Here is a 277,257-nt window from a genome sequence, read left to right as displayed (position 1 = left end):
CTGCACCTTTTCTCGTACGGGCATACCACACCTGTTCCAGTTAGTGTTCCAGACTTCCCAGTATAGTGGGCCCGAGAAGGTTGGGTCCGGGTTGTCTAGTACACATAGGTGGGGGGGGAGGGGCTTACTACATTACTTATAGGTTATAATTAGTGGCTGTTCTCTAGGGGGTTGTGCCCCCCTTGATCGTTTCCATATGCAATGTAACACACATATAGTTAACAATACAATAGCTGCTATGATGATCCACAGCAACACCGAGAGTCCTGACCACTGCAGTATGGTCCAACATCCTGGCCACCACCAAAAACATTGCTTCTCCTCCTTTGATAAGGTTAAAATTTTGTCAGCGCCATCCTGTAGTGTGTATTGTAAGTGTGTCCAACTGTTGGCGCTTGCAGCAAGTTGCTCTTGTAATCTTTGTGTACTTTTGTCCATATTGTGTGTCCATTGAATATCCACAGTGAAATTTGGTATTGTCCAAACCAATTCAACTACTTGGTACAGCATGGGGTAGTAGGTGCCGGTTCGATTGTTTACAACGATGAAGTCCACTGATCCATTGGTGCACCATAGTCCAGGTGGCAGTGTATAGAAGTTTATAATTTGGTCATACACTGGAAGGATTTCGCCTCCTAGTGTTATGTTGCAGGATTGCATACATTCCCAACAGAATACACCGTACCCCATATACATTACCCCTAAATGCCTCCCCTTTGCAATAGGCCATTGATCCTGCTCCTCCATAGTCATAGGAGAGGGGCACATCCATATTGCTCCTCTGGATATACAACTGCTTAATGTGATGACAGTCCAATTTACACCATTCCAGCCCCCCCACCTATTCCCTAGTGGCTCCCAACGTGCTCCCCCTTCCCTACTAACTCCCATAGGGTTCAAGGGAACCACCTTATTTGCATTTCCTTCCCATGGTATCATAGTAACAATTACACAAGAACTGTCCCCACAGGTCAGGGATGTTATTTTCCAGGTAGATGGGTATGTTTTTGCAATTGTGGATAGATATGGGCTAGCCTCCCGATTTAATACTGAAGGCCATTGTTCTGACCAAGCATCTCTCATAATATCCATTAACATTATTAACTGAGCATTTTGAATACCTACGCACACTTCTCCCCATGTTAGTCTTCTGAAGCCATCCTCTACCCATGTCAACAGGTCCCCTGCCCAATGAGTTAACTGCAAGTTTACCTCTACTGCTGTCCTCCACCCTGTGGCAACTGCTGATAGTTGCTGTGCCATTAATTCATTAATTTGTTGTTGAAATTTCACATTTTGGCTTACTAATTGTTTGGTTACCCACTCGTCCCCCAGATTCCATGTACCCAGCATAGTGTTCCCCGCTGCCCACAACCCCCTTTTCCGACGACGATTCCAGGTGTGTCCCCTCACCCATGCATTGAATTGTTGTTTCAATCCTTTTATGTACATACTACAATTAGGATGGATTTGGTCCACCCACCATGCCTTGGGGCGTACCACCCATGTAATAGAGTGAAAGGACACGTTAAAAAGTGCTGGCTGCACCTGCTCCCACAATGGCTCCCAGACATTTGCTCGTCGGGGAATATTCTTGGCTCCAGGCTGTGGCCACTTTAAATTTGGATTCTTCCAACTTGGCATCCATATCACCTGTAGGGTTACATTCTGTAAAATGGTTAACTCATCATACACCCAGCGTCCCAAAGGGGATTTTACGCCTAATGTAATATGTACATAACAAGCACACCTTCGGGGATTATCTTCCATGGAAGTACCATTGTGGTTACATATGGTAACATCACACCCTAAATGTGGGGCCCTATTTTCCCAAGAGGGTTCATTTGCTCCAGGAGACCAGAGGGTTATATTCTTTGGACCCTCTGTAACAAACCACATAGCTGGGTAACTGTGTTTTCCACTATCATTAATCATGGCAGCACCCAGGGAGTACCATGCGATATTTCCTGATAAATTTGATATTCTCCACCTGGTTGGGATTCCCCCATCTAATCCATAAACCATATACCGACACTGCCAAATTCCTGTTGGAGTATTAGTGGTACATCTTTCTATGGGGAGATTCTCATAGTCTTCATTAGCTTTATTACCACAGGTTGCATGTGTAGCCGTCCATGTGTTTCCTCCTTTTGACACTTCACATCGTGGGATCTGAATAGAATTTGTAAATGTGACAATTGTGATTAGCACTAGTAATTGTTCCATCCAGGGCCAAGGAATTTTCATCCTTTTCTCCTTTTTGAATTAACCTGTAATACACACATAACAAAATTTACACGTCCCCTTTCCCAATCCCCTGTTTGTACCTTTTTATTTGCGTGCAGTGGACCCACTCCCGTCCTCCATTCTCTGTACCCAGTAATAGCAGACTGGGCCCTAATTGGTCAAGGACAAGATAGGGGCCCTTCCATTTAGGAGCTGGGAATGGATGGTGTTGACCTGGAATCTTGTACATCACTAGATCTCCCACCATGGGTAGATTACGCTCCCCAGGCAGGTCATACCATGCTTTGACTCTTGCTGCTCCTTGCTTGTCTCGCCAGGCCACCGCCTGCTGTACTTGTTTTACATGTTTGATTAAAGTTAAAATCCATTCTTGTATTAAGCCATGTGCAGTGACTTCCCCAGGTACTGGGGTAAGTAGATTTTCCCACCGTTCCATAGGCCTTCCCATGAGAGCTTCATATGGAGAAAATCCTGTGCCCTTTGATTCTCGGGCCCCTATTCTCATTAAGACAAAGGGCAGTAACTGTGACCAGTTTTTTCCTCCGACTTCCACTCCCTTTCTTAGCTCACTTTTAATGGTGCGGTTCATGCGTTCCACCTGCCCCGCAGCCTGGGGGTGATAAGCAATATGGAACAACTGTGTGATTCCAGTGAGGGCTGATAGCTCCCCTAACAGATCTGACCGAAAAGCAGCTCCTTGGTCTGAGTCAATCACCTTCGGAACCCCCCAGCGAGTGAATACCTCATTTACCAGTATTGCAGCAGTTACCCGGGCAGTTTGATACTTTGTGGGGAAAGCTTCCACCCACCGGCTGAAAGCATCCACTACCACCAACATGAATCGGTTTTTCCTGTGATCTGGTGGTAGGGGTCCTGTGTAATCAATTTGTATTCTTTCCCATGGTCCCCTTGGGGCTTGTCTCATTAATTCTCCCCTTAGCACCTTGTGAGGTGGGCTGTGCCTGGCACAGTCCAAACAACGTTCCAGATATGATTTTAAATCAGCTGCCATTCCTGGCCACCAGCACAACCTTTTTAAAGTTCCCAGTGCCTCCTCAAACCCGGGGTGTCCCCCTGCCAAGCTCCCATGCACCCAGCTTAAGAAAGCCGTCCGACTTCCCTGAGGGCACAACATTACCGGTCCCTCAGTTGTTAAGACACACCAAATCCCTTCCATTAGTTCCACCTTTGGCACATGCCTGTCCCCAAGTTTCATGATGCCTTCCAGTCCTGGGTCAGATTCCTGCAACTCTCGAATTCGCCCTCCCCAATCTGTATCCACCCCGCTTCTTGTTAACACTGTGACAGGCACATTCTCTTCTGGCTCCCAGGGCCATGGGGGTGTCTCTGTTGCAGCCCGCTTGGCCTCTACATCGGCCAGATTATTCCCTTTGCTTAGGGGTCCTGTTTTCTTGTGTGCCTTTACCTTTACCACATTGATCCGTGTAAAACAGTGACTCAGCTCCTCCACTCTCTTCCACCAGGTAGCATGCTTGATTGTGGAGCCGTCTGTTGCCCTGAAATGATTATCTGCCCACCATCTCAGCATTAATGTGGCACCACGAAATACATAATCTGAATCTACCACCACCCAACATTCTGGCTCAAATTTGGGATCCACTTCATTTAAAGCTGTTAGCAAGGCTGCCAGTTCTGCCTCCTGAGCTGACTTCGCTTCTAGTGAGAAACCAATGGTGCTGACTGACTCATTGCCTCTGATTCCCACAACAGCTAAGCCTGCAGTTTTCCGTCCCCCTTGATACATACAACTTCCATCCAAAAACCATACCAGTGTCCCCTCCTTTACCTGATTGGGGTTAGCCGCCCGAAACACCTGATGTTGGGTTTTACCTGGGCTGGCTTCACATTGGCGTGGGGTGCCAGCCAGATGTAATCCAGCTACCCAGACTACGGGTTCCTTTAACACCTCTGCTTTAATGTTTTCTGCCTGTAGAGCCAGCAACCATTTAGCAATACGCTGCCCACTCACTTGTCCCTGTAAGATAGTGTGCATGTTTAACAGCCGCAGGGGGTCAGGATGAGATCGGACTATGACTTTCTGCATTCCCGTAAGGTATTTAAATTTCCCTACCCCCAGTAGGAGCACAACAGCACCTTTTCACACCACCCATACTTCAATTCCACAGCACTCAAAAGTCGAGAGGCAAAGGCCACAGGTCGGTCCTTTGCTCCATACTCCTGTGTTAATGCACAACCAATGTTAGTGTCTGATACCAAAGGATACAGATAAAAGAATTTCTCCCCATCCGGGGAGGCCAGCACTGGAGCACTGGCCAGGTTTTCCTTTAGCACTCTCACTGCCTCAGGACACTCTTCTGACCACTCCCAAGTTGAGGCTCGGGTTAGGTCAAATAGAGGCTGGGCTATTTCTGCATAATTGGCCACAAAATCCCTGCAAAATCCAGTTAGACCCAGAAAACTTTGCAAGCTTTTAACATCCGTAGGCAGTGGCAGGGACTGGATCAGTTGCACCCGTCCCTTATCGATTTCCCTTCCCATCTGAGACACTTCCTCTCCTAAGTAGGTCACTCTTGTCTGTCCCATCTGAGCCTTTTTCCCATTGACCTTCAATCCTGCTCTTGCCAAAGCTTGCAGGACCTGCTCGGTTAGTTCCCTGTCTTCTTCCTCTGTCCCTGACATTAGCAACAGGTCGTCTACATATTGTATGCACCTTGCTGAATCCACCCCCTCCAGAGCCTGTCTCATGTATCTGTGAAAAATTGCAGGGGAGTCCCTATATCCCTGGGGTAGGACTGTCCAGCAGAACTGTCTGCCCTCCCATGTGAATGCAGTTTTATACTGACATGAGGTAGCTAGTGGCAGAGACCAAAACCCATTAGCTATGTCCAAAACAGTGAAAATTCGGAATTGGGGTCCAATACGGGCCAACATTTCAGGGTACGCTGCCACCACTGAGGCTGGTGAATTGGCCAGAGCATTTAGTGCCCTGTAATCCACAGTGAGACGCCAGGTACCGTTTGGCTTCCTCACGGGCCACACAGCAGCATTACAAGGGGATGCAACTGCCCGAATCAGCCCCCTCTGTTCCAACTCCCCAATAGTTGCCCCCACCTCTGCCAATGCCTCCCGAGGAATAGGGTACTGTTTCTGTGGGGGAGGGTCCCCTCCCTCCATCAGTACCTCCATGCTGCCCCTCCCACAATCCAGGTTATCCTTCGCCCACACAGGGATGTGTTCCCACCCAGCCGGGGGGGTGGGAGGGCATGTGCCGCCTTAATGGTCATAGTGGCTATCCCCATGGGAATGGTAAAGCCCTGACCATCCTGCGTTTGCCCCAGTAAACACACCCAATTGGCTAAATCCAGTACGAGTCCCAGTTTGTGTAAATCTCCTGCCCCCAACAGATTAAGCAGATCATTACAACCCCACATAATCTCCCCTTCCCCCCAGATTCCTTTGATTTGTCCCCGCCTCAGGGTTAACTGTGTCTCCCCTCCCGTTGCCCCTACAATTGTCACAGTCCCTTCTGAGGGTCTCCCCTGCCCCCATGTGGTTAAACTGATGGCTGCTCCAGTGTCTATCAAAAAATCCCTCATGGGACTCCCTTCGATTGCCCCCTGGAGCGTAGGGCGACCAGACGCATCCCGTCCTAAACTGAGAACATCGACAGGACGCCTCCCAGGGCACCCCTAAGTTGCAGCACCCACCTCTGTCCCTCCCACTGGTTCATGAGGGGACCGGGGGTCCTGGCACCGAACGCATTCCTGTCTCCATGCAAAATTGTGTGTCTGACATTTCAGGCAGTCCCAGTCCCTTGGCCTCCGGGACCACTTTCCCCCTGATCTGGTAAGATCGTGGGTAGTCAGTTTAGCCTGCAGTCTCTGGATCTCTTGCTCTATAGCTGCCCGCTCGTCCCTGACTAGCCCCCCAAAGCCACGAACTCTCCCTCTACCTCCTCCTCTCCAGGCTGACCCACTCCTTTCCACCTTGTATTGATCCCCCGCAGTAATAGCATGGACTGGCTCTTCCCCCTGATGCATCTGCCTCCACACATCTGCCTGTTCCAGAAACTGGGGTAGCTGATTGGGAGCAAGTTCAGGGTGCTGCAACCTTAAATGCCCCACGAACTGCGGATTGCTCAGCTCCAACCATTTCTCCAGCAATTCCACACCCCTACCCTGCTCCACACCCCCACCAGGTCCCGGTGCCCCTGCCTGTGGCAGCACCCATGGACCATCCAGGGGATCCACCCAGCACCGCGCCCATGCCTGTATGCGATTAAGTGTATCCCGCCCTGTTTCCCCAGGGATTCGCTTCATCTTATTCATCCCCGCAGTACGAGAGTACACCCCAAACAAGTGTTTTGCCACCTGTCCGGGGATTAGAAATGGGTGTGCCACTCCTGCCACATCGATTCCCAAGGTACCTCGTCCCAAAAGACTACGCCATAAGATCACCTGGTCCTCACGAGTTAGACCCTCCATCTCCCTGCCCACCTCCACTAGCCACAGCACAAACTGATCCCAATCATCCCGGGGTACCTTTCCCAAACGGCCCAGTACTGCCTCCCGGTCCTTCAGGGCCAAGGGGCGGATTTCTGCCTGTTCTACTACTTGTGGGGCATGGTCCCCCCACCCCGCAACCGGGCCACTATTCCTGCCTCCTGCAGTTCCTCCCGGGTAGCCTCTCTCGCAGGGGCGGTAACTGTGGATCGCCGGCTTACAACATCCACCGGCCGTGGGGGGTACAGTGTTTTTTCAGGGTAGGGTGGTGGAGGTGTCTCCTTCAGTTCCATTAGTGGGGCGGATGGTTTGGGGTCCCTAAGTCCATTGCCCCCATGTTTACAATGATACAATTCCTCCTCTAAGTCTCCTACTCTCCCCAGCAGTTCGTCCCTCTCTCTCCGGATTGCCTCACAAGACCCCTCTGTCTGTGCAGCATCCCTTGCCTTCAAATCCGCTACCTCTACTGCTAACACGGATTTTTCTGTTAAAATCCGTTGCTGATCCACAATCCCCTCCAAATCCTTAATGTGTTGGAGGAGATCAGCTTCCCTTTTTACCCAGTATGCCATCCCAGCACACAAACCTTGTAATCCCATTCCCTTTTTCCTACACTCCTTTCCCTTGGGGTCTCCCAAAACCTCTCCCATCTCCTTCTCAATCTCATCCCAGGTGAGCCCCTGCACCTGGTATGGGCCCTGATTCTTCCTTATCCATTTGTTCAAAAAATCCGTTACCCCAGCTTGCCAGAACCCGCAGCTACCATCATGAGAGTTCGCCATACCCCCTCCAAGCAGCTGCGCGGACTGTTGGGGAGGGGGACTTACAGGCTGCCACTCACCTATCCAATGTGATGTATCCAAGTCCCGGCACCAAGATGTTAGAGAGCTTATTCCTTCACTCTCCCACTTCCCTGGTCCTTCTCACATGAACAGAGAGCAACAATACCCGAAGTCCGAAGGTGCAAACAATTCGATGTTTATTGGGGTGAACTTCCAGCCAGCTTAAATACAAGTTCCTTTTCCTTATTTCCGAATCCCAACTTACTTCCTGTTTGCCCCTAATTTATATAGTAATATTCTTAGCTATACCTTAACCAATCATTCTACTAAAATTTAACTAACCAATCCTAACATATTGTAACATGATTATGTAACCAATTATATCCCACCACCTTAATTAGTTTACTCCCAGCAAAATTAATTATACAGCAGACAGGAACAATCACAGAACCAGACAGAGATTATACAGACAAACAATAGCAAAGTGGGAACTATAATGGCAAGACAATACAGAAGTGAGGATTTCACATCCCAGTATTGATAAGTGAGTTCTTGCCAGACAGGATGCTACCAAACTAAGTTTTCTTTTACATTTTCTAGCCACTTCCCTTTCTCTGGAGCTGATAGGCACTATCAGGACAGGATTGTATTCCTAACGGCCCAATAGCACCTTCTTTCCATGTGACTACTTTGGAATGTGAGGATGTGACCGGTCGCTTCCCAGCTTATGGCTGCCTCTGTCGCTTAGCCAAAGGCCTTAGCCTAGGAACAGGGCCCCAGACTGTCACAGTGAGAGAAGGACCTTACATTGGCAGACAGTGATTTTGATTCTTTCTTTTATACCTCTAACTAGCCAAGTGATAAAAATACGCCTAAATTCTTAAAGTACAGGCCTTTACAGACAGGCCTGAATATCTATATCCTAACATCTGGTATGACCGCTCTGCGTGTACCCGCTCCTATGGCACCAGGGACCAGGTGATGTTTCTTATCCCTGTGAGGAAGAACAAGCTGCAGGTTGCCTGGGATGGGCCCTTCAAGGTCATCAGACAGGTAAACGAGGTGAACTATGTAGTGGAACTGTCCAGCGGAGCTCACAATCACTGGGTGTATCATGTCAACATGAGGAAGCCGTATTGGGACAGGGAGAAGTTGGTACTGGCCGTGTGTGGGCAGTGGGAGAAGGGAGAGGATCCCCTGGTGGGGCTCCTCCCTGAGATGCAGGGCCATCCCTAGACATTTTGGTGCCCTACGCAGCCCCCCATGGGAGTGGGGCTGGCCCCAGGCCTCCATGGGGGGGCAGGAGCAGGCTTGGGGGGCGGGGGGAAACCACCCCCCAGCATGAGCCGGTGGAGTGGAGTGGGTTGGGGCTGGGTTGCTCCACTTCCTGCTACCCGGTGAGCACAGGGTGCCCAACCCCTGCTGCAGTCCCCCAGCCCGTAGCACAGGGGGAAGGGTGGGGGCTTTGGGGAAGGTGTGGTGAGAGGGTGGGAAGAGGTGGGGCAGAGCGGAGCAAGGGTGGGGGCTTTGTGGAAGAGGCAGAGCAGGGGCGGGGGCAGCTTTCCTGGCTAGCTCAGCCAGCTGGGGGACCCGGTTGGCCACTGGAGCGGCACGCAGCTGCATAGGGCACCAGGAAATTTGGGGCAATTTGGTGCCCTACGTAGCTGTGTAGTTTGCATATGGGTAAGGACAGCCCTGCTGAGACGGGAGCCAGCCCCTGGCTGGAAACAATTCCCCTCTCGGGCCAGCTCACCCCTGCCCAGCAGGCTGAGATCAGAGCAGCGCTGCATTTGTACCAACCGCGGTTTTCCAACTGGCCTGGGCTCACTAACCCGGCTGTGCACCAGGTGGAGAGGGGAGCCGGCCCTTCCATCAGGTGTTCGCCATTCAGGGTGTGACGTTGCACTCTATATGATTTTATGAAAATATGCTAATGAGTGTGAATATGAGGTAACTGGAATATGCTTCATGCAAAAGGTCTCTAGTAAGGTATCATTACAAAGCCTATAATCTACTGAGTGTGGTCATCCTATTTGTATGAATGTATCATTCTCGTATCTGAAACTAGGAATATGAAATATACCTCTGAGGGCCTATTGTAACTGCAAAGTGTGGGCTATGAATGATGGTTTGGAATCTTGATGGCTCCCATCAGCCAGAACAATGGTCTGTGGGTGGCTCGGTTTGCAGACAGGTCTTCCTGTGGGTCAGACTGGGAGGAATGGAGGCTTGGGGTCTCACAGTGACATGTGATCATGTCACCTGACCTGGAATCCATCTTTAACCTGGTGCTTTTCCATTGAGAAGGAGGGGCTGGGAACCCAGAGAGGGACAAAGGGTTCCTGTCTTGTGCCAAAGCTATAAAAGGGGGTGGAACAGAACAAAAGGGAGCTACAATCATGAGAAATCCCCTAGATACCACCTGAGCTGGAACAAGGGCTGAACTAGGGGAAAGGATGGACCCAGACTAGGAAGGCGTCCAGTCTGTGATAGAAGTTTATTGAAACATCTCTGAGGGTGAGATTTTATCTGTATTCAGTTTTCTTATGGATATGTCTACACTATGAAATTAGGTCGAATTTAGAGAAGTCGTTTTTTTAGAAATCATTTTTATACAGTCAATTGTGCGTGTCCCCACACAAAATGCTCTAAATGCATTCACTCGGCGGAGTGCTTCCACAGTACCGAGGCTAGCGTGACTTCCGGAGCGTTGCACTGTGGGTAGCTATCCCATAGTTCCTGCAGTCTCCGCCGCCCATTGGAATTCTGGGTTGAGATCCCAATGCCTGATGGGGCTAAAACATTGTCGCAGGTGGTTCTGGGTACATGTCGTCAGGCCCCCGTTCCCTCCCTCCCTCCGTGAAAGCAACGGCAGACAATCATTTCGCGCCTTTTTTCCTGGGTTACCCGTGCAGACGCCGTACCACGGCAAGCACGGAGCCCACTCAGCTCACTGTCACCGTACGTCTCCTGGGTACTGGCAGACGGGGTATTGCATTGCTACACAGCAGCAGCAACCCATTGCCTCGTGGCAGCATACGGTGCAATAGGCCTGATAACTAGCGTCATCATGTCCTAGGTGCTCCTGGCCGCCTCGGCAAGGTCGGTCAGGAGCACCTGGGCAGACATGGGTACAGGGACATAAATAGGAGTGACTCGACTAAGTCATTCTCGTTAGTCCTGCCGGCAGTCGGATTGCACCGTCTTCTGCCGAGCAGCCAGGAGATGAGGATGGCTAGCAGTCCTACAGCACCATCTGCTGCCAGCCTAAGATGTAAGAGATAGATGACGTGGATCAAAACAAGAAATAGACCAGATTTGTTTTGTATTCATTTGCTCCTTCTCTCCCTTCCTTCGTGAAATCAACGGCTAACAATTGTTTCGGTGAGGTCTGTCAGGGGCACCCCCAAAAGTTTAATGGAGATTCAGTCCTACCTGGAATACCAGGGGGAGGGATAGCTTAGTGGGTTGAGCATTGGCATGCTAAACCCAGGGTTTTGAGTTCAATCCTTGAGGGGGCCATTCTGTATGACAGTTGTTTTTGTTTCTCCTTGATGTAAAGCCACCCCCTTTGTTGATTTTAATTCTCTGTAAGCCATGTCGTCAGTCACCCCTCCCTCCGTCAGAGCAACGGCAGACAATCATTCCGTGCCTTTTTTCTGTGCAGACGCCATTCCACAGCAAGCATGGAGCCCGCTCAGATCACTTTGGCAATTAGGAGCACATTAAACACCACACGCGTTATCCAGCAGTATATGCAGCACCAGAACCTGCCAAAGCGAAACCAGGCGAGTAGGCGACGTTAGCGCGGTGACGAGAGTGATGAGGACATGGACACAGACTTCTCTCAAAGCATGGGCCCTGGCAATGTGGGCATCACGGTGCTAACGGGGCAGGTTCATGCCGTGAAATGCCGATTCTGGGCCCGGGAAACAAGCACAGACTGGTGGGACCGCATAGTGTTGCAGGTCTGGGAAGATTCCCAGTGGCTGCGAAACTTTCGCATGCGTAAGGGCACTTTCATGGAACTTTGTGACTTGCTTTCCCCTGCCCTGAGGTGCAAGAATACCAAGATGAGAGCAGCCTTCACAGTTGAGAAGTGAGTGGCGATAGCCCTGTGGAAGCTTGCAACGCCAGACAGCTATGGGTCAGTTGGGAATCAATTTGGAGTGGGCAAATCTACTGTGGGGGCTGCTGTGATGTAAGTAGCCCACGCAATCAAAGATCTGCTGATATGAAGGGTAGTGAGTCTTGGAAACGTTCAGGTCATAGTGGATGGCTTTGCTGCAATGGGATTCCCTAACTGTGGTGGGGCCATAGACGGAACCCATATCCCTGTCTTGGCACCAGAGCACCAAGCCGGCGAGTACATAAACCGCAAGGGGTACTTTTCAGTAGTGCTGCAAGCTCTGGTGGATCACAAGGGACGTTTCACCAACATCAACGTGGGATGGCTGGGAAAGGTACATGACGCTCGCATCTTCAGGAACTCTGGTCTGTTTCAAAAGCTGCAGGAAGGGACTTTATTCCCAGACCAGAAAATAACCGTTGGGGATGTTGAAATGCCTATAGTTATCCTTGGGGACCCAGCCTACCCCTTAATGCCATGGCTCATGAAGCCATACACAGGCAGCCTGGACAGTAGTCAGGAGCTGTTCAACTACAGGCTGAGCAAGTGCAGAACGGTGGTAGAATGTGCATTTGGACGTTTAAAAGCACGCTGGCGCAGTTGACTGACTCGCTTAGACCTCAGCAAAACCAATATTCCCACTGTTATTACTGCTTGCTGTGCGCTCCACAATATCTGTGAGAGTAAGGGGGAGACGTTTATGGTGGGGTGGGAGGTTGAGGCAAATCGCCTGGCCGCTGGTTATGCACAGCCAGACACCAGGGTGGTTAAAAGAGCACAGGAGGGTGCGCTGCGCATCAGAGAAGCTTTGAAAACCAGTTTCATGACTGGCGAGGCTACAGTGTGAAAGTTCCGTTTGTTTCTCCTTGATGAACCTCCCCCCCTTGGTTCACTCTACTTCCCTGTAAGCTAACCACCCTTCCCTCCTCCCTTTGATCACCACTTGCAGAAGCAATAAAGTCATTGTTGCTTCATATTCATGCATTCTTTATTAATTCATCACACAAATAGGGGGATAACTGCCAAGGTAGCCTGGGAGGGGTGGGGGAGGAGGGAAGGACAAGGCCACACTGCACTTTAAAACTTAAAAACTTAAAAAAATTTAAAAACTTATTGAATGCCAGCCTTCTGTTGCTTGGGCAATCCTCTGGGGTGGAGTGGCTGGTTGGCCGGAGGCCCCACCACCACGTTCTTGGGCGTCTGAGTGAGGAGGCTATGGAACTTGGGGAGGAGGGCAGTTGGTTACACAGGGGCTGTAGCAGCGGTCTGTGCTCCTGCTGCCTTTCCTGCAGCTCAACCATACACTGGAGCATATTGGTTTGATCCTCCAGCAGCCTCAGCATTGAATCCTGCCTCCTCTCATCATGCTGCCGCCACCTTTCAGCTTCAGCCCTCTCTTCAGCCCACCACTTACTCTCTTCAGCCCGTCACCTCTCCTCCCGGTCATTTTGTGCTTTCCTGCACTCTGACATTGTCTGCCTCCATGCATTCGTCTGTGCTCTGTCAGTGTGGGAGGACAGCATGAGCTCAGAGAACATTTCATCACAAGTGCGTTTTTTTCACCTTCTAATCTTTGCTAGCCTCTGGGAAGGAGAAGATCCTGTGATCCTTGAAACACATGCAGCTGGTGGAGGAAAAAAAAGGGACAGTGGTATTTAAAAAGACACATTTTCTAGAACAATGAGTACACTCTTTCACAGTAAACCTTGCTGTTAACATTACATACACAACACATGTGCTTTCATTATAAGGTTGCATTTTGCCTCCCCCCACCATGTGGCTAACAGCGGGGAACATTTCTGGTCAGCCACAGGCAAACAGCCCAGCAGGAACGGGCACCTCTGAGTGTCCCCTGAACAAAAGCACCTTTTTCAACCAGGTGACCATGAATGATATCACTCTCCTGAGGCTAACACAGAGAGATAAAGAACGGATGTTGTCTGAACGCCAGCAAACATACACTGCAATGCTTTGTTCTGCAATGATTCCTGACTATGTGCTATTGGCCTGGCGTGGTAAAGTGTCCTACCATGGTGGACGGAATAAGGCTGCCCTCCCCAGAAACCTTTTGCAAAGGCTTTGGGAGTACATCCAGGAGAGCTTTATGGAGAGTCCCTGGAGGATTTCCGCTCAATCCCCAGACACATTAACAGACGTTTCCAGTAACTGTACTGGCGGCAAATGCCAGGGCAAATTAATCATTAAATATGCTTGCTTTTAAACCATGTATACTATTTTAAAAGGTACACTCACCAGAGGTCCCTTCTCCACCTGGTGTGTCTGGAGGCAGCCTTGAGTGGGTTCGGGGGGGACTGGCTCCAGGTCCAAGGTGAGAAACAGTTCCTGGCTGTTGGGAAAACTGGTTTCTCTGCTTGCTTGCTGTGAGCTATCTTCAACCTCCTCCTCATCTTCCTCGTCCCCAAAACCTGCTTCCGTGTTGCCTCCCACACCATTGATGGAGTCAAAGCACAGCGTTGGGGTAGTGGTGGCTGAACCCCCTAAAATGGCATGCAGCTCATCATAGAAATGGCATATTTGGGGCTCTGACCTGGAGCGGCCGTTTGCCTCTCTGGTTTTCTGGTAGGCTTGCCTCAGCTCCTTATGTTTCAAGCGGCACTGCTTCGGGTCCCTGTTATGGCCTCTGTCCTTCATGCCCTGGGAGATTTTTACAAATGTTTTGGCATTTCAAAAGCTGGAACGGAGTTCTGGTAGCACGGATTCCTCTCCCCATACAGCGATCAGATCCCGTACCTCCTGTTCGGTCCATGCTGGCGCTCTTTTGCGATTCTGGGACTTCATCATGGTCACCTCTGCTGATGAGCTATGCATGGTCACCTGCAGCTTGCCACACTGGCCAAACAGGAAATGAGATTCAAAATTCGCGGGCCTTGTCCTGTCTACCTGGCCAGTGAATCTGAGTTGAGAGTGCTGTCCAGAGCGGTCACAATGGAGCACTCTGGGATAGCTCCCGGAGGCCAATACCATCGAATTGCATCCACACGACCCCAAATTTGACCCGACAAGGCCGATTTCAGCGCTAATCCCCTTGTCGGGGGTGGAGTAAGGAAACTGATTTTAAGAGCACTTTAAGTCGAAAAAAAGGGCTTCGTCGTGTGGACGGGTGCAGGGTTAAATCGATTTAACGCTGCTAAATTCGACCTCAACTCCTAGTGTAGACCAGGGTTTACTGTATTAGGCATAGACTTGCATGTTCCGTTTTATTTTGCTGGGTAATTCACTTTGTTCTGTCTGATATCACTTGGAACCATTAAATCCTACTTTTTGTATTTAATAAAATCACTTTTTACTTATTAATTAACCCAGAGTAAGTGATTAATACCTGGGGGAGCAAACAGCTGTGCATCTCTCTCTATCATAGAATAGAATCATAGAATATCAGGGTTGGAAGGGACCTCAGGAGGTCATCTAGTCCAACCCCCTGCTCAAAAGCAGGACCCATCCCCAATTAAATCATCCCAGCCAGGGCTTTGTCAAGCCTGACCTTAAAAACTTCTAAGGAAGGAGATTCCACCACCTCCCTAGGCAACGCATTCCAGTGTTTCACCACCCTCCTAGTGAAAAAGTTTTTCCTAATATCCAACCTAAACCTCCCCCACTGCAACTTGAGACCATTACTCCTTGTCCTGTCCTCTTCCACCACTGAGAATAGTCTAGAACCATCCTCTCTGGAACCACCTCTCAGGTAGTTGAAAGCAGCTATCAAATCCCCCCTCATTCTTCTCTTCCGCAGACTAAACAATCCCAGTTCCCTCAGCCTCTCCTCATAAGTCATGTGTTCCAGACCCCTAATCATTTTTGTTGCCCTTCGCTGGACTCTTTCCAATTTATCCACATCCTTCTTGTAGTGTGGGGCCCAAAACTGGACACAGTACTCCAGATGAGGCCTCACCAATGTCGAATAGAGGGGGACGATCACGTCCCTCGATCTGCTCGCTATGCCCCTACTTATACATCCCAAAATGCCATTGGCCTTCTTGGCAACAAGGGCACACTACTGACTCCTATCCAGCTTCTCGTCCACTGTCACCCCTAGGTCCTTTTCCGCAGAACTGCTGCCGAGCCATTCGGTCCCTAGTCTGTAGCTGTGCATTGGGTTCTTCCGTCCTAAGTGCAGGACCCTGCACTTATCCTTATTGAACCTCATCAGATTTCTTTTGGCCCAATCCTCCAATTTGTCTAGGTCCCTCTGTATCCTATCCCTGCCCTCCAGCGTATCTACCACTCCTCCCAGTTTAGTATCATCCGCAAATTTGCTGAGAGTGCAATCCACACCATCCTCCAGATCATTTATGAAGATATTGAACAAAACCGGCCCCAGGACTGACCCCTGGGGCACTCCACTTGACACCGGCTGCCAACTAGACATGGAGCCATTGATCACTATCCGTTGAGCCCGACAATCTAGCCAGCTTTCTACCCACCTTATAGTGCATTCATCCAGCCCATACTTCCTTAACTTGCTGACAAGAATACTGTGGGAGACCGTGTCAAAAGCTTTGCTAAAGTCAAGAAACAATACATCCACTGCTTTCCCTTCATCCACAGAATCAGTAATCTCATCAAAAAAGGCGATTAGATTAGTCAGGCATGACCTTCCCTTGGTGAATCCATGCTGGCTGTTCCTGATCACTTTCCTCTCATGCAAGTGCTTCAGGATTGATTCTTTGAGGACCTGCTCCATGATTTTTCCAGGGACTGAAGTGAGGCTTACTGGCCTGTAGTTCCCAGGATCCTCCTTCTTCCCTTTTTTAAAGATTGGCACTACATTAGCCTTTTTCCAGACATCCGGGACTTCCCCCGTTCGTCACGAGTTTTCAAAGATAATGGCCAATGGCTCTGCAATCACAGCCGCCAGTTTCTTTAGCACTCTCGGATGCAACTCGTCCGGCCCCATGGACTTGTGCACGTCCAGCTTTTCTAAATAGTCCCGAACCACTTCTTTCTCCACAGAGGGCTGGCCATCTGTTCCCCATGTTGTGATGCCCAGCGCAGCAGTCTGGGAGCTGACCTTGTTCGCGAAGACACAGGCAAAAAAAGCATTGAGTACATTAGCTTTTTCGAAATCCTCTGTCACTAGGTTGCCTCCCTCATTAAGGGGCCCACACTTTCCTTGGCTTTCTTCTTGTTGCCAACATACCTGAAGAAACCCTTCTTGTTACTCTTAACATCTCTCGCTAGCTGCAGCTCCAGGTGCGATTTGGCCCTCCTAATTTCATTCCTACATGCCCGAGCAATATTTTTATACTCCTCCCTGGTCATATGTCCAACCTTCCACTTCTTGTAAGCTTCTTTTTTATGCTTAAGATCCGCTAGGATTTCACCGTTAAGCCAAGCTGGTCGCCTGCCATATTTACTATTCTTTCGACACATTGGGATATCAGTGTTATAGAGGGTGAACAATCTATGAGTTTACCCTGTATACGCTTTATACAAAGTAAAAAGGATTTATTTGGGGTTTGGATCCCATTGGGAGTTGGGCATCTGAGTGTTAAAGACAGGAATGTTTCTTAAGCTGTTTTCAGTTAAGCCTGCAGCTGTTGGGGGAAAATGCAAAGTTGGGATGGCTGAGGTGTCATACCCCAGGGTACTACCAGAGGTTTGTGCCCCACTTTAGCTCCCTGGCAGCTCCCCTCATGGAGCTTTGTAGGAAGGGAAAGCTGGACAAGCTGGTCTGGACTGAGCAGTGCCAGAGGTCTCTCTGTGCACTAAAGGGGGCACTTATCCAAAGCCCGGTGCTGGTAAACCTGGATTTTAATAAACCCTTCCTGGTGTTCACTGATGCCTCAGACACCGGGCTGGGTGCGGTGCTGATGCAAACTGATACTAAGGGGGAGAGACACCCCACTTTGTACTTGAGCAAGAAGCTGCTGCCCCGGGAGCAGCACTACGCGGCCATAGAGAAGGAACGCCTGGCCATGGTGTGGGCCCTTAAAAAGCTGCAGCCAGATCTTTTTGACAGGTTTCAGAGTAGCAGCCGTGTTAGTCTGTATTCGCAAAAAGAAAAGGAGGACTTGTGGCACCTTAGAGACTAACCAATTTATTTGAGCGTGAGCTTTCGTGAGCAACAGCTCACTTCATCGGATGCATCCAATGAGTCTCTAAGGTGCCACAAGTCCTCCTGTTCTTTTTGCATATCTTTTTGCACAGTGCTTCACGGTGTGCACTGACCATTCGCCCCGGATGTGGCTGCACCAGCTGAACGGGGCTAATGCCAAGCTGCTGAGATGGAGCCGGCTCCTCCAGGGTTATGACATGGAGGCGGTCCATGGGAGCGGGAGTGCCACTGTTATGGCCGATGCTTTGTCACGGGGTGGGGGCCCTGAATTTCCCCAGGTCACTGGCCAAGTGACCCCGCTCAGTTCAGACTCGAAGGGGAGAGAGGTGTGACAAAGCAGGGGGGTTTCTTGTTTTTCCAATGGTTTGCAGGCAGAGGGGGTGGGACTCAGTTTCCCTGGGTGTTACGGGTTTAACGAGATGGTGGGAGAGGGAGTTTGTTGTTTCAGAGGGCCAGCGAATGGCTTGGAGAATGGATAGCCCAGCGACTGGTGACCGGGAGGCCTGGCTGCGGAGAGAAGACTCCGGTGACCGGACCAGCCGGTTCTAGCCAGAGGGGAAACAAAGGGCAGATGAGAGGAGAGGCTGAGGGGGAGAGGAGGCCCAGCCCGCCTGTTTACCTGGGGCAGAAGACAAAGGACAGAGGTGGGTTTTGGGGTACGGGGATAATCAGATGCCCAGCTGGAAGGAGGGGCTTCTGGACTGTGGGGGGAAGAGGGCAACCAGAGCCCATGTGGATGTGGGACAGACCTAGATGTGCTTTGCTGAGGGAGGCCAGGCAAGTCTCCTGTGCTGGGTTCAGACGTTCAATAAACCTTCCTTTTTTATGCTGGCTGAGAGTCACTCCAGTCTAGAGATCAGGGTTGCATCATTCCCTCTGGGAGTGGAGGCCATGGGGGTCCAGAGCGAGGGGACACCTAGAGGGGGGCCATTGACAAAGCCAGGTGGTGCAGTCCGGGGAGGTGGAAGGGTCAAAGGGCCTAACCCCACAGAGCGAGTGCAACCCTCGAGAAGGGCTGTCAGACTGAAGGGGGTTACTCCCAGGGGCCTTACAGAGCCGAGAGGGCACAGATCCTGTGAGTCTGTGAGAGCCAGTTACTGTTCCCTCCCCCGCCACACACAGAGTAACAGAAAATGTGGAAATAGCAGAAGTCCTAAATGACTTTTTTGTTTCAGTTTTCACCAAGAAGGTTGGTGGTGACTGGACGTCTAGCACAGTGAATGCCAGTGAAAATGAGGTAGGATCAGAGGCTAAAATAGGAAAAGGACAAGTTAAAAATTATTTAGAGAAGCTAGAGATTTTCAAGTCACCAGGGCCTGATGAAATGCATCCTAGAATACTCAAGCAGCTGACAGAGGAGATAGCTGAGTCATTAGCGATTATCTTCTAAAAGTCCTGGAAGACGGGAGAGATTCCAGAGGACTGGAAAAGGGCAAATATAGTGCCCATTTATAAAAAGGGGAAGAAGGACAACACAGGGAATTACAGAACCAGAAACTTCTGTACCCAGAAAGATAATGGAGCAAATAATTAAGCAATCAATGTGCGAACACCTAGAAGATAACGAGGTGATAAGTAAAAGTCAGCATGGATTTGTCAAGAACAAATTATGTCAAACCAACCTGATAGCTTTCTGTGACAGGGTAACAAGCCTTGTGGATAAGGGGGACGTGGTAGATGTGGTATACCTTTACTTTAGAAAGGCTTTTGATTCTGTCTTGCACAACCTTCTCATAAACAAACTAAGGAAATGCAATCTAGATGGAACTACTATAAGGTGGGTGCATAACTAGCTGGAAAACTGTTCCCAGAGAGGAGTTATCAGTGGTTCACAGTCATGCTGGAAGGGCATAATGAGTGGTGTCCTGCAGTGATCGGTTGTGGGTCCAGTTCTGGTTAATATCTTCATCAGTGATTTAGATAATGGCATAGAGAGTACACTTATAAAGCCTGTGGACAATACCAAGCTGGGAGGGATTGCAAGTGCTCTGGATTCAAAATGATCTGGACAAACTGGAGAAATGGTCTGAAGTAAATAGGATGAAATTCAATAAGGACAAATGCAAAGTATGCCACTTAGGAAGGAGCAATCAGTTGCACACATACAAAATGGGAAATGACTGCCTAGGAAGGAGCACTGCAGAAAGGGATCTGGGGGTCATAGTGGATCACAAGCTAAATATGAGTCACCAGTGTAACGCTGTTGCAAAAAAAGCGAACATCATACTGGGCTGTATTAGCAGGAGTGTTGTAAGCATGACAGGAGAAGTAATTCTTCTGCTCTACTGTGCCCTGATGAGACCTCAGCTGGAGTATTGTGGCCAGTTCTGGGCACCACATTTCAGGAAAGATGTGGACAAACTGGAGAGAGTCCGGAGAAGAGCAACAAAAATGATAAAAGGGCTAGGAAACCTGACCTGTGAGGGAAGATTGAAAACACTGGGCTTGTTTAGTCTGGAGAAGAGAAGACAGAGGGGACGTACAAGTTTTCCTAGTACATAAAAGGTTGTTACAAGGAGAAAGGAGAAATTTTTTTTTCTTGTTTACTTCTGAGGCTACAACAAGCAGCAATGGTCTTAAATTCCAGCTAGGGAGGTTTAGGTTGGACATTAGGAAAAAATTCCCAACTGTCAGGGTGGTTTGGCACTGGAATAAATTGCCTAGGGAAGCTGTGGAATCTCCATCATTGGAGATGTTTAAGAGCAGGTTAGACAAACCCCCCCTCAGGAAGGGTCTAGATAATTGTCCTGCCATGAGTGCAGAGAACTGGACTAGATGACCTCTCTAGTCCCTGCCAGTCCTACAGTTCTATGACTGAGGGGTTAGCATGTTGGCTAACCTGTACAGAGCCAGCGGGCCTGGGCTGCCCGAGGCCATTGGTTTCAGGGACTGACCCACAGCAGGCAGGGACATGCTAAGGCAGTGGCAGGGAGAGGCCTCAGGACCCTGGGTACTGTCACACCATGCCTAGGAGAGAGGGCAGCACAGTGATACAGATACTTCACCTGCACCCAGCTGCTGCTGGCAGGGGGAGCAGCAGCTGCACGAAAGCCCAGCCCAAGAAGGACGAGAGGAGCCCAATGCTTTGTACATTCTCACTTTATTAGGACATCCTATTTATACAGATGAGTGCAGAGTGGCTCTGGGCTCGGGGCACAGGGACAGCCAGGCAGCATGCAGCAGTGCAGGGACCCCACTCGAGCACCACACCCCAGAACCTCCTGCCACGGGAGTCCAGGCAGCTCAGCAGTGCTCACAGCCTGCCTGTGCTACCAGGAGACTGTACGTGTGGTTGGGGCACGGGGGCTGCCGGGACAGAGATGGCATTTATATCCCTGCCCCTACACGGCCCCAGGGTCTGTCAGGGCCTTCCCTTGCTCCAGGGGGCGGGAGGGGCTCTGGGATCGATCTTTCTGTGCTGGTCTCTGCTGGCTGCGCCATGTAGTGCTATGGAGCCCAAATGGTGCAGAAGGCCCCCCCACTTGCCCCATGATACCCCCAGGTGTGTGGGGCAGGCACAGGTGCTTGTTGCTCTGCTGAAGTCCTCTCCCCTGGCCCTGACAGTGCCCTGCTCCTGAGGAGAGGGAGCCAGGAGCCCAAGGGCTAGTAACCTTGCTCTAGAGCAAGAGCCTCCTCAGCCAGCCCCTTGCTCCCTTCGATGTCTAGCTGCCAAGTGGGCTGGCACACAGGGAGGGAGAGGTCTGCACAACTCAAGGAATGCAGCTCCCTGGCCCCAGGGACTGGTGTGCAGAGGGGATGGCAAAGTGGTCTCTGGGCTGCCCAGCAGGGCGAGCCTCACCCAGGTCTCTCCTGGTGCTGCTTGTTTAGCCAGGCCTCTGGGCAGGGGGCAGTGTAGATGCTGCTCGTGCAGGGGGCGCCCCAGGAGAGGGCTGGGACGGGGAAAGGAGAGTCTGGACGGGTGCAGGTCTCACATCTAGACAGAACTTTATTAACAGCAGCATCCAGTGACATACAGAACGACAGGGACCCAGCCCTCTGGCCACCTGGAGCAGGAGGAAGCTGGGCTGCATGGAAAAGGAAGGCAGGGCCGTGGTGCAGCCCACACCAGGTGCTCGTGGGAGGGGAACTGGGCAGAGCCCTGTGCTGGGAACTGGGCAGAGCCCTGTGCTCACCCCTGGGCCAGCCATGCATAGCACCTTGGGAAGCAGCCTCAAGGGGGCTGCACACCAGGGCACTCTGGGGAGCGGCCTGCACTCAGCCCCCCCCAGTTAGCCCCCCCACACCACCACCAATGGTTCAGGGTCTCAAACATCTTCATGACTAACTGTAGTGAATACAGGCAGGTGCTGCCAGGCCCGGCAGGGACACCGCTTGGGAGGCACTGCCCAGCCTGTCAGATCTCTGGGGCCAGGCGCTAACAGAGCCGGTGCTTTGAAGCTCTCTCTGGTTGTCTCACGAAATGCCAAGGCCTGATCTGCCTGTGTGAGGCAGCCCTGCCACTAGAGGGTAGCACCTGGGGCCAGAGTGGGCTTCAATCCATTCACCAGTGGGAGGCTGGGGACGCAGCTGGCTACCGACAGCTGAGAGGAGCAGTAGCAGCCAAAGAGCTGCCTCTGGCAGAGGGGGGGAGCAGCATGCTTGGGACACAGCCAGGCAGAGACATTCCCTGAAGCAAGACAGCAGCTCCTGACGTGGCGCAGAGCAAAGCTATTTATACACCCCCCGCCCCGCCCCCTGTGCACCCAGCCCCACACCCCCACGCAGCACGGGCAGCCCAAGGATGGAGAGCGTCCCTCATCCCATGATGGCCCAGGGTGGGTCCTTCCAAAACCATGAGCCCAGTGCAGCTCAGATGCTCCCAACCCCACTGTCCTTCCTGAAGAACTGGTAAGGTGACCATGGGTCAAAATAACTAGAACACGAGAACCAACAACGAGATGCCATGAAAACAACACAGCAAATGGCTATGGGGGAGCAGGGCTGGGGTGGGGGCAGTGAGGTGGGGCTGGCACAGGAGGTTACCCTACTCTCCGCAGCAGCGGGTGCGCTAGTCCTTGGCCCGGCCGATGATGGCCAGGATGTAGAGGAAGATGTTGATAATATCCGTGTAGAGGTTGAGGGCGGCAAAGACGTATTCCTCCGGGCTCAGGGACAGCTGCTTGTTCCCCAGGATCATCTGAGTGTCCACCGCTAGGAACTGCAAGGAGGGGAGGGGGTCACCAGGAAGTGCATGCCAGTCCTGGCACCAAGCCTGACACACCAGCACGCTTTCTGTGGGGACCATGCCTGGCTGCCCAGCTGCAGGCCTTGCCAGCAGCTCTGCTGCCCAGGAGAATGCAGCCCCCCCGTCTTGCACATGGCATGGCAGGAGGGACGGTCCGTGCTAGGCTGCGCCTCTTGCCCCCCGGCACACAGGGGTGCTCTCGAAATGCTGCCAGGATGGAGGGGCATGGACAGTGTCACACCCAGGAGCAGAGCACTGGGGGTTGGGTGATCCAAAGGGATGGGCCGTCCCTGGCCATGACTGACACTGCCCTGCCAAGCTCCTCCCTCCCTTTCTGAGCAGGGTCTCCAACACCCCTCCCGCTCTAGGTAAGGGGATGGGTCCCAGTGCCAGCCCAGACAGGGCTCTCTGGCTTGGTGAGCAAGAGCTGGGACTTGGCCCTTCCCACCTACCAGCAGCCACCATCTCAAAAATGGGGGCGTTTATCCAGGCACGACGGCTGGCCCCACAGCTGACACTGGGACCCCGTGTTCATGCCCACCCACACCGCAGAGCCGTGGTTCCAGCTGGGACGAGGCAGGAGCAGGAACAAGCTCCCAGGTGGTGCCACGAAGAGGGTCTGAAGCCATGCCAGTTCTAGAGCTGTCCCCAGTGCACAGCTCCAGGCCGGCTCTCCGGCAAGGTGCTCACCCACGGGCACAGGGATGGGGTGGCCATAGCTAGACTCGCAGCTGGAGAGGGTGGATTTTAAGGCCCAAGGGGCGCAGCGCCCATGACCCTGGGGGTTTGGTTTCTCAGTTGGGGTGAGGCAGCCACATCCCCATGGGGGAGGGGTTCATCAGGCAGAGCTGGCCCATCTGAGGCCCTGGCGAGCCTCTAGGCCGAGCACCCTGGCTCCCACCCATGCAGCCACCCCGTCCCGGCAGACACTCACACAGGTGAAGAGCAGGGCTCCCAGCGAGGCATAGACAATGTCCATGATGCGGTTCCGGATGAAGATACACAGGATGGAGAAGATGATCAGCACCACCAGGCAGACGATCAGCACGCCCCGGCACGAGGTGAAGTCGTACTTGGTCTGCAGGAGAGGACAACGGGCCATTGGGTCGTCACATGCAGGGTCTCCAGCCCCTGCCCTCGTGGCTGGGCAGTGCCTGACCCCAGCACTGCTCCGCCTGCTGGAGGAGCTGAAAGGAGCCCTGCTTTGGGCCCAGGTCTCTGCTTTCCAGGCAGCTCCCCCAGGAGCCCAGACATGGGCCGGTTATTGCAGTGCTGGCTGCCCAGCCCCAAGCAAGGCTATGGCATGACTGGGTCCGAGGGCGAATTCCCTGGGAACCAGCACAGGCAGCTCACAGGCTGCACCTGGATCCTGCCAACCCCACGTCCAGCTCCCAGGGACACTGCCGTTCCTGCTAAGCACAATCCACACCCACTGCAGCTTGAGCACGTGGAGCCGTTAGCGGGCAGGTGCTGCCCCAGCCCAAGGGCTCTGGAGCATCAACCCCTTAGTAGCACGAAGGCACAGACGGTGCCAGGGAAGCTACTGCAGCAGGGACTGACTCCTAATGGCAGGAGTCTGGCTAAGGCTCAGACTGGAGGGCACGGCTGGGCAGTGACCCACAGGTGCCAGGGCCCCAGGCACAGCCATATCCCCAGGAGGGGACAGCCTGGGGCTCCTGGCTCCCCGCTCTCACAGTTGGAGAAGGCAGATGCCAACCCCTCATTCCCCAGACAGCCACAGGGCTTCTAGTGAAGGGATCCCCCCTGGGTGGCCTAACAGCGAGCTCCCAGCCCAGCCTGGGGACAGAGCGCTGGCAGGAAGAGAGCCCAGCCCCCCTCACCTGCAGGGAGAAGAGGACAACGGTGAAGCAGACAGCGGCTGTGATGCCCACAGCCATGATGACGGCGTCCGTTTCGTAGAAGCTGGCGATCATCCCCACCATGTAGGAGAGGCTGATGGTCAGGATGGACTGGAGAGAAGGGACATGCGTTAGAGGGAGGCGGGACTGGGGCAGGCCAAGCAGAGCTGGGGTGGGGCAGGCACCCGGGTGAGGGGCACCCCCAGCTGCCAGGGAAGCAGCCTGGGCACCACCATCCAACCCTGAGCCATAAACCCTTAGTGCCACAACAGCCTCATTCCCCTGGGGACCCGTCTGCAGCACGCACCAGAAAGCCCAAAGCTGGAAACCTACAACCCCAAGAGGGGCTGGGCCTGGAGAGTGCCCAGCTGGGGAGAATGGTGAACGAACGGTTTACAGCCTTTGCTGGAGGGAACGGCCACCTGCTAAAAGCCTAGCACATGGCCATCAGAAGGGGTCTCCACCTCCTGCCCCAATGCAGCCAGCTCACGCCCAACCAAAGGGACAAGAAAGTACGACTAGCCCTGCGTTCAGCCAAAAGCAAGTGTAATGAAGTCTCACCCCAGATCCACCAGGGACCGTGGCCATGGGGCTGTTATTGGCTCTGTGCTCAGGACCTAGGGGGCTGCGCTTGGGGTCAGTGCTGACACAGGAGAGCGCCCTGTCACAGAGTGTGGGGGAGTCAGGGCCCTGCACCCCCACTTCCTGCGATTCCCCGTGACTCTCAGCCAGCCAGTAAAATGGAAGGTTTATTAGACAACAGGAACACAGTCCAGACAGAGCTTGTAGGTACAAACAGGACCCCTCAGTCAGGTCCCTCTGGGGGGCAGGGAGCTTAGATCCCAGCCTTGGGGCTCCCTCCGTTTTTCCCCAGACCATTCCAAACTGAAACCCCTTCAGCCGTCTCACCCAGCCTCCCCCGGCTCCTCCTCCAGCCTTTGTCCAGTTCCCCGGGCAGAAGATGTCACCTGGCCCCATCCCCCCTCCTGGCTCAGGTGACAGGCTCAGGTATCGTCCCTCTAGTGAAGTCACCCCCTGCTACCCCATCCCCAATGCAGACCTTCCCAGTAAAACTCCCCGGCAACATCTCCAGGTCAATCCTCCCCACTCCGTCACACGCCCCCTATGGGGCTCCACCCCAGAGCCAGCAGCGCAGCACCTCCTAGTGCCTCCCTGGGCTCAACACCCCTGCACCGCCCAGCCCCTCCTCAGCAGGGCTGACTCAGCTCAGCACTCCTGGAAGGAGGTGCAAGACCATGGGGTAAGGGGTACAAGCACCCTGCGTAAGCAGCTGGGTAGGGAGACTCCCCGGAGCACTCAGCCACGGCAGCTTGTCTCAGCACACTGCAGCGCTGAGACTAGCCATGCAGCACAGGGCGGGGGTCGTACGGGGATGGGGCAGCATAGGGAACAGCACGACAGGTGGGGAGAGCGACTCCAGCCTGCCCCAGAGCAGACAGAGGGCCCCTCCCACTCACCCCAAGCGAGAGGGGATTTCAGGGGTGGGGCTGCAAGAGCCACGCTGGGCCTGGAGGCTGGTGCTCACCAGGGCGACCAGGTTCCAGGGGTACTTGCGGCGGAACTCCCCACAGCAGCTCAGCACGATCAGCGAGATGAAGAAGACGGCGTAGGAGACATAGTACGTCCAGACGTTGCGCCTCACAAAGCCCTTCACACCCTTCACAAAGGTGAAGATGGCCACGAAGGCGAAGGTCACACTCAGCTGGAGGGTCAGCACCAGGAACACCTGGAAGGGCACACGGCACGGGTGAGGGCAGGGCCCCTCTCCCCCACCATAGGGAATCTTCCCCTACCCCCACGCAAAGAGGGGCCCCCTCCCACCTCCTCCAGTGGGGATCACAGGCCCTTGGCCCCTGCCCAGCCTGACTGAAGCACCCCAGTGCACTGGGAGCCCCTCACCTTGCGGATGAAGGCCTGGCGGATGCTCTTGTCATCCCAGTGGGTGATGGGGAAGTCCTGGTTGTCATAGTACGAGGGCGGCCCCTCCTCATGGTAGTTACTGTGCAGCGGAGCTGGAGAAAGGGGGAGTAAGACAGAAGCTGGTGCAGAGCCCTTCAGCCCCCTGGCCCTGGCCAGGAGCAGCCCAGCGCCCAAGAAGAACTAAGCTCCAGGGGAGCAGGCCCCGGGCCAGATGGGTGCTGGGCTCTACCGCACACACTGCGGCACCTTGCCCCACATCTCCAGCCCCACCCCTTGGGAGATCACGGCCTGGCTATGCCCCAGGAGCGCAGCTCACCAACTCTGATGGCCATGGTGCCAGTCTCCAGGGCACATGGGGAGGGCTCACTCCGTCTGGTGGTGGGAGTGCCGCACACGGAGACGAGAAAGGCAGGTGAGAGGGTCAGGCAGGGCTGGGAGCGGTGGGCAGAGCTGGTCAGGAGCATGGCTGTGCCTGCCACACCCCACCTGAGGGCACTGGTGTGGGGAGGCAGGAGCCCATGCCCTGCGCCTCTCAGAGGGCTGGAGGGAGCCTGAAGCTGCCCCCCACACCCAGCCTGTCTCCCCCGGGTCTCCCATGCCCAGCCCGTCTCCCACTGGCCCCCTTGTCAGCGTGGCATGGGAAGGTGGCTGCAGCATCCTCTCCCCAGGAGCTCCATGCTGGCTTGCGCTGAGCGCACCGGGGCAAACAGTCACAGGCGCAGCTCAGCAATTCCTCTGTGGCTAAGAGAGCATGCCAGACACCACCATGCCCCCCTCCCCGATGGTGGAGGGCCGGCAGGAAACAGGGCCCTGGTTCGTGGCTAGGCCTCACCTGCCCCAGGGAGGGGAGGCTGCAGGAGTCTCCTCTTCTCTCCCTGGGGTGCAAGAGGGCTGCAGGCAAGGGACTCCCCGTTCTTCTCCAGAGGAAGCAACTGCTGCTGTCCCCACGGCAGAGTTCCCGGGCAGAGAAGCCCTCACAGCTGCAGCAGCAGGGAGTGGGCAGGTGGAGAGCACTGAGCCCCAGCGATTCTGGTGACCTTGGCCAAGCCACACCAATTCAGCCCCCAAATCCCACCCCTCACTCAGACCTCTGGGCCCTGTGCAGGATGGAGGGGCCCAGAGAGCTCCTCAGACTGGGAGTGTTACCGCTGCCCTACCGTGCCCAGGAGTCACAGGGGCCATCATGGATCCCATTGCAAAGTGGTGTCTAGGGACCTGTTTACATAGACACTGCACCAGGTTAACCAGCTTCCCTGTCTCCCTGAGGTCTAGATTCTGGGTTATTCTCACAGAGCCTATGTCCAGAGCCCGCCACATAACCCAGATCCCCCTCACTTGGCCCCCCAGGGATGGGGCTGGCTCTGCATCTTTCACCCCATTTCCCAGCAGCTCGCCCCCACCCTTGAGGGCACAGGTACTATCCCCAGGGCCACAGCAGGTGCAGAGCAGACCTGGGAGCCCCAGAAGGAGTCTGGCAGCTCTGCATGGCAACAGGTCAGAGGGCACCACTAGCTGCCGCAGACTTTGGGGAGAGGCCTCCAGCTGGACCGGCAGCACCTGCTGGGACTCCAGGCAGGCGGAATGCAGCCTGGCTGCTGGGAGGGTTTGGGTCTCGCTCAGCTCTAGAGGGGGATGCGGCAGCCCCCCCAGGCATGCCCTCCCCACTGCCTCTGCCCCGCCTCCCACGGGAGCAGTAATATCACTTACAGCCTTGGTCCTCTGAGACTATGGGCTGTGGCTGGGCGTACGGCGGCTGCACATACGGCCCTGGTGGACACGGCCCCTGAGGATACGCGCCTGCTGGTGGATATGGCCCCTGAGGATACGGGGCTGGTGGGTACGGCCCAGGCCCTTGAGGGTACGGGCCCTGCGGAAAGCCCGGCTGGTTGTAGGGTCCTGGCTGGAACTGGGGCTGTGGATAGGGTGCTGTCGGGAAGGGGGGCTGTGCGTAGGCTGGCGGGGCAGGAGGCTGCTGCCCAGGGAAGGCAGGGCTTGGAGTGGGGAAGCCATCGCCCGACACCAGGAAGCTCTTCTCGTGGGACATGTTCCAAGGTGCTCACTGCCGCTTCAGTACTGAGGAGAAAACACACAGAGGGGGTTTAGAGGCCTTGCTCCCGAGTCCCCCCCACTGCCAGCCAGCCACAGCCTGAGGGGCCCCCCAAAGCCCAGCCTCCCAGGCAGCCTCCTGGACCCATCCTTTCTGGAGCGGACAGGACTAGATGCCCCCCACCAGCTGCCTCCCCAGCCCCCCACCAATCCATACCCCCCCCCCACGACTGCCTCCCTGGCCCCCCCATCACCCCATGCTGCTGCCTCCCCCCTCCATGCCCCCCCCCGTGGCTGCCTCCATCCCCCCGCCCGCAGCTGCCATCACCCCATGGCTGCCTCCCCAGCCCCCACCACCCATTGCCTCATGCCCCTGTGACCTCCCCAGTCCCCCCATTGCCCCCCCGCCTCCTCCCCAGCCCATGCCCCACCCCTGCTCCCCCCCAGGCTCGCTCGGGGGGCCCCACGTCACCCAGCCGTGAGGTGTCTCTGCTAGGGAGCAGGCTGACCCAGTTCCCATGGCTCTGTCGCCACGGTAACCAGGGCCTAGCACCAGCATCGTCCCCCTCACAGGCTGGAGACGGGGGTCGGGCAGCCGGCAGCACCCTCTCCCCCACCTCCTGTTCCCGGGGGCCCCACTGCTCAGCTCTGCCTGCAGGCCTGCCCCGGCCCCAGACCTGCCTGAGGCCCCCTTGCTCCCACCCGGCCCCGGCCAGCTCAGAGGGAAGGGGGCGCCTTGTGGGGGGCTCTGGTGAGGGCCCCTGCTCCCCACAGGGCTCCACCAGCCCCATGCTCCTGGCAGCCCCTTTCCCTCCCGGGCGCCCAGAGGGAACAGCAGCCGGGACCGGGCAGGGAGGCCAGGCGCTGGAGCCGGGCGGTCCGGACATGGAGCCCCCAGCAAGGAGCAGTACGGAGCTGCTGACGCCTGGCAGGCCAAATGGAAGGCCCTGCTGGTCCGGATCTGGCTGTTGGGGGGCTGCCTCAGGGCTAGGGTGACCAGACTGTGTGAAAAATCGGGATGGGAGTAAACAGGCACCTATATAAGACAAAGCCCCAAAATATCACGACTGCCCCTATCAAATCAGGACATCTGGTCACCCTACTCGGGGTGCCCTGTGACTGCATGGGTGGCAGGTCCCTGCACTGCCAGAAGGGTCCGTCTAACACAGCCCGCAGGAGAGCAGGGCTTGGGGGGTTTCAGAGCCCCAGTCGAACTCCACGCGCATCTACACCGCCATCGTCCAAGCGCTAGCCTGCGCCCGGCTGGGGGGCTGCTGCACAGGCTGTGCGGAGGTACCCGAGGCACCTTGGGCAGCCACCACGCAGGAGGGGCAGGAAGGGGCTGTTACTCAGGCCTCCTGCGCGCAACAGCTGACAACGACCCTGCCCGCTCCCCAGTCCCCTAGCAAATCTCCCCGGCTTTTCCAGGGAGACAGGGCCCCGTTCACCCCCCCCCCAAGGGTCACCTCCGTCCACCCCTGCTGCAGAACTTCCCCTCTGGCCAGATCCCTCCTCCCCGGGCCCCTCTGCCCCCCACCACAGGGACCCCCACTGCCCGCAGGACCCTCCCCACCCCACTGCAGGGCTTCCCCTCTGCCCAGGTCCCTCGTCCCAGGCCCCACTGCTCTCCCCCACAGGGACCCCTGCCGGCACAGGGCTCCCCCCACCCCGGGCCCTCTGCCTACCACACAGAAGCAAAGACGGACACAAGCCCATTTTCCTTCTTTCCAGAAGTGGGGACGACAGCCTAGCAGCGCTGGCCACACAGCGTGCAGGCCGGGATCCGTAGTCTCCAGGGCCGCAGCTGCAGCCGAGGCGCCCATGGGGTTAACCGCGAGGGCAGATGCACGCTACTCCATTGTACACAGCTGCTGCCAAGTTCCCACGTCCCCCATGTGGGTCTTGGGCAGGCTCCTGCCATGACAGGTTGGCATGCAGTGCAACAGACGAGGTGCCACCCTGCCAGCAGGCCTGGGAGCAGAAGCCAGAGTACACCCCACCCAGAATACCGGTGGCCAGCACCCTTCCTCGGGCTCCCTCCCTACCTGTGCTGCACAGGGCTGGCCACTGAGCACCGGCCGTGTCCAGGGGCTGGCAGGCAGAGCTCTCCAGGTTGGAGCTGCTGTGCCAGGAGCAGGAGAGACCTGGTGCTGCCCAGCCCCCAGCAGGGCAACGCCCCTTCTTGTAAGCACCAGGGCTCATTTCTCAGGCAGCAACAGCAGGAGCTGGGCCTGCTGCCACGAGGATCCAGGGAAATCCTATCTAAGTCCCAGCATCAGCTGGCCCTGCCCACGTGACACAGTGCTAGGCTGGCTCTGGCACTGCAGGGCCAGTGCTGTTCCCTGCCCTGGGTTCAGTCCAACTTTCTCCTGCAAGTAATTTACCAGAAGCACAGCTGCCCCCTGGGCCTGAAGGGCTGAAACCCCACAGCGCCGCCTCCACCACAGCACCACCCACGGGATTTAACACCGTCCGTGAGACCAAGCCGGCGTCAGTCACACCGCCTAGGCATCCAGAGCTCCCAGCCACCCGGCACAGCCCCCACATACCGCACACCCCTTCCCAGGGCCCAGCAGCTCCCAGGAATGCCCCCACAGGCCCACTCGGAAACACAGAAGTGGGTGCTTCCTTCGGTCCTGGTGAGAGATGCAAGCCCCAGTTATCCCCATGCGCAGTACAGCTGCGGTGCCAGCTTCCCATCGGCAATACTCCTCCTTGGGCTGGGTCCACCCTTACGAGCGGGAAGGGGGTGTGACGAAGTGGGAATATTTGGTAATATTTTTGAGAGTCCTGTTTGTGCCTCAGTTTCCCCCAGATGCCGCATTGTTGCCTACTGTTTGCTCTCCAGGCAGGCGGAGACACATGGGTGGGTTGTCCCCAGCTTTCCAGACCTCAGCCCCATATCAATGGAAGAGATGAGAAGACAATGTCAAAGCCAGTTGCCTGGACATTGACACCCAGCAACCAAGGACCCAGAGGGACGTGGACTTTCCTGTCTCTCCTTGGGGAGACTGAACAGCCTTTCCCTAGCTCGAGATCCATGGGGGTAAGTGCTGGCTCCCAGAAGGAGCCAGGGCTCTCACCTGGCGTCACAGGGGTCATTGCAGCTCAGCTGGCTCTGGGTCCAACAGACTGGACGGTGCTCTAGGCTCCCCTCAGGCCAGCCTGTGCTGTGTGCAGGGCACTGAACAAACCAGCTCTTTTGGCAACGGGGCGTATGCGTCATTGGCCCTGTGGAGGGACAAGCCTCCCTCAGGGTCTGGCTCAGTGAGATAAGCAGAGCGGAGCTGAGGGCTGCAGGCCCAGATGCCCAGTTCAAGGAGGCAGTGAGGCCATGTAGCTGTACTGGCATTAGAAAAGGTTCAGAGAAGGGCAACTAAAATGATGAGGGGGTTGGAACGGGTCTCATATGAGGAGAGATTAAAGAGGCTAGGACTTTTCAGCTTGGAAAAGAGGAGACTAAGGGGGGATATGAAAGAGGTCTATAAAATCATGAGTGGTGCGGAGAAAGTGAATAGGGAAAAGTCATTTACTTGTCCCCATAATATAAGAACTAGGGGCCACCAAATGAAATTAATGGGTAGCAGGTTTAAAACAGATAAAAGGAAGTTCTTCACTCAGCACACAGTCAACCTGTGGAACTCCTTGCCTGAGGAGGTTGTGAAGGCTAGGACTATAACAGGGTTTAAAAAAGAACTGGATAAATTCATGGAGGTTAAGTCCATTAATGGCTATTAGCCAGGATGGGGAAGGAATGGTGTCCTTAGCCTCTGTTTATCAGAAGGTGGAGATAGATGGCAGGAGAGAGATCACTCGATCATCACCCGTTAGGTTCACTCCCTCTGGGGCACCTGGCATTAGACAGGATACTGGGCTGGATGGACCTTTGGTCTGACCCAGTAGGGCTGTTCTTATGTACCACGAGGCAGAGCGAGACCCCTCAGGGGTAAGGTCCACTGAAGGTTCGCCCTGGAGACCATTTCAAAGCTGGGGCCGCAGCACCGCTCCTGTGGGTCCGGGACAGGGGGCCTATTTGTCAGTCTCTCCGCTCAGACTCACCTTGACAAATCCCATTGCTGAGCGGGTGTCTGGAGACCTTGATTCCTTCCCCCACTTCCTCCTAGATGCCCCCTTCTCAGACTGGGCAGCCAGAAACACTCCATGGCAGCCTGGGCTTGAACCTGTGCCAGGCTCTAACAGCCCACTGCTAAGAGCCAGCCAGGCCCACGCCATCACAGCACGGAGCAGGTCAGCGGGGGGCCCCTTCCGCCTGTCCCACCAGCGAAGCAGGCTGCACAGCTCCCCCAAACTTCCCTCCCCTTCCCCAGGCTCCAGGAGCATGCCGGGGACCACCACGCACATTGGCGCCTCCCATGCACTCGCATCAGCAACAAGATGCAGTGCAGACAGCTAAGACAGCTCAGGCCCAGTGCCAGCACCATGGTACCCCTGCCTGCCCCACCCTTTCAGAGGGGGGCTGAACACTGGCAAGGACCTTGGGCACTACAGCCTAGAGCCAGAGTGAGGAGGTTCCCTCCTCTCCCAGGCAGCATGGCACAGAGAAGCAGCCTAGACAAGCATCAGGCTATGCCCATTTAGAGAGCAATATAACCTGCTCTCACAACCCCTTGTGGGACCCACACTAGCTGCACCTTCCAAGCAGAGCCTAGTTCAACGTGCAGCAGGAGTCAGATGACAAGGGCAGCTGCCCCAGATCTATTCTAATGCAGTTACATAAAGGGCTGGTGTTTCCCTACAGTGAGTCCTGCTGGTCACAGGACTCTGAACAAGTCACAAGGATCCAGAGGAGGATGAGGAACAGAGCTCTGGGGAGCAGGGAGATGAGACCAGGGCTATTGAGTAAGTGGGAGCCCCATTTCTCCTACCACCATCACTGTGCAGGGGCCAGAGGGACAGACTAAGGGGCCAGAGAAGGCCCCGGGCTAGTCACCCCACCGCGTAACATGACAGTGGGGCATTCAATGAGCTCAGAGTTCTGTCCCTGGTGACCTAGAGAGGTGCAGCCTCCCTCACGCTGAAGAGCTGGAGGACAGGTCCACCAATGGCTATTAGCCATGCTGGTCAGGGACGCAGCCCCGGGACGCAGCCCCCTGCCTTGGGGTTCCCAACTGCCAGAACTGGGGACTGGATGACGGGGTGGATCACTCGATGATTGCCCTGTTCTGTCCATGCTCTGGCACTGGCCACTGGCAGCAGGCAAGATATAGATGCTCTGGAGTCCCTGCCCTCCCCAGCTTTAGGACACCGCAAGGCCTGTTTGCAGCTGACTGTAGGTACAGCGAGGGGACAGCAGTGGTTTCGCAGGGATCAGCAAGAGGCTGGGTTCCCAGCATGGCACTCTAAGGCACACGCTGGGCACTGCTACAGCGAAACGAATGACGGGGTTCTAGGCGCATTAGCACCTTGCGGGCGACCGTAACGGACTGTACCGTGGCCTGGAGCCACCTAACGCTGGCCTCCAGCCTGGGGTCTGCCCTCTGCAGGTGGACGGCCAAGGACCCCTCTATGGCATGAATCACAGCAGCCGCTGCACTGCAATGTTCCAGGGGCTCTCGACCCTCATCCTTCAGGGTACAAGCTTGAGAGGCGTGGGGCCGGGGGATCCTCCCCCTGGCTAGGACATCAGCAGGCAGAGATTTACAGCCCATCAAAGGCACTTCGAGCACCTTCCACCCCCGCCCCCCAACCACACATAGTTATGAGCATTTTCCTGCCAGACCTGGGACCCCAGACTAACAAGGAGATCTGCGACCAGACAGCCGAGGCAGGCAATTCCAGATAGGATGGGCTCCTGGTGTGGCCGGCTACCTCCTCCCTCTGACCCATTGACAGGCTCCCTGGCACCAGGAATCTAAGCATTACTCAGCCAGCGAGAATGCAGAGACTGGTGTGGAGGAGGACCGGAGTGGGGGGCTGAGAATCTCCAAGGCATGGAGATGCAATCCCCAGCCGGTGGAAGGGAAGGGGGAGGGACAAGCCCCCAAAACAACCCAGGAGAGAAACAAGGCCTCTGGGCCTAAGTCACTTGCCCCTTGCTTTGCCCCCACAGGGCATATGGGGTCTCAGTCCAAACCAGATGTCCCCCCTGTGTGGGAGTCTCAGATACATACGGCCCTGGGTGGCGTTGGTGTAGGACGTCGGTGCCTGCCAATGCCACAATAAGCAGAGTCCGTGCCCCGCGCTGTGCAGGCCTGGCGGCTCCGGAGCAGTGCTGCGAGGAAGGCCCTGATCAGGCTGCTATCGTCTCAGCCACAGAGCGGAGGGGATCTCCTCCCCAGAGCGGAGCCCGATTCCTGGGGGGGGGCGGCTGCAGAGCCTGCTGAGTTTCAGGCCACAGCAGTTTCCTTCTCAGCGGCCTCCAGCCCTGCCTGGGAACCACCCTTCTCCCAGCTGCGATAAACAAGCCCACTCCATCGAGGGGGCGGGAGAGAAACCCGCGGCCAGCTTCAGCTGTCAGGCAGCCACGCAGCGAGCGGCAGCAGGTCTAACACGGCTGCTCTCCGCCGAGCGAGCCCCCTCAAGCTCCCCACCTCACGCGCAGCCTCCTCGCTCTAATCCTGCTGGGTCCTTCGCTATCTTAATCCCACGCCTGGGACATCAGCCACACACAGAGCCAGGCCCCCCGCAGGAGGAGCGAGCTGGACAAAGCTACAGCCATCACAACTCCGACTCAGAGACGGACACCAAAACCTGCCCCCTTGTCCTAGCCTCAGCAGCCGAGCGCTCCTCCCCAGCTGCGGAGACGGCGCTAAGGGACGATCCCAGACAGCATTGCCCGGGCGCCCTGAGGAGCCCCAGCGCATTGCTGGCAGTCACACCCATCGCTGCTGCGCCGGGTGTGCGGACGGGAGAGCGTCACACGCCGCAGCAGAGGGCTGGGAAGAGGCCGGAGGCAGGAATGCAGCGAGTGCAGGGACGTGCACAGCCACAAATCCGCCCAGGAAGCTACTGACAAGTAAGGCTGGAAGAAACCCACGGCCTGCCATTTGGTTGTGGAAACTGCAGCTGTTAACACCATAACATTCTACAGCTCGTGGCCCCCGGTCACACCAAATCTGGCCCAGCCACCCCTCCGTCATGTCGGCCTTTGAGAGCCAAGCAGGACACAGGGCATCTCCTCGGTACTGCTGCCCTGCCTTAAAACGCAACTTTACCCAACTGACAGAAATTTGGAACCCAGGAATCCCAGCTGTCCAACAGCCTGAGCAATCAGAGACCGGTAGGAATACCAGCGCCCAGGCTCAGCAAGCCAAGGGGACAGGGAGAAACCTCTCCTTTAATTGCTCAGCACCAAGAAAAAGCACCTTGCTCGCAGCTGAAGTCACCTTGCTCGATTTGCAGCCCCAAGGCTCCTAGCATGGGCTAGCGCCCGAAGCAGGAACCCAAACAGAGGTGAAAGGGGCTGGCAGTCAGTCCCTGCTTGGCCGGACCAGAGCACAGGAAGCCATTAGCACAAGGAGGCGGCTGCGGGGTGACAGCAGGGCCTGGGAACACCTTAGATACAAAGCAGGGGGTGGGGGGGTTGCAGTTAGAGAGGTGGCTTAATCCCATCACAGGACAGGAGGAGGGGGCTGTCACCACCATGGGGATTTTAAGCCCCAGAGCACCATTTCCCCGGCCAAAGGGGTGGAGTATTACCCGGCCACACTTTGCAGGAAGTGCCACTAAGCAGCTCTGCTGGAACTCCCTGTAATTCTGCAGTGCAGCCTATTTATGGCATCTGAAATCCTAATCCTGTCACCTCAGCGAGGCACTGCGAGTCCTAGGGGCACTGAGCCCCTATTGGCATCCCCAGGGTCTGTGCTAGACACACACACACCCCCGCCTGCCATCCCCTGCAGCAAGGCCTGCTCCTCCCACGGCCAGCGAGGAGAGGCTGTACCCTGGCCCAGGGATTCGCTGGAGCAGAGGCTGACACTAGATCAGACTCCCGGTACCCAGCCCCACCTGGGGTCCAAGCTGCGGTCGTGATCCAGCCGCAGCGAAGGGGGCTGCTCTGACTTTCTCACTGCAGGCCCTGGGAAACTGCTCAGGGCTTCCTCAGGGAACCTGCTCTGGCTGGCGAGTGGGCCAGAGTCAGAGGCTGCTCAGCGCCCCCTCGCTGCTGAAGGGAGAGGGCTCCCCACCACCTCCTGGGGGGGACAGCCTAAAGCACCTGTGCCCTTCCCCAGCCCGCAGGGGGTTCAGATCATTTCCCCCCACCCCCCAGATCACTCCAGCGCCTCCCGCTCCGAGACTCCCCAAGCTGCAGCAGAGCCATCTCAAGGCCAGGAGGGACCATGATGGTCTAGTGCCCTCCTGGGTCAGTCTCACCCAGTGACTCCTGCAGCCAGCCCGTAACCCCTGGCTGAGCTAGAACAGAGCACTTGGAAAGATCCAGTCTGGGTTTACAGACTCCACGTGGGGCCCCAGGGGAGCAGCTCCAATGGCTAATCATCATCGCTAACCTCTGCCCCTTGGGGTCTCGGGTCAGCTCCCAGCCCTGGAGCGTCTGCTAGATGTGCCTCACTAGCCTGGAGCCTTGCCCATTCGATGCTGCTGCCATTTGGGGAGACCCCGAGGCCAAAAGGGAACACGGATCTAGGCTGAGTTCCTGGGTAACAGGCCGGAGAACTGCCCCAGAGCAGCTCGGAGCTTTGAAAGCAGCGTGCCGGTCTGCAGACTCAGGCAGACTGCACTGGGTGAGGTGTTATTCCCAACCACAACGGCTGGGAACCATTGTCCTGTAGCAGCTGATGCCTTGGCCCCTCCCCTGCCCCCACCCCAGGCTGTTGAACTGCTCGGGGCTGCGTCTGGCCTGGCCCAGCAGGGCATGGCCCAGGGTGAGGAGCAGCATCAGCAGCACATGCCAATGCTGAGCCGGAGACCCGCGTTCTGCAGCTAGCTCCGAATCAAGGAGGGTCTAGTGGAGGGAGCACTGGGCTGGGACTGGAGGGACCTGATGCAGCTCCTGGCTCAGCTGGACTCTGCCTGCCTCTGGGCCTCAGTCACATGGCGCTAACGCCTCCCTGCCTCGCAGGGGGGCCCAAGGGTGCTGCTCAGATACCGCAGGGAGGGGGGCAGAGAGAGGGAGCACTAAAGAAGGCAGGCAGCCCCCTCGGAAGCAAGAGCTCCTGCCCTGGCCACCTCTGTGCAGCCAGCCTGGCTCCATCTGCCCAGCCCACATTCTGCACTACTTCCTCTCAGGCTCACACCCCTTCACTGCACGCAGCCCCCGGGGTCTCTCTGCAGCTCCGTCGCCCAGGGCTCCAGTTCTCAGGGCTGGATCTGCACCAGAGAAACTCCAGGCACAGCCAGGGAGCAGGTGCAACCGGGGGGCGGTGAGCAGAGGGGGAGGGTGAGCTCCAACACCAACAGAGCCTCTGGGATCCCTGCACTGGACTGCGGCAAAGCGAGAAATGCTGCTACTCAAAACATGCCGGGTGCCTTGTTGCTGCTGTGACAGAAGCAGCTTGTCAGAGCCCGAGGAAATGCTCTGCAGAGCAGGGCCTGAGACGCCAAGCGTGGCCTCTGCCAGGACCTGCTCTGCGAGCCAGAGACCTGCACCAAACAGCCTGAATGTAAACACTAGCAAGCCACAGGCAGAGAGAATGCCCCAAGGGAGCTGGAAAAACAGGCACCAGACAGAAAGCTGCAGCAAGAGAATCTGTGCACACAAGCCCAGCTTCCTGTCAGCATCTCTGTGCAGCCCCCTCCGAGCCCGCAGCAATGAGCGCCAACCCTGACGCCCAGCGCATTTTGGGAACAGAACTGGCAACCAGCGAAGGGGCCTAGCAGCTAGATGGAATCCAGAGCCCAGAAAAACCTGCTGGGTCTAATCATAAGAATGGCCACACTGGGTCAGAGCAAAGGTCCATCTAGCCCAATATCCCGTCTTCCGACCATGGCAAGTGCCAGGGGCCCCAGAGGGAATGAACAGAACAGTGAATCACCAAGCGATCCATCCCGTCGCCCATTCCCAGCTTCTGGCAAGCAGAGGCTAGAGCCACCTTCCCTGCCCATCCTGGCTAATAGCCATTGATGGACCTATCCTCCAAGAACTTACCTAGTTCTTTTTTGAACCCTGTTATAGTCTTGGCCTTCATAACATCCTCTGGCAAAGAGTTCTGACTGTGCGTTATGTGAAGAAATGCTTCCTTTGGTTTGATTTAAACCTGCTGCCTGTTCATTTCATTGGGTGACCCCTGGTTCTAGTGGTATGAGAAGGAGTAAACAACAACAAAAAACCCACCTCTTCCTTACTGACTTTCTCCACACCAGTCATGATTTTATAGACTTCTATCTTATCCCCTCTTAGTCATCTCTCTTCCAAGCTGAAAAGTCCCAGTCTTATTAATCTCTCCTCAGACGGAAGCCGTTCCATACCCCTCATCATTTTTGTTGCCCTTTTCGGAACTTTTTCCAACTCCAATGTACCTTTCTTGAGACGGGGAGACCACATCTGCATTCAGCATTCAAGCTGTGGGTGTACCATGGATTTATAGAGAGGCAATAGGATATTTTCTGTCTTAGTCTCTATCCATTTCCCAACGATCCCCAACGTTCTGTTTGCGTAGCAGCCCTGGTTAGCACCAAGCCAGCGCTTTCTGCGCCCGTTCCAGGGGACAGCCTGGGCGTTGGGGCTGCAGAACTGAGCCAGTTCAAGGCAGCACCTGGGTGCAGCCGAGCTCCATGCTGCCAGCTGCCAGGCTAAAGAAATGACCTGCCCACACATGACGAGCTGAGAGGGACCCACAAAAGCTATTTTCACCTGCCTACAACCCCCATCAGCCTGGTAGTAGCGGGCACATCACAGGGCCTGGCGACAGTGCGGCTGCAGCAGGGCTGGGATGACCTTGCCGGACATTCGGCTAGCAGCACGAGCCAGAGCCTCCTGGATCTGGCCCTGCGCCGCAGGAACGCTGGCTAACCTGGCGTGGGGTCACCAGGGGAGAAAGCACCTGGGCCAGCGGCACCACTGGAACCAATCCCCAGGCTCAGGTCAGACCATTTACATTTAAGACCAAAAGGGAAGGGCTCTAAACGCCTGGACCCTCCCCGGCAGCCTGAGGCAGAGCGCCCAGCCAGCGCCCTGGGTACCGCAGCCGAGCTATCGCTGGCCTCTGGCTTGCGGCCCCTGCAGCCACCAGCCTTAGCCTGGGATGGTGGCACTAGCTCCGGGGCTTTAGGTGAGAGGATCCTAGAGCTGGATTGAGGGGCAGCAGCAGCCCTGCGGGGAGGAGCCGGGGGGGCTGCAGGTCAGGATCCAGGGGCACTGGCAGAATGACTGTGGAGGAAGCTTGCACAGCCCCCGCCTGCTCCGAGCTCTCAAAGCAGCGCTGGCCATGCACTTTCACAAGGACCTGCTGAATAAGCGTGGCACCGTAGAGACTAACACAAGTGCTGCTGTCCTTCAGGCAGGCCAGACGCTTCCGGTCCTGGAATGGGGAGCACCGCACCCATAGGGCATCTATGGGTAGCCTCCAGACACCGCAGCCTGGGCAGGGGCTGGAGCTGCTAAGGGTGGAGAGCAGGTGGCTGGCACGGGACCACGCTGCAGCCTCTCTCCTGGGCCGGCAGCACAGAGCAGGGCACCTTTCCCTAGGCAGGCTCTGGCCCAGCACAAGGGCTCCCTGCACAGGTGCAGAATTCAGCGCAAGTCACAGAGAGCTGGATTCACCCCTCCCGATGGGCACAAGAGCTCAGCGCCCCCTCAGAGAGGTTTCCCGGGGGAAATGCCCACCGTGCTACTTCCAGCCCAGACTGCTACTCTGGGGCCACCAGCCCTCTTGATCAGACAGGACTGCCGAGTTGGCTGGGCCCAGCATTTGCCCTACCCAGACCAGCTACCTGCTGTCAAGAGTGCTGCGACCCTCAGGCAGCAGGATGAGAGCCACCCGCAACCACAGTGATGCCTGGCCGTTCTCCGCAGAAGGGTTACATGGCAAAGCAAGGCCAAGACTGCAGGGGTCAGACTGGGGTAGCACCCAGGGGCACAGACAAACAACACTAGGGGACGAGCCATCAGATGTCAGGCTTCAGGGGGAGTGTGCCCTGCCCATCCACACCCAGCCCATGTGGCTGGCCAGGTGCACAGGGGGTGGCCTGCCTGCAAAGCACCGGCTATCGGCCCATGCCCAAAAGGAGCACTGGCAAGGCAGGCCGGAGTCCTGCGTATCCTCCATCCCAGTGCACAGAGTTCAGGAGACTCCAGCTGCTCACTTGCCCTGGGCTCACTGCACTTGCCTTTCCACTTTCCCGGGCTGCGCACACCCCCGAGGGCTGTCTGGCAGCTCCCCCGACCGACTGTCACTCACTGGCCCAGGGTCAGTGGGCAGCAGCTCCGCCCAGCAGGCAAACGCTGGCTCCAGCTTTAACACCAACATCTGGAGGGGAAATGCTGGAGCTGCTGCCCACTTGGTCTGTGCCCCTAGCAAAACAAACCCTTCTCTAGCTGCACCGCCCCGGCAGGGAACCCAGTGCTCTCCCTGCCCTCAGCCAGCCCAGCCTCCTGCCCTTTAGCTTCACCCGCTTCTCTCCTGAGACCTCTCTGCGTGGCCCACGCGGATAGGATCCTGCCCTCGCTGCCAGACTGTAATTAAGAGGAATCGAACCAGCTTCTATCGCTCTGCTGAGAGCCAATGCCCCTTAGCAGCTGCCACTCTGTGGGCACAGAACATCTGAGGCTCATTGTATGAGGCCTGTGTCCATGTGAAGCTCCACGACAGCCGGCCAGCGAGAGGTGCATGATGCTACCCCGCTCCAACACCATCAATAAGTCTTACGTGTGACGTTAAATGCCATAGCAAGCAGCCAGGGCCCTCACCCTGCCGCATCAGATGGGCTCCTGGCACTGCTCATGGGCATCGCCACAGCCCACAAGAAGACACAGGGTCAGCACAGGCCCTCTGGTGAAAGACGATGATGCCCTGCAATCCTGCCACCCTCCTGTGGGCACGAACTGGTGGCCAAGGGTCAGGGCCAAAGCAAGGGGGAAACCCAGATTGTAGGAGAGGGCAGGAGGGGAGCAATCATCAGGCATGAGTGCCACCCCATGGGAGCGGGACCAGGGCCTCTCACGCACACAGCTGCCCTGCTGCCGGCCCCGAGCGATTTACTTACCCTTTCCCCGGTTCACACAGGCCTACGTGAAATACATGCGACACCCAGCACAGGCCTGGGAGCCATCCTAACACACAAGGGCTGCCCGCGGAGCCTGCAGGGCCCGGTGCGCCAGGCTCTGGGTGAAAGGGAGGAGCCGGAGCCCGGGGAGGGCGGCCGCAGCCGGGGCCCTTCGTGGGGCCTCGCAGAGGCACTGTGAGACGGCAGCACGGCACACGTAGGCTCCTCGGGGCAGGGCCTGGGCAACGCTTGTGCTCAGGGCTGCGCCAAACACATCAGCCCCCACACGCTAACAACACACATCGCCCCCCGGGAGCCTCGCTGGGCCACGCTCCCAGGGCAGCCTGCAGACACTCTCACCCCCAAAGCCCCCACCCTGAGACCAGCACCGCCGCTCACAGCCGCTGCCCAAGCCCCCCACCTGCAGCCAGACCGCAGGGCACGGTACCCCCACTCCAGGGCACCCCCCAGCACAGAGCCCCCAGCCCCCCCAACACAGAGCCCCCCCCTCCAGGGCACCCCCCGGCACAGAGCCCCCAGCCCCCCCAACACAGAGCCCCCCCCCTCCAGGGCACCCCCCCAGCACCGGCACAGAGCCCCCCCCAGGGCACCCCCCGGCACAGAGCCCCCCCCTCCAGGGCATGGCACCAAGCCCCCAGCCGCCCCAACACAGCACCCCCCCAACACAGCACCCCTCCCCCGGCGCCGAGCCCCCAGCCCCCCCCAACACAGCACCCCTCCCCCGGCGCCGAGCCCCCAGCCCCCCCCAACACAGCACCCCTCCCCCGGCGCCGAGCCCCCAGCCCCCCAACACAGCACCCCTCCCCCGGCGCCGAGCCCCCAGCCCCCCCCCAACACAGCACCCCTCCCCCGGCGCCGAGCCCCCAACACAGCACCCCTCCCCCGGCGCCGAGCCCCCAGCCCCCCCAACACAGCACCCCTCCCCCGGCGCCGAGCCCCCAGCCCCCCCAACACAGCACCCCTCCCCCGGCGCCGAGCCCCCAGCCCCCCCGCCAGACACTCACCGAGCAGGCCCCGCAACGACTCCAGACGCTGCGGCTGCGGCGGGGGCGGGGATAAGGGGCGGGGGAGGGGCCTGGTCGCGTGGCCCCGCCCCTGGCCCCGCCCCGTCAGCCGCCGCCGGAAGCGTCGCGCTGCCCCGCCCACAGGAAAAGGACCCGCGGGGGCGGAGGGAGGGGGCCGGACCCGGGGGGAGGGGGCTGTATCCGGGGAGGGGGCGGGGGGAGGAGGCCATACCCGGGGGGAGGGGGCCGGACCCGGGGGGAGGGGGCTGTATCCGGGGAGGGGGCGGGGGGAGGAGGCCATACCCGGGGGGCGGGGGCTGTATCCAGGGAGGCCATACTTGGGGGGAGGGGGCTGTATCCAGGGAGGGGGCGGGGGGAGGAGGCCATACCCGGCGGGGGGGGCTGTGTCCAGGGAGCGGGTTGGGAGAGCGGGTCACGCCTAGGGGCAGGGGCTATACCAGGCGGAGTGGGCCCTGCAGCGCCCCAGCCCTTAGGGGTTTTGCCCACTGACCAGCGCCAGTCTCTGCTGGGGGCACGGCCCCCGGGAGCAGACCCTGTGACCGCCCTGGGCTGCTCTTTGCATGGTCGCTCCCCCAGCTGCAGCCCGATCCCAGGGGTGCTCGCTGCTCCCCGAGTCTCTGGAGCCTGTCGGCTGCGGGGGGCTCCCGGGTCAGGCTCCCCGTGCGGATGGGAGGTTCCAAGCAGCCGCCTGTCCCCAGCCAGCGCAGAGGGGGGCCGGGCACTCTGTGCCCGAACCCAGCCCCACGTCGGGCAAAGCCGATGGCAGCCTGGCTCCAGAGAGGGGCAGCCTGTGGGTGCGAGGGGAGGCCTAAGGGTGACCTTTGCGATGCAGCCCCCATTCTGCGTCTGCAGTACAGCCTGCAGGGACCCAGGGCCTGTCTCACCAGCATGGGGTCTGAGCGTCCCTGGGTCCTGCAGCCTCACAGAGCTGCCTGTCCATATTAATTCAGAGGGGACACCTGCAGCTTGCCCTGTTTCCTGCCCGTTACTGGTGGCCCTGGGTACCTACCTTGTGAGATGCCAGTGCACAATCTGAGCACCCCCAGTATATGTGGCTGTCACTATGGGAAGGTGATAAGCCAAGGAGGCAGCTCTGACATTGCCATATTGTGCAGGCGGCAGCTGGACCTGACCCCCCAAAGCCCAGAGAAAAAATGAAGAGAGAGCGAGACAGGGAACAAAAGTTCAAAAGGGGGATGTGGTGGTCACCTGTCCGGGGGGCCTGGGGGAATAGCAGGGGCACGGGACACGTGGCTGTGACATTAAAGGAGATGCTGATAGGTGAGGGCTGAAAAGCTTGAAAACCTAGTGGGTGAAATTCCCCTGGACTGAGGCTCAGCAAGTTGCGCTGAGCACCGCAGCAATTGCACCCAGGATAAATAGAAATGTGTCCATGGATTTTTTTTTTTAAACTCAGTGGAAACTGGTTTTGTTGTCTGGAGTCAAACCTGCCCCTGAAATGTTTGCAGCCCAGTCCCTGCTCCCTTGTTCTAGCACACGAGACCCCGAGAGGGAAACTGACTACAGAGTTTATTTTTGAGAGGAAGGAAACAAGCCGGAGGAGAGAATCCTGGGGCAGGGGCCTGAGCCATGTCAGCGGAATGAGAAATCCGTCCCCCTGCTGCTCACAGCAGACTGGTTAGCCTGCCATCAATCCCAGGAAAGATCACGGAACAAGTAATTTAAGGCTCTATCTAAAGAACTGGAGGCTACAAATATACTTAGAATCATAAACCAGAGTGTTAGAAGGGCCCGCAAGGGTCATCTCGTCTTAACGCCCGCCATGATGCAGGATTTGTGTGTTTAAACCATCCAAGACAGTTCGCTCTCCAGCCTCCTTTTGAAACTTCCCATGAAGGAGCTTCCACGACCTCCCCAGGCCCCTGCTCTGTCCCATTGTCCTGCTGTTCTTACACTTAGGAAGTTGATCCTGAGATTTAATCTAAACCTGCTCTGCTGGAGTTTGACCCCATCGCCTCTTGTCCTGCCCTCTGGGGCCAGAGAGAACAACTTTTCTCCCTCTTTATGGCAGCCTTTCAAGTATCTGAAGACCCCGATCATGCCCCCCTTAACCTTCTCTTCTCCAAACTAAACATACCCAGGTCCTTCAGCCTTTGCTCCTTTGGCTGCATTCCACCCCTTTGATCATCCTTGTCGCTCGCCTCTGGATCCTTTCCAGTTTCTACATCCTTTCTAGACACTGGTGACCAAAACTGGACACCGCACTGCAGCCGAGGCCTGACCAGCGACGAGTACTGTCACCTCCTGTTAACGCAACCTGAAATCGCATTTGCTGCTTTTGCAACAGCATCGCATTGCTGACTTGTGTCCAGGGTGTGATCCACCACAACCCCCAGAGCCTTCTTAGCAGTGCTGCTGCCAAGCCAGTTACTCTCCCCCCCACATCCCCGCCCAAGTCTGTATTTGTGCATTTGGTTTTTCTTGCCTAAGTGGAGCACCTTCCATAAGTGAGCTGTAGCCCACGAAAACTTATGCTCAAATAAATTGGCTAGTCTCTAAGGTGCCACAAGTACTCCTGTTCTTTTTGCGAATACGAGCTCACACGGCTGCGACTCTGAAACTTGTCATTTTGACATCTCTAGCCCAGTTCTCCAGTTTATCACGATCCCTCTGAATTTTAGCTCTCTCCTCCAAAGTGTCAGAAATCCTGCCCCCAGCTTTGTGTCATCTGTACACTAGATCCGTGCACTCTCTAGTCCCCCTCCAGGTCATTGATTCACCACCGGACCCAGAACAGATCCCTTGAAAGCCCACTTGAGACCTCCCTCCAATCTGACAGCATCCCATTAACAGCTTCTCTTTCTTTGCAGTTGTTTAACCAATTCTGTATCCACTAAATGGCACTTCTGCCAAGCCCGCATTTCTCCATCTTACTGATCAGAATGTCCCGTGGGACTGTGTCAAAAGCCTGACTGACATCCAGATGTATTATGTCCTCCACATTCCCCTGTCCACCAAACCAGTTACCCTGTTCAAGAAGGAAATCAAACCGTTCCTCACCCCGATCAGTCTTTCCTGCGTGACTGTGCAGAGCCTGGGCTCTCTTCCACACAGGCCTTATCGGGATGGGTGCATGGATGCCAGTGCCAGGGGAATTCACAGCACACCGGGGACTGCACCCTGGACGGTGTTTGCCTGCAGCTGCTCTTTGTCCTCCTCTTGCTGGCCTGGGTGGAGCAGGCCAGAGCGTCTACCCCTGGCACTGCTGCCCCACTGCACACAGGCTGCCCACTTCCCTCAGCCCCATGTGGGAAGATCAGTGTTGGAACTCCCTGCAGGCAGGGCTAGATTAACCTTTTGTGGGCCCTAGTGCCCGGCCCATAGCCTTGACCCCATACTCTGCCCTGACCAACATCACACAGTGTTACACAAGGTCTGGATCCGGGGAGCAGAGCTGCTTGGTCCCATAGCAAATGCCCCATGAAATGTCCCTGCACAGGGAAGTCGGCACATTGGGGCAAGCGCTGGAAATGTCAGGGGTTGCGTAGGGCTGTGTCACAGCGTCCCCGGGCGATGCTCTGGAACTGCTCCCTACAAAGCCAGGCAGGACTCTGGGGAAGTCTCCTTTTTGGGAGCAGCCTGTCTGCAGGACACACAGCTCACCCGGCTTCCCCCTTCCTGGGTCTGACCTCGGAGCATTCAGCCTCCTCTGCCCCTCCATGCACTTCCCACAGCGAGTCCGCTCAGGTGGGGTCCTGGGGAAGCCGTAGGGTCCTGCCCCCCGACTCCGCAGTCAGACGTGACTCTCAGCCAGCCAGGAAAACAGAAGGTTTATTAGACGACAGGAACATGGTCTAGAACAGAGCTTGTAGGTACAGAAAACAGGACCCCTCAGCCGGACCCATTCTGGGGGGCAGTGAGCCAGACAACCACATCTGCCCTTCACGCCATGTCTCCAGCTAGCCCCCAAACTGCCTCACCCTCCAGCCCCTCCTCCTCTGGGCTTTGTCCCTTTCCCGGGCCAGGATGTCACCTGATCCCTTTGTTCTCCAACCCTTTAGCTCTCACCTTGCAGGGCGGAAGGGCCCAGGCCATCAGTTGCCAGCAGACAGAGTGTCGGCCATTAATGTACCCTGGCCTTTTGCTCTGCAACAATTAAACCCCTTTTCCCACCACCTAGAGACTTACGAAATGCCTAGGGGAAACTGAGGCACCCCTACAGTATTCAGAGGAAACATTAAGAACAGTCCCACTTGGTCACAGGCTGGCACGTAACTTCCATGCCCTGAACGGGCACTGTTACGTGCCCCTGTGATCCTGGACTCCCAGCCGTATGCGACTGAGAGCCTTGGCCGGCTCAGCCACGCTTCTCTCGACAGGCCGGTGTGTTTGGACTGGCCCAGGCTCTGGCTCCCTTTCGCCCCTCTCCCCAGCAGCAGCGATTGATCCAGGTCAGCGGGACTTTATCGACTTTCACTCACTGCTCACGGCTGAGCTCCCAGTTAGGGTCCACGTGTAGGAACAATTATCACCACAGGTCCCTGCACCTGCCACAGCACCCCTGTACCCCCTGCAAAGCTCCCCACATCCCTGTAGACCCCAGCGCCCCATACTCCCAGCACACCCATATCCACCCACATCCCTGTACACCCCAGCACCCCTGTACCCCCAGTACCCTCATACCCACCTGCAGAGCTCCCCACATCCCTGTACCCCCAGCACCCCCTGTGCCTCCCAGCAACTCCATACCCACCTGTGGAGCTTCCCCCCCTGCATCCCGTGCTGCCTGCAGAGCTGGGGGGCAGGGGAAGGAGCTAGGGAAACTATAGGGTGTGAAGAGTTAGCAGCTTTATGAGGGACCCGAAGCCCCCATGGCTGGGGTGAGGAACCAGAGACTGCCTGGAAACACTGAACAAGGAGTTGCACAGTGAGGGTCAGCGACACCCCCACCCCACAGCTCCCGGAGCCCCGCCCCCTGCCCTGCAGCCCCGCCCACAGCTCTGAGACCCCCCCGAGCCCCGCCCCCCACCTGCAGCCCCGCCCCCAGCTCTGAGACCCCTGGAGCCCCGCCCCCCCACCTGCAGCCCCGCCTCCAGCTCTGAGACCCCCCCCCAGAGCCCCGCCCCCTACCTGCAGCCCCGCCTCCAGCTCTGAGACCCCCGGAGCCCCACCCTCCTGCCCTGCAGCCCCGCCCCCAGCTCTGAGCCCCGCCCCCCGGCAGTGCACTCTGGGAGCCACCGGCCCGTCCTGGCGTCTTCGCAGGAGCCGGGGTGGCGGCCCCGCGGTCAGGTAGCGCCGGGGGGTCGGGCAGGAGTTAGGGGGCGGGGCCGGGTCTGGGGGCGGGGCTGAGGGCGGGGCCGGGCAGAGGCTGCGCGGCGTCCCCCCCCCGCCCACTTTCACTTTCGTTTCTGGCCTGCCTGGGTCCGAGCCGCGGTGGGGCGGGGGTGAGTTTGGGGGGCCCTCCGGTGCCCTGGGCCGGGGGGCGGCTGTGGGGGGGCCCCTGTCCCAGTGTCGGGGGCCGGCCGGGGGCTGTGGGGGGGCCCCAGCCCCAGTGTCGGGGGGGGGGCCCTGCCCCAGTGTCGGGGGGGGGGCCCTGCCCCAGTGTCGGGGGGGGCCGGCCGGGGGCTGGGAGGGGGCCCCTGCCCCAGTGTCGGGGGGGGGGCCGGCCGGGGGCTGTGGGGGGGGCCCAGCCCCAGTGTCGGGGGGGGCCGGCCGGGGGCCGTGGGGGGGGGACGCCTGCCCCAGTGTTGGGGGGGGCCCCTGCCCCAGTGTCGGGGGGGGGCCGGCCGGGGGCCGTGGGGGGGGGGACGCCTGCCCCAGTGTTGGGGGGGGCCCCTGCCCCAGTGTCGGGGGGGGCCGGCCGGGGGCCGTGGGGGGGGGACGCCTGCCCCAGTGTCGGGGGGGGCCGGCCGGGGGCCGTGGGGGGGGACGCCTGCCCCAGTGTCGGGGGGGGGCCGGCCGGGGGCCGTGGGGGGGGACGCCTGCCCCAGTGTCGGGGGGGGCCGGCCGGGGGCCGTGGGGGGGGGGCCTGCCCCAGTGTCGGGGGGGCCGGCCGGGGGCCGTGGGGGGGGCCTGCCCCAGTGTCGGGGGGGCCGGCCGGGGGCCGTGGGGGGGGGGCCTGCCCCAGTGTCGGGGGGGGGCCGGCCGGGGGCCGTGGGGGGGGGGCCTGCCCCAGTGTCGGGGGGGGCCGGCCGGGGGCCGTGGGGGGGGGCCTGCCCCAGTGTCGGGGGGGGCCGGCCGGGGGCCGTGGGGGGGGGGCCTGCCCCAGTGTCGGGGGGGGCCGGCCGGGGGCCGTGGGGGGGGGGCCTGCCCCAGTGTCGGGGGGGGCCGGCCGGGGGCCGTGGGGGGGGGCCTGCCCCAGTGTCGGGGGGGGCCGGCCGGGGGCCGTGGGGGGGGGCCTGCCCCAGTGTCGGGGGGGGCCGGCCGGGGGCTGTGGGGGGCCTGCCCCAGTGTCGGGGGGGGGCGGCCGTGGGGGGGGGACGCCTGCCCCAGTGTCGGGGGGGGCCGGCCGTGGGCCGTGGGGGGGGGCCTCCCCAGTGTTGGGGGGGGGCCCCTGCCCCAGTGTCGGGGGGGGGGGCCGGCCGGGGGCTGTGGGGGGGCCTGCCCCAGTGTTGGGGGGGCCGGCCGTGTCTCTGGCACCCGTGGGGGGGGGGCGCTGGGCGCAGCGCTGCCCCGGCTGAGCGGCGGGTGCCCGTGCAGGATGGCGCAGGCGGTGCGGGCGCTGGAGGTGCTGGGCGTCCCCCCGGACGTGGAGGAGGAGCTGCTGGTGCTGTATTTCGAGAACAGGCGCCGCTCGGGGGGCGGCCCCGTGCTGGACTGCAGGCGCCAGGGCAGCCGCGCCGTCCTGACCTTCGAGAGCCCCGAGGGTGAGTGTGGGGCACACGGGCACCGAGCAGGGACACGCGTGCGGGCCTGGGGGCTTTGCCCCCCTCCCTCGGGCCCCTCCTGGGCTGGGAGCACCCACACCGCAGCTGGGGGTGGGGGCAGCTCCCTGGCCTGGCCCGGCCCGAGCTGGCGGGGCAGTGCCGGGGAGGCTCTGGAGGAGCGGAGCCGCTGGTGTGTGGGATGGGGCAGCCCCTCCTCGCTGTGCAGGGCAGCGGGGCTCACGGTGTCTGTCTCTCCCTCCCAGATGCACAGAGGGTCCTTGCCAAGCCCAGCCACACCCTGCAGGACACTGGGCTGGCAGTTCGCCCAGCTGCCCCACAGGATTATGGGAAGGTTCTTCTCCGGGGCCTGAACCCCCAAACCGACGGCAGCGTCCTGGAGCTCTACGTGGAGTATGTGCTGAACTGCGAGAGCGGCCGCTATACCATCCACCGCAGCCCAGCCGGGGACCAAGCCCTGGTGCAGCTGCCAGAGCCGCTCGGTGACTCAGGTAGGGGCTGGCCCCCAGCTGGGGCTGGCGGGGGGAGGCAGTGGCCGGAGGAGCCTGCCTCGAGGCCACACCTCATTTCTTGGGGTCTACAGGAGGCAGCAGGTGTGAGGGAGGCTCCAGGGGCCATCATGGAGTTTGGAGAGCAGCTAAAGATGTAGATTAACAACCAGATGGTTTGCTTGTCTGTCAGAAGCCAGAAATCGGGCCTGCTGGGTCCACAGGGACCCATCTGCAAAGCCCAGTGATTTCTTTGCTCAGTGCTCACCGCAGAGCATGTTGGGAAGGTTTCTGCCCCTGATCTCCTCTCCCCTTTGCCTGGTCTGCACCTAAAACTGAAATCGACCTAGCTTCGTTGCTCAGGGCTGTGGGAAATCTCCTGCCCTCTGTGTCATTAGCTGACCTACCCCCATACACCCAGCTAGGTCAATGGAAGAATTCCCTGGCTGTGCTGGAGCAGTGCCGCTGTAGTGTAGACATGCCCCTGTAACGGAGGTCAGGCGCTCTCCTAGATCGGGGTGTCAAGAGGGGTGCTGGAGCAAACTGAGACTCTAAGGAGCAGTAAGCCACTAGCCCCGCTGGTCCAGTCAAGAGCTGGGAAAGAGTTTAAGTCTGAAGTAGCTGAGCTTCTGTCAAAATTATATAATCTCACTCAAACCAGCTGCTGTTCCAGAGGCTAGTTGGGCAGCAGGTGTGGTACTTATTCTTTTAAAAGGCTCTAGGAGAGATTCAGGGTGTTCGAGACCAGTAAGCCCTACCTTAAAACTAGAGTCACAGAACCCCGGGAAGTTCAATATGTGACAGGGTCTCGCCAGCGCAGGTGCTGCGAATGGGAAGAGCAGCTCACTGGGCTCTTAGAGTTCTTCGGCTGTTTCAGTCAAGAGGCAACTAAAGGAGAATGCAGATGATGACATACTTGTATTTGGACTTTCTAAAGGCCTTAGCCAAGGTCCCGCACAAGAGGCTGCTGGAGAAGCTGAGTCGTCATGGAGCGAGAGGCGAACTATGCTCATGAATCGGAACCTAGCTAGGAGACAGAAAGCAAAGCCTGGGGATTCAGCAATCCCATGGCCAAAAATGACCACTGTGGTCATCTAGTCTGATCTCCACTCCAGACATCTGCCCCCACAGAAGCTAAACGATCCATTTGGATCATGGCCTAAGGTTCACGGCAGGAGTCTTAAGGCTCATAACATAATAAAATGTAACATCCTGAGTGGGCAGGGGAAACACCGCAGCAGCCCACCATGGTAGCATTTAATTTCAGAAAGGGGGACTACCCAGAAAGGAGGAGGTTAGTTAAACAGAAATTAAAGGGTACAGCACCAAAAGTGAAATCCCTGCAAGCTGCTTGGAAACTTTTTAAAGACACCATAACAGAGGCTCAACTTAAATCTATACCCCAAATTAAAAACCACAAAGAACCAAAAAAGTGCTGTGTTACTTTGTTGTTTAGCCATGAGAGGCCAAAAGGCATCCTTTTAAAAAGCGGAAGTTTAATCCTATTGGGAAAAATAGAGAGGAGCATAAACTCTGGCAAGCGAAGTGTAAAAATATAATTAGGAGGGCCAAAAAAGAACTTGAAAAACTTTTTGAGTCTTTGGCTAGCTGTAACAGCAAAAATTTTAAGAACGTTAGAAGCAGGAAGCCTGCTAAACAGCCAGTGGGGCCACTGGACAATCGAGATGCTAAAGGAACACTCAAGGGGGATAAGGCCACTGCAGAGAAACTAAATGAATTCATAAGAATGGCCATACTGGGTCAGACTAAAGGTTCATCTAGCCCAGGGGTGGCTAATCTGAGCCTGAGCGACAGGTAGAATTTACCAATGTACATTGCCAAAGAGCCACAGTAATACGTCAGCTCCCCCCACTCCCAGCGCCTCCCACCCACCGGCAGCCCCACTGATCAGCACCTCTCCCTCCCTCCCCGCACCTCCCAAGCAGCTGTTTCGTGGTGTGCAGGAAGCTGGGGGTGGGGAGGGGAGGAGCGAGGGCACGGCAGGCTCAGGGGAGGCGGTGGGAAGGGGTGGAGTGGGGGCAGGGCCTGTGGCAGAGCCAGGGGTTGAGCAGTGAGCACCCCCTCTCCTCCCCCCCCCCCGGCACATTGGAAAGTTGGTGGCTGTAGCTCCCACCCCGTAGTCGGTGCCTGCACAAGAAGCCGCATATTAATTTCTGACGAGGCGCGTGTGGCTCCGGAGCCCCAGGTTGGCCACCCCTGATCTAGCCCAGTCTCCTGTCTGCCAACAGTGGCCAATGCCAGGGGCCCCAGAGGGAATGAACAGACCAGGGAATCATCCAGTGATCCCTCCGCTGCCGCCCACTCCCAACCTCTGGCAAACAGAGTTTAGAGACACCATCCCTGCTCATCCTGGCTAATAGCCATTGATGGACCTGTCCTCCTTCGTCGGGAAATATGACTGAGGTCTGTAAAATTCTTGCTTTCGGTGCTTTTTTTTCTTAAATTGTCCTTCTCATCCTTTATCTTGTTGTTTCATCAAGTTGCTCAGGGAGTTATCCCATGCTGGTTTTGATCGCAGCTATCTTGTCCCCATTGATAGGTGCCAGAGTAGCAGCCGTGTTAGTCTGTATCCGCAAAAAGAACAGGAGTACTTGTGGCACCTTAGAGACTAACCAATTTATTTGAGCATGAGCTTTCGTGAGCTACAACTCACTTCATCGGATGCATTCAGTGGAAAATACAGTGGGGAGATTTATATACATAGAGAACATGAAACAATGGGTGTTACCTTACACGCTGTAATGAGAGTGATCAGGTAAGGTGAGCTATTACCAGCAGAAGGGGGGGGAAAGGGAACCTCTTGTAGTGATAATCAAGGTGGGCCATTTCCACCAGTTAACAAGAACATGTGATGAACAGTGCAGGGGAGGGAGGGAGGGGAATAAACATGGGGAAATAGTTTTACTTTGTGCAATGACCCATCCACTCCCAGTCTTTATTCAAGCCTAATTTAATTGTATCCAGTTTGCAAATTAATTCCAATTCAGCAGTCTCTCGTTGGAGTCTGTTTCTGAAGTTTTTTTGTTGAAGAATTGCCACTTTTAGGTCTGTAATCGAGTGACCAAAGAGACTGAAGTGTTCTCCGACTGGTTTTTGAATGTTATAATTCTTGACGTGAAACTAGACAAGCCATTTACAACACACACTTTGCTTCTCTACAAAAGAAAAAGGACACTAAACTATCTAAACTACTACATGCCACAAGGGGCCACAACAGTGGTTCCCTTAAACCACCCAGCAATATTTTTAATTTATCCAACTACAGTCTTAGCCTAGCAGAAGAATCTCTCCTATCTCGGGGCCTCTCCTTCTGCCCCTCCACCCCCATGAACATGATACAGTTCTGTGGTGACCTGGAATCCTATTTTCGACCTCTCCGACTCAAGGAATATTTCCCACACACCTCTGAACAACATATTAACCCACAGAGACCTTCCTAGCAACACTACAAAAAGACAGGTTTCAGAGTAACAGCCATGTTAGTCTGTATTTCCAAAAAGAAAAGGAGTACTTGTGGCACCTTAGAGACTAACCAATTTATTTGAGCATAAGCTTTCGTGAGCTACAGCTCAGCTGTAGCTCACGAAAGCTTATGCTCAAATAAATTGTAGTCTCTAAGGTGCCACAAGTACTCCTTTTCTTACTACAAAAAGAAGGATTCTGGGTGGACTCCTCCCGAAGGTCGAAAAAAAGACTGGACTTCTACATGGAGTGCTTCCGCCGACGTGCACGGGCTGAAATTGTGGAAAAGCAGCATCGCTTGCCCCCTAACTTCAGCCGTACAGAACACAATGCCATCCACAGCCTCAGAAACAACTCTGACATCATAATCAAAAAGGCTGACAAAGGAGGTGCTGTAGTCGTCATAAATAGGTCGGAATATGAACAAGAGGCTGCTCGGCAGCTCTCCAGTACCACTTTCTACAAGCCATTACCCTCTGATCCCGCTGCGGGTTTCCAAAAGAAACTACAGCATTTGCTCAAGAAACGCCCTGAAAAAGCACAAGAACAAATCCACACAAACACACCCCTGGGATCCCGACCTGGGGTATTCTATCTGCTACCCAAGATCCATAAACCTGGAAATCCTGGACGTCCCATCGTCTCAGGCATTGGCACCCTGACAGCAGGATTGTGTGGCTATGTAGACTCCCTCCTCAGGCCCTACGCTACCAGCACTCCCAGCTATCTTCAAGACACCACTGACTTCCTGAGGAAACTACAGTCCATCGGTGATCTTCCTGATAACACCATCCTAGCCACTATGGATGTAGAAGCCCTCTGCACCAACGTTCCACACAAAGATGGACTACAAGCCGTCAGGATTCTATAAGTTTTTAAGGTCAGGCTTGACAAAGCCCTGGCTGGGATGATTTAATTGGGGATTGGTCCTGCTTTGATCAGGGGGTTGGACTAGATGACCTCCTGAGGTCCCTTCCAACCCTGATATTCTATGAGGAACAGTCTCCCCAATAATATCACGGCAAACCTGGTGGCTGAACATTGTGACTTTGTCCTCACCCATAACTATTTCACATTTGGGGACAATGTATACTTTCAGATCAGCGGCACTGCTATGGGTACCCGCATGGCCCCACAGTATGCCAACGTTTTTATGGCTGACTTAGAACAACGCTTCCTCAGCTCTCGTCCCCTAACGCCCCTACTCTACTTGCGCTATATTGATGACATCTTCATCATCTGGACCCATGGAAAAGAAGCCCTTGAGGAATTCCACCATGATTTCAACAATTTCCATCCCACCATCAACCTCAGCCTGGTCCAGTCCACACAAGAGATCCACTTCCTGGACACTACGGTGCTAATAAACGATGGTCACATAAACACCACCCTATACCGGAAACCTACCGACCGCTATTCCTACCTACATGCCTCCAGCTTTCACCCTGACCACACCACACGATCCATCGTCTACAGCCAAGCTCTGCGATACAACCGCATTTGCTCCAACCCCTCAGACAGAGACAAACACCTACAAGATCTCTATCAAGTATTCTTACAACTATAATACCCACCTGCTGAAGTGAAGAAACAGATTGACAGAGCCAGAAGTTACCTACCACAGGACAGGCCCAACAAAGAAAATAACAGAACGCCACTAGCCATCACCTTCAGCCCCCAACTAAAACCTCTCCAACGCATCATCAAGGATCTACAACCTATCCTGAAGGACGACCCATCACTCTCACAGATCTTGGCAGACAGGCCAGTCCTTGCTTACAGACAGCCCCCCAACCTGAAGCAAATACTCACCAGCAACCACACACCAGAACCACTAACCCAGGAACATATCCTTGCAACAAAGCCCGTTGCCAACTGTGCCCACATATCTATTCAGGGGACACCATCATAGGGCCTAATCACATCAGCCACACTATCAGAGGCTCGTTCACCTGCACATCCATCAATGTGATATATGCTATCATGTGCCAGCAATGCCCCCCTGCCATGTACATTGGTCAAACTGGACAGTCTCTACGTAAAAGAATAAATGGACACAAATCAGACGTCAAGAATTATAACATTCAAAAACCAATCGGAGAACACTTCAATCTCTTTGGTCACTCGAAAAACAGACTCCAACGAGAGACTGATGAATTGGAATTAATTTGCAAACTGGATATAATTAACTTAGGCTTGAATAAAGACTGGGAGTGGATGGGTCATTACACAAAGTGAAACTGTTTCCCCATGTTTATTCCTCCCCCCCCCACCCCCGCACTGTTCCTGACATGTTCTTGTCAACTGCTGGAAATGGCCCACCTTGATTATCACTACAAAAGGTTCCCTCCCCCCAATAGCTCACCTTATCTGATCACTCTGGTTACAGTGTGTATGGTAACACCCATTGTTTCATGTTCTCCGTGTATATAAATCTCCCCACCTTATTTTCCACTGAATGCATCGGATGAAGTGAGCTGCAGTTCACAAAAGCTTATGCTCAAATAAATTTGTTAGTCTCTAAGGTGCCACAAGTCCTCCTTTTTCTTTTTATTGATAAGAGTCTATCTCATCTTTAGAGTCGTCAATCTGCCCTCCTCTGACATTTCAATAGGGGCGTGTTCCAGCCTCCTGGCGCCCTCGTGTCTGTCTCCGGTGCTCCCTAAAATATCTGGTTCAGCAATAGCCATCACACTTACCTCGTAACACACATTCCTCATTCACGCACAAAACAGAATTGATTTGCACAGAACATTTTGAATAGGAACATCAAGTTGCAATGCCAAAGCAAACAATCATGGCATTCTTTTACTTATTTAGAAATACTAAAGCTACAACAAAGGTCTGTTACTTCCTTGAAATCAGTCCAGACACACAAATTTTGGCTGATGCATCTCTACCAATGGTGTATCAGGCTATTCCTTTCTGCTGTTCAAAAAGGGTGGCTGGCAGGATATGGTCAAATCATACATCAGTCATTTAATACATGCTACATTATTGTCTCATTATTCTTTACCCTTCATTCTAAATCGTACAAAATACAAACATAAAATTCTACTGCTACACTCTCATGGATCAGTAACTGGTTAAAAGATAGGAAACAAAGGGTAGGAATAAATGGTCAGTTTTCAGAATGGAGAGAGGTAAATAGTGGTGTCCCCAAGGGGCCTGTTCTGGGCCCCAGTCCTATTCAACATATTCGTAAATGATCTGGAAAAAGGGATAAACAGTGAGGTGGAAAAATTTTCAGATGATACAAAACTACTCAAGATAGTTAAGTCCCAGGTAGACTGTGAAGAGTTACAAGGGGATCTCACAAAACTGAGTGACTGAGCAACAAAATGGCAGATGAAATTCAGTGTTGATAAATGCAAAGTAATGCACATTGGAAAATATAATCCCAACTATACATACAAAATGATGGGGTCTAAATTAGCTGTTACCCTTCAAGAAAGATCTCGGAATCATTGTGGAGAGTTCTCTGGAAACATCCACTCAATGTGCAGCAGCAGCCAAAAAAAGCGAACAATGTTGGGAATCATTAAGAAAGGGATAGATAAGAAGACAGAAAATATCCTATTGCCTCTCTATAAATCCATGGTATGCCCACACCTTGAATATCTCAAACCAGATATCTCAAACAAGATATATTGTAATTGGAAAAAGTACAAACAAGGGCAACAAAAATGATGTGGGGGATGGAATGGCTTCCATATGCAGAGAGATTAAAAAGACTGGGATTTTCCAGCTTGGAAAACAGATGACAGAGGTCTGTAGAATCATGATTGGTGTGGAGAAAATAAATAAGGAAGTGTTATTTACTCCTCATAACACACAAACTAGGCGTCACCCAATGAAATTAAGAGGCAGCAGGTTTAAAACAAAAGGAAGTATTTTTTTCACACAACGCACTGTCAACCTGTGGAACTCCTTGCCAGAGGATGTTGTGAAGGCCAAGACTATAACAGGATTCAAAAAAGAACTAAAGTTCATGGAGGATAGGTCCATCGATGGCTATTTTGGTCAATTTTGCTGTCATAGAATTTTTAAAATAGTAAACTTCATGATTCCAGCTATTTAAATCTGAAATTTCACGGTGTTGTAACTGTAGGGTCCCGACCCAAAAGGGGCTCGTGGAGGGATCACAAGGTTATTGTAAGGAGGTCGTGATATTGCCACGTTTACTTCAGCGCTGCTGCTGATGGTGGCTCTTCCTTCGGAGCTGGGCAGTGGGAAAGCGGCAGCTGCTGGCTGGAAGCCCACCTCTGAAGGCAGCAGCGCAGAAGGGAGGGTGGCCTGGTTTGGTGCTGCCACCCTGACTTTGCTGCTGCTGCTGGCAGGGTGCTGCCTTCAGAGATGGGTGCCCGGCCACCAGCCGCTGCTCTCAGGCCGCCCAGCCCTGAAGGGAGCGCAGAAATAAGGACGGCGATATCGCAACCCCCCCCATGATAACCTTGTGGACCCCCTACCAGACTCTCTTTTGGGTTTGGACTCCCAGTTGGAGAAACACTGGTCTCCCCCATGAAATCTGTATAGTACAGGGTAAAAGTACAAAAAAGACCAGATTTCACGGGGAGACCAGATTTCAGAGTCTGTGATGCGTGTTTCATGGCTGTGAATCTGGTAGGGCCTTCGCTGTTAGCCGGGACGGGCAGGGCTGGTGTCTCTAACCTCTGTCTGCCAGAAGCCGAGAATGGGCGACAGGATGGATGACTTGATGATTCCCTGTTCTGTTCATTCCCTCTGGGGCACCGGGCATTGGCCACTGTCGGCAGACGGATACTGGGCTAGAGGGACCTTTGGTCTGACCCAGTCTGGCCGTTCTTACGTTTAGGTTCCTAGGTGTTTCATACGTTTTATTGGATCTGGTCAGGAGTTTTCAGTCAATGACTTTCCATTGGAAAATTCACTTTCCACAAAATCATTTTCTGTTGGAAACTGGTTCCCAGCTCTGCGGCTCCCCCTCTCCTCAGAAGCTCGGGCTTCCTCGCTGTGGGGCGGCCGGCCACTGGCCTGCCCAGAGCCAGGGCTCTCTGGTATTGCAGGCAGTGCAGGGAGACTCCGAAACATGTTGAAAACTCCAGTGGAAATGTCCTTTTGACTTGTTCCGAAGCAAACTGGGGCGTTCCTGCTCCACGGAAAGCTCCAGCTTTGGGCCGTTCTAACTTTTTTGCCGGTTGTGGGAGTTCCCGAGGAAGAGGATTCGGGTTTCCAGCCAGCTCTACAAACTGGGGGCGAGCAGGGTGGTGGCGCAACCTGGCGAGCCAAGTCCATGGACAAGCAGGATCCCCACTCGGGACAGTTCAGGCTGGAGGGGAGGTTCAGCGTCTGGCCCTGGGGTTTAAGCCCATCACTGCCTGCTAGCCTGCAGGCTGATTCCTAACTAGGGGGGCAGCTTGTCTCCCATCTGCACCTGCGGCGTTCTCGCACCTTCTTCTGCGGCACCTGGGGCTGCCGCTTCAGAGGCAGGAGCCCAGGCGAGCTGGACCTTGGCTCTGACCCTCTCTGCCTGTCCTCTGTTCACCCACCCCAGGCAAATGGCTTAGAAACTAAAGAGGTGACGGGAGCGACCCCTTCCCAGCACTGTTGGCTCCTGCGTGTCTGGCCATCACCTGACCGAGCTAGGGAGAGGGCTAGTCTCTGTCACTGTGCTCCCCTGCTCCTTCGGTCGCTCTGGGGAAGCCCGGGATGGGCACCTGCTGCTGGCTGGAGTCTGCCCTCTCCAGGCGCTGGGTGGCTTGGTCCCTCCTGGCTCGGGAGTGCCTGGTGCTCGCAGTGTCTGGGAAGCAGGTGGCAGAAGTGGGAGCTTGCAGCATCTCTGAGCTCTGCTCATGGCCAGGCTTAGCCATCGTGACCAGGCGTTCTTGATCTCAGAAAGTAAGTGGGGTGACCTGGAGCCTGGCCAGCTGCCTCCCCGCAGGCCCTCCCTCCAGCAGATGTCCCCAGGAGCCCTGAGGGGGCTCTCTCCCCGCTCTGCCCTTGCCAGTTCTGTGATGTGGTGCTGGGTGGCGGTGTCTCTTTCGCTCTGCCCTGGGCAGGGCTGTGGGGCAGGGGTGGGGATCTCTGCCCTGGGCTGGGCTGGGCTGGGAGGATCTCTTCCCCTCTGCCCTGGGCCGGGCTGGGCCGGCGGTGGCGGGATCTCTTCCCCTCTGCCCTGGGCCGGCGGTGGCGGGATCTCTTCCCCTCTGCCCTGGGCCGGCGGTGGCGGGATCTCTTCCCCTCTGCCCTGGGCCGGCGGTGGCGGGATCTCTTCCCCTCTGCCCTGGGCCGGCGGTGGCGGGATCTCTTCCCCTCTGCCCTGGGCTGGGCTGGGCTGGCGGTGGCAGGCTCTTTGTGTTGGCAGAGCTCCTGGCCGTGGAGGAACGCGTGCGCCGGCGGCTGCTGGACGGGGCGCCGCTGGCCGTGGAGTGGGTGCAGCAGACAGACAGCGTGCTGGTGTGGAGCCGGGGCACCGGGCTGAGCGGGGATCTGCTGGAGCTCTACTTTGAGAACAAGCGGAGCGGCGGGGGCAGCGTGCAGGCCGTGAGGGTGCTGGCAGGGGGCAGGGCGGCCGTCGTCTCCTTCCAGGACCGGGCAGGTGCGTGGGGCTGGGGCAGGGCGGGATCCGCGCTCAGCTGTCCGCTGGGGCTCCGGGGCTGGAGGGCTCCTGGAGGCTGGTCCAGGCGGGCCGTGGAGGGGGGCGTCTGCTGTGAATGCGGGCGGGTGCCTCCAGCCTGGCACTGGCCCCTGGCCCAGCTCACACAGACCCTTCAGTGCTGCAGGCAGAGAGGCAGGAGACTGCTGCTGCGGGTCCGGGGCGGGGGCAGGGTCCGGAGCCGGGTCTGGCTGCGGTTGTTGGGGCAGTCTGGGTGTGTCCTCCCGGGGCGGTCTGGGTGTGTCCGTCTTCCCAGGCAGCTCTCGACCCCACGTGCCCGTTTCGCTGCCCTGCAGCTGTGCAGCGGGTGCTGGAGAAGCCCCACAGGCTCCAGGAGAGCGACCTGGACCTCTGCCCCTACTACGACTTCCTGGAGCCCCCCGACCGCCCCCCGGAGGAGGGAGCCGAGGCCCCTCCAGGGGAGGCAGCGGCAGAGGAAGGCGGGCCCCCGGCCATCTGCGTGAGCGTTGAGGACGCCGCGAAGCGGCAGCTGCTGGAGTCCAGCGGGGCCCTGCCGGAGCTGCAGGCTGTCTTCCCGGAGCTGAAGCTGCGGCTGGAGGAGAGCGGGGCCTGGATCTCGGGCGGGGATGAAGCCCGGCGGCAGCAGCTGCAGGAGCGGCTCCTGGGCACCCTGCAGGGGATGGGCCAGGAGCTCCTGCCGCTCCCGGCCCAGACCCTCTGCTTCCTGCAGCGCGGCGACGTGCGGGAGGAGGTGGAGCAGCTGCTGGGCAGCCAGGGCTTGCCGGCCTGCTGCGCGCCCAGCGGGAGCGCGCTGAGCGTCACGGCGCTGAGCCCTGCGACCGCCCGCCAGGCCGCCTCCTCGCTGCGCGCGGCCCTGAGCCCCTTCTGCCTGGCCGTGTCGGCACAGCACCTGCATGCCCTGGCCTCGCCCCGCTGGGAGCAGCTCCAGGCCTCGCTGCGCTGCTGCTCCGTGCGCCTGGCCCCGGGCGGCGAGCACCTGCAGGCCCTGACGCTGCGCGGCCTGGAGCAGGAGAACAGGGAGAAGCTGCAGGGCTTCCTGCAGGACGCCGCGCTGGACGAGAGCCTGGTGTCCATGGAGCCGGGGATGCTGCGCTTTCTGCAGCTCTACTACCAGGAGCTGCTGGCCGGCATCGCCGAGGTCACGCTCCTGCCGCTGGAGGGCACCGACGTCGCCGGCTTCAGGGTGAGCGGCCGGCCGCCCCGGGCAGTGCCGGCCATGGGCGGCGGGGCGGGATGGCCCCGGGCCCCACGGCTGTTTCTGGGCAGCCTGCGGGCTGTTGCCCCATGGCCCCCTGCGGCTCATTTAGGGCCGCAGGTCTCGTGGGTCACGCCAGCACTGCATTCTGGGAGCTGTAGTCCGCACCAAGCTGGATTGAAAGGGGTGGAGGTTGCAGCCAGCTTCATTCACCGTGACCCTTGGCATGTTCCCCCCCCCCAACACCCCACAGGGGAGCTGGCACTACATGTCGTCCCCAACACCCCCCGGGGGGGAGCTGACGCTGCACGTGTTGTCCCCCTCCCATGCCCTGCGGGCGCGGAGTAGGGATGGTGCTGCACCCCTCCCAGCACCCCCGGGTGCAGAGTCTGCCAGTGCCTCACGCCATCTCTTTTCTTGCAGCTGAGCGGGGAGGCGGGTGCATGCCGGGCAGCGGCGGAGTTTCTGCAGAGCCTGCTGGGCACCATCAGCTCCCAGCCGGTGACCTTGCGGCACCCCGGCATCGCTCGCTTCCTGCTGGACGAGCGAGGCCAGAGCATCCTCCGGGAGCTGGAGAGCCGCTTCCAGTGCGTGATTGGGCTGGAGCAGGTCCACTGGAGCCCCCCGTATACACAGGTACGGCCATGGCTCCTGGGGCGGGGCTCCGGCTGGGACCCAGAATGAGCACAGCCGGGGCCTTGCTCCTCCCCCCTGCCTGCCAGGCTCAGTGCGGGCCCACTGGGACAGGGCGGGCAGCCAGCGGCAGGTGGGTGAGCTGGGCAGTGGGTCTGGAGAGGGGCGTGCAGCCGCGGGGGTGGTGCAGGTCTCGGGGAGCCTGCAGGCAGGGGCAGCCAGATGAGGGCGGGTAGAGAGCTGGGGCGGGGGGCTGGTCTGGGCAGAGGCTGTTGGCGGTTGGGTGCTGGCAGGGAGCCGGGTCCCTGGCTGGTATCTGCAGCACTGACGTCTGTCCTGCCTGCCTATCTCAGCAGGACCTGGAGCTGCCCGAGGAGCCCGTTCCTCTGAGCTGCCGCCGAGACTCCCTGCCCACCGCCCAGCTGCTCACACGGCTGGAGCCACCCGATGGCACCACCACTGACTGGTGCACCACCAACCTAGGTAGGCCCACTCCCGTGGACTCGGACCCCCAGCGGGCTCTGTCCTGTGCCTGGGGGAGGGCAGGGGCTGGAACCCAGCGCGTGGGCAGGCGGGCAGCCCTCCCCCTGCTGGAGCCCTGGGTGAAGGGCAGACCTTCCTGGCTCTGTGCCGCTGGGGTGGGTTAGCAGTGGTCAGGGGTCCCATCCTGCAGCCCCCGCCCCCCTTGGGGGCGCACTCAGGGCCAGGGTGGCAGCACCATTCGCCTGCGCTTGCTGTGTGAGCCCCGGCACCGTTGTGGTGGCTGGCAGCTTGTCGCCGCCTCTCTGGGCCAGGCAGCCGGCCCCAGGGCCCGCCCCGCAGTGTGGAACCCGGCTCTGGCCCCCCTGCCGGCAGCATGGCTGGGCCCTGGGCTCCGGCCATGGCGGGAGGAGTTGTCGTTCGGACTCCCCTACCCGTCCACCCTGGCAAATCTTCCCCTTGCTCGGCTGTGCAGAGTGGGTCCGGGGCAGAGGCTAGGCCTCCCCTCTCCCAGCACCTGGGCTGCCCCGAGGGCTGGGCGCTGCCTGTCTGACCTGCTGTCGCCCCACAGAGGAGATCAAGGGCCTGCTGGCCGCCCTGGAGCCTGGAGAAGCGGCGGAGGCTCCTCAGCTGGCCGCCCCTACTGCCGGGGAGGCCCCGGGCTCAGCAGCGAGCAGCCCCGAGGAGGATCTGTACACCGTGGGGGAGCCTGGCGCTGCTGAGGGGCGGGAGGAGGCGGGGCGTGGCGGGGAGCGGAGGGGTCTGGCAGACGGCGGCGAGGAGGAGGAGGAGGCGCGCTGCGGCCCCGAGGCCGCCGTCCGGTCGGAGCGCAGCGTGGAGGAGGAGGCGCAGCTGCTGCTGGCCATCCAGCAGTCCATGGACAGCCAGCGCTGGGAGGAGGAGGAGCTGCAGCGTGCCACGGAGCTGTCCCTGCGCTCCTACGAGCGGGAGCGGCACCAGGCCTCGGCGGAGCCCGCGCCTGACCGCGGCCTGCAGGCCGCCCTGCAGGAGTCCCTGGAGGAGGCGCTGTGCGTGGCCGGCTCCGCTCGGCTCACCATCTACTCGGCCTGCGAGCGGGACGTGAGCGCGCTGCCGGGGCAGCTGGAGCGGGCGCTGCGGGCCCAGCGGGGCCAGGAGACGGTGGTGAGCGAGGGCCTGCGGGCCTTGCCCTCGCGCTGCCGCGGGTCCCTGGCCCAGCTGCAGCGCCAGCATGCCGTGCGCATCTCCCTGCAGGACGCCGCGGCCACCGTGCACGGCTTTGCCGACTACACGGCCCGCGCCGCCCGCGACCTCGCCCGGCTCCTCCCCCGCCTGCTGCAGGCCCGGCGCCCGCTCGGGGAGCCGGCCGCGCGCTGGGTGCGCTGGGAGCCCCCCGGCGTCGCCGCCCCCTACTCCTCAGAGGCCAGCGCCCTGCTGGAGCAGGCCTGGCGCCAGCGCCGGACGCGGCTGGAGGTGCTCTTTGACGGCAGGCCCTTCGCCATCGACTTTGAGCGCATGGAGGAGTACGACATCGGCAGTGCCCGCACCCTGGCCATCTCGCGCACCGAGCCCCCGGCCCCGGAGAACGGCTGCCCCACAGGTGCGTGCTCCCAGCCCCGCTGCTGCGGCCTCCGGCCATGGGGGGCTCGGCACTGTCCCGCGGGGCCCGCCCCGGGTAGTTCTCCGGCCTGTCGTGCAGGCAGTCAGACCAGCCAGGCCTTGGCAGCTGGTGGGTCCCATGGGGTGGAGTCAGGGTTCCAGGCAGGTTGTCCAGTCTGAGCTCCCGTTCTCGCACCCCACCCCTACCCTCTGCATGCTAGCCCAGCGCCCGGAATGAGAGCAGAGACTCTCACGCCAGCTGGGCCCCCTGCGGGCTGGGCCCCCTGCGGGCTGGGCCCCCTGCGGGCTGGGCCCCCTGCGGGCTGGGCCCCCTGCGGGCTGGGCCCCCTGTGGGCTGGGCCATGGGTAGCAAACGCCGAGGGGCACCAGTGCCCGAGGCCCCACAGTGGCAGGGGAAGGACAAGGTGAGAGACCCCCAGGTAATTCTGGCAAGGGACCCACACGCTGCAGGGGAAGGCGATCCCTCTCCCCCCCACCCCAGGTCCCTGCCAGTCTGAGCTGGGGAAATTCCCTCCCAGCCCCACACAAGCCGTCAGTCAGCCCCTGGGCATGTGAGTGAGAACCAGCCAGCCAAGCGCCTGCAGGCTGCTCGCAGCCCTGGCCCGGCCCAGCCAATGTCCCAGCTCTAGACCTTCGGAGGACAGAGCTGATACAACCCAGAGTATCGGGGGGAGGGAACCAGACCCCCTGAGGAACATGAGACAAACTGGAGTGAGCCCCTCCCCCTACCAGCACAACCACCCCTTGTCTCGTCTGGTCCCATCGGTTACATTCTCCAGCTGTTTGCCCCACAGCTCTGGCTGGGAGGCTGCTCCAGAATCTCCCCCCTCGAATGCTCAGAAACCTTCTGATTTCCGGCCGGAATTTGTTCCTGGCCCGTTTCTTCCCATTTGTTCTTGTGCCAACGTTGTCCTTTAGCTTCACCAGCTCTTTGCCCTGCTTAGCTTTTCCCCGATGTATTTATACAGAGCAATCCGCTCCCTGCTTCAGCCTGGCCAGACAAGCCAACGTCTGCTCCCATCAGACTGGCCCTCTATGCCTCTGCTAATCCACATAGCTCCTCTCTGCACCTGGTCCAGCTGGAGCGCACCATTCCTGAGCTTGGGGTCCAGAACAGTGCAGTGTCCAACCCGCGTCTCCTCCGGGCCTCGCTCCATGGCAGTAACACTGTTGCTCTGTCTCTTGGCTAGAAAGTCCTTGCCTGCTACATCCCTGGCCTACTTTTCCCTGTTTCACAGCCCATCACGCTGGTGGCTCGTAGCCATCCTGTGCTCAGCCCCCAGCCCAGGTCTCTCCTCTGTCACCGCCAGCTGACAGGCCCGCGGCCTGGAGAAGACATTTTTATCATTAGACCCTAAATGCCTGCCTTTGCGCTTTGTACTATTGAATTTCATCCTATTCCTGTCGCTCCGGATCTTCCTGGAAACTTCCGATCTCCCTCTGCCCCCCAGATTGACCAGGCCTCCCGGCTTCCCATCGGCCCGTTTCATTCGCACGCTCCTGCTGCTGAAGGAGACTGGGCCCCAGGCCGATCCTGGAGACGCTCCCCAGGTCACCTCCCTGCGGGGCGATAGTTCATCTTGCAGCACAAGCCTTCGGCCAGGTCCTCCCCACCGTACCGGGCTGCCACTGAGCCCCAGCTTCCCGAATGTAACTCGCTTTCCTGTGCCAAAGGCTGCCCTGAAATCCGTGTATCGTATTCCTTCCCTGAGAAAAGAATAGAGTTGTTCCGAGGGGAACAGCTGAGTCCGGCCTGGGCTGCCTTGGTAAGCCCAGCTGCATTACGGCCTCTTTCCCACGGACCTGCAGGAATTTCGTTCTGCTTTCCTCCCCCGTTGATTCTAAAGCCTTGTGTGCTCCCAAGGGCAGACTAACGGGTCTGTATTTGCCCGGGTCGTTTTGCGTCCCTTTCTTAAATACCTGCACGACGTCAGCTGTTCTCCAGGCACATGGTCCCACCCCCACTAGCTGGATTTCTTACCACGCCTTGCTCCCGGACTCGCAGCCTCCTGTGCCGGTTCTCTCGGTCCTCTGGGACACCCATGACCCGGAGCTGAGCGCATTAAACCCTGCAAAATTTTCTTCCACCACAGCGGTCGGAGTTTCCTTTTGTGCCACCATCCAGCCTCATGCGCATGGTCCCTGTTGTTGTCCGGATTGAAAACCCAGCCACGATGTTCGTACCTAGAGTGTCTTTAACCTCCTTCCCAGCCCCACCACAGGTGGCCCAGCCTCATCCTTCTTTATTCCTTTATTATTGAGGGGACTAAAAAACCCTCTTATTGTGTGTGAATATCCTTGGCAAGAGCTAATTCAGCTTCACTTCCAGCAGTCCTCTCTTTATCCCTGCTCTTCCCAACCCCCACAATGTACCTGACTAATCTAATCGCCTTTTATCATGAGATTACTGGTTCTGTGGATGAAGGGAAAGCAGTGGATGTATTGTTTCTTGACTTTAGCAAAGCTTTTGACACAGTCTCCCACAGTATTCTTGTCAGCAAGTTAAGGAAGTATGGGATGGATGAATGCACTATAGGGTGGGTAGAAAGCTGGCTAGATTGTCGGGCTCAACGGGTAGTGATCAATGGCTCCATGTCTAGTTGGCAGCCGGTGTCAAGTGGAGTGCCCCAAGGGTCGGTCCTGGGGCCGGTTTTGTTCAATATCTTCATAAATGATCTGGAGGATGGTGTGGATTGCACTCTCAGCAAATTTGCGGACAATACTAAACTGGGAGGAGTGGTAGATACGCTGGAGGGGAGGGATAGGATACAGAAGGACCTAGACAAATTGGAGGATTGGGCCAAAAGAAATCTGATGAGGTTCAATAAGGATAAGTGCAGGGTCCTGCACTTAGGACGGAAGAATCCAATGCACCGCTACAGACTAGGGACCGAATGGCTAGGCAGCAGTTCTGCGGAAAAGGACCTAGGGGTGACAGTGGACGAGAAGCTGGATATGAGTCAGCAGTGTGCCCTTGTTGCCAAGAAGGCCAATGGCATTTTGGGATGTATAAGTAGGGGCATAGCGAGCAGATCGAGGGACGTGATCGTCCCCCTCTATTCGACATTGGTGAGGCCTCATCTGGAGTACTGTGTCCAGTTTTGGGCCCCACACTACAAGAAGGATGTGGATAAATTGGAGAGAGTCCAGCGAAGGGCAACAAAAATGATTAGGGGTCTAGAACACATGACTTATGAGGAGAGGCTGAGGGAGCTGGGATTGTTTAGCCTGCAGAAGAGAAGAATGAGGGGGGATTTGATAGCTGCTTTCAACTACCTGAAAGGGGGTTCCAAAGAGGATGGCTCTAGACTGTTCTCAATGGTAGCAGATGACAGAACGAGGAGTAATGGTCTCAAGTTGCAGTGGGGGAGGTTTAGATTGGATATTAGGAAAAACTTTTTCACTAAGAGGGTGGTGAAACACTGGAATGCATTGCCTAGGGAGGTGGTGGAATCTCCTTCCTTGGAAGTTTTTAAGGTCAGGCTTGACAAAGCCCTGGCTGGGATGATTTAACTGGGAATTGGTCCTGCTTCGAGCAGGGGGTTGGACTAGATGACCTTCAGGGGTCCCTTCCAACCCTGATATTCTATGATTCTATGATACCTTTCCTTGCTGATTGACCCCCTTTTTCACTCCCCAGGGACTCTTTGCTGACTCCCAACAACTGTGTGAGGTGGGCCTGGAGCCCTTCCCTACAAGCTTCTTCCCATTACTGGGAATGCCAGTTGCAGATGGTTTTGTAGAGTGAGTGGAAGAAATTCCAAGCTGTCTCTTCATTTATTTCCTTGGGCTCTTCAGTCCAGCCGACTTCGCTAACAAACTCCCTTAGTTTCCCATAGTCTGTCTTTCGGAAATCGAAAACCAGAGTTGACGGCCTGGTTTTGATTCAGTTTAAATTAAATGGAAAGATCTTCAGCACATGACCACTCGATCTGAGGTTCATTTTCTGTGACCAGCTCTTCTGTAATGCCCTTGCTACTTACCAAAATGGAGTGCAAAATTGCATCACCTCTTGTTGGTTCAGTGACTATTTGATGTAGAAATCTGTCATCTATCACATCCAGGAGTAAGTGGGACCTACCAGTGTTAAGAACATAAGAACGGCCAGACTGGATCAGACCCATGGTCCATCTAGCCCAGGGTCCGGTCCCTGGCAGAGGCCAGTGCGAGATGCTTCAGGGGGAATGAACAGAACAGAACAATTGTTGAGTGAGCCATCCACTGTCATCCAGTCCCAATTTGTCAGAGGTTTCGGGACACCCAGAGCAAGGGGTTGTATCTCTGAGCATCCTGGCTAATAGCCATTGATGGACCTATCGTCCAGGAACCTATCTAGTTCTTTTTTGAATCCAATTATATTTTGGCCTTCGCCACATCTCCTGGCAGAGAGTTCCACAGGTTGACTGTGTGTTGTGTGACAAAATACTTCCTGTTGGTTGGTTGGTTTGTTTGTGTTACTAGCATTTATCCTCCAGTTTATATCTGTGAAGTTAGTCCTTCCTTGTGAGACAATTCCCAAGAGTGTTTCTCTCTAATGATATTAATGAGATCTCTGTCCATACCAAGGGCTGATCCTGGGGGTCTATAGCAGATCTCTAACACTGTCCCCCACGGAACCCCACAATCCCCCTTCCCCCAAAGTGATTTGGACCCAAACAGCCTCAGTTTTGTCCACACTGCCATTTCGTCTTCCTTTACAGCTCCGTTGCTGTGCAATGCTACTCCATCGGCCTTTCTTTCTTCTCTCCGAAACAGCCCAAGTCCACCCCTGAGCGCGATCCCACCGTGGTTCTGTAATTCCCAGTGTGATCGCCTGCATCCGTGGTTCCAGAGCCTCCGTTGTATTGCCCAGCCTCCTTGCATTCGCGTACAAGCATCTCAGCTGTGTCCCTTGGTCCTCGCCCAGTTTCCGAGGCAGATTAAGTAGGGCCCTTTCACTCACGGGAACGCCTGCCTGCTGCTGCTCCATTCAGCAGGGGCTCCGTTCTCGTCCCTGTACTCGCACCTCCGTGAGCTGAGTTTCCTCCTCCTGCACTAAAGTCAGGCATGGAGATCTCACAGGTCTGTCCCAGCCTCCTCCCCTCACTGCGGAGCTGGAAGCCCTTCTCCTCAGTTGTGGAGCAGCCCCTCTGCGCACCCTGAGCCTTTGGGGCCATGTCGGCTCTGTCAGCCTCGCTGGCCTCATGCGTGCAGAAGTCTCTGGAGTTTATTTGGTGGCTCAGAGACTGTTTTCTTCTTGTAAAGGTAAGGAGGGGGGTGGCCCTTTGATGAAGGGGCTGCCACCCTGCAAAGGCTGAGAACCCTGGGCTAGATTGTAATGGTCCCTTCTGCACTCCGTGGGTGACCCCAATGCATCGCTAGGGGGCGCTGTGCTGCAGGCAGTGGGGTTGGGGTCGGGGTCGACGTGAGGAGCTCTCCCCTCTCCGTCCGTGCTGGCCCTGTTACCCCAGCGTGAGGCTAGGGGGCGCTGTGCTGCGGGGTGCAGGTGCTCAGTGGGGGGCGCTCTCCCCTCAGTCAGTGCTGATCCCAGTGTCCCAGCGTGAGGCTAGGGGGCACTGTGCTGCAGCGTGCGGGGCGCTGACCCGATGCAGTGCAGGGGGGTGGGTCTGGTATCCACCTGCTGAGTGATGTCCTGTCCCCTCCCACCCCCACAGCCACGGAAGAGAAGGGCCCCGCGCTGGACCTGGACGAGGCGGTGAAGCTGGTGCCGCTGGGCCAGGGCTCGGAGGAGTTCCGCGACACCGTGCGTCGGTTCTACGACACGCTGGAGGACTTCCACAACAAGATTCGCATTGTGAAGGTATCCGGGGGGCAGCGCAGACGGGCCGATTGCTCTGCCTGCCCCAGGGCCACGGCTGTGCTGGGGGCTGGCTGTCAGATTTCGTTTGCCCATGTCCCAGCGTGCAGCACAAGGAGTGGGTGGGAGAACATTTATTCCGCGTATTGATGGGACACTGCTGCAGCCTCGTCCCCACTGGTCACCAGACAGGTGGGTGGGTGCTGGGGTTTGCCCGTCTCGCACAGGCCCCAGGCAGGCTGTGGCACGGACAGTTCCAGACCAACTAAGATGGACCCTCTCAGCCAAGCACAGTTACCCTGTGGGACTCCCTGCCACTTGATGCTGGTGCAGTCTCATTCCGAAAGGATGGGCCGTGCCTGGGACCCTGCTCCCTGTGGTCCTGTGTGCGCCCCCTGCTGGCTGCACCACTGAGGCAGCCTGGTATCCCAGCACTCCCTGGCTGTTCTAGGCTGCCAGAAGGGGTGTTCCCCAGTCTCACCACTGCTCTGGGAGTCTGGGGCAGGGCCTGCCTGAGCCTGGGCGTGAGCTGGTACCACCCCCCCACCCAGACTCCTCAGGAGCTGCCCCAGTAGGGGCGCCTGCCCCTCCCCGCGGCAAAGGGGCCTGGTCTGGCTGGGCCTGGCTGACCCGTGTCCCTGCGGCAGGTGGAGAAGCTGATCCACCCGCTGCTGTACAAGCAGTACCAGCTGAAGAAGGCCTGCATGGAGAAGGCGTGCGGCCACGAGGCCGTGGAGCGCCTCCTCTTCCACGGCACCACGGAGGAAGCCAGCCGGGAGATCTGCCAGCACGGCTTCAACCGCAGCTTCTGCGGCAAGAACGGTGAGCAGGCGGGGGCGGGAGCAGCACAGGGAGGGGCCAGGCGCATGCGGAACTCGGGGGCTCCAAGACCTTCCGTGCCCAGGAGGGAACTGATGTTTCTGGAATCGGCTCTGCCTGGCGGAGTCCGTCCCTGCTCCAGCCCTGGACACTTCTCCCAGAGTGGGGCATAGAACCCAGGAGTCCTGGCTCCCAGCCCCCCCGCTCTAACCACTAGACCCCACTCCCCTCCCAGAGCTGGGGTCAGAACCCAGGAGTCCTGGCTCGCAGGGCCGGGTTGTCCTGCTGCAGGTGGCAGCTGGCCCCCTATCCAGGCTCTTCTGTGGGTGCTGCAGCCCGGAGCCTGCTGTGCTCACCCTCTGCCTCCCTGCTCTGCAGCCACGCTCTATGGGCACGGGGTGTACTTCGCCGTGAATGCCGTGTTGTCGGTGCAGGAGCAGTACTCTCCACGCAGCGCCGACGGCAACAAGTACGTCTTCGTGGCCATGACCCTGACTGGGGACTACACGGCGGGCCGCCGGGACATGCGGGCGCCACCCCTCAAGGAGGCAGCCGAGGCCCCGCTGCGCTATGACAGCGTGGTCGACAACCCCAAGAAGCCGGCCATCTTCGTCATCTTCAATGACACGCAGGCCTATCCGCAGTACCTCATCACCTGCCAGCTCTCCAAGCCTCCGGCGCCCCACTGAGCCGCTGGGCGCAGGCCGGGCTGGGTCCCAGCCCTCCGCGGGGGGCACCCTGCCTTCGTGCCCCTCTCCGCTGCTCCCCTGCCCTGGGCCTTCCCTGTACCAGCCTGGCTGGGAGTGGAGAAGGGGCCTGGTACTGGGCTCCTTGGCCGAGTTGTGCCCTGTGGAGAGGCCAGGGATCCTCCCCTGCCCCGTGAGCAACTCTGGAGCTGCATGGCCTTGGCAGTCCACCAGGGAGCTGGGCTGCTCTGGGTCCCCAGGCTCCGTTGCATGGCAGGGCCCCCTCAAACTGGAGCTAAGGGGCATCCCATTCCCAGCTCTCGGACATTGCCCGCCGTATGGCGCCCAAGGGCTGGTGCCACGGCTCTGTCGGGGGGCGGGACCAGGAGCGTGAACCTCACAAGTCATGGAGAGCACTGGAACCCAGACATGGAATAAAGACGGCAACCTGAGCCTCTCCCTCTGCGTCCCTGGGCTCCAGGCGGCTGGGGGGGTCCCTCCTTGGAGCAACTGTAAGGCCGGCTCTGTGTGCTGTGTGGCTCCCCTGCTTGGGGATAAGAGCCTACTGCTACCACTGCCTGGAGTCGCACTGGGGGTGAGGCTGTGCGGGGGCAGTGCCATGGCTGACCGCCCGTAACTGATCTGGAAAAAGGGGTAAATAGGTGCCAAAATTTGCAGAAGACACAATTACTCACACTAGTTAAGTCCTAAGCAGACTGAAGAGTTACAAGGGAATCTCACAAAACTGGGTGACTAGGCAACCAAATGGCAGATGAAATTCAATGGTGATAAATGCCAAGTAATGCACATGGGAAAACATATAATCCTACCTCTACATGTACAATGATGGGGTCTAAATTAGCTGTTCCCACTCAAGAAAGAGATCTTGGAGTCAGTGTGGAGAGTTCTCTGAAAGCATTCACTCAATGGGCAGCGACAGTCAAAAAAGCAAACAGAAAGTTGGGAATCGTTAAGAAAGGGATAGATGATAAAACAGAGAACATATTGCTTTTATATAAAATCCATGGTATGCCCACATATCGTGACTACTGCATGCAGATTAGGGATGTAAAAGGTTAAATGGTTAACTAGTAAGCCTTAGTCTTACCGTTAAGTGGATGTTAACCCTGGTGGCCAGCCAGGCCTCTGGCCCTGGCCTGCTGGAGTCACTTTGGTTAAATGATATAATTTTATTTGTTTAACCGGTTAACTTTTTAGACCAATATTTACATCCCTAGTGCAGATGTGGTCACCCCATCTCAAAAAAGATATATTGGAATTGGAAAAGGACAACAATGATTCGGGGTCTGGAACAGCTTCCATCTGAGGAGAGATTAATTAGACTGGGACTTTTCCCCTTGGAAAAGAGACGACTGAGGGGGGATATGATAGAGGTCTATAAAATCATGAGTGGTGCGGAGAAAGTGAATCAGGAAGTGTTCTTTACTCCTTCTCATACCACAAGAACTAGGGGTCACCAAATGAAATTAACAGGCAGCAGGTTTAAAAGAAACCAAAGGAAGTATTTCTTCACACAATGCACGGTCAAAGGATGTTGCGAAGGCCAAGACCAGGGCCGCATGCAGCCCCCATGGGCTCACTGTGCGGCCCGCGGGGGGTGTAGGCAAGCGGCGGGGTGGGGCAAGCCAACGGCCGGCGGGCGGGCAGGGTGGTGAAGATGCCGGTGGCTGGGGGGCGGGGGGCTGAGGAGGCGAGCGGTGAGTCGGTGGCTGGAGGGGGGCATCCCTTCTCAGAGTTTTACATTTTGTTACTGTGTTGTACCTAAAGTGCTGTGCAGGATCTTTTCAGGGGGCATAAGGCAAAACACTGCAGTTATTTGTACTGCATGAAATAATCAGCACTGTCATATGCATACGATCTATATCGCACGCACCAGAAACGCGCTCCGTCTCGCTGGTGTTACCAACGAGTTGCTCCCCTTAACTTCACTGGCCAGGTGAGTTAGATGGGGGAGGGGTGGGGCCGTGCTTCTGCCAATCCGGATCGGTGCTCCGATGTTGACAAGACAAGACCCAGGGTCCGCTGCGAGACACTTCAATCTATAGCCGCTTCCCTCTCATGCAAATCTATATCAGATACAAAATCTGGGCCTGTGTCCATTGGTCTTTTGTGCTGCTTTTCTCTGGGCTGGGGGTTGACCCAATGCTGCAAAGAGGGTGTTCCCAAAGGAGGGTGCTGGCTTCTAACCCCCACAGCCGTCAGTATATCTGCTCTGCTCGAGTCAGCCCACTTGACAAGTGTGATTGTCCTTGGTCTGGCTCCCATCACCTCTCCAAGGGTTGCAGCTGCCTGGAGGTGCCTGCCTTCCACGCCTTCCTCAGTCACACCTCATTCACTCAACAGGGCCATTGACTACAAAGTGGGGGGAAGGAGGACTTGTGGCACCTTAAAGACTAACCAATTTATTTGAGCATGAGCTTTCGTGAGCTACAGCTCACTGCATCGGATGCATACTGTGGAAAGTGTAGAAGATCTTTTTATATACACACAAAGAAAAAATATCTCCTCCCACCCCACTCTCCTGCTGGTAATAGCTTATCTAAAGTGATCACTCTCCTTACAATGTGTATGATAATCAAGGTGGGCCATTTCCAGCACAAATCCAGGGTTTAACAAGAACGTCTGGGGGGGTGGGGGAGGTGGTAGGAAAAAAGAAGGGAAAATAGGTTACCTTGCATAATGACTTAGCCACTCCCAGTCTCTATTCAAGCCTAAGTTAATTGTATCCAATTTGCAAATGAATTCCAATTCAACAGTTTCTCGCTGGAGTCTGGATTTGAAGTTTTTCTTTTGTAATATAGCAACTTTCATGTCTGTAATTGCGTGACCAGAGAGATTGAAGTGTTCTCCGACTGGTTTATGAATGTTATAATTCTTGACGTCTGATTTGTGTCCATTTATTCTTTTACGTAGAGACTGTCCAGTTTGACCAATGTACATGGCAGAGGGGCATTGCTGGCACATGATGGCATAGATCACATTGGTGGATGTGCAGGTGAACGAGCCTCTGATCGTGTGGCTGATGTTGTTAGGCCCTTTGATGGTGTCCCCTGAATAGATATGTGGGCACAGTTGGCAACGGGCTTTGTTGCAAGGATAGGTTCCTGGGTTAGTGGTTCTGTTATGTGGTTGTTGGTGAGTATTTGCTTCAGGTTGCGGGGCTGTCTGTAGGCAAGGACTGGCCTGTCTCCCAAGATTTGTGAGAGTGATGGGTCGTCCTTCAGGATAGGTTGTAGATCCTTAATAATGCGTTGGAGGGGTTTTAGTTGGGGGCTGAAGGTGACGGCTAGTGGCGTTCTGTTATTTTCTTTGTTAGGCCTGTCCTGTAGTAGGTGACTTCTGGGAAGTCCTCTGGCTCTATCAATCTGTTTCTTCACTTCCGCAGGTGGGTATTGTAGTTGTAAGAATGCTTGATAGAGATCTTGTAGGTGTTTGTCTCTGTCTGAGGGGTTGGAGCAAATGCGGTTGTATCGCAGAGCTTGGCTGTAGACAGTGGATCGTGTGGTGTGGTCAGGGTGAAAGCTGGAGGCATGTAGGTAGGAATAGCGGTCAGTAGGTTTCCAGTATAGGGTGGTGTTTATGTGACCATCGTTTATTAGCACTGTAGTGTCCAGGAATTGGATCTCTTGTGTGGACTGGACCAGGCTGAGGTTGATGGTGGGATGGAAATTGTTGAAATCATGGTGGAATTCCTCAAGGGCTTCTTTTCCATGGGTCCAGACGATGAAGATGTCATCAATAGGAAGATCTTATTCTACTTGGGGGGAGGGATAGCTCAATGGTTTGAGCATTGGCCTGCTAAACCCAGGATTGTGAGTTCATTCCTTGAGGGGGCCATTTAGGGATCTGGGGCAGAAATTGGGGATTGGTCCTGCTTTGAGCAGGGGGTTGGACTAGCTGACCTCCTGAGGTCCCTTCCAACCCTGATATTCTGTGATTCTAGCAAAAAGACATTTTTCTTTTACCTTAATTGTACTACCTTAGGGGCCCGCTATAACATATTACCAAGGTTCAAGACAAAGTCAAATAAAAGTTATACAAAAATGCATAATGCAGAGATTTATCTACAACTGCATTGATTGACTGCTGTGTGCAGTAATATAGTGACCCCTGGGTCTTTGAATGAGGTTTTATACTTGGGGGGGCGAGCGGTGATTCGGGGGCAAGCGGGTGGGCAAAGAGGCGAGCAGTGAGCCAGCAGGGGTTCTAGGGGCGGGCATGCGGGTTTCTGGCAGGGGAGGGAGGAGGTGAAAGGCGAGTGGTGGGTGGGGACTGACTAGGTGGGACGCAGCAAGCCAGTGGGGCGCTAAGGAGTGAAGAGGGGTGTGATGGTGGGGCCGAGCGGGGAGGGGACGGGTCCTATTTTACTGCTATGATCTGGTCACCCTACGCACGCCGTTTCTTTCCCCCTCTACGGGCTTCAAGACACCATCAGGGCCTTGCTAGTGTGCCATGCGCCGTGAGATCTCTCTTCTCTTTGTGTGCGACTGTGAGTGTTTCCCTTGTGTGTGAATTTATTCAATACAATCTTGAGCTTCATAACGGGAAGCTACTGCTGGGAAATGCTTCACGGAAGGCAAGTTGTTGAGACAGTGTATGTTGATTGCTGGATCTGAGTTCTGTCCAGAAAAGAGGGGCGTAGTTGAGACTGTCAGTCTGCCACACCTGACTGTACAGGGAAGAAGAGCTAACATTTCTACCAATCTACGTGATCGGTTAAAGCAGAGAGCCAATGAATTCTGCTTTTACTCCCCAGCTATGGAGGAAAGCACCGGTTTAAAGACACCGCCCAACTTCTTATTTTTATGAGAGAGAGTGATCAAAACTTTGAAATTACTGAAGACCTTGCTGGCCTGCGCTCCATGACAGGTTGCACAACCGGAAAAGAAATCTCCAGTGAAGTGAGAAAGTGCATGAATGATCAGTCGGGATTAGATTTCACAAACTGCGTGGCCATTTGTACTGACGGCGCTCCAGCTCCGTGTGGAAAAAATGTTGGAGCAGTTACTCTTCTTGAAGAATTTACCGGGAGACAAATAACCAAACATCAGCTGCATTGTGCATCGGCAGGCTTTGTGTAGCAAAGTCTTAAAATTTGAGCCTGTAATGTCAGCGGTAGTTTCCATTGTAAACTACACCCATTCTAGAGGACTAAAAGATAGGACATTTCGAGCCTTTCTTGAAGGGGTAGACGCCGAGGGCAGTGACTTAATCTACCCTACGGAAGTGAGGCGGTTGAGTCGAGGAAGAGCGCTCCAGCGTTTCGTTGCTTTGAAAGAGGAGGTAGCAAAATTTCCCAGAAAATGGGCCAATAAAATTCCCAGAGCTTAAAAATGAGTCCTGGAATCAAGATCTCTTTTTCTTTTGTGATATTACAGCAGCCCTGGGTGATCTCAACGTTCAACGTCAGGGAAAAAGTCAACTTCTATTTCGAATGTGTGCAGCAGTGAAAGCTTTCAAAATGAAACTGAAAGTTTTCACAAGTCAGCTGTCAGAAGGCAAAATGTGTCACTTTCCCGCTTGTGCACAGCGTATCCCTCAGCACAAACGCGCCAAGTTAGAAGACAAATACACAAAGCACATTAATCTTTTGATTGAAGAATTTGACAGAAGACTTACTTTGTCTAAAGAAGATGACGTCCAGTTGAAGCTGCTTGAAGATCCCTTTCCTGTGGATCCAGAGGAAGTGCCACTAGATTTGCGCTTGGAGGTTATTGAACTTCAATTTTTGGCAGTTTACCAAAACAGGCACAGAGAAAGCAGCCTGCGGGATGTCTACAAAAGTCTGGACAATGAAAAAAATCTTATCGAAGTTGCACTGAAAACGTTCGGCGTTTTTGGAAGCACTTACATATGTGAACAAACATTTTCCATCATGAACATGAATAAAAACAAGCAACGTTCTTCTCTGACTGATGACCATTTGGAAGACATTGTGAAAATATCCACTTCAAATATGACCCCCAATACAACAAGCTTGTTGCCGAAAAGAGATGTACGATCTCTCATTAAATTTGCAAGGTAATTATGTAAAGTGCAAATGTTTTCTTTCAATGGAACAGGTGTTTTTCATTTTTCCATGATTCATAAAAAAAATTAAAATAAAAAAATTGTTTGCTTTAATTGAAAAATTCTTAATAAAGTATCAACCCCCTCCCCCCCCACCTTACTTTTCGGCCCACAGCTGTTTCAGCGGGGCGGCGCTGGGGAAGGAGGGTTTGTTTCCACGGGGTGGGCGGCGCTGGGGGAGGGGTGTTTCCGCGGGGCCAGGCGATGTTAGGAGGGGGAGGTTTCAGCCCTCAGCTGTTTTCTTTGGAGTAATGTGGCCCTCGCCGCTTTACGAGTTGTGCAGGCCTGGCCAAGACTATAACAGGGTTCAAAAAAAAAAACTAGATACGGTCACGGAGGATAGGTCCATCAATGGCTATTAGCCAGGATGGGCAGGGATGGTGTCCCTAGCTGCTGTTTGCCAGAAGCTGGGAATGGGCGACAGGGGATGGATCACTTGGTGATTCCCTTTTCTGTTCATTCCCTCTGGGGCCCCGGCATTGGCCGCTGTCGGAAGCCAGGACGCTGGGCTAGATGGCCCTTTGCTGTGGACCTCATGCCTGTTCTCCCAGTCCTGGAGCTCAGACTAGATGATCTTTCTGCTGGGGATGTCGGTATCCTGCCCTGCCCCTGGTGGGAGCAGATGTCCCAGGAGCCCCCTTCTGCTTCTTTGGCTGCTGTGTCCCAGGGCTAGCGGTTCAGGCTCCCAGGCCCCTGCTCTGACCATTAGACCCAACTCCTGCCCCAGGGTGGAGGAATCCATTCCCAGCTGTACAGCAGTGGGCCAGGCTCCAGCAGGGAAGGGCTGGTACGGGTCACCCTAGGGAGCCCCCATTGTCTGGCTGGCAATCAAGCATCAGGATTTTTCCAGTAGCCATGGATTTGGGGCCCAATAGGATCCCCATGAAGGGCCATGAGCTCCTACCCCTGGAGTCAAGGCCCCTCTTCTCTGTCGAGAGCCTTGTGCCAGCCGTGGCAGGGTGGGAACAGCCCATTTGCGGGGCAGAGACAGCTGTAGAGGGGAGGGGACGAGGCGGGAGCAGGGGCTGGAAGTCAGGTGTTGGTAAATTGCAGAGTCCAGCACTGGCCCACGCTTTGATTCATTGGGAGAGATTCTCATAATGGCCCTCGGTTTATTCACGCGGCCCAGGAAAAAGGCCCCGAGGAGCCGTCCCGGGCAGCGATGTCCTGTTCACCTTGTGTGCAGGCGTCACCCCCAATTACAACCCTAAGGCCACCTTCCACCCCCTACTTGTTCGGCCGTAAAAGGCCCTGTGCGCATCACCGGAGCCTGGAGGCAGGTCAGCAGCTCGTTACCGCGTTTGTCCCATGGCACCCATCCCCCTTTGTCCTTGTTCTGAGCACGCGCAGTGCAGGTCCGGAGGGCACCCGGAGACCCCCGAGCTCTGTAGGTCTGGGTGGGGAACTCCTTTCTGGTGCTAGGAGGAAACAAGTCTCTGGCCTGATACTGACAGTTCCTCCCTAGGTCAGCAATGCAGGGTGTGGGGGGACCCTTCGCAGACGTGGACGGGGGCATGGGATGGGCCTGTGTTTGTGCTGAAACTCTTCCTGGTGCTTGATGCGTGCTAAGGTATGGATGGTGTGGATCATACATGTTATTAATATGACATATATTTATATGCAACCCAGCATATATTAGTCCACATGGGACTCCTGGGTTCTATGCTTGGCTCTGGGAGGGGCGTGGGGGCTGGTGGATTAGAGCAGGGAAGACTGGGAGCCAGGACTCCTGGGTTCTCTCGCTGGCTCTGCCGCTGACTCGGGGTGACCTGAAGCAGTGTGGCGGTTCGGGTCGGAGGGAGGAATTCTACCTCCGCAGGAAAGCGATTTCTGAGAGCAGCCGGCTCTTTGGTTTGTCAGCCAGGGCAGAACGGGCCCCCATGGTGAGAAGCCGGGGGGCACCAGCTGGCTAGCCTCGATTCGGTGGCACGTTTTGAAGTGAGGATCATTAGCTGCTGGAAGAGCTCAGCTGGGGGGGGGGGCTAGAGTCTCCATTGCCTGGAGTCTGTAATCCCGGCCGGCGGGGCCCCTGGCTCAGCGGGTGCGAGCGGCCGGGTGCAGGGGGCACGGGATGAGGTTTGGGGCTAGGGGGCTCTCAGAGCCTAGGCTGGAGCTCCCTGCGCCCTCTGTTGGTGACAAGGGGAACGTGCTGCCATGGAGCTTCATTTGCATGGGCTGCCCCCATAATTCCTTCAGTCACCATAATGAGCCAGGCACTTGGCTTTGGGGGGAGGCTGCAGGGGGGCCCTGACCCCAGCCCCTCCAGGCAGCTGAGCCAGGCAGCCAGGCAGGGGGATTTGGGGGGCACCTCTGGGGGGGTGCAGCACATGGGTTCTGTGCCATGGGTGGGGGGTGAAGAGGCGCGGATGCTGCTACGTGCTGGCCCCCGTGGCGCAGGGTTCGGGGGCGGCTGCGCCCGGGGGGGGGCATGACAGCTGCTGCCGCGCTCGCTGGGCTGCTCCTGGTCGCTTTCGGTCGCTCCGGGGCCTGGGGGAGGGCAAAGGCTGGGCCAGGTCAGCCTGACCCCCGCCCGGGCGACATAACAGGGCGGCTGATACGGGACTTACTGAAGAATTAGAAGAGGGTCGTGTCATTCCTGCCAGGCCAGGGGGGTTATTGGGACTGGCTCCTGCCGGACTAACTGGCCGAGATGACCAGTTTGGTTAATAAAGGTCATTGGCCCTCTCTGCTCAGGCCCGGGGAGGCCGCAGCGGCAGATCTGTGTCAGTCCTGGGCTCCGCACCTCAGGAAAGATGGGGGCAAATTGGAGAGAGGCCAGAGGAGAGCCACAGAAAGGCTCAAGGTTAGAGACCCTGCCGGTGAGGAAAGGGTGAAACTCTGGGCACCTTTAGTCTTGAGAGAAGCATCGAGGGGGGGCTGAGAAGAGTCCTCCGAGCTGTTCAGGGCTGTTCTACAGAGACCGGGGATCAGCTGTTCTCCGGGGCCACTGAGGGCAGGACAGGAAGTAAGGGGCTCAACCGGCCGCAAGGGAGCGTTAGGTCAGAGATTAGGAAAATCTTTCCTGCTCTCGGGGGGAAGCTCTGGAACAGGTGCCCCAGGGAGATTGTGGGACCCCCATCATTGGTGGGTTTTAAGAACAGTTGGACAAACACCTGCCAGGGATGCTCTAGGGCAGAGGTGGGCAAACTACGGCCCGCGGGAGCCATTGAGCTCCCGGCCAGGGAGGCTGGCCCCTGGCCCCTCCCCTGCTGTCCCTCCTCCCCCGCAGCCATGCCGCCGAGCCCCCCATGCCGGACGGCGCAGCTGCCAGTCCCGGTGCTCTGAGCGGCATGGTAAGGGGGCGGGGAGCGGGGGGGTTGGATAAGGGGCATGGGGTTCCAGGGGGCAGTCAGAGGACAGGGAGCAGGGGGCGGTTGGATGGGGCAGAGGTTCTGGGGGAGGGTGGTCAGGGGACAGGGAATGGGGGGGTTGAATAGGCATGGGAATCCCAGGGGGCCTGTCAGGGGCGGCAGGGTGGATAGGGGTCAGGGAGCAGGGGGGGTTGGATAGGGGGTGGGGTCCCGGGGGGGCAGTCAGGGGACAAGGAGCATGGAGGGTGGATGGGTTGTGGGTTCTGAGGGGGGCAGTCAGGGGTGGGAAGTGGGAGGGGGCGGATAGGAGGCGGGGGGCAGGCTGTTTGGGGAGGAACAGCCTTCCCTACCCGGCCCTCCATCCAGTTTTGCACCCCCGATGTGGCCCTTGGGCCAAAAAGTTTGCCCGCCCCTGTGCTAGGGTTACTTGGCCCTGTCACAGAGCAGGGGCCTAGAGGAGCCCCAGGAACGATTACAGGGTCAGAAAACCTGCCTCGTAGCGAGAGACTCAGGGGGCTCCGTCTAGTGAGCTGAGCAAAGCGATGGTTGTGGGTGATTGGACCCGAGGCTGTAAGGACCTGCAGGGAGAACAGGGCTCTTCCAAGGGCCAACACGATCCAAGGGCGGGACGCTGCCGCTAGACAGACAGACTGACGCTGGGGTGTAAAGGTTTCCCAGTGAGCGGAATTAACTATTGGACCCATTTCCCAGGGCTCCTGGTGGATTCGCCTTAAACTCAAGCGTGGACGTGACGTTTCTAAACCATCTGCTTTCATTCACACAGGAGTGATTTGGGAGCCGTTCCCTGGCCTGGAACATACGGGGTCAGACGAGCTTCTGGGAACTCGGGGGACGTGAGCGCTGGAGGGTGGGCAGGCTGCCAGCTGGGCTGCTGCCAGTGTTCCTGGGCCGGGCGTGGGCTTTGCTCCATACGGGCGTGTCCATTGTGGAGCGGGCTGGCCCTGATCCACGGCAGGATTCCCCTCCCTTACTCCACTGCTTGGCACTGGGAGCTGCTGCCAGCTGGGAGCCCGGGGGAAGCGGGGGGTTTGTTCCCAGGTTTCTGGGCGGGGCTTGGGGGGGTTGGTTCTTTGCCCAGAGGGTCCCTCCGTGCATTGAGCCCATCCCACGGGCCCAGACTAGCTGAGAACCTCCCCTCCGGCCCGTGAGCAGCGTGGCTGGAAAGGGCTCTGCCGTTCCTGGCACAAGAGGGGGCAGCGTCCCAGGTGCAGCAGTGCCATGGGCCAGGCCCGGTCTGGCCCGCTGCCCGGCCTGCCCTGGCAGCTCTGTGCATGCCGCATTTCCGCCCCTTTGTGTGGCTGCTCCCTGGGCTCATTAACCGGGGGGGGGATGTTCCAGCAAAGACAAATAGGGCGTGGCTCCCTCCCCGCACATGTGGGGCTGTTCTGTGTGGGGTAGGGGATGGGGACTTGTGCTCACCCCCAGAACAGTAGGGGCCTCTGTTACAGAAAAAGGGGGGGACGCTGCCCTCGGGACCCCTGGGACGGCAGCTCGGTGGGCGGGGGGTGGAAGGCAGGCTCACGAGGGGCAGGGGGCAGGTTCCTGGGCACTAGGGGGCAATGCCCTGGGGGTAGGAGCTGCATGCCCATGGGAAAGGGGCAGCGAGGGGCTGCCATGTGGGCTGGGAGGGGAGTGCAGTGGGGCAGGGAGGTCAGAGCCCAGGGGGCTGGGAATGGGTTGCCGTGGGGGTGGAGAGGATGGAGGCTGGGAAGCCACTCAGGGATCTCGGTCTCAGCTCTGAATTCAGATCAGGGAAACGATGTGAAGGAGTCGGAGCTGGTCTGTGTTCAGTGCTTCCCACATCCCCAGCCACAGACTGGTGTGGGGGCCCGTGGGTGCACGGGCAGGCCGGGACTGGGCTAGCAGGGGCTGCGGGATGGGAGTGAGGGGCACCGGCAGAGCTGGGGGGAAGAAGGGAGCCCAGGGCTGGGGTAGCAGGGGGCTGCGGGTCGGGAGTCAGGGGCACCGGCCGAGCTGCGGGGGTGTGGGGAGCCCAGGGCTGGGCTAGCCGGGGGTTGTGGGTCAGGACTGAGGGGCATTAGCAGAGCCCCGGCTGAAATCTGCCCAGCTCCCGTCCCTCACACGCTGGGCCTCTCGGATCCTCCATTTCACAGGCGCCAAATGGCCTTGAGTAACAGGCTGAAAAGGTCATTCGAGTTTGAACAGCCTGAGCCAAAGACCCTTGCCCCCGTTCCTTGCTCCCCTCCCTCTGCCCTGCCCTCTTCCTTTGCCTGGTTCGGTGGGAGCCCCGGCCCTGAGCTGCCCTGCCAGGGCTGTGGCTTGGCGTGGGAGCCACTGTTCATGTCACACATGAAAAGAATCGTTTTGGAAACATTCCTTCCCCCGCAGCCCGGGGAGGGCTGGCGCCGCGGGTTAACTCTGCACATGCCGCAGCCCCAGGGCCACGTGGTCAGGAACCCTAGTGCGTCCCGGCATGTCCGGCCAGCCCAGGCCCTGAGCGTCGGGCAGCTCCCCCGGCACTCGCGCCTGCAGGGGCCCCTGCTCCGAGCCCGGGGGCGGCGTACTGGGCCAGGGGGCCCGTGGGACAGAGCCATGCCCCGTCCCCGTCAGGCAGTAGAGACAGGCTTCTCCCTTCGGACTGACTGTGTTACCGTAGAGCCCTGCCAAGGCGTGCCCACCCCGGTGCCAGGCGCTGCACTGGGTGCCCCGGGGCGCCAATGGTATGCACGTCTGAACGTCTCCTGGTAGGGTCGCAGCACCCCGGGGGCTTGGCAAGGGGCCATGAAGCTGAGCGGTGCTGTGACCCCACGTGCCAGTCACGCCATGCAGCTCGAAGGCCTCTCAAAGGGGGAGCTGGGGGCAACTCCCCCCCGCCCTGGCACTGGTGCCCGCCCTCCGAAACGTGCGGACAGCTGCAGGCACCGCTGTGTGGCACAGCCCCAGAGCAGAGCCGGGCCCTGCCCCAGAGAGCGCCCAGCCCCGGGGCACAGAACAACGGGGGCACAAGGAGCCACTGTGGCAAGGCCCCTTCTGCCTCACCGGACCTAGTGCTCCCTCCTAGGGCAGGGACAGGGCCTGGTGAAAATCAGCCCCACGCTGGAGGGTGTCTGTCTCCCCTCTTCGGGGCTTGTTTCTCAGAACCGTTCCGGGGCAGGCTGGAGGAGCCCTCCCCTGCCCAACAAAGGGGAAAAGTCTATAACACACCAAAACAAAAGGGGAGACCTCTCCCTGGCCCCCTCACTGGGGCAGGTGTTGGCCTGTGGCTGGCCCCGTGCGCTCAGTCCTTCCCCTAACCAGGCACTGGGTTTGGGTGTCTCTCCCATGGGAGAGGCCAATCTCCCTGCTGCCCCAGCCTTGCAGCGGTTTGTCCCCCTGACCAGGAGAGAGGTTTTAACAGGTTTCAGGCAGCCCTTAATTGGACTCAGGTGTCCCTAACTGACCTGCAGTAACCCCTTCCCAGCTTGTAGGGAAAAGGCCTTTCGCATTCTAGGGCCAACCCTGTTTCCCCAGCCCCTCCTGCAGCCAGCGGAGAGTGTCCCCTGGCCCCGGCAGCCCCAGGGTGGGGGCGGGGCAGCCCACGCCAGCTGAGTGGGCATGGGGACGGTGCCATGTAGACGTTAGTGCCAGGAGGGGGGTTGTTTAGGAGGGGAGCAGCTAACTGGGCAGAGCAGGGAGGGGACGGGATGAGGGGGGCAGAGGGGCAAGTGGGGGTGCAGCTGAGGTGAGGAGACCGAGGAGGGCAGGGTTGGTGCAAGCAGCCCCTCGGGGGTAGGGCCGGGCACTCGGCCCCCGGCCTGGGCTGGCCACGGGCTCAAAGGGCCTGGCTTCTGCTGCTTGTGTTCCCGCGAGCTGGAGCCCTGGCTGGCTGCTGGCCACCTCCTGTCTGCTGAGAGTGGCCAGCTGCTTCAGAGGGAATGAACCGAACACGGCAATTATCAAGTGATCCATCCCCGGCTTCTGCAAGTCAGAGGTTTAAGGGCACCCAGAACATGGGGTTGTGTCCATGACCATCCTGGCTAATAGCCATTGATGGACCTGTCCTCCAGGAACTCATCTAGTTCTTTTTTGAACCCTCTTATATTTTGGGCCTTCACATCCTCCCCTGCTAACTAGTTCCACAGGTTGACTGGGCGCTATGGGAAGAAATACGTCCTTTGGTTTGTTTTAATCCTGCTGCCTATTCATTTCAGTGGGTGACCCCTAGGTCTTGTGTTATGAGAAGGGGTAAATAACACTTCCTTCTTCGCTTTCTCTGCACCGATCATGATTTTACAGACCTCCATCGTATCCCCCTTTAGCCGTCTCTCTTCCAAGCGGAAAAGTCCCAACTCTTATTAATCTCCCCTCATACGGAAGCCGTTCCAAACCCCTCATCATTTTTGTTGCCCTGCTCTGCAGCTTTTCCATTTCTAATGTATCTTTTTTTGGAGATGGGGAGACCAGAACTCTTTGCAGTATTCGAGCTGTGGGTGTACCAGGGATTTATACAGGGGCAATAGGATATTTTCTGTCTTATTCTCCATCCCTTTCTTAATGATTCCCGACATTCTGTTCACTTTTTTGGCTGCCGCTGCCCATTGAGTGGATGTTTTCAGGGAACTCTCCACACTGACTCCAACATCTTTCTTGAGTGGTAACAACTAATTTAGACCCCATCATCGTATATGTAGAGTTGGGATGATGTTTTCCAATGTGCATTACTTTGCATTTATCAAGACTGAATTTCATCTGCCATTTGGTTACCCAGTCACCCAGTTCTGTGGGATCCTTTTGTAGCTCTTCACAGTCTGCCTGGGACTTAACTATCTTGAGTGGTTTTGTCTTGTCTGAAAACTTTGCCACCGCCCCAAGAGTCAGGAGCAGGTGGTACAATGGTGGTACTGGCTCTGAGTGCAGAGCTAGGTGCCAGGTGATTCTGCACAGAAGCCTGGCAGGTGAGGTGGGGCCAGCACCGCAGAGTGGCCAGGGTTTAGCCTTGTAGACTGTGATCCAGTCAGCCCTTAACCTTCTCCTGGGTCAGCTAAATAGGGAGCTCCTGGAGTCTCTCGCTCTAAGGCAGGTTTCTATCCTTTAATCACCCCCGTGGCTCTTCTCTGGGCTCTCCCCAATTTATCAATGTCCTTCTTGAACTGTGGGCACCAGGATTCCTGCAGCATTTGCACCAGGGCCAAATACAGAGGTACAATAACATCTCTCCTGCTCGAGATTCCTCTGTTTACATGTCTGTGGGTCTTATTTGGTCTTTTGGCTCCAGCATCGCACAGGGAGCTCACGCTCAGCTGATTGTCCACCACAACCCCCAAATCTCATTTAGAGTCACTGCTTCCCAGGCTAGAGTCCCCCATCCTGTAAGTCCAGCCGGCATTCCTTGTTCCTGGATGAATGACATTATATTTGGCTGTAGTGAAATACGTATTTTTTGCTTGTGCCCAGCTCACCAAGTGATCCACATCACTCTGTATCAGTGACCTGGCCTCTTTGTTATTTATCAGTCCCCCAATTTTTGTGTCAGCTGCAAACTTTATCAGTGATGACTTTATGTTTTGTTCTAGGTCATTGATGACAATGTTCAATAGCGCAGGGCCAAGAATCAAGTCCAGCAGGACCCCACTAGAAACATACCTGCTTGATGGTGATTCCGTTTGCTGTTACATTCTGAGACCTATCAGTTTTTAATCCATTTACTGGGTGCCATGGTAATTTCATATCATTCTAGCTTTTAATCAAAATATCGTGCAGTACCAAGTCAAACACCCTACAGAAATCTAAGTATATTACATCAGCACCATTACCTGTATCAACCAAACTTGTGATCTTGTCAAAAAAATATCTAGGTAGTTTGATAGGATCTATTTTCCAGAAACCCAAACTGACTGGCATTAATTACATTCCAGTTCCCCTCTTTTTGTTCTTTATTAATCAAGTCCCATATCATCTGCTCCGTTATCTTGTCCAGGATCAGTGTCAGGCTGACAGGCCTGTAATTACCTGGGTCATCTGCTTTACCCTTTTTAAATAGTGGCACAACATTTGCCTTCCAGTTTTCTGGAACTTCTCCAGTGTTCCCTATTAATGGTCCAGCGAGCTGTTGAGGCAGCTCTTTTAAAACTCTTGGATGCAAGTTATCTGGACCGGCTGATTTAATAATTTCTAACTTTAGTAGCTGTAGTTTAAAATCCTCCTGAGATACTAGTGGTATGTGTGACGAAGTGGGACTGTTCTTAATGTTTCCTCTGAATAGTGTGGGGGTGCCTCAGCTTCCCCTAGGCAGTTCTTAAGTATCTAGGTGGTGGGATAAGGGTGTATGATCATTGCAGAGCCCTAGAGGGCAGGTGTGTGCAGGGGTCTGGACACAGAGAATGGCCGACACCCTGTTTCCTGGCAACTGATGGCCTGGGCCTTCCCCCCTGCAAGGTGAGAGCTAAAGGGTTGGAGAACAAAGGAATCCGGTGACCTCCTGGCCCTGGAAAGGGACAAAGCCCAGAGGAGGAGGGGCTGGAGGGAGTTTCAGTTTGGGGCTGGCTGGGGACATGTAGTGAAGGGCAGACCTGGTTGTCTGGCTCACTGCCCCCGAAAATGGACCCAGCTGAGGGGTCCTGTTCTCTGCACCTGCAAACTCTGTTTTAGACCATGTTCCTGTTATCTAATAAAACTTCTGTTTTACTGGCTGGCTGGGAGTCACGTCTGACTGCGGAGTTGGGGGGCAGGACCCTCTGGCTTCCCCAGGACCCTGCCTGAGCGGACTGGTTGTGGGAAGCGCATGGAGGGGCAGAGGATGCTGAATGCTCCGAGGTCAGACCCAGGAAGGGGGAAGCTGGGTGAGCTGTGTGTCCTGCAGACAGGCTGCTCCCAGAAAGGAGACTTCCCCAGAGTTCTGACTGGCTTCATGGGGAGCAGTTCCAGAGCATCTCCCGGGGACTCCGTGACAGTATGGAAAGAGTGTTATAGGATATAATAATATCATCTGTTTTTTCCAAAATACAGAACAGAAATATTTATTGAATACTTCTGCCTTTTTTGCATCATTATTTACAATTCTACCATTTCTGTCTAGTACTAGACCAATCCCATTGTTAGGATTTTTTGTTTGTTTGTTTCTAATATTCTTAAAAATCTCCATGTTATTGTCCTTAACTCTGCTGGCCATACATTTCTCCTTGTGTCCCTTTGCTTCCTTTATCTATTTTCTACAATTCCTAGCTTCTGATATATATTCATTACTATCAACTTTCCCTTTCTGCCATTTGTTATATACTGTTATTTTTGTTATAGCTGTGTTAAGGAAAAGTTAGCACATGTGACTCCATTTTGGTTTGGGGCCCACCATTGTCTAAAAGCAAGCACATCATGCACCAGGAGGAGTGTTCCTTAGATACTGCATTCCTGTGAAAATCCTCCTCCTTGTCTCCAGCCTGCCTTGACTCCCGGTATCTGTTCTTTGTCTGTCTCTAACTCCCTATCTCCTGGCCTTTGATGTGAGGCCTCCCATCCTGATAATAAAAGTTACTGATGCATGGCTTTAGGACCATGCTGTGTCATTAACATACTAGTTTCGCATGAGGAATGTACCAAGCAGGGATAGGTGGTAGATAAGAAAAGGGTTTGTTTATTGGCTAAGGTTTCCGATGCACGAGGGCAACATGCTTTGCTAAGAGGTATATAACCTTTGTATAATCTGTGTTTGGGATCCCCTCCTGATTAGCAGGGGGGGGCACCACGCTCGAGCGTAATAAACTCAGTATCTTTGGGAACTCTGCAGTTGTGGACTTTGTTCGTGTGCCTCAGCCTAGACTCGAACTGTGCGTGACCTATCAGGTATAATTCGCAGCAGTTTGTGTGTGTGACCTGTGAGGTATAATTCGTAACAGCTGTCTTCACTTCCCCTCTAAATCAGGTCACATTTTTTTAACCAACATGGCCTTCTTCCTCAATCGTGGGATTGTGGCTTTTTGGAAATCTAGTACACTGTTCTTAAACACTTCCCAATTATCATTCACATTTTTCTGATTAAATTCTTCCTCACAGCTAATTTGGCATATAATTGTTTTCAGCTTTGGGAAATTGCCCTTTTTAAATTACCAAGGGTATATCTTATGGTCTGGACTTTATTCCATTTGCACGTTATAAATGTGATCAAGCCCTGATCCATTGTTGTGACGATGTGATGCAGCAGGGAGGGGGGAGTGTTGACCTGGGAATGTGGCAGGGGAGTTTCACTGGGGATGGGAGACCTGAGAGCCTGTCACCTGAGCCAGGAGGGGGGGGGAGGTAACACCTCTGCCCAGGAATGTGAAGACAGGCTGCAGGAGAGAGCCTGCTGGGGGGGGGGGGTTTAGTTTCAGTTTGGGGCTGGGTGGAGGAATGCGGCAACCCCAGGGCTGGGGTCTAAGCTCCCTGCTCCCCCAGAAGGACTTGACTGAGGGGTCCTGGGTGTGCCCACAAGCTCTGTTTTGGACTGTGTTCCTGTGGTCCAATAAACCTTCTGTTTTACTGGCTGGCTGAGGGTCACAGTGAATCCCAGGAAGAGGGGTACAGGGCCCAGACTCCCCCACACTCCGTGACAACTGGTAGCAGTGGTGGGATCTACTGCACCCCGTGAACAGCGCTTCCTGCAGTAAGTGACTGGGGAACAGTAAAACGAAGGGGGATTGACGGGGACCAGGCATGCTGAAGATTCAGAGAGAGACGGTTTCAGGGGGCGGTTAACCCCTGGGAATGTGTGACCAGAGAGAAGGACTTTTGCAGTAACAGGGTCCACCGGGGGATTTCAGTGAGTGGTCCGAGGGGCGGAGGAGTCTGCAGCTCGACCCTGGCAAAGAGGTGGTGACCTCGAGAAGGATTGGCACACGAGAGGTTTTTCCTGGAAACCGTGGAAAGCTGCCCGGCCTGCGAGTGGCCAGCAGGGAGATGTACGCTAAACGCCTGAAGAGCGACCTGGTGGAGCTGTGCAGGCAGAGGGGGCTGCGCATTGGGAGGTCCACCAAGGAACAGCTGATTGCCCAGTTGGAGGAGAGGGATCGCTTGGATGACCCGATCCCTGTCCCGGAGGGAAGCCGCCCGGTGGATGCAGCGTGGGCCCTGGGGCCTGACCGGGCTGGGAGGGGTCGGACTGCTGCCGAGGACATCCCGAGACCCTTCCTACCTAGGCCTGGGGGAGGGGTTGGGGGAAGCCCAGCGAATACCGAGGGCACCCTGACCCCGGCAGCCAGCAGGGGATCCTCCCGGCGGAGCTCCCCATCCCTGGAGCGGAGGCGGCTGGAATGGGAGAGGGAGATGAAAATGAGGGAGCTGGAGGATCATGAAAAACATTGTCAACATGAGCAGGAGGAGAAGGAGAAACAACGTCAACATGAGCAGGAGAAGAAGGAGAAACAGAGGCAGCATGAAGAGAACCAGAGACAACATGAACTGGATCTGGCCAGGCTGAGGAGCAGTGGGGCCCCAGCTGCGGGGAATGAGGGGGGACCCAAGACTGCAAGGAGCTTTGATAAGTGCTTCCTGGCCCAGCGGAAGGAGGGGGAGGACATAGATAGCTTCCTGACGGCCTTTGAGAATGCCTGCGAGATGCACAGGGTTGACCCTGCAGACAGGCTCCAGTTTCTCACCCCCTTACTGGACCCAAAAGCCGTGGAGGTGTACAGCCGGATGACAGGGCCGGAGGCAGGGGACTATGAACTGTTCAAACAGGCCCTGCACCGTGAGTTTGGGCTGACCCCCAAGATGTACCGGAGAAGGTTCCGGAGTCAGCGTAAAACGCCGGAGGTCACCTACCTACAACTGGCCAACCGGATGCAGGGATATGCCCGCAAGTGGACAGCTGGGGCCAAGCTAAAGAGGACCTGCTTGACCTAATTGTACTGGAGCAACTGTATGAAAAGTGCCTTTCCGACCTGAGGCTGTGGTTGGTGGACAAAAAGCTGGAGAACCCCCAGCACGCAGGGCAGCTGGCCGACGAGTTTGTGAACAGTCGGTCAGGGGGTAGCAGGGAGGAGTCCCAAAAGAACAGGGGCCCCCCCCGATGCAGAGAGAGAGTCACCAGGGGGCCTCCCAGTGGGGAAATAGGGAGAACCCCCTCCCAAGGGGAACGCCTGGCATCGGGCCCCTCCGACCCGCTCGAGGGGACCAACGTGACCTGAGCTGCTATCACTGTGGCCAGAGAGGCCACGTACGGACCCAGTGCCCCGGGCTCAGGGACAGACTGAGCAGACCCAACCTACCCAGGGTTAACTGGGTAGGGACTCAGCTAGTCGAGGGGCAGACGGCCCAGGCAAGGGGGGCTACCAGTTTACCACCTGCTCAGGAGGGAAGAGTACCCCAGGCCAGCTCCACCAGAGGGCTGGAGGCTCTGGACTCAGGGTGCTCGGTTTACAGGGTGGGCGCGGGGCTGTCCCTCCGGAGAGAGTGCCTTGTTCCCCTGGAGGTGGATGGGAGGAAGGTCAGTGGATACTGGGATACGGGCGCGGAGGTGACGCTGGCCTGGCCTGAGGTGGTGGCCCCAGATCGGGTGGTGCCCAACACCTACCTGACCCTGATGGGGGTGGGCGAGACCCCATTTAAGGTGCCCCTGGCAAGGGTACACCTGAAATGGGGGGCCAAGGAGGGCCCCAAGGATGTGGGGGTACACCACCATTTGCCCACTGAGGTTTTGATGGGGGGAGACCTAGAGGACTGGCCAAGCAAGCCCCAGACCGCCCTGGTTGTGACCCGTAGCCAGAGCCGGCGAGGGGCACTGCGCCCTGACCTTGGGGAGGGTACCACACCAGAGGCGCAGGACTCTGGTGGGGAGGGAGCGCCGAGGGGCACGGCTCAGAGAGACTGAGGCCTCAGACCCGGCCACTGAGGGGGAACCGGGCCCCATCCCTTCCCCAGCCGCTGAGTTCCAGGCCGAATTGAGGAAAGATCCCTCCTTGCGGAAGCTCAGGGACCTGGCCGACCTCAGTGTGGGACGGACCATGAGGAGAGGTTGCCAGGAGAGGTTCCTGTGGGAGAAGGGTTTCCTGTACCGAGAATGGGCTCCCCCAGGGGAAGTGGAGTCCTGTGGGATCAGGAGGCAGCTGGTGGTCCCCTAGAAGTATCACCGCAAGCTCCTGTACCTGGCCCATGACATCCCCCTCGCAGGGCACCAGGGAATCCGGCGCACCCGGCAGAGGTTGCTACAGAACTTTTACTGGCCCGGGGTCTTTACCACGGTCCGGCAGTATTGCCGATCCTGTGACCCCTGTCAGAGGGTGGGGAAGGCCCGGGACAAGGGGAAAGCGGCTTTGAAACCTTTGCACATCATAGAGGAGCCTTTCCAGAAGGTGGCCATGGACATCGTGGGGCCTCTCAACAAGACGACCCGGTCGGGGAAGAAATACATTCTGGTGGTGGTAGATTTTGCCACCCGCTACCCCGAGGCAGTGCCCTTAGCTTCCATTGAAGCAGACACCGTGGCCGATGCGCTCCTGACCATTTTCAGCCAAGTGGGGTTCCCCAAGGAAGTCTTGACAGACCAAGGCTCCAACTTCATGTCAGCCCTGCTCCGGTGCTTGTGGGAGAAATGTGGGGTCCGGCACGACTGGGCCTCAGCGTAGCACCCCCAGTCCAATGGGCTGGTGGAGAGGTTTAATGGGATGCTAAAGATGATGCTGAGAACCTTTATGAACCAGCACCCGCAGGATTGGGACAAGTACTTACCTCACCTGCTGTTCGCGTACAGGGAGGTGCCCCAGGAGTCTACCGGATTTTCGCCTTTCGAACTGTTATATGGAAGGAGGGTGAGGAGGGGCCCTCTGGACCTGATGAGAGACGAATGGGAGGGGAAGGCCACTCCCGATGGAGAGTCAGTGGTGGAGTATGTCAGCTAACCCCTGCCCAGCAAGCTGAGATCGGGGGGTGCTGCATCCGTACTGACAGCTGTTTTCCAACCGGCCTGGACGCACTAATCTGACTGTCCACCGGGTGCAGACAGGGTCGCACCCGCCGATAAGATGCTCCCCCTTCCGAATCACAGGGAAAACTGCTCAGGACCTGGAAAGAGAGGTCCGGGACATGCTGGCTTTGGGGGTAATCCAGCCATCGGCCAGCCCTTTGGCCTCGCCGGTGGTGCTGGTCCCCAAAAAGGATGGGTCGGTCCGGTTCTGTGTGGACTATCGGAAGCTCAATGCCATCACTGTATCTGATGCCTACCCCATGCCCAGGCCGGACGAGCTCCTAGACAAGCTGGGAGGAGCTCAGTACCTTACCACCATGGACCTTACAAAGGGCTACTGGCAAGTGCCGCTGGATGCAGATGCCCGGCTGAAATCGGCCTTTATCACCCCTCTGGGGCTCTATGAGTTCCTGACCCTGCCTTTCGGCCTCAAGGGAGTGCCGGCCACCTTCCAGCGCCTAGTGGACCAGCTACTGAGGGGGATGGAGAGTTTTGCCGTGGCGTATATTGACGATATCTGTGTCTTTAGCCAGACCTGGGAGGACCACGTGTCCCAGGTTAGACAAGTGCTGGACCGACTCCAGGGGGCTGGGCTGACTGTAAAAGTGGAGAAGGGCAAGGTGGGGATGGCTGAAGTATCTTACCTGGGCCATCGGGTGGGGAGCGGCCGCCTAAAGCCGGAACCAGCCAAGGTGGAGGTGATCAGAGACTGGCCCGCTCCCCACACCAAAAAGCAGGTCCAAGCCTTTATTGGGATGGCAGGATACTACCAAAGATTTGTACCCCACTTTAGCACCATAGCCACCCCCATCACTGAGCTATGCAAGAAGAGGAAGCCAGACAAGGTGGTCTGGACCGAGCAGTGCCAGGAGGCTTTCCGGGCGCTGAAGGAGGCTCTGGTCAGTGGCCCAGTCCTGGCAAACCCAGACTTTGACAAGCCCTTTGTGGTGTTCACCGACGCCTCCAACACGGGACTGGGGGCGGTGTTAATGCAGGAGGATGAAAAGGGGGAGAGACACCCCGTCGTGTACCTGAGCAAGAAGCTGCTACCCCGGGAGCAACACTACACGGCCATCGAGGAGTGCCTGGCCATGGTGTGGGCCCTCAAGAAACTAGAGCCCTATCTCTTCGGGCAACACTTCACCGTCTACACCGACCACTCTCCCCTGACCTGGCTGCACCAGATGAAAGGAGCCAACGCCAAGCTCCTGAGATGGAGCCTGCTCCTGCAGGATTACGACATGGACGTGGTCCACGTGAAGGGAAGTGCCAACCTGATAGCGGATGCGCTGTCCCGGAGAGGGGGCCCCGAACTTCCCCAGGTCACTGGTCAGCGTGACCCTGCTCAGTTCAGTCTCCAAGGGGGGAGAGATGTGAGGATGGGACGCAGCAGGGAGGGGGGAGTGTTGACCTGGGAATGTGCCCTGGGGAGGGGAGACCTGAGAGCCTGTCACCTGAGCCAGGAGGGGGAGGGGGAGGTGACACCTCTGCCCAGGAATGTGAAGACAGGCTGCAGGAGAGAGCCTGCTGGGGGGGGTGGGGGATGTTTGGTTTCAGTTTGATGCTGGGTGGTGGAACGCAGGGAACCCCAGGGCTGGAGTCTAAGCTCCCTGCTCCCGCAGAAGGACTTGACTGAGTGGTCCTGCTTGTACCCACAAGCTCTGTTTTGGACTGTGTTCCTGTTGTCCAATAAACCTTCCGTTTTACTGGCTGGCTGAGAGTCTCAGTGAATCCCAGGAACAGGGGTGCAGGGCCTGGACTCCCCCACTCTCTGTGACAATTGTATCTAAGTTACCATTAGTTTTTAGTTCTATGATCAGTGCCTTCCTACCTGTTGAGACAAAGTCTAACAGAATTCTCCTGTGTTGGTTGCAACATTTTCTGAGTTAGGAAATTATCATCTGTAATGTTTAGGAATTCCAAGGATGTTTGAGTACATCCGCAGCAGCGTGAGACCTCCCGCATGTGTCACGCAGACTGAAGTGTCCGTCCCCCAAATCCTCTGTGATCACGCAGCTTTTCTTCGTACACAGTGCAGATAGGTGTGAAAGGAGCTGGTCCGCCTGTTCCCCAGTGGGATTTGGATATTTGTAGCAGCCACTAACACCCCACCTTATTCAAGACCTTTTCTTCTGAGTTCTCAGTGACTCCGAAACAGGTAATGCCGCTTTTGACATGTAGAGAGACCCGTTTCTGCCCCGCCCTCTCCCCTCTGGACCATTCAATCCTTCCTAAATTCGTTATAACCATAGATTTTCAGAGCCCAGTCCTGGGAATCATCCCACCTGGTTTCAGATATACCAGCTCGATCAAATTTACGCTGACCCACGAGCCATTCCAAGTCCCCTTGTTTGCTCCCCTGGCTTCGAGCACTGGGGTAGGGTGGGGGCACTGTGACGAAGCGGGGCTGTTCTTAATGTTTCCTCTGAATAGTGTGGGGGTGCCTCAGTTTCCCCTAGGCAGTTCTTAAGTATCTAGGGGGCAGAGTAAGGGTGTATGATCCTTGCAGAGCCCTAGAGGGTAGGTGTGTGCAGGGGTCTGGACACAGAGGATGGCCGACACCCTGTTTCCTGGCAACTGATGGCCTGGGCCCTTCCCCCCTGCAAGGTGAGAGCTAAAGGGTTGGAGAACAAAGGAATCAGGGGACCTCCTGGCTGGGGAAAGGGACAAAGCCCAGAGGAGGAGGGGCTGGAGAGAGTTTCAGTTTGGAGCTGGCTGGGGACATGGAGTGAAGGGCAGACGGAGTTCTCTGGCTCACTGCCCCCCAAAATTGGGCCCAGCTGAGGGGTCCTGTTCTCTGCACCTACAAACTCTGTTTTAGACCATGTTCCTGTCATCTAATAAACCTTCTGTTTTACTGGCTGGCTGAGAGTCATGTCTGACTGCGAAGTTGGAGGGCAGGACCCTCTGGCTTCCCCAGGACCCCGCCTGAGCGGACTGGCTGTGGGAAGCCCCCGGAGGGGCAGAGGATGCTGAATGCTCCGAGGTCAGACCCAGGAAGGTGGAAGCTGTGTGAGCTGTGCGTCCTGCAGACAGGCTGCTCCCAGAGAGGAGACTTCCCCAGAGTCCGGCCTGGCTTCGTAGGGAGCAGGTCCAGAGCATCGCCAAGGGACTCCATGACAGGCACTTCACACATTTCTTCACTGTGTGTCCTTTGGGTCCTTCATCATTTTCATTCTCAACATCTAGATTTGGTGCTAAGTGCTCAGATCTGCCCTCTCTGTATCCCCACCCTTTGTTATTGGTGGCCAGCAACCTATACAGACCCCTCTCCCCCCAGACGAGGGACCCAGCCAGCGGGTCCCTGCCAGAATCCGCTGCCTCCTGTCAGAAGCCCGGGAGATGAGAGATGCCCACCCTGGGGCTGGGATACGTGCTGGGCTCACAGGCTCCTCCCAAGGGACACTGCTGGCCAACATAGCCAGTTCCCAGCCCTGGGAGCCACTTACAGAGGCTATAGGGCCAGGTCCTGCCCCCCCAGCACAGCCAGCCCCCCCCAGGTATCAGTCTCCCAGACAGAGCCCATGAATTCATGGCCTCCCAGCCTCACCTGCTGCCCATGCCCAGAAAGCTCAGCTCTGCTGGGTCCAGGGCCTGTCCGCCCCAGAGCTCCCCCTGTCCGCCCCCATGGGGCCTGCTCACCCCAGGGGTCCCCCTGCCCCTCTCAGGGCCTGGGTACCCTGGACACCCGGTCCCATCCCCTGAGCCCATGGCCTGCCCACAGCAGAGCTCCCCCCACCCCCATGGGGCCTGGATACCTGAGACACCCAGCCCTACCCCCCTGAGACCTTGGCCTGCCTGCTCCAGAGCTTCCCTGTCCCAGCTGTGGCCTGCCTGTCCCAGAGCCCAACCCCTAGGGCTTACTTGTCCCAGACTCTCCCATCCCCATGGGACATGCTCACCCCAGACCTCATCTGCACCCCACCCCGGGAGGCTGTGGCTGGACATGCCTCGGGGGCAGACTCAGGCCTGGGCACTGATTCACAGCAGTCACCCCCTGTGACAAGGCTGGTTCTGGCGGGTCCCACCTGAGAGTGCCAATTCTGCACAAACTGCTTCGAGCAGGGCAGTAACGGCCCCAGGCTGGGGTTTCTGTGCACACCAAGGCAAACCAAACCAGCCAGCCAGAGAGGACTTCGGTCTCACCCCACTGGCTAACCACAAGTCACACAAGTAATTCCCTTAGACACTCCAATTTCCCAGTATCCCCACCAGTGCCCCTCATTATGGGGACAGATGGTTATGAAAACCAATACCCCAGTAAGAGAAAAAAGGTTCCCTCGATCCCAAAGGACCAAGCCCCAGACCCAGGTCAATGTACAAATCAGATCTTACCCACAAATCACGCTGTTGCCAATCTTTTCGAATCTAAAATCTAAAGGTTTATCCAGAAAAGGAAAAGGATAGAGATGAGAGCTAGAATGGGTTCAATGGAATCAATGACAGACAGTGACGGCCAAGTTCTTGGTTCAGGCTTGCAGCAATGAGGGAATAAACGGCAGGTTCAAATCAAGTCTCTGGAGAACATCCCCAGCTGGGATGGGTCCTTCAGTCCTTTGCTTAGAGCTTCAGTCTGTAGCAAAGTCCCTCCAGAGGTAAGAAGCAGGACTGAAGACCAGATGGAGATGAGGCATCAGCCTTTTATAGTCTCCTCCAGGTGTAAGAACCCCTCTTTGTTCTTACCGTGGAAAATTACAGCAAAATGGAGTTTGGAGTCACATGCGCATGTCCCTGCCTACCTGGCTGAGTCCTCAGGGGTGTCTGCCTTCTCACAATGGGTCAGTTGTGTAGCTGATGGTCCTTAATGGGCCACCCAGCAGGCTAGGCAGAGCTGACACCAAGTTGTCTGGGGTGTCACCCAGAAGCAGAGCAGAAGTTTGAACTACAGACAGTACAGAGACAATATCCATAACTTTAACTACAAAAATGAGACACACATACAGACAGGTTTCAGAGTAGCAGCCGTGTTAATGCACTGAATGCATCCGATGAAGTGAGCTGTAGCTCACGAAAGCTTATGCTCAAATAAATTTGTTACTCTCTAAGATGCCACAAGTCCTCCTTTTCTTTTTACACACAGACAGCATAATCATAACCAGCAAACCATAACCTTGTCTTAGACACCCTATTTAACCCCCTTTATAGATTTGGTGCCACTACAGGACTTTGGTTGCAACAATGATCTATACGGTCCCAGTTCATGTCAATAACGTCACACCACCTAACCACCCACACTCCTGCAAGAGACCCCAGACCTGACTCCCTGCTCCCTGCCCCTGCTACATGGGATGCCAGGGAATCACTCCTGATTCACACTGCGGTGTGTGGGGGTGTCTGTGGAAATCAGGCCGCCGTGGCCAGCCCAATGCATTGCCTAAAGGCACTGTGAACTTGGGGTGGGGGGGGGGAACTGGGCCAGGCCGGCACTGCCTGTACTGGCCTGGCCGCGGGCCCAGGGGACTCACCTATCCAGCCACTTAGAGCCACACCCAGCAGATCACTTCTCCCTTCCCGGGCCCAGTCACCCCGCTGTGCCATTGCTCCCCCATTGCACTCCCCTACCCCACGGCAGAGGGGTGCCCCACTGCTGAGGGTGGCTCCCTGCCCCCTGCAGGCACTGGCAGTTCCCGCTGCTCCCTCACTCCCCTGCAGCATGTGAATCCTGGGTTTAGTCAGGATTTAGAAGTCCAAGGGTTTAGCTGACCCTGCGTCAGCGGGGTGTGACTGAGCTCTCCCCTGGCCCCTAGGGATGAGCTGAGGGAGGACTTCAGGAGCAGATGGTGTTTGCACAGATGCACCGATTCTGCCTGGGTGCAGCAGGTGGGGCTGCTTCACCAGAATGGTCATGTTTGGTTGGTTTGGGGCTGCAAAGCTCTGCAGTACTGGGTGCCAGGGTAGTGGGATATTGTTACCCCGACTGTCCAGCGATGGGCAGCAGACCTGCCCTGATGGAGCTGCTCCCCCTGCCCGGGCTCACTCACTCAGCAGGGGTAGGGGTGCTGAGGCCAGCTGGGCTGTGTGTCATCAGTGAAGGGTTTCTCGGGGGGGGAGCTGGTTAGACTTCAGTGCGAGTGCTGGGCTGGGGGTTTCTGAGTGTGATTTATTGCTGCCTAAGGCTGAAGTGGCTGAGCAGTGGCTGAAGTGGTGGAACGGGAGGCTGTGACGATGGGAGAGCAGCAGGGAGACACCGAAGCTGTGAGTCAGCGTTACACAGACAAAACCGCACAGGGTCGTTTCAGGGGACAAGACAAGATGCCACGTTTACTATCACACAATTTGATTTATGACCAATAACTAATATCTAATACCTATGTACACACACACCCCCCCCACACACACACACCCTCCCCCCCCCACACACACACTCCCCCAAAATGTTCTGCAGCTGCAGTATAGTTACCAGTCCTGAATGTAGCTTGGGTTCGTAGCTTGTGGCGGCTAACTGGCCAGGAAAGCCGGGCACAAGGAAGAGCTGGGTCTCTGTTGGGCATGCACCGGTGCTCTTCCATGTTGGCAGCAGAATGTTACCCTACAAAATCTTCCATCTCATCCATCCTTTTTGGTAGGCTTTAGTTTGAATCCAGAGTCTACAGGTCTTGCTGTGTCAGGCTGCCTCTGGGTCCAGTGTGACTAATCCCCCGTCAATTGCAGACGTGACTTTCAGCCTGGGACCTGGCTCTGATGTTTCTTCAATTGTACTTTTGTTCTTTTCTTTTGAGGGTGGACTCTTCTTGCTTTGTCAGGGCTGTTGTCTGCATCTTCAGCCCTTGGTGTTTACACTTTATTTCATCAGGACAGGCTGGGACTGGAGGTTGATTCCATCATCCATCCATCCCTCATCCCCACATCTAAACAACACTAATCAGATTACAGCAGGGTTTAGCAAAAATGAAGGTTGCAGCAAGCCTTTACAAAACGGAGTGAGCATTTTACAATGGAGTTTGGGACAAGTTAAAATGGAGTTTGAGGTACAGTATGGACATGTGTAAGGAACGGCAAACAGGGAGCAGAAGTTCCAGTGTTGAAGCAGTGCAAGTTTCAGTGATTTAAGCAGCAATTGGATTGAAAGTGAAACTCAATTAGCCAGTTATTGGGGTAACCGGTTTTATGAATGAATGTTGTTTCATTCATAAAACTTTGCTTATGAAGTTATATTCATAAAGTGAACTAAAAACAATTTCATGGATCAGTTCCACACCAGTCGCAGAGGTGTTGCTCAGTGTCCCCCCCTCCCATGCCCCGTGGGAGGCAAATGCCATGAACTCACCTCTGAACTCCAGCTCTTCGCTGACCAAGGACAGCCGGCTGTGAGTGGGGGGCCATGCAGGGAGACGGGAGTGGTGTGTTAGAGGGACATTTCTTCGTTGGTCTTTCCCACTGCAAGGTAGGAAACTGAGGCAATAGACACTGGACAATGTGCGGTGGGGTTGGGTTTGCTGAAGTGGGCTGTAGCTCACGCAAGCTTATGCTCAAATAAATTGGTTAGTCTCTAAGGTGCCACAAGTCCTCCTTTTCTTTTTATACCAACAAAGCCTGTTGCCAGCTGTGTCCACATATCTATTCAGGGGACACCATCATAGGGCCTAATCACATCAGCCACACTATCAGAGGCTCGTTCACCTGCACATCCACCAATGTGATATATGCCATCATGTGCCAGCAATGCCCCTCTGCCATGTACATTGGTCAAACTGGACAGTCTCTACGTAAAAGAATAAATGGACACAAATCAGATGTCAAGAATTATAACATTCATAAACCAGTCGGAGAACACTTCAATCTCTCTGGTCACTCAATTTCTGATCTCAAAGTGGCTATCCTTCAACAAAAAAACTTCAAAAACAGACTCCAATGAGAGACAGCTGAATTGGAATTAATTTCCAAACTGGATACAATTAACTTAGGCTTGAATAGAGATTGGGAGTGGTTGAGTCATTATACTAAGTGAAACTATTTCCCCTTGTTTATTCCTCCCCCCTTCCCCCCCCCCACTGTTCCTCAGACTTTCTTGTTAACTCCTGGAAATGTGCTGGAAATGGCCCACCTTGATTATCACTTCAAAAGGTTTTCTCTCCCCCCACCCCACTCTCCTGCTGGTAATAGCTCATCTTAAGTGATCACTCTCCTTACAATGTATATTTTTTCATGTTCTGTGTGTATATAAATCTCCTCACTGTACTTTCCACTTTATGCATCTGATGAAGTGAGCTGTAGCTCACGAAAGCTCATGCTCAAATAAATTGGTTAGTCTCTAAGGTGCCACAAATACTCCTTTTCTTTTTGCGGATACAGACTAACATGGCTGCTACTCTGAAACTTTTCTTTTTATGTTTGTGGATGTGGCTATGGTGATTTCTCAGCCTGATGCCTGCGTGACGAAGTGGGACTGTTCTTAATGTTTCCTCTAAATAGTGTGGGGGTGCTTCAGTTTGCAGTTCTTAAGTATCTAGGGGGTGGGATAAGGGTGTAGGATCATTGCAGAGCCCTAGAGGGCAGGTGTGTGCAGGGGTCTGGACACAGAGAATGGCCAACACCCTGTTTCCTGGCAACTGATGGCCTGGGCCCTTCCCCCCTGCAAGGTGAGAGCTAAAGGGTGGGAGAACAAAGGAATCAGGTGACCTCCTGGCCCGGGAAAGGGACAAAGCCCAGGGGAGGAGGGGCTGGAGGGAGTTTCCGTTTGGGGCTGGCTGGGATGAGGAGTGAAGGGCAGACGGGGTTGTCTAGCTCATTGCCCGCCAAAATGGACCCGGCTGAGGGGTCCTGTTCTCTGCACCTACAAGCTCTGTGTTAGACCATGTTCCTGTCGTCTAATAAACCTTCTGTTTTACTGGCTGGCTGAGAGTCACGTCTGACTGTGGAGTTGGGGTGAAGGACTCTCTGGCTCCCCAGGACCCCGCCCGGGCAGACTCGCTGTGGGAAGCGCACGGAGGGGCAGAGGAGGCTGAATGCTCCGAGGTCAGACCCAGGAAGGTGGAAGCCAGGTGAGCTGTGTGTCCTGCAGACAGGCTGCTCACAGAGAGGAGACCTCACCAGAGTCCGGCCTGGCTTCGTAGGGAGCAGTTCCAGAACATCAGCAACAGCTTGGTTCCCTGCTCTCTTGTTATCCAGAGGCTCTGTGCTTAGGAGAGGGGTGCCTAGGGGTGGTGGTTGGTGTCCCAGGTTGCTGGGTGGGGGCTCGAGTCGGTTCTGTTTTGAACCTGCCCCGGCATTAGTTGCTGCCGACTCCACCTGGCAGGTGGGTTACACCTACCTGGGGAACAAATATTTAATCACAGGCGGAGAAAGGGCTGACGTGGTCGGAGGCTGGAAGCTGAAGAGAGATGAATTCCGACTGGAAATAAGGCGTAAATTTTCAACAGTGAGAGTAGTTAGCTCGTGGGCCAATTTCCCCAGGGCCGGCGTGGATTCTCTGTCACTGGCGACTGTCAGATCCAGACTGGCGGGCTGGCTAAAAGCTTTGCCCTAGCAATGATCTGGGGCAGGTCTCTGGCTGTGTGACACGGGGTCAGCCCATGGTTCCTTCTGGCCCTGAAGTCTGGAGCCTGGGGGCTGTGCTCCAACCCGGGCTGCCCCGCGGCATCATAAGAACATCAGAGCGGCCAGACGGGCTCAGACCCAAGGTCCATCGAGCCCTGTGTCCTGTCTGCCGACAGCCCGGAGGGGGTGAACAGAACAGGCCATCGTCGAGGCAACAAGAAAATGTCACTCTGGGCTGTGAACAGTGGCGCACCCTGAGCCCTCTGGCTTGGTTCTCCCCCCCATGGACGCAGCAAGGGGGATTCCCTCGCGGCAGTACATGTCTACACCAGGGTGCCACTCTAGCCTCGCGGCATCGACATGCCCAGGGTACCCATGGGGAAAGCTGCTGGCTCCAGGCAGGGGCTGGCACCGCCTCTATTCACGCTGGGCGGGGCTCATCCTTCTAGGGAGCTGTGGGGCCTGGGTGCTGGATCCCTGGGGCCTCTACCTTGCCAGCAGCTCCGTCCCCAGTGCACTGGGCCCCCCGCAGCCCTCCGGGACAGACGGCTGCGGGACAGCGCCTAGCCATGGTGGCCCCCATTTGCCCCCAGCCAGAGAGCAGGTGGGTAGGAAGAGCAGCCCTATTGGCTGTGGGGTCTGGCCATGGGGGAACTATGGCTCAGGGGCCCATGGGCGACACTCAGCAGGGAAGGGCATTCAGTAAGGAATGGAGCATGGTCCCCAGGAAGGCGATGCTCTGGTGAGAAGCAGGAATAGCCGGGAGCTCTCCCATGGTCAGCCCTCCTGCCCCCTCCCCACAGCACCTCCCGCTGGGAGAGGTGGGGCTGGAGTAGCTGGGAGTTCCCCCATGGTCAGCCCTCCTGCCCCCCCCACAGCGCCCCCTGCTGGGAGAGGTGGAGCTGGAGTAGCCGGGAGCTCTCCCATGGTCAGCCCTCCTGCCCCCTCCCCACAGCACCTCCCGCTGGGAGAGGTGGGGCTGGAGTAGCTGGGAGTTCCCCCATGGTCAGCCCTCCTGCCCCCCCCACAGCGCCCCCTGCTGGGAGAGGTGGAGCTGGAGTAGCCGGGAGCTCCCCCATGGTCAGCCCTCCTTCTCCCCACCCCACAGCACCCCCTGCTGGGAGAGGTGGGGCTGGAGCAGCCCGGAGATCCCCCCACAGTCAGTGCTCTGCCCCGCTTCCTATAGAGCCCCCTGCTGGGAGAGGCTGGAGTAGCTGGGAGCTGCCCTTCAGCCAGCCTTTCTGCCCCACTCCCCACAGCGCCCCCTGCCTGGGGAATAAGGAGGCGGGGGCAGGGCTATCCTGGGGGCACGGGGAGCTCTGCCAGGCTGGGAAAGGTGAGTGGGGAGGGCTGGAGCCGTGGGGTGCGAATGAAGGAAGCAGGGACGGAGAGGGGTGTGAGGCCCGGGGGTGGGGGAAGCTGTACCAACAGCTGTCTGTAACCACATACCCTGCTGGCCGGCACCCCCACGGCCCCCCAGCTGGGCCCCTCCCCACCAAGGGTTACCAGCTCTGCGCTGGGGCCTGCGGGGGCGGGGGCTTGGAGCTGTGCCTCCCACCACTGTGAGTCATGGGGAGGGGCTGGAGCACATCTGGAGCACATCTGGCCCTCTGCAGCGGGCGGGGACGGCAGGGTTAACGGGGCTGGGCTCTGCACACACTCAGCGCCACGCAGCCGGTCGGGCAGTGCCTTAGCATGTCCCCCCTGGGCCCGTGGGTGCCGAGGGACCCCGCGTGGCTGCGCGTGGCCTGGGTCGCGGCGCTGGGGCTGGGCTCCGTCTGCATCTGGGTCCTGTTCCTGGTGTGCTCCCTGTGGGGCCGGCAGCCTGCGCGCCCCGGGGCCCAGCCCCTGGCAGGTAGGTGCGCTGGGGTCCCCCGTCCTGCACCCGGCCGGCGTCTGGTCCTGCTCTGGGCCAGGGCTCAGTGTGTCCACGTGTTGCTAGCACAGGCCATGGGGGGCCTGACCCAAGGACCCCCTCTCCCCATTACAGACTGTCCCTAGCGACACTGCGGGCCTGCCCCCACCCGGACGCGCGGCAAGGGGAGTTTTACTCTGAGCCCCGCGGTGCCAGGATCAGGCCCTCAGAGGGGCCCGCTGGCATGAGGCTGGGTGCACATTACCCAGACCACGGTTGTCGCTGGACCCAGCTGCCTCCCCACAGGCCGGCCCTCGTCAGTCACCCCCAGCCCAGCCCAGCCCTACCCGGCCCGGCCCTCGTCACCCTGACTCTGGCCTGGCCCTTGTCACCCCCAGCCTGGCCCCATCACCCTGACTCTGGCCTGGCCCTTGTCACCCCCAGCCCGGCCCCGTCACTCTGACTCTGGCCCTTGTCGCCCCCAGCCCGGCCCTCATCACCCCCAGCCCGGCCCTGTCACCCTGACTCCAGCCCAGCCCTCGTCAGTCACCTCCAACTCAGCTCGGCCCTCATCACCCCTGACCCAGCCCTGTCACCCTGACTCCAGCCTAGCTCGCTTCACCCCCAGCCCGGCCCTATCACCCCAACTCCAGCCCAGCCCTCGTCACTCCCACCCGGCCCTGTCACCCTGACTCCAGCCTAGCCCTCGTCACCTCCAGCCCGGCCCTGTCACCCTGACTCTGGCCCGGCCCTCGTCAGTCACCCCCAGCCCAGCTCAGCCCTCATCACACCTGACCTGGCCCTCATCACCCACAGCCCTAGTGACTCGAAGCCCAGCTCTGTCACCCCAACCCTCGTCACTCCCCAACCCGGCCCTGTCACCCTGACTCCAGCCTAGCTTGCTTCACCCCCAGCCCGGCCCTATCACCCCAACTCCAGCCCAGCCCTCGTCACTCCCACCCGGCCCTGTCACCCTGACTCCAGCCTAGCCCTCGTCACCTCCAGCCCGGCCCTGTCACCCTGACTCTGGCCCGGCCCTCGTCAGTCACCCCCAGCCCAGCTCAGCCCTCATCACACCTGACCTGGCCCTCATCACCCACAGCCCTAGTGACTCGAAGCCCAGCTCTGTCACCCCAACCCTCGTCACTCCCCAACCCGGCCCTGTCACCCTGACTCCAGCCTGGCCCTCATTAGTCATCCCCAGCCCAGCCCTTGTCACCCCGACCTGGCCCTCGTCACCCCTTAGCCCTCATCACCAACTCCAGCCTGACCCAGTCCTTGTCACCCCCAGCCCGGCCCGATTCTCCTCACTCCCAGCCCAGCCCTGTCACCCCCAGCCCCCGTCACCGCCCAGCCCTCGTCACCCCCAGCCCAGCCCTGTCACCCCAATCCTCGTCATCTCCAACCCGGCCCTGTCCCCTGGACTCCAGCCCGGCCCTCATCACCCCCAGCCCAGCCCAGCCCGGCCCTCGTCACCCCCAGCCCTCATCACCCTGACTCCATCCCTGCCCTTGTCACCCCCCAGCCCTGTCACCCCAATACTTGTCACTCTTGACCCAGCCCTGTCACCCTGACCCCCGCTCGGCTGTTATCACCCCTAGCCCAGCCCAGCCCTCACACACCCACCAGCCCAGCCCTGTCACCCTGAACCAGGCCCTTGTCACCCCAGCCCGTCCTTGGCCCATCCCCCCAGTCCTTGTCAGCCCTGCTCCCCCAGGCCTGACAATACCAGTAGCTGCCATGGCAGCCACTTGTTAATGGTTGTGCTGTGGCAGCGCCCAGCACCCCATCTGGATCGGGCCTTGCCACGCCGGGCACCAGAGGTGCAGGCAGACCCTACCCAAGCTCCCAGCTGGCTTCAGAGACAGCATAAGAGAGTGCGACAAGGGCTGGGGAGGTGGGTGGGACACCAGGGACACAGGGGAAGGACAGGTTTGAGGGCAGCACCGCCTGTTATTATGGGGCGGTGGGGAATCGCCGCTCGGGACCGCCTGTTCCAGTGGGGAACCACTGGGATCGGTTCTTGGCTGCCCCACTCCCGCGGAACAGGGGTTAAAAGCAGCCCTGGAGAGGGCTGTGGCTGGGAAGAGGAGTGAAAGCAGCGGAGGGCCTAGCTGACCACAGGTGTGGCCGGCCCAGTCAGGCCCCATAGAGGGGCTGCGAGCCAGGAGCTGTAGGCGTCTCTCTCCAACCCTGGAGGGGGAAGGACCTGGCTGCCTGGGAGCACAGGGCACCTGGGGCAGAGCAGTGCTGGGGAAGGGCGAGAGGAGCTGGGGAGTTCCAGCCTGGCAACTCCCCAGGCTGAGGGCTTGATGAAGGCCAAAGCGGGCACTGGGGTTGGGAGGGGCAGCCCGGGGTGAGGCTGAGGCAGCTAGTCCAACCCCCTTGCCAGTGCTAAGTGGCCATCACAGACTGCAGTTTGCCCCGGTGAGCGGGGGCGAGATGAAGACTGGCAGTAGCCACTGAGGCAAGGTGGGCAGAGAGGGTTGGGGGTCCCCTGGGGAGGGGAGACCCAGAGTGTGGGGGTACTGTGGTGGGCAGAACCCCAGGGTAAGGGGCACCGGGGTCTGGGAGGGACATGGGGGCCTGAGCCAGGCGAGACACCAGCCAGCAGAGGGAGCTCCGTATGCTGGAAAGGAGCTAATTCCCAGGCAACCAGCAGGAGGCGCCGCACCAGTGGGTCCACGATCTGCTACAGCCCTACCCTATTTAACATCTTCATCAACGACCTTGAAGAAACCGATGTGAGGCAGCAGGGACGGGGGAGTGTTGACCTGGGAATGTGGCAGGGGAGTTTCACTGGGGATGGGAGACCTGAGAGCCTGTAACCTGAGCCGGGACGGGGAGGGGGCCAGGTAACACCTCTGCCCAGGAAACTGGACAAAGGCTGCAGGAGGGAGCTTGCTGAGGGGGTTTAGTTTCAGTTTGGTGCTGGGTGGTGGAATGCAGGGAACCCCAAGGCTGGGGCCTAAGCTCCCTGCTCCCCCAGAAGGACTTGAGTGAGGGGTCCTGGTTGTACCCACAAACTCTGTGTTAGACTGTGTTCCTGTTGTCCAATAAACCTTCCGTTTCACTGGCTGGCTGAGAGTCACAGTGAATCCCAGAAAGAGGGGTGCAGGGCCCGGACTCCCCCACACTCCGTGACAACCATAAAATCAGCATTGATAAAGTCTGCAGCTAACACAAAGGTTGGGGGAGCGGTGGGGAGGACGAGTCACTGATCTCGCTCTGGGTGGCTTGGTAAGCTGGGTGCAAGCAAACAGGATGTGTTTGAACAGGGCTAACTGTAAACGTAGCCACCTAGGACCAGAGCCTGCAGGCCATGCTTACAGCCGGAGGGCTCTATCCTGGGAAGCAGGGACTCCGACAAAGGTTTGGGGGTTGTGGTGGATAATCAGTGGAACATGAGCTCCCGGTGTGATGCTGTGGCCAAAAGGACTAAGGGGACAGGGGAATCTCGAGGCGGAGCACAGAGGTTATGGTACCGCTGTATGTGGCCCGGGTGTGAGTGTGCTGGGATCCGGCGTCCAGTTCTGGTGTCTATGACTCAGGAAGGATGTTGATAAATTGGGGAGGGTTCAGAGAAGAGCCATGAGGGTGATTACAGGGTTAGAAAATCTGCCATACAGTGAGACACTCTGGGAGCTCCGTCTCTTTAGCTTAGCAAGGAGCCGGTCAAGGGGCGTTGGGATCCCAGTCTGTAAGTACCTGCACCAGGAACAGAGATTTGCTAATGGGCTCTTCAGGCTAGCAGAGGAAGGTGTAACCGGATCCAATGGCTAGAAGCAGAAGCTAGACCAATGCAGACAGGAAAGGGGCTTACGTCTAACCGGGTGGGTAACCAACCACGGGAACAGTGTCCCAAGGGCTGGGCTGGATTCGCCAGCACTGGTAATTTTAGAGTCAAGACGGGACGTTTTTCTGCTCTGGTTCCACCACAGCATGCGGGGAGTGAAGCAGGGCTGGAGTAGTCAGTTCACTCCTTTGCATAAAATATTACCTGGGGAGTGGCAGGAAGCATGGCAGTGGTGCAACGGTTTCCCTTGTTGGGGGGGAGGGGGAAAGACAAGAAGCTGTTCTGGGTTACCTTTGCTTTTCTAGCCTGGCCCCAGGGCCCTGCCCCACCCTCTCCAACTGCAACCAGAACCTGGGGACCTGGCCTGGGCTCTCTCGGTGCCAAGTTTATGACCCCTTAGCACAGCGCCTGGGGCAATCAGAACGCCCCACCCCCAAGTAAGAGGGACAAGTCTGCCCCACCCCATCCCCCATCTGTCTCATCCCTGCCTTAGTGTCCTTACAGCCCTGGGCTCTGGGGCAGACGCAACCCCCTTTGCACACACTCCCGCCCACCTGAAGGGCAGGTGCTTGTGTTCTGTCATCCACCAGCCAGAATGGCAGCTTTCAACAAAGCCAGCTCCAGCACCGTGCCTGGGCACTGGGCCAGCACCAGCTCCCAGGAGCGCTCCTCCCGCATGGCCCCGAGCCATGCACTGAGCCAGCCTTTTGCACAGCACAGGGTTGTGGGCTGCGACATGCCCAGCTGAGATCACACCTGGGAAGTGGCACCCCAGACCAGGGCAGCTTCCCACTGCAGAGCCCTTGCTGTGATGTGCGGAGCGGACGTCCCGTGACACGGGCACTGCTGCAGGCCAGAGCTGCCGGGTAGCGGGCGGGGCACTGGGAGGACGCTCAGGGCTGTGGCTGACTTACCCAGAGCTGCCTGGCTGTTCACTGACCCCAGCTGGGGAAAGCAGCAGCTCCAAGCAGACCTCCTTCCTCCGGCAAGCGCTTGCTGCGGGACGGGTGTGTATGGTGCTGGGTGTGGGGTGAGGAAAGCCTGGATGGCAGTGCGCCCGGTTAGCACAGGCATGGTTCCCCGTTTGCTCAAGCAGACGCTGCAGTAGCCTTCCCCGCTCAGCTCCCTGCCTGCCCCCGCTGCTGCCCACAGCCCTGGCAGGCTGGTGCTCCTCCCTGGCTGGGGGCGCTGTGGGGGCAGCTCTGGAACTGCTGCCCCCTCTCAGCATGGGAGCAGCTAGGCTGGGCGGGGGCGGGGGGTGGCTCACTCTGCCAGGGTGTCTGCTCCCAGGCGTTAGCGTCTGTGGCCGTTTATCTGTGTGCACAGGAGGCCCCGGCTTCCTTCCAGGAGCTCCCAGCACGCCCTGCGGCTCCAAGCCCGGAGCAAGGCAGCAGCCCAGGGCAGCCAGACGCGGCGTCAGGCCAGTCAGAGCCCGGACCAGTACGGGAGATGGGGCCGCGCTCCAAGCCCAGGGTGCAGTGTGAATCCAGAGTTGCTGCGGGGGGGTGAGTCCGGATCCACCCCGCGTCCCTGAGAGCAGAACCTGCTCACTGGGGCAGGGGTAAGAGATGCCACGGCCGGCGCCGCTCAGTGCCTGTGTCCACAGGGCGAGACGCACTGGCGCGGGCACTGCTTGGCACGTGACACAAGCGTGGGCAAGCGCAAATGCTCACGTGGGCACAGTCTGGACGCAGAAAGAGTCAGGTGGGCACACTGGCGCACCCCCCGACATGCGCTGGGGCACACGGACACTCGCATGGGCACATGCTGGCTTGCGTACTCGCGTGGGCATGCCCTGGCACAAACACAACCAGACCGGCGCGCGCAGAGGGAAGCTGCTGCATACAAAGCCCTCGCAGAGGCATGCAGCGCCCGGGGCGGGAGTGTCTGGATCCGGCGCTGGGGAGACCCTGCCTGTCAAACAGGGGACCCAGAGTCCGGCGCGGACAGTCAGCGCGAGGAAGGGGAGTGTTGGCTCCTGGGGAGTCTGATGGGGAGCGGTGTGGCGTGTGGGGCAGTGCAGGGTGTGGTGTGGTGTGGGGCAGTGCGGTGTGGTGTGGGGCAGTGCAGGGTGTGGTGTGTGGGGCAGTGCGGTGTGGTGTGTGGGGCAGTGCAGGGTGCGGTGTGTGGGGCAGTGCGGTGTGGTGTGGGGCAGTGCAGGGTGTGGTGTGGGGCAGTAGAGGGGGTGCTGTGGTGGGTGGGGCAGTGCGGTGTGGTGTGGGGCAGTGCAGTATTGGGGGTGCTGTGGTGTGTGGGGCAGTGGGGTGTGGTGTGGGGCAGTGCGGTGTGGGGCAGTGCAGGGTGTGGTGTGGGGCAGCGAGCCATGTAGGACACTGTGGTACCATCTCAGGCACTCTAACATGTGGGTCTGCCCCCCGTGTGTCCATCTGTCTGTCCCTTGAGACTGTGTTTGCCTCTTTTCCAGGCAAGCAGTCGGGAGGTGGGAGATCTCAGGCCAGCTCGGAGGTAAGAGTCGCGTCCCCCCCCGGCCCCCGGGGAGCCATTCTCCCGCATCGACCGATAACGTACCGACCCGTGTCCCGGACGCGCCGTCCCCGCCTCTCCCACCCCCACCTGGCCACACGGTCACTGCCGCACTCGCTCGGTCCCTCCTCGCTCCCTGCGCCATCCCTTGTCCCCAGCTCAGCTCAGCTGCTGTGTCCCGGCCCCCTGGACAGCAGCTGTGGGGAGCCCCCCCCTCGACTGTCTGCAAAGCACCGCGTCTCAGGCCTGCCTGCCGATCCTCCCAGAGCCGGTGTCCTGCCACGAGCAGGTCTGCGCCATCCCGGGGCAGGGCCACGTGCGCTGGGACCTTTGTCCCGGCTCTCGAGGGGCCCACTCGCCGGCCAGCGGGGCAGAGCCGGGCGGTGAAAGGCGCCCATTGTCTGGGCTGCTAATGAGGGAAGTCACTTCAGCACCGCACCAGCGGCTGGCCCAGCACAAAGCCCTTCGCTGGGAGAGAGTGAGTGGCTGGGCACAGCCTCCCTTGCAGCCACGGCACGCGGCCGCCCGCTCCCAGCAGGGCGCACCAACTGGGGGGCGCTCCCGGCTTCCCCAGCCCGGCCTCTCCCAGCAGGGGGCGCTGTGGGGAGCCGGGCACGGCACCGGCTGGGGGATGGGGGCGAGCTCCTGGCTACCCCAGCCCTGGCCTGTTCCAGCAGTGGGGCAGAGCACTGGCTGTGCGACGGGGGGGGAGCTCCCAGTAACTTCAGCCCCAGCAGGGGGCGCTGTGAGGAGCGGGGCATGTCACAGGCTGGGGGAGAGCTCCCGGCCTGTTTCAGCAGGGGGCGCTGCAGAGAACATGCTGGTGCCGTGTGCAGTGGGAGCCTGCCGGCCCCAGGGTCCTGGCAGCAGGGTGGGCTGGGGCTGGGCTAGGGCCTGGCTGGGCAGCCCGGGGCATCCTGGCTGGGACTGACGAGGCCCCTTTGCCTTGTTTCCGGTCTGTCGCCTGCAGAAGAGAAGGAAGAAGGGTGCGAAGCAGAACCCTGCTCCCAGCCGGCGGGAGCAGCCCCAGAGAGCACGGGGGCCGCTGCACAAGGAGCCCAGGAGGGCCAGCACACGCCTGGCAGCCCAGCCACAGGTAGGAGCCCCAGTGGGATGCTGTGCAGCGTGGGGGCTGGGTCATAGCTTCATTGGCACAAGGCCACTTCCGCGCCTCGGGCAGCTGGGCGGGGGCTGCTCGCAGGGAGAGCGTCCCCATCTCCGGTTCTGCCCCATTTTGCCGGCGGAGGCCCAGGCTGTGCATTGTGACGGGGTCTGTGTCTCCGCGTGCCCTCGTCCCTGCCGAGGGGCGAGGGAATGGCCGGTCCCAGCCCCGCTCACCGCTGGCTCGGCAGCTGGGACCCGTGCCGCAGGCAGGGCTTGCTGGGGAGCCCTGGGCAGCAGGGCGCTGGGCGGTGCATAGGTGCTGGGTGGGGCTGCTCTGACTGCGTCTCTGTAAGGTGCCTCTGTTCTAGCTTCCCCCCAGTGTCCCTCAGGCTCCTGTGTGGCTGGTCCCCGCCCGGTGGGAGGGTGCTGCAGAGCCCTTTGCTGCGGCCTCCTGTCTGGGGAGCGTCTCCGCCCTGGGGTGACTGCCCCGAGACGCAGGGCCTGGAGCAGCAAAGGCCTGGCTTGCCCAGAGTCTGCACTGGGAGAACTGGTCAGTGGTACAGTCCTAGCGGAGCAAGCCCTGCTGTGGGCACAGGCACATGGGTCTAATGGCATCTTGTCTCAGGACGGCTTCTTCCCTTGCCGACAGGGAGAGCTCCCCAGGATAACACCAGTGTCCGCATGGCTGGGCCGCTGTAACACAGCTCCTTCCAGAGCCGGGGTTGGGGGGAGGCTGTCACGGAGTCCCCGGGCGATGCTCTGGAACTGCTCCCCGTGAAGCCAGTCAGGACTCTGGGACAGTCTCCTTTCTGGGAGCAGCCTGTCTGCAGGACACGCAGGACACCCAGCTTCCACCTTCCTGGGTCTGACCTCGGAGCATTCAGCATCCTCTGCCCCTCCGTGCACTTCCCACAGCGAGTCCGCCCAAGCAGGGTCCTGAGGAAGCCAGAGGGTCCTGCCCCCCAACTCTGCAGTCAGATGGGACTTTCAGCCAGCCAGTAAAACAGAGGTTTATTAGACGACAGGAGCATGGTCTAAAACAGAGCTTGTAGGTGCAGAGAACAGGACCCCTCAGTCAGGTCCATTTTGGGGGGCAGTAAGCCAGACAACCACGTCTGCCCTTCACTCCACGTCCCAGCCAACCCCAAACTGAAACTCTCTCCAGCCCCTCTCTCCTTTGTCCCTTTCCCGGGCCAGGAGGTCACCTGATCCCTTTGTTCTCCAACCCTTTAGCTCTCACCTTGCAGGGAGGAAGGCCCAGGCCATCAGTTGCCAGGAAACAGGGTGTCGGCCATTCTCTGTGTCCAGACCCCTGCACACACCTGCCCTCTAGGGCTCTGCAGTGATCATACACTCTTACCCCACCCCCTAGATACTTAAGAACTGCCTAGGGGAAACTGAGGCACCCCCACACTATTCAGAGGAAACATTAAGAACAGTCCCACTTCGTCAGATCTCTCCCCCCTTCGAGATCGAACTGAGCGGGGTCACTTTAGCCAGCATTCCCATGGATGCCCCAGCATCTCTCCCATTCCTTGGTGGGAGTTACACCAGGCCCTTCCAGTTTCACACCCTCCCTTAGGTCGGGGGTGGTCAATAGCACTCGCAGGCCGCATGTGGGAAGGTTTATGCAGCCTGTGCCCTTTGGCCACCCCCAAAACCCCAGGGGGTCAAACTGGGATTGGGTCTTTCCCCCAACAAGCTGGCCAAACACAGCCACTAGGTTATAGGACTGTTTAACTTTCTTAACAGCTTTCACTCCATCTGAGACCTTCTCAAAGCTATCCTCACTGGATCTTTCAACAGGAAAGTCAGTGGATCCATTCACAACAGAAAATTTCAGGCTGTTAGGAACTGAAACTTTCTTGATTAAATCACATTCACACCCTTCAGTTGCAGTAAACTGCTTGCAAAGACTCCATGAGGATTCCTTTCCCTGGGGCTTTTCTATGCAACAGTTCACCCCTCACAGAAATTCTGCTCTTACCCTCTTTAACGAGGGCTTGCTCTAGAGGAACACTTTCCTGAGCAACAACAGACTCTTTCTGGGTCTCCCTTACATCCAGAATTACCTCTGGCCCATCCGGCGGATTCCTACACAATCCCCTTTCAGGCAAACTGACAGACTTCCTAGATAAAAGGTCAGAAGCATTCTCCTTCCCTTTGCCACATACAAGTTCAGGTTTCAGAGTAACAGCCGTGTTAGTCTGTATTCGCAAAAAGAAAAGGAGTACTTGTGGCACCTTAGAGACTAACCAATTTATTTGAGCATGAGCTTCCGTGAGCTACAGCTCACTTCATCGGATGCATACCGTGGAAACTGCAGCAGACTTTATATATACACAGAAAATATGAAACAATACCTCCTCCCACCCCACTGTCCTGCTGGTAATAGCTTATCTAAAGTAATCATCAGGTTAGGCCATTTCCAGCACAAATCCAGGTTTTCTCACCCTCCACCCCCCCACACAAATTCACTCTCCTGCTGGTGATAGCCCATCCAAAGTGACAACTCTTTACACAATGTGCATGATAATCAAGTTAGGCCATTTCCTGCACAAATCCAGGTTCTCTCACTCCCTCACCCCCCTCCAAAAACAAGTTCAGGAATCTTTTCCTTCTTGCTACAGGTTTCCACTCCCTCAGTAGGTAACACAATCACATCACCTTCATGCTCTCCTTGTGCCCTGGCTAGGATCTCACCCTGATTAGACAAAGTTGCTACACCCTTTCCCAACAACACACTAGCAACAGGCAAAATACAAGCACCAGAATAGTCTGGGCTCTGGGATTTTACATAGACACTAAGTGGATGTGACCTAGTTACAGGGCCATTCTCCCGAGCAGACACAAACTTAGGACCCTTCCCTTCCTGGGCTTTAGCTGAATCCAGAACCAACTCTGAGACAACTGCACGACTCTCAACCATCACAGGCTGAAAGGCCCCTTCTGTCTGCTCCACAGACAAAGAAGAGCCGGACACGCTTTCTCCTTTCCCAGACACACAGCTTGGGATCTCATTCCCCTGGTCCCAGCACACAGGGCTGGTCACAGACAACTGCTTGGAGATCGGGGTAGCTCCCTCCATAGGCAAGTCAATACCCCTGACAGACACAGGCACGTTTCCTTCACTGTCCCAATTCTCCACCCAGCTAACAGGTAAGGTCCAGGGACACTCATCTCCCACTCCCCTCGCCTTCCCACCCTGCTGACTAGACACAGCCATCAGCTCACAAGGCTGCCTGGGCTCATCCAGACTTTCCTTACCCAGCGCCTTGCCACTCCCCACAGATCCCCTGCCCTGCCTGTCTCTCCCCCCCCTCAGCTGGGGTCTCAGCTCCCACTGTGCTCAGCGCTGCCCTTGCTGTCCCAGTGGGGGTAGGCAGCGAGCTCCCTGCTTTCCTCACTGCATCAGAGCCAGCGTGAGCCCCCTCTCCAGTGTGCAAGGGGGGGCGGGGAGCCCTAGGGGTCTGGTTACAGGCAGGCAGGAGCATGAGCCTAGCCGCTCCTCCCCGCTGCCAGCCAGGTCATCTGCATTTTCACTGACCATTTCCCTCTGCACGGATTGGTTCCCTGGATTCAAATTCAAACCCTTGGCAGTTACCGGAGCAGGGCCTGGATCCTGTCCCAAAGGGACACAGTCATCCCACAACAGGGTCTCGCAGCTGGTGTCCTGGAGAACCCCAACGGCCAGCCAGCCCCACCCCTCCTGGGTCTGCACAGGGATCTGGGCCATAGGCAGGGCGTGGGGCTTCGTCCCTGGGACCCACACCCAGGTCGCCCAGCCCCTCAGCATCTGAGATTGCACCACCCAGGGCCTGACAACAGTTCTCTCTGTCCCAGGATCTCGCCACCCCAGGAACGTCTCCCCATTGACCATCACCTTCCGCTCCCACTGGGGGTCCAAGGGGCCTGGCCCCAGGAAACTCCACACAGACATACAGGTTGGGGTCAGGAGTGGGAGCCTGTCCACCTCCCCACCCATCTGGCTGATGGAGTCTATGGACTTGGGACCCAGCAAGGGAGCTAGACACTGGGGCTTTTCTGCAGGGTCCCCCTGGTTCAAATCGCCAGCCTGCTCAAAGGCAGTGAGGTGGGCATCCACATCCCCCCCCCCTTAACCAGGGCAGCAATTTAGTCTCGAGGTTCCCTGCGGAACTGGCCCCCCAGGGTCTATCCCCACTCACTCCTGGGAGGTCCCCTAGGCCTCTCCGCTCCCCCACCGCCAGTTCATGCTGCTGCTGCTTCTGCAGCTCTTTCTCGGGCTCTCGCTGTCTCTCACGGTCCTCTTGCTCTCTCGGACTCAGCTCCAATCCCGTCCGTCTCCGATCCCCCGATGGGGAACCCGATCGTGAAGACCCTCGTCTGGTCGGGGACAGGAGTCTTGGGGATGCCTGGCTACCACTCCAGCTGCTCCCAGATCCTGCTGTAGCCCCATTTGGGGTCAAGAATCTGTTCCTTAGAGCGGTCATCCTCCTCCAGCTGCACGATGAACTGTGCCTTGGTGAACTTTCCAACGCTCAACCCTCTCTTTCTGCACAGGGTTACAGTGTCCTTCTTAAGGAGAGGGTGACAGGCCATCACTCCGCTCCTCCCAAGTTGTTGTGGACTCACAGGCCTGTGTGCTCTCAGCTCCCCACGGTTTCCAGGGAGAACCCCTAGTGTGCCAGCCCTTCTCGAGGTCACCACCTCTTTGCCAGGGTCGAGCTGCAGACTCCTCCGCCCCTGAGACTGCTCGCTGCAATCCCCAGGGGGACCCCATTACTGCACAGTCCTTCTCCCTGGTCACACACTCCCAGGGGTTAACCGCCCCCTGAAACTGCTCCTCTCTGAGCCTTCAGCATGCCTGGTCCTCGTCAGTCCCCCTTCGTTTTACTGTTCCCCCGTCACTTACTGCAGGAAGCGCCGTCCATGGGGTGCAGTACATCCCACCGCTACCACCAGTTATCACGGAGTCCCTGGGTGATGCTCTGGAACTGCTCCCCATGAAGCCAGTCAAGACTCTGGTGAGGTCTCCTCTCTGTGAGCAGCCTGTCTGCAGGACACACAGCTCACACAGCTTCCGCCTTCCTGGGTCTGGCCTCGGAGCATTCAGCATCCTCTGTCCCTCCGTGCGCTTCCCACAGCGAGTCCGCCCAGGCTGGGCTCCTGGGGAAGCCAGAGAGTCCTGCACCCCAACTTTGCAGTCAGACGTGACTCTCAGCCAGCCAGTAAAACAGAAGGTTTATTAGACGACAGGAACATGGTCTGACACAGAGCTTGTAGGTGCAGAGAACAGGACCCCTCAGTCAGGTCCATTTTGGGGGGCAGTGAGCCAGACAACCCCGTCTGCCCTTCACTCCATGTCCCAGCCAGCCCCAAACTGAAACTCCCTCCAGCCTCTCCTCCCCTGGGCTTTGTCCCTTTCCCGGGCCAGGAGGTCACCGGATCCCTTTGTTCTCCAACCCTTTAGCTCTCACCTTGCAGGGGGGAAGGGCCAGGCCATCAGTTGCCAGGAAACAGGGTGTCGGCCATTCCCTGTGTCCAGACCCCTGCACACACCTGCCCTCTAGGGCTCTGCAATGATCATACACCCTTACCCCACCCCCTAGATACTTAAGAACTGCCTAGTGGAAACTGAGGCACCCCCACACTATTCAGAGGAAACATTAAGAACAGTCCCGCTTCGTCACAGAGGCGTTTCCTCTTACTCTGGGGTGTGAGACAAGCTCTTCTCAGACCTGGGCGAGGCGGCGAGTGTCCTAGCTAAAGACGAGGGGACAGACAGTGCAGCCCAAGCAGTGACGGTGCGTTGTCAGGGCCTGTTCTGAGTGCAGGGGCCTGTTAACCCCCTGTAGCCGTAGGACACATGGGGGTTGGCGGGTTACAGATTGCTGTGATGAGCCATAAAGCCAGCGTGGTGTGCTGGTGTCCTTTCAGGATGGGGGCTGAGAGATCAGCTGTGGCAAAGTGCTCGCCTGTGGATGACAGTGTTTTTGTCTTTTCTCATTGTCGAGCGTGCAGTCACGCGAGTGCAGGGATTGTCTGGGGCACCCGCATAGCCGCTACGGGGCACTTAGTGCTCTGGGTGAGGAGCCCAGCACCTGCCTTGTCTCTCTGCTGTCCTGGGGCCGGCACGGCTACCGTAATGCTGCATGTACCACTTAGTCAGAGCAGCACCACTTCCTCGTGCAGGCGAGGCCCGAGAGCTGCTGCAGGGCTTCCTGGCCTGGCACAGCCTGTCCCCGCACTTCCTGAAGTGTCACCAGCCACGAATCCCTCCACATCCACCTCCCTGCGGGGGGGTTCTCTGGGATCCCCTCTCCTGCGCCTGCTGTCTGCAGTCCCCATCTCTGGTCCTCCCGGCCTGCACACAGCAATCCGAGCGGGGGCCGTGCCAGCCTGCCCCTTGTGCTCGCGCCTCAGGGTTCCTGGGCTTGGGCCAGAGTCACAACGGCATCGCTAGGCAGTGGGAGCTTCCTGGCCAGGGTCTCTGGGGGCCGGGTCAGCCTCGGTCTCTCCCGTCACCAGCAGCATTGCGCTTCCCCCTTGGGCCGGGCCAGGCCATGTGATCCCCTGCCCTTTGGGTACATGCCAGGGCCTGCTGCACATTAGGGAGAGGCTGTTTCCTCAGAGCTTTTGGGACGGCTGGTCCCTCTGCTCTCAGCCCTGCCCAGCCCCCCTGCCCTTCAGGCCCCATTGCCCAGCTGGGCATTGGGATGGTGTCCTGCTCAGGCCATGGCTGTGGGTGGAGTTGGTGCTCAGTGGGGTCCCTCTCCAGAGGTGCTGGTTGCTCACTGCCCTGTGGGTTGTGCCCGCGCTGCGACTTCCTTCCTGCCTCAGTCAGCCCAGTGCTAGGCATGAGATGGAGCCGCCCAGACGCGGCTCGAGGGCTGTGGGCCTTGCCTACGGGCTCGGTGCAGATGTGACTGGCTGCCTGGCCTGCACCGCAGCCTCTCGGACACGGACCTGCTGGCAGGGTCTTGGTGGAGTGGGGTGGGGAGTCTGTCTGGCAATGGCCTCTCTCCAAGGGCTCGTTGTCTTCCTCGCCGTTCTCTGGGCGCCCCAGCAGCCCGAGCCACACGCTGGTTCCTAGCTCAGGCTGAGGTTGGAGGCTCCTGCGGGCAGGGTCCATGTCTTTGTCCTGGGCTGGTGCAGCACCAGGGCACTGGTCTCTGGGAGCTGCCCCAGCCTCTGCCGTAACAATGCCTTGTTCCCTGAGCCGCAGAGCTGCGGCTATGCCGTCTCTGCTCCTGGCAGGCAGCTCTCTGTCTCCGAGCCTGGTCTGTTCTCTGGCAGGCTCCTCGTGGGCAGCTCTCGCAGCCAGCTCCGAGTAGGGCTGGGAATCCAGCAGGGGCATTGCAGCTGTTGATGGCTGTGGCAGTGGCCAGCACCCCTGTGAAGCCAGACCCTTGGTGTGAGGTGGGTAGATTTTCACATTTGCACAATTTGAACTCCCACCTCAGCTGCGCAGAGAGAGGCTCCCTGCAGCCGTTTGTGCAGGGGAGGGTGATTGTGAGGCCGAGTGAGGGTGTTGCAGTGGAGGTGTGTCCAGCGGTTGCCGCGTGTGTAGTGAAGGGTGATTGTGAGGCCGAGTGAGGGTGTTGCAGTGGAGGTGTGTGCAGGTGTCATGGTTTCACAGATCCGGTGTTCACATCTGGCTCTGGAACAGCCCCTGGGAGGACCCCTTCAGTGAGTCAGCCCCCTTAGGGTCTCACTCTGTGTGCAAAGTGGGAATGTTCTTACATGCTTTTTCTGAATACTGTGTGGGTGCCTCAGTTTCCCCTATGCTTTTCTTAAGTATCTAGATGGGGGGATAAGGGGCTGTGATTGTTGCAGAGCCCTAGAGGGCCAGCATGATGGTGTCTGCGCAGAGAATGGCCGACACCCTGTCTCCTGGCAACTGATGGCCTGGGCCTCTCCTCCGCAAAGGTGCCATCTGAAGGTGTTGGAGAACAAAGAGATCAGGAGATCAGGTGGCCTCCTGGCCCGGGAGAGAGACAAAGGAGAGGAGGGGCTGGAGAGTTTCAGTGGGGAAGCTGGCTGGGGAAAGAGAGGGAGGCCCAGACCCCTGGGGTCTGCTGTCCCTGGCCCCAAGATGGACTTGACTTAGGGGTCCTGTTTCTTGTACCTACAAGCTCTGTTTTGGACTAATGTTCCTGTCGTCTAATAAACCTTCTGTTTTACTGGCTGGCTGAGAGTCCCGTCTGACTGCGGAGTTGGGGGGCAGGACCCTCTGGCTTCCCCAGGAGCCCTCCTGGGCGGACTGGCTGTGGGAAGCGCACAGAGGGGCAGAGGATGCTGAATGCTCCGAGGTCAGACCCAGGAAGGTGGAAGCTGTTTGCCCTGCAGACAGTCTGCTCACAGAGAGGAGGATCCCCCAGAGTCCTGACTGGCTTCGTAGGGAGCAGTTCCAGAGCATCACCCGGAGCTCTGTGACACTCTGTCACTGGGGTCAGCCCCTCGGCTTCACCACTTGCGGGGACCAACCCTCGGAGCCTTCAGTCCCCCTGGGTCATACCGTGAGCTCCCTGCAGGGAGTCCACCTGGATTGGACCCTGCGGTGAGACTTGTACCCCAAAGGGAGCAATGCACCCCCAGCTTAGTCTGCAGTGACTTTTGACCAGCGGGGTAGTGGAAGGATTTGTTAACTGTCTGGAGGACAGCGTAGGAAGACCCTGGTGTCATGGAGTCCCTGGGCGATGCTCTGGAACTGCTCCCCATGAAGCCAGGCAGGACTCTGGGGCAGTCTCCTCTCTGGGAGCAGCCTGTCTGCAGGACACACAGCTCACACAGCTTCCACCTTCCTGGGTCTGACCTCGGAGCATTCAGCCTCCTCTGCCCCTCCGTGCGCTTCCCACAGCGAGTCCGCTCAGGTGGGGTTCTGGGGAAGCCAGAGGGTCCTGCCCCCCAACTCTGCAGACAGACGTGACTCTCAGCCAGCCAGTAAAACAGAAGGTTTATTAAACGACAGGAACATGGTCTAACACAGAGCTTGTAGGTGCAGAGAACAGGACCCCTCAGCTGGGTCCATTTTGGGGGGCAGTGAGCCAGACAACCACGTCTGCCCTTCACTCCATGTCCCCAGCCAGCCCCAAACTGAAACTCCCTCCAGCCCCTCCTCCTCTGGGCTTTGTTCCTTTCCCTGGCCAGGAGGTCACCTGATTCCTTTGTTCTCCAACCCTTTAGCTCTCACCTTGCAGGGGGGAAGGGCCCAGGCCATCAGTTGCCAGGAAACAGGGTGTTGGCCATTCTCTGTGTCCAGACCCCTGCACACACCTGCCCTCTAGGGCTCTGCAGTGATCCTACACCCTTATCCCACCCCCTAGATACTTAAGAACTGCATAGGGGAAACTGAGGTACCCCCACACTATTCAGAGGAAACATTAAGAACAGTCCCACTTCATCACACCTGGGTTAGTAGAGAGAGCGGAAAAGTGGCAGCCAAGTCCAACTGGATCAGACCAGAGCCCACAGTCCTCTCGCAGGCTTGTCCCTGCTTTCTGCAGTGCAGGGGAGTTGGGTCTGGGGTCAGCAGGGCACTTTCTGGAGCACGGGCATGCATGGAGCAGCTGTCTCTGTGGTCGCTTGGGGTGGGGGTTCACCGCTTGTTGAGCTGGGGGCACTAAGTGTTTGTGCCCTGAAGCACTGGGCTTGGGGAGCTTGGGTGTGCCCAGAGCCAGAGAGCCGGGCTGGGAACTGGGGCAGGTGTTGAGGCTGGGGCCAGAAGGGCAGGGAGGGCCAGAAGGCAGCAAGGATCCTGCTTGTGGGCCCCTCGCCAATATCTGCATCCCCATCTCTGGCTGTGGGACAGGACCCCTGGTGGTGGGCTTTGTGGTCTCCCCTTGCCCCACTGTCACGGAGTGTGGGGGAGTCCAGGCCCTGCACCCCTCTTCCAGGGATTCACTGAGACTCTCAGCCAGCCAGTAAAACAGGAGGCTTATTGGACAATAGGAACACAGTCCAAAACAGAGCTTGTGGGTACGACCAGGACCCCTCAATCACGTCCTTCTGGGGGAGCAGGGAGCTTAGACCCCAGCCCTGGGGTTCCCTGTGTTCCTCCACCAAGCCCCAAACTGAAACTAAACCCCCCCCAGCAGTTCCCTGCTGCAGTCTCCCTCCACTTTCCTGGGCAGAGGTGTCACCTCCCCCTCCCCCTCCTGGCTCAGGTGACAGGCTCTCAGGTCTCCCCTCCCCAGGGCACATTCCCAGGTCAACACTCCCCCCTCCCTGCTGCGTCACATCCTCACATCTCTCCCCCCTTCGAGACTGAACTGAGCGGGGTCACTCTGACCAGTGACCTGGGGAAGTTCGGGGCCCCCTCTCCGGGACAGCACATCCGCTATCAGGTTGGCCCTTCCCTTCACGTGGACCACGTCCATGTCGTAATCCTGCAGGAGCAGGCTCCATCTCAGGAGCTTGGCGTTGGCTCCTTTCATCTGGTGCAGCCAGGTCAGGGGAGAGTGGTCGGTGTAGACGGTGAAGTGTCGCCCGAAGAGATAGGGCTCTAGTTTCTTGAGGGCCCACACCATGGCCAGACACTCCTTCTCGATGGCCACGTAGTGTTGCTCCCGGGGTAGCAGCTTCTTGCTCAGGTACACGACGGGGTGTCTCTCCCCCTTTTCATCCTCCTGCATTAACACCGCCCCCAGTCCCGTGTTGGAGGCGTCGGTGAACACCACAAAGGGCTTGTCAAAGTCTGGGTTTGCCAGAACTGGGCCACTGACCAGAGCCTCCTTCAGCAACCGGAAAGCCTCCTGGCACTGCTCGGTCCAGACCACCTTGTCTGGCTTCCCCTTCTTGCATAGCTCAGTGATGGGGGTGGCTATGGCGCTAAAGTGGGGCACAAATCTTCGGTAGTATCCTGCCATCCCAATAAAGGCTTGGACCTGCTTTTTGGTGTGGGGAGCGGACCAGTCTCGGATCACCTCCACCTTGGCTGGTTCCGGCTTTACGCGTCCGCTCCCCACCCGATGGCCCAGGTAAGATACTTCAGCCATCCCGACCTTGCCCTTCTCCGCTTTTACAGTCAGCCCAGCCCCCTGGAGTCGGTCCAGCACTTGTCTAACCTGGGACACGTGGTCCTCCCAGGTCTGGCTAAAGACACAGATGTCATCAATATACGCCACGGCAAAACTCTCCATCCCCCTCAGTAGCTGGTCCACTAGGCGCTGGAAGGTGCCCGGTGCTCCCTTGAGGCCGAAAGGCAGGGTCAGGAACTCATAGAGCCCCAGAGGGGTGATAAAGGCCGATTTCAGCCGGGCATCTGCATCCAGCAGCACTTGCCAGTAGCCCTTTGTAAGGTCCATGGTGGTAAGGTACTGAGCTCCTCCCAGCTTGTCTAGGAGCTCATCCGGCCTGGGCATGGGGTAGGCATCAGATACAGTGATGGCATTGAGCTTCCGATAGTCCACACAGAACCGGACTGACCCATCTTTTTTGGGGACCAGCACCACCGGCGAGGCCCAAGGGCTGGCCGATGGCTGGATCACCCCCAAAGCCAGCATGTCCCGGACCTCTCTTTCCAGGTCCCGAGCAGTCTTCCCTGTGACTCGGAAGGGGGAGCATCTTATCGGCGGGTGCGACCCTGTCTGCATCCGGTGGACAGTCAGATTAGTGCATCCAGGCTGGTTGGAAAACAGCTGTTGGTAGGGATGCAGTACCCCCCTGACCTCAGCTTGCTGGGCAGGGGTTAGCTGATCCGAGAGGGGAATTGTTTCCAGGGGGGAACCAGCTCTGGTCCCAGAGAATAGATGTACTAAAGGGTCATCTTCCTGCTCCTCCCACTGTCTGCACACGGCCAACACCACATTCCCCCTGGCATAATATGGCTTCATCATATTCGACGGCTCCACCACATAGTTTACCTCATTGAGCTGCTTGACGACCTTGAAAGGGCCCTCCCAGGCGGCCTGTAGTTTGTTCTTTCTCACAGAGATGAGAACCATCACCGGATCCCCGGTGGCGTAGGCACGGGCCCGTGCCGTGCGGTCATACCAGACCTTCTGCTTCCTCTGGGCTCTGGCCAGATTCTCCCTGGCCAGGCCCAGGAGTTCAGCCAGTCTCTCTCGGAAGATCAGGACATACTCCACCACTGACTCTCCATCAGGAGTGGCCTTCCCCTCTGTCACGGAGTCCCCGGGCGATGCTCTGGAACTGCTCCCCATGAAGCCAGTCAGGACTCTGGGGCAGTCGCCTTTCTGTGAGCAGCCTGTCTGCAGGACACAGAGCTCACACAGCTTCCACCTTCCTGGGTCTGACCTCGGAGCATTCAGCATCCTCTGCCCCTCCGTGCGCTTCCCCCCAGCGAGTCCGCCCAGGCAGGGCTCCTGGGGAAGCCAGAGGGTCCTGCACCCCAACTTCGCAGTCAGACGTGACTCTCAGCCAGCCAGTAAAACAGAAGGTTTATTAGACGACAGGAACATGGTCTAACACAGAGCTTGCAGGTGCAGAGAACAGGACCCCTCAGCTGGGTCCATTTTGGGGGGCAGTGAGCCAGACAACCACGTCTGCACTTCACTCCATGTCCCAGCCAGCCCCAAACTGAAAACCCCCTCCAGCCCCTCCTCCTCTGGGCTTTGTTTCTTTCCCGGGCCAGGTGGTCACCTGATTCCTTTGTTCTCCAACCCTTCAGCTCTCACCTTGCAGGGGGGGAAGGGCCCAGGCCATCAGTTGCCAGCAAACAGGGTGTTGGCCATTCTCTGTGTCCAGACTCCTGCACACACATGCCCTCTAGGGCTCTGCAATGATCATACACCCTTACTCCACCCCCTAGATACTTAAGAACTGCCTAGGGGAAACTGAGGCACCCCCACACTATTCAGAGGAAACATTAAGAACAGTCCCACTTCGTCACACCCTCCCATTCGTCTCTCACCCTCCTTCCATATAACAGTTCGAAAGGCGAAAATCCGGTAGCCTCCTGGGGCACCTCCCTGTACGCGAACAGCAGGTGAGGTAAGTACTTGTCCCAATCCTGCGGGTGCTGGTTCATAAAGGTTCTCAGCATCATCTTTAGCGTCCCATTGAACCTCTCCACCAGCCCATTGGACTGGGGGTGCTACGCTGAGGCCCAGACGTGCCGGACCCCACATTTCTCCCACAAGCACCGGAGCAGGGCCTACATGAAGTTGGAGCCTTGGTCTGTCAAGACTTCCTTGGGGAACCCCACTCGGCTGAAAATGGTCAGGAGCGCATCGGCCACGGTGTCTGCTTCAATGGAAGCTAAGGGCACTGCCTCGGGGTAGCGGGTGGCAAAATCTACCACCACCAGAATGTATTTCTTCCCCGACCGGGTCGTCTTGTTGAGAGGCCCCACGATGTCCATGGCCACCTTCTGGAAAGGCTTCTCTATGATGGGCAAAGGTTTCAAAGGCGCTTTCCCCTTGTCCCGGGCCTTCCCCACCCTCTGACAGGGGTCACAGGATCGGCAATACTGCCGGACCGTGGTAAAGACCCCGGGCCAGTAAAAGTTCTGTAGCAACCTCTGCCGGGTGCGCCGGATTCCCTGGTGCCCTGCGAGGGGGATGTCATGGGCCAGGTACGATAGCTTGCGGCAATACTTCTGGGGGACCATCAGCTGCCTCCTGATCCCACAGGACTCTACTTCCCTTGTGGGAGCCCATTCTCGGTACAGGAACCCCTTCTCCCACAGGAACCTCTCCTGGCAGCCTCTCCTCATGGTCCGTCCCACACTGAGGTCGGCCAGGTCCCTGAGCTTCCGCAAGGAGGGATCTTTCCTCAACCGGCCTGGAACTCAGCGGCTGGGGAAAGGATGGGGCCCGGTTCCCCCTCAGTGGCCAGGTCTGAGGCCTCAGTCTCTCTGAGCCGTGCCCCTCGGCGCTCCCTCCCCACCAGGGAAGGGTCCTGCGCCTCCGGTGCGGTACCCTCCCCAAAGTCAGGGCGCAGTGCCCCTTGCCGGCTCTGGCTACGGGTCACAACCAGGGCGGTCTGGGGCTTGCTTGGCCAGTCCTCTAGGTCTCCCCCCATCAAAACTTCAGTGGGCAAATGGTGGTGTACCCCCACATCCTTGGGGCCCTCCTTGGCCCCCCATTTCAGGTGTACCCTTGCCACGGGCACCTTAAATGGGGTCTCACCCACCCCCGTCAGGGTCAGGTAGGTGTTGGGCACCACCCGATCTGGGGCCACCACCTCAGGCCGGGCCAGCGTCACCTCCGCGCCCGTATCCCAGTATCCATTGACCTTCCTCCCATCCACCTCCAGGGGAACAAGGCACTCCCTCCGGAGGGACAACCCCGCGCCCACCCTGTAAACCGAGCACCCTGAGTCCAGAGCCTCCAGCCCTCTGGCGGAGCTGGCCTGGGGTACTCTTCCCTCCTGAGCAGGTGGTAAACTGGTAGCCCCCCTTGCCTGGGTCGTCTGCCCCTCGTCCAGCTGGGTCCCTACCCAGTTAACCCTGGGTAGGTTGGGTCTGCTCAGTTTGTCCCTGAGCCCGGGGCACTGGGTCCGTAAGTGGCCTCTCTGGCCACAGTGATAGCAGCTCAGGTCACGTTGGTCCCCTCGAGCAGGTCGGAGGGGCCCGACGCCAGGCATTCCCCTTTCAAGGGGGTTCTCCCTATTTCCCTGCTGGGAGGCCCCATGGTGACTCTCTCTCTGCATCGGGGGGAGCCTGTTCTTTTGGGGCTCCTCCCTGCTACCCCCTGACCGACTGTTCACAAACTCGTTGGCCAGCTGCCCTGCGTGCTGGGGGTTCTCGAGCTTTTTGTCCACCAACCACAGCCTCAGGTCGGAAGGACACTGTTCATACAGTTGCTCCAGTACAATTAGGTCAAGCAGGTCCTCTTTAGCTTGGGCCCCAGCTGTCCACTTGCGGGCATATCCCTGCATCCAGTTGGCCAGTTGTAGGTAGGTGACCTCCGGCGTTTTACGCTGACTCCGGAACCTTCTCCGGTACATCTCGGGGGTCAGCCCAAACTCACGGAGCAGGGCCTGTTTGAACAGTTCATAGTCCCCTGCCTCCGCCCCTGTCATTCGGCTGTACACCTCCACGGCTTTTGGGTCCAGTAAGGGGGTGAGAAACTGGAGCCTGTCTGCAGGGTCAACCCTGTGCATCTCGCAGGCATTCTCAAAGGCCGTCAGGAAGCTATCAATGTCCTCCCCCTCCTTCCGCTGGGCCAGGAAGCACTTATCAAAGTTTCTTGCAGTCTTGGGTTCCCCCGCACTCACCGCAGCCGGAGCCCCACTGCTCCTCAGCCTGGCCAGCTCCAGTTCATGCTGTCTTTGTTTCTCCTTCTCCTGACGTTCCCTCTCCTTCTCCTCCTGCTCATGTTGACGTTGTTTCTCCTTCTCCTCCTGCTCATGTTGACGTTGTTTCTCCTCATGTTGACGTTGTTTTTCATGATCCTCCAGCTCCCTCATTTTCATCTACCTCTCCCATTCCAGCCACATCCGCTCCAGGGATGGGGAGCTCCGCTGGGAGGATCCCCTGCTGGCTGCTGGGGTCAGGGTGCCCTCGGTATTCGCTGGGCTTCCCCCAACCCTTCCCCCAGACGTAGGTAGAAGGGGTCTCGGGATGTCCTGGGCAGCAGTCTGACCCCTCCCAGCCCCATCAGGCCCCAGGGCCCACACTGCGTCCACCGGGCGGCTTCCCTCAGGGACAGGGATCGGGTCATCCAAGCGATCCCGCTCCTCCAACTGGGCAATCAGCTGTTCCTTGGTGGAGCTCCCGATGCGCAGCCCCCTCTGCCTGCCCAGCTCCACCAGGTCGCTCTTAAGGCGTTTAGCGTACATCTCCCTGCTGGCCACTCGCAGGCTGGGCAGCTTTCCACGGTTTCCAGGAAAAGGCCCTTGTGTGCCAGTCCTTCTTGAGGTCACCACCTCTTTGCCAGGGTCGAGCTGCAGACTCCTCCGCCCCTGGGACTGCTCGCTGCAATCCCCCGGGGGACCCTGTTACTGTAAAAGTCCTTTTCTCTGGTCACACACTCCCATGGGTTAACCGCCCCCTGAAACCGTCTCTCTCTGAATCTTCAGCACACCTGGTCCCCGTCAATCCCCTTTCGTTTTACTGTTCCCCAGTCACTTACTGCAGGAAGCGCCTTTCACGGGGTGCAGTACATCCCACCGCTACCACCAGTTGTCACGGAGTGTGGGGGAGTCCAGGCCCTGCACCCCTCTTCCTGGGATCCACTGAGACTCTCAGCCAGCCTGTAAAACAGAAGGTTTATTGGACAACAGGAACACAGTCCACAACAGAGCTTGTGGGGACACCCAGGACCCCTCAGTCAAGTCCTTCTGGGGGAGCAGAGAGCTTAGACCCCAGCCCTGGGGTTCCCTGTGTTCCTCCACCCAGCCCCAAACTGAAACTAAACTCACCCAGCAGGCTCTCTCCTGCAGCCTCTGTCCACATTCCTGGGTAGAGGTGTTACCTCCCCCGCCCCCTCCTGGCTCAGGTGACAGGCTCTCAGGTCTCCCATCCCCAGGGCATATTCCCAGGTCAACACTCCCCCCTCCCTGCTGCGTCACATCCTCACACCCACCTGCTGCCTGTGATGTTCCCCTGGTGTTATCTGGACCGGTGACCTGCTAGGTCACTCCAATCCTCCACTCTGAGAACCAGCCTTACCCTGCTTTGCTGTGAGAACCTCCACTCCCAGGCTGTTCATGCACAGCCTCTGGCATGTAAGCTGCTCCCAGCATGTGTGAACACTTTTGGCCAGCCGCAGCTTGGATTGTGCAACCAAACGACACGAGCCAATATCTCCGGTCCCAGACACAACTCTAGGAACCTCTGTCTTGCAGTGTCCAGTTACGCCCGTTGGATGCTGCAAGCTTCTATGAGTTCGTCAATTTAACAAAGCAATTGATATGTACCAGGCTTGTTATCCCAAGGGGAGTCTCTGACACGCTTCAAACTAAATGCCCTGCTTCAGGTAGAATAAACAAACAAATTTATTAACTATAAAGATAGATTTTAAGTGATAAGTCAAAGCACAAATCAACTTTGGTCAAATGAAATAAAAGCAAAACGCATACTAAGCTGATCGTAAGACTTTCAGTGCCCTTACAAACTCCGATGCTTCTCACCACAGGCTGGCTGGTTGCTCTTCAGCCAGGCTCTCCCCTTTGATCAGCGCTTCAGTCACCTGGTGGTGGTGGCTGTAGATGGAGGAGGAAGAGCATGGCAAACATCTCTCCCTTTGATCTTTGTCCCCCTCCCCCTTCAGAGTCAGGGGAGCATTACCTCATCGCCGTCCCAAACTGACCAAGCGAAGGGGGGTAACTCACTGGAGAGTCCAACAGATCCTTTGTTGCTGCCTAGGCCAGTGTCCTTTGTTCCTATGGGGTTGGACTGGGTTTGTCCCATACATGCCCTGATGAGCTGTGAACTGCCCCTCTGTTCCTGGACAGTTTTTCCTGGGCTTGTTTTAAGCCATGAGGACACATTTTCAGCCTCATAACTATATACATGAAATTATAACCTATCACATCACTGTAACAACACTGCTCAGTGCATCATGAGCCTTCCAAAGCCACCCGACATGACAAACTTTGCACTGGATACCATGCAATCCTATTATAAGGATGAATATGGAGGCGCAGGGTGTTCCCCCAAGATACACAGTGTCACACTGCCTATTACCATCGTGGTGGCGGGGGAGGAGGCAGGGAGCACTCCAGGCAGAGTGACCTGGCTAGGGGGCGGATCTTGGCCCCACAGTTGTAATGAAGGAGAATAGATGTGTGTGTGCGTTCGTGCACATGCGTGTGATGTGGGAGCTGCCTCTTCCTGAGATGTGATGGGAGGGGGCTGCAGTGTGTGTGTAAATGAGGGGTGCAGTGTGTGGGGGTGTGCAGTCTGTGGGGAGGGGGTGTGATGGGGTGCAGTGTCTGTGCAGGTGAGGGGTTCAGTGTGTGTGCAGGGAGTGTAGTGTGTGTGTGTAATTGAGGGGTGCAGTGTGTGGGGGTGTGCAGTCTGTGGGGAGGGGGTGTGATGGGGTGCAGTGTCTGTGCAGGTGAGGGGTTCAGTGTGTGTGCAGGGAGTGTAGTGTGTGTGTGTAATTGAGGGGTGCAGTGTGTGGGGGTGTGCAGTCTGTGGGGAGGGGGTGTGATGGGGTGCAGTGTCTGTGCAGGTGAGGGGTTCAGTGTGTGTGCAGGGAGTGTAGTGTGTGTGTGTAATTGAGGGGTGCAGTGTGTGGGTGGGGGGACAGTAACAGGGTGAGGTGTGTGCAATGTGAGATGGGGTGGGGGTGCAGTGGGTGGTGTGCAATGTGAGGTGCTGGGTGCAGTGGTGAGTGCAGTATGTGAGCGTCACAGAGTCCCCAGGCGATGCTCTGCAACTGCTCCCCATGAAGAGGAACTCTGGGGAACTCTCCTTTCTGGGAGCAGCCTGTCTGCAGGACACACTGCTCACACAGCTTCCACCTTCTGTGACGAAGTGGGACTGTTCTTAATGTTTCCTCTGAATAGTGTAGGGGTGCCTCAGTTTCCCCTAGGCAGTTCTTAAGTATCTAGGTGATGGGATAAGGGTGTATGATCTTTACAGAGCCCTAGAGGGCAGGTGTGTGCAGGGGTCTGGACACAGAGAATGGCCGACACCCTGTTTCCTGGCAACTGATGGCCTGGGCCCTTCCCCCCTGCAAGGTGAGAGCTAAAGGGTTGGAGAACAAAGGGATCAGGTGACCTCCGGGCCCGGAAAGGGACAAAGCCCAGGGAAGGAGAGGCTGGAGGGAGTTTCAGTTTGGGGCTGTCTGGGACATGGAGTGAAGGGCAGACGGGGTTGTCTGGCTCACTGCCCCCCAAAGTGGACCCAGCTGAGGGGTCCTGTTCTCTGCACCTGCAAGCTCTGTGTTAGACCATGTTCCTGTCGTCTAATAAACCTTCTGTTTTCCTGGCTGGCTGAGAGTCACGTCTGACTGCGAAGTTGGGGTGCAGGACCCTCTGGCTTCCCCAGGAGCCCTGCCTGAGCGGACTCGCTGGGGGGAAGCGCACGTAGGGGCAGAGGATGCTGAATGCTCCGAGGTCAGACCCAGGAAGGTGGAAGCTGTGTGAGCTGTGTGTCCTGCAGACAGGCTGCTCACAGAGAGGAGACTTCCCAAGAGTCCTGACTGGCTTCATGGGGAGCAGTTCCAGAGCATCGCCCAGGGACTCCGTGATAACTGGTGGCAGCGGTGGGATGTACTGCACCCCATGGACGGCGCTTCCTGCAGTAAGTGAAAGGGGAGCAGTAAAACGAAGGGGGATTGACGAGGACCAGGTGTGCTGAAGGCTCAGAGAGGAGCGGTTTCGGAGGGTGGTTAACCCCTGGGAGTGTGTGATCAGTGAGAAGGACTGTGCAGTAATGGGGTCCCCCTGGGGACTGCGACGAGCAGTCTCAGGGGCGGAGGAGCCTGCGGCTTGGCCTTGGGAGAGAGAAGGACTTTTGCAGTAACAGGGTTCCCCTGGGGATTGCAGCGAGCGGTCCCAGGGGTAGAGGAGTCTGCACCTCGACCCTGGTAGAGAGGAGGTGACCTCGAGAAGGGATGGCACACTAGGGGTTCTCCCTGGAATCCGTGGGGAGCTGAGAGCACACAGGCCTGTGAGTCCACAACAACCTGGGAAGAGCGGAGTGATGGCCTGTCACCGTCTCCTGAAGAAGGACATTGTAACCCTGTGCAGAAAGGAAGTGTTGAGCATTGGAAAGTTCACCAAGGCACAGTTCATCCTGCAGCTGGAGGAGGATGACCGCTCTAAGGAACAGATTCCTGACCCCAAATGGGGCTACAGCAGGATCTGGGAGCAGCTGGAGCGGTAGCCAGGCATCCCCAAGACTCCTGTCCACGACCAGACGGGGGTCTTCACGATTGGGTTCCCCATCGGGGGATCGGAGACGGACGGGATTGGAGCTGAGTCCGAGAGAGCAAGAGGACCATGAGAGACAGCGAGAGCCCGAGAAAGAGCTGAAGAAGCAGCAGCAGCAGCATGAACTGGCGGTGGTGGAGCGGAGAGGCCTTAGGGACCTCCCCGGGGTGAGTGGGGTTAGACCCCGTGGGACCAGTTCCACTGGGAACCTCGAGACTAAATTGCTGCCCCTGGTTAAGGAGGAGGGGGGATGTGGATGCCCACCTCACTGCCTTTGAGCAGGCGGGCAATTTGAACCAGGGGGACCCTGCGGAAAAGCCCTGATGTCTAGCTCCCTTGCTGGGTCCCAAGCCATATACTCCGTGAGCCAGATGGGTGGGGAGGTGGACGGGCTCCCACTTCTGACCCCAACCTATATGTCTGTGTGGAGTTTCCTGGGGCCAGGCCCCTCGGACCCCCGGGGGAGCGGAAGGTGATGGTCAATGGGGAGACATTCCCGGGGTGGCAAGGTCCTGGGGCAGAGAGAACTGTTGTCAGGCCCTGGGTGGTGCAGCCTCAGATGCTGAGGGGCTGGGTGAGCTGGGTGAGGGTCCCAGGGATGAAGCCCCTCATCCTGCCTATGGCCCAGATCCCTGTGCAGACCCAGGAGGGGTGGGGCTGGCTGGTTGTTGGGGTTCTCCAGGACACCAGCTGCGAGACCCTGTTGTAGGGTGACTGTGTCTCTTTGGGACAGGATCCAGGCCCTGCTCCTTGTAACTGCCGAGGGTTTGCAAAAAGAAAAGGAGTACTTGTGGCGCCTTAGAGACTAACCAATTTATCTGAGCATAAGCTTTCGTAAGCTACAGCTCACTTCATCGGATGCATACTGTGGAAACTGCAGAACTCTGTGTATATAATGTCTTCTTGCTACAGGTTTCCACACCCTCAGTAGGTAACACAATCACATCACCTTCATGCTCTCCTTGTGCCCTGGCTAGGATCTCACCCTGATAAGACAGAGTTGCGACACCCTCCCCCAACAACACACTAGCAACAGGCAAAATACAAGCACCAGAATTGTCTGGGCTCTGGGATTTTACATAGGCACTAACTGGATGCGACCTAGTTACAGGACAATTCTCCAGAGCAGACACAAACTTAGGACCCTTCCCTTCCTGGGCTTTAGCTGAATCCAGAACCAGCTCTGAGACAAGTGCACGACCCTCAACCATCACAGGCTGAAAGGCCCCTTCTGTCTGCTCCACAGACAAAGAAGAGCCAGACACACTTTCTCCTTTACCAGACACACAGCTTGGGATCTCATTCCCCTGGTCCCAGCACACAAGGCTGGTCACAGACAACTGCTTGGAGACCAGGGTAGCTCCCTCCATAGGCAAGTCAATACCCCCGACAGACACAGGCATGTTTTCTTCACTGTCACACTTCTCCTCCCAGCTAACAGGTAAGGTCCAGGGACACTCATCTTCCACTCTCCTCGCCTTCCCACCCTGCTGACTAGTCACAGCCATCAGCTCACAAGGCTGCCTAGGCTCATCCAGACTTTCCTTACCCAGCACCTTGCCACTCCCCACAGATCCCCTGCCCTGCCTGTGTCTCCCCCCACTCAGCTGGGGTCTCAGCTCCCACTGTGCTCAGCGCTGCCCTTGCTCTCCCAGTGGGGGTAGGCAGCGAGTTCACTGCTTTCCTCACTGCATCAGAGCCAGCCTGAGCCTAGCAGCTCCTCCCTGCTGCCAGCCAGGTCATCTGCATTTTCACTGACCATTTCCCTCTCCACCGAATGGTTCCCTGTATTCAAATTCAAACCCTTGGCCGTTACAGGAGCAGGGCCTGGATCCTGTCCCAAAGAGACACAGTCACCCCACAACAGGGTCTCGCAGCTGGTGTCCTGGGGCACCCCAACGACCAGCCAGCCCCACCCCTCCTGGGTCTGCACAGGGATCTGGGCCACAGGCAGGCTTCGTCCCTGGGACCCACACCCAGGTCACCCAGCCCCTCAGCATCTGAGGCTGCACCACCCAGGGCCTGACAACAGTTCTCTCTGTCCCAGGACCTTGCCACCCCAGGAATGTCTCGCCATTGACCATCACCTTCCGCTCCCACTGGGGGTCCGAGGGGCCTGGCCCCAGGAAACTCCACACAGACATATAGGTTGGGGTCAGGAGTGGGAGCCTGTCCACCTCCCCACACATCTGGCTGATGGAGTCTATGGCCTTGGGACCCAGCAAGGGAGCTAGACACTGGGGCTTTTCTGCAGGGTCCCCCTGGTTCAAATCTCCAGCCTGCTCAAAGGCAGTGAAGTGGGCATCCACATTCCCCCCCCTTAACCAGGGGCAGCAATTTAGTCTCGAGGTTCCCTGTGGAACTGGCCGCCCGGGGTCTATCCCCACTCACCCCGGGGAGGTCCCCTGAGCCTCTCCGCTCCCCCACCGCCAGTTCATGCTGCTGCTGTTTCTGCAGCTCTTTCTCGGGCTCTCGCTGTCTCTCACAGTCCTCTTGCTCTCTCGGACTCAGCTCCAATCCCATCCGTCTCCGATCCCCCGATGGGGAACCCGATCGTGAAGACCCTCGTCTGGCCGGGGACAGGAGTCTTGGGGATGCCTGGCTCCCACTCCAGCTGCTCCCAGATCCTGCTATAGCCCCATTTGGGGTCAGGAATCTGTTCCTTAGAGCGGTCATCCTCCTCCAGCTGCACGATGAACTGTATTCCTGTGCTTTGGTGAACTTTCCAATGCTCAACACTTCCTTTCTGCACAGGGTTACAATGTCCTTCTTCAGGAGACGGTGACAGGCCATCACTCCGCTCTTCCCAGGTTGTTGTGAACTCACAGGCCTATGTGCTCTCAGCTCCCCACGGTTTCCAGGGAGAACCCCTAGTGTGCCAGCCCTTCTCGAGGTCACCACCTCTTTGCCAGGGTCGAGCCGCAGACTCCTCCGCCCCGGGACCGCTCGCTGCAATCCCCCGGGGGACCCTGTTACTGCAAAAGTCCTTCTCTCTCCCAAGGCCAAGCCTCAGGCTCCTCCGCCCCTGAGACTGCTCACCACAGTCCCCAGGGGGACCCCATTACTGCACAGTCCTTCTCCCTGGTCACACACTCCCAGGGGTTAACCACCCCCCGAAACCGCTCCTCTCTGAGCCTTCAGCACGCCTGGTCCCCGTCAATCCCCCTTCGTTTTACTGCTCCCCAGTCACTTAGTGCAGGAAGTGCCATCCATGGGGTGCAGTACATCCCACCACTAACACCAGTTGTCACAGAGTCCCTGGGCGATGCTCTGGAACTGCTCCCTACGAAGCCAGGCAGGACTCTGGGGCAGTCTCCTTTCTGTGAGCAGCCTGTCTCCGGGGCACACAGCTCACACAGCTTCCACCTTCCTGGGTCTGACCTCGGAGCATTCAGCCTCCTCTGCCCCTCCGTGCGCTTCCCCCAGTGAGTCTGCCCAGGCGGGGCTCCTGGGGAAGCCAGAGGGTCCTGCCCCCCAACTCCGCAGTCAGACGTGACTCTCAGCCAGCCAGGAAAACAGAGGTTTATTAAACGACAGGAACATGGTCTAAAAGAGAGCTGGTAGGTGCAGAGAACGGGACCCCTCAGCTGGGTCCATTTTGGGGGGCAGTGAGCCAGACAACCACGTCTGCCCTTCACTCCATGTCCCCAGCCAGCCCCAAACTGAAACTCCCCCCAGCCCCTCCTCCTCTGGGCTTTGTCCCTTTCCCGGGCCAGGAGGTCACCGGGTTCCCTCACCTGGCAGGGGGGAAGGACCAGGCCATCAGTTGCCAGGAAACAGGGCGTCGGCCATTCTCTGTGTCCAGACCCCTGCACACACCTGCCCTCTAGAGCTCTGCAGTGATTATACACTCTTACCCCACCCCCTAGAGACTTAAGAACTGCCTAGGGGAAACTGAGGCACCCCCACACTGTTCAGAGGAAACATTAAGAACAGTCCCGCTTCGTCACAGTGAGATGGGGCGCAATGTCTCTGGGGTGCAATGTGTGTGTGAGGTGCAGTGTGTGAGAGGGGGTGCAGTGTGTGAGAGGGGGTGCAGTGTGTGTATACATCATGGTTCAGCTGTAGACACAACGGGACTCGCAGGGATGGCATCTCCTAGGAGGCAGTGGGAAGTGCCCCTGCTGCCCAGTGCCCCCTGCTCCGTGCGCCCCCCCCCCCCCGCCAAGCCATGCTGCCCTCTCGGCTACAAACCCGCCTCCTCTCGCTCTGGTCCCTGGCCTGGGTCCAGTCACTCTGGCGGGTGAGACCCTCCCATGCTCAAAGAGCTTGGTGCCCTGACACTCCCCCACTGCCTGACACTGCCTGACTCACATATACCCACACAGTGACACGCCCGCCTGACACACACTGCCTGACACACCCTTTGCGTGCTGCCCGGGCTCTTGCTCTGCCCGCTGGCAGAAGGCTCCTCTCCAGGAAGGTGGCTGTAGCCTGGGCTGGTCTCCTCCCTTCTCCTGATGAGCCCTGCTGACGGCTTCTTTTCCTGCCCTCCAGTTGCCCCTCCTAGCTCTTCTCTGAACCCCGCCCGGTTTGTCAACATCCCTGTTGAAGTGGCAACATCCGGACCTGGGCTCCCCTGGGCCATGCACCGCGTGCGTACAGCCTCCCTCACGAGCTGGCTACTGAGGCCCGCAGACAGTACTGACTGGTGGGGGGCTGCAAACCCCAGTGAAACCAGAGCCGGGCCATGGGGGCGCTTGGCTGAGACTCGCCTGGGGAAACACAGCTGAGGGCAGCTGGCCTAGCGCTTCGGGTGGAGAGGACCCAGCACTCTAGGCTGCCTGGCGCTGGCCACCGCATGCCTGGGGAGCAGCTAACGGGCAGCACGAGTGGCTGAGAGTGCCGGGGAGAGGGCCAGCCCTGATGCTGCGGCGATGGACCATATAAGTACATCTGAGTTTCTGTTGGCAGATTGTAGCCAAAGAGACCGGTGTGGTTTTGGGGGCTGCACTCTCAGCAGCCCCCTGCAATAGGGCAAAGCCCAGGAATGATTGTAGGGAGCAGCCCTGGGCCCTGTGGGTGTGTTTCCCCCCCCACCCCCGGGTGCGTGCAGGGGCTGGGGTTCCCCCTAGCTGGGAGGCTGTTCCCTGGGGTGGCAGGATTCAGGGTGAATCTCTCTTGGGGGCTTGGCACAGCCCCTCCCTCCTAGCGGGACAGGGTGTGGCGAGGTCTGGGCAGTCACGCTTCAGCAGCCCTAGTGGGGATAGTGCTTGCCTAGGCAGCCTCGGCCCAGCTCTCTGGCCTGCGCAGGGTTAACCTCGGGGGCCCGGGGGGCGGTGTCTCTGGGCATGGGGAAGGTTAAGTCCCGAGGTCGGGGTGGGGTTCCAGAGCGATCTCTCCTCTCTCTGGGCATGGCGCAGGGAGGGTTAATGCGGCTTGGCGCTCTCCTGTCTGTGCATGAGGCCGATAGGCCCTGCTCTTCCGTCTGGCTGGGGCCAGCGCTGCTCTGGGCGGGGCGCGTGGGAGCCGGCTGCCGCCTCGTCCTGGGCAATCATGCATGGAGGGCTGGCGCTGAGAGATCCTGACATACCCCCCGCCCACTGCCTGACACTCCCCCACTGCCTGACACTCCCCCACTGCCTGACATATACCCACACAGTGACACCCTGCCTGACACACACTGCCTGATACCCCACCCACTGCCTGACACCCACTGCCTGACATATACCCACACAGTGACACCCCCGCCTGACACACACTGCCTGACACCCCACCCACTGCCTGACACCCACTGCCTGACATATACCCACACAGTGACACCCCCGCCTGATGCACACTGCCTGACACCCCACCCACTGCCTGACACCCACTGCCTGACATATACCCACACAGTGACACCCTTGCCTGACACACACTGCCTGACACCCCACCCACTGCCTGACACCCACTGCCTGACATATACCCACACAGTGACACCCCCGCCTGACACACACTGCCTGACACCCCACCCACTGCCTGACACCCACTGCCTGACATATACCCACACAGTGACACCCCCGCCTGATGCACACTGCCTGACACCCCACCCACTGCCTGACACCCACTGCCTGACATATACCCACACAGTGACACCCTTGCCTGACACACACTGCCTGACACCCCACCCACTGCCTGACACCCACTGCCTGACATATACCCACACAGTGACACCCCCGCCTGACACCCACTGCCTGACATATACCCACACAGTGACACCCCCGCCTGACACACACTGCCTGGCACCCCACACACTGCCTGACACCCACTGCCTGACATATACCCACACAGTGACACCCCCGCCTGACACACACTGCCTGGCACCCCACCCACTGCCTGACACCCACTGCCTGACATATACCCACACAGTGACACCCCTGCCTGACACACACTGCCTGACACCCCACCCACTGCCTGACACCCACTGCCTGACATATACCCACACAGTGACACCCCCGCCTGACACACACTGCCTGACACCCCACCCACTGCCTGACACCCACGGCCTGACATATACCCACACAGTGACACCCCCGCCTGACACATACTGCCTGATACCCCACACACTGCCTGACACCCACTGCCTGACATATACCCACACAGTGACACCCCCGCCTGACACACACTGCCTGGCACCCCACCCACTGCCTGACACCCACGGCCTGACATATACCCACACAGTGACACCCCCACCTGACACACACTGCCTGACACCCCACCCACTGCCTGACACCCACTGCCTGACATATACCCACACAGTGACACCCCCGCCTGACACACACTGCCTGACACCCCACCCACTGCCTGACACCCACTGCCTGACATATACCCACACAGTGACACCCCCGCCTGACACAGCCATATACTGACACCCCCCCCCCCCACTGCTTGACACCCACTGACTGAAACACACTCAGACACCGCCTGACATCCCCCAATGACTGACACCCACACCACACGCCGCCTGACACGCCTCCCGGACTGACACTCCCCCCTGCGCAGAGACACAGGGGCTGGCGCGCACCCCCCGCGCTCCCAGGCACACGGAGCGCGACCCGCACAGAGACACCCGCGCCGCGCGGGCAGCCGGGCACTGCGCGCGCACTGGCAGCCGGGCACTGCGCGCACTGGCAGCCGGACACGCGCTGTGCGCGCACCCCACTGCAGGGCTGCAGCGCCGCCCCGCCCGCCGCGGCCCCCACCCCAGCCCCATGCTCTGCCCGGGCGCGGCGCGGCGGACCCGGAGGCGGTGAGTGGGTCCGTCCGCCCCAGCTGAGCCGGGGGCGGCGCGGGGCGCCCCGACGCGGCGGTGATGGGCTCGGCCCCAGGCTGGCCGGGGGGCGCGTGGCGGCAGGGCCGGGGGGGGACCCCGGAGCCTGGCACCTGCCGAGGACAGGCCCGGGCGCGCAGCCAGCGGGGCGCGCAGCCCCCGGAGCCCATCCCCGGGGTCCCTGGGCTGGGAGACGCGTGGCCTCGGGCCCGCCGCCCCCGCCCGGCTGCTCGGGCTCCCTGCCCGCCTCTGATTGGCGCCCGAGCCCGTGTCCAAGGCAACGGGGAGGTGCGAGTCTGCTCATCCCGCTGGGATGGAGGTGGCAACCCCCCCGGCCCCCCCCGAGCAGCCAGGCTGATGGGTCCGTGCAGAGGTGGGTCATGGCGAGGGGGACCTGGCAGGGATGTGGGCGGTCTGGGGGCTCCATGTGGGGTCAGGGGAGCCCAGGGAGCTTGGCAGGGACCTGGGGGCTCGGTGGGGGGGGAGCTTCACAGGGGTGTGGGAGCCCTGGGCCTTGGTGCTGGGGGGGTCGGGGCCCGGGAGCTCAGTGGGGTGTGCCCAGGGGCTTGGCAGGGGTGTGGGAGTGTTGGGGCTCTGTGTGGAGTCGGGAGTGCCAGGGGCCCGGGGGCTTGGCGGCAGGGGGTGCCAGGGGCCCGGGGGCTTGGCGGCAGGGGGTGCCAGGGGCCCGGGGGCTTGGCGGCAGGGGATGCCAGGGGCCCGGGGGCTTGGCGGCAGGGGGTGTCAGGGGCCCGGGGGCTTGGCGGCAGGGGTGTGGGAGTCCTGGGGCTCTGTGTAGAGTCGGGGGTGCCAGTGGCCTGGAACCTTGGCAGGAATGTAGGAGGCCCGGGGGCTTGGCGGCAGGGGGTGCCAGGGGCCCGGGGGCTTGGCGGCAGGGGATGCCAGGGGCCCGGGGGCTTGGCAGGGGTGTGGGAGTCCTGGGGCTCTGTGTGGAGTTGGGGGTGCCAGTGGCCTGGAACCTTGGTAGGAATGTAGGAGGCCCAGGGGCTTGGTGGCAGGGGGTGCCAGGGGCCCGGGGGCTTGGCGGCAGGGGTGTGGGAGTCCTGGGGCTCTGTGTAGAGTCGGGGGTGCCAGTGGTCTGGAACCTTGGTAGGAATGTAGGAGGCCCGGGGGCTTGGTGGCAGGGGGTGCCAGGGGCCTGGGAGCTTGGCAGGGTTGTGGGAGCCCTGTGGGGTGAAGCCCGGGGCCACATCCTCTGCTGTGGTTTTGCAGCATCTGCTCCATGGGTGCTGGGGGGCAGTGGGGCCTGGTGGGTGCCTAGCTGTAAGGTGGTATGAGTGAGGCAGCTAGGGAGCCATGACTAAGGGGCTCTCCCCACATCAGAGTCCGTGCCATAACCCCTGCTCCCCGGCTTCGGCCTGGGTTGACGCCGTGTTTCCGTGTGGGTTGCCGTGACATGGCTGTGAGCTGTGACCGCTGGGCACAGAGCCAGCATCCTGGCCTGGCCTCACAGATCGGGGCCTGCACTCAGGGATCCTGCACCTGCCTTCTCTATGCCAGGCAGCCTCTGCCCAAGGGCAGTGCTGCCTTGACAGGAGGGGCTGCAAGCCTCGGGGAGCCCCGTGGCCTCTGCACCAGAGACCCCCCGCCCCAGGGACAGTGTCCGAGCAGCAGGGAGGCGTGCGTGGATGTGTCCAGGCCCGTCTGTGGGTGTTCCTGGGAGATGGAGCGCTTTGTGGCAGCAGCTGTGCGAATGTCGGAGAAAGCCTGGGCGAGCCGCGAGCGCTGCTGCAGGGCTCAGTGCGTGTCGGGGGCTGCGGGTGCGGAGCTCAGTGCATGTGGGGGGCTGCGGGTGCGGAGCTCAGTGCATGTGGGGGGCTGCGGCTGCAGGGCTCAGTGCGTGTGGAGGGCTGCGGGTGCGGGGCTCAGTGCGTGTGGGGGGCTGCGGTTGCGGGGCTCAGTGCGTGTGGGGGGCTGCGGGTGCGGGGCTCAGTGCGTGTCGGGGGCTGCGGGTGCGGAGCTCAGTGCGTGTGGGGGGCTGCGGGTGCAGGGCTCAGTGCGTGTGGGGGGCTGCGGGTGCGGGGCTCAGTGCATGGGAGTGCGGGTGCAGGGCTCAGTGCATGTGGGGGGCTGCGGCTGCGGGGCTCAGTGCGTGTGGGGGGCTGCGGGTGCGGGGCTCAGTGCATGGGAGTGCGGGTGCAGGGCTCAGTGCGTGTGGGGGGCTGCGGGTGCGGAGCTCAGTGCGTGTCGGGGGCTGCGGGTGCGGGGCTCAGTGCATGGGAGTGCGGGTGCAGGGCTCAGTGCATGGGAGTGCGGGTGCGGAGCTCAGTGCGTGTCGGGGGCTGCGGGTGCGGAGCTCAGTGCATGTGGGGGGCTGCGGGTGCGGTGCTCAGTGCGTGTGGAGGGCTGCGGGTGCGGGGCTCAGTGCGTGTGGGGGGCTGCGGGTGCGGGGCTCAGTGCGTGTGGGGGGCTGCGGTTGCGGGGCTCAGTGCGTGTGGGGGGCTGCGGGTGCGGGGCTCAGTGCGTGTCGGGGGCTGCGGGTGCGGAGCTCAGTGCGTGTGGGGGGCTGCGGGTGCAGGGCTCAGTGCGTGTGGGGGGCTGCGGGTGCGGGGCTCAGTGCATGGGAGTGCGGGTGCAGGGCTCAGTGCATGTGGGGGGCTGCGGCTGCGGGGCTCAGTGCGTGTGGGGGGCTGCGGGTGCGGGGCTCAGTGCATGGGAGTGCGGGTGCAGGGCTCAGTGCATGTGGGGGGCTGCGGGTGCGGGGCTCAGTGCGTGTGGGGGGCTGCGGGTGCGGGGCTCAGTGCGTGTGGGGGGCTGCGGGTGCGGGGCTCAGTGCGTGTGGGGGGCTGCGGGGCTCAGTGCATGTGGGGGGCTGCGGGGCTCAGTGCGTGTGGGGGGCTGCAGCTGCGGGGCTCAGTGCGTGTGGGGGGCTGCGGGGCTCAGTGCGTGTGGGGGGCTGCGGGGCTCAGTGCGTGTGGGGGGCTGCGGGTGCGGGGCTCAGTGCATGTGGGGGGCTGCGGGTGCGGGGCCAAGTGCGTGTGGGGGGCTGCGGGTGCGGGGCTTAGTGCGTGTGGGGCAGTGTAGGTGCAGGGCTCAGTGCCTGCAGGGGGCTGCGGGTGTGGGGCTGTAGGTGTGTGCGGGTGGCCATGGGAGTTTGGGTGCAGTGGGGCTGTGTGGGGCCGTAGGAGTGTGTGTGTGTGTGTGTTTGGGTGCAGTGGGTGTTTGGGGCTGTAGGTGTGTGCGGGTGGCCGTGGGTGTTTGGGTGCAGTGGGGCTGTAGGTGTGGGCGGGTGGCTGTGGGTGTTTGGGTGCAGTGGGGCTGTAGGTGTGTGCGGGTGGCCGTGGGTGTTTGGGTGCAGTGGGGCTGTAGGTGTGCGCGGGTGGCTGTGGGTGTTTGGGTGCAGTGGGGCTGTAGGTGTGGGTGGGTGGCCGTGGGAGTTTGGGTGCAGTGGGGCTGTAGGTGTGTGCGGGTGGCCGTGGGTGTTTGGGTGCAGTGGGGCTGTAGGTGTGGGCGGGTGGCCGTGGGTGTTTGGGTGCAGTGGGGCTGTAGGTGTGTGCGGGTGGCCGTGGGTGTTTGGGTGCAGTGGGGCTGTAGGTGTGGGCGGGTGGCCGTGGGTGTTTGGGTGCAGTGGGGCTGTAGGTGTGTGCGGGTGGCCGTGGGTGTTTGGGTGCAGTGGGGCTGTAGGTGTGTGCGGGTGGCCGTGGGAGTTTGGGTGCAGTGGGGCTGTAGGTGTGTGCGGGTGGCCGTGGGTGTTTGGGTGCAGTGGGGCTGTAGGTGTGTGCGGGTGGCTGTGGGTGTTTGGGTGCAGTGAGGCTGTAGGTGTGTGCGGGTGGCTGTGGGTGTTTGGGTGCAGTGGGGCTGTAGGTGTGTGCGGGTGGCTGTGGGTGTTTGGGTGCAGTGGGGCTGTAGGTGTGGGTGGGTGGCCGTGGGTGTTTGGGTGCAGTGGGGCTGTAGGTGTGGGTGGGTGGCCGTGGGTGTTTGGGTGCAGTGGGGCTGTAGGTGTGTGCGGGTGGCCGTGGGAGTTTGGCTGCAGTGGGGCTGTAGGTGTGGGCGGGTGGCCGTGGGTGTTTGGGTGCAGTGGGGCTGTAGGTGTGGGCGGGTGGCCGTGGGAGTTTGGGTGCAGTGGGGCTGTAGGTGTGGGCGGGTGGCCGTGGGAGTTTGGGTGCAGTGGGGCTGTAGGTGTGTGCGGGTGGCCGTGGGTCTTTGGGTGCAGTAGGGCTGTAGGTGTGGGCGGGTGGCCGTGGTGTTTGGGTGCAGTGGGGCTGTAGGTGTGTGCGGGTGGCTGTGGGTGTTTGGGTGCAGTGGGGCTGTAGGTGTGGGTGGGTGGCCGTGGGTGTTTGGGTGCAGTGGGGCTGTAGGTGGGGGTGGGTGGCCGTGGGTGTTTGGGTGCAGTGGGGCTGTAGGTGTGTGTTTGTGGGTGTTTGGGTGCAGTGGGGCTGTAGGTGTGTGTTTGTGGGTGTTTGGGTGCAGTGGGGCTGTAGGTGTGGGCGGGTGGCCGTGGGTGTTTGGGTGCAGTGGGGCTGTAGGTGTGTGCGGGTGGCCGTGGGTGTTTGGGTGCAGTGGGGCTGTAGGTGTGGGCGGGTGGCCGTGGGTGTTTGGGTGCAGTGGGGCTGTAGGTGTGTGCGGGTGGCCGTGGGTGTTTGGGTGCAGTGGGGCTGTAGGTGTGTGCGGGTGGCCGTGGGAGTTTGGGTGCAGTGGGGCTGTAGGTGTGTGCGGGTGGCCGTGGGTGTTTGGGTGCAGTGGGGCTGTAGGTGTGTGCGGGTGGCCGTGGGTGTTTGGGTGCAGTGGGGCTGTAGGTGTGTGCGGGTGGCTGTGGGTGTTTGGGTGCAGTGGGGCTGTAGGTGTGGGCGGGTGGCCGTGGGTGTTTGGGTGCAGTGGGGCTGTAGGTGTGTGCGGGTGGCCGTGGGTGTTTGGGTGCAGTGGGGCTGTAGGTGTGGGCGGGTGGCCGTGGGAGTTTGGGTGCAGTGGGGCTGTAGGTGTGGGCGGGTGGCCGTGGGAGTTTGGGTGCAGTGGGGCTGTAGGTGTGTGCGGGTGGCCGTGGGTGTTTGGGTGCAGTGGGGCTGTAGGTGTGTGCGGGTGGCTGTGGGTGTTTGGGTGCAGTGAGGCTGTAGGTGTGTGCGGGTGGCTGTGGGTGTTTGGGTGCAGTGGGGCTGTAGGTGTGTGCGGGTGGCTGTGGGTGTTTGGGTGCAGTGGGGCTGTATGTGTGTGTTTGTGGGTGTTTGGGTGCAGTGGGGCTGTAGGTGTGTGCGGGTGGCTGTGGGTGTTTGGGTGCAGTGGGGCTGTAGGTGTGGGTGGGTGGCCGTGGGAGTTTGGGTGCAGTGGCGCTGTAGGTGTGTGCGGGTGGCCATGGGTGTTTGGGTGCAGTGGGGCTGTAGGTGTGTGCGGGTGGCCGTGGGTGTTTGGGTGCAGTGGGGCTGTAGGTGTGGGTGGGTGGCCGTGGGAGTTTGGGTGCAGTGGCGCTGTAGGTGTGTGCGGGTGGCCATGGGTGTTTGGGTGCAGTGGGGCTGTAGGTGTGTGCGGGTGGCCGTGGGTGTTTGGGTGCAGTGGGGCTGTAGGTGTGTGCGGGTGGCCGTGGGTGTTTGGGTGCAGTGGGGCTGTAGGTGTGGGTGGGTGGCCGTGGGTGTTTGGGTGCAGTGGGGCTGTAGGTGTGGGTGGGTGGCCGTGGGTGTTTGGGTGCAGTGGGGCTGTAGGTGTGTGCGGGTGGCCGTGGGAGTTTGGGTGCAGTGGGGCTGTAGGTGTGGGCGGGTGGCCGTGGGAGTTTGGGTGCAGTGGGGCTGTAGGTGTGTGCGGGTGGCCGTGGGTCTTTGGGTGCAGTAGGGCTGTAGGTGTGGGCGGGTGGCCGTGGTGTTTGGGTGCAGTGGGGCTGTAGGTGTGTGCGGGTGGCTGTGGGTGTTTGGGTGCAGTGGGGCTGTAGGTGTGGGTGGGTGGCCGTGGGTGTTTGGGTGCAGTGGGGCTGTAGGTGGGGGTGGGTGGCCGTGGGTGTTTGGGTGCAGTGGGGCTGTAGGTGTGTGTTTGTGGGTGTTTGGGTGCAGTGGGGCTGTAGGTGTGTGTTTGTGGGTGTTTGGGTGCAGTGGGGCTGTAGGTGTGGGCGGGTGGCTGTGGGTGTTTGGGTGCAGTGGGGCTGTAGGTGTGTGCGGGTGGCCGTGGGTGTTTGGGTGCAGTGGGGCTGTAGGTGTGTGCGGGTGGCTGTGGGTGTTTGGGTGCAGTGGGGCTGTAGGTGTGGGTGGGTGGCCGTGGGTGTTTGGGTGCAGTGGGGCTGTAGGTGTGTGTTTGTGGGTGTTTGGGTGCAGTGGGGCTGTAGGTGTGTGCGGGTGGCCGTGGGTGTTTGGGTGCAGTGGGGCTGTAGGTGTGTGCGGGTGGCCGTGGGTGTTTGGGTGCAGTGGGGCTGTAGGTGTGTGCGGGTGGCCGTGGGTGTTTGGGTGCAGTGGGGCTGTAGGTGTGTGTTTGTGGGTGTTTGGGTGCAGTGGGGCTGTAGGTGTGTGTTTGTGGGTGTTTGGGTGCAGTGGGGCTGTAGGTGTGGGCGGGTGGCTGTGGGTGTTTGGGTGCAGTGGGGCTGTAGGTGTGTGCGGGTGGCCGTGGGTGTTTGGGTGCAGTGGGGCTGTAGGTGTGTGCGGGTGGCTGTGGGTGTTTGGGTGCAGTGGGGCTGTAGGTGTGGGTGGGTGGCCGTGGGTGTTTGGGTGCAGTGGGGCTGTAGGTGTGTGTTTGTGGGTGTTTGGGTGCAGTGGGGCTGTAGGTGTGTGTTTGTGGGTGTTTGGGTGCAGTGGGGCTGTAGGTGTGTGCGGGTGGCCGTGGGTGTTTGGGTGCAGTGGGGCTGTAGGTGTGTGCGGGTGGCCGTGGGTGTTTGGGTGCTGCTGTATCTCTCGCTATGGGGAGGTGCCCAGCTCTTTGTCCTGGTGCCATCACTGTGGTGTCTGTGCCCAGCACGTGGCTGGCGCCTGGCCTTGGTGCAGGGATCTGTTCCTGCCCCCTCCTCCCTTGCTGGGTGTGCTGGTGTGTTAGATGGGCAGACTGGGTGGTGGGGGGAGGAGACACTGGGCGGACGGGTGTACACAGATTGGGCTAGTGTATCAGATGGGCAGACTGTGTGTTGGGTGGTCCGGTGTAGGAGACACCGGGCGGGGGGGGTGTGCACAGAGGCTGTGCTTGTGTGTTAGATGGGCAGCCTGGGTGGTGGGGAGAGGAGACAGTGGGCAGACGGGTGTGCACAGACTGGGCTAGTGTATCAGATGGGCAGACTGTGTGTTGGGTGGTCCGGTGTAGGAGACACCGGGCGGGGGGGTGTGCACAGAGGCTGTGCTGGTGTGTTAGATGGGCAGACTGGGTGGTGGGGAGAGGAGACAGTGGGCAGACGGGTGTGCACAGACTGGGCTAGTGTATCAGATGGGCAGACTGTGTGTTGGGTGGTCCGGTGTAGGAGACACCGGGCGGGTGGGTGTGCACAGAGGCTGTGCTGGTGTGTTAGATGGCCAGACTGGGTGGTGGGGGGAGGAGACAGTGGGCGGACGGGCGTGCACAGATTGGGCTAGTGTATCAGATGGGCAGACTGTGTGTTGGGTGGTCCGGTGTAGGAGACACCGGGCGGGTGGGTGTGCACAGAGGCTGTGCTGGTGTGTTAGATGGGCAGACTGGGTGGTGGGGGGAGGAGACAGTGGGCGGACGGGCGTGCACAGACTGGGCTAGTGTATCAGATGGGCAGACTGTGTGTTGGGTGGTCCGGTGTAGGAGACACCGGGCGGGTGGGTGTGCACAGAGGCTGTGCTGGTGTGTTAGATGGGCAGACTGGGTGGTGGGGGGAGGAGACAGTGGGCGGACGGGCGTGCACAGACTGGGCTAGTGTATCAGATGGGCAGACTGTGTGTTGGGTGGTCTGGTGTAGGAGACACCGGGCGGGGGGGTGTGCACAGAGGCTAGACTCCTGAAGGAGGGTCAGGCTGCACGGTGGGGTGTCTCTGAGTCCACGCTGGGCTCGCTGGGGCATTGCATGGCTACTGCAGCAGGGTGTGCCCGGGCAGAGCGGGCGTGGGGATCTGGGCTCTGACGCTTGCCTGCCCTGCAGGAGCTGATGTCCGCTGGCAGGAAGGAGAAGCCTAGGATGGCGGAGGAGAGTTCAAGCGGTAGCAGCAGCTCCCCCAGCCCTGGGGACACTCTGCCTTGGAACCTGGCCAAGCACCAGAGGACCAAAAGAACCAAGTCGTCCTCGGGCAGCGGGACCGTGCTGGACCCGGCGGAGAGAGCCGTGATCCGGATCGCAGGTAGGGTGTGCTCCTGACAGCAGTGGCGGGCTGGATTGCGCTTGCTCTGGGCGGGGGGTCGTAGTTCTCCCCCTCTGGACGTGGTGAGAGACAGCTGCTGTGTGAACAGTGCAGCTTGACTGGCAGATCACCAGCAGCCATTGTGAATGGGGGACCGTCACCCGAGTTTCTAGTGGGGTCCCCCTGGGATCTGGTCTCAGCCCGGCGCTGTTCAGTTTCTTTATCAATCATCTGGGAGAAAACAGAAAATCACTGCTGGTAACATTTGCACCCACACCAAGCTGGTGGTGTGGTAAATACGGGGACAGTCCGGATCGGCGGGTTTCGTGGCCCCCACGTGGGGGCGGCGTGTCATAGCGCGGGGTCACACGGCTGGGAACAGAGACCGTGGGCCCCAGGTGTCAGATTGGGGGCTGGCTGCTGGAATGTAGGGGGCGTGACAGGGGACCAGCTGAACCGGGGCTCCCTGTGCGATGCTGGGGCTATGAGATGAATGTGATCCTGGGATGTATAACCAGGGAACCATCGAGTAGCGCACGGAGGTGGCGTGACCCCTGCGTGTGGCTTTAGTGAGCCCATCCTTGGGCACTGGGCCCAGTTCTGGTGTTGGCACTTCAACAAGGACGTTGGCAAATTGGGAAGGATAGTGTGAGGTGTGGAACACCGGCCTCCCAGGGAGAGACTAAAGAAGCTCCGTCCAGTTAGCTTATCCAAGAGACGTTTTGGAGGTGACTTGGGCACGTCTACAAGCTCTTACAGAGGAGGAGATTTCTGATGGCAGACGGCTGTTCAGTCTGGCTGTAAGAGGCAGAACGAGATTTGATGTTGGGAAGTTGAAGCCAGGCAAATTCAGACTACCCGGAAGGTGCAGTGTCCTGTCAGTGAGGGGAATTAGCCACTGGAACAGCTCACCTAGGGAAGTTTAGGCTTTTACAATGTGAGGTGACACCGCACGGGGAGGGTGAAGAGCATTTTGGAGGGCAGGATTAGGATTCAAAAAGACTTTAACAAATAGGAGAATTGGTCTGAAATCAGCAAGATGAAATTCCTTCGACAAGTGCCAAGTACTAGGAAGGAAAAACCCGATGCACAGCTACAAACAGGGGAGTAACTGGCGGATGGAGAGCGGCTGAACGGGCTGTGGAGGTTCTAGCGGGTCACAAACCCCATCTGAGCTCTCCGTGTGAGGGTGGTGCTGTAGCTGTGGAGGGCCCAGGACAGGAGAGAGAGAAGGTAATGTTTTTACTCAGGGGAATCAGTTGTTCTCTGTGGCCACTACTTTCCCACTCTCAGGATTAAGCTCTGGAGCAGGCGTTCCAGGGAGGTTGTGGGGTCCCTGCATCATTGATGGTTTTTAAGAACAGGCTGGACACACACCTGCCAGGGCTGGTCTCGGGTTACTTGACCCTGCCTCAGTGTGGGGGGCTGGACGTGACGCTCTCTCAAGGTCCCTTCAGCCCCACGTTTCTGTGATTCTGGAATGGAGGATTCTCCATCGCTCGCAGACTGTAAATCCAGACAGGGTGTCCCGGATTTGCAGCAGGAGTCACTGGCTGAGGGGCTCTGGGTTGTGGCTGTGAAGAAGGATTGGGGGCTGAGGTGGGGTGGGGAATCAGCTGAATGTGATCCGTATGCGATGCTGGGGCCAAAGGGCTAATGCGATCCTGGGATGCACAGACGGGGGACTCTCGAGTAGGAGAAGAGAGGTTATTTCACCTCGGTATGTGGCCCTGGGGCGAGCGCCGCTGGGAAGCTGGGTCCGGTTCTGGTGCCCATGGTTCAGGAAGGACGTTGATAAATTGGGGAGGGGTCAGAGAAGAGCTATGAGGGTGATTAAAGGGTTAGAAACCTGCCTTAGAGCGAGAAGCTCCGGGAGCTCCGTCTCTTTAGCTTAACAAGGAGCCGGTCCCGGGGCGACTTGGTCCCAAAGTGCCTGCGTGGGGAACAGAGATTTGACAACGGGCTACTCAGGCTAGCACAGGAAGGTCGAACATGATCCAACGGCCGGAAGCCGAAGCAGGAAATAAGGCCTAGTTTTTAGCAGTGGGAGTAACTAACCACTGGAACAACGTCCCCTGGGTGCTGGGGGAGTCTCCAACACCGGCAGTGTTCAAATCCAGACGGGCTGTTTGTCTCCGCGCTCTCCTTCAGGAGCTCCTGTGGGGCAGGGCTCTGCGCCGTGTGACATGGAGTCAGACCGGATGGTCACAGTGGGCCCTTCTGGCCTTAAACTCCATGAACAGAACCGATAAATGTCCGGGCCATGTTGTGGGAACATAAGAGCGTTCGTACTGGGCGAGAAAACAGGCCAACTAGCCCTGTCTCCAGCAGTAGTCTCTATCAGAGCTTCCGGGGGAGTTAACAGAACAGAGCAATTATGGAGTGACTCACTGTGACGAACTAGGAATGTTCTTAATGTTTTCTCTGAATACAGTGTGGGTGCCTCAGTTTCCCCTATGCCTTTCTTAAGTATCTAGGTGGCGGGATAAGGGGGTGTGATTGTTGCAGAGCCCTAGAGGGCAGGTGTGATGGTGTCTGCACAGAGAATGGCCGACACCCTGTCTCCTGGCAACTGATGGCCTGGGTCCCTCCTCTGCAAAGGTGCCATCTGAAGGTGTTGGGTCCTGTTCTCTGCACTTACAAGCTCTGTGTTAGACCGTTTTCCTGTCGTCTAATAAACCTTCTGTGTTACTGGCTGGCTGAGAGTCACGTCTGACTGCGGAGTTGGGGGGCAGGACCCTCTGGCTTCCCCAGGACCCCGCCTGGGCGGACTGGCTGTGGGAAGCGCATGGAGGGGCAGAGGATGCTGAATGCTCCGAGGTCAGACCCAGGAAGGTGGAAGTTATGTGAGCTCTTGCCCTGAAGATAGGCTGCTCCCAGAGAGGAGACTTCCCCAGAGTCCTGACTGGCTTCGTAGGGAGCAGTTCCAGAGCATCGTCCGGTGGCTCCGTGACACCCACCCCTGTTTTCAACTCCCAGCTTCTGCCAGTCAGAGGTTGAGGGTTGCCCCAAACATGGGATTTCATCCCTGACCATCTTGGCCATTCCAACATCCCACGGCATTGAGTTCCCCAGGTTAGCTGTGCATTGGCTGAAAAAATATTTCCTCTTGTTTTGTATTAAACCCGCTGCCTGTTAATTTCATCGGGTGACCTCTGTGTTTTTGTGTTGTGGGAAAGGTTAAATAACTTCTCTAGTCACTGTCTCCACCCCAGTCATGATTTTATAGTCCTCTGCCTTACCCCGCTTAGTCATCTCTTTTCTAAGCTGAGCAGTCCCGGGTTTTGTAATCTCTCCTTGTGTAGAAGCTGTTTCACACCCTTGATCATCTTTGTTGCCCTTCTCCGAACCTTTTCCAAGTCTAGTAGATCCCTTTTGAGATGGGGCTGTCACGGAGTGTGGGGGAGTCCAGGCCCTGCACCCCTCTTCCTGGGATTCACTGAGACTCTCAGCCAGCCAGTAAAACAGAAGGTTTATTGGACAACAGGAACACAGTCCACAACAGAGCTTGTGGGTACAACCAGGACCCCTCAGTCAAGTCCTTCTGGGGGAGCAGGGAGCTTAGACCCCAGCCCTGGGGTTCCCTGTGTTCCTCCCCCCAGCCCGAAACTGAAACTAAACCCCCCCAGCAGGCTCTCTCCTGCAGCCTCTGTCCACATTCCTGGGCAGAGGTGTCACCTCCCCCTCCCACTCCCGGCTCAGGTGACAGGCTCTCAGGTCTCCCATCCCCAGGGCACATTCCCAGGTCAACACTCCCCCCTCCCTGCTGCATCCTCACAGGGGCGACCCCGTCCGCAGGCAGTATTCAAGCTGTGGACATACCATGGATTTATATCGAGGCAATAGAATATTTTCTGTCTTATTCTCTATCCCTTTCTTGATGAGTCCCGACATTGTGTTCGCTTTTTTGACTGCCACTGCCCATTGAGCGGATGTTTTCAGGGAACTCTCCATACTGACTCCAAGATCTCTTTCCTGAGTGGGAACAGCTCACTGAGACCCCATCATGGTATACGTCTCGTTGGGATGATGTTTTCCGAAGTGCATTATTTTGCACTTACCAATGTTGAATTTCATCTGCCATTTTGTCCCCCAGACACCCTGTTTTGTGAGATCCCTTTGGAACGGGGGAGTCTCCAGTAGGGCAGAGGGCCCCCACACTGCACAGAAACCCCTGGAACGGGGCTCCCTGGAGCAGTCGCTCCCTGCAGACAGTCCTGGGACCCTGCAGGGGAGCAGCAGCTTACTGGGGGCTGCTGTTGTGTATGGCAAAGCACCCTGGGTTGTGGGGTCTGGGTTGGGGCGATGCTGCACCAGGAGTGGGGCAGCTCTGGGGAGGTGGGGAGCTGCATTGAGAATGGGTAGGGCTGGGTGCGTCCATGGCAGCATGGGGCATCGCTGCACTGAGGGGCGCTGTCGGGGGTGGCAGCGTATTGGGGGGGCGGGAGCTTCCCCACGGGGAGTGCAGCTCTGTCAGGGATTGCGCCCCCTTCCCCTGCCGGAGCTCACTTGGCAGTTGCTGTGGGGCGGGGTCAAGGGGGCACAGGGCTGTGGGGAGCCGGGTGAGCCAGACTTGCAGCCGCTCCTGTAACCAAGGAGCCAGGGACATGCTCTGAGTGGAGGCTCCCTCTGCCCAGCCGGGGGAAGAGCTGGAGGGAGCCGGCGGCTGGCGTTCCCTGTGGGGGGACGCCCATGAGGGTGCATCTATCTGGGGAGGGGCCCAGCAGGGTAGGCTGTGGGGGCCGCGCAGAGACTAGTGGGGGGCCCTGGCTCCTGTGCAGAGCCCCCCCGCCGCACGGGGCACCCTGGGAAAGCCGCTCCTGGGGGTGCCTGGAGGGTGGCAGCCCCGCACCGCCCTGTGCTGGGCTTTGCCCAGGGTCTCCCTGCAGTGACAGCAGCTCCCATTAGGGGGCCCCCTGACACTGAGCAAAGGGGGTGTGGGGGCCGTGCGGGGTCCTGGCTCCCTGCCCCGGCGCCCGCCTCTGCCAGCTGGTGGGTGTGTGGGAGCCCGGCCTGTCCCGCAGCTGGGTACCGTGCCCCAGCCCCGAGAGCTCGGGGTGCTTCAGCGATGAGTGTAGGGCCGGGGGCCCGCGGGTGTCAGCCACGGTCACCCCCAGCCAGCAGCCAGCATGGGCCTTCAGGAGCATCCAGCTGGGGCCTGGTGCGGGGGTGCCGGAGACGGGCCCTCCCCCTTCTCCCCCGGGCCCGGTGTGGGGGCGCTGGAGACGGGCCCTGCTTTCCCCTAGGGTGCTGTGTGGGGTGCTGAAGACAGCCCCTCCCTCCAGACCCTGTGGCCCCATGAGCCACATCTCACTGTGCTAGGCCAGGGGTGGGGAAGACGTAGGGCAGGCCTACCCTGCCCCCATCACACCCCACTGTGCCAGGCCAGAGGACACACGGGGAAGACAGAGGGACCCCAGCCCCCATGTGTCCAGCTGTGCCAGGCCCGGTGATGGTTAGACACAGACAGCATGGCAACAGCTCAGGTTTCGGGGCACCGGGATGGGGACTGGGAGTCGTCCCCCGGGGTGTGGGCTCCTTTCAGACCAGGATGGGCAGAGCCCAGTGACCGGACCAGAGGGCCCCCAGGCCAGGTGTGACAAAGTGGGACTGTTCTTAATTGTAGAGAGAGTGGTCGCTTTGGATGAGCTATTACCAGCAGGAGAGTGAGTTTGTGTGTGTGGTTTTTGGAGGGGGGTGGGGGGGGGTGAGAAAACCTGGATTTGTGCTGGAAATGGCCCACCTTGATTATCATACACATTTTAAAGAGAGTGGTCACTTTGGATGGGCTATTACCAGCAGGAGAGTGAGTTTGTGTGTGGGGGGGCGAAGGGTGAGAAAACCTGGATTTGTGCTGGAAATGGCCCAACTTGATGATCACTTTAGATAAGCTATTACCAGCAGGACAGTGGGGTGGGAGGAGGTATTGTTTCATGGTCTCTGTGTGTATATAATGTCTTCTGCAGTTTCCACGGTATGCATCCGATGAAGTGAGCTGTAGCTCACGAAAGCTCATGCTCAGATAAATTGGTTAGTCTCTAAGGTGCCACAAGTACTCCTTTTCTTTTTGCGAATACAGACTAACACGGCTGTTACTCTGAAATTAATCAAGAAAGTTTCAGTTCCTAACAGCCAGAAATTTTCTGTGGTGAATGGATCCACTGACTTTCCTGTTGAAAGATCCAGTGAGGATAGCTTTGAGAAGGTCTCAGATGGAGTGAAAGCTGTTAAGAAAGTTAAACAATCCTATAACCAAGTGGCTGTGTTTGGCCAGCTTGTTGGGGGAAAGACCCAATCCCAGTTTGACCCCCTGGGGTTTTGGGGGTGGCCAAAGGGCACAGGCTGCATAAATCTTCCCACATGCGGCCTGCGAGTGCTATCGACCACCCCCGACCTAAGGGAGGGCGTGAAACTGGAAGGGCCTGGTGTAACTCCCACCAAGGAATGGGAGAGATGCTGGGGCATCCATGGGAACGTTGGTGGCTTCGAACTTCCCCAGGTCACCGGCTAAAGTGACCCCGCTCAGTTCGATCTCGAAGGGGGGAGAGATGTGACGAAGTGGGACTGTTCTTAATGTTTCCTCTGAATAATGCCTCAGTTTCCCCTAGGCAGTTCTTAAGTATCTAGGGGGTGGGGTAAGGTTGTATGATCATTGCAGAGCCCTAAAGGGCAGGTGTGTGCAGGGGTCTGGACACAGAGAATGGCCGACACCCTGTTTCCTGGCCACTGATGGCCTGGGCCCTTCCCCCCGCAAGGTGAGAGCTAAAGGGTTGGAGAACAAAGGGATCAGGTGACCTCCTGGCATGGGAAAGGGACAAAGCCCAGAGGAGGAGGGGCTGGAGAGAGTTTCGGTTTGGGGCTGGCTGGGGACGTGGAGTGAAGTGCAGACGGGGTTGTCTTGCTCACTGCCCCCCAAAATGGACCCAGCTGAGGGGTCCTGTTCTCTGCACCTACAAGCTCTGTTTTAGACCATTTTTCCTGTCGTCTAATAAACCTTCTGTTTTACTGGCTGGCTGAGAGTCACGTCTGTCTGTGAAGTTGGGGGGCAGGACCCCTCTGGCTTCCTCAGGACTCCGCCTGGGTGGACTCGCTGTGGGAAGCGCACGGAGGGGCAGAGGATGCTGAATGCTCCGAGGTCAGACCCAGGAAGGTGGAAGCTGTGTGAGCTGTGTGTCCTGCAGACAGGCTGCTCCCAGAAAGGAGACTGCCCCAGAGTCCTGACTGGCTTCATGGGGAGCAGTTCCAGAGCATCGCCCGGGGACGCCGTGACACCAGGCATGTCCAGGCCCCAGGGACGGACCAGATGGGCCCGTGGGGTTTCGCCAGCTCCAGTCAGTGTGAGGGGTGTGGGTCTTGCTGCAGCCCCCGGCCCGCCATGTGTGGTGCAGCAGGGAGGGGGAGGATTGACCAGGGGATGTTGCAGGGGAGTTTCACTGGGAATGGGAGGCTTCTCTTAGGAGGGGGGTTGGGGCCAGGTGACACCTTCTGTCCGGAGAACTGGACAAAGGCTGGAGGAGGAGCTGCGGGGAGGCTGGGGGAGACAGCTGGAGGGGTTTCCAGTTTTGGGGGAGTTGGCTGGGGAAGAGGAGGGAGCCCCAAGGCTGGGGTCTAATCTCCCTGCCCCCCAGAAGGGCCTGACTAAGGATCCTGTTTATGCCTGCAAGCTCTGGTCTGGACTGTGCTCCTGTCGTCTCTAATAAACTTTCTGCTCTACTGGCTGACTGAGAGTCACGGTGAATCGCAGGAAGTGGGGGTGCAGGGCCCTGACTCCCCGTCATGCGTTGACACCACTGTCCCGGCATCCCTGGGCGATGCTCTGGAACTGCTCCCTATGAAACCATGCAGGACTCTGGGGAAGTCTCCTCTCTGTGAGCAGCCTGTCTGCAGGACACACAGCTCACACGGCTTCCACCTTCCTGGGTCTGACCTCGGAGCATTCAGCATCCTCTGCCCCTCCGCGATTCCCATAGCGAGTCCGCCCAAGCAGGCTCCTGGGGAAGCCAGAGGGTCCTGCACCCCAACTTCACAGTCAGATGTGACTCTCAGTCAACCAGTAAAACAGAAGATTTATTAGATGACAGGAACATGGTCTAACACAGAGCCTGTAGGTACAGAGACCAGGACCCCTCAGCTGGGCCCATTTTGGGGGGCAGTGAGCCAGACAACCCTGTCTGCCCTTCACTCCACGTCCCCAGCCAGCCCCAATTGAAACTCTCTCCAGCCCCTTGCCCTCTGGGCTTGCAGGGGGGAAGGGCCCAGGCCATCAGTTGCCAGGAGACAGAGTGTTGGCCATTTATGTACACTGGTCCTTTGCTCTGCAACAATTACACCCCCTTATCCCACCCCCTAGAGACTTACGAAATGCATAGGGGAAACTGAGGCACCCCTACACTATTCAGAGGAAACATTAAGAACAGTCCCACTTCGTCACATCTCTCTGCCCTTTGAGACTGAACTGAGCAAGGTCATTTTAGCTGGTGACCTGCATAAGTTCAAACCCACCCACGTTCCCATGGATGCCCCATCATCTCTCCCATTCCTTGGTGGGAGTTACACCAGGCCCTTCCAGTTTTACGCCCTTCTTTGGGTCGGGTGTGCTTGATGGCACTTGCTGGCAGCATGTGGGAAGGTTTATGCGGCCCGTGCCCTTTTTCCACTCCAAAACTCCTGGGATTCAAACTGGGATCGGGTCTTCTCCGAACCCCAGTTCGGAGGGCTGTGATTTGAGCTCTCTTGATTAAGAGCCCCCATCTTGATCTTGGCCAGCTCTGGGCTTGGGCAGCCGCTCCCCACCTTGTGGCCCAGGCACAACACCTCTGCTGTCCCCACCTTACACCTTAAAGGCTTTTACCATCAGTCCTGCCTCCTTGAGGCAGCCCAGCCCCCTCTTCACCTGGGACACGTGTTCCTCCCAGGTCTGGCTAGAGACACAGATGTCATCAACGGACGCCAGGGCCAGATACAATAGACGGCAGCGATACTTCTGGGGCACCACCAGCTGCCTCCTGATCCCCCACGGTTCTATTTCCCTTTGGGGAGCCCATTCCCAGTACAGGAATCCCTTCTCCCACGGGAATCTGTCCCCGCAGCCTTCCCCAAGGGGGTTTGCAGCCTGTGGCCAGCAAGTTCCCTCAGCTCCTCCAAGGAGGGATCCTTCTGCAGCTCTGTCTCGAATTCAGCTGCTGGGGAAGGGAGTGGGACCTGTTCCCGCTCGCTAGCTGGGCCTGGGGTCACAGCCCCGCTGAGCCCTGTCCCTGGTCGCTCCCTCCCTGCCGTGGGATCACTTCCCAGCAGCGCCTCTGGACAAGGCAAACCTGGTTGGCAGCCGACCTGTCCTGCCTGTGTGTCCCCCCACTCAGCTGGGGTCTCAGCTCCCCACTTGCTCAGCACTGCCCTTGCAGTCCCAGTGGGGACAGGCAGCGAGCTCTCTGCTCTCCTTACAGCATCAGAGCCAGCGTGAGCCCCCTCTCCGCCAGGGAACATCTCTTTGTCCCACGCAACCCCAGGGCTCTGGTTACAGGCAGGAAGGTATCCTAAGCATAGCAGCTTCTCCCCCACCCCCCCATATGCATTTTAAGTGACCATTTCCATCTCAGCCGATTGGTTCCCTGGATTCAAATTCAAACCCTCGGCTGTTACAGGAGCAGGGCCTGGATCCTGTCCCAAAGAGACACAGTCACCCCACAACAGGGTCTCGCAGCTGATATCCTGGAGAACCCCAATGACCAGTCAGCCCCACCCCTCCTGGGTCTGCACAGGGATCTGGGCCACAGGCAGGGTGAGGGGCTTCACCCCTGGGACTTTCACCGAGCTCACCCAGTCCCTCAGCATCTGGTAGGGCTGCACCACCCGGGGGCTGACAACAGTTCTCTCTGTCCCATGGTCTCACTGCCCCAGGAATGTCTCCCCATTGACCATCACCTTCAGCTCCCACTGGAGGTCCGAGGGGCCTGGCCCCAGGAAACTCCACACAGACATATAGGTTGGGGTCAGGAGTGGGAGCCTGTCCACCTCCCCACCCGGGACATCTGGCTGACGGAGTCTATGGCCCTGGGACCCAGCAAGGGAGCTAGACACAGGGGCTTTTCCGCAGGGTCCCCCTGGGTCAAATTGCCAGCCTGCTCAAAGGCAGTGGGGTGGCATCCACATCCCCCCTCCTCCTTAACCAGGGGCAGCAATTTAGTCTCGAGGTTCCCTGCGGAACTGGCCCCCCGGGGTCTATCCCCACTCACCCCTGGGGGGTCCCCTAGGCCTCTCCACCCCACCACCGCCAGTTTATGCTGCTGCTGCTTCTGCAGCTCTTTCTCGGGCTCTCGCTGTCTCTCTCAGTCCTCTTGCTCTCTCGGACTCAGCTCCAATCCCGTCCGTCTCCAATCCCCGGATGGGGAACCCAATCGTGAAGACACTCGTCTGGTCGGGGACAGGAGTCTTGGTGATGCCTGGCTACCACTCCAGCTGCTCCCAGATCCTGCTATAGCCCCATTTGGGGTCAGGAATCTGTTCCTTAGAGCGGTCATCCTCCTCCAGCTCCACGATGAACTGTATTCCTGTGCTTTGGTGAACTTTCCAATGCTCAACCCTCTCTTTCTGCACAGGGTTACAATGTCCTTCTTAAGGAGACGGTGACAGGCCATCACTCCGCTCTTCCCAAGTTGATGTGGACTCACAGGCCTGTGTGCTCTCAGCTCCCCACGGTTTTCAGGGAGATCCCCTCGTCTGCCAGCCCTTCTCGAGGTCACCACCTCTTTGCCAGGGTCGAGCCGCAGACTCCTCCGCCCCTTGGACCGCTCACTGCAATCCCCAGGGGAACCCTGTTACTGCAAAAGTCCTTCTCGCTAGTCATACACTCCCAGGGGTTAACTGCCCCCCCGAAACCGATCCTCTCTGAGCCTTCAGCACGCCTGGTCCTCGTCAATCCCCCTTTGTTTTACTGCTCCCCAGTCACTTACTGCAGGAAGCACCATCCACGGGGTGCAGTATATCCCACCTCTGCCACCAGTTGTCATGCAGTCCCTGGGCGATGCTCTGGAACTGCTCCCCATGAAGCCAGGCAGGACTCTGTGGGAGTCTCCTCTGTCAGCAGACTGTCTTCGGGGCAAGAAGCTCACACAGCTTCCACCTTCCTGGGTCTGACCTCAGAGCCTTCAGCATCCTCTGCCCCTTGGTCTGCTTCCCACAGCGAGTCCACCCAGGCAGGTTCCTGGGGAAGCCAGAGGGTCCTGCCCTGCAACTTCACAGTCAGACGTGACTCTCAGCCAGCCAGTAAAACAGAAGGTTTATTAGATGACAGGAACATGGTCTAACACAGAGCTTGTAGGTACAGAGAACAGGACCCCCCAGCTGGGTCCATTTTGGGGGGCAGTGAGCCAGACAACCATGTCTGCCCTTCACTCAATGTCCCAGCCAGCCCCCAAACTGAAACTCTCTCCAGCCCCTCCTCCTCTGGGCTTTGTCCCTTTCCCATGCCAGGAGGGCACCTGATTCCTTAGCTCTCACCTTGCAGGGCGGAAGGGCCCAGGCCATCAGTTGCCAGAAGACAGAGTATCAGCCATTTATGTACCCTGGCCCTTTGCTCTGCAACAATCACACCCCCTTATCCTACCACCTAGAGACTTAAGAAATGCCTATGGGAAACTGACAGGTTTCAGAGTAGCAGTCGTGTTAGCCTGTATTCGCAAAAAGGAGTCCTTGTGGCACCTTAGAGTCTAACAAATTTATTAGAGCGTAAGCTTTCGTTGGTTACAGCCCACTTCATTGGATGCATAGAATGGAACATAGAGTAAGAGGATTGATATACACCTACAGAGAAGGGGGAAGTTGCCATACCAACTGTAAGAGGCTAATTAGTTAAGATGAGCTATTATCAGCAGGAGAAAAAAAAACTTTTGTAGTGATAATCAAGATGGCCCATTTAGAAAGTTGACAAGAAGGTGTGAGGATACTTAACATGGGGAAATAGTCAATATGTGTAATAACCCAGCCACTCCCAGTCTCTATTCAGGACCCAAGTTAATGGTATCTAGTTTGCATATTAATTCAAGCTCAGCAGTTTCTCCTTGGAGTCTGTTTTTGAAGCTTTTCTGTTGCAAAATTGCCACCCTTAAATCTTTTACTGAGTGGCCAGAGAGGTTGAAGTGTTCTCCTAGGGGTGGAACCACCTGATCAACATCCTATACAGCAAACAGGAAAAGATTAAGAATGAGCTCTCAAAACTGGATACTCTCATAAAAAAACAACCTTCCACACAAACTTCCTCATGGATAGATTTTACAAAAACTAGACAAGCCATTTACAACACAAACTTTGCTTCTCTGCAAAGGAAAAAGGACACTAAACTATCTAAACTACTACATGCCACAAAGGGCCACAACAATAGCTCCCTTAACCCACCCAACAATATTGTTAATCTTTCCAACTATACACTTAGCCCGGCAGAAGAGTTGGGGCCTCTCCTTTTGTCCCTCCAGGCCCACGAACGTGATACAGTTCTGTGGTGACCTAGAATCCTACTTTCAATGTCTCCGACTCAAAGAATATTTCCAGCACAACTCTGAACAACTTACTAACCCACAGAATCCTTCCTACCAAGACTACAAAAAGAAGGATTCTGGGTGGACTCCTCCTGAAGGTCGAAACAACAGAGTGGACTTCTACATAGACTGCTTCCGCTGACGTTCACGGGCTTAAATTGTCAAAAAGCAGCATCACTTGCCCCATAACCTCACCCGTGCAGAACACAACGCCATCCACAGCCTCAGAAACAACTCTGACATCATAATAAAAAAAGCTGACAAAGGAGGTGCTGTCGTCATCATGAATAGGTTGGAATATGAACAAGAGGCTACTCGGCAGCTCTCCAACACCACTTTCTACAAGCCATTACCCTCTGATCCCACTGAGGGTTACCAAAAGAAACTACACCATCTGCTCAAGAAACTCCCCGAAAAAGCACAAGATCAAATCCGCACAGACACACCCCCGGAACCCCGACCTGGGGTATTCTATCTGCTACCCAAGATCCATAAACCTGGAAATCCTGGGCGCCCCATCATCTCAGGCGTTGGCACCCTGACAGCAGGATTGTCTGGCTATGTAGACTCCCTCCTCAGGCCCTACGCTACCAGCACTCCCAGCTACCTTCGAGACACCACTGACTTCCTGAGGAAACTTCAATCCATCGGTGATCTTCCTGATAACACCATCCTGGCCACTATGGATGTAGAAGCCCTCTGCACCAACATTCCACACAAAGATGGACTACAAGCCGTCAAGAACACTATCCCCGATAACGTCACGGCTAACCTGGTGGCTGAACTTGGTGACTTTGTCCTCACCCATAACTATTTCACATTTGGGGACAATGTATACCTTCAAATCAGAAAAGGAGTACTTGTGGCACCTTAGAGACTAATAAATTGGTTAGTCTCTAAGGTGCCACAAGTACTCCTTTTCTTTTTGCGAATACAGACTAACACGGCTGTTACTCTGAAACCTTCAAATCAGCGGCACTGCTATGGGTACCCACAGGGCCCCACAATATGCCAACATTTTTATGGCTGACTTAGAACAACGCTTCCTCAGCTCTCATCCCCTAATGCCCCTACTCTACTTGCGCTATATTGATGACATCTTCATCATCTGGACCCATGGAAAAGAAGCCCTTGAGGAATTCCACCATGATTTCAACAATTTCCATCCCACCATCAACCTCAGCCTGGTCCAGTCCACACAAGAGATCCAATTCCTGGACATTACAGTGCTAATAAACGATGGTCACATAAACACCACCCTATACCGGAAACCTACCGACCGCTATTCCTACCTGCATGCCTCCAGCTTTCACCCTGACCACACCACACGATCCATCGTCTACAGCCAAGCTCTATGATACAACTGCATTTGCTCCAACCCCTCAGACAGAGACAAACACCTATAAGATCTCTATCAAGCGTTCTTACAACTACAATATCCACCTGTTGAAGTGAAGTATCAGATTATCAGAGCCAGAAGAGTACCCAGAAGTCACCTACTACAGGACAGGCCCAACAAAGAAAATAACAGAACGCCACTAACCATCACCTTCAGCCCCCAACTAAAACCTCTCCAGCACATCATCAAAGATTTACAACCTATCCTGAAAAATGATCCCTCACTCTCACAGATCGTGGGAGACAGGGCAGTCCTCGCTTACAGACATCCCTCCAACCTGAAGCAAATACTCTCCAGCAACCACACAAGAAAAAAACTTACCCAGGAACCTATCCTTGCAACAAAGCCTGATGCCAACTCTGTCCACATATTTATTCAAGTGACACCATCTTGTCAACTGCTGGAAATGGCCCACCTTGATTAGCACTACGAAAGGTCTCTTCCCCCCCCCCCCCCCCGCGCTCCAGCTGGTAATAGCTCACCTTAAGTGATCACTCTGGTTACAGTGTGTATGGTAACACCCCTTGTTTCATGTTCTCTATGTATATAAATCTCCCCACTGTATTTTCCACTGAATGCATCCGATGAAGTGAGCTGTAGCTCACGAAAGCTGATGCTCAAATAAATTGGTTAGTCTCTAAGGTGCCACAAGTCCTCCTTTTCTTTTTGCGGATACAGACTAACACGGCTGCTACCCTGAAATCTGTCATCATAGGACCTAATCACATTAGCCACGCCATCCGGGGCTCGTTCACCTGCACATCTACCAATGTGATATATGCCATCATGTGCCAGCAATGCCCCTCTGCCATGTACATTGGCCAAACTGGATAGTCTCTATGCAAAAGAATAAATGGGGACAAATCTGACGTCAGGAGTCATAACATTCAAAAACCAGGAGGAGAACACTTCAACCTCTCTGGCCACTCAGTAAAAGACTTAAAGGTGGCAACTTTGCAACAGAAAAGCTTCAAAAACAGACTCCAACGAGAAACCGCTGAGCTTGAATTATATGCAAACTAGATACCATTATCTTGGGTTTGAATAGAGACTGGGGATGGCTGGGTCATTACACATGTTGACTCTATTTCCCCATGTTAAGTATCCTCACACCTTCTTGTCAACTGTCTAAATGGGCCAGCTTGATTATCACTGCAAAAGTTTTTTTTTCCTGCTGATAATAGCTCATCTTAATTAATTAGCCTCTTACAGGTTTCAGAGTAACAGCCGTGTTAGTCTGTATTCGCAAAAAGAAAAGGAGGACTTGTGGCACCTTAGAGACTAACCAATTTATTTGAGCACCTGGATTTGTGCTGGAAATGGCCCAACTTGATGATCACTTTAGATAAGCTATTACCAGCAGGACAGTGGGGTGGGAGGAGGTATTGTTTCATATTCTCTGTGTGTATATAAAGTCAGCTGCAGTTTCCACGGTATGCATCTGATGAAGTGAGCTGTAGCTCACGAAAGCTCATGCTCAAATAAATTGGTTAGTCTCTAAGGTGCCACAAGTACTCCTTTTCTTTTAGCCTCTTACAGTTTGTATGGCAACTTCCTCGTTCTCTGTATGTATATATATTTATCTTCTTACTATATGTTCCATTCTATGCATCTGATGAAGTGAGCTGTAGCTCACGAAAGCCTATGCTCTTATAAATTTGTTAGTCTCTAAGGTGCTACAAGTCCTCCTGTTCTTTTTATAGGGGAAACTGAGGCACCCCTACAGTATTCAGAGGAAACATTAAGAACCGTCTGACTTCGTGAAGGTGTGGCACCCTGATGCCCATGCAGCCCGGCCAGCGCCTGGTATGGCTGAGAGGTGCACTTGGGGGCTCTGGGGACAGGCCGCATTGCACTGGGGCCGCAGCTGCTAAATTCAGGACAAAGACAGGCAGTGGGAACAAGTCAGCCCAACCGCTCAGTGTCCAGAGCCCCTACTGCTGAGGGGCGGGGGTGAGGTGGGGGGGCAGGGCGGTGTGGGGGTCTGTGCTGAGGGGCGGGGGCGAGGTGGGGGGGCGGGGCGGCATATGGGGGTGGGTTGTGGGTGTGCCGTCAGGGACTGTGCTGAGGGGCAGGGGCGAGGCGGCGTGGGGGGGTGGGTTGTGGGGTCTGTGCTGAGGTGGGGGGGCAGGGCGGCATATGGGGGTGGGTTGTGGGTGTGCCGTCAGGGTCTGTGCTGAGGGGCGGGGCGAGGCGGCGTGTGGGGGTGGGTTGTGGGGTCTGTGCTGAGGTGGGGGGGGCAGGGCGGCGTGTGGGGGTGGGTTGTGGAGTGTGCTGGGAGGCAGGGGACGGGGACGGGGACGGGCACCGTGGGGGGCGGGGCGGGGCATGATAGCAGCGAGGGCGAGGGCCGGAGCCAGCTCAGGGCCCAGTGCGGCAACGCTGCAGTGAGGGATTCCCCAGGGTTGACACGGACTCTGCCTGGCTGCAGCTCCCTTCTCCCGTCCCTGCGGTGCCAGGCGAGAGCTTGGTCCCTGCCAGCTCCGACCTGTCCGCACCCCACCCTGATCCGTAGAGATGGTGCCGTGGAGGAGCGCTGGGAAGCGTGGCCCTGGCAGAGCCCCCCCAAGCTGCAGGAGCCCCCCTGCCCTTGAGGAGTGCCCGCCGTGGGCTGTGCCTGTGGGCAATGGCCGGCATGTCCCTGGCGGTGAATGGACACCCTCCGCACTATTTCTGTCGGGCGCCGGGCTCTGCCCCTCCCTCCCGCTGAGCCCTTCACACCAGATTGGATTACCCGGGGCTTTGGGCAGCTAAATTTAGGGCTGATGCCCCCTCCTCCCGTATGTGGCTCCCGCCTCCCCCTTGTTCTCCCAGTGACTCACCAGCCTTCCTGGAACAGGGCAGCACCCAGGGATGGGCACCTGGCCTGCCGGCCTCCCGCTTGCCTGACTTGGGAGCAGCTGCAAAGGAGATGCGGTCTTGGAGCCAAATGCGGGGCTGAGAGCTCAGAATAGCAGCCGAGCTACCCTGCAAATCCCATCCTGGGGTGTGGGGGCTCGGCCAGATGCATGCACCTCACTGCAGAGCCTGTGCATCGCTGCCAGCTCTGTGCCCTCGCCGGCCGTGTCCCTTGCACACCTGGGGCAGGGCGCGGGTACCTGCAGGGTTCTGCCCGTGCGTTGGGGCGCGGGTACCTGCAGGGTTCTGCCCGTGCGTTGGGGCGCGGGTACCTGCAGGGTTCTGCACGTGCGTTGGGGCCGCACGTTGCCCTGGCGTGCTGTGGCTGGTGCCACGAGCCCTGTGTGCCCACGTGCCGTGGCAGCGAGGCCTGCGCATGCAGCCCTTGGCCCAGGAGCCGGGCAGAGCAGAGGCTGCTTCCCGGCCAGTGGCCTCCGTGCAGGGGAGTGGGGGTATCAGGCCCTGCCGTGGGGATGGGGGGAAATCTGAGCACAGGGGAGGGGGCGGCTGGAAATATGGCAGGGCTTGAGTTCAGAGACGGAGTTTTACAAAGACCCCGGGGTCTCTTGGCTGCCCCTGGGCCCGGGCCCAGGCCGGGACAAGCCTGGGGTGAATGAGCCATGTGATAAAAGGACACGGTCCCTTCTGCTGCGGAGCCGGGCCTGCAGGAGCCTTGGGCTCTGTGTGTGCAGCCAGCCAGGGTGAGCGAGCTCGGGGAAAGGGCCATGCAAGTGGATTCACGGCCACAGGATTCGGCCTGGCTGGGGTGCGGGAGCAAAGGCATTTCCAGCTACCCTGGTAGAGCCGCGGGGTCTGGGGAGCCATGGGGGGAGCTGCAGGTGAAGGGCCCCGGCTCCTTGGGGGGATGCAGGCTGCGGGGGTCTGGGGAGCAAAGTGAAGTTGCCATTCTCCCTAGGAGGAAATGGGGCGGGGGGACAGACAGACGTTCGAAAACAGGCTGCGAGCCGGATGCACAGACAGGCACTGAGCGGCTGAGGCCGAGCAATTGGCCCCGAGGTGGGTTTCTGTCCCCCCGTGCTCAGCCGCGGGTGCTCTGGGGCTGCCATTAGCCACGCTGGGAGCTCTGTTCTGCAGGCTCCTGCATCTCCAGCTCACTGCCACCAAGCCGGCGCCAGGCGGGGGACCCGCCAGCCTGCGCTGCCCCGAGCCCCAAGAGGCCCGTGTTCCGGTGCCAGGACGCTGGGCTGCGTCTTTTGTTCTCGCCAGCGCCGTGTCTGTGACTGGCCTGCCCCCAATTCCCTTCTGCTGCATCAGCTGCATTTGTCATCTGGCTGAGCTGCCCGGCGCCCTGTGCCATTAACCAGGGCTGCCGTGCTGCAACCCCGAGCTGGCTGCATCCCATGGCTGGTCAGCGGTCACTAGGCCAGCTCACGGCTGTGGGTGCTCTGGAAGGGCCGTGGGTCCTAGCCTGCCTGGGGCAGGGGAATAATTCCCCATCAGACTCTGTCTGGGATGTCCCTGGCTTGCTGGGCTTGGGGGCAGGGCTGGCTGGATGTCTCCCCACACCCTGGAGTGGTGAAGTGGGTCAGAGGTGAGTATGGGGAGCCCTGGCTTGTGCCCCTCCTTCCGAGTGATATGGGGCTAGGCCCTGCTCCCTCCTTGCAGCACTGTACGGTGGGTGCCGAGCCAGGGCGAATGGGGCTCAGCACCCCCTTTATCCTGCCTTTGCCCCGCGGGGGCAGCCCCCGTGGGCCGTCTCCTCCCAGTCCCTGGAGCCGAGGGCGGCTGTTCCTTTAAGGGGTAGGGCCAGGCCGGCTGGAATGTCATTCCAGCAGCTGGGCTGGGCTGCGCTCTCACGGTCCATGCCTGCTGCCTGCCAGCCCCAGCCCCTGCCTCGGCACCCATGAGAGACACCCGGAGCTCTCCACTGCGCTGACCCATGGCTGCTTTCAGCCTCAGCAGCCTGCCCCCCAACCCGGAGGAGAAGGACTTTATCCAAGCCTATGAGGAGGTGCGGGAGAGATACAAAGGTACCAGCCCTGCCCCCCCGGCTGGCCCCATGGCACTCCAGACAGGGCTGGTGGGCTGGGGCTCCTGCTCCGAGGGCCGGGGCCGGGCCAGGGGAGCGCCCGTGTGCTCGTTCCCATAATAGGGCATGCCAGGCACTGCCGGCAGGAGCCCTTCATCAGGCGTGGGGCTCGGCTCTGACGGGGACCAGCTGCCAGGGCTGGGGTTCAGGTCCCAGGGGCGTCTAGAATGAGCCTGGCAGGGCCGTGGGGTGTGGCTGGAGCCAGGCTCTGCACTGGTGAGCCCTGGGGCCTGGGCTGAGCATCTGTGGCATGCACTGACTTTGGGGGCCCATTGCCAGACACCCCCTGGGCCCCGGCTGGCCTGCTGGGCCCATCAGGCCCCATGTCCTCATCCGTGGACCCTGGGCCCAGAGGGCACCGTGGGGCTGGGGCTGTAAATGCTGGGAAGGCCGGAGGGGCTGTGTCTGGGGCCCAGCTGGGCTCTGGGGTGAAATCTGTGGTGCAGGAGCTGGCAGCTGCTGCGGGTTTGGGGTCCACGTGGATCCACTGGCTTGGGGAGGGGAGCGCACCGCATAATGCTGGAGGGTGCTGTCCCCCCCCCCCCCCGGGGCCCTATGGAAAAGGGGGTTGGATCTGCTAGCTGCCCCATCCTCCCTCCTGGGACGCACCTGTAGCAGGGCCCTGTGCCTGGGAGCTCCACCTGGGCCATGGCAGTTTAGGACATGTCTGTGAAATCCTGGTCCAGTGCCCCCCCCCTCCCCCCGGTGTGTGAGACTCTGCAGGGGCCTGGGGGCATTGCGGGACAGGCAGGGGTGTGCACTGGGGGCACAGGGACGGGAGTGTCTGGGTGGGATGGGGTGTGTGGGGGGATGGAAGGAGGGATGGGGGACGTGTGTGTGTGGGGAGGGTGGGGGTTTGGGGTCAGGGGACAGAGCTGCAGGTGTGGGGGTCAGACAGGAACCCGCTGGCTGGGATTACAGGCTCTCTGGAGCCCAGGGCTTTGGGCACATGTCAATAGGAATGGAATCTGTAGCTATTTAAACTCCTCTGGCTTCCCCTAGAGCCCGCCCCCCAGCCCTCCCCTGCCCTCCCAGGAGTCCGCCCCCCACCCCCAGCCCTCTCCTGGTCTCTGGTTCTGAGCCGCCAGGGCAGTCTGCAGGCTTGACAGATGCAGGGGAGCTGGGGGCCCGCTCTGTGAGAGGGCGGCCCCCCAACAGCCAGCCAGGCCTGCCCTTAAAGGGGAAATGCATGTGGCCTGGCCTGCCCCTTTGGAAGGCTGATGGGCAAGCTGCTGCCCCCGACTCTGGGTTCCTGGACCTCCGGCTGCTGGGGGCATGGGGGGCACAGCTGGGCATGAGGGTGTGGAGGGCCCCGGGTAGGGGAACACCTGGAGGTCCCTGGCTCGGCCGGTCCCTGGATGCTGGTGCCGTTCTGCCTACAGTGTCTAGGGGTACGTGGGGAGGGGACAGAGCCCGTGTCCTCTCCCACCGGTGGGACCTTGGCAGGGGGAGGCGTGTCTCTGTCAGGGGCTAGGGCTTTCTCAGCCCCAGCCATGCCCCTGCCCCACTCTGCTGCTGCGCCCCGTACCCGCCCATGGGTATGGAGTGTGGCCCCCAGCTGTGTCTGGCCCCGTGGGGCTGTGTCCTCGCTCTGCCCCATCTCTGCCCCATGCGGGAGGGACGGCATGGTACCAGAGCCGCCTCCCCTCCCCGGGACTGGCGTGTGCCCGGCTCGTCCTGGCCCTCCAGACCGGGCACTGTCCGTAGGGTGCGGTCGGGGCAAAGCCGTGTTGCCAAGCGGGTGGAGGCCAGGGGAGGCCTGAGCCCACCCTGTCCAAGGGGACAGTGACTCTGCTCCCCCGAGGTGAGGCCCAGCCGCTGCGGGGGCATGTGTTGTGTTTTTGCACAGGTGTGTGCCACGGCTGTGTTTGTGTGCACATGCGCTGCCCGCTGCTGACATGTGCCATCCCCTGCTGGCTGAGTGGAGGGGAGTGTGGCCATGGCTGGGGTTGGTAGAGGAGGTGTGGGGCGGAGGGTAGCACATCGAGGCCAGAGGTGGGGGTTGAGGGAGCGCATTGTAGCTGGGGGTGGAGTGGGGGAAGGGGTGGGGCAGAGAGAAAGGCGTAGGGGATGGGGTGTGGGGGTAGCACACCATAACAGGGCAGGGATGGGGGGAGCATGCCATAGCAGGGAGGATGGGGGGCACCAGAGCTGTGGAAATGTGCCATTGCTCCTCGGCCAAGAGGCCCACTGGGCCCTGGCCGTGTGGGTTGACCCCTGCGGCGGTGCCCGCTGTCTGCGTGGCGCTTGGAAGCTGGGGGTGGCTGGGTCTGACCTGCCTGCGGGCAGGCTGGCGTTGCCTGGCCCGTGTCTGTGCAGGGCCTGTGGCCAAGCGGGGCCCTAGCTCCCGAGGACGGGGGTTAGCCGTGGTCCCAGCAGAGCAGGAGTGGGGCAGGGTGGACAGTGGGGCCCATGGCAGGAGGGGACTCCAGCCGGGCCCGCGCCGGGTCTCCTCGAGGTGGTGGTTTGGCAGGGCCTGAGAGCCCGTCGCGAGGGGCTGCGCAGCCGGGTCTGCTCTCGTCGGGCAGTGCCGGGGCAGCTGTCCTGCCCAGGTGTGCTGTGCCGGCAAGGCGGCCTGGTGGGCATGTGGCTGCACAAGTCCCACCGGAGCTGGCTCCAGGCCCCTGAGCGAACCAGGCTACGCGCTGTGACGGCAGAGCTGCGTCTACACTAGGGGGCTTGCGCAGGTCCAGCTCTGTGGTCAAGCCATGCCCCTGCCTGACAGTGGGGTCCGCACAAGTCCCTGGGGTGGAGGGAAGTGAGTGTCGTGGGGTGGAGGGGAAGGTGCCGCCTGGGCCCTGACACTGGCAAGAGATGAGAAGGGCAGAGTCGGAGCCAGGTTGGTCCCACCCCAGCCGGGGGAGCCGTGGGGCGTGGGGGCTGGCTGGGTCTGGTGTGTAGTGTCCCTCTGGCGACGGGGCCAGCGGGCAGGGCAGCCTGTGGAGACAGCACCGCGTGCCGGACGCCTGGTCTGCCTGTAGGCGCCGTAGCTATGGCGACCTAGGGGTGTGAAAAATCCACCCCCCAGCGCCACAGCCCTGCAGAGCTAGCGCCCAGTGTAGACGTGGTGTAGCTGGTGTTGCCCAGGGAGGTGGAGTTACTATGGCGATGGGAAAGGGCCTCTTCACCATGGCGTTACAGCACCATAGTGTAGACAGGGCCTGCCGTCAGTGGCGACGAGAGGAGACAGAGGCTCTCCAGGGGACCAGCCTGAGCCGGGTGAACGGGCAGCTTGGTGCCAGCTGCCCAACAGGGTCTACAGTGCAGAATCCTGCCCAGTGGAGGGGCGCCGGGCCGGGCAGTGTGACTGCACACCCCCAGGAGAGGGGCCCGCACAGCCCCCATCAGCACACAGCAGGGTTGGGCTGGGGGACGTCCTGGAGCTGTTCTGGTCATGGGTGGGATGCTGCACCCTGGGCTGGAATCTGGCTCAGAAAGGGCCCAGTGGGCAACTGGTGACTGGGGCCAGAGAGCCGGGAGCCTGGGGCTGTGTGGTTTGGAGGGGGGCTGTAATGGAGGGATACAGAATAATGACTGGGAAGGTGAAGGGGGGCACTGGGGTTTGCCTGCGGGCCCCAAGGGGTGGGGGACGGGCTTGTCCGTCTCACATCCAGGTCTGACTGAGCGGGTGCTGGGATTCACCCATCTCCTGTGCACCCCGCGGGGGGATAGGTAAATCCAGAGCTGACTTGGGAGATTCCTTTGGAACTCTTCGCAAATGGGGCAACTGGGCAACAAAATGGCAGATGAAATTCAGTGTTGATAATGCACGTTGGAAAACATAATCCCCCCATGCCTATACAATGATGGGTCTGAATTAGCTGTTCCCACTCAGGAAAGAGATCTCGGAGTCAGTGTGGAGAGTTCTCTGAAAACATCCGCTCAATGGGCAGTGGCAGTCAAAAAAGCGAACAGAATGCTGGGAATCATAAGGAAAGGGATAGAGAGTAAGACAGAAAATATCCTATTGCCTCTATATAAATCCATGGTACGCCCACACCTTGAATACTGCGTGCGGATGGGGTTGCCCCATCTCAAAAAAGATATATTGGAATTGGAAAAGGTTCAGAAAAGAGGAGAGATTAATAGGACTGGGACTTTTCAGCTTGGAAAAAAGATGACTAAGGGGGGATATGATTGAGGTCTATAAAATCATGACTGCTGTGGAGAAAGTAAATAAGGAATAAGTGTGATTTACCCCTTCATATAGCACAAGAACTAGGGGTCACCCAGTGAAAGTAACAGGCAGCAGGTTTAACACAAATGAAAGGACGTATTTCTTCACACAACGCACAGTCAACCTGTGGAACTCCTTGCCAGAGGGTGTTGTGAAGGTCCAAAGTATAACAAGGTCCAAAAAATAACTAGATTGGTTCACGGAGGATTGGTGCATCAATGGCTATTAGCCAAAATGGGCACCCCATGCTCTGGGTGTCCCTAAACCTGTGGTTGCCGGAAGCTGGGAGTGGGTGACAGGGGATGGGTCACTTGACGATTCCCTGTTTGTTCATCCCCTCTGACGTTCTGGCACCAGCTGCAGTCGAAGACAGGATCCTGGGCTAGCTGGACCATTAGTCTGACCCAGTCTGGCAGCTTTTACATTCTATTTGTCTCACATGCAGGTGTTGTGAGGGTGCTGGGGGTCGCCCGTCTGACGTGCAGACCCATAGGAGGCAGGCAGAGGCTGAGGGGTGCCCGTCTGACACGCAGGCCCGTGGGGGGCACAGGCTGGGGGTCGTCTGTCTGACGTGAAGGCCTGTGGGGGACACAGGCTGGGGGTCGCCCGTCTGACATGCAGGCCCAAACGGGGCAGGCAGAGGCTGAGGGGTGCCCGTCTGACATACAGGCCCGTGGGGGACACAGGCTGGGGGTCGCCCGTCTGACATGCAGGCCCAAAGGGGGCAGGCAGAGGCTGAGGGGTGCCCGTCTGACACACAGGCCCATGGGGGGTACAGGCTGGGAGTCGCCCGTCTGCCAAGCAGGCCCATAGGGGGCAGGTAGAGGCTGAGGGGTGCCCATCTGACACGCAGGCCCGTAGGGGACACAGGGCTGGGGGGTCGCCCGTCTGACGTGCAGGCCCGTGGGGGACACAGGCTGGGGGTCGCCCGTCTGACATGCAGACCCGTGGGGGACACAGGCTGGGGGTCGCCCGTCTAACGTGCAGGCCCAAAGGGGGCAGGCAGAGGCTATGGGGTGCCCGTCTGACACACAGGCCCGGGGGGGCTCAGGCTGGGGGGTCGCCCATCTGATGTGCAGGCCCATAGGGGGCAGGCAGAGGCTGAGGGGTGCCCGTCTGACACGCAGGCCCGTGGGGGGCACAGGGCTGGGGTTCAGGAAATGGGGAGGGGGTTCTGCAGAGCCTCCCCATGGTTTTTACAGATGTGAAACAACCTGCCATGAATTGATGCCCTGACCCTGCGGCAGCAGCTCCTGGCCTGGGGGGCTCGCACCCAAGGGCACAGTGCCCTCAAGCCTGGGTAGGTTTGACCCGGCTGCATCTCCCCCCATGGCGTGGGGTACCTGGGCCAAATCGGAGCGAGTGGCGCTGCAAGCCCGTGTGCCAGGTTGCAGCGCCTGGGGTGGGTAGCTGGGCCCAGACTGTGCAGAGCGGGCTGGTTCTCCATACCCGGCCCATCCCACCGCCCAGGGGCGAGCCCTGACCCCCGCACCCACGCGGGTAAAGTGAAATAAGAAACTCCCAAAAACCAACATGCAACAGGATAAAATATAGGAGAGTTTCCTGGCGCTCTGGGGATTTACATAGACTGGCAGGGCCTGGACGCTCCTGCCTGCCCCCACCTCAGCCTCTACCCCCCACCCCGCCTGGCAGCACAGCACCCCCTAGCACCACACTGGGGCCAGTGCTGACTGTGAAGGGAAGTGCCCCTTACCGAACCCATCCTGCTCCCTACACCAGAGCCCCCTGGCACTGACTGTGGAGAGCGGCTGGGCCATGTGCTCTGGGCCCTCTCCAGTGTCTCCCCCATCCCCTCTAGGGACAGGGGGGCTCTAGGGCACCTCACTGGGGGGCTGAGCACGTCCTGTGCGGGGGCTGGTGGGTGAGGCCCCAGTGCTGTCCCTGCCCCAGATGGGGAGGGGCTCAGCAGGCCCATACCCTGCTCTTGGGGGGTGGGGCACCCAGGGCCTTTCCCTCCAGTGTGTAAGTGATGGTGGAGCCGTGGGCCCCAGCAGGGCCCCGTCCTCGTCTCCAGGACGTCCCCCTGCCCTCCGTGCCAGAGCGGGAGCTGCTCCCCACGCTGCCAGAGGTGTCAGCCTTGCTGGGAAAGGGTTCATGGGGCACAGGGCTAGGGAAGGTGGGTGTGGCCTGGAGAGAAGTGGGCGGGGCTCCCTGGAGAGGAGGACCCCAGGTGTGGGGCTGAGCCTGGCGTCCCTGCGGAGGCTGCCAGCGAGGGGTGGGCTGGCACCAGCCCATCGAGCTTCCACCAGGTGGGCAATACACTCATTGGGGACCAGCTCTGGGCCCATCTGCCCGCCTCGAGGGGCGCGCCGCTGGCTGGAGCTTGCTCGCTCGCTGAGCTGCACGGGACAAGGAGAGGTCCCACTTCCCAGCGCTGGGGCAGGGGCTGCTGGTTGCAGGTTTAGTCCCCACCCTGGGTCAGGACACGCGCCTGCACTTGGCTATGGACTGCTACAACTGCCCCCCCCGGGGCCAGCTCGGCCGATCCCCCCCCAGGTGAATTCCCTGGGGCGGGGCTGCTGCTGGAGATCCCTGGCAGATGGTGACAGGCGGTGTGCATGGCCGTGCGAGCACGGCGACTGGGGGGCAGGGGGGTAAGTGCTGGCGCCCATGGTGGTGGGTGCTGGCGGGGAGCTGGCGAGGGACATGGGCGATGTGGCTGGCGGGGTGCGGAGGTGCTGAGCCCGGCCAGGGCCTTGGAGGCCGGTGGGGGGGCAGTGACTGCGGCCGTCAATAGTGGGGTGTTGGAGGGTGCAGGGCCAGGATGGCGGGGATGGCAGTGCCCTAGCAGGGGGTGCTCTTTTTAGGGGCTGCGGGGTGGCCCAGTCCCGTGCAGAATTGGGCAGGGACGGGCTGTGGCAGAGCTGAGCCGCGGCTAGTTCCCAGCGAGGGCTCAGGCTGGAGCCGCTGGCTTGGCAGTGCCAGCCCCTGGGACCTCCGAGCCCCCGCTAAGTGCATCGACCCAGGGCGGGCAGGCCTGCTGCACCCCCAGCCTACACCCACCTGCCCTGGGGGCAGCTCTGCCTCCAGGTGTCAACATTGGGGCCAGAGCAGGGCAGAGCTGGGATTCCTCGAGGGAGTCGCCCCCAAAGCTGCTTTAGGACAAAGCTGCGTATCTCCTGCCCTCACACCCCTGGACCTGGCCCGGGGAAGCTGCAGGCTAGGCCTGACCCCCTGCAGGGCTGGGACCCGCCCGCTGCCCTGTGGGCTCCCAGGCACCCTCTCCCCAGCCCATCCCCTGGCAGGGCCGAGGCAGCACTGCTCCCCACAGCCGGGGTGTCAGCACCGTGCTCCACACCAGGGCCCGCCCCTGGCACGGGGCCTCCTGCTCTAGATTTATTCCCTCCTGCAAGGCGCTGCAATCCTGCAGCAGTCGCACAAAGCTGGCACCTGGCAGGGAGTAGACTGCCAGGACGCAGAGCCCAGCCCCAGCCCCGCAGGGAGGGCAGTGTCCCTGGGCGTGCAGGGCTTGGTCCCCATGGGACGCTGCAGGACCGGGCCCATCCATGCTTGTGCCCTGGGCATGCCTGGGGGGAGGGCAGGGCGTGTCCTGTCTGCATGGCGCGGTTATGGTGGGGGAGGGACAGGACGTGGGCATGTCGGGGCCTCAGGGACCGTTCCCCCATGGGTCATGCTCACTGCTCCTCTCTCCCTTGCGGGGCTCCCTGGGACGTGCTGCCCGCTCTCCAGCTCCCTGGGCCATTGTTAGGCATGCCAGGTGGGGTCTGCCCCTCCCATGGGGCTGTGGAAGCAGCTCCACATCTCCAGGCTGAGCTGTGGGGCCGGGGCCAGGGCCGGCCTCCCAGGAACCCTGAGCTCAGAGTCCCTGAACGAAAGGGATGTGTGGAGACCCAAGCCCCCTAACTGTGCCCCGGGTCGGCTCCTGTCTCCCACTTGGGAGCAAGCAGCTGCCTCCTGCTTGGGCTGGGCCCAGGCTGCCGCCCAGCACAGCACAACCCCGGGCCGGCGCCCAAGCCCCGCAGTATGATTGGGGCCACGCTGCGCTTCGCAGGCATGGTGCTGCCCCGTGCCCCACATCGCACAGCTGGGTGCTGAGCTGCAGACAGCTCTGAGGGTGCACAGGGGAGCTGGTAACAGAGCCAAGCTCTTCGGGGTCCCCACAGCCCAAGTCTGCTGCCATGGGCCAGCTGCGGGTTTCTCTTTGCTGTGCAGACCTACCCTTCGTGCTGCCTGCCCAGTTGGAGGGCTGAGGACGGGGATCCAAGCCAGAGCGCTCGGGCCCTGGGCTGCCTATGACCGGCCCTTAGAAGGGTAATGAATGAACCGGTGCGGGGCCGGAGCTGGAGCTGGGCCGTGGGCTCGGCCCCTCGCGGGCAGGGACTGGCTTCTCCAGCGAGTTGTTCTCAGTGGGAGCATGGGGGGCTTGGCGCGGGAGGCGTCGTGTGGGGCCAGGCCCATGTGGGTGCTGGGGGTGGCGATGGGCCCCGTGTCTCGGGCCAGTGCCCGGCATAGCTGCCGCGTGCGCCATTTGCAGTTTTCCTCAAACCCAGCGCCCGGGTTGGGGGTCACGGGGAACCCGGCCCTCCCCCTGGCAGGCGCGGGCGCCCTGGGGCAGGGGGAGTGTGGAGGGGCCCAGAGGGGCTGTGGGGGGGTTCCGGGGGGGGGCCGAGGGGGGGTCCAAGGTTCCGTCTTGTTCTAAACTCTCATTATTTGAAGGCAGTTGCGGCGGGAGGGCTGTGCGGGGGGGGGCCCGGCCCCCGGGGTACATGCAGGGGGGGCTGTGCGGGGGGGGGACCCGGCCCCAGGGGTACATGCGGGGGGGGCTGTGCGGGGGGGGGGACCCAGCCCCAGGGGTACATGCGGGGGGGGCTGTGCGGGGGGGGCCCGGCCCCCGGGGTACATGCAGGGGGGGGGGCCGGCCCCCGGGGTAGGTGCGGGGGGGCTCAGGCTGGGTCGCGGGGGGGGGGGAGGGGGCCGGCCCCCGGGGTAGATGCGGGGGGGCTCAGGCTGGGTCGCGGGGGGGGGGGGAGGGGGCCGGCCCCCGGGGTAGGTGAGGGGGGGCTCAGGCTGGGTCGCGGGGGGGGGGGAGGGGGTGGCGCGCCCGGCGCTGCTGCAGTAGTTGGCGCTCGGGATCAATGAATGGGCCGCGGGCCCGGCCCCTGATTGGCTGCCGCGGCCCGGCGGGGCGGGGCGGGGGGCGGAGCCGGGCGGGGCCCCGCCCCCCCCCCGCGGACCGGCCCCGCAGTGCCCGGCAGGACGCGGCCGCAGCCGCTGCCCCGGACCCGCCATGGCCGCGTCCCGCTGCATCCAGCACGAGATCAGCTCGCTGAAAGGTACCGCCGGCCCCGGGCTCGCCCGGCGGGGCCCGAGCCCCTCGCGGGGCCCGTCCCCCGGCGCCGGCTGCAGGGCGGGGCGGCCGGGCGTGCAGCTGGCTCTGGGGTGTGTCTGGGTCTGGCCCGGCTCGGGCCCTGCTGCTGCTGCTCCCGGGGCCGGGGGGGGGTTCCCCGCCCCTGCCCCTGCCCCGCCCCGCCCCGCCCCATGGATCGGGCCCAGCCCATGTCTCGGCGCTCTGGGGCGCGGGGATCCCCCCGGCGAGGGGTCGCCCCTGGGCACGGTGACGGCCGCGCACCTGCCGGCTGAGCCTCACCGCCCGAGGCGGGCCGCGGCTCTGTGCCCGCTTCCGACACGGCTGCCCCTGCTCTCCCCCGGCTCCGGCCGGCGGGTCGGGGCCCCGGGACCCTCGGCGCCCCCAGACCAGCCCTCGCTGCTGCAGGCTCGCCCCTGCACGGGGTGGTGCCCAGGGGGCTGCCGCCCTGGACCGGAGCCCAGCCTGACTCCGGGCACAGCTCCCTGGCCACACAGGGCACCTGTATCACCGCCCTGGCCCCCAGGTGGAGACTCTGCCCAGCCTGACTCCGGGCACAGCCCCCCGGCCACACAGGGCACCTGTATCACCGCCCTGGCCCCCAGGTGGAGACTCTGCCCAGCCTGACTCCGGGCACAGCCCCCCGGCCACACAGGGCACCTGTATCACCGCCCTGGCCCCCAGGTGGAGACTCTGTCGGGCTGGGCCCAGCCCAGGAGGCTCGGTGCCCCCAGGAGCCTCCCCCAGCGCCAAAGGGGCCGGGGCTGGGCTGGCGTCTTCTGGGCCGTGTGGCCTGGGCCGTTTGCTGATGGCCCCTGCCCAGCTGGCTGGAGCTGCTTGTTGTCACGGCTAGGGGGGGGTTTCCTGCCGCTGAGGCTGCAGAGGAAGCTGCGCGGAGCAGACTGCAGGGAGCAGGGTGGGGAGCAGAGCGGGCTCTGGCGGGGGGACAGGACGAGGCAGGGGCACCATGTGGAGGGACCCAGCTGTGCTGAGCAGCCGTGCTGGGGGCCGGGGCCTGGCTTGGCCAGGTGTCCCTGTGGAGGTGAGCCGCCCAGCCTGGGAGGCTGAATAAACTCCCCATAGTTCATTAATGGAGAGCCCTTGGGGACCCCCCTCTGACCCAGGCCCCTGTCCTCGGGGCAGCTCTCCCCACTGCACCCCGAGGGGCTGCAGCCGGGCCTGTCTCGGAGACTGGGGGGAATGTCTAGCCTGGGCACCCGCTGGCCCCGGTACAGACACCAGCTCATCCAGCTGTGTCTAGAGAAGGGAGATAGCGTCAAGGACTACGGGTCATAGGGAGGGGAGGTGCTTGGGGTGGCGGGAGGGGGCTGCAGCTCAGGATTGAGAGGCACCGGCGGAGTTGGCAGGGGGAGCCAGGGCTGGGCTAGCAGGGGGCTAGGGGTCAGGGAGCAGAGGGCTGGGCTAGCAGAGGGCTGCAGGTTGGGATTGAGTGGCACAGCAGGGCCCTGTGGGCTCTGTTGTTACATAAACACCCAGGCTTGGCTGGAAACGTTCTGGGCCCATCCTGGGGATTGTACTTAGCACGTTGCAGGCTCCAAGCACTGCACGGCCGGTAACGATCGGGCCAGGCGGTGGTGAGCGCCCGCCTTTCCCACTGGCTGCCCTGAGCCAGGCACAGTGGGGGCAGATGTGTCCTGGCTTGTCCCTGTCCCAAAGCCCGGGAGGGGCCCCAGGGCGAGTCCCTGCAGTGGGCAGAGCATGGAGGTGCTTGGGCTGTGCTGCTCAGCGGTTAACGGGCCAGCCCTGGCTCCCCCCACAGGTGAATCTGTGTCAAGCCTCAGCTGCCCTGGAGCAGGCTAGCGGGGGGGGGGAGGGGGAGGGGCAGTGCCGAGGGGGAGAAGGGCCCTGCGGGCGATCGTGGCTGTCAGGGTGTGGGTCTCGGGGCTGGTTTGCAGCAGGTGCTCCTGCCCCGGCTGCGATTCGGGTGGGCTGGGCTGGGCTGGGCTCGATGCTGGGGGCCTGTGCTGCCCTGATGGGCTGTGCCGAGGGGGGAGGGGCTTCTCCTTTGTCTGCCTGGCTGATTTACTGTGAGAATGGGCCGAGTCCCCTGCCAGCTCCAGCCTGATGAATAATCTGGCCCCCACTTGCCACAGCTTCCAGGCCCTTCCTTGGCTCCGGCCACGCTGCCCTCCACAAACAGCCGCTTTGTTCCTGGCTCAGCAGGGAAAGCCCTGGCGCCCCACTCGGTGCTGACTGCAGCGGTCCCAGGCCCTGGAGCAGAGGTGGGGGGAGTGCGCTGGCTAAGTGCCAGGGGTTGTTGCTAACTCTGAAGGGCTTCATGGGGGACTGGCCCATCCCCACAGGGAGCTGGGAACTAGGCTGCAGCCTGCTGGGTGTCTGTCTCCACCACGAAATCCATCAGTGGGGCCTCTCCTGGGCACAGACTTCCCCGGGCTGGAGGCTGCTGGCTGGGACTGAGGGGCATTGGCAGAGCTGGGGGACCAGGGTAGCAGGGGGCTGTGTGTCAGGAGTGAAGAGCATCAGCAGAGCTGTGTCTGGGGAGTACGTTGCATGGCGGGATGGGGGTACCTGCCGGGGGGGCGACAACTCAGCACTAGAGCGCTCAGCCCCACAGCTGGGCATGGATGCTGGGTCGTTCAGACTGGGCGTGAGCTGTAGGTGGCTAGCACAGGACATGGGGGTGGGAGTCTGTTGCTTGGACGGCGTCCAGACGAGGAGTTGAAGGAGCATAGACAAGGCAGCGTTTGCTCCGGCAGGTGGATAGAAAGTTTGTCGGGCTCAACGGGTAGTGATCAATGGCTCCATGTCTAGTTGGCAGCCGGTATCAAGTGGAGTGCCCCAAGGGTCGGTCCTCGGGCCAGTTTTGTTCAATATCTTCATTAATGATCTGGAGGATGGTGTGGATTGCACTCTCAGCAAGTTTGCAGATGACACTAAACTGGGAGGAGAGGTAGATACGCTGGAGGGCAGGGATAGGATACAGAGGGACCTAGACAAATTGGAGGATTGGGCCAAAAGAAATCTGATGACGTTCAACAAGGACAAGTGCAGAGTCCTGCACTTAGGACGGAAGAATCCCATGCACCGCTACAGACTAGGGACCGAATGGCTCGGCAGCAGTTCTGCGGAAAAGGACCTAGGGGTGACAGTGGACGAGAAGCTGGATATGAGTCAACAGTGTGCTCTTGTTGCCAAGAAGGCCAATGGCATTTTGGGCTGTATAAGTAGGGGCATTGCCAGCAGATGGAGGGATGTGATCGTTCCCCTCTATTCGACATTGGTGAGGCCTCATCTGGAGTACTGTGTCCAGTTTTGGGCCCCACACTACAAGAAGGATGTGGAAAAATTGGAAAGAGTCCAGCAGAGGGCAACAAAAATGTTTAGGGGTCTGGAACACATGACTTATGAGGAGAGACTGAGGGAACGGGGATTGTTTAGTCTACGGAAGAGAAGAATGAGGGGGAATTTGATAGCTGCTTTCAACTACCTGAAAGGGGGTTCCAAAGAGGATGGCTCTAGACTGTTCTCAGTGGTAGCAGATGACAGAAGGAAGAGTAATGGTCTCAAGTTGCAGTGGGGGAGGTTTAGGTTGGATATTAGGAAAAACTTTTTCACTAGGAGGGTGGTGAAGCACTGGAATGGGTTACCAAGGGAGGTGTGGAATCTCCTTCCTTAGAGGTTTTTAAAGGTCAGGCTTGACAAAGCCCTGGCTGGGATGATTTAATTAGGGATGGGTCCTGTTTGAGCAGGGGGTTGGACTAGATACCTCCTGAGGTCCCTTCCACCCCTGATCTTCTAGGATTCTATGAGACCGGCCAGGTCAGCGTGTGTAACGATGGAGGTTTGTCACAAGACCCACTAGCTCAGCTAGGGGCTGGTGAAAGGTCACTGGTGGGGGGGGGCGCCCGGGTCTCTGCCTGCGGGACGCAGCAGCTCCGACGAGCTGATCATAATGGTCCTGCTCGGCTTGAACTGTATAAATGAGGGGGGGAGGGGCCGTTGGCAGATCTGTGTGTGTGGGCAGCCCAACCCTGGGGTTGGGGTCGGGAGTGAGGGGCACCGGCAGGATTGTGGCGGGGGAAGGGCCGTGCGGAGTCGGGGCAGGGGGCGCGGGCGGGAGGCAATTACCAGATCTCCAGTTCCCGGTGCCCGTGGTGACCCTCCCGGCTGGGCTCCTGCCTGTCCCGGGCCATCGAGAAACATCCCGCCTTGGATTGAAACGTGGCCCGCGCTGGAGAAGCCGGGGCGGCCTGGGGATTGTACGGCGGCCTGGGGATTGTGCGGGCAGGGTCCCCTCGCGGTTGGTATAACTGGTGGCGTGGCCAGGTGGAGCGAGCGGGGGAGCGGACATAAAGACGGGTGCCCCTCGCTTGTACTCACCGGGCGGCGCTCCGGGTCCTCGGCAGCACTGAAGGCCCCCGCCCCCGAAACGCCGCCAAGGAGCTGGAGCGCGTGAAGGCCCCAGCTGGCGAAGACCCGGGGCGCCGCCGGGTGGGTAAAGATTAAAGAGACACCAGTTGCACTCGGGGGGAGCGGCTGCTCCCCCCGGCTACGCTACCGCAGTTCTCCCAGGCTGGCTCTGCCTGGCTCCAGCTGCAGCCTTGGCTCGCGTGGGCCCTTCCCTTCCCGGCCGGGCGAGCCCGCTCACCGTCTGCCCCACGCAGGCCCTTCCAGACTGACGCAGTCGCCCCTTGCTCAGCTCCTGGGGTCCGTCACTACCAGGCAGGTTCTGTAGCCCATGACCCTTCCCCAGCAGCCCCCGTGCCACGCAGACCCCCGAGCTGGGCCAGGGCCAGCTCTTCGCCCCAGAGGTAACGTCCCCTCCCTGCTTCTGCTCGGATCCCAGCTCAGTCCTGGGCACTGGCCGCCTGCCGGCAGTGGCGGGGAGGGAGCCCCCGAGCCAGCAGAGCAGCCCGGGGGGGCCCTCGCAGTGCAGGGCCATGTGCGTGCCGTGGGTCCCAAAGCCCAGGCCTGTGGGTGCCATGGGGCTGGGAGCCTTCGGAAAAGGTATAACCAACCCCGCCCCAGCAAGGGGCAGTGGGGCGAAGTCTGACTGGGACCTGGGGCTGCGCCCCCTGGGCCTCGCCCTCTCTTCTAGGGTGTCCTGCAGCTGCCCATCACCCCGGTGTCTCAGCAAACTGCGCAGCAGCTATGGGGGGCTCTGGTAGCTCAGCCGCGGGGTGGGGAGAGGGATTCAGATTTCCTGACTGTGCGGGGCTCGTGGTGTGCATGTGTCCGTCAGTGCTAGGGGAGGAAGCATTTGTCGGAGGGTAGGGGGTCCGCTGGGGAGGCGGGGGGGGTCTGTTGGGGTTTTGGGGGGATCTGTCAGGGAGGCACGGGGGGCCTGTTGGGGGGTAGGGGGTGTTGGGGGGTACATCTGTCGGGTAGTGAGTGTGGGGGAGTCTGTCTGTCAGGGAGGCATGGCGGGGTGTCTGTCATTCGGGCAGTGGAAGGGCCTTTTCGAAGGGGGGCGGTTTGCAGCGTCAGGAGCTGCTCAGCCCCCAGCTGGTCCTGGGTGCCCCTGGGCTCCGGGTCGCCCCCTCCCGGGCAGGGGTCAGGCAGCAGTTACCTGCTCCCAGGTGCAGCGTCCCAGGGCGCTGCTGCCCTCTGCTGTCGGTTGCCAGCACTGCAGGCACGTAGCCTCAAGCCCCATAAACACTAGGGCAGGAGGCTGGAGCTGCCAGTGCATGGGGGAGTTGTGGGGCCTCGGCCCCCTGCCCTGCCTGGGCCAATGGGAACCGCCCCCTGCAGTGACACTCCGGACAATGCATGGCCTGCAGAGACCCACTCCCCACTTCAGCTTCCGAGTCTGCCCCCCGTCCCGACCTGCGCTCGGCCCTCCCGTCTTGGCCTGCTCTTCCCGCCCCGCCCGCTGTTCCCTCCTCTTGCACAAACAGGACCAGGAATGAGGTCTGTTGGTGGTGGAAAAAATATTGACCCTGGCAGGCCTGGCTCCTGTGGAGCTGGGAGGTGGGGATGTATGTGGGGGGGCTCAGTGCTATGGGGCTGGCAGCCTGCCCATCTGGGCTCCTTAGAGTGCAGGACCCAGTCCCGTTATCCTGGCGTGAGCAGAGACCCTGAAAGCTGCTTTGCCCGTCCCCCTGGGCCCAGCTCCCTGCAGCGTGGCTCTGTCTGGCTTTCCTGGGCTGGGCCGAATGGGGCTTGGCCGCTGGGCCAGGGCAGGTGCTCGTGGGGCTGCAAGTGCCGTGGTGACGGGGGTGAGCCAGCTGTTCTCAGGACCTTGATGGGGTTCAGCTGACAGGCTCTGGGGACAGTAAATGGCTTTGGCTGGCCACAGTGCTCCCTTTGGCGTTGGCAGGGTGCTGGGCTCGGAGCCTGGGACCCACGGGCGCTTGTGGACGTGCGCCTGGGGGCGGCAGTGTGGGCAGAGGGCTGGGCTCCATCCCCATAGCCTTCCCGGGCAGCCACGTGCCCAGCTCGGGGCAGCAGGGCCGAGGCTGCTCCTGGAGCCCCGTGCCCCAGCGGGCACTGCACGTGGGCAGGGCTGCAGTGCCTCTCATGGGCTCTGCCGTGGGTGGCCAGGGCCCGGCTCCTTCCTCTGGCCGCCGAGCTCTCTCCGGCCTGGGGAAGGACCCCGCGGCGCTACAGACGGGAGATAGTGCAGTCCGGGCAGGGAGCACGTTCCGGGTGCAGCGGCCCGTTAACCCCATGTAGCCGGGCAAATGGGGGTTCGTGGGTCACAGGATGTGATGAGCCAGAAATGCAGCGTCTCTGCTCAAGCCAGGGGTTCTAGCGTCTAGCCGAGGTAGGAGTTGACGCTCCAGGCTCGTCTTTGGACGGAGTGCAGGTCCCATTGAGGACAAGGTCTGAGAGGTCAGATCTGGTGGGATCGCGTTGTGAAGGGTTGGCCCATGAGGGACACGGTGTTTTGCGGCTCTTGATCATTTCCTGTGCGAGTTCGTTGGGAAGCTTAGTGATTGTTTGGTTTCACCCGCACAGCTGCTGTTGGGGCCCTCGGTGCCCGGGATAAGGTACGCACGCGTTGTGACAGGCCGTGTAGGACCCCTGGATCTCAAGAGGTGTGTTGTGGGGAGGTTGATCATCAGAGCAGTGGAGATACGCGGTCGGAAAGTTTCGCGTGGTCTGTTCTAGCTGGGCCTGCTGATACTGAGTTGGTGCGTCTTGGTCTGCGGGGAGCGTTGAAGGACAGAGGAGGTGGTGGTCCGCGTGTGGTCCCCACTATGCCGGGGTTGTCATGGTGGAAGGATACCCTGTATGGCTTCAACTGTGGGGGGCAGGTGACACCTAGGGGTGTGCGGTTGGAGGGCTCTTTGTTGTCCTGTATTGAAACTGGATTTCTCCATCCGATTTCCTGCTGGGCTGGAGTTTTCTGCTTTGGGGAAGGCACATTCAAGTGCTATATTGACAGGTTTCGGAGTAACAGCCGTGTTAGTCTGTATTCGCAAAAAGAAGAGGCGGACTTGTGGCACCTTAGAGACTAACCAATTTATTTGAGCATGAGCTTTCGTGAGCTACAGCTCACTTCATCGGATGCATCCACAGTATGTTTCCACAGTATGCATCCGATGAAGTGAGCTGTAGCTCACAAAAGCTTATGCTCAAATAAATTGGTTAGTCTCTAAGGTGCCACAAGTCCTCCTGTTCTTCAAGTGCTATAAAAAGTGACCGTGGACTTTCTCCTCCAGCCCTTCTGTGGGAAATGAGAGACTGGGTGTACTAGGGGTTACTGGGTCTGTGGGGGTAGGTGGGGCGGATTGGTGTATACAGCTGTTGGGGGGGGTTACTGGGTCTGTGGGGGTCAGTGAGGGGGGTTGGTATGTACAGATGTCAGGGGTTACTGGGTCTGTGGGGGTAGGTGGGGGGATTGGTGTGTACAGGTGTCGGGGGGTTACTGGGTCTGTGGGGGTAGGTGAGGGGCATCAGTATGTGTCACGGGGTCCCCGGGCGATGCTCTGGAACTGCTCCATACGAAGCTAGGCAGGACTCTGGGGGAGCCTCCTCTCTCTGAGCAGACTGCCTCTAGGGCAAGAAGCTTCCATCTTCCTGGGTCTGACCTCGGAGCATTCAGCATCCTCTGCCCCACCGGGTGGGCTCCTGGGGCAGCCAGAGGGCCCTGCATCCCAACTCCGCAGTCAGATGTGACTCTCAGCCAGCCGGGAAAACAGGTTTATTAGTCGACAGGAACACAGCATAGAACAGAGCTTGTTAGCACAGAAATCAGTGATTTTCAGCCAAGTCCATTTTGGGGGGGAGGGGAGCCCAGAGCCAGGGCTCTGGTCCTCCCTCTGAGCCCCAGGCCCCTGCCCAGCCCCTTGCTCCACCTCCAGGCCCAGAGTCACCTGGTCGCATTCCCTTCCTGGGTCTCAGGGCACGAAGGGGTGGCCACAGCATCCGAGCAGGCAGCTGGAGCAACTCCCATAAAAGTCACACGTGGTTGTTCGCACCACCTAGACACTGGTGCAATACACAAGGAAACTGAGGCAGACATGGCATTCATGCAAAACAGTAAGACTCACATACAACATAAGAAGGGAAGGTCCCCACTTTGTCACATCTCTCCCCCCTTCAAGATCAAACTGAGCGGGGTCACTGTAGCCAGTGTTACCAGATTTGCCCGTTACTTTGGGGTATGCTCATTTATTAGGATTATTCTTTGGGGTGGGGGGTTCTGTAATTCTATCAACGTCCTACTTGTGTTCTCATACGGCGCTCTGCTTCTCGCTGCTGCAAGTCCCCTCCCAGTGGAGCTATCCTGCAGGACCTAGGTTCCCCAGGGCCGGGTTCTTCCAGCCCCAGAATCAGATATGCACGCACGCACACACAGAGTCTGAGTGGACTGGGTCGAGCAGCACTTCCAAGCTGCCACCCTCATATGTCCCAGGTTCAGCACGTCCCTATCCCCACTTTCACATTACCGTTGTTCTGGTCGTAACCCACCGGATGAGCAAACCCCACAGGATTTTGGGGCACTGCAGGGATCTTAGGTAAGAGGAGCGTTGCTGCAGAGTAAATGGGGAAGCCAGAAACACAAAAGAGTAAAGTTCAGAGACAGAGAAGCAACCAGCTTAACCATAAAAGTTGTTTGTTGAATAATAGTGATAACCACACAAGGAGAGCCTAAACAAACATTACAGTTACATTATTAAAGGTTACAAAAGTCACATATAGAAAACTATACCTGCCTGAGGTAGAAAAGAAAACAGAGAGAGCTGGGATCTCACCAACTTTCGTGAAGCTTGAACGGGTCGGGGGTCCCAGGTGGTGGTAGCTCAGGGTCCGGAGACAGGCAGAGCCCCCCGCACGATCAGTCAGGAGAAGATGAGGTCCCAATGGAACGGATGCACACTTTGGATCCAGGCATCAGAACATGGACTTGAGCATGGGTCGGGGTTTGTGTAGGGAAAGAACAAGGGTTCAAGGGAGCACACTAGATTTGTTTATGGGTAAACTGATGGCTCAAGTATCCGAGGGGTAGCCGGGTTAGTCTGGCTCTGTAAAAGCAGCAGAGTGTCCTGTGGCACCTTATAGACTAACAGACGAATTGGAGCATGAGCTTTCGTGGGTGAATCCCCACTTTCGTATTCACCCACGGAACAGGACTCTTTGATGACTCAAGGGTTTTCATTAGGCTAGACAATAGGGGCTGATCGTTCCTGGCTATGGGTGGTGTTTTCTTCCAGGGAGCTCCCAATGCAGTTAGGCAGCTTCAGTATTTTGGATACCAATCAAGGATTTATTACTAGAATTGATCTGATAACTGCTGAGCTGGGTGTGTGCAGGCGTGGGTTCGTTAACATCTGGAGCAGAGATCCCCCATCATGCAGTGCTTCCCTGCTTTCCTGGTCCCAGAGTTCAGTGCGGTTCTTGCCTTGGAATCTCTGTTCTCCAATCTGTATGCTAATGGAGATGCCTCCCTGTCCCATCTTCGATGCAAATGAGCCTAGGGGAGTTTCCTTAATCCTGTCACCCTTGTCAGGAGGGGTCTAGGTGTGTCTCCCACTGCCCTTCACTGCTCTCTACAAGTCTTTTCTCTGATCGGTTTTGGTTCAGGCTGGGGTGGGGAGGGTCCTTCATGAGTCGGAAAGGCTGGATACTGCACCCTGGTTCTCCAAGAACACAGAGCTGACTGGTATCACCAGTAACCTGGGGAAGTTCAGGCCCCCCTCTCCGGGACAAAGCATCAGCTAGAACATTTGCACTCCCCTTAACGTGGACCACCTCCGTCTCATAATCCTGGCAGGACAGGCTCCACCTCAGGAGCTCTGCGATTGGCCCCTCTCATCTGGTGCAGCCATGGCAGGGCGAGTGGTCTGGGTACACAGTGAAGTGCCACCCAAATAGATCCGGCTGCAGCCTTTTAGGAGCCCACCCCAGCGCCGGGCATTCCCTCTCTATGGCCGCATAGCACTGCTCCCGGGGCAGCAGCTTCCTGCTCAGGTACATGATGGGGTTTCTCTCCCCCTTTGCATTGGCCTGCCTCGGCACCGTGCTCAGCCCCATGTGTGGGGCACTGGTGAATGCCATAAAGGGCTTGTCAAAGTCTGGGTTTCCCAGCACTGGGCCTTTGACCAGATCCTCCTTCAGTGAGCAGAGAGCCCTCTGGCACTGCCTGGTCCAGACCAGCTTGTCTGGCTTCCCCTTCTTGCACAGCTCAATGATGGGAGCTGACACAGAGCTAAAGTGGGGCACGACCCTCTGGTAGTGCCCCGCCATTCCAATAAAGGCCTGGGCCTGTTTCGTACTCTGGGGAGCAGGCCAGTTTCTGATCGCCCACACCTTGGCTGGCTGTGGCTTTAGGCAGCCTCTCCCCACCTTGTGGCCTGGGTACGACACCTCTGCCATCCCCACCTTGCATGTCCCAGCTTTTACAGTCGCCATGCATCCTGGAGGCGACCCAGACCCCTCTTCACCTGGGACACCTGGTCCTCCTAGGTCTGGCTTACGACACAGATATCATCAATGTACATTGGGGTAAAATTCTCCATCCCCCTCAGTAACTGATCCATCTGGTGCTGGTAGGTGACCGGTGCCTCCTTGAGGCCGAAAGGTAGGGACTTGTACAGCCCCAAGGGGTGACAAAAGCAGGTTTCAACCTGGCATCTGGATCCAAAGGCTCCTGCCAGTACCCTTTGGTGAGATCTCTGGTCATGGGGTAACGAGTCGTCCGCTTCCCCCCGCCCCCCCCAACTTGTCTAGGATCTCATCAGGCCTAGACATGGGCAGGTACTAGACATGGTGATAGCACTGATCTTCTGATAGGCCACACAGAATCGGATTGACCCGTCTTTCCTGGGAGAGGCCTCTGGGGCTGGTGGGTGGCTGGACCACCCCTAAAGCCAGCATGTGTCTCACCTCCCCCTCCAGGGCCTGGTCTGTGTTCTGAATGGGGAACACCTGATTGACGGGCCGGCTCCCATCTCCACCCAGTGGACAGCCGGGTTAGCGAGCCCAGGCCGGCTGGAGAGCAGCTGTGGGTGCGAATGCAGCGTCTCTCAGCAGGCAGGGGTGAGCTGGTCAGAGAGGGGAACTGATTCCAGCAAGGGGCCGGCTCCTTTCTCAGGGAAGAGACCCACCAGGGAAGTCTGTCCACCACCAGGGGATCCTCTCCCTTTTTCCCCTGGCCACACGTGGCCAGGACCAGCCTCTGCCTATCACAGTACAGCTCCACCATGTTGACCTGGTCCCCTTGGTGGCTGTGAGCCCGACTGGGCAGTTCCACCACATTGTTCTCCTCATTCAGCTGCTGGATGACCTTGAAGGGTTCGTCCCAGGCAGCTGGGAGCTTATTCTTCCTCAGCGGGACGAGACCCCTCACCTGGTCCCGGTTCCATAGGCCGAGCGGTCGTACCAGACCTTCTGCCTCCCTTGGGCCCTGGCTAGGTTCTCCCTGGCCGGACCCATGAGCTCTCCCGAGCTTTTCCCAGAAAGTCAGTCCATGCTCCAGCACTGATTCTCCATCGGGGATACCTTCCCCTCCTATCCGTCCCACACCAAGCCCAGGGCCACCTTCTGAAAAGGCTCCTCTATGAAATGCAGGTGTCCCAAGGCTGCTTTACCCTGCCCCTGCATCCCCTGCCCCTCCATGCGCTTCCCACAGCGAGTCCACCCAGGCGGGGTCCTGGGGAAGCCAGAGGGTCCTGCCCCCCAACTCCGCAGTCAGACGTGACTCTCAGCCAGCCAGTAAAACAGAAGGTTTATTAGGCAACAGGAACACAGCATAGGGGCAGAACTTGTTAGCACAGAAATAGTGACTTTCAGCCAAGTTCATCAGGGGCCGGGGGCAGAGACGGGGCTTTGGTTCTCCCCCTGAGTCCCAAGCCAGCCAAGACTGACTCCCTTCCAGCTGCCTGACCCCTGCCCTGCCCTTTGTCTCCTTCCCGGGCCAAGAGTCACTTGGTTACATCCCCCTCCTGAGTCTCAGGTGAGGAAGGGGTGGCCTGCAGCTGGAGCAGCCTCCGCAAAAGTCTCACACACTTATTCCCACCACCTAGACATTGGTACAATACACAGGGAAACTGAGGCACACACAGCATTCATGTAAAACTGTAAGACTCACAAACAACATAACAAGGGAGAATCCCCACTTCGTCACAGTATGTACAGCTGTTGGGTTACTTGGGTTTGTGGGGGATCAGTGTGGGGGGATCGGTGTGTACAGCTGTCGGGGGGGGTTACTGGGTCTGTGGGGGTAGGTGTGGGGAGATCGGTGTGTACAGCTGTTGGGGGGGTTACTGGGTCTGTGGGGGTAGGTGGGGGGGATCGGTGTGACCAGCTGTCGGGGGGGGGCGGTTACTGGGTCCGGGGGGTAGGTGGGGGGGATCGGTGTGACCAGCTGTCGGGGGCGGAGGTTACTGGGTCTGGAGGGGTAGGTGGGGGGGGATCGGTGTGACCAGCTGTCGGGGGGGGGCGGTTACTGGGTCTGTAGGAGTAGGTGGGGGGGATATGTGTGACCAGCTGTCGGGGGGGGGGCAGTTACTGGGTCTGTAGGAGTAGGTGGGGGGGATCAGTGTGACCAGCTGTCGGGGGGGGGGGCGGTTACTGGGTCTGGGGGGGTAGGTGGGGGGGATCGGTGGGACCAGCTGTCGGGGGGGCGGTTACTGGGTCTGTAGGAGTAGGTGGGGGGGATCGGTGTGACCAGCTGTCGGGGGGGGGCGGTTACTGCGTCTGTGGGGGTAGGTGGGGGGGATCGGTGTGACCAGCTGTCGGGGGGGCGGTTACTGGGTCTGTAGGAGTAGGTGGGGGGGATCGGTGTGACCAGCTGTCTGGGGGGGTCGGTTACTGCGTCTGTGGGGGTAGGTGGGGGGGATCGGTGTGACCAGCTGTCGGGGGGGGTGGTTACTGGGTCTGTACGAGTAGGTGGGGGGATCGGTGTGACCAGCTGTCGGGGGCGGAGGTTACTGGGTCTGTAGGAGTGGGGGGGGGATCGGTGTGACCAGCTGTCGGGGGGGGGCGGTTACTGGGTCTGTGGAAGTAGGTGCGGGGGATCGGTGTGACCAGCTGTCTGGGGGGGGGGCGGTTACTGGGTCTGTGGGGGTAGGTGGGGGGGATCGGTGTAACCAGCTGTCTGGGGGGGCGGTTACTGGGTCTGTAGGAGCAGGTGGGGGGGATCGGTGTAACCAGCTGTTGGGGGGGGCGGAGGTTACTGGGTCTGTGGGGGTAGGTGGGGGGGATCGGTGTGACCAGCTGTCGGGGGGGGTGGTTACTGGGTCTGTACGAGTAGGTGGGGGGATCGGTGTGACCAGCTGTCGGGGGCGGAGGTTACTGGGTCTGTAGGAGTGGGGGGGGGATCGGTGTGACCAGCTGTCGGGGGGGGGCGGTTACTGGGTCTGTGGAAGTAGGTGCGGGGGATCGGTGTGACCAGCTGTCTGGGGGGGGGCGGTTACTGGGTCTGTGGGGGTAGGTGGGGGGGATCGGTGTAACCAGCTGTCTGGGGGGGCGGTTACTGGGTCTGTAGGAGCAGGTGGGGGGGATCGGTGTAACCAGCTGTTGGGGGGGGCGGAGGTTACTGGGTCTGTGGGGGTAGGTGGGGGGGATCGGTGTGACCAGCTGTCGGGGGGGGGCGGTTACTGTGTCTGTAGGAGTAGGTGGGGGGGATCGGTGTGACCAGCTGTTGAGGGGGGCGGAGGTTACTGGGTCTGTAGGAGTAGGTGGGGGGATCGGTGTGACCAGCTGTCTGGGGGGGTCGGTTACTGCGTCTGTGGGGGTAGGTGGGGGGGATCGGTGTGACCAGCTGTCGGGGGGGGGTGGTTACTGGGTCTGTACGAGTAGGTGGGGGGATCGGTGTGACCAGCTGTCGGGGGGGGCGGTTACTGGGTCTGTAGGAGTGGGGGGGGGATCGGTGTGACCAGCTGTCGGGGGGGGCGGTTACTGGGTCTGTGGGGGTAGGTGGGGGGGATCGTTGTGACCAGCTGTGGGGGTGGAGGTTACTGGGTCTGTAGGAGTGGGGGGGGGATCGGTGTGACCAGCTGTCGGGGGCAGAGGTTACTGGGTCTGTAGGAGTAGGTGGGGGGGATCGGTGTGACCAGCTGTCGGGGGGGGGGCGGTTACTGCGTCTGTGGGGGTAGGTGGGGGGGATCGGTGTGACCAGCTGTCGGGGGGGGGGGGCGGTTACTGTGTCTGTAGGAGTAGGTGGGGGGATCGGTGTGACCAGCTGTCGGGGGGGGGCGGTTACTGGGTCTGTAGGAGTGGGGGGGGGATCGGTGTGACCAGCTGTCGGGGGCAGAGGTTACTGGGTCTGTAGGAGTAGGTGGGGGGATCGGTGTGACCAGCTGTTGGGGGGGCGGAGGTTACTGGGTCTGTGGGGGTAGGTGGGGGGGATCGGTGTGACCAGCTGTCGGGGGGGGGGCGGTTACTGGGTCTGTAGGAGCAGGTGGGGGGGATCGGTGTGACCAGCTGTCTGGGGGGGGGCGGTTACTGGGTCTGTAGGAGTAGGTGGGGGGGATCGGTGTAACCAGCTGTTGGGGGGGGCGGAGGTTACTGGGTCTGTGGGGGTAGGTGGGGGGGATCGGTGTGACCAGCTGTCTGGGGGGGTCGGTTACTGGGTCTGTAGGAGTAGGTGGGGGGGATCGGTGTAACCAGCTGTTGGGGGGGCGGAGGTTACTGGGTCTGTGGGGGTAGGTGGGGGGGATCGGTGTGACCAGCTGTCGGGGGGGGCGGTTACTGGGTCTGTGGGGGTAGGTGGGGGGGATCGGTGTGACCAGCTGTCTGGGGGGGTCGGTTACTGCGTCTGTGGGGGTAGGTGGGGGGGATCGGTGTGACCAGCTGTCGGGGGGGGGGGTGGTTACTGGGTCTGTAGGAGTAGGTGGGGGGATCGGTGTGACCAGCTGTCGGGGGGGGCGGTTACTGGGTCTGTAGGAGTAGGTGGGGGGATCGGTGTGACCAGCTGTTGGGGGGGGCGGTTACTGGGTCTGTAGGAGTAGGTGGGAGGGATCGGTGTGACCAGCTGTCGGGGGGGGGCGGTTACTGTGTCTGTAGGAGTAGGTGGGGGGGATCGGTGTGACCAGCTCTCTGGGGGGGTCGGTTACTGCGTCTGTGGGGGTAGGTGGGGGGATCGGTGTGACCAGCTGTTGGGGGGGGCGGAGGTTACTGGGTCTGTAGGAGTAGGTGGGGGGATCGGTGTGAGCAGCTGTCGGGGGGGCGGTTACTGGGTCTGTAGGAGTAGGTGGGGGGGATCGGCGTGACCAGCTGTCTGGGGGGGTCGGTTACTGCGTCTGTGGGGGTAGGTGGGGGGGATCGGTGTGACCAGCTGTCGGGGGGGGGGCGGTTACTGTGTCTGTAGGAGTAGGTGGGGGGATCGGTGTGACCAGCTGTCTGGGGGGGTCGGTTACTGCGTCTGTGGGGGTAGGTGGGGGGGATCGGTGTGACCAGCTGTCGGGGGGGGGCGGTTACTGGGTCTGTACGAGTAGGTGGGGGGATCGGTGTGACCAGCCGTCGGGGGCGGAGGTTACTGGGTCTGTAGGAGTGTGGGGGGGATCGGTGTGACCAGCTGTCGGGGGGGGCGGTTACTGGGTCTGTGGAAGTAGGTGGGGGGGATCGGTGTGACCAGCTGTCTGGGGGGGCGGTTACTGGGTCTGTAGGAGCAGGTGGGGGGGATCGGTGTGACCAGCTGTCTGGGGGGGCGGTTACTGGGTCTGTAGGAGCAGGTGGGAGGGATCGGTGTAACCAGCTGTTGGGGGGGGGCGGAGGTTACTGCGTCTGTGGGGGTAGGTGGGGGGGATCGGTGTGACCAGCTGTTGGGGGGGGCGGAGGTTACTGGGTCTGTAGGAGTAGGTGGGGGGATCGGTGTGAGCAGCTGTCGGGGGGGCGGTTACTGGGTCTGTAGGAGTAGGTGGGGGGGATCGGTGTGACCAGCTGTCTGGGGGGGTCGGTTACTGCGTCTGTGGGGGTGGGTGGGGGGGATCGGTGTGACCAGCTGTTGGGGGGGGCGGTTACTGGGTCTGTAGGAGCAGGTGGGGGGGATCGGTGTGACCAGCTGTCTGGGGGGGTCGGTTACTGCGTCTGTGGGGGTGGGTGGGGGGGATCGGTGTGACCAGCTTTTGGGGGGGGCGGTTACTGGGTCTGTAGGAGCAGGTGGGGGGGATCGGTGTAACCAGCTGTTGGGGGGGGCGGAGGTTACTGGGTAGGTGGGGGGGATCGGTGTGACCAGCTGTCGGGGGGGGCGGTTACTGTGTCTGTAGGAGTAAGTGGGGGGGATCGGTGTGACCAGCTGTCTGGGGGGGGGGCGGTTACTGGGTCTGTAGGAGCAGGTGGGGGGGATCGGTGTGACCAGCTGTCGGGGGGGGCGGTTACTGGGTCTGTGGGGGTAGGTGGGGGGGATCGGTGTGACCAGCTGTCTGGGGGGGTCGGTTACTGCGTCTGTGGGGGTAGGTGGGGGGCATCGGTGTGACCAGCTGTTGGGGGGGGGCGGTTACTGGGTCTGTAGGAGTAGGTGGGGGGGATCACTGTGACCTGCTGTCTGGGGGGGGGCGGTTACTGGGTCTGGGGGGGTAGGCGACTCCTCCGCTCTGTGCGGCCAGGACCGGTGTAGACCCTGTGTCTCGGCTGCCCGGCTGATGGGGCTGGAGCCTGGGGGTGGGGGGCAGTGCTCTCCGTCAGGGGCTGGTCCCGGAATGGTGCCCCGGGAGGGCTGGGGCCCTGGCAGCTGACCTCTTCCCCCCCCACCCCCGCGCCATGGGGTCTGGCCCAGCATTGCAGCGGGAGGGGGTCTGGTGCTGCAAGTGGGGCCTCCACAAAGGGGCGTCCGAGCTGCTCTGTGCAGAGCTTGGTGCTTCCCGTGTCCCCCAGGCATAGACTGGGGCGAGGCCGGGGAGATGGGGGTGCAGAACCTTTGCCTTGTGGGGCAGGAGGCCCTGGGTGCTGGCTCTAGGGCTGGGCCACGTAACCACCCTGGTGACCGGCTGGCTGCTCGCGAGGTGTCTCCCCAGGGTGCTGAGCCGGGCTTGGGGCGCTTTGCCCCCTTTGCTCCAGGGCGGCCGGGTGTGTGCTCGGCTGCAGGCAGGGAGCGGGGCCTAGCAGCTAGAGCAGGGGCTGGGCACCAGGATTCTGTTTCTGGCTCTGGCCGGCTGTGTGCTGCTGGGCAGGTCCTGTCCCCGCCCGGTGCCTCAGTTTCCCCTCAGTGCAGTGGTGACTCCTCCAGGGGGCTGCGTGGCTAGTGGGGTGCTGTGAGCACTGGCTGGGGAACTTGGTCAGTCTGGGCCCCACCGCCCAGGTGCTGTTTCCTGGCCTGTCAGCCCAAGAGAGCAACTCCTCTCCCACACGAAACGGGCTGGCATGGAAATGGTTAAAGCCGGCCAACGCCCTCCTTCCCTGGCCTCCCGGGCAGGGGGCCAGGAATGACTGGGATGTGCCTGCTGGGGGGCAGGGCCGGGGCCAGCCGGCTGGAGCCCACGGGGCCCAGAACCAGGCAGGCTGCCCTGGGCATGGAAATGCAGCCTGGCCTCTCACGTCCAGCCCGGCTGGCCCCATGCCCTTGTGCCCAGGCTCGGCCCCTTGCCGCGTGGGGCACTGGCCCCTGGCCGGATCCCCACGTTCCCGGCCGGACCCGTCTGTCCCGTTCGCCTTTGCAGTTGTGTGCAGTGGAAAGCAAAGCGCTGGGTGCCTGCCCGCCCCCTCTCCCCCAGCCCCACGCTCCCCTCACCCCGCCCCACTTGTGGGAAACTGGAGGGGAAACTATGATGAAACTCCTGGCCAGAGCAGAGCCGGCAAATCTGGCGGCTTCCTCTCCTCTCTTCTCTTCTCCCCCCTCCCCCAGCCCTGTGGTCAGGAGGGCGTGTGGTGCCCGGGAGGGGCTGCTGGGTCCGCGCCCCCCCCCCCATGCCCATATCCGCGTGTGTGTCACAGCCAGGGAGTGAGCGGGCATGTCCCCCCCCCGTGCCTGAGCGGGGGTGGAGCTGCTGTCAGTCGCCAGCGCGCGGCTGCTCGGTCTGAGCCAGGCCGGGAGGGAGGCTGCTCCGGCTGCCTCTGCCGAGAGGGCTGCCCGCCCCGCGCCGTGCCCCGCGCCCCGCGCCCCCCGCCGCGCCCCCCGCCATGGTGGCAGGGATGCTGATGCCGCTGGAGCGGCTGCAGGCCATCTACGAGCTGCTCTTCCGCGAGGGCGTGATGGTGGCCAAGAAGGACAAGCGGCCGCAGAGCTTCCACCCGCAGCTGCCCGGCGTCACCCACCTGCAGGTGACGCGGGCCATGGGCTCGCTCCGGTCGCGGGGCCTGGTGCGCGAGACCTTCGCCTGGCGCCACTGTTACTGGTACCTGACCGACGAGGGCGTCGGCCACCTGCGCCGCTACCTGCACCTGCCGCCCGAGATCGTCCCCGCCTCCCTGCAGCGCGCCCGGCGCCCCCCGGACACGGCCGCCCGGCGCCCCCCGGACACGGCCGCCCGGCGCCCCCCGGACACGGCCGCCCGGCGCCCCCCGGACACGGCCGCCCGGGCGCAGACGGTGCCGGGCCTGGCCAGCTGCCCCCCCAAACGCCAGGCGGGCAGCGAGGAGGGCGGGGGCTCGCGCCAGGCGTACCGCAGGAGAGAGGAGACCCGGGAGCAGCACGTGGAGGCCGCCTCGGCGGGGGGAGTGTCCAGGCCGGCCCCGGGACCCAGCCCTGCCCCAGGTTAGCGACCCGCCCCTCGCCGGAGGGGGCAGCGTGCTCTGGGGGGGAGGGGGGCGTGTGGGGCCGGGTCCTGCCCCCCAGAGGGAGCAGCGCTGGGCGGCCGGGGCAGCTGTGTTCATTCATTCGGGTGGGGAGAGCCGGCAGCTGGAGAGCTGGCGCCGGCTTTGTTCGAGCCAGTGATGCTGGGTGGGAGGGGGCATGGCCGTGGCCTCTCCTGGGGAGGGGGGGGTCACCCTCCGCTGGGGCCTGTGGGGTGTCTGAATGCTGGGGGGGGCGGGGCGGGGCTTGGCAGAGCGGTGGGCATGGTGCCTGCCTTCGCCCGACCCGGGGCTGCCCTTAACCCTTTCCCAGCCAGTCCGTGCGAGACGGGAGCTCTGGCTTGCCCCGATGGACAGCAGGCAGGCCTCCCACGCCCCAGCCCCCCCAGTCGGGCCTGGCTTGCCAACAGGTGCAGGGCCCCGTGCTGTCCTTGGCCATCGTCTCCCCGTCGTCCTCCAGCTGTTGCGGTCTGCTGCCGAGGTCAGAGGCAGCCCCAGGGAGAGGGACCCCAACTCTCCGCCTGTGGGGCCCGCTGCAGGCAGCGTTTGGAGAGACCCCTGGGGATGCTGCCAGGCCCAGATCCCATGGCGGTTGTGGGTCAGAGGCTTTGTCCGGCCTGCCGCAGGCCCTGCAGGGCTGGGGGATGGCCGCACGCAGCCCAGCTGGGCTGCACGGTGGGTGGGGGAGCCTGCTGGCGCTCTGGGTGCGGGGCCCTCCGTCCCGTCAGGCGTTTGGGCAGCGTGGGGTCACGCAGCATGGGCTGCGGGTTGTGCCCATCCCAGCAGTGGGTCCCTGCCCAGCGACTGCTCCCTGAGACTGCGCCCTCGGCCCATGGGTGGCACAGAACTGTGGGGGGCCAGGCTCACGCCGGGTAGGGGTCCCAAGCCAGGAGCCGGTGCGGAGTGGCTGGGGGATGGGCCGGGGCCGGTGGCTTGCCAGGTGTGCAGCCTGTCTGGGCTGGTGGGCTAATGCCACAGCCGGTCTGCAGGAGGGGGCACAGGCATCTGACCAGCCAGCGAGGGTGCTGCTCCGGGGGCAGGGTCAGTGCTGGCCGGTGCCTGCTAGTCCTGCCCGTCCTCATGCTGGGGCTCCCGCCCCACCCAGCCAGCATCTGCCCCTGGCACTGCCCTGTGGGCGCATGGGGCAGGCTGCCCTCCCTGTTTAGGGCCTGTCGTGTGGGCTAGCTGCACCCCACCCCCCTCCCCTGGCTCCTGTCCAGCCAACTCCCAGCCCTGCGGTGGGAGGGGAGGGGGCAGAGGCCATGGGGGACAAGGGCCTTCAGGGGACGGAGGAGGGGCAGGAGAAGGGTGTTCGCTTCTCAGGGTGGGCATCCGCCAGCCGGGGGCTGCAGCCAGGGGGGTGAGCGGCACGTTTGCACCACCTGGGGCTCGTCCCTGCCCGCCCGGAGCCTTGCCTGCGGCACCCTGACCAGGCTGGTGTGGCCGCTTCGGGCGCTGGAGACCAGAGCCCACGTCCGAGTGCGGGGCCCAGGGCAGGCCCCCAGCTCTCTGGACGGGCCCCGATGGCCGGACAGCCTGTGCGGCGGGAGGGGCTGGGCTATGGCCCTGTGCCCGAAGGGGTGTGTGTGTGTGTGTGTGTGTGTGTGTGGGGGTGATCCCAGGTACCTTCCCAGTCGCCCCCCACCCCCTTCAGCCTGCTCCCAGCCACCTGCTGCTCTGCCCCGTGCCCGCCTGCGATCCCCTGGCCAGGCTGCGGAGCCCTGGGGGACCCGTGGAGACGTGGCAGCAGGTCGCTGGAGGAGGGGGCTGGTGTCCTGCTGCCCCATCCCCCTCTTGCCCTCCCCGAGGCCCCGGCCCTGCTGCATGTGGGGTGACTCAGCCTTGCTGCTGGCCGAGCACCTCGGCTCCAAGTTTCCACCAGGAAACGCGCGGCGCTGGCCTGTTCCTGGGGCCTGAGTCAGCCGCAGCTCCTGGGCTGTGGCCTGGGGCTCCCGGCTCCCTGCCAGGCCAGCCTGGCCCCCATGTCCTGCGGGGGGGGCTGGGTGGGTCAGCTGGGCCTGCTGCTCCCCACCCGGCCCTGCCCCGGCTCTGGCAGGTAGCGCCCCGCCCTGCCTGCAGCTGCTCTGCAGGGACAATGGGCTCATTGTCCAACAGCTGCCGGGGCAGGCGTCTTCCCTGCCACGCTAAGCCGCTCCCCAGGCGGGGCTGAGTCACCCCCCCCTCATGCGCTGTCCTGCCCCACAGGCCTGGGCTCCGCCCCACGGCTCTGCCCACGGCCCAGGGCTCCACCTCTCGCCCCCAGCTCTCTGTCCTGCCCCACGGCCCTGGGCTCCACCCCTCACCCCACGGCTCTGTCCACGGCCCTCAATGCTGACCCATGGCCCTGCCCCCCCATGGCTGTGCCCACCCCCAGCTTGCTTATGGCTGTGCTGTTAGCCCTTCGCCTGGCACTGTGCAGGCGGGCGTGCTGGGTCGGAAGGTTGCCATGGGGAGGGCAGCTGGGTCTCTACCCGCAGGGGGAGGGGTGAAAGCGGGGCAAGAGCTGCCCTTCTCCGGGGGCCACGCAGGGCAGGGGGCTCCTTCATGCTCTCCCATAGCCCGGCCTTTTGCAGGTGTGGGAGGGGGTCTCCGGCGTCTGGGACCCTCCAGCCCTGTTTTCATAGAGAGGAGGGGGTTCAGCGCGAGAGCCAGGGTCTGCTCCTTGCTGAGATCCCTGGGGTGGGTCCAGGGCCAGAGGGCTCCGGGGTCAGGTGGGGAGAGGGCAAAGCGCCAGGCTCGGCACTGAGTGCTCCAGGACAGCTCGGACAGGCGCTGCCCCAGGGTGGAGTCTGCTGGAAGGGGGCCAAACCACCAGCTCCAGCCCTCATCAACACCTCTGCCCAGCGCTGGGGGGGTGAGCGCCCGCTGTGCCCAGCTGCCCCAGGGCCCGTAGGAGCTGGGTCCTCAGCAGGTTGCTCCAGGTGCTGTAATTCCCACGCACTGCCCTGGCTGGAGCCGCAGCAGGCCGAGGCCCCCCAGCCCCACACAGGCGCCGGTGCTGGGCATGTGGAAAGCCCCCTGCGGCCCGGAGCCCGCGTTCCTCAGGCGGCTGGGCCGGAGCAGAGGGTCTGAATTGCCGATTGCCACAGGAATCCTGGCCGCTCCTCTCGCAGCAGCTGGAGTAAATTTGGAAGGCTGGGGCGGGAGACTGCGGGTGGGCTCCCGGCTGCCAGGCTTTGGCAAGAGGAAGAGGAGGGGAGGCCGAGCCCCTGGTGCATCCTGCGAGACAGGCGCTGAGCTCCTGGCGCTGCTGGGACTGGCTCTGGCAGGAGGGTGTGTGAGGAGCTGCTCCCGCTTCCGAGCTGAGCGGGAGCCCGAGCAGCTGCGCCGGGGTCTGCCTGGTTGCAGCCAGAGCCATGGACTGGGAGGATGGCAGGTATTTCATGGAAGACCTCATCCAGCAGGGCCAAGGTAGGAGCCTGGGGAGAGCGGGCCCTGCCGCACCCCCAGCCTACGCCCCCTGGGCCTCAGTCCAAGCTCATCCTGGCTGCGTCGGTCTCTCCCTGCCTGTCCCAGCAGACCCCACCCCTCCCGCCTTGCAAAGTGCTGGGGCTGGGGTGGGCGGGTGCCACAGCCCTGCCCCCCGTGGGGGGCCCAGGTGTGAAGGGAGTGGGGCTGGCAGAGCCCCTGCTGCCGAGCGGCACAGTACAAGTGCCTGGTGGGGGGCTGTGAATGGTGATGGGCCCTGCCCCCCCTCCCCCCGTCTGGCTGGGCTCCCAGTGATGGGCCTGACCTGCCTGTGGCTTTGGGCTGGGTGGGAGGAATTGCTCTGACCCAGGATGGGCAGGGGGCGGGGCAGCACCCCCCACCTCCTCCCCCCAGCTCAGGCTCTGCAGCAGCCCTGACCCTGTGACTCTGACTGTCAGGATCTGGCTCTGCAACTTGAGGCTCTTCCCAGAGCCCGTTCCGGGGACCGAGGGATCCAGTTCCGGTTCTTCTCTTGTCCTCTGGTGAGTCAGTTGCAGTGAAACCCTGGGCTGGAGTTTGGTGCTCAGCTGGATTGGACTCTAGGGCATTGGGGTCGCCTGGTGCAGGGCTTGCTGGCAGCGCCCCCGCCTGGCCCTGCGCGTCCAGCCGCTGTGCAGGAGGCAGGTGGTGTCGAGCACAGTCTGCGCCGTTTCCGCAGGGAGAAGGGCTCAGAGGGGGGCTCTTGCGGCGTCATGCCCTGAGCCCATGGCCCTGAGCCGGCTGGGGGGGCCCTGCGCCGGCTGGGGGGGCCCTGCAGGGTCCGAGCCCAGCGGCTGGGGGGCAGGGGCCGTGGGTGGCACTGGGCGGCGGTGTGACGTTGGGCGGGCACAGCAGTTAATGCCCTGCCCCTGCGTGTGCTGGGTCCCCCAGCTGGAGGCCGGTGTGTTCCTGGGGGGCCTGCCCATCCAGGGGGCTCTGGTCACCCAGTGGCGGCTGGGCCTGAGGGGCAGCAGGCGAGGTACCAGGAGGGGGTCAGAGGTCCTGTCTTGGCCGAGCCTCGCGGGAAGGAAGGTCAAAGCAGGCGCTGCTCCGAGCTGTCCGGCCCCTGGCCGGAGCGCAGCCGCTGGGATCGGCTGAGCCGTGCCTGGGGCCGTGGACGTGGACCCGGAGGGTGTGGGTGGGCTCAGGGCTCTGCAGGGGTGGAGGCATCTGCTGACGCCATGCGCTGATGAGTGCCCCAGGGTGGGGTCAGGCAGGATGGCCCGCCAGGGAGATGCTGCTGTGGGATGAGCCCTAGAGCTGCCATCCCCGTGCCTGGACTGGGCAGGCATTGGCCTTGCACCTGCTGTGCCAGATCCTCCCGAGATCCCCACCGCCCCCTCACCTGCCCAGAGGCTAGCCGCTCCCCCGCTGGAGCGCTAGGCCTGGGGCCTTGGGGCTGTTTGCTGTGGGGAGGTAACAAAGCGGTGAACCCTGCAAGGTCGGCCTTCCCCTGGGGTTCTGCCCTGCCCGCCCCTAGCACTTACACTCCAACCCCAGCGACCCGGACTGCAGGCCTGGCCGGCACCCGCCCGTGCCGTGTGGGGCTGGCAGCACTGGGAAGGGGGTGGGACGCCGGTGTTGAGTACCCGCCGTGGGGAGGGCACTTTAGACAGGACCCAGAGCCCTGTGCCAAGGGGCTACCTGTGTGCAGGGGGTGGAGCAGGCCATGCCCGTGACTGTTCTGCCCCAGGCAGGTACCAGCGCAGGTCGGGATGGTGCTGGCCCCAAGGCCCCTAGTTGCTGGCTTTGCCAGGTAATGCTGCACTGGGACCCCTTTGGCCTGCCAAGAGCTTGTCTGATGCGGCTGCCTGGCGGGTGTGGGCACAGGCCAGCCGGGCGAGCGCTGTGACAGGACAGACGCGGGGTGGGACAGACCCCCAGGGAGGGGCTAGGTGGGGCAGGCCTGCCGCAGGCCCTGGCAGAGCCCCCGTTTCCCATCTCATGGGCGGCGCAGCCTGGGCCTGCGGGGCGGGAGATCTCCAGCCTGGGGGCTCCGGGGGGCTGCAGCCGGCCCCTCCTCCAGCCTGCCATGTCATGTTCTAACTCGGGAGGCATGACAGGTTGTGCGGAGATATTTATATCCCCGCTGCTCCCTCCCGTTCCCCATGGGCACTGCAGCGGGGGCTCTGCAGCCTGCGTGTGGGCTCTGTGCGGCCGGCTCCTGCCCCCTCTGCCCCGTCCCGGGCCGTGGAGACGCTGCCCCCCCATGAAGATCGTGCCAGGTAGGGGCCCAGTGCCTCGCCCACGCGTGTGCCCGGCTCCTAGGCGCCAGCTGGGCAATTTCCACCCCAGCAGTTTGGGCTATAAAAAGCCCCCTGCTGATGCCTGCTGTGAGTGATGGGTGCTGAGCCGTGGGGCAGCTGGGGCTGGCGGAGGGGCAGCAGGGTGCCCATACCTGCCCCTGGGGGGAGCTGGTGCTGGTGGTGAGGCGGGGGGGGGGCAATCTTTGTTCCTAGCTCTGGCAGGGCCCTGCACCGGCGGGGGCTGGGGGGCCGGTTCAGCTGGGTCTGGTGTGGGCCAGCGTGCGCAGTGAAGGGGATGGGCCCATGGGGGGTGAGCTGTGGGGCGCAGGGGGCTTGGTGCCCCGTAAGAGGCAGTCCCCCATTAGGGTGGGGGGTGCTGGGCTCCGGGCCGAGTGGTCCCAGACAGGGTGGGGTCCTGGTCCCCATGAGGGCACAGAGAGGGTCCCAGGTGGGGTGGGGGGCTCCCACCGGAGGGTGCGGGGTGCTGGCTCCCTTTAGGGCAGGGGGTTCTGGGTGGGGAGGGTGGGTGCTGGTGCCCCAGAGGGGTCCCCGTGGGGGGCGCTGGTCTCTGTGAGGGTCCTGGCGGGACGGGGGGGGCTCTGGGGGTCTCGGCAGCGGATCCAGAGGGGCGGGGGGCCCTGGCCGGGGCGGGGGCGGCGCTGGTCCCCCGGCGGGCGGGCGGGCGGGCGGGCGAGGGGTCCCGTGGGGCGGACCCGGGCGCCGCGGGGCGGGCCAAGCCGCAGTGCGGGGCGGGCCGGCGCAGGGGGCCGGGCCGGGCCGGGAGGAGGCCGGGCAGGGTCCGCGGGCGGCCGGGCGGGCGCAGGGAGCCGCAGCCGGAGCTCGCCCCGCGGCCATGGACGCCCCCGCCGGCCCCTTCCCCTGGCTGGTGGCCGGGGCCCACGGGCTGGCGCTGCTGCTGGCCTGGCGCTGGCAGCGCCGCGCCCCAGGTGAGAGCGGCCGGGCCGAGCCGAGCCGGGCCGGGCGGGGCCGGGCTGTGGGCGGCCGCTTCCCCCGCCCGCCCCCTCCCCGCCAAACACGGGCACGTGTGCGCCGGCTTAACCCCTGCGTCACCGCCGGACTCCTGGGTTCTCTCCCGGCTGGGGCCGGGGGAGGCAGTGGGTCGGGGCCCTGGGACCGGGACTCCTGGGTTTTCTCCCGGCTCTGTCCCGGCTTGTTCTGTGACCACGGCGGGTCATTTCCTTCCCTAGGCCTCAGTTTCCCCAGAGCAGCAGGGGCTCTTGCCTTTGCCCTGCGAGGGCTCGGATCTCATTTCGAAAGGCTTCTCCGCAGCTGTGTGGTGCCAGGCTGAGCGGGCAGAGGCAGCCCCGGTGCTGACTCCTCCTGGGGTGCGGGCGGCGGACCGGCCCGTGTCTGGATCTGTGCCGCTGGCAGCGTGGGCTGGGGCGCAGGCGGCGGTGCTGGCTGGGTGTGCGGGGAGCTGGTGCCAGGGCAGTGCAGGGCACCCAGGGAAGGGAAGAGGCTGCAGAGCCCCGGGGATGCTGTGGTCCCGGGAGAGGCTGGTGCCAAGCTGGGAGCTGGCTGGGGACCGTTGTCCTGGCGTTGTTGGGCTTTGGGAGTAAACCGGGTGGGGAGCAGCTGGCTCGGGATCTGCAGCATCACCTTGGAGATGCGCAGACCCCCGGTCCGCACGCCCGGTCCCGCTGCCCCAGCCAGACGGGAACCCACGGAGCTCTTAAATGCCAGGGCTTTTCTGTGGGGGGAGGGAACACGGTCTGTGTTCAGGGCCAAGCCAAGGGCCGGCTGTGCTCAGGGCCGGGGGTCTGGGGCTCTGCCCTGCCTGCTGTCCTCCCCAGAGGTCACTCCGTGGCAGCTGCTGGGTGTACAGAGTGTGTGATGTGATGGGGGTGGCTGGGCCCAGGACTCCCCCCATCGCTCTGGGCCCTGTCCTCCTCCTCGTCCCCCCCATCGCTCTGGGCCCTGTCCAGGGCCCGTTTCGGCCTGGGTGAGCTGGGGATCAGGTGGCTCCGGCTCAAAGGCAGCAAGAGGCCTCTGTCCCTAGAGTGGCTCTGCCTCTTCCACTCAGAAGGGGGGACTCCCTGGCGAGTTCTCCCTTCAGCTGAGCCTGTGGGGTGCGGGCGAGCAGGGGGATGCTGCCCAGAGGGGGGACCAGGCAGGGTGTCTGGCTGAGCTTGGGGGTCTTGTTGGCAGGTGCTTCCCCGGCTGGATGTCTGTGGGGCTGTGCACTGCTGGACTGGTGTCGGGCTGGCCTGCCTCGCTGCCCCCTCATTGCTGGGCTGGCTTTGGCGGCTGCCCAGGGCCCACTTGCTGCAGGGCTGGGCGCTGGAGGCCTTTGGTGACAGACAGGGTTGAGGGCTGCGTTTCTGGGGCAGCTGTGTCAATAGGGGAGGAGATGCGGGGGGGTGGCTTGCTGGCAGGGCGCTCAGGGTGAGGCTGGCTGGGGGACGGGCTGCAGGCTCTGGGGACTCTCTCTGGGGACTCTCTCTGGGGACCCTGCGAGCTGCAGCTCCCTGGCTCCGGCCTGCCCGCGGGAGGGCGTGGGGTGTAGGTGTTCACAAGCAGCCCCTGGCATCTCCAGCTGCCGCGCAGGTTCCCAAGTCCCAGCTGTTGAGGCTGGCAGGAGGGCTGCACTGCCGAGGTTATTTTTATGTGAAACTGATGCTGGTTCTCAGAACAGTTCCCCTCCCCCCTGCAGCTATTGTCTTTTCTGTCCACTGCCCTGGCAGCTCCAGGATGGGGGGCCATCCTGCCAAGCCCCCCTGGTTACTCTAGGGCTGCCCCCCCCATGGCGTCTCTCTTTTTCCCCTGCACCTTTGTGCCAGTGTCCTGGTGTTTACAGTACACTGGGCAGAGCTGGGACTGGGCGGGGTCGCCGTGAGTCGTACAAACACCACCCTAGAGGCTGGAGCCTGCTTCCTCGTGGCAGAAATGGTGGGATCCCCATTGCGCCCCCTCTTCCTCCAGACCCCCTGGGTAGTGGGTCCCTCGGGGGTAGCTTGGGGGGACGACGCTGGACGGGAGCTGAGGGTTCCTGGCTTCCCTTCCCTGTAGCTGAGCCCTTGTGCACTTAGAGTGGGCCCCCGCCCTCCCCATAGTTCTCCCTCTGAATGGTTGCAGGCACTGGGGATGGGGGCAGGATGCAGCCCCGGAGCCAGGCACCTTGGGCTGCCGCTGGGTGCCGGGAGTGCTGAGCCGCCCTGTGGTGGCGCGTGCCCTGCCCCGGGTGCCTGCTGGCGGCCCTGGGGGGCTGCATTAGCCAGCAAGGGAACTAGCTGGTGCCGGATCCCCCCCCCCCCCCGCCGTTTCCAGGGCGCTGGCTGCGGTTTCCGTGGAATCCGTGCAGGGCGTTCCGGGATGTCACGCTGCCTCATCTGGTGGCGGGCGCTGGCCCACGTTGCCATGGCAGCAGCCGCTCTGAGGGCCCACGCACCAGCGCTCCGGAAACCACAGGCTGGTGCTGCCCCCTTGCACAGGGGGGCTGGGGGGGGCAGCTGCCGCTGCGCTGGCAGGGGGAGCGGGGTGAGGGATCCGTCCCCCGGCAGCACCACGAGGGGCTCTGCCTCCCCAGGAATCCCCCTGGGCACCGTGACGGCAGACGGGGGCCTGTTCCCGGGCAGAACAGGGGCCGACGTCCCGGGCACAGGGCCACGCCTGCTCAGAGGGCATCTCGCTCCACCCTCCAGGCCAAGGTCGCACCTGCCAGGGCCTGTCATCTCAGAGGGGCTTTGGCAGAGTCCTGGAGCGGGATGGGGCTCATGTCTGTGCCCCCCGCTCCCGGCCCTCATGGGGACTGCAGGCCGCCTGGGACGGACCCCACAGCAGAAGGGGCTGGGCCTCCAGCCTTGGCCTGTGACGGCCTCCTCTCAGGCATCCTGGTCTGCGCTCAGGACTCCTGGGTTCTCTGCTCAGCCCTGTTCCCGACACTGCCTGGGCTCCCACCTGGCTCAGTCAGGGTTAATCACCCCCCCACACCCCCCCAGCTGCCACAGCCTGGGTGTGTCTGGGAGCATGGGGGGCTGGGTGGGGTGAGCCCAGCCTCTTGCAGTATATGTCCCTGGAGCCATGGGGGAGCTGCCCTGCGACGTCTGCAGAGCCCCACCCCACGTGGGGGTATTTTTAGCACCAGCGTCTGTTTGCATCCCACAGGGGGAGGCTGTTTGTCCTGGATACCAAATACCAGCCCTGGGCACGGTGTCTGTAGCCCGCCCTCCCTGCCGTGGGGCGCAGGGCTGGGGGCTGTGGCTCAGGAGCTCTGCCCGCCCCACAGCGGCTGAGCTGCTCCTGGCGCTGTGTCCGAGTCTCCTTGGCGCCTCTGGCCACTAAGCCCCATGCCCAGCAGCAGGGGCAGCTCCAGGGGTGCCCCAGCTCGCCCCAGTGGTGGCTGGGCATGGCCCCGGTCCCCGCCTGCCTGGACATGGCTGACCAGAAAGGGCTGGGCTTGGCGCCAGGGGGCTGTCCTGGGGGGAGCTGTGCAGTAGCCTAATTCCCAGGCGCTGCTGTCGTCTGGCCCCAGGGCTCGTGCCGCCGGCCTGGGGCAGGGGCTCCGTCAATGCGCTGCCCACACCTGGAGCCTCCTGCTCACTTCGGCACAGGCCAGAATGCTGTGCCCGGAGGGCCCCTCTTTGTCTGCCCGCGGCTGGGGAGTGTGGAGGGGGAAGGGTAGCCGGAGCAGCCCTCAGCCCCATCGAGCCCTATGTCCGACAGCACCAGCATTGGCTGCGTCAGGGGAGGATGCAGGGCTCCCCGCAGCGGGCAGTCCTGGGACACCTGGCCCATGGGCAGCGTCGTGCACTGGCAGTGGCTGGCCCATGCCCTGCGGGGGGGATCTCTGTCAGTCCCTTCGCTGAGGCTCATTCGCCATAGAACTGTCTATTCTTTGCTGAGGCCTGCTACGCTCCCCACCTCGCTGGTGCGCTGCGGCAGGGAGTTCCGCAGACGAATTGTGCCCGTGGGAGTGGTGGGGAGGATGTGTTGATGAGGTGGCGGGGGGCAGAAGGCTGGAGGGTTTGTTGATGGGTGGGGGAGGGAAATGCCATAGCTAACAGCGCGCGGCGGCTGTTGTTTGTTTGGGCTCTGCTCCCGTCTCTAAGGCTGGCTGGAGCCACATGCGACAACGAAGGAAGGAGTGGCCGTTGTGGGCGGGGAGGGCCCCATGGGACTCTTGGGAACCCCTCTCCCTCCCCAGTCAGCTTTTCCACTAGCCCTCCCGTGGCTGGGGCTGGGAAGGGGGAGCTGGCTGGGGCTGTTCTTGCCAAGTGACTCATCAGCTGCGAGGAAAGGAAAGGAAATGGCAAAGGCTGCGGTTTGGGCCTGGGCTGGCAGGTCCTGCCAAGAGAAACAGCCCCTGTGCTGAGCGGGGAGCAAGGGACCTCCGCTCAGCTGCCCCCGCTCCCTGGGAACGGCTCTGCAGGGGAGCGACTCTGGGCAGTGTCTCCTGCTGCCCCGGGGAAAGCCTGGGGCATCCCGGTCGGGAGAGGCTGTGGGCCAGGGTGCCTGTTGGTTTTAGCGTGTGCTCAAGGCCCTTTGCCAGCTGGGGGCTGAGGCCCTGGGGCTCCCTTCCCCTGCTCCACCAAGGGACAGACTGGCTGAGGCATGTAAAAGGAACAAACCCCCCATAGGACACTGCAGCCTGTAAGATCCAGAGCCGTCCGTTTTCTGCCTCCCACAAGCGGTAAGAACCGCAGCCCAGCCCACCCGGAGCTCCTGCCTTATCTCTGCTCCACAGATGGGACGGGCTGGGCCCAGGTCACATGCAGAGCTGGGAATAGAACCCAGGAGTCCTGCCCCCCCAACCCCTACACCCCACTCCCAGGGCTAGGAACAGAACCCAGGCACGTTGCTCCCTTGGCTAGCAGCTGGCAGCTGTTCTCTGTGCTAAGTTGTGGTGACGAGGGCCCCAGGCACCCGGGGAAACTGCCAAAGGCTCTGAGTGAGCCAGCCTCGAGGATGTTCCCTCCCCGCTGCAGGACAGGGGCTCCTGGACTCAGCGCTGCTCCAGCTGCAGCCTCCCACGGGTCCCACCCAGCGCATCCCCTGCGCTGCCCTGGGGGGCTGGCTTGCCTGCGCTGTTCTCTCTAGCCCGCCCCCGGCCCTGGAGATACTCTGCAGGTTGGCAGGTCTTGGTGACCCACTGCCCCTCTGGAGGGGGCATAGCAGTGACCCACCAAGGTGCATTGTGACTGCCCTGGGCGGGCCAAGCGTGGCCCTGAAAACGTTTGCAAGGGTGGGCCTGGGGGTGTCCCAATGGCATGCGGCTATACTCACTGCCCTGCTGCTAGGGGGCTGCCTGGCCCCATGCAGGGCCGTGGGGCAGACAGCAAGCTCTCCGCTGCTCTGAACAGCGCCTGGGGCTGCAAGGGAAGACTGACCGCTAGTGGGCATTTGGTCAGGCAGGGCCCCGCTCTTGCCAGGAGCCCCATGCTTGGCCCAGGACGTGCGGTGCTGGGTGCTCCGGGGCAGGAGGGGATCCCCTGCTGTGGCCGTTCGCTCCGGGGCGGCGCTGCCCCTCAGAGCAGTTCTGGGGGGGGGTGCCAATCTGGTGGTGCGGGTGTGGTTCTAGCAGGGAAAGGTGCAGCCTCCCAGCGTGGCGCGGGCCCCACCCCAGGCGAGCCGGGGCCGCCTCTGCAGGGGGGTCGTGTCAGTTCCCCTGCCACAGGCCCCGGGTTCAACCCCCGGCGTGGCCAGGCCTGGGGCTGCGGCCGTCCCGGGGCCTTGCTGGGAGCTGGCCGTGCTGTGGCTGGCGGCCAGGGGCTGTTGTCACAGCTGTCCTGTGAGCTCTGGCGCAGGGGGAGTCCCGGGCGGCTCTGGCCCTGTCGTCGGAGCCATGGGCTCTCCTCTGATGAGGTAACGGGAAAGGGAGCCAACAAGGAACGTGCGGAGGGCTCCCCTCTGCGCTGGGCCCTGGCGCGGGTCCTGTGCGGCTGGCCTCAGGCCGGGGCCACTGCTCTGCACCCTGGGCTCCCCACGCACGCGGCCGCAGCCTGCACGTCCTTGACAGCTCTGACAGGTCTCGGCCCCTGCGCCATGGGGGCTGCCCTGGGCGCTTCCCGGGGGAGGGAGGGTTGTGCACCAGATGTTGGGGTGGCTGGGGATTGCTCCCCCGGGGCGGGCTGCGCAGGAGGCTTGGTCCCGGGCTGTGCGGGTGGGGGGAGCTGCTGAGGGGGCTCAGGCTTTGGCTAGGGTGGCTTGGTCCTGGGCTGAGGGTGCTGGGGGTGTGGGTCCAGAGCTGGGGGGGACCCTGGGGGTAGGGGCTCAGTGCAAAACTAGAAGGCCTGATGTGGGCTCTGTCCTGGGCTGCTGGTGGGGGGGGCTCAGGCCCGGGCTGTGGGGATGCTGGGGGGTTGGTCCTGGGCTGTGGGAGGTCAGTCCTGGGCTGGGAGGGATGCTGTGGGGGGGTCGGTCCCATGCTGGGGGAGATGCTGGGGGGGATGGTCCCAGACTGGGGGGGATGCTGGGGGGTCGGGCCTGGGGAGATGCTGGGGGGGATGCCGGGGGGTCGGTCCCGGGCCCAGGGAGATGCCGGGGGTCGGTTCCAAACTGGGGGGGTCGGTCCCGGGCCGGAGGGGATGCCGGGGGGTCAGTCCTGGGCCGGGGGGGATGCCGGGGGGTCGGTCCCGGGCCCAGGGAGATGCCGGGGGTCGGTTCCAAACTGGGGGGGTCGGTCCCGGGCCGGAGGGGATGCCGGGGGGGGGTTGGTTCCGAGGGGGTGTCGGTTCTGAGCTGGGGGGGTCGGTCCCAGGCTGGGGGGGATGCCGGGCCTGGGGAGGTGCCGGGGGGTCGGTCCCGGGCCGGGGGGGATGCCGGGGGGGTCGGTTCTGAGCTGGGGGGGTCGGTCCCTGGCCGGGGGAGATGCCGGAAAGGGGGTCGGTTCTGAGGGGGGGGTCGGTTCCGAGATGGGGGGGTCGGTCCCGGGCTGGAGGGGATGCTGGAGGGTCGGTCCCAGGCTGGAGGGGATGCCGGGGGGGGGGTCGGTCCCGGGCACGGCGGGGCCGGCTCGGCGCTGGCGGGGCCCCGGCCGCTCGGGGCGGGGCGGGGCTGGGCTGGGCGGCTCCTGTCCCGGCCGGGCCGGGCCGAGCCGAGGAGGCAGCGCAGCGGCATGGCCAGCAGCCCGGACCCCGCGCCCTCCGTGGCCGCCTACTTCGCCTACAAGCGGGCGGTGCTGCGGGGCGCCGAGGGGCTGCTGAGCGGCCGCTCGGAGCCGGAGCGGAGGAGCGACCTGAGCCGGCGGCTCTGCTGCGTCGGTGGGTCCGGCCGGGGGGCGGGGGGTGCAGTGCGGGGGGGGGGGTTGCAGTGACGGATGCAGTGTCCGGGAGGGTGCAGCGATGGGTGCAGTGTGTGTGTGGGGGGTTGGTTGCAGTGACGGATGCAGTGTCCAGGGGGGTGTAGTGACAGGGTGGGGGATGCAGCGATGGGTGCAGTGTGTGTGGGGGGGGTTGGTTGCAGTGACGGGTGCAGCGACAGGGTGGGGGGTGCAGCGATGGGTGCAGTGTGTGTGGGAGGGTTGGTTGCAGTGACGGGTGCAGTGTCCGGGGGGTGCAGTGACAGGGTGGGGGGTGTGGCGATGGGTGCAGTGTTGGGGTGCTGAGGGAGGGGGTGCAGTGCTGGGTGCAGTGACGAGGTAGTGAGGGAGGGGTACAAGGGCACCCCAGGCCCTCACTCCTGCCACTAGACTCGGCTGCCCGGGGTGTGTTTGTTCTGCCCGAGCTCAGCCGACCCCGCTCCCGCTTTCAGGGCAGCGACGGGTTAATGGTTTGGGGGCGGGACTTGCCCTCGCCCCGCCTCCTGCTGTCGGGCAGTGGGAGGGGCCTGCCAGGGTAGCAGTGACCCTTGAGCCAAGCGATTGAGCAATGTGCAGCTCCCCGCCCCCCCCCAGCTCCCCGGGAGGCGGGGCAGCCCCTCCCCCTGCAGGGACAGGTGCAGGAGGGATCACACGCACACCTTGGTGGCCCATCCCCCCATGGACCCCTGAGGCCTTGGGGAGCCCGGCTGGGGCAGCCCTTGTCTGCTGGCAGAGGACGGGGTCCCCCCCTGGAGCTGAGACGGGCTCGTGCTTCCCCAGCCCCTCTAGCAAAGCTGCCAGCCCCAGAGCACTGCCCCAAATGGGCCCTGCTCCCCAGCCGTCTGGGGCAGGCGCCCGGTGGGTGACCCCAGTTCTCCTACTGCCCTGCCTGCCTCGCCCCGTTCTGCGCTGCTGGGGAGCAGTGCCGTGCAGGGCTGGGTGCGGAGCCGTGAGCCGTGCATGGGCCTCGCCCCGGGTGAGGGAGGGGAGTGGCAGGCAGGTGCGTCCAGCTGGGGGCCCATGGCGGTGAAGCTCAGGGCCCCCCTCCCCCCCCCCCCGGCTGGCGTTGAGCAGACGTGGCGGCTGGCAGTGACGGGACGCTGCTGGTCCCTCAAGCTGCACGGCACTGGGAAGCCTGCAGTTCTGGGGCTGGCTGGACACAGGGGAGTGATTGGTTTGTGGGTCTCTCAGGCTGTAGTGGGGGTGTCTGGCTGTAGCGGGGGTGACTGGTCTTCAGGGCTCTGCGGCTGTAACAAGGGGTGTCTGGCTGTAGCGGGGGGTGACTGGTCTTCAGGGCTCTGCGGCTGTAACAAGGGGTGTCTGGCTGTAGCGGGGGGTGACTGGTCTTCAGGGCTCTGCGGCTGTAACAAGGGGTGTCTGGCTGTAGCGGGGGTGACTGGTCTGCAGGCCTCTCTGGCTGTAGTGGGGGTGATTCTTTTGTGGGGCTCTCTGGCTCTAGGAGGGGCTCTTTGGCTGTAGCAGAGGCTGTCCATGTGTAGCAAGGGTGTCTGGTCTGCAGGGCTCTGGCTGGAGCAAGGGGTGTCCGGCTGTAGCAGGGGTGATGGGTCTGCGGGCTGGCTGGCCGTAGCAGGGGGCTGGCTGTAGCAGGCAGTGCGGGGGCCTGTGACTCGACTGGAGGGGGGTGGCTGCCGGGCCAGATGCTGGGTTGACATAGAACCAGTAGGCTCAGACCCCACCCCCGGGTAGGTGCCCGGCTCTCGGTGGTTCTCAGTCTGGTTTGCTGCAGCCCTGGGCAGCCTGGACTCTGCCCTCACGGCCGGCTGCAGTGCGAGTTCTCCCGACCTTCCCAGAGGCTCTGGGCGCAGGGCTGGGCCCATGCTGTGCGATTCACGTGGGATCCAGCAGGGGGTGCCCTAGAAATTCCCCCCTCGTGACCGGATCCAGGGTTCGCAGGGGCCTGGCCAGCTCCTGTGATGGGGGCAGAGACCTCCTCGGGGCAGGACCCTCTCTGCCAGGCACTGTACAGGCACGGGGTGAGCCAGGGGCAGCAGGAGCACCCCAGCTCCCTCGTCTGGGTCAAGCTGCGCCGGGCCTGGTGCAGAGGGCTGTTGGGGGCCGAAGGGGGACAGCGAGGGCCTTTTGCAGATGTGTCCGGCAGGCGCTTTCCTGGCATGAGGGGCAGCCTGGGAGAACCCAAAGGAGCTTGTTGGAAGGTGTGAGAAATGGGGGTTGGCCTTGTGGGCGGGGGCGCCATCGCGGGAGAGGTGGCGGGCAGCACCTGACATTGAGACCGGCTGCCCGATGTGCCAGCATCGGGGAGCCAGCAGAGGCTGCAGGGGGTCACGGGTAGTGTGGGGGCTGGGAGACTTGAATGGGCTGAAGCCGAGATTGTGATTCGGCTACTTGGAGTCTGTGAATCCAGCCTGGGGGCTCTGCTCTGGCTCCGCAGTGTGGGTGTATAGGGGGGCTGAAGGGGGTGTGTGTACTAGAGTTGGGGGGGCTCTGGCGAGATGAGGGGTGCTCAGTGATCAGCAGATCCCCCCTGGCCTTAGACTCTGTAACCCCCTTAGTCTCCTAGCCCTGGGCTGGTGGGTGGGCGGCTGAGCTGTCTCAGGCTGTGGCTGGGCCAGACCGGTGCTGCACCCTGCCCGGCTGACGGCGGGGCGCCCTGGGGTCTGAGGGGGGCAGCCCTTGGGGCCTGCCCTGCCCCTGCCAGTTACACAGAGGGCCAGACGCAGCAACAGGGAGAGACAGGAGCAAATGCAGCCATCGCTACGCCGACCCCACAGCACCCCCTGCTGGGAGCTCCCCGCCCAGCCAGCGCCCTGCCCCACTCCCCACAGCGCCCCCTGCTGGGAGCTCCCCGCCCAGCCAGCGCCCTGCCCCACTCCCCACAGCACCCCCTGCTGGGAGCTCCCCGCCCAGCCAGCGCCCTGCCCTGCCCCCACAGCGCCCCCTGCGGGGAGCTCCCCGCCCAGCCAGCGCCCTGCCCCACTCCCCACAGCACCCCCTGCTGGGAGCTCCCCACCCAGCCAGCGCCCTGCCCCACTCCCCACAGCGCCCCCTGCTGGGAGCTCCCCGCTCAGCCAGCGCCCTGCCCCACTCCCCACAGTGCCCCCTGCTGGGAGCTCCCCGCCCAGCCAGCGCCCTGCCCCACTCCCCACAGCGCCCCCTGCTGGGAGCTCCCCGCCCAGCCAGCGCCCTGCCCCACTCCCCACAGCACCCCCTGCTGGGAGCTCCCCGCCCAGCCAGCGCCCTGCCCTGCCCCCACAGCGCCCCCTGCTGGCAGCTCCCTGCCCAGCCAGCGCCCTGCCCTGCCCCCACAGCGCCCCCTGCTGGCAGCTCCCTGCCCAGCCAGCGCCCTGCCCTGCCCCCACAGCGCCCCCTGCTGGAAGCTCCCTGCCCAGCCAGCGCCCTGCCCTGCCCCCACAGCGCCCCCTGCTGGAAGCTCCCTGCCCAGCCAGCGCCCTGCCCTGCCCCCACAGCGCCCCCTGCTGGCAGCTCCCCGCCCAGCCAGCGCCCTGCCCTGCCCTGCCCTGCCCCCACAGCGCCCCCTGCGGGGAGCTCCCCGCCCAGCCAGCGCCCTGCCCTGCCCCCACAGCGCCCCCTGCTGGAAGCTCCCTGCCCAGCCAGCGCCCTGCCCTGCCCCCACAGCGCCCCCTGCTGGCAGCTCCCCGCCCAGCGAGCGCCCTGCCCTGCCCTGCCCCCACAGCGCCCCCTGCTGGCAGCTCCCCGCCCAGCCAGCGCCCTGCCCTGCCCCCACAGCGCCCCCTGCTGGCAGCTCCCCGCCCAGCCAGCGCCCTGCCCTGCCCCCACAGCGCCCCCTGCTGGCAGCTCCCCGCCCAGCCAGCGCCTGCCCTGCCCCCACAGCGCCCCCTGCTGGCAGCTCCCCGCCCAGCCAGCGCCCTGCCCTGCCCCCACAGCGCCCCCTGCTGGCAGCTCCCCGCCCAGCGAGCGCCCTGCCCTGCCCTGCCCCCACAGCGCCCCCTGCTGGCAGCTCCCTGCCCAGCCAGCGCCCTGCCCTGCTCCCACAGCGCCCCCTGCTGGCAGCTCCCCGCCCAGCCAGCGCCCTGCCCTGCCCTGCCCCCACAGCGCCCCCTGCGGGGAGATCCCCACCCTGCCCCGCCCCCACAGCGCCCCCTGCTGGGGAGTGACTGTCTTGGCTGGGTGGGCTGCGGCAGCTTGCGAGCGAGCGCCCAGCTCTGTGACGTGCGTTGGCGTCAGCCGGGGCCCGGCAGCTCATTGCTCCATATGTGTCAGTGGCTGGAAAATACTTGTGGTTTAGAAACCGTTGTCGGGCACATTCTTCCCCGCGCTGGCCCCGGCCCAGCTCTGCTCCTTGGAAACCGAGGGGGCGGTGGCTGGGGGGAGCCCGGGCTGGGAAGCGAGGGGGGCAGCTGGATCTAGCACCTCCGCTTTCCCTGCCTTTGCCCTGCTGCCTCGCCCGGGGCTGCTCGGAGCCGGCGCTGGTCCAGGCTTGTCCCAGGGCAGCCCCGGCCCCTGCAGGGCCCTGCCAGGGGGGTCTGACCCCCAGCCCTAGCCTGCAGCTGGGGAAATGCTCTGGCAGCAGCGGGGCCAGGCTGGGATTTCTGAGCGGGGCACACCCAGGCAGCAAACAGGATGGGGAGGCCCTGTCAGCTCCTGGCCTGGCCACTAGTGGGGCCCTTCCCTCTGGCCCTGACCTTCGCGGGGGGCTGGCCAGCGAGCAGGGGGCTGCCTCTGTCCCCAGGCGGGGCTGTTCTGGGGCTAGCGAAGCCAGTGTGCCGGAGGCCTGGGTGTCCCCGGTGCACTCAGCCCTGCCCAGGGGGGAGGGGCTGTTCTGGGGGGCCAGGGGCGTGTGGGACGTGGCCCCTGGCCCCAGGCAGGCCCTCGGCTGAGCTCCGTCGGCTCCTTGCGCCCACGGGGCTGGGGAGAGCTTCTGGCTCTGTCCCCGGAGGGCGCTGTGCTAGGAGCAGGGCGTGTCCCTGAGGCGGCATGAGTCAGGGTGCAGCCATGTGTCGCAGCCCCCTTGCCCTGGGGGTGCGTGCAAGGTCCATGCTGCACCCAGGTGCCAGCTTCCTGTGCGGAGCGCCTTATACCCTGGGGAGCGGCTGGGGTTCCCTCTGCAGCTCCTCCCCCGCGCCGTGCACAGGGCTGGGGGAGGGGTGCGGGCCCTCTCCCTTCCCCATGGCGGCTCCGGGGCTTTCTGCAGCTGGCCCTGTCCCGGGGGCACCGTGGGGCTCCTGGGGTCTCTCTGGCCTGCGCTGAGCCTTGTCCCCCCAGGCCTGGCTGAGGTGGGCTGAAGCCGAGGGGGAGCAGCACAGGGTGGGGAGGTGTATTCTCCTGTGCCCACCGCCCAGCCTCCCAGGGGGAGTCTCCCCAAGGGCTGTGGGGCACTGGAGCCATGCCCCCCATGACAGCGGGAGATCCCTGCGCCTGGGGCAGCTGTCCCGTCGGGGGCACCCGAATGGGCACCAGGGCCCAGATCCCCTCCTGGGGGAGAGTCCAGCCTGGCCCCCCTGCTCCCGGGTGCAGCCCTCTGACCCCGCGCCTGGCTGCGGCAGGGCAGGCTGGCTGCGGGCAGGAAAGGGTTACGAGCAGGAGGCCGGTGGCTGTGGGCTCGGAGGTTTCCTGACTCTCTCCGGCAGCGGGCAAGGGCGGGGAGCCCCCGCCCCGGCCAGCCGCTCTCTGGGGGAGGAGTCTGGGGAGCGGAGGGGCAGGCCTGCCCCCCGGGGCAGAGGAGCTGGAGCCGGGGTGGGGAGAGCTGCTCAGCGCTGCCTCTCCAGTCACCGGCCAGGCAGCAGGGCAGGGCAGGGCAGGGCAGGGCAGGGCGGAGATCGCTGGGGGGTCCCGGGGACCATGTCCAGGCAGCGGCTGTGGAGCCCGGAGCCGGAGGGCCCCGAGGAGAACCTCTACCTGGCCGTGCTGAGGGCCACGGAGGGCAAGAAAGGTACCGAGCCCCTGCCCAGCCTGCCCCCCATCCTGGGCTTTCTGTGGAGGGGGCTGAACACGGGGGGGTGGGGGGGGCTGGACTGTGACGGGGGATGGAGACATGGGGGGCTGTACCTGCAGGATGGGGGGGCCTGCGATGGACCTGGGGGATTGAGGACATGGGGGGCTGTACCTGCAGGATTGGGGGGCCTGTGACGGACCTGGGGGATGGGGGATTTGGGGGCTGTACCTGCAGGATGGGGGGGCCTGTGATGGACCTGGGGGATGGGGGATTTGGGGGGCTGTACCTGCAGGACGGGGCGGACTGTGATGGGCTTGGAGGGGGCTCTGCTGCACTGGGATGTAGGGGGCTATGCTAAGCATGGGGGATAGGGGGGGCTGTACCTGGGCGGTGTGGGGGATTGCCTGCTCTGGGATGTAGGGGGCTATGCTGTGCCTAGGGAATGGGGTGTGGGGGTTGCCGGTGTTGGGGTCTCTGTCCTAGGGCTGTGCATGGGGAGGCAGCTGTGGAGAGACCATGCTGTCTGGGGGGCTGCTCTGTGCATGGCGTGTTTGTTGGGGGGGGGGGGGGCTGACCTCAGCAGTGACCCTCCTTGTGGTGCCAGTCCCTGGCCCTGGTGCTGTGCTCTGTGTGTGTGTGTGGGGGGGGGGTCTGTGCCCTGGCACCCCAGCTGCTGTGAGCTCTGCCCCACACACTGCCCACCCCCTGGGCATTCCATGCTGGGGGCAACCCCCCCCCCCGTGGCACTGTGGCCCCCAGGGCACTCTGAGCAACCCCCAGGGCCCCCGGCTGTCCAGCCATAGCTATAGGGGGCCCAGGGCCTCTGCCCTGGCTGGGGTGTGTTTGGGCATCACTGGGGCTGTGGGGGAGGAGAGGTCAATGGGGTCCTGTGGGGGGCTCCTGCCGGCTCTGCCCCCTGCTCCCAGCCCCATCTCCGAGCCCCTCCATGCCCCCCCCCGGTAGGTGCAGTGGCTGGCAGGCGCTGGGAACCCTGCCTGCCTGCGGGAGTGGCACTTCCTGCCCCGCCCAGCCTGCCCACGCTGGAATGAGCTGGGGGGGGCTAGGAGAAGCGTCCCAGGGGCTCGATTGCCGCCGTGCTCCTGCCTTGGGGGTGGTGCCCCGCTGGAGCTGAGCCCCAGGGGTGTGTCTGTGCCTCCCCCTCATGTCTGCTGAGAGCTGCTCTGCCCCGGCTGCCCCTCGGGTGCAGCCCCCGCCCCTGGGTCCCGTGGGGGAAGTCGGCCCTGCCCCCGGAGGCACACCCCTGCTGGGCACCCGTCCCAGCGAGTGTCTGGCCCTGGGCGCCTGGGAGCTGCACGGGCAGATCTCCACGCTCTCCTGGCCGGACAAGACACGACACGTGAAACCCACGTGGGGAGGGCAGCTGTGCCAGCCCACCCCCGGGGCAGCGAGCCTGTTGGGGCGGGGGGGTCCCCTCTTCATTCGGGCAATTCAGGCTTGGAGGAGGGGTGGGTTCTGGGGAGGGGAGTGTGGCCATTTACACCTGGGCAAGGGGGGATGTTATCCTTGGCTAGCTGCCGTGTGGGGGGCCCTAGTGCCTCCCGGGTGTTCCCAGCCTCCTCACGACCACAGCTCGCCTGTCCCCGCTGGGCTGTAACCTGCTCATGGGGGGTGTTACACAGGGGCCATGGGGAGACTCCTCCCTGTCCCGGGCAGGTCAGTGCTCCCCCCACCCTCCCCACTGGCCCAGGGCTCTGGCGGCTAGTGTGGGGCCGGGACTGGAACGCAGGCCTCCTAGCCCCTGAGCCCCTGAGGCCAGTGCAGAGCTGGGCGGAGCCTGTTGCTTCTGGGGCCATGTGCTGGGGGTGATGGAGCTGAGCTGCCCCTCAGGGAGGGCTTGGGGTCCCCACAGAGCTCTGGAGGGGTTCAGCATGAAGGACCGTGGCTCCAGAAATGCCTTGGGGAAGGAGGGGGGTTTGGAATGGCTCCTCTGCTCCCTGCCTGCCATGGGGCTGGCCTTGCTCCTGCAGCCCTCAGAGATGAGGGTGTCTGTGGGGTGAGAGATGGGCCCTCTGGCTCAGGCAGAGAGCAGGGGGGCACCTGGGCATCGTTCCTGGCACTGCCTGCCCATGGCTCGATGTTCCCAGCTGCTGCTGAGCTGGGGCCGGGTGGGGCTGAGCCGGTCCCCACCGGAGCAGCACGGCCTGTCCTGCCGGACACGGGTCCCAGCCCCTGAGCCAGCTGTGGGGCCCACCCCAGTGTCTGCGGGGCAGGGCATCTGGGCTGTTCTCCGGGGGGCCCTGGCCTGCTGGGCGTGCAGACGGCTGCTCCCTGCCGTGTGCCAGCACCCCTACTCCCCATGGCTCTCCCAGTAGTGACTGAGACCCCCGCCCCCACACAGGGACCCCCCGCCCGTTGCTGCCGAAGAGCCGCTCCCCTTGGCTCGCCTGCCCCCCTGCTGCCTTTGGGTCCCTGCTGTGGCCTGTTTGCTGGCGCCTTTTGGGGGCTCTCGCCTCTGCCCTGGACCCCTAGAGCGTGTGGGGCTCAGGAGGCACCAGCCCCAGGGGCAGCAGGCTCCTGCAGTGGGGTGAGTGCTGGGGGGCACTGGAGGGGGCGCCCTGGGGCCCGGCCGGCAGGGACCGACCCAGGTTGCTGCGCTCGGAGGGGTGCCCGGCTGCTGTGACCCACGTGGGAGTGGGTGCAGGGGGCTGCTCTGGGGCATCGGCCATCAGCTCCTCGTGCCCTGGGGCTGGGCATGGGGCACAGCAGGGGGGCACGGCGCGGCGTGTGAGTCATTGCAACCATTTCCTTCCCATTGGCACCGATGAGTCAGGCCCCTTCCTGCCTGTGCTGAGCTCTGGGAGCCTGCGGGGTCTTGCTCATCCCTCTTCTGAGTTCTGGCCCTGCTTGCCGGGGGGGGGCTGCCACCGCTCTTCCCCGCCCAGACTCCGTAAGCCCCCTGTGCCCTCCCACATGCACTAACACCCGTCGTCTCCTCTCTTGCAGATGAGCGAGACCGGGTCCAGAAGAAAACCTTCACCAAATGGGTCAACAAGCACCTCATCAAGGTAAGGGTGCCCGCCCGCCCCCCCATGGGTAGGGGGTGGGACCTCTCGGCGGAGGGCAGGGCAGCAGGGGTGACAGCCCAGGGCTGGGCAGGTCCCTCACTGTTAACCAGCAGTGACTGGTTAGCCTGTGGAACTCACTGCTGCAGGATGGGTGGAGTGAACAGCTGACAATAGGCGGCTCCTACTGTGGGGGGCAAAGTGCCGGCTTGGGGGAAGGTCACTGCATTGCTTTCAGGCCCAGCAGCCCTGGTGGCAATTAACCCCCTGTCACTGGAGCTGGGACTCTCCCCTTGGGGGGCCCAGTTATGGAAGGGCCAGCACACCCCAATCCCTTTCCCAGGGGTGGCTCTCAGGAGGGGAGACCCCTTTGGAGGGGACCCAGCCCCTGGGGGGCCCTAGCCTCCTTCAGCTGGTGGCTACCTGAGTGCCCCGTGTGTGACCACTCCTGTCTGGCTGCGAGGTGCAGTCCTGCATACTGCCACGCTACCCGCTGTGCCCCACCCCCATGGCTGCCCTGGGGTGGGCGGGATGCCAGAACCGGGATGGAGAGGGGCACATGGAGGGCATCCCACACCTCCCCGTGTGTGACTTGGGGCTGGAAGACCAGGCTCCGCCGAGCGGCAGCCACAGAGTAAGTGACGGGGAGGCGCTGTCTGCGCTGGGTCGGAGCACCGGGCGCCTGGACTGGGCAGGGGGTGGCGGTGTCTGGGCTGCCCTAGATCACGTCTGTCCCCAGCCCGCCGGGGCACGTGCCTGGAACTCGCAGGCTGCGGTGGGCACCAGAGCAGACAGTGCAGCACGGGGCTGGCTGGGGCTGCTGGGCGCTGCGCAGCACTGGTTGGTAATGCCTGGGCAGGGGTGCGGGGAGCAGTCCCTGCCCACGGCGAGGGGAGGCGAGGGCCAGCCGTGCCACAGTATGTGAGGGCGGTGCCCAGCTCCTGCTGGGAGGAGCATCCACATCTGGCACCTGGCTCCGCTCTGCCTCCTGGTGTGAGCCCCAGCCGGAGAGCTTGGCGGGGTGGGAGAAGGGGTGCCTGGCGACAAGGAGACAAGGGCTGGGCGCCGGAGCAGTGGGAAGCTGTGTGCTCTGACCAGGCAGGGGCAGTTCAGGCAGGCCGGGGAGCAAGCCTCCGGAGCCTCCCTGGCCTGGAAGGAGCCGCTTTGCCTCGTGCCTGCAGGCAGCCCCATGCCCGGCCGAGCTGGCTGGCTGCCTCTCCTCCCACGGCCGCGCTGAGCACACAGCAGCCTGCGGCCCGGCTCTCAATGGGCGATTGTGCTCCGGCCCCGAGGAGAAGGGGATGTTCCGGGGGGCGTTGATGAAGCCGGATTTCAGAGCTGCGCGGCCAGCGTCCTGTGACGCAGCGTCTGCTCCCCCACCCCCGCCGCAGCCGGGCACTTGCGAAAACTTGGCTCTGCTGTGTCTTCCACTGTGGAAAGTCGGCTCTGGCCTCCCAGCAGATCAGCCAGGCCCTTCCGATGGGCCTGGGGAGACGGGAAGTGCCTGGCTGGATCCGCATGGGCCCTGCCTCCTGCCCGACGGGGCTGGCACCAGAGGGAGGGGCAGGAACCCTGCAGCAGGGAGTGCGGGGCTGACGGGACAGCTCCCTCGCCCTGGATAGGAGGGACTGGAGCTCTTTCTGTTGTAACCTCAGCTCTTCTCATGAGTCACGTCACTGTCTGCTCTGCCCTGGAAATTGCTGAGCTCTCAGCCTTGCTGGCATCTTGCAGCAGGGAGTTCCCCAGGTTGCTGCAGTGCAGGGACACAGCCCTGGCCCCGCATCTAACCAGTAATGCCTGGCCCGGCCGAATGCAGGGACATGGCCCCGGCCCCGCGTCTAACCAGTAATGCCCGGCCCGGCCAAATACAGGGACGTGGCCCCAGCCCCGCGTCTAACCAGTAATGCCCGGCCCGGCCGAGGGCAGGAACACGGCCCCGGCCCCGCGTCTAACCAGTAACACCCGGCCCGGCTGAGTGCAGGGACACGGCCCTGGTCCCGCGTCTAACCAGTAACGCCCAGCCCGGCCGAGTGCAGGGACACGGCCCTGGCCCCACGTCTAACCAGTAACACCCGGCCCGGCTGAGTGCAGGGACACGGCCCAGGCCCCGCGTCTAACCAGTAACGCCCGGCACGGCTGAGTGCAGGGACACGGCCCTGGTCCCGCGTCTAACCAGTAACGCCCGGCACGGCTGAGTGCAGGGACACGGCCCTGGTCCCGCGTCTAACCAGTAACGCCCGGCACGGCTGAGTGCAGGGACACGGCCCTGGTCCCGCGTCTAACCAGTAACGCCCGGCACGGCTGAGTGCAGGGACACGGCCCTGGCCCCGCGTCTAACCAGTAACGCCCGGCCCGGCTGAGTGCAGGGAAACGGCCCTGGCCCCGCATCTAACCAGTAACGCCCGGTCCGGCTGAGTGGCGGGACACAGCCCTGGCCCCGCATCTAACCAGTAACGCCCGGTCCGGCTGAGTGGCGGGACACAGCCCTGGCCCCGCGTCTAACCAGTAACACCCGGTATGGCTGAGTGCAGGGACACAGCCCTGGCCCCGCGTCTAACCAGTAACACCCGGTATGGCTGAGTGCAGGGACACGGCCCTGGCCCTGTGTCTAACCAGTAATGCCCAGCCTGGCTGAGTGCAGGGACATGGCCACGGCCCCGCATCTAAGCACTAGTGCCCGGCTGAGCACGGGGACATAGCCAGGGCCCCGCGTCTAACCACTAGTGCCCGGCTGAGCACAGGGACACGGCCACGGCCCCTCTTCTAACCACTGGTGCCCAGCTGAGCATGGGGACACGGCCAGGGCCCCGAATCTAACCAGTAACGCCCGACTGAGCACGGGGACGTGGCCACGGCCCTGCGTCTAACCAGTAACGCCCGACTGAGCACGGGGACGTGGCCACGGCCCTGCGTCTAACCAGTAACGCCCGACTGAGCACGGGGACAGGGCCACGGCCCTGCGTCTAACCAGTAACGCCCGACTGAGCACGGGGACGGGGCCACTGCCCTGCATCCAACCACTAGCGCCCAACTGAGCACAGGGACGGGGCCACGGCCCTGCGTCTAATCAGTAACGCCCGACTGAGCACGGGGACGTGGCCACGGCCCTGCGTCTAACCAGTAACGCCCGACTGAGCACGGGGACGTGGCCACGGCCCTGCGTCTAACCAGTAACGCCCGACTGAGCACGGGGACGGGGCCACTGCCCTGCATCCAACCACTAGCGCCCAACTGAGCACAGGGACGGGGCCACGGCCCTGCGTCTAATCAGTAACGCCCGACTGAGCACGGGGACGGGGCCACGGCCCTGCGTCTAACCAGTAACGCCCGACTGAGCACGGGGACGGGGCCACGGCCCTGCGTCTAACCACTAGCGCCCGACTGAGCACGGGGACGGGGCCACGGCCCTGCGTCTAACCACTAGCGCCCGACTGAGCACGGGGACGGGGCCACGGCCCTGCGTCTAACCAGTAACGCCCGACTGAGCACGGGGACGGGGCCACGGCCCTGCGTCTAACCAGTAACGCCCGACTGAGCACGGGGACGGGGCCACGGCCCTGCGTCTAACCACTAGCGCCCGACTGAGCACGGGGACGGGGCCACGGCCCTGCGTCTAACCACTAGCGCCCGACTGAGCACGGGGACGGGGCCACGGCCCTGCGTCTAACCACTAGCGCCCGACTGAGCACGGGGACGGGGCCACGGCCCTGCGTCTAACCAGTAACGCCCGACTGAGCACGGGGACGGGGCCACGGCCCTGCGTCTAACCAGTAACGCCCGACTGAGCACGGGGACGGGGCCACGGCCCTGCGTCTAACCAGTAACGCCCAACTGAGCACGGGGACGGGGCCACGGCCCTGCGTCTAACCAGTAACACCCGACTGAGCACGGGGACGGGGCCACTGCCCTGCATCCAACCACTAGCGCCCGACTGAGCACAGGGACGGGGCCACAGCCCTGTGTATAACCACTAGTGCCCAACTGAGCATGGGGCCACGGCCTCGTGTCTAACCACTGGTGCCCAGCTGAGCATGGGGACACGGCCACGGCCCCACATCTAACCAGTAACGCCCGACTGAGCACGGGGACATGGACATGGCCCCTCGTCTAACCACTAGTGTCCGGCTGAGCATGGGGATGTGGCCACGGCCCCGCGTCTAACCAGTAATGCCTGGCTGAGCACGTGGACATGGCCACGGCCCTGCACCATGCAGGACATGCCGCCTCCTAGCACCGGCCTTTGCCCTGGCACCACGAGCCAAGCCCGGCTCCAGAGAGCAGCACGCGCTGGAGCCCGCCTGCCCTGCCCCCACACGCGTGTCTGGCCACGCACATTCTGGTGTGCCTGCCTGCACCAGCCCTGTGCCAGGCCTGTAATCCCTGCCCCCATGCTCTGTGCACTCAGCTCCCAGGGGCAGGGCCTGGCCTGGCTGGGACGCATCCGGCACACCCCAAACCAGGGCAGACAGCCAACCCTGGCGCCCGTGGCCAGGGCCCTGGGCTACCTGCACAGGCAGAGCGCAGGGTGGCCCATGGGGGGCAGCGCATGGGGCCAGGCAGGGGAGATGCCGGGGCTGGCCAGGCTGTGGGGCTGGGTGGGTGGGAGCTCGCTGGCCTGACCCATGTGGGCCGTGAGGCTGGCACAGGGGGCTCCGGCTCTGTGCAGGGGGCAGGCACGGTGCAGCTCTGCAGTTCCGCCATGGGGAGGCCCCCTGTGTGGGGAGGGGAATCTCTCTGCTTTGGTTGGCTCCCCATCGCTCCCTGGGGCCTGCTCCGCCCAGGGGGTGAGTGCTGGGCCGGGCTCTCCCAAGCCAAGGGGCTCCAGGGGCACTGCCCGGAGTGGAGCATCCAGTGTGGGGGGCCCAGGATCCCTGCTGTGCTCACGGCCCCGGGGCATGGGCAGCAGGCCGGGCGGGGGCTGGGGAGCTGAACACAGGGTCTGCACCTCCTCTCTGCCCCTAACCCCCCTCTCTCTCTCTTCCTGCCCTCCCCTCCTGCGGCAGCATTGGCGAGCAGAGGTAGGTGGCATCCCGTCCTATGCACGGCGTGACCGACGGCACCACGCATGGCTCCTGTCTGCCCTCCCTGCTCCCCAGGCAGGGCCATGGGCTTGGGGCTGTGGGGGGTGGAGGCCATGGGCTGGCAGGGCTCAGGGGCAGCGCACCACAGCGCCCGGAGCCAGGCGCAGGCATCAGAGCTCCTGAGCTCCGGCCCCAGCCTGGCCCTGCCAGCATCAGTGCAGTGGGGAAGGAGGCCAGCCCAGCCCAGCCCTCGGAGTGGGTCAGGCCCTGAAACAGCCAGCCTCTGGCAGTGTAAAGGCTGCCCGCCAGGCCCCACAGACCCCGCTAGCTCCAGACAGGTTAGCGCTAGGCACATGCCCAGCCCCTGCATCCAGGACACTCGCAGAATGCCCAGGCCCGCTGGCCCCGAGGAACAGAACGCACCCGCTGTAAGACTTCTCCCAGGGCCAGCGCCTGGCTGGCCCCCTGCACTGTGCGTTTATCAGGAAAGACCAGACGTCCAGGTGACAGGGGGAAGGATCATCCAGGTAATATCCAGGTGACAGGGGGAAGGATATTGAAAACAAATGGTGGATGCAAAACCAAATCGTAGCACGCTTTCTGGAGACCGCACGTAGCTAACCGGTTCCCCTTCCGGCTCAAGAGCTTTCTCACCCCAAGTTCTCGCCAGTGTTTTCACCCCAGGCTGGCTGAGACCCCGCTTTCCTGACTGCCGACGCGCTGTCCATTTACTTCCTAGAGTAGGGCTCCGGCGGGGCGGGGGTGTCTCTGCTTTCTAGAAACACCCCCAGAGTCCATTGGTTTTACTCCTAGACAGGATAACCCCCGGGGCTTGTTTGTTCCTGTGTGCTCCTTTCCTGGTGACGTCACCGCTCTCGGCTAACATTTGACTTTGTGTGGAAATGGGCGTCCATTGTCTAGCTTACCACACTGATGCACAGTGCTGCCTTGTCTCTGTCGGGAGGACTCGGGTGGAGGCATGTCGCCTTTGGGAACGCAGTGCTCTGGTTCGGATCCACACCGCCTTGCATGGCACGCACCTGCGTTTTGCAGTGACCGTGATGACCCGTGTGACCATGGCTTTCGTTTGAGCCCTTCCATGATGTTCTTTGGCGAGCGAGTCAGACACCCGCACCCCTTGTCAGCGGGCGGCCGAGGTGCTGGGTGAGGGCAGCCCTCAGGGCTCGGCCGAGGGCTGGCCGGCGGCTCCGTGGCCGCGGTTAGCTTTGCCCCCGTTAACGGTTCCTTTCCGTCTCCGCAGGCTCAGCGCCATGTCAGCGACATGTACGAGGACCTGCGGGATGGCCACAACCTCATCTCACTGCTGGAGGTGCTCTCGGGGGATACCCTGGTAGGTGCACCGCTGGCTCCCGGACTGCGCACAGCCGCCTCCCCGCTCCGGGGCCCGTCCTGCCAGCGCAGGGGCCTGTCCCGGCCCGGTCGGGGCAAGGAGCAGGTTCTGGTCCGGTGCCGGGGGTGGGGAGGGGAGAGGTTCTCAGGGCGAGTGTCTGCTCTGCGCTGCTCCCCCCGCATGCCACGCCCTCCTCTCCCCCCCCCCGCGTCACATCCCCCCACCCCCGCCAGGGCACGTCCTCGCCCGCTGACCCATAGGCTGGGCCCCTGCCCGGCCCAGCACCACCTCCCCCAAACCCTCAGGCCCCTGCAGACTCGGGCCCGGTCCCCTTGGGGGAGGGTCGTGACCCCTGCTTCCCCGGCACCCCTGCCCGCTGACCCCGCATGCTCTGTGACCCCTGACCTCTCGCCGGGCCTGCTCGGGAAATCAGCCTGGTTCCCGGGCCCCCGGACCCCCGGACCCCCCGGTGCATCGTGGGCTTTTAACACATTAACGTTACTTTGCGACACTGAACTTTCTGCTTCTTTGTACTTGTCTGCTGACCTCTGACCCCTGACCTCTGCCCTCTGGCCTTTGCCTCCTGTCCGTGCTGCTCCTGCTGGCTAGCCGAGGGAGCGCGACCTGATCAGGAGCGTGCGGCCGGTGAGTGGTTCCGCCTTCGCTCCCGGCCCCGCCCCGCCCGGCCCGCCCGATTGGCTGGGGAGCCACGAGGTCACGGTGAGCCCAGCCACTCGCCGCTCGGCTCCACCCGCCGCTCGCCTGCCATTGGCTGGGCTGCGGGGGCGGGCTGCCCGGCCGCCCCAGGGTGGGGCCGGGCTGGGGGGCAGGCACGGCCGGGGGAGGCCCCGGGGCCCCGCTCTGGGGCCTGCCGCGCTCCTGGGGGCCGCGCCTGCCGGGGCAGAAACCCCTCCGAGCCCCCCGCGCCCCCCGGCCGCTCGCGCCGCCGGCTGGGGCCTGCCGCGGGGGGCGCTCAGCAGGGGGCGCTCTCCCCAGCAGGCAGGGCTGGCCCTGGGGTGCGCTAGGGGGCAGGGAGCGGGGTGGGGGCTCAGCAGGGGGCACTGTCCCCAGCAGGCAGGGCTGGCCCCAGGGGGCGCTAGGGGCCGCTGTGCTGCAGGGAGCGGGGCGGGGGCTCAGCAGGGGGCGCTCTCCCCAGCAGGCAGGGCTGGCCCCAGGGGGCGCTAGGGGGCGCTGTGCTGCAGGGAGCGGGGCGGGGGCTCAGCAGGGGGTGCTGTCCCCTGGCAGGCAGGGCTGGCCTAGGGGGCGCTAGGGGACTCAGCAGGGGGCGCTCTCCCCAGCAGGCAGGGCTCTCCTAGGGGGCGCTGTGCTGCAGGGAGTGGGGCGGGGGCTCAGCAGGGGGCACTGTCCCCGGCAGGCAGGGCTGGCCCCAGGGGGTGCTAGGGGGCGCTGTGCTGCAGGGAGCGGGGCGGGGGCTCAGCAGGGGGCGCTGTCCCCTGGCAGGCAGGGCTGGCCTAGGGGGCGCTAGGGGGCAGAGGGCGCTAGGGGGCTCAGCAGGGGGTGCTCTCCTCAGCAGGCAGGGCTGGCCCTAGGGGGCGCTGTGCTGCAGGGAGCGGGGCGGGGGCTCAGCAGGGGGTGCTCTCCCCGGCAGGCAGGGCTGGCCCCAGGGGGTGCTGGGGGGCGCTAGGGGGCAGGGAGCGAGGTGGGGGCTCAGCAGGGGGCACTGTCCCCAGCAGGCAGGGCTGGCCCTAGGTGGCGCTAGGGGGCGCTGTGCTGCAGGGAGCGGGGTGGGGGCTCAGCAGGGGGCGCTCTCCCCAGCAGGCAGGGCTGGCCTCAGGGGGCACTAGGGGGCGCTGTGCTGCAGGGAGCGGGGCGGGGGCTCAGCAGGGGGTGCTCTCCCCGGCAGGCAGGGCTGGCCCCAGGGGGTGCTGGGGGGCGCTAGGGGGCAGGGAGCGAGGTGGGGACTCAGCAGGGGGCACTGTCCCCAGCAGGCAGGGCTGGCCCAGGGGGCGCTAGGGGGCGCTGTGCTGCAGGGAGCGGGTCGGGGGCTCAGCAGGGGGCGCTCTCCCCGTCAGGCAGGGCTGGCCCCAGTGCCCCAGTTTGGCGCCTGGGGGGGCTCTCCCCTCTGTTGGCGTGGCCGCAGTGCCCCAGCATCCGTGCGCAGTCTGACACGGGGGTCCCGGTCCCTTCTGGCCGGGCGAGCGGCCGGTCCCTTTTTGCAGGTCCGGAGACTTGCGCTGCGTCATGCCCACGTCCCCTGGGCTGTGCTTGGCGCCCCTTGCAGGCCCCGAGAGGGGCAGGCATCTTGGGGCTCCACGTGCAGTGTGCAGCGTGGCACCTTGCTGTGCTCCCCACACAGGGGCACCATCTCAGGCTCCGGAGCTCTCGCTGCCCCCAGGCCGTGTGGGGAGGAGGGCGCAGGAAGGCAGAGCCGGGCCCTGGCCTGCCCTGGGGCTGGTGGGTGCTGGCCGTGGGGCAGGGCTGGCCGGCTGTATCCAGGTGCCCTGGAGGAAGCTCGGAGCCGCAGCCCATCCGTGCTCAGCACTTTCCTTGCTATTGTTTCATTCGGCACATTTCCTTCCAGCCTCCCGTGGGAACAACTAGTGGCTGAGGATTTCCGGGCCCAGCCCCACGCCCCCTGCTCTGCCCCTTCCTTCAGGCTTCGCGCCCCACAGCTCCGCCCCGCTGCCGGGAGCCTCCTGTTCCAGCTAGCGAAGGGGGGCCCCTGCCCGGCAGTCTGGCTGGGATGTGCCCCCTCTCCTGGGCACTGCCCTCGGGCTCTGCAGCGTGGGGAGTGCTGCTGCCAAGGGACCTGGAGAGGCAGTGACCAGGCGGGCTGAGCTGCGGGCAGCTGGCTCTGTGGCTTGGTGGGACCCCGGCCCTGAGCACCAGCCTGGTTCCCAGCCTCCAGAGGTGCCAAGGCCAGCAGCCCTTCCTCTCCAGCCCGTCCTCTGTCCGCATGGTTTGCAAGCCCTGTGCCTAACCCTGCTTGCGCCGTGAGCCCTGGTCCCGTCCTGAGCACCTCGGCCACGGCACCCTGTAGACTCAGGGCCCGGGGCAGGGGAGACCTGGAGGCAGTAGGAGATGCCCTGGGTGCAATTCTTCTCTGCCCCCGGAGAGCAGCGTCCCGGCTTCCCCTCTAGCAATGGGCTCCTGAGGCCCAGCAGCTGTAGGGCAGGGCCCTCGGGCTGGGGGGTAGTACAGAGAAAGGGGCTGCCCCATTGACACTGTCCGTCAGTCCCTGGGGAGCTCTGTCACCCCCAACGGCTGAGCTTGCTCCTGTTGCAGCCCCTCAGGGTGACTCCTGTCCCGGCGTCCCTGGGCGATGCTCTGGAACTGCTCCCCATGAAGCCAGGCAGGACTCTGGGGCAGTCACCTTTCTGTGAGCAGCCTGTCTTCAGGACACACAGCTCACCCAGCTTCTACCTTCCTGGGTCTGACCTTGGAGCATTCAGCCTCCTCTGCCCCTCCGTGCGCTTCCCACAGCGAGTCTGCTCATGCGAGGGTCCTGCCCCCCAACTTCGCAGTCAGACGTGACTCTCAGCCAGCCAGTAAAACAGAGGTTTATTAGACGACAGGAACATGGTCTAACACAGAGCTTGTAGGTGCAGAGAACAGGACCCCTCAGTCAGGTCCATTTTGGGGGGCAGTGAGCCAGACAACCACGTCTGCCCTTCACTCCATATTCCAGCCAGCCCCAAACTGAAATTCTCTCCAGCCCCGCCCTGCTCTGGGCTTTGTCCGTTTCCCGGGCCAGGAGGTCACCGGATTCCTTTGTTCTCCAACCCTTTAGCTCTCACGTTGCAGGGGGGAAGGGCCCAGGCCATCCGTTGCCAGGAAACAGGGTGTCGGCCATTCCCTGTGTCCAGACCCCTGCACACACCTGCCCTCTAGAGCTCTGCAATGATCCTACACCCTTACCCCGCCCCCTAGAGACTTAAGAACTCCCTAGGGGAAACTGAGGCACCCCCACACTATTCAGAGGAAACATTAAGAACAGTCCCACTTTGTCACAACTGCGCAGCCCCTGGCCTGCTGGGGCATGGGGCAATGGAATGGGCACCTGGGAGAGGAGCCAGTTAGGGCAGCTAGGCCTGGCCAGGGAGGACCACTCAGCTCCTGCCCCGCCATGAGCTACACCCATGGAGGGAGGGGTCCTGGCGCCTACTGACTGGGGGCACCAGCTGTTGGGTTCCTCTTGCTCTCACTTCTCGCCGGAGCCCTAGCTCCGCAGTTTGGCAGTGGGGACCAGACCTGTACCAAGGCTGCTGGCCCTGCCCTGCATGGAGGGAGGAGTGCTCAGGGCACTAGGGGGGCCCTGGTGCCTTGGCTTGGCCACTCACCCTCCTGCTCCTTCTGTCTTTGCAGCCCCGCGAGAAGGGGCGAATGCGCTTCCATAAGCTGCAGAATGTGCAGATTGCCCTGGATTACCTGAAACACCGGCAGGTGAGCTGCAGGGGGGCAGGCCGGGGCCGGGGCCGGGGCCCGGGGAGGGGCAGGTTCCACCCTGCTGTGATGGGGGGGGGTCTCGCCAGGGACCGGGGGAGGGGCAGGTTCCACCCTGCTGTGATGGGGGGGGGTCTCGCCAGGGACCGGGGGAGGGGCAGGCTCTGCCCCTGCTGTGATGGGGGGGGTCTCGCCAGGGACCGGGGGAGGGGCAGGCTCTGCCCCTGCTGTGATGGGGGGGGTCTCGCCAGGGACCGGGGGAGGGGCAGGCTCTGCCCCTGCTGTGATGGGGGGGTCTCGCCGGGGAGGAGGGGCAGGCCCCAGGCCTGCAGCCTGAGGAGCCCATTGGGCCCCATGACGTAACCGCGGCTCTGGTGTCGGCAGGTGAAGCTGGTGAACATCCGCAACGATGACATCGCCGACGGCAACCCCAAGCTCACGCTGGGCCTCATCTGGACCATCATCCTCCACTTCCAGGTGAGCCTGGCTCCACCTGCCCCCCCCCCCGCACCCTTGCCCCCCCCCCCCCCCCAGCGCCCTCTGCTGGGAAAGGCCAGGCCTAGAGCGCTCGCTCTCGCTCTCTTTCACTGGGTCCTGTGGGGCCGGGCATTGGGTAGGGCGGGGACCTGCTCCCTTCTCCCGGGGGTTGGGCTGGGAGGGCCGTGGGGCAGGGCAGAGGGGGGAGCTGCTCTGGAGTGAGGTGAGACCTTGGGGCTCCTTGCTTCTCCCTCCCCCTGGCCTGGCCTCAGCCGCTCCCTGCCGGGGGAGCCTCCCGCCCTCCCGCTGGGGCGTGGCCCTTGGCCTCTGCGCGGGATGCTGGGCTCTGCCAGCCCCGGCACGGCGGGGGAGGGGAGACGCCGGCTGCCTGGGCGGGAACGTGGCAGCCGCAGGGGCAGCCTTTTGGAGGCTGAGTCACCCGCTCCCTGTGCCAGGCTGCCGAAGCGCGGCTTAGCCCCAGGGCGGAGCCTGGCCGCCGGGGTGACTCAGACACACGGGCCCTGGCTGGCATCCGTGCCTGCTCCCTGCGAGCTAGCCACAGTCGTTTCCTGGCCTTGCGGGTGCTGAACCGGGGGCCGGCGGAGCCCTGGTGAAGCTGGAGCTGCCCAGTTCTCACCGACCACCTAGGAACGGCAGGAACCGGCGGAGCTGGCCCCAGCCACGGGCTTCCTGGCCTGGCCGCCTGGCCGCCCCTGCTCCATTGCACGCGGGTCCCCCCTGCGGCTGCACACCCGTCACCACGCTGCTCCTTGGGGCTGGCTCCTGCTGGGCACCCCTGTGCTGCCCGCCTCGTGCCGCGACTGGCCTGGAGCTGGGCATGGCAGTCAGCCCGGCACACGCGCTGCTCTTCCTGGCCAGGCTCTGCAGCTCCTCTGCTCATAGTCCCAGTAGAGCGCAGCCCCCAGGGGTGGGAACGGGGTGGGGCAGGGCCCCCCTTCCCCACAGGCTGCACTGGGGAGGAGGGGCAGCTCAGCTTGCAGAGCCCAAGCAAAGGGCTCTGGATCCAGGAGTCCTGGTGTTCCCGGAGGCTGCCTGTGGGCTCCTTTCCCTGCCCAGAGCAGGAGAGCGGCAGCAGGCTGGGGTCTGGGCAGTATCCCTGCTGCAGCAGTGCGGGAGCAGCGGGGGCTGGCTGCTCATGGAGCACCCAGGGCATCGGGACCTGCCGTGTGCTCTGGGGAGAGCAGCGGGAGTGGAGAGATGCCAGGCAGCTGGCGGAGCAGGTGTTTCCGTCCTGCCTACTGTCGTGGCCCAGCCTGCAGCCTCTGTCGGGGGGGGGGCGTGTGCCGTAGGACGTGTCCCTGGCTGGGGGCCAGCAAGCCCCCCTGCGGCGGGGGGAGGCATGCAGAGCCGGGCGGTGATTCAGACACCATTTCCGCTGGGGTTGGGGGTTTGTGCCCAGCGTGGGCGCTTGCGGTGAGCGCCGGCGACCGGCAGCCCCTAACCGCCCCCCCGCAGGCTGCGGTCCCCAGTGAAACAGGAAGGAGGCTGCCTGGAGCCTCGCCACCGGAGACCCTGGGGTGGGGTGTCACGGAGTCCCAGGCTGCTCGGGAGCCGCCCCGAGTGAAGCCAGGCAGGACTCTGATGCAGCGTGACTCCCGCAGGGCACCCTCACGCCCGGGCCAGGAGCCTGCTCAGCTTCGGTGCTTCGGCGCGTTCAGCCCCCTGTTCGCCCCTGGGGAAGCCTTGCACACCCCCAAAGGGCCCTGCCCCCAACACCGCAGGCAGCAGCGACTCTCAGCCCGCGTGTAACCGAAGGTTTTTTAGTCGGCAGGAACACAGCGTAGAACAGAGCGTGTTAGCACAGGAATCGGGAACAGCAACGTCCATCTTGGGGGGATCCAGGGCCTGGTGCCCCGGTCTCCCGCTCCAGGAGACGACCCCTTCCAACTGCCTGGCCTCCCTCACGCCCATTGCCCCTCCTCCCTCCTTTGTTTCTTTCCCAGGCCAGCAGGTCACCTGCTCTGCACCAACACCTCTCGCTGGATGGGGACCATGGGGACCGGCCGTCAGTTGCCAGGCTACAGGGTGTCCACTGTTCTCTGCAGCCAGTCGCAGTCACGCCTGCCCTCTCCGGGTCTCTGGAACGGTCACACCCCCTTATCCCACCACCAAGAGACTTGAATAACACTGAGGGGAAACTGAGGCACACACAGTATTCAGAGAAAACATCAAGAACATTCCCGCTTTGTCCCAGAGTGTCCCTGGGCCAGGGGGTGGAGGAGGCCCCCAGCGGAGCGCTGGGCAGGGGCTCCACAGGGCCAGGGTGGCTGGCTGACGCATACCCGTCCCTTCCAGATCTCGGACATTCAGGTGAGCGGGCAGTCCGAGGACATGACGGCCAAGGAGAAGCTGCTGCTGTGGTCGCAGCGCATGGTGGAGGGCTACCAGGGCCTGCGCTGCGACAACTTCACCACCAGCTGGCGGGACGGGCGTCTCTTCAACGCCATCATCCACCATCACAAGTGAGAGATGGGCGGGGGCTGGGCACGGCCTGCACTGGGGGTGGAGCCGGGGGGAGCAGGGGCTCACACTCGCTGGCTGGTAAGTGCGTGCCCAGTGGTCAGTGCACAGCCACGAGGGGCTGCCCCACACGCAGCTCTGCGAGCCCAGGGGTGCTGGGCTCCCTCGCTCTGGGGTGGCCCTTGCACTGGAGGGTTGGGGGGCAGCGACTGCTCTGTGTGATCTGGGCCCGGGGGCTGCATCCCCGTGCTGGCAAAGACTGCGGGACAGGGTGCCCTGCCCTGCCCTGCCCTGCTCCACTCGGCTCTGGCAGGCGCCTGTCGCTCCAGGCCTCGAGTTCTGCGGGAGCATGTCGGGACAGCCAGCTGGATAGTTCAGAGAGGTGGAGCCGGGCCGCGCCCTGCACCAGCCCCAGAGCCGGGAACTGTTTTCCCTTCCCAGACTGCTGGGGCTGGCACAGCCCCCCAGCTAGCCCCTCTCCTAGCCACCTGGGCTCCCCGGGGAGTGACTTAGCTGACACACAGCAGCTGCTGCCCGGGTCCCCGAGCCTCTCGGCCCCTTGCCACCCTGCAGTCCCCATGCGGGGCTCTCAGGAGGGGGCTCTCCAAGCAGAGAAGGGGCAGCCGTGCAGGCAGATCACAATGGGCCCGTCTCAGCGGGATCGGGCCCATCGCACTTGCCTCCCCATGGAGAGGCGGCTGTTGGCTCTGTGGAGCCCCCACGGCTGGGCCTGGCGCTTGGGGCCTGCGTAAAATGCAAAATCTCCAGACAAGTTCCAGCCCCTCAGCTTGTCGTGCCAGCGTCAGGGAGAGCCGGGCTGGGCAGGCGGACCCCCTCTGAGCCCCGTGTGCCTCGCCTGCCTGGACCGCCAGGGCCGCGCTGCCCTTCCCCGGCACACAGCAGTGCCCTCGGCTGGGAGTGGGGGGCGGGGGCCTGCTGGAGGCTACGTCAGCTCCCGCTTTTCTCTGTAAGTGTAACAAGTACGTGCAGGAGCCGCCCCGCCCCGGGAGAGGCAGAGGGAGGACGTGGGGCTGGCAGCACAGTACAGCCTCCACTCTGCAGGGAGAGGGTGGCTCCCCGGCTCCCCGGCACCAGGGAAGGCGGCTCGGCCAGGGGTCCCGGCTCCCCGGCACCAGGGAAGGCGGCTCGGCCAGGGGTCCCGGCTCCCCGGCACCAGGGAAGGCGGCTCGGCCAGGGGTCCCGGCTCCCCAGCGCAGTGAGCAGAGGAAGGCTCGGGCCCCAGCATGGAGAGGAGCTCGCGCCAGCGGGTGAAGAAGAAGCTGCACCGGCAGGGGCCAGGCGGCTCAGCGGGGTCCCGGGCGGGGGCAGAGGAGCAGGTGGTGATGCTGTGCGAGGAGATCGCCGACCCCGCTGCGCTGGAGACCCCCAACGTCAGCAGCTCGCTGTACTCCCTGCACTCCACCCTGCGGCTTCAGGAACTGTAGGCACTGGTGCAGCGGGTGGGCTAGGGGAGCCAGGGCAAAGCCTTGACTGGCCGCAGCTGCCCTCTCCCCCCAGGCTGCACTGGCTGGGGGGCTGCAGCTGATCTTGTGGGGGTGACGGGCAGAGCTTGTTCTGCCTCAACTCATCCCCCCTGGAGTGCGGCATTCAGTTAAAAGTACCCACGTTTACAGCTGCTGAGCGGAGTTGGGGGGGACAGAAACCTGGGCTGGCCCCCACCGGAACAGGGCCCCCAGGCATCTGGCGCAGTGGCAGGGTGGGGGGGGGAGTCGGCTCTGCAGAGCAGGAGCAGATCTGCCATCTCGGGGCGGCGTTACCTGGCTTCCCCAGGCAAGGCCTCAGGGAGGTCAGCTCCCGCTCCCTGCCGGGCCGTGGCTCCTGCTGCCGGTGTGGGGCTCGGCGGGCTGCCCAAGGCCCCGAGCCGGGGGAGCTGCCCCATTGCTGTGAGGGGCACGGCGCCAGCGGCAGGGCTGGGGGGAATGACCCACGGTGTGGTACTGAGGTGCCCTGCCTGGGACGGGACGGGGAGCTGGCAGGAGCCAGCCTGACTGCCGGGCGGGGACAGCGTTGGATGGGGGGAGCTGCTGTGCTGAGCTGTGGGACTGGTCAGAGCTCTCCTGGCCCCACAGCCGACATGCTGCGGGGGGGGGGGGGCCGTGGTATGAGTCAGCGTCTCGTGTTTCCCCCAGCTGTGCAAGGGTTAAGTGCTGCGGCTCGCCCGGCCCGCGAGGGGTCCCGGTGCTGCGGCTCGCCCGGCCCGCGAGGGGGCCCGGTGCTGCGGCTCGCCCGGCCCGCGAGGGGTCCCGGTGCTGCGGCTCGCCCGGCCCGCGAGGGGGCCCGGTGCTGCGGCTCGCCCGGCCCGCGAGGGGGCCCGGTGCTGCGGCTCGCCCGGCCCGCGAGGGGGCCCGGTGCTGCGGCTCGCCCGGCCCGCGAGGGGGCCCGGTGCTGCGGCTCGCCCGGCCCGCGAGGGGGCCCGGTGCTGCGGCTCGCCCGGCCCGCGAGGGGGCCCGGTGCTGCGGCTCGCCCGGCCCGCGAGGGGGCCCGGTGCTGCGGCTCGCCCGGCCCGCGAGGGGGCCCGGTGCTGCGGCTCGCCCGGCCCGCGAGGGGGCCCGGTGCTGCGGCTCGCCCGGCCCGCGAGGGGGCCCGGTGCTGCGGCTCGCCCGGCCCGCGAGGGGGCCCGGTGCTGCGGCTCGCCCGGCCCGCGAGGGGGCCCGGTGCTGCGGCTCGCCCGGCCCGCGAGGGGTTCTCCTAGCCCCTGCAGTGGAGGACGCTGGTGATGTGCTCTTTGTGGGGCACAGACCTGGCCCAGCCCTCAGCTCCACCAGACGGTGCCCCCAGGCGTCCCAGCTGCTGCAGGCCGGGCATGGCATAGGGGGTGGGGCCGAGCTGTCAGTGGGGCCCCAGAGCAGGCTCCAAGCTGGGCCTGGGGTTTACAGCTCTGGGGATGCCCGGCCCCTCACACGCTCCGTTTCTGACACAGGCCCATGCTCATCGACATGAACAAGGTGTATTGCCAGACCAACCTGGAGAACCTGGACCAGGCCTTCACCGTGGCTGAGCGGGACCTGGGGGTGACGCGCCTGCTGGACCCTGAAGGTACGAGGTGGGGAAGGGTCCCTGTGCCACGCACACAGCCCCTTCCTGGCCTGGGGCAGCCACCCAGTGGCTCTGCTCCCTGCAGGGACCCTTGGGTGCAGCAGCCGCTCGGCCTGGTGGTGAATGGGTGCATCCCATGAGCACGGGGGGCAGCCCCCTGCAGGTGGAGACCCCTGGGCTGGGGCTCCCCCACAGCTGCTCACGCTCTGCCCTCCCCCCAGATGTGGACGTGCCCCAGCCGGACGAGAAGTCCATCATCACCTATGTCTCGTCGCTGTACGATGTCATGCCCCGTGTGCCCGAGGTGTCGGTCGGCATCAAGGCCAATGTGAGTATGGGGCTGTGGAGGCCACGGGACTTCGGGGCCGCTGCGTCTCTGGGCTGGCCTGTGCCCAGCCCGCCGGGGCCCGGGATCCCCGCTGTGCCACGGGGACAGGCCATGAGACACCGGCAGTCCCTCTCTCCACGCTCCCTGCAGCGGGGCCCGATGAGCCACAGGCCATGGGAGCCCTGGCAATCTGCAGACGCCAGGGAAGAGGAGGGGGCCTGAGGCTGCGGGCTGGCGCTAGAGAAGCAGGCTAAGCAGAGAGCTCCCTCTCCCTCCCCTTGCCTGACGCCTCTGGCCTTTGGTCTCCTGCTCAGCCGCGCTTCCCTGCAGAGGGGTGGGGGGGTCCCCTGTGTCACGGAGCCCCGGGATCAGTGCTAGGCCCCGGCTAGGGAACGGTCTGAGAGGAACCCCTCAGTGGGCCAGACCCCCAGGGCCTCTCTCCCGGCTCATGGGCAGCCACGCGGCCTCTTGGCCTCCTCAGCTGAACCCCGAGGACTCCAGCCCTCCTGCCCCACACCCTCAGCTCTGCCCAGCGAGTCCAACTGGGCCAGACCCCTGGGGAGACCCGGCCACGCAGCAGGGGCTAGTGCCCCTCGCCCGGCGTTCGCAGGGACACTCTCCGCGCGGTCACAGCCGGGTTGTTAGCTAGCTGCTCACAGCACGGGATGTGCTCAGGGTGGCCCAGGGAAACGCGGGTTAAAGCCCCGACCGGTGGGGTCAGCCCGGAGCCCGGAGCCCAGCTGTAAGAGCCCCGTTGTTCCAGCTCTGTCCGTCTGACCTCCTTGGACAGTTCCCAGGTGACCCCAGGCTTCTTCCAGCAGCCAACACCTACCCCCTCACCTCACTCCTCACAGTCCTTTGTTCTCAAGCTGGGGGGTCTTTGCTCAGCCTCCTTGCAGAGAGGTGGGGAAACCCCTCCCCACCCCGCACCTTGGGTGCCAGAGGTCAATGTCCCGGTGATTGGCTTTGCCATTGTCTTCTTGGGTTCTCCATTGATATGGGGTCAGCTGGTCGACATTCATAGCCATGTCCCTTAGCCATGCCCTGAAAGCAAACAATCCTGTCCCCTCCTCTCGCACTGGGTAACAGTGCAGCATGTAGGGGAAACTGAGGCACACATGGGGTTATAAAAACAGTACTGAAAATTCCGGTGATGGGGGTGGTTGGCCAGTCACTGAGGTTCCCATCCAGGGGTGACTCCAGCCGAGACGGTCCAGGGAGACCAGCGGTTCCTGCCCGCCAAGGAGCTCGGCCCCGAATCCCACCCATCCGTTTCTGTGCTCTCTCTCAACTCCTGGGGGCCGGGGAGGGGAGGCCGGCCAGCCCGGCAGCTGCGGGGACCCGGGGCCATGCTCTCGCCTGTCCCCTAGGAGCTGCAGCTGCGGTGGCAGGAGTACCGCGAGGTGGTGACGGCTCTGCTGCAGTGGATTCGCAATCACACCATCCTCTTCGAGGAGCGCAAGGTGCCGGCCAGCTATGAGGAGATCGAGGTGAGGGGCCTGGCTGTCTGGGCCACGCGGGGGGATTCCCGGGGATGGGGCTCTGGGGACCTCTCATCCCCGGGCTGCACAGCCCCATCTCCCCAGCTACAGGTGCCCTTTGGGGCCCCCTGGTTCCTTCGGTGCCCCTTCTCGCTGGGGCAGGAGCAGCCCACGTGGCCCCTTCAGCTGCCGCCCGCCTCCCCCGCCCAGGCATGGAGAGGGAGCCCGTGCCTTGCCCTGCAGGAGTGCCCCTCCCGGTGGGGGCGTGCGATCCGGGCAGGGGGGCTGCGCACTGAGTGGGCTCCTGGGGTGGGCTGGGGGTGTGCTCAGAGCCTGAGCTGGCGGGGGGGCCGTGGTCTTTGAGCCACGTGTTCTGTCCCCTGGCTCCCTTCTCGTCCTGTCCCGATGCGGCTGCTGCTGGCAGGGGATGAAAGGCCCCAGTGCTGGGTGGGGGAGCTCTGCCGGTGTTGCCCAGGAGGGATCTGGCTGGGCAGTGTGCCCAGTGCCCAGGCCCCACCCGCACGCAGGAGCCGCCTGGACGCCCCCAGAAGGAGAGGCCCGCAGAGCTCCCTAGGGAGTGGGTGCGTCCCGATGGCAGCGAGGGGGAGGCAGAGTCTGTGGTTCCCTGGGGCCGTAGGGGACCTGGCATCTGGCTCCTGGGGTGCCCAGCCCAACTCTGCTCTGGCAGCTGCCATCCCTTGGGGGGTCTGAGCCCAGCGTAGGGGGCAGCCGGCCCTGTGAGGGCCAGGCTGAGTCAGGGGGGCCTGGCAGGGCTCAGCTCCTCACCCCGGGCGGGCAGGAGAGAGGGAGGGAGGAGAGGGCAGCGCAGCGGGCGGGGGGTCAAGGGGCTCCCCAGGCAGGGGGAGGGCGTCTGACTCATTCCTTCCATGCCAGCCCCTCGTGAGTCAACAGCGGCCAAGAAGAACCCGCCCGCCCAGCCCGCACTGCGGGGTGGGGCCCAGTCCCCAGGCCTGGCTCAGCTCCGGGTCCCAACCCCTGGTTGGGGGGCCTTTGCCCAGCCCGGAGAGGGGATGTCGTCTCCTCGGTGGGGGGGTGGGGGCTAGTGAGGGCAAGCCCTGCATGCTGGGCTAGGGAGAGGCTGGCCAGGCATGGGCCCTACTGATGGTGACCCCGCGCCTGGCACAGAGCCCCCGCGCCTGGCACAGAGCCCCCGGGCAGCTGGCCACAGGCAGTTCGCACGGAGCCCCTCCCCTACCCCGGGGCCTGCCCTGCCTCCCCCGTGCCCTAACCCCAGCTCCCCCCAGATCCTGTGGCGCCAGTTCCTGAAGTTCAAGGAAACCGAGCTCCCGGCCAAGGAGGCCGACAAGAACCGCTCCAAGGTCATTTACCAGTCGTTGGAGGTGAGCGGGGTGACGCCCCAGGGACCCCCTGGCAGAGAGCCACCCCGAGTCCTACATACAGCTGACAAGGCCGAGCCCCTCCCCTCCCGACCCCTCCCCGGGGGCTGTGCCGAGCCCCTCCCCTCCCCTCCCCGGGGGCTGTGCCGAGCCCCTCCCCTCCCCGACCCCTCCCCGGGGGCAGTGCCGAGCCCCTCCCCTCCCCTCCCGTCCCCTCCCCGGGGGCTGTGCCGAGCCCCTCCCCTCCCGTCCCCTCCCCGGGGGCAGTGCCGAGCCCCTCCCGTCCCCTCCCCGGGGGCTGTGCCGAGCCCCTCCCCTCCCCTCCCGTCCCCTCCCCGGGGGCAGTGCCGAGCCCCTCCCCTCCCGTCCCCTCCCCGGGGGCTGTGCCGAGCCCCTCCCCTCCCCTCCCGTCCCCTCCCCGGGGGCTGTGCCGAGCCCCTCCCCTCCCGTCCCCTCCCTGGCGGCTGTGCCGAGCCCCTCCCCTCCCGTCCCCTCCCCGGGGGCTGTGCCGAGCCCCTCATCCCTGAGCACGAGGGGGCTGCGCCCGGCTGTAACCGGGCATGTGACCAGGGGAGCTGTCCTGTGACTATGTCACGCGGTGTGGGGCCAGCAGCTGGGCATCCCCAGCTCCCCACCGGCCCGGCGCCAGCCTGGGACCTAGCTCCAGCCCCTGCAGACCCTGGGGGTGCCCAGAGCAAAGCCCTCCCAAGTGGGGTCAACCAGTGTTTGTGCCCCCCACTGCTGTGCTGCCCCATGGACCCCTCAGGCTGGGTGTGGGTTGGTCCTCACGTGCCCTCCCATCCCATGGCCCCGTGGCTGCAAAGGCCCCATTTCTGTGTGTATCAGGAGCTGGCCCCCGACCTGCCTCAGGGGGGCCCTCCTCGTCCGTGTAACACTCCCTCTCGCCGGCGCAGGGCACGGTGCAGGCCGGGCAGCTGCAAGTGTCCCCCGGCTACCACCCGCTGGACGTGGAGAAGGAGTGGGGCAAGCTGCATGTCGCCATCCTGGAGCGCGAGAAGCTGCTGCGGGCTGAGTTTGAGAGGTCAGTGCTCGCGGGGGAAGGGGCCGGGGGGGGGGAGCCGAGGGGCCTGGGAGGGAATGTGGGGCTGGGCTGGGAGGGAGATGGGGGGGCTGGGCTGGGGGTCCGGGAGGAGATCTGGGGCGGGGCGGGAGCTGGGGAGTGGGGAAGGGCTGGCTGAAGTGGAGGGGCCGTGGGCAGGGGAGAAGGGCTGGCTGAAGGGGGTCGGGGGCTGAGATGCGGGGGTGTTGGGGGGGCTGGCTGGCCCAGGACTCCGCGCCCCAGGCCAGGCTCCTGCTGGCAGCGGCCCCGGGCCGGGGTGTTCCCGCCCTGGCCTCGCAGCCCGTAATGGGAACCATACGGCTGGTGAGTCACCGCCCGCCGGGTGCCTCCCTCAGGAAGCCCAGCCCCGCCTGCCCGCCGAGCAAACAGAGCCGAGCGCAGGCTGGCCACCGGCAGTGCCGCTGGGGCTCCCGGCTCGCCCTGAGCTCGCCGGCTCCAGCCGGGACGAAGGGGGGGCTCTGCCTTTCCCACAGGCACGTGGCAGAGCAGGGGTGGCATCCTGGGGGGCCTGGGGTTGCCCTGGCCACCAGGACTGGGGTGCACACGGGTGGGGCTGGGTTGGGGTGAGGCGGAGGAAGGCGGGGGCTGGGGTCCCCACAGGAGGGGCGGGGGGCTGGGCAGGGGGCTGGGGTCCCCACAGGAGGGGCGCAGTGCTGGGCAGAGGGCTGGGGTGCACACAGGAGGGGTGGGGGGCTCAGCAGAGGGCTGGGGTGCCCACAGCAGGGGCAGAGGGCTGGGGTCCCCTCAGGCTGGGCGCGGGACTGGGCGCGGGGCTGGGGTCCCCACAGGAGGGGCGCGGAGCTGGGCAGGGGGCTGGGGTGCCCACAGCAGGGGCGGGGGGCTGGGGTGCACACAGGTGGGGCGCGGAGCTGGGCAGGGGCTGGGGTGCCCACAGCAGGGGCGCGGAGCTGGGCGGGGGGCTGGGGTGCACACAGGAGGGGCGCGGAGCTGGGCAGGGGCTGGGGTGCCCACAGCAGGGGCGGGGGGCAGGGGTGCACACAGGTGGGGCGCGGAGCTGGGCAGGGGCTGGGGTGCCCACAGCAGGGGCGGGGGGCTGGGCGGGGGGCAGGGGTCCCCACAGGAGGGGCGCGGAGCTGGGCAGGGGCTGGGGTGCCCACAGCAGGGGCAGAGGGCTGGGGTCCCCTCAGGCTGGGCGCGGGACTGGGCGCGGGGCTGGGGTCCCCACAGGTGGGGCGCGGGGCTGGGCGCGGGGCTGGGCGCGGGGCTGGGGTGCCCACAGCAGGGGCGGGGGGCTGGGGTCCCCACAGGAGGGGCGCGGAGCTGGGCAGGGGCTGGGGTGCCCACAGCAGGGGCGGGGGGCTGGGGTGCCCACAGCGGGGGGGGCAGGGCGCAGTTGTTCACCATGCTCCCCTCCCCCCCCGCGCAGGCTGGAGCAGCTGCAGCGCATCGTCAGCAAGCTGCAGATGGAGTCGGGGGTGTGCGAGGAGCAGCTGAACCAGGCCGACACCCTGCTGCAGTCGGTGAGAGCAAAGCCCGGGGGACGGGGGGCTGCCCAGGGACCCCCGGGACGGGCCTGCCACGGCGCTGGCCAACACCTGAGGGCCAGGGGCAGCCCCGAGATACTCTGCGGGGGTAGGGCAGTGCATAGAGCGTGGGGGCAAGGGGACGGAGCAGTGCATGCAATGGGGGGACGGGCCCTGCATGCAATGGGGGGATGTCTCAGACGGCCCCCCCCCGGTTTAACACACCTCCCTCCGGCAGGACATCCGGCTGCTGAACGCCGGGAAGCAGCCGCAGAAGGCGGCCGAGATCGAGCAGGACCTGGACAAGGCGGACGCCATGATCCGCCTGCTCTTCAATGATGTGCAGGCCCTGAAGGATGGGCGCCACCCGCAGGGCGAGCAGATGTACCGCAGGTAACAGGCCCAGCCAGAGCCCCGCCCCTGCCCGGGGGGGTGGGGCCCAGCCAGAGCCCCGCCCCTGCCCGGGGGGGTGGGGCCCAGCCAGAGCCCCGCCCCTGCCCGGGGGGGTGGGGCCCAGCCAGAGCCCCGCCCCTGCCCGGGGGGGTGGGGCCCAGCCAGAGCCCCGCCCCTGCCCGGGGGGCGGGGCTGTGACAGGTCCATAGGCCTGGTGCTCTCGCACAGCCCCTGGGAGGACCCCTTCAGTGTGTCAGCCCCCTGCGGGTCACACTCTGTCACTGGGGTCAGCCCCCCGGCTTCACCATCTGCGGGGACTGACCCTTGGAACCTTCAGCTCCCCTGGGGCGCGCCGTGAGCTCCCTGCAGAGAGTCCACCTGGACTGAACACCACGGGGAACCTTACACACCCAAAGGGAGCAAAGCACCCCCAGTTTCCTTTATCTGGAGTGACTCTCAGCCTGGGGAGTTATTAGGTGTCTGGAACTCAGCGTAGGGAGTCCTTCGCTAACACAGACGGGAAAGTTACAGCAAAGTCCAGCCGGGTCAGTCCAGAGCCCAGAGCTCTCCGAGCCTTCTCTAGTCCCAGTCCAGCAACACCCCACTTAACAGCCCCACCGGACCACTGCTCTGTCCTTTGTCCTTGTTCCTCGGGAAACCTGGTCACTTGGCCTCCTCCTCAGCCCTTTGTTCTCCAGCTCATCACACCGGGCTGGCGTCCTGCCGAGAGTCAGTTAGGGCTTGTAAGTCAACAAAACAAAAATCGCCAAAGGGTGTTCACACTTGCTCCCTCTGTCGACAGATCATGTCCACATTGGGGACATCATCATCGACAGGGTGAGCACTGCACCGTGGGTATGTATCCCACAGGGCAGCGTTGTGGGAAGAAAGAGCTGAGCGCTGCCGAGAGCAGTATCGTGAGTAGCTCTGGGAGCGCTCTGTGCTGAGGAACGGCAAAGCCGCTCAGCCGTCTGTCCCCATCCGGCTGCAGCAGACATCTGTGTTCCTAGTGCCTGGCAGAAAAGCAGCAGTCCAATGATTTGCTCTTCGTTTCTTCCCCAAAGGGAGCAGCACGACACAGATACTTCCCTGAGCTTTGAAGGGGGAGGGGCGCATGCCTGCAGGGCAGCAGAGATCATGATACTGAGCAGAGCAATCAGGGCAGGCGTTGTGGGAGACTGGCGGAAGCCAGTTCTGTGGACAAAACCATCAGCAGTGTCTACACTGGGTCTTTGCCGACAATAAAGGGATGGGAAAAGACCAAAGTCTTTCATGGGGGTGGAAGTTTTTGGTCACCAAAATTGGGCATTTTTTGCGATATAAGTCCCATTGTAGTGTGTATGCTCTTGCTGTTTTGTCACCAAAAGGCAGTTTTTGGGAACAAAACTTGCCAGTGTAGACAAATCCTTAGTTACTAGGTACCAAGTGTCTGGGTAATTGGAGTGGGCATTGTCTCTGCCGGGCTCTCCATGAGAAAAGCCAAAAAGCCATGTAGAGTTGGACCTTGCAAAGGGAATTAAAACCAATAGTAAAAGGGCTTATAGCTACATATATAAAAAAAAACAAGGAAAGAAGAAGTGGGACCGCTTAACACTGAGGATGGAGTGGAGGTTAAGGATAATCTAGGCATGGCCCAATATCTAAACAAATACTTTGCCTCAGTCTTTAATAAGTCTAATGAGGAGCGTAGGGATAATGGGAGGACGACAAATGGGAATGAGGCTATGGAGATAGATATCACCACATTCGAGGTAGAAGCGAAACTCGAACAGCTTAAATGGACTAAATCTGGGGACCCAGATAATCTTCATCCAAGAATATTAAAGGAATTGGCACATGAAATTGCAAGCCCACTAGCAAGAAGTTTTAATGAATCTGTAAACTCAGGGGTTGTACCGTATGACTGGAGAATTGCTAACACAGTTCCTATTTTTAAGAAAGGAAAAAAAAGTGATCCGAGTAACTATAGACCTGTTAGTTTGACATCTATAGTATGCAAGGTTTTGGAAAACATTTTGAAGGAGAAAGTGAAGGACATTGAGGCCAGTGGTAATTGGGACAAAATACAACATGGCTTTACAAAAGGTAGATCGTGTCAAACCAACCTGATCTCCTCTGTAGCTCACGAAAGCTTATGGTCAAATAAATTTGTTAGTCTCTAAGGTGCCACAAGTACTCCTTTTCTTCTTTGAGAAAGTAACAGATTTTTTAGACAAAGGGAACGCAGTGGATCTAATTTACCTCAATTTCAGTAAGGCATTTGATACGGTTCCACACGGGGAATTATTAGCTAAATTGGAAAAGATGGGGATCAACATGAAAATTGAAAGGGTGGATGAAAAAATAAGGAACTGGTTAAAGGGCAGACTACAGTGGGTCACACTGAAAGGTGAACTGTCAGGCTGGAAGGAGGTTACTAGCGGGTTCCTCAGGGATTGGTTTTGGGACCAATCTTATTTAAACTTTTTATTGCTGACCTTGGCACAAAAAGCGGGAATGTGCTAATAAAGTTTGTGGATGACACGAAGCTGGGAGGTATTGCCAATGCAGAGAAGGACCGGGATATCATACAGGAAGATCTGGATGACCTTGTAAACTGGAGTAATAGTAATAGGATGAAATTTAATAGTGAGAAGTGTAAGGTCATGCATTTAGTGATTAATAACAAGAATTTCTGTTATAAACTGGAGACGCATCAATTAGAAGTAACGGAGGAGAAGGACCTCGGAGTATTGGTTGATCACAGCATGACTATGAGCCGCCAATGTAATATGGCCATGAAAAAAGCTAATGCAGTCTTGGGATGCATCAGGCGAGGTATTTCCAATAGAGATAAGGAGGTGTTAGTACCATTATACAAGGCCCTGGTGAGACCTCACCTGGAATACTGCGTGCAGTTCTGGTCTCCCATGTTTAAGAAGGATGAATTCAAACTGGAACAGGTGCAGAGAAGGGCTACTAGGATGATCAAAGAATGGAAAACTTGTCTTATGAAAGGAGACTCAAGGAGCTTGGCTTGTTTAGCCTAACCAAAAGAAGGTTGAGGGGAGATATGATTCCTCTCTATAAATATATCAGAGGGATAAATACCACGGAGGGAGAGGAATTATTTAAGCTCAGTACCAATGTGGACACAAGAACAAATGGATAGGAAGTTTAGACTTGAAATTAGACGAAGGTTTCTAACCATCAGAGGACTTTGCTTTTACCCCACTGGCTAACCACAAGTCACACAAGCAATTCCCTTAGACGCTCCAGTTTCCCAGTATCACCACCAGTGCCCCTCGTTATAGGGACAGATGGTTATGAAAACCAACACCCCAGCAAAAGAAAAGAGGTTCTCTCGATCCCAAAGGACCAAGCCCCAGACCCGGGTCAATGTACAAATCAGATCTTATCCACAAATCACGTTGTTGCCAATCCTTTCGAATCTAAAATCTAAAGGTTTATTCAGAAAAGGAAAAGGATAGAGATGAGAGCTAGAATGGGTTCAATGGAATCAATGACAGACAGTGACGGCCAAATTCTTCGTTCAGGCTTGCAGCAATGAGGGAATAAACTGCAGGTTCAAATCCAGTCTCTGGAGAACATCCCCAGCTGGGATGGGTCCTTCAGTCCATTGTGTAGAGCTTCAGTCTGTAGCAAAGTCCCTCCAGAGGTAAGAAGCAGGACTGAAGACCAGATGGAGATGAGGCATCAGCCTTTTATAGTCTCCTCCAGGTGTAAGAACCCCTCTTTGTTCTTACCGTGGAAAATTACAGCAAAATGGAGTTTGGAGTCACATGGCAAGTCCCAGCATACCTTGCTGAGTCCCAAGGCGTGTCTGCCTTCTCACAATGGGTCAGTTGTGTAGCGGATGGTCCTTAATGGGCCACCCAGCAGGCTAGGCAGAGCTGACACCAAGTTGTCTGGGGTGTCACCCAGAAGCAGAGCAGAAGTTTGAACTACAGACAGTACAGAGCCAATATTCATAACTTCAACTACAAAAACGATACACACGCACAGACAGCATAATCCTAACCAGCAAACCATCACCTTGTCTGAGACACCTCATTTGACCCCCTTTATACAAGATTTGGTGCCACGACAGGACCTTGGTTGCAACCATGTTTCTGTCCGGTCCCAGTTCAAGTCAATAATGTCACAGCAGTAAATATGCCCGGTGGCCTGTGATGGGATGTTAGATGGGGTGGGATCTGAGTTACTACAGAGAATTCTTTCCTGGGTGTCTAGCTGGTGAGTCTTGCCCACGTGCTCAGGGTTCAGCTGATCACCATATTTGGGGTCAGGAAGGAATTTTCCCCCAGGGCAGATTGATGGAGGCCCTGGGGGTTTTTCACCTTCCTTTGTAGCATGGGGCACGGGTCACTTGCTGGAGGATTCTCTGCTCCTTGAAGTCTTTAAACCATGATTTGAGGACTTCAGAGGCTCAGACACAGGTGAGGGGTTTGTTAGAGGAGTGGGTGGGATTCTGTGGCCTGCGTCGTGCAGGAGGTCAGACTAGATGATCATAATGGTCCCTTCTGACCTTAAAGTCTATGATTCTATGACAGCCGGGCCTCAGTCACACCTGGCTCTCTGCAAAGTAAACAACCTTTCCCCCCTCCCAGTTAACCCTGGCCCCCATAGGGGAAACTGAGGCGCACACTCTATTCACACACAATATTATGCATCATTCCCACTCAGTCACAGGCCAGCTGGAAACCCCCCCTCCCGGGGGCACTCTGGGCCTACTACCACCTCAGCTGCCCTTGTCGCTCTGTACTGGCCCCCCGTCCCCCTGGTTTGGCAGCATCTGTGCCCCAAACAGCGCCCCTCTGCTCTGCCCGCAGGGTGTACCGCCTCCACGAGCGTCTGGTCGCCATCCGCACCGAGTACAACCTGCGCCTGAAGTCGGGCTCCTTGCAGCCGGCCCAGGTGGCCCTGCCCCTTGGCCAGCGGCCCCGGCAGGACCTGGAGGACGTCACGCTGCGCTACCTGCAGGACCTGCTGGCCTGGGTGGAGGAGAACCAGAGACGGCTCAACGGCGCTGAGTGGGGTGTGGACCTGCCCACGGTGGAGTCACAGCTGGGCAGTCACCGGGGCCTGCACCAGTCCATTGACGAGTTCCGGGCCAAGATCGAGCGGGCGCGAGCTGACGAGGTGAGGCGGGAGGGGGATGGGCAGGACAGGCAGCCCGGCCCGCACCCCGGGTGGGACGTGGCTTTTCAGACCCTGCCCTCCACATGCTGGGGTCGTGCCCTCCCCAAGCCCTGCCACGGGCTGTGTTCATGGGGTCCCACGCCCTCCAAGGCAGTGCAGCCCCCTCTGGGGGGACTCGTGAGCTGCCCACAGCTTGCGTTGGCCAGTTACCCAGGGCGCAGCGTGGGCCCCTGTGCGGACGTTACCCCAGGATGCCGGGGTTCCCAGTCACCTGCAGAGGGGCAGACGTCCTGCCGCAGCCCAGGGCCCCTCTTCCCACAGAGAGGTTTTGATCCCCCCCTCAGGCCTAGCAAGTCTCGGGCTGTTTGCAGCAGAGCGGGGCAGCCGGTGGAGTTAACCCGTGTTCCTGAAAGCAACCCCACCCCAGGGAGTCTGAGGGCGCCCGCCTCTCCTGCTGTCTGCCCCAGTCAGGGGAACTCTGGGTGCCTGGCAGGGACAGTGGCCGGTGTGGCCCCGCTGTGCTAGCCCACCTGACGGGGGCTCGTGCCCAGCGCGTGATCCTCCATGGCCTCGGCATCTGCTCACGCCCCCCAGCCAGCCGCAGCCCCCTGCAGGGGCACAGGGCAGGCGAGACTTGGGGTGCCGTGTGGACGCAGATCTGAGAGGCTTTCGCTTCCTGAGCGACTGGAACGGCCAGTAGGCGCTGCGGGCAGTACCCTGGGGTGGGCTGGGCAGGCCAGGATCAGGGAGTCTAAGATGGGGGGAACTTACCCATCTCGCCGGGGTGAGTGAGGGACACCAGCCATGGTGCCTTGGAGCACATGGAGCTCTCTGCAGAGACCTGTAGGACAGCCTCCTCCAAAAGAGAGCACCCCCTGCCGAGCCCCCACCCCACGGCGCTGTCCTGGGGCCTGCGGTGCCCGCTGCGGAGAGCCCCCACGCCACGGCGCTGTCCTGGGGCCTGCGGTGCCCCCTGCCAAGCCCCCACCCCACGGCGCTGTCCTGGGGCCTGCGGTATCCGCTGAGGAGAGCCCCCACCCCACGGCGCTGTCCTGGGGCCTGCGGTGTCCGCTGGGGAGAGCCCCCACCCCACGGCGCTGTCCTGGGGCCTGCGGTGTCCGCTGGGGAGAGCCCCCACCCCACGGCGCTGTCCTGGGGCCTGCGGTGTCCGCTGGGGAGAGCCCCCACCCCACGGCGCTGTCCTGGGGCCTGCGGTGTCCGCTGGGGAGAGCCCCCACCCCACGGCGCTGTCCTGGGGCCTGCGGTGTCCGCTGGGGAGAGCCCCCACCCCACGGCGCTGTCCTGGGGCCTGCGGTGCCCCCTGCCGAGCCCCCACCCCACGGCGCTGTCCTGGGGCCTGCGGTGCCCCCTGCCGAGCCCCCACCCCACGGCGCTGTCCTGGGGCCTGCGGTGCCCCCTGCCGAGCCCCCACCCCACGGCGCTGTCCTGGGGCCTGCGGTGCCCGCGAGGAGAGCGCCCCCACCCCACGGCGCTGTCCTGGGGCCTGCGGTGCCCCCTGCCAAGCCCCCACCCCACGGCGCTGTCCTGGGGCCTGCGGTGTCCGCTGGGGAGAGCCCCCACCCCACGGCGCTGTCCTGGGGCCTGCGGTGCCCGCTGGGGAGAGCCCCCACCCCACGGCGCTGTCCTGGGGCCTGCGGTGCCCGCTGGGGAGAGCCCCCACCCCACGGCGCTGTCCTGGGGCCTGCGGTGTCCGCTGGGGAGAGCCCCCACCCCACGGCGCTGTCCTGGGGCCTGCGGTGTCCGCTGGGGAGAGCCCCCACCCCACGGCGCTGTCCTGGGGCCTGCGGTGCCCGCGAGGAGAGCGCCCCCACCCCACGGCGCTGTCCTGGGGCCTGCGGTGCCCGCGAGGAGAGCGCCCCCACCCCACGGCGCTGTCCTGGGGCCTGCGCTGCCCCCTGCCAAGCCCCCACCCCACGGCGCTGTCCTGGGGCCTGCGGTGTCCGCTGGGGAGAGCCCCCACCCCACGGCGCTGTCCTGGGGCCTGCGGTGTCCGCTGGGGAGAGCCCCCACCCCACGGCGCTGTCCTGGGGCCTGCGGTGTCCGCTGGGGAGAGCCCCCACCCCACGGCGCTGTCCTGGGGCCTGCGGTGCCCGCGAGGAGAGCGCCCCCACCCCACGGCGCTGTCCTAGGGCCTGCGGTGCCCGCGAGGAGAGCGCCCCCACCCCACGGCGCTGTCCTAGGGCCTGCGGTGCCCGCGAGGAGAGCGCCCCCACCCCACGGCGCTGTCCTGGGGCCTGCGGTGCCCGCGAGGAGAGCCCCCACCCCACGGCGCTGTCCTGGGGCCTGCGGTGCCCGCGAGGAGAGCGCCCCCACCCCACGGCGCTGTCCTGGGGCCTGCGGTGCCCCCTGCCAAGCCCCCACCCCACGGCGCTGTCCTGGGGCCTGCGGTGCCCGCTGGGGAGAGCCCCCACCCCACGGCGCTGTCCTGGGGCCTGCGGTGCCCGCTGGGGAGAGCCCCCACCCCACGGCGCTGTCCTGGGGCCTGCGGTGCCCCCTGCCAAGCCCCCACCCCACGGCGCTGTCCTGGGGCCTGCGGTGCCCGCGAGGAGAGCGCCCACCCCACGGCGCTGTCCTGGGGCCTGCGGTGCCCGCTGGGGAGAGCCCCCACCCCACGGCGCTGTCCTGGGGCCTGCGGTGCCCGCGAGGAGAGCCCCCACCCCACGGCGCTGTCCTGGGGCCTGCGGTGCCCGCGAGGAGAGCCCCCACCCCACGGCGCTGTCCTGGGGCCTGCGGTGCCCGCGAGGAGAGCGCCCCCTGCTGCACAGGGCTGGCGATGGGGCTCATGGCGCCAGGCCTGCGGCCGGAGGGGGGCCGGGGGTCACAGCTCTGTGCCGGGCGGGGGCTCACCGCTCTCTCCCCACAGGCCCAGCTCTCGCCCGCCCCACGCAGCGCCTACCGAGACTGCCTGAGCAAGCTGGACCTGCAGTACGCCCAGCTGCTGGTGAGCGGGCAGGAGGGGTGCGGGGCCGGGGAGGCTCCGAGGGAGCCAGGGTGGGATGGGTGCGGGTTTGGGGCCCTGTGGGGGGCTGTGTGAGGGGAGGGGGGTTTGAGGGCCTGTGGGGGGCTGTGTGAGGGGAGGGGGCTGTGGGGGCTGTGTGAGGAGAGGGGGGTTTGAGGGCCTGTGGGGGGCTGTGTGAGGGGAGGTGGCTGTGTGAGGGGAGGGGGGTTTGGGGGCCTGTGGGGGGCTGTGTGAGGGGAGGGGGCTGTGTGGGGGAGGGGGTTTGGGGGCCTGTGGGGGGGCTGTGTGAGGGGAGGGGGGCTGTGGGGGCCTGTGGGGGGCTGTGTGAGGGGAGGGGGCTGTGTGAGGGGAGGGGGGGTTTGGGGGCCTGTGGGGGCTGTGTGAGGGGAGGGGGCTGTGGGGGGCTGTGTGAGGGGAGGGGGGTTTGGGGGGCTGTGTGAGGAGAGGGGGCCTGTGGGGGGCTGTGTGAGGGGAGGGGGCTGTGTGAGGGGAGGGGGGTTTGGGGGGCTGTGTGAGGAGAGGGGGCCTGTGGGGGGCTGTGTGAGGGGAGGGGGCTGTGTGAGGGGAGGGGGGCTGTGGGGGCCTGTGGGGGGGCTATGTGAGGAGAGGGGGGTTTGGGGGCCTGTGGGGGGCTGTGTGAGGGGAGGGGGCTGTGTGAGGGGAGGGGGGCTGTGGGGGCCTGTGGGGGGGCTATGTGAGGAGAGGGGGGTTTGGGGGGCTGTGTGAGGGGAGGGGGCTGTGTGGGGGAGGGGGGTTTGGGGGCCTGTGGGGGCTGTGTGAGGGGAGGGGGCTGTGTGAGGGGAGGGGGGTTTGGGGGCCTGTGGGGGGCTGTGTGAGGGGAGGGGGCTGTGGGGGCTGTGTGTGGGGAGGGGGCTGTGTGAGGGGAGGGGGGTTTGGGGGGCTGTGTGAGGAGAGGGGGCCTGTGGGGGGCTGTGTGAGGGGAGGGGGCTGTGTGAGGAGAGGGGGCTGTGGGGGCCTGTGGGGGGGCTGTGTGAGGGGAGGGGGTGCCGTCATGCGCCCCGTGTGTGCCCCCAGAACTCGTCCAAGGCGCGGCTGCGGCACCTGGAGAGCCTGCAGGCCTTCGTGGCCGCCGCCACCCGGGAGCTGATGTGGCTGAACGAGAAGGAGGAGGAGGAGGTGGACTACGACTGGAGCGACCGCAACCCCAACATGGCGGCCAAGAAGGAGAATTACTCGGTACTGCCCTGCCCTGGGGCTGCCCCCTCTGGCCCCCGGGACTTACTCCTGCCCCCCGCCCCCGTGCAGCCTGCGTCCCAGGCCTGCAGTGCCCGCATGGGTGCTGGCTCCCTGCTGCCCTGGCAGAGACTTGCCTGGCGCTGGTTGGCATTCCCGGCGGAAGGGGAAGCCGGGCGCTGGCAGCTGTGGGCAGGGCTGGCCTTGGGGAGGATGCGCTCAGCGCCAAGGGGAAGCAGGGACCCACGCTCCCGTGGGGCACAGCTAGTCCAGGGGGCCGTGGCCTGCGGGTGTCCTCTGGGGCTCTTCCCGGGCTCGCTGCGAGTGTCCCAGTGACGGGGCTGCTGCCCGCTGGGGCAGGCAGGACCCCAGCCGGATCCACTGCCCTGCCAGGGAGCAAGCCCCCATCCCCCAATGCCCCCTGCTGCGCCTGCAGCCGTTTTTCCTGACCCCCAAGAAAGATGGGCCCAGCCCTGACTGCAGGGCTGCTCTGCCCTGAGCACTCTGTGCATGTGCCCCATGTCCCCGGGGAGGGGCCTGCCCCTCGGGGGGTCCCGGACAGCTCAGGCCTGTGCACGCAGCCGCTCACCTGCTGCTCCCTGTCTCTGCTGCGCACCAGGGGCTGATGCGGGAGCTGGAGCTGCGGGAGCGTAAGATAAAGGAGATCCAGAGCACGGGGGACAGGCTGCTGCACGAGGACCACCCGGGCGGGCAGACCGTGGAGGTGAGGCCAGGGGCAGGGCCCGTTCTCGCTGGGCAGCGGGCAGGCGGACGGTGGAGATGAGGCCAGGGGCAGGGCCCGTTCTCGCTGGGCACCGGGCAGGCGGTGGAGATGAAGCCAGGGGAGGGCCCGTTCTCACTGTGCACTGGGTGGGTGGGCGGTGGAGGAGAGGCCAGGGGCAGAGCCCGTTCTCTCTGGGCACTGGGCAGGCGGGCAGTGGAGGTGAGGCCGGGGGCAGGGCCCGTTCTCGCTGGGCACCGAGCGGGCAGTGGAGATGAGGCCAGGGGCAGGGCCCGTTCTCGTTGGGCGCTGGGCAGACCATGCATGGGCAGTTCTGGGTGGAACCAGCCCCCCAAGGACCGATTCAGCCTGTGACTGCAGGAAGTCACAAAACATGCAGGTGCCAGCCTGGTCATGGGGGGAGTCAGAGCCAGCCAGCCGGCCACTGGCGCGAGGCTAGTGTGTGGTAAATGGCCGCCAGGGAGCAGGTGAGTCTGGCCCAGCCCCACGAGGTTCCCCCTCCCAGCCCAGGAAGGGCCCTGGCCCTGCCCTTCTCGCCTGCCGAGAGGCTGGGGTGGCAGCGAACGGCCCCTGCTCCGAGAGCCCGACAATCCCAGTGGAGGGCCCGGGCTGCTGGTGTCTGGGGGCCCGCCCCGGGTGCTCCTCCCTGCCCTGGGCTCCGGGTGCCCATGGGCGGCTGCGGGGCTCAGCCCGGAGTGACGCTGGTTCTGTTCCAGGCCTTCCAGGCTGCTCTGCAGACCCAGTGGAGCTGGATGCTGCAGGTATGCTGCTGCATCGAGGCCCATCTGAAGGAGAACACGGCCTACTTCCAGGTAACAGGGAGGGGGGCCTGGCTGGGGGCGGGGGGGAAGGAGCGCCTGGGGGAGGGGTGCCAGGGGGCACCTGGCTGGGGGGGGCAGGAGGCCAGGGAGGCGAGGCGCCTGGCGGGGAGGCAGGATGCCAGAGGAGAGGTGAGCACCTACCGGAGGGCAGAGCCCCTAGTGGGGAGGGGGCAGGGGGCCAGGGAGGAGAGGTGCCTGGTGGGGGGCGGGGTGTCGGAGGGAGGTGGGCACTTGCCAGCGGGCGGAGCACCTGGTGTGGGGGCGGGGCACCCCCACTGGCAGGCGGGGGTCACGCATTGAGCAGCCTCTGTCCTGGGCGTCTGCCCCTGCTCCCCCGCCAGGCAGGCGCAGATCCGTAAATACCCGCAGCTCTCTGCGCCGACGGGGGCCCGGGAGCTGAGGAGCCCTCCCCTGGCGGCTGGCCGGGGCCGGGCAGAGGGGCCCCCGCGTGGGGCTGGCAGGTGCTGACCCCCTTGCCCCCGCAGTTCTTCTCAGACGTGAAGGAGGCAGAGGAGTTCCTGAGAAAGACACAGGAGAGCATGAAGAAGAAGTTCTCGTGCGACCGCACCATCACCGTGACACGCCTTGAGGACCTGCTGCAGGACGCCCTTGTAAGTGACCTCTTCCCCCCCCCCCAACCCCCTGCCCCGGGCTGCTGGGGGCCCTCATGAGAGTCAGTCCCCATTTCCCATCCCGTCCCCCTTCCGGGGCCCCCCCGCCGTGCTGCGGGGCACCCTCGGGAGCACTCACTGCTTCCCTCCTTTCCTCTCGCCCCACCCTTGGGAGTGCCCTTCCCCTGCAGGGGGCACTCAAAGGTACCCTCCCCACCTCCCCTATCACCCCCCATCCCGGACCCCCAGGAGCGGTGCCTGGCCCCAGCTTTGGAACGGTCTCTAGGACGAACCCTTCAGTGGGCCTGACCCCCGGGGGCCTCGCTCTGCCTTGGGGCAGCCGCCTGGCCGTGCCGCCCCCTAGGCTGGGGCTCTGGGCCTGCAGCCCCCCGCACCGCCCTGTGAGCTCCAGCGTGTCCCGCTGAGCCCGAGGGAGGCTCGTCCCCCGCAGGGACCCATGCGCCTGGCCCCAGTGCCGCGCACGCCGCATAGCTAAAGGAGCCGGTTTGTTCTGTGTCTGGCACACGGCACAGGCCGGCCGGAGGGGAGCCTTGTCTAGGGGTTCTCAACAAGGGGAGCCCCCCTGCACACACCCCCTGAGCCCGTCATCCCGCCCCTATCGCCCTGCACTGCCTCTGCCCCCCGTCACCCCACCCCCATCGCCCCACATTGCCTCTACCCCCATCACCCCGCCCCCATCACCCTGCCCCCCATTGCCCTGCACTGCCTCTGCCCCCATCACCCTGCCCCCATCACCCCACCCCCATCACCCCGCCCCCCATTGCCCTGCACTGCCCCTGCCCCCATCACCCCGCCGCCATCACCCTGCACTGCCTCTGCCCCCGTCACCCCGCCCCCCATCGCCCTGCCCCCATCACCCTGCACTGCCTCTGCCCCCCATCACCCTGCCCCCATCACCCCACCCCCCGTCGCCCTGCACTGCCTCTGCCCCCCATCACCCTGCCCCCATCACCCCGCCCCCCATCGCCCTGCACTGCCTCTGCCCCCATCACCCTGCCCCCATCACCCCGCCCCCATCACCCTGCACTGCCCCCGCCCCCATCACCCTGCCCCCCATCGCCCTGCACTGCCCCTGCCCCCCGTCACCCCGCCCCCCATCGCCCTGCACTGCCTCTGCCCCCCGTCACCCCGCCCCCATCACCCTGCACCCATCACCCCGCCCCCCATCGCCCTGCACTGCCCCTGCCCCCCGTCACCCCGCCCCCATCACCCTGCCCCCATAACCCCATACTGCCTCTGCCCCCGTCACCCCGCCCCCCATCACTCTGTGCTCTCCGCAGGAGGAGAAGGAGCAGATCACAGAGTACAAAGGGCACCTGACGGGGCTGGCCAAGCGGGCCAAAGCCATCGTGCAGCTCAGGCCACGCAACCCGGCCACCCCGCTCAAGGGCAGGCTGCCAGTGCAGGCCGTCTGTGACTACAAGCAGATGGAGGTGAGAGGGCCTGGGGGCGGGGCGGGGGGAGGATCTGGGCAAGGGGACCCGGGGGTGGGGAGCAGGGCAGGGGGTGGGGGTTGGGGTCTGGGCGCGGGGACCCGGGGGTGGGGGACAGGTGTGGGGCTGGGAGCGAGGGTCTAGGGGGTGTGGTCCAGGGGTTGGGGTCTGGGTGCGGGGACCCGGAGGTGGGGGGCAGGTGTGAGGGGCAGCGGCCCTGGGGTTGAGGGCCTGGGGGTGGGACCTGGGGGCGGGGCCCAGCTGCCCTACCCAGCAAGGCCAGCAGCAGAGGCTGGGGGCGCAGAGGGTGAGCCTGGCGTGGGCACTGGCCCCGGGGGTGGGTGCAGAGGCCAGTGCTCAGGCTGGCCAGACGGGCACTGGCCTCTGGGGCTGACGCTGCCCCCCCGACTGCCCTAGATCACAGTGCACAAGGGAGATGAGTGCGTCCTGATGAGCAACGCTCAGCCCTCCAAGTGGAAGGTGCTCAGTGGCTCGGGGAGCGAGTCCATCGTGCCGTCCGTCTGCTTCCTCGTGCCCCCGCCCAACAGGGAGGCGCTGGACGCCGTCAGCAGGTGCGAGCGGGGACGCTGCGGGGCCGGGCCTCGGGGGCACTCCCCATCTGGTGGGATCTCTCGGCTCCCCTCCCCCGTCCGGCGGGACCCCTCCCTGCCCGGGCCTCGGCTCCCCTCCCCCGTCCAGCGGGACCCCTCCCCCATCCATTGCGAACCCCTCTCCTCCCCCTCCAACTTGGCCCATCTGTTCTGGGGGGTCCTATGGCTCCCCTTTCCCCTCCTCTGGATCCCCATGCTTCCTGTCCAAGCTCCTCTGCTGCCCCCTCCCCTTCCCCCCCTTTGTCTGGGTCTCCCTGCTCCCCTCCCCCCACCTCTCTCTGGCCCTCTCTGCTGCCCCCTCCCCTTGCTCCCACCTGGGCTGCTCTCCTCTCATGGCCTGGGGCAGTGCGTGTCGGGGGCCTGTCTCCATCCCCCATGCCAGCCACAGGGGCAGCAGCCTTTCTCCCCTGAAGCGCCGTGGGTCCCCCCAGGTCTCATGGTGCTGCTGGGGGCTGGGCCCCGAGTCCGTGCCGGGGAGCCCTGCCTTCTGCCCAGCCATGTGGGCTGGGCTCACTGGTTCTCGCTCTCCCCAGGCTGGACGTCACCCACCAGCACGTGGTGACGTTGTGGCACCAGCTGCACGTGGATATGAAGAGCCTCCTGTCCTGGCAGTACCTGGTCCGGGACATCCAGCAGATCCAGTCCTGGTCCCTGCTCGTGGTGCGTTGCGGCCCCAGCCCTGTTCGCGGAGGGGGGCTGGAGATCCCGGGGAGGAGCTAGGAGGGTGGGGCCAGGCTGGGAGCTGGGAAATTCAGGCTCAATCTCAAGAGAGAGCCCCGTGGCTGGAGAAGGGTCCCCTGGCCCCCCAACACCCACCTGTCGCTGGGGTACTGGGAGCAGGGTGTCCCCCACAGCTGGCCTGGGGCGGAAGTTGGTCTGGGGGCTTTCTCGCCCCCACCTGCTGGTGGGACCTCTCCCCTGTCCTTGCTGGGCGTGGGGGTGCTGGCGAAGGGGGGCCAGCACCCGTCTGAGGCCGTGTGCCTGGCCCCCCAGTTCCGGACGCTGCAGCCCGAGGAATACCGGCAGACGCTGCGCAGCCTGGAGACCCATTTCCAGGAATTCATGCGCGACAGCCAGGACTCGCAGAGCTTCCTGCCAGACGACCGGCTGCAGATGGAGCGCGAGTACAGGGCCTGCACCCAGAAATACGAGCACCTGCTGCACAGCCTGGAGAAAGGTAACCGGGGACACCCCCCCCCCCCACACACACACACACGTGTCCTGCAGAGCGCTAGTGAGGAGCTGGGCTCTGTCGGTCGCGATCACTGAACCCAGAGTCTTTTGGTTAATCTTGGGGTTTTCTGCTGTTCTCTCTTATTTGTTGTCTTGCCTTCGGTGGTGTTTGCCTCATCTCTGAGGTCGTCAATGCTGCTAACTTATTTAGCATCAGATACAATGATTGTTTTGTGCTGTCTCTCCAAGTCTCTCACTTCTTGACCATCTGGACATTTTTGAGGCTTTCACGCTCATCCTTCACCATGCACACATCCTTTACTCACACCAAGCAATTTTACAGAGAATTTCAGACAGGATTACATTTTAGAAAGGGTGATATGGTTACTAAAGGGATTACAAAATAACCTTATACAGCTTCGTTTGCAATGCAGATAAGAAACAAGCCCTTATAGCAAATTAAAATTTTTTATTAAGATGGTGTTTAAAAGAAGTGAACAGTACAGAGTTTAAGCTTAGAAGTGTCTGGTTATCAGGGAGTAACGTACAGATTATCAAGATTTCAGGGGTGCGGGTGGCGTAAGGAATACATCATCTGCAGTATCCCCGATTGGGGGTAAAAGGTTGAGGGGTCAAAGTCCAGACATGGAGATATGGGGGTATAATGTCCATATACTGGCTATGTTCAGGTGTGGAGTATAATGAGTGGATACAGTGATGAGGATTACTGTAATGAAAACTTATCCTAAAACAAAAGGTGACCATAATCAGCCATGACTGTCTGGTCTGTTCCTGCCTTAACATCACTTCAGACACAGGCAGCCTGTCTGATGCGTTTTTCCCGACGGCCCAGGGTCGTTCCTTCCTGCTGTCCAGTCACGGTGGCCGGCAGAATACAATCAAATCATATCATACATCAATACATTGAATGCATATGACATGATTATCCTTTATCCTTCATTCTAAGTTTCACAAAATACAAACATAAAATCCTACTGCTACAACCAGGCCTGCCACAAAGCCAGGATACCCCTCCACATACACACACTGGGGACCACGTGGCCATTCCCCCACAGGGCCATGTCTGCAATAGGACTGTGGCCGTCTCTCCCCCACCCCCAGCCCAGGCTGTGTCTGTGACGTGCCCCTCCCCCCAGCAGAACCCTTCCCAGGAGACCTCCCGTCCCAACCCCTCCCCTGTGTAGGGTATGCCCCCGACACCTTTGGGCTCACAGGGCCAAGCCCAGGAGACCTCTCATCCTACAGCCCCTCCCCTGTGTGAGGTGTCCCCACTGGGTCCATAGGGCATGCCCGGGAGACTTCTCATCCTACGGCCCCTCCCCTGTGTGGGGTGTCCCCACTGGGACCATAGGGCATGCCCGGGAGACCTCTCATCCTATGGCCCCTCCCCTGTGTGGGGTGTCCCCACTGGGACCATAGGGCATGCCCGGGAGACCTCTCATCCTACGGCCCCTCCCCTGTGTGGGGTGTCCCCACTGGGACCATAGGGCATGCCCGGGAGACCTCTCATCCTACGGCCCCTCCCCTGTGTGGGTGGCCCCTCTGGGTCCATAGGGCCGTGCCCAGGAGATCTCTCCCTAGCCGTCGCTAACAAAGCCACTGACCCTGCGCAGGGGAGCAGGACGAGTCCATGTGCAAGAGCTACATCTCCCAGCTGAAGGATATCCGGCTGCAGCTGGAGGGCTGCGAGTCCCGCACTGTCCACAAGATCCGGGCACCCCTCGACAAGGACCCAGTCAAGGAGTGTGCCCAGCGCATCAACGAGCAGCAGGTACGCCCACCCCTCCCCACCCCCATGAGGATCCTGTGCCCAGCACATCAGCGAGCAGCAGATATGCCCCCTCAGCCCCCCGTGAGGACCCTGCACCCAGTCAGCTCTCTACTCAGACATCAGAACCCACCTACCACAGGACACTGGCCCCCTGCTGTGCTCCAGTCCGCAAGAAGCCACCTCCATCCCCGCAGCAAGACCAGAGTTATCCCCTCCCAGGCTGACCCCAGAAGGGATCCCTGCCGCATCCTGCTTCAGGCCCACGGGCTGGGCTGGGCTCAGCCCATCCTGTCCCTCCCTGGGTACGTCTACACAGGAGCCACCGGCGGGGTACAGCTGCAGCGTGGACACCGCCTACGCTGGGGCTCTCCTGTAGGCATAGGTCCCCACCTCCCCAAAGGTTGCCAGGTCGTTGGATTTGCCATTGTCTTCATGGCCTCAGCCAGCCCCTTTCCAGTGACCACTTAGCCCCAGCCAGCCGGGCACCATTCACATCTGGGGCCGAAAGTGCCTGAGAGCAACCAGCCCTTTCCTCCTCCGAGGGACCAGTGCCATGTGCGGGGAAACTGAGGCACATGCAAGCTTCCTAAAACCATTACAAAAACGTTGGTGACAGGGCCCCCCCGTGGGATAGTGAGACGCTCTGCCGTGTCTCTGGAGCTGGGGTGCAGCATGGCATGGCTTGGCACCAGAACTGGCCTACTCTGGGTAGGGTCTTGGGAAACCCAGCTAGTGTCAGGCCAGGCGCCAGCCTGGGGCATTGCTGCCTTCCACCGGTGAGCAGCAGGCGGGGTTGCCTGGAGTGACGGCCCCACCCCGTTCCTGCAGCAAATCCACGTGGAGCTGGAGGGCATCCGAAAGAACCTGGAAAAGGTGACCGAGAAGACGGAGAAGGTGCTGGCCCAGCCGGAGCACTCGAGCTCGGCCCCCGTCCTGCGCTCGGAGCTGGAGATCACTCTCCAGAAGATGGACCAGGTGTACAGCCTCTCCACCATCTACCTGGAGAAGTGAGTGTGGGGCCTGGGCTGAATAGCTTCACTGTGCAACCTGGGGGCTCCTTCCAGCCCCCAGGCCTCCCCCCTCGGCCCCCTCTGTTTCAGGGACTCCCTGCAGCCCCCGTCTCCCCCTCCCCTGGACATTTTTCCTCCAGGCTCCCCCAGATGGCAGGGACTCTGTATATGCTGTTCCCCCCCGCCCCCGTCATCATTTCTTTGCTGTCTGTCTGGAAGAGAAGCTGCTCCGGGTGCCAGGCACTGGCGGTTATGTGGGTGAGGGCTGTAAGGAGTTCCAAGGGTCCCAGCTGAGAACGGGCAGCGTGGTGCCAGCCAGCACTTGAGCCGCTCTGACCTCCTCTCCTGGTCTGGGCCCTGCGCTCGCTGCACCCGCTCTGGAGAGGGGCCTGGGCAGTCCCCGCTCAGTGCACAGCTGGGGGGGGATGTCCTAGTGCTGTTCTGTACGTGGGTGGGACGCTGGGCACCCCAGCTCAGAAAGGCAGAGATGGGCAATGGGTGACTGGGGCCCAAGAGACCCCTGGTCGGGCAAGCCAGGAGCCTGGGACTGTGATGGGGGTGTAACAAAGCGGCCTCTAGCGGGACACAACTGAGTGTGTCAATTCAGGACCACTAGCAGAGAGCAGGGCAGTCACAGCCCCAGGCTGGGGTTTCTGTGCACACCAAGGCAAACCAAACCAGCCAGACAGAGAAGACTTCGGTCTCACCCCACTGGCTAACCACAAGTCACATAAGCAATTCCCTTAGGCACTCCAATTTCCCAGTATCACCACCAGTGCCCCTCGTTATGGGGACGAATGGTTATGAAAACCAATACCCCAGTAAAAGAACAAAGGTTCCCTCGATCCCAAAGGACCAAGCCCCAGACCCAGGTCAATATACAAATCAGATCTTACCCACAAATCACGCTGTCACCAATCCTTTCAAATCTAAAATCTAAAGGTTTATTCAGAAAAGGAAAAGGATAGAGATGAGAGCTAGAATGGGTTCAATGGAATCAATTACAGACAGTGAAGGCCAAGTTCTTGGTTCAGGGTTGTAGCAGTGAGGGAATAAATGGCAGGTTCGAATCCAGTCTCTGGAGAACATCCCCAGCTGGGATGGGTCCTTCAGTCCATTGTTCAGAGCTTCAGTTCGTAGCAAGATTCCTCCAGAGATAAGAAGCAGGATTGAAGACAAAACGGAGATGATGCAGCTGCCTTTTACAGTCTCTTGCCATGCGGCCTGTGCTTCCTTTGTTCCAAAAACAAGCTGCCCAGCACATGGCCTGAAAGCCTTAGAGTTCTGTCCATAGCAAGTCCCCAGGCGTGTCTCCCTTCTCTCAATGGGTCACTTGTGTCGCTGATGGTCCTTAATGGGCCACCCAGCAGGCTAGGCAGAGCTGACACCAACTTGTCTGGGGTGTCACCCAGAAGCAGAGCAGAAGTTTGAAATGCAGACAGTACGGTGCCAATGCTTATAACATTAAATACGAAAATGATACTAAATACAGATGGCATAATCCTAACCAGCCAACCATAACCTTTTCATAAACCCCTTACTTAACCTCCTTTGTACATGATTTGATGCCGCTATAGGACCTTGGTTGCAACAATAATTTATACGGTCACAGTTCATGTCAGTAATGACATACGGAATAGTGACTGGGGGGCAGTGGTTGGAGTTTGCCTGCCTCACACACAGTTCTGGGGGGAGGGTTGGGGTTTGGCCATCTCACACCCGGGCCTGGCGCAGGGGCTAGTGTTTGCCCATCTGGTCTGCGGCCCTGGCAGGGGGAGAGGCTTGGGGTGTTTCCCATCTCATGCACGGGCCCCAGGGACCCTTTGCTTGCAGCACCTCTGAACCCAGTGCCAGGGAGGTGTTTCCTCTCGTGATTAGCCGGGAGAGCTCCCTAGCACATGGGGCGGGGAGTCTAAATTCTGAGGCGCGTTCAGAGAGGGAGAATTGAGACCATTTGGGAGGCTCCAACCCCCCTTCTCCAGGGCAGGAGCCAGCCCCTTTCACCGCAGGGAGGCAGGCACCACCATGGCACGGCAGCTCCTCGCTGCCTGCAGCCACCCCCCTGGCCAGTGTCAGGGACAGGCCAGCGGGGCTCATGTTGCAGTGGGCATGTCTGGGACAAGGCGATGCTACCAGCCCAGGCTGGCCCCCATCCCTAGGGGCTGGTCAGATCTGTGGGAGTGCTCACCACAGGACACGGGGAGAGAGGGCCTAGGGGTCGCCCTCCTGCCCCCCGCACAGGTCTCTTCCATTCCCTGCCCTCTGCGAGCTAATCTGCTCCCCCTACAGGCTGAAGACCATCAACCTCGTGATCCGCAGCACACAGGGAGCGGAGGAGCTGGTCCAGAGCTACGAGGAGCAGCTGAAGGAGGTGCAGGCTGTGCCCTCTGACCTCAAGGAACTGGAGGCTAACAAGGCAGAGCTGAAGGTAATGGCCAGGGAGGCCCCTGGCTTGCCCGGACAGGATCAGTTCCTTTGGGTGCAGCGCTGGTGTTCCCCAGGCCCAGATCGGCCTCTTACACAGACCTGGATCACACGGGGGCAGGGGCCCTGCCCCAGAGCCGAGAGAGCATGAGGGCACATGCAGACACGGGGCAGGGGGGGCACTGTTAGGAGGAAGGCGGGGCCCTGGCTGGAGGGGAGGGGAGCAGTGCCCAGCAGCTGGGCAGGACCCAGGTCCAGCAAAGCGGTGGAGCTCCAGCAAGGGCTGCATTCGCCAAGAGCATTGGTCGCATCCAGCCAGGGGCGGGATGGCCAGGCTGCGGGGGCAGGGAGCTGCCCATCGCTGACCTGGCCCCTGTGTGCCACAGAGGCTGCGTGGGCAGGTGGAAGGGCACCAGCCCCTCTTCAGCACCCTGCAGTCAGACCTGAGCAAGGCCAAGGACGTCAATGAGCGGATGGTGAGGGGCCACAGCGAGCGGGACGTGGACCTGGACCGGTACCGGGAGCGGATCCAGCAGCTCCTGGAGCGCTGGCAGGCCATACTGACCCAGACGGACCTGCGCCATCGCGAGCTGCAGCAACTGGGCCGCCAGCAGCGCTACTATCAGGAGAGCTACGGGTGGCTCATCCAGTGGATCCAGGACGCCAGGGAAAGGCAGGAGCAGATCCAGTCAGTGCCCGTCACGGACAGCAAGAGTGTGCGGGAGCAGCTCCTGCAGGAGAAGGTAACGCCCGTGAGAGGGCACCCGGCGGGGCCGCCCCCAGGGACACCTGTGTGACGGTGCTGCCCGTGGGAGCCAGCTGAGGTCACTGAATTAGGGTGAACCCCGGTCGAATGATAACTCAGGTCTTACCCCAAACACACGCTTACAGTCAATCCTTGTCATCTAAGCTAAAATTTATTAAAAAAGAAAAGAGAGAGCTCGTTGGTTAAAAGATCAGTGTACAGACAGACTTGAGTTCAATTCTTGAGGTCCAGATACAGAGCAGAGATGAGCTTGTAGTTGCCAAAAGTCCTTTTAGAAATAGTCCAGAGGTTATAGTCCAATGGCCATGTTCAGGGTGACTCCAGTCAGTGACTGGGGACCTCAATCCTGATGGCTTAAGGTTTCCCCCTCTTGAAACCCAAAGCAGATCTGAGATGAAGAAGGATCGTGTCCCGGGTTTTTATACATTTCCTGCAGCCTTATGGCCTGAGAAAACAATTGACTTGACTTTCCTTCTCCCAAACATCCTGGCAATTAGCACAGAGTCATTTATCCATTAAACAGTTCAGACACAGGTTCCCACAGCCTTCAAAGAGAGATAGACAATTATACTCTGCCACTCAAGTGTCTTCCTAAATGTTAATATTCCCTTTTTGATCTTTGAATCAAAGCCGTAGCCATAGGCAAGGCTTTGTTTGCTGACATCACAAGACGTGAGCAAACATCTCCCCTTCTCTCTCTGACAATGCAGACTTGCATTTCAAAGCTCTGTTCAAAGCTCTATTCATTTACATCTCTTCCTAACCTGTCTCTAAAGTCTGGCCATGAGTCAGGTCAGTCTGTGAGTTAATTAACTCTTTCTGGCCCTGTCATCTTTCAATGAGATTTAATTCATTTTATTAAGATAATGTCGAAGTAAAAAGAAAACGGTACAGAGTTTAAGCATGGAAGTTTCTGGTTATCAGGGAATAAGGTACAGATTATCAAGGGGTGCGAAATTTATATTACACTCATAACGTCACAGGGTGCGACAGGGCACCCAGCAGGGACGCCCCCCAGGGACACCTATGACAGGGCACCCAGCGGGGACGCCCCCTAGGGGCGCATGGGGCAGGGGAGCTGGTGGCTTGCTGGCATGGGGCAATGAAAGCCAACTGTGGCAGGGTTCTGTTCCACTGGCTGCTTTTCTCTCTGCCTGCCCATCGGCCTGGGTGGCTTTGCTGGGTGGGCTGCCTGGAGCCGAGGGGCGAGGATGCTCCGGAGTAGGGGCTGCGACGTTCACAAGTTGTCTCTCCCCAGAAACTCTTGGAGGAGTGCGACCGGAACCGGGAGAAAGTGGATGAGTGCCAGAGATACGCCAAGCAGTACATCGACGCTATCAAGGTGCGGGCCAGAGGCTCCTCCCACAATCCCACGCTGCTTCCTGGCCTGCCAGGCGGAGCCCTCTGCCCGCAGGCTCTGCAGCAGGGGTGCTGGAGCAGGCGGCTGGGGCTGGGCTGGGTTAGTGTTTAACATGGCAGCAGAGCTGGCCTGGGCGGAGTTCACTCCCATAAGGGCCCGGTGGCTGAGCGGGAGCCAGGGTACTCGGGTGTCCCAGGAGATGAGGTTTCTCTCTAGCAGAGCCCCAGGCTGTGGAGTCTGGGTCTCTGCCAGTCTCTGACACGGGCTCTTCTCCCCCAGGATTATGAGCTGCAGTTGGTGACATACAAGGCCCAGGTGGAACCCGTGGCTTCCCCAGCCAAGAAACCCAAAGTGCAGTCTGCGTCTGACAGCGTGATCCAGGAGGTGAGGGGGGCAAGCCCGGCTTGGGGGCTCTCTGGAGCAGCCAGGGCCAGTGCAGGGCAGATCGTGGGCAGCTGGGGCTGTGGTGCTGTGGCAGCCTGGAGGAGCTGCCTCTGGACCCAAGCTGAGGGCTGCAGCCCTCCTCTGCGTATGGGCCTGGGGACTGGTGTGGGTGGTGCACAAGTGGGCCGAGCCTGGGTCAGTCCCTGGTGTCTGGCACCAAGGAGCCCATGGGAGGGGGTTGCACTGCGGACTCATCTCCCACCCTGCCTTGGATGCGCCCGCTGACCTGTGTTTCCTGGCTGCAGTACGTGGACCTGCGGACGCAGTACAGCGAGCTGACCACTCTCACCAGCCAGTACATTAAGTTCATCAGCGAGACCCTGCGGCGGCTGGAGGAGGAGGAGGTAGGAGAGCGGAGGGTGGGGGTGGCCCAGGGCCTGGCATGCATCTAGCTGTGTTGATCTCGCTCCTTCCATAACAACAAGGAACATGGTCCATGTTTACTGCCCATCCCGCATCACTAACGCCCAGCCCAGGCCTCTAACCCTGTTCTGATCTGGCGGCTGGCTCTGGGTACAGCAAATTGATACTCACCAAGGGCTCTGCTGTGTCAGCCCTGCCCCCGGCGCTGGCCAGGGTCTGCCAGAGCTCTGCTCGGTCGGCGGTTAGGAGGGCACTTCCCAGATACACTTAGTACAGTCAGCGTCTGTGTCAGCATGGAGCCCATCCTGCCGCGGGATCTCTGACTCCTCGTTTGTTCTCTGCTGTAACCTCTCTAATTCTTCATTTCCGCCCTTGGAAGAGGAGCCGCTTGGCCGGTACTTTGTCTTGGGGGATGTTTGTGTTGGTTGGGATCTAATGGAGGGTAAAAAACCAGGATGACTCTGGGATTTCTGCACCAGGTACTCCCCTCTGCGCATGCCCCTCCTCAGCCTCCCTCTCTCCGCCTCACCCCATGGCCACAAGCAACCTGCTCCCAGCACCTGCTCACTGCACCTCCTGCTTCTCCTTCACCTCCTGCAGGAACTGCCCCCGGGCCCTTCTCCCGACCCACAGGGCCATCGGGGCGGGGAAAATGGGGGAACTAACGGAGACCTCACTCAGCCTAGGCAAACAGGGAGCCCAGCCCTTCCTCAAGATGTGGGGGGGGCCTGAGCTCAGCAGGGGCCCTCTGGCTCTGGAAACACCAGGCCCTTGGTCATGGCTGCGCAGATATCACCCTGCTCACTGTGTAAGAGAAACAGGAGCCCTCAGCCCTCCGGATCAGCCCTGCTGCAGTGTGGAGCCCTGCAAGGTTGCTGCTTCCCTCTCCCTCCCCCCGAGAGAACTGGCAGCTGTAAATCCGCTCCCAGATGTCCCTACTGCTGGAAAGGACAGCGTTTGCATGGGCCCTGGCGGGTCTCCTTCCCGCTCCACAGGGCCGGCTTGCCTGGGCTGTTGGGAGTGGGGCAGTGAGGCACTGTAGAGCCAGCTCGGCAGCCCAGGGCAGAACTCAAAGCTCTCTCCACGGACTCTGTTCTGTCCCGGTGAGGAAAGGGTTACCCTGTCCCTCTGTTGCCCTCTGCTTGGTCTCCCTTCTCTCTCTGCTGCCCGTATCTCCCACGCTTTCTCCCGGCTCTGCAGCCTGACTGGGTTCCTCACTGGCCCCAAGATGACCGTACTTTTCTGCAGCTGTTGCTTTTGTGCTGGGGCCTGCAGAGGGAGAAGGCTCCCCTTGTGGCTGCCAGGGGAGAGGCCTGCAGTGGGCACGGTGAAGGTGTGCAAGCTGCTAGCTTCCTGTCTTCATTTGCCGTGGGCTTTGCTCGTGCTCCATTGTTTGCTCTTGCTCCGTTGGTCACCCTGCTTCCTGCACAGCCGTCCCGCTTGCCGTGTCAGGGTCTGTCACCCGCCTCCCTGAGCTGTACTAAGTGAGATAGACCAGTGCCGTGTCCCCTCTGTCTGCCATGCGTCTTCCAGAAGCCAGCCGGGGGCTCCAGGCCATCCCCATGCCACATCCTCCACCCCAGCCCCAGCCCCTCTCTCGTCGGGCATGTGTGTGCTGCTGGTTCTGTGGTTTTCGTTGTGATTCCGTCTTCTCCCTTTGTTTTCCCTGCACTCTTCCCCTTCCAGAGGGCCGCGGAGAAGATGAAGGAGCAGGAGAGGAAGCGGCTGGCGGAGGTGGAGGCCCAGCTGGAGAAGCAGAGGCAGCTGGCCGAGGCGCACGCCAAAGCCAAAGCGCAGGCCGAGGAGGAGGCGCAGGCCCTGCAGCGCCGCATGCGCGAGGAGGTCTCCAGGAGGGAGGTGGTGGCTGTGGACGCCCAGCAGCAGAAGCAGAACATCCAGCAGGAGCTGATGCAGCTGAAGCAGATCTCCGACACCCAGATCAAATCCAAGGACAAGCTGATCGAGCAGGTGGAGTACAGCCGCAAGAGGGTGGAGGAGGAGATCCACATCATCCGCCTGCAGCTCGAGACCTCCGAGCAGCAGAAGGCCAGCGCGGAGGCGGAGCTGCGGGAGCTGCGGGCCCGGGCCGAGGAGGCCGAGCGGCAGAAGAAGCTGGCCCAGGAGGAGGCCGAGCGGCTGCGCACGCAGGTGAAGGACGAGGCGCAGAGGAAGCGGGAGGCGGAGGAGGAGCTGCAGCGCAAGGTGCAGGCGGAGAAGGACGCGGCCCGGGAGAAGCAGGCGGCCCTGCAGGACCTGGAGACGCTGCGCAGGCAGGCGGAGGAGGCGGAGAGGAGGATGAAGCAGGCTGAGCTGGAGAAGGAGCGGCAGATCCAAGTGGCTCAGGAAGCGGCGCAGAAGAGCGCGGAGACTGAGCTGCAGAGCAAGCGCCTGTCCTTTGCGGAGAAGACGGCCCAGCTGGAGATGTCCCTGAAGCAGGAGCACGTCACAGTCACCCACCTGCGGGAGGAGGCCGAGCGCCTGAAGAAGCAGCAGCTGGAGGCAGAGAAATCCAGGGAGGAGGCAGAGAGGGAGCTGGAGAAATGGCGGCAGAAGGCGAATGAGGCCCTGCGCCTCCGGCTGCAGGCAGAGGAGGTGGCTCACAAGAAGACCCTGGCTCAGGAGGAAGCTGAGAAGCAGAAGGAGGATGCGGAGAGGGAGGCCAGGAAGAGGGCGAAGATGGAGGAGTCTGCCCTGCGGCAGAAGGAGCTGGCTGAGGAGGAGCTGGAGAAGCAGAGGAAGCTGGCAGAGGGCACCGCCCAGCAGAAGTTCTCAGCTGAGCAGGAGCTGATCCGGCTGAAGGCGGAGATGGAGAACCGGGAGCAGCAACGCCTGCTGCTGGAGGAGGAGCTCTTCCGCCTGAAGAATGAGATCAGTGAGGCCATTCATAAGAGGAAGGAGGTGGAGGAGGAGCTGGCCAAGCTGCGTACCGAGATGGAGATCCTCTTGCAGAGCAAGGCCAAGGCCGAGGAGGATTCCCGTTCCACCAGCGAGAAGTCCAAGCAGAAGCTGGAAGCCGAGGCCAGCAAGCTACGGGAGCTGGCCGAGGAGGCGGCTCGGCTGCGCGCCCTGTCGGAGGAGGCCAAGCGGCAGCGGCAGCTGGCTGAGGAGGAAGCAGCCCGGCAGCGAGCCGAGGCCGAGAGGATCCTGAAGGAGAAACTGGCCGCCATCAGCGAAGCCTCCCGGCTGAAGACGGAGGCTGAGATCGCCCTGAAGGAGAAAGAGGCAGAGAACGAGCGGCTGAGGCGGCTGGCGGAGGACGAGGCCTACCAGCGCAAGCTGCTGGAGGAGCAGGCAGCCCAGCACAAGCAGGACATTGAGGAGAAGATCACCCTGCTGAAGAAGTCCTCTGACACCGAGCTGGAGCGGCAGAAGAGCATTGTGGATGATACGCTGAAGCAGCGGCGCATCATCGAGGAGGAGATCCGCATTCTCAAGATCAACTTTGAGAAGGCATCGGCAGGCAAGACAGACCTGGAGCTGGAGCTGAGCAAGATCAAGAGCAGCGCGGAGGAGATCCAGCGCAGCAAGGAGAGGGCCGAGCAGGAGGCTGAGAAGCAGCGGCAGCTGGCCCTGGAGGAGGAGAACCGCCGCAGGGAGGCTGAGGAGAAGGTGAAGAAGATCTTGGCTGCAGAGCAGGAAGCTGCCCGGCAGCGCAAGGTGGCCCTGGACGAGGTGGAGCGCCTGAAAGCCAAGGTGGAGGAGGCCAAGAGGCAGAAGGAGCTGGCGGAGAAGGAGTCGGAAAGGCAGATCCAGCTGGCCCAGGAAGCAGCTCAGAAGAGAATTCAGGCTGAGGAGAAGGCCCACCTGGCTACAGTGCAGCAGAAGGAGCAGGAGTTGCTGCAGACGAGGCGCCAGGAACAGAACATCCTGGACAAGCTGAGGGAAGAGGCTGAGAAGGCCAAGAAAGCAGCGGAGGAAGCAGAGTTTGCACGCGTCAAGGCTGAGCAGGATGCGACCCTGTCCCGGCAGCAGGTGGAGGAGGCAGAGCGCCTGAAGCAGCGAGCTGAGCAGGAGGCGCAGGCCAAAGCCAGAGCCCAGGAGGATGCTGAGAAGCTCAGGAAGGAGGCTGAGCTGGAGGCGGCTAAGCGGGCCCAAGCCGAGCAAGCGGCTCTGAAGCAAAAGCAGTTGGCTGACGCCGACATGGAAAAGCACAAGAAGTTTGCAGAGCAGACGCTGAGGCAGAAGGCCCAGGTGGAGCAGGAGCTGACCAAGGTCAAGCTGCAGCTGGAGGAGACGGACCACCAGAAAAGCATCCTGGATGAGGAGCTGCAGCGGCTGAAGGAGGAGGTGACGGACGCCATGAGGCAGAAGGCCCAGGTGGAGGAAGAGCTCTTCAAGGTGAAGATCCAGATGGAGGAGCTGATCAAACTGAAGACCCGGATCGAGCAGGAGAACAAGGTGCTGATCCTGAAGGACAAGGACAACACCCAGAAGTTCCTGGTGGAGGAGGCAGAGAAGATGAAGCTCGTGGCGGAGGAGGCTGCTCGCCTGAGTGTGGAGGCGCAGGAGGCCGCCCGCATGCGGAAGCTGGCGGAGGACGACCTGGCGCAGCAGCGGGCGCTGGCGGAGAAGATGCTGAAGGAGAAGATGCAGGCAGTGCAGGAGGCCACGCGGCTGAAGGCGGAGGCAGAGATGCTGCAGAGGCAGAAGGACCTAGCTCAGGAGCACGCCAAGAAGCTCCAGGAGGACAAAGAACAGATGCAGCAGCGCCTCACTGAGGAGACCGAGGGCTTCCAGAAACTCTTGGAGGCCGAGCGCAAGCGGCAGCTGGAGATCATGGCCGAGGCCGAGCGCCTCAAGCTGCACGTGACCGAGATGAGTATGGCGCAGGCCAAGGCAGAGGAAGACGCGAAGCGGTTCAAGAAGCAGGCGGAGGAGATCAGTGAGAAGCTGCACAAGACGGAGCTGACCACCCAGGAGAAGATGACGCTGGTCCACACACTGGAGATCCAGAGGCAGCAGAGCGACAGGGACGCGGAGAATCTGAAGAGAGCGATCGCTGAGCTGGAGAGGGAGAAGGAGAAGCTGAAGCGGGAGGCAGAGCTGCTGCAGCAGAGATCAGAAGAGGTACTGATTTTCCTGTTCCCCCTTGCTGTCATATTATTGCTGGGGGACACCCTCTGCTTAGTGTCCTAACTGAGCTGACCATGTAGAATGGCAGCCTTCAGACAGCGCCCACAAAATGCCAGCCAGGGTCCACAGTTCCCTTAGCAACCGACAATCCTCCATAACCCACATGGGCTGTCCGCAGACTCGTCTCACAGGCCCCAGGGTTGTTACGGGTGACGTGTCCGAGGGAACATGGGCAAAGACAAGGGGAGGATTTTCAAAAGCACCTCCACGGTTTAGCAGCCCAAGTGCCATCGACTCTCGGGGGACTTGTGCTCCCAGGTCACTGGAGTGCTCTGGAAAACCTCACCTAATGCACCAAGTCCCTCCTCCACGGACCCAGACTCTTAGCCTTGCTCCTGCAGCTCCCGTGAGCACACGCACACAGCTCACATGTGTGTGCAGTGCTAAGGCTCCAGCTGCAGAGTGACCTGTAATTGACCCAGGAGTGTATCTGAGCAGCTTTGCCCCACGGCCCCATCGGAGGTTGCTCATCTCTAACTGGTATTGGCAGAGTCCATCCTCCCTGCACATGGTGTGCCGTTCTCCTGCAGGCACAGGGTGTCCACTCCCTGAGCGCCAGGCACAGACGGTGGTGACTCTAAGGTCCTTGGCTGTATGGACATTCACCCTGCTCCTTGGGATGCATAATGGGGCATGATTAGCTTTGTTTACCCCAACAGAAGAACAGTGTCCCTCTCCTGCTTCTTTAATCCAATCTAGCATGCAGTAATGCCCAAACTCCTCCTCATCTTCCCACCCCACCCCATTAACACTAATGCACCGCAGCAGGGGGCTGGCCCGTGTACCTGCAAACATAAGCCAAAGGTACTAGCCTGTAATACGACTTGCTGCTATACCCCAAGCGTTTTCCGGCTAGCGCCCTCCCACTAATGGTTATCCCTGTCTGCACCAGGTTTTTGTGGGCTCTATTTGGGGTTAAGTGGGATTGGGTCTAAGAGACGTTTCTTTGTTTCCCTGCTCCAGATGCAGACGGCTCAGCAGGAACAGCTCCGTCAGGAGACTCACATACTCCAGCAGAGCTTCTTAACAGAGAAGGATAGCCTGCTTCAGAAAGAGAGGTTAATTGAGGAAGAGAAAGTCAAGCTGGAGAAACTCTTCGAAGACGAGATGAACAAAGCTCAGACCCTGAAGGCAGAGCAGGACCGGCAGCGGAAGCAGATGGAGCAGGAGAAGCAGCAGCTGGAGGCCACCTTGGACGATGCAAAGAAGAAGCAGAAAGAGGCGGAGAAAAATGTCCAGCGTAAGCAGGAAGAGCTTCAGCAGCTGGAAAAGCAGCGACAGCAGCAAGAGAAACTCCTCGCAGAGGAGAACCAGAAGCTAAGGGAGAAACTGGAACAGCTGCAAGAGGAGCACAGGGCCGCGCTGGCCCAGACTCGAGAGATCATGATCCAAACCGACGACATTCCTGTGGATGCCGCGATTTTGCCTACCCAGCTGACTCCAACCAAAGCGGTGCCCAATGGCAGAGACGCCGTGGATGGCCTGGCTCAGAACGGGGAGCCGGAGTTTGCGTTTCATGGCATCCGGCAGAAGGTGCCTGCGGAGAAGCTGGTTGAGGCCGGCATCCTGGGCAGAGAGATCTTGGACAAGTTGGTGAAAGGGACGGTGACCGTGGCTGAGCTTGCGCAGAGGGATGACCTCAGGAAATACCTGCAGGGCCAGAGCAGCATCGCCGGCTTGCTTATTAAACCCACCAACGAGAAGATGAGTATCTACAAGGCCATGAAGAAACAGCTGCTGAGCCCAGGCACGGCACTCATCCTCCTGGAAGCACAAGCTGCCTCCGGCTTCATAATTGACCCAGTGAGAAACAAGAGGCTCTCTGTAAACGAGGCTGTGAAAGAAGGAGTAATTGGACCAGAGCTGCACAATAAAATGCTGTCTGCCGAGAGGGCAGTAACCGGGTACAGAGACCCCTACACCGGAGACAAGATCTCCCTCTTCCAGGCCATGACAAAAGACCTCATTGTCCAAGACCACGGCATCCGCCTGCTGGAGGCCCAGATCGCCACCGGCGGCATCATCGACCCCGTGAACAGCCACCGCCTGCCAGTGGAAGCGGCCTACAAGCGGGGCTACTTCGACGAAGAGATGAACCAGACACTGTCAGACCCCACGGACGACACCAAGGGCTTCTTTGACCCCAACACGCAGGAGAACCTGACCTACCTGCAGCTGATGGAGAGATGCATGACTGACCCTGAGACTGGGCTCTGCCTCTTGCCGCTCACCGACAGAGCAGCCAAAGGAGGGGACCTGGCCTACACTGATCAAGAGGCCAAAGATGTTTTCAAGAAGGCCACGGTGTCTGCCCCCTTCGGCACATTCAAAGGAAAGACGGTGACCATCTGGGAGATCATCAACTCGGAGTACTTTACTGAGGAGCAGAGGCGAGACCTGTTGCGGCAGTACAAGACTGGCAAGATCACCGTGGAGAAGATCATCAAGATTGTCATCACCGTAGTGGAAGAGAGTGAGAAGAAGAGGCAGCTGTGCTTTGAAGGGCTCCGTGCTGCTGTCCCTGCCGCTGAGCTGCTGGAGAGCAAAATCATTGACAAAGATCTCTACAACCAGCTGCACCAGGGCAAGAAGTCTGTGAAGGACGTGGCTGAGGCAGACGCCATAAAGAGGTATCTGAAGGGCACCGACACCATTGCTGGCATCCTGGTGGAGTCGACTGGGCAGAAGTTCACGCTCTATGACGCCCTGAAGAAAAACCTGCTGAAGCCAGAGGCTGCCCTGCCACTGCTGGAGGCCCAGGCAGGCACGGGGTACATCATCGATCCCGTTAGGAACGAGAAGCTCTCGGTGGACGAGGCAGTAAGAGCTGGGATTGTCGGGCCAGAGTTCCATGAGAAGCTGCTGTCTGCAGAGAAGGCTGTGACTGGCTACAAAGACCCGTACACCGGACAGACGGTCTCCCTGTTCCAAGCGCTAAGGAAAGGCCTGATCCCCAGCGATACTGGGATCCGCCTGCTGGACGTCCAGCTGGCCACCGGTGGCATAGTTGACCCTGTGAACAGCCACCGCCTGCCACTTGATGTTGCCTGTAAGCGGGGCTACTTCGACGAGGAGACAAACAAGGCCCTGTCCACTCCCAGCGACGACACCAAGGCCTTCTATGACCCCAACACTCAGGAGAACCTCACCTACACCCAGCTGCAGAAGAAATGCCGACCAGACAAGCAGACCGGCCTCTACCTGCTGCCCCTCTCAGATCAGGCCATCCGGTCACAGCAAGAGGAGGTCTACACGGACAGCCAGGCGAAGGAGTCCTTAGACAAGGCGACCCTGGAGGTGCCAGCTGGCAGCTTGAAGGGCAAGACAGTGACGATCTGGGAGCTGATCCACTCTGAGTATTTCACCGAGGAGCAAAGGAGGGAGCTGCTGCGGCAGTACAAGACCGGCAAGGTCACCATTGAGAAGATCATCAAGATAATGATCACCATCATTGAGGAAACAGAGACCAAGAAGCAGGAGAAGCTGACGTTCAGCGGCCTCCGAGCACCTGTTCCTGCTAGTGAGCTGCTGGAGTCGAGGGTCCTTAGCAAAGCCCAGTACGAGCAGCTCAGGGAAGGCAAGAAGTCGGTGAAAGACCTCTCCGAGACGGACTCTGTGAAGAGGTTCCTGCGGGGCAGCGACTGCATCGCTGGCATCTACGTGGAAGACACGAAGGAGAAACTGAACCTCTACGAGGCCATGAAGAGAAACCTCCTGAGGCCAAGCACGGCTGTCACCCTGATGGAAGCTCAGGCAGCGAGTGGGTTCCTGGTCGACCCCGAAAGGAACCAAAAGCTGTGTGTCAACGAGGCTGTGAAAGCTGGCCTCGTTGGGCCGGAGCTCCACGAGAAGCTGCTCTCTGCAGAGAAGGCCGTCACTGGGTATAAGGACCCCTACTCTGGGAACACCATCTCCCTCTTCGAAGCCATGAAGAAGGGGCTGATCCTCAAGGAGCACGGCATCCGCCTGCTGGAGGCCCAGGTCGCCACTGGCGGCATCATCGACCCCGTGCACAGTCACCGCCTCCCCGTGGAGGTGGCTTACAAGCGGGGCTACTTTGACCAGGAGATGAACCGGATCCTCTCTGACCCCAGCGATGACACCAAGGGCTTCCTTGACCCCAACACGCAGGAGAACCTGACCTACCTGCAGCTGAAGGAGAGGTGCATCGAGGACCCCGAGACCGGCCTGTACCTCCTGCCTCTGAAGCAGCCGGAGAAGCCCACGATGGTGGAGACGACCCATGTGTACACGGAGGCAGAGACCCGGAAAGCATTTGAGGAAACGCAGGTCAGCATCCCCGTGGGCAGCATGGCCGGCTCCTCCATGTCCCTGTGGGAGATCATGCAGTCAGACCTCATCCCCGAGGAGCAGCGGAAGCGGCTGATGGAGGAGTTCCGCTCCGGCAATGTGACCAAGGAGCGCATGATCATCATCATCATCGAGATCATCGAGAAGACAGAGATCATCCGGCAGCAGGACCTGACCTCCTACGACTTTGTCCGGCGCCGGATCACTGCTGACGACCTCTATGAGGCCAGGATCATCTCCCTGGAGATATACAACGTGCTGAAGCAGGGCTCCAAGACCATCCGAGAGATCCTGGAGATAGAGACCGTCTGGAAATACCTGTACGGAACCGGCTGCATAGCTGGTATCTACGTCCCCTCCACCAAGCAGAAGCTCAGTGTCTATCAGGCACTGAAGAAAGGGCTGATCAGCCCTGAGGTAGCCCGCTGCCTGCTGGAGGCCCAGGCTGCCACTGGCTTCATGATCGACCCCATAAAGAATGAGATGCTGACGGTAGACGAAGCTGTCAGGAAAGGAGTGGTGGGGCCGGAAATCCACGACCGGCTGCTGTCCGCAGAGAGAGCTGTGACCGGCTACAGGGACCCGTACAGCGAGCAGAAGATCTCACTCTTCCAGGCCATGAAGAAGGATCTGATCCCCGCTGAGGAAGCCCTCCGGCTGCTGGATGCTCAGCTAGCCACTGGCGGCATCATCGACCCGTTCCTGGGGTTCCACCTGCCTCTGGAGGTCGCCTATCAGCGTGGCTTCTTCAGCAAGGAGACTTGCGACAGGCTGTCGGAGCCCAGCGAGGTCCGGAGCTACGTGGACCCCTCCACGGACGAGAAGCTCAGCTACATGCAGCTCCTCAAGCGATGCCGGAAGGACGAGAACAACGGCCAGCTGCTGCTGCCCTTGTGCGACACAAGGAAGCTGACCTTCCGGGGCCTGAGGAAGCAGATCAGCGTGGAGGAGCTGGTGCGGTCCCAGGTCATGGACGAAGCGACAGCCCAGCGCCTCCAGGATGGCTTAACCTCCATTGAAGAAGTCTCCAAAAACCTGCAAAAGTTCCTGGAGGGCACCAGCTGCATCGCTGGTGTCTTCGTGGACTCCACCAAGGAGCGGCTCTCCGTGTACCAAGCCATGAAGAAAGGCATCATCCGGCCTGGCACAGCTTTCGAGCTCCTGGAGGCCCAGGCAGCCACTGGGTACGTGATCGACCCCATCAAGGGCTTCAAGCTGACGGTGGAGGAGGCGGTGCGGATGGGCATTGTGGGCCCAGAGTTCAAGGACAAGCTCCTTTCGGCGGAGAGGGCAGTGACCGGTTACAAAGACCCCTACTCGGGCAAACTGATCTCCCTCTTCCAGGCCATGAAGAAGGGCCTGATCCTGAAAGATCATGGGATCCGTTTGCTAGAGGCCCAGATCGCCACAGGAGGCATTATCGATCCAGAGGAAAGCCATCGCCTGCCCGTGGAGATGGCCTACAAGCGGGGCCTGTTCGACGAGGAAATGAACGAGATCCTCCTGGACCCCAGCGACGACACCAAGGGCTTCTTTGATCCCAACACCGAGGAGAACCTGACCTACCTGCAGCTCATGGAGCGGTGCATCACTGACCCGGAGACTGGGCTGTGCCTACTCCCTCTGAAGGAGAAAAAGCGGGAGAGAAAGACCTCGTCCAAGTCGTCTGTCCGCAAGCGCAGGGTGGTGATTGTCGACCCAGAGACAGGGAAGGAGATGTCGGTTTATGAAGCCTACCGCAAAGGCCTCATCGACCACCAGACCTACCTGGAGCTCTCTGAGCAAGAGTGTGAGTGGGAAGAGATCACCATCTCCTCCTCGGATGGGGTGGTCAAGTCCATGATCATCGACAGGAGGTCCGGGCGACAGTACGACATCGACGACGCGATTGCAAAGGGCCTGATTGATCAGTCTGCCCTGGACCAGTATCGCTCCGGCACCCTGTCCATCACCGAGTTTGCAGACATGCTCTCTGGAAACGTGAGCGGCTTCCGATCAAGATCTTCTTCTGTTGGGTCCTCTTCCTCCTACCCCATAAGCCCAGCCCCTGCGAGAGCTCAGCTGACATCCTGGAGCGACCCTGCTGAAGAGACCGGTCCGATTGCTGGGATCCTGGACACGGACACCCTAGAGAAAGTGTCCATCACGGAGGCCATGCACCGCAATCTTGTAGACAACATCACTGGACAGCGGCTGCTGGAGTCCCAGGCCTGCACTGGAGGCATCATCGACCCCAGCACTGGGGAGAAATTCTCTGTTGCTGATGCAGTCAACAAGGGCCTGGTTGACAAAATCATGGTGGACAGGATCAACCTCGCTCAGAAGGCCTTCTATGGCTTTGAGGATCCGAGAACCAAGACGAAAATGTCAGCCGCCCAAGCCTTAAAGAAGGGCTGGCTGTACTACGAAGCTGGCCAGCGGTTCCTGGAGGTACAGTACCTGACGGGTGGGCTGATTGAGCCCGACGTGCCAGGCCGGGTCTCGCTCGATGACGCGCTGCAGAAAGGCACAATCGACACGCGCACAGCCCAAAAGCTGCGGGACGTGAACACCTACTCCAAGTATCTCACCTGCCCCAAAACGAAACTCAAGATCTCCTACAAGGATGCAATGGACAGAAGCATGGTTGAGGAGGGAACAGGCCTGCGCCTGCTGGAAGCTTCCTCCCAGTCCAGCAAAGGATACTTCAGCCCCTACAACGTCAGTGGCTCGGGCTCCACCTCTGGCTCTAGATCGGGCTCCCGAACAGGATCTAGATCAGGCTCCAGGCGAGGGAGCGTTGATGCCACCGGCTCCGGCTTCTCCATGACCTTCTCTTCCTCCTCCTACTCTTCCTCAAGCTACGGACGCAGATACACATCTGGTCCCCAGAGCAACGTGGATGCTGCTGAACTCACTCTCGCCTTGTGCAGCCTAAATGGGAGCTGCGGATGGGAAGCAAACAGGAAGCTCCCCGACCTGCAGAGGCCTCAGCTGACAGTGGCATAAAGTCCTCTCCCTGCCTGCCCCAGCCCCCCAAAACACTGAGGAACCTTCCCATTTATCCTGCTCTGCATGTGGTGAAGCTACTGGCTAATCATCCGACTATTATTTTTAAACCCCAATTTTCTTCCAAAGCAGTGCCTAAAGTTTAACCAAAAAGAGGAGACTAATATATATTAATATGTATGATTGTTGGGACAGTATTTGTATATTTAGCGGTGAGAGAAAACACACTACCCTCCAGCTCAGTAACCCAGGAGCTTGCTTCGGTTCGTACCATCTGCAGAGTCGACTAACCCAGCCACCACTAAGCCGCTCCCACAGCCCGGCAGAACCTGCCAACAGGTTTGCATTTTTGATCCTAACCAGCTAGTGACTTTTTTTACTAACTCTGCCAGCTTCATCCCCTACCATCCCCAGAGGAGGAGAGGGCACTGTCCCCAGCTCTCAGACCTGCTGCTCATGCCAGCTGCCCTCCCCCTTCCCGGGAAAAGAGACTGTGACCTTGGATCCTGGACTGACCACACTGTCCCTCAGCGCTTTGGCCCAGGACAGCGACCTCTGCACACCAGCTCTGGAGCCGTTGCCTGGATCCTTTCTGCTGGCCTTCGGTGGGGCAGAGGAGGAGGCTGCTGTCTGCTACCTGCCCCCTCCCAAGAGCTCCTCAGCCTGCCTCCCAGAACTCCCCACAGCCGCTGTGGCCTCGGCACTCAGACTGTAAGTGCATGCTGGGGCTGCCTCTGTGCTTTCACAGAGCCTGCTGCCATGGGGATGGATCTGCCTGCCTCTCTGCTCCACAGCTTCACCCCCACAAGAGGTTTTACGTTGCATCTGCACCTCCTCCTCCAGCCTGCTTGTTCACTCTGACGCATTCCATCATGCTTTGCTTTTCCGGCCCAAGTTCCCGGGGGAATCTTACATTGCCGTGTGCTGCTGTTGGCCAGTGGCTATGTCTGCATGTGTGTATCTGTCTGTCTGTCTCTGTCTCTCTCCGTGTATCTGGGAAGTGCCCTGTACAAGGTTGATTGTTTAGACTGAATCATGAGACTAATGAATTGAGAGGTATTTATCAGAACCCCTCTGCCAGCCTGGCAGCACGGCTGACCAGAACCTTGACAAACCAGCCCCAGTCCCTGCACGCACACCTGTACTCACGCAAGGTTTCTGTGCCCAGGTCCCATGCCAGCTGTGGTGGAAGCCTGCCAGACACCCCCCCATACCCTTTGCTAACTGGGGTTCTTGCAGAATGTCTTACCTTGGATGCAAAGCGCGAGGCTTTGTAGCAGCTGTAAGTTTCAAGGTCTGCCTGGCTCGGAGGGGGTCGTAGTCCAGCACAGCAGCGTGGAGGTGCTGACTTTGTTAAAACTCCGATTCTTACTTTCCTTTCTCACCTTGATTTCTTTCCCTCTTCATTTGTCTGCCGTGTTTTCCCACCTGTAATGATGCTCTCTCTCTCTGTCAGACATCTTTTTCCAGTCCCACCAAAGAAGTCCCCTTGCCACTGGGAGAATTCCTTAGCTGGGTCTCTGACGTTAGCAAGTCCTGGATCAGTTCCCGGGGAGCCCCGGACTCAGCAGCTCCTCGGCTGCACTCCTCCACACAGGTAACTCCAACCGCTTTTGAGTCTCTGTGTTTGGAGACCGGGCTTTCTGCAAATCTAGTTCTGGCTGTGCTCACCTGGAAGTTGTGTTCCCCAGACTTTGGAGTACTGGGGCGTCGACATGCCTTGGAGCAGTTTGAAGGTGCGCTGGTTCCACATGAACTAGCTTGTGGCCATTGCTTTGCTCTCAGGTGGGCTTGGGGTAAAATAACTTACAATTATGCACTGAATTGGTTCTGAGCACCTGCAGCTCCCGT

General features: G+C 61.1%; 3 protein-coding genes and 1 pseudogene across 12 annotated transcripts; 3 read left to right on the top strand and 1 right to left on the bottom strand.

Moving 5' to 3' along the window:
• Positions 1-20,801: 20,801 nt before the first annotated feature.
• On the bottom strand, positions 20,802-42,960 carry GRINA (glutamate ionotropic receptor NMDA type subunit associated protein 1). Of its 4 annotated transcripts, none has more exons than XM_077809602.1 (7): positions 42,897-42,960; positions 28,411-28,776; positions 26,683-26,795; positions 26,309-26,509; positions 24,745-24,873; positions 23,838-23,981; positions 20,802-22,876 (listed from the first exon to the last, which is right to left on the bottom strand). In XM_077809602.1, the coding sequence occupies exons 2-7, from the start codon at positions 28,745-28,747 to the stop codon at positions 22,727-22,729; spliced, it is 1,074 nt and encodes a 357-aa protein (XP_077665728.1). In that variant the 5' UTR covers positions 28,748-28,776; positions 42,897-42,960; the 3' UTR covers positions 20,802-22,726. The 4 variants fall into 4 exon arrangements, with proteins under 4 accessions (XP_077665728.1, XP_077665729.1, XP_077665726.1 ...); XM_077809603.1 differs by lacking the exon at positions 42,897-42,960 and adding an exon at positions 35,301-35,467; XM_077809600.1 differs by lacking the exon at positions 42,897-42,960 and adding an exon at positions 34,881-35,265.
• Positions 42,961-48,140: 5,180 nt separating this feature from the next.
• Positions 48,141-72,010, top strand: PARP10 (poly(ADP-ribose) polymerase family member 10). Of its 3 annotated transcripts, none has more exons than XM_077809598.1 (11): positions 48,141-48,167; positions 49,578-49,744; positions 50,008-50,253; positions 60,077-60,310; positions 60,664-61,532; positions 61,968-62,180; positions 62,531-62,660; positions 63,229-64,236; positions 69,911-70,056; positions 70,701-70,875; positions 71,251-72,010. In XM_077809598.1, the coding sequence occupies exons 2-11, from the start codon at positions 49,579-49,581 to the stop codon at positions 71,559-71,561; spliced, it is 3,498 nt and encodes a 1,165-aa protein (XP_077665724.1). In that variant the 5' UTR covers positions 48,141-48,167; position 49,578; the 3' UTR covers positions 71,562-72,010. The 3 variants fall into 3 exon arrangements, with proteins under 3 accessions (XP_077665724.1, XP_077665725.1, XP_077665723.1); XM_077809599.1 differs by lacking the exon at positions 48,141-48,167 and adding an exon at positions 48,297-48,322 and having other exon boundaries at positions 62,534-62,660; XM_077809597.1 differs by lacking the exon at positions 48,141-48,167 and adding an exon at positions 48,297-48,322.
• Positions 72,011-103,794: 31,784 nt separating this feature from the next.
• Positions 103,795-277,002, top strand: PLEC (plectin). 5 transcript variants are annotated; one of them, XM_077809596.1, is made up of 36 exons: positions 103,795-104,184; positions 110,406-110,446; positions 111,435-111,560; positions 146,608-146,803; positions 217,113-217,174; positions 223,454-223,543; positions 227,870-227,947; positions 228,332-228,424; positions 230,741-230,907; positions 233,847-233,962; positions 234,184-234,290; positions 235,661-235,780; positions 237,037-237,132; positions 238,044-238,171; positions 239,598-239,691; positions 239,933-240,087; positions 244,920-245,229; positions 248,114-248,191; positions 249,245-249,406; positions 250,023-250,127; positions 250,862-250,957; positions 251,452-251,577; positions 252,879-253,031; positions 253,449-253,603; positions 254,176-254,302; positions 254,636-254,819; positions 256,450-256,607; positions 257,436-257,614; positions 259,907-260,045; positions 260,428-260,784; positions 262,066-262,149; positions 262,447-262,551; positions 262,857-262,955; positions 264,661-268,041; positions 269,071-276,117; positions 276,863-277,002. In XM_077809596.1, the coding sequence occupies exons 1-35, from the start codon at positions 104,025-104,027 to the stop codon at positions 275,404-275,406; spliced, it is 14,163 nt and encodes a 4,720-aa protein (XP_077665722.1). In that variant the 5' UTR covers positions 103,795-104,024; the 3' UTR covers positions 275,407-276,117; positions 276,863-277,002. The 5 variants fall into 5 exon arrangements, with proteins under 5 accessions (XP_077665722.1, XP_077665718.1, XP_077665719.1 ...); XM_077809592.1 differs by lacking the exons at positions 103,795-104,184; positions 110,406-110,446 and having other exon boundaries at positions 111,443-111,560; XM_077809593.1 differs by lacking the exons at positions 103,795-104,184; positions 110,406-110,446 and having other exon boundaries at positions 111,443-111,560; positions 269,071-275,745; positions 276,863-276,991.
• On the top strand, positions 193,694-194,272 carry LOC144260969 (small ribosomal subunit protein eS10 pseudogene; annotated as a pseudogene).
• Positions 277,003-277,257: the final 255 nt, after the last annotated feature.

The sequence above is a fragment of the Eretmochelys imbricata genome, chromosome 2 (genome assembly GCF_965152235.1).
Source record: "Eretmochelys imbricata isolate rEreImb1 chromosome 2, rEreImb1.hap1, whole genome shotgun sequence".
In the NCBI taxonomy this organism is placed as follows: Eukaryota; Metazoa; Chordata; order Testudines; family Cheloniidae; genus Eretmochelys; species Eretmochelys imbricata.
Note: the sequence above shows the minus strand (reverse complement) of the source record. Positions and strands in the feature narration are given on the sequence as shown.

Bases quoted from the DNA above. Each gene is read 5' to 3' on its own strand.
- PLEC (XM_077809596.1), top strand. From the start codon at position 104,025: ATGTCCCCCCTGGGCCCGTGGGTGCCGAGGGACCCCGCGTGGCTGCGC. The intron at 233,963-234,183 runs GTACGAGGTGGG...CCCTCCCCCCAG, and splicing joins GCGCCTGCTGGACCCTGAAG to ATGTGGACGTGCCCCAGCCG. The intron at 253,032-253,448 runs GTGAGAGGGCCT...CGACTGCCCTAG, and splicing joins GTGACTACAAGCAGATGGAG to ATCACAGTGCACAAGGGAGA.
- PARP10 (XM_077809598.1), top strand. From the start codon at position 49,579: ATGGCGCAGGCGGTGCGGGCGCTGGAGGTGCTGGGCGTCCCCCCGGAC. The intron at 49,745-50,007 runs GTGAGTGTGGGG...TCTCCCTCCCAG, and splicing joins GACCTTCGAGAGCCCCGAGG to ATGCACAGAGGGTCCTTGCC. The intron at 60,311-60,663 runs GTGCGTGGGGCT...GCTGCCCTGCAG, and splicing joins CTCCTTCCAGGACCGGGCAG to CTGTGCAGCGGGTGCTGGAG.
- GRINA (XM_077809602.1), bottom strand. From the start codon at position 28,747: ATGTCCCACGAGAAGAGCTTCCTGGTGTCGGGCGATGGCTTCCCCACT. The intron at 26,796-28,410 runs GTAAGTGATATT...CCCTTTCTCCAG, and splicing joins AGTCTCAGAGGACCAAGGCT to CTCCGCTGCACAGTAACTAC. The intron at 23,982-24,744 runs GTGAGGGGGGCT...CCTCTCCTGCAG, and splicing joins TTGTCCTCTTCTCCCTGCAG to ACCAAGTACGACTTCACCTC.